We start from the raw sequence: 241,974 nt of genomic DNA, 5'->3' as shown, positions 1-241,974 counted from the left end.
CTGAACCAACCGAGGATGAAATAAAAACTCTACTCCAAAACAAAACCACAAAAAAGGCAACAAAATATGGAATAAAAGTATTTGATGGTAAGAACATATCTTTTATTTTTCAAGAATTATTATTATAGCACTTTTCACAAATTGCTCCTGTCATTTCACCAGTTTGTTTACATTCTTCACCTTTAAGCATTAAAATTTGTTGAATTTTTTTTTAGACTGGTTCAAAAGCTCAAAGAAGTTTGAAAATTACAAAACTGAAATGTCCAAGGAAGAATTAAGTAAATGTCTAAAGCTATTCTATCCCTCGGCACGACAGCAAGACGGCACTTTGTACAAAAAAACAACACTAAAGTTAATTCGTGCAGCCATCGATAGGTTTTTAAGAAGTCCGCCTAAGCGGAAATGATTTTGTCGGATGTTTTGTATTAAGTTTTTATTGATCGAATTTGCAAAAAATGAAAATAAAAATGCTCTGTTTCTCTAAATCCAGTGAATGTGGATAGAATAAAACAGCTATTCCACTCAATCTTGTCATACACAGCTTATAGGCAACTCGGTGCTACGCGCCTCATCGGCTATCAGCTCATGTACGACTCAATTTCATGGAATAACTGTGAAATATTTATAAGATGGATGTTAAAATCACTAAACCTGATCCATTTTGCCCATTACAGACTGCATAATTTCATCAAGGACATTTGTTTTACTTTTTAAATATCAAAAAAACAAACCCAAAGATATTCACAGAACAAAACTCCCTTAATTCTTTATGTATTAATTCTTATATTGAGGACAGGGAGTCAAATATTTCCCCGCCTCTGTATCTGTGTCTACCTGTGTATAATAAGCCAGTTATTTGTTCAATGCCTTACTCAGTCTGTACAGTTTGTATATAAACGTTTAAATGTGTCGACAAAGCCTCGGCTTTGCTTCTCGTCTTTTTTGCACTGCACATCCTTGAGTTCTGCTTTGAAGGAGAACAGTTTTTCCCCCAAAGACCTCAGTGAATGGGCCCACTCTGCAGCATGAATGTACCGTACATCCTAATGTCCTAAACCTCTGTGTTATTCTGTCAATTTTCTGAATAGTTTTGTTGTTTTAGTGATGTAGGAAGCCTGATGCCACAATCCCTCCATCCCTGATCATCAGTAATCCCTACTCTTCCTAAATATGCTTCATTAATTACTCAAATAACATCTTTACAATTTGCTCAGATTTATAATCCACTTTATTATTTTATTTATGTTCTTGCTTCCAGGCTTTCTGCATGAATGTACCTTTGTTTAGGGTTATGCATTGTTAAACTGCTCGGATGCACTTAAAAAAATTTGATTATATTTAACTCATATGATACGCTTTAATGGGTAATTATATTCCATAGTCAGGCCTTTTCTTTGTTCTTAAGATGTTGCATTATGATTATAATAATGTAGGACTTTGCTGCTTATGTACAATTCTGAGAAATAATAAAACAGATATTTCATTGTCACATATAAACCATGCTGTGTGCAGAATTACGTCTCTGCTGTGCTTGTTCAGTTCACATGTACACTGCTTTAATGTGGCAAATACAAGAATCGGACTTATTAATGCTGATTGAGAATCATGACCGGTGTTTGGAAGGACTGACCTTTGCGATGACACAGCATTGAATTTAACCACAGAGAAGATCAGCAGAAGTTCAGGTGATGAAGAAGTGCTCTAGATGTTTTCTGCTACTATGTTTGTTCTTTGTATCCTGGACAGTCTGATAAAAATGAATGAAAATATGCACAAAAATGCAAACCTATGATTTTGTGAAGTTCAACAAGGATTCAGATGAATTAAACACAAGCTCGGTACTTTAATTCAGTTTTAACACCTAATTCAGTTCATAAGGGCAACGAGTAAGTAACAAAACATGATGATGGGCTGTGCTGTTTTTCTCAGAAGATCAGACAATAACGGATGATGGTGGTGGTGTGATGTGGCGTGGTCAGAAGCTACGGAGCTGTTACTACCACAAAGTTGGTTATTTACTTAGAACAGCACATCCTGCTATGTTTGTTTTTATTCCTCTTCCATCACAATATGGTGGGTGGCACTGTCAGGTCACAGCAAGAAGGTTCTGGGTTGGAGCCCAGTGGCTGACAGGGGCCTTTCTATATGGGGTTTGCATGTCCTCCCCGTGTCTGTGTGGGTTTCCTCCAGGTGCTCCGGTTTCCACCACAGTCCAAAGACATGCAGTTAGGCTAACTGGCTACTCTAAATTGCCCATAGGTGTGAACGTGGTGTGAATGGTTGTTTCCCAAGTCCCAGAAATGAAGGGTTACTGCAGGAAGGGCATCCGGTGTAAAACTATGCTCCAATTAGTATGACATGGATCAATAGGGTCCACATGAACCCCGACCTGGCAACAGTCCTGGAAGAAGAAGAAAGAACATTATGTTGTGCATTTAATGTTGTGGAACATCCTGTTATCACTGACATTATAACAGCTATAAACAGTCGTTCCCCTACCAGTGTCTCTTTGGACAGTAAAAAAGCTTGTGAGAAATCAGAAAGCACTAAGAGGAAAACTTACTGATAGAGCACATCACCATATCAACGTCTTCCTTTGCATGTTTTTGTAATCTCTTTATTATCAGCCTTTCACCTTGACTGCTATGATGTCTGTACTGAGAATACAGATTTAGCTGCTTCTTCTTCTCCTGGGTAGTGTTGCTGCCCAGTTTTGGAAGCTGCCCATGGTGTCATCAAGCATTCGAGTTCTCCCTGTGCTGTAAAGCATTATGCGGTTCTAGCGAGAGGTCCCAGGGACGCACCACTAGAGCTACATAGCGCTATAACTTGTGAATCAGGTGCATATGCAGAATGGAAGACTGAATGTACGCCTATTTATAGCTGTTATAATGTAAGTGATAACAGGAATTAACTTGTCTTGCAGATGTTCAACAACATTAAACAGTTAAAATGCACACCATAATCATTCTTTAATAAACAAACAAATAAATGTTGGCAAATCACTGTGACAGAAGAGTAATAAAAGCATTCTCCCTATTACAAGTCAGTGTACCATTAAAGCTAGACAACTTTTCAATTTCATAAAATTGGTGAAATTTAGTTACCTCTGAAATGTAATATCTCACAAACTATCAGGCCATTCTGTGGCTGGGAAGTTATTTAATTTGAGGGGATTAAAGCAAATAATGTGCATGAAATCGCTCGCTTCGCGCAGTCAAGCAGACAGAGGAAGTCCGTGTGCGCATGCGCAGGTTTACCTTCTTCTTCTTTTGGGTTTTACAGCAGCTGGCATCCACAGTGTTGCATTACTGCCATCTACAGGTTTCCCTTTGAGCGTGCACTGACAGTTCCATCATTCTGTCGCTAAACAAACAGCTGATCACACCGAGGTGCTCGCTGAGCGCCCATATTTATTAGTTTGGTCCTGCATTTCCTTCGTATATAACAATGTCTTTTCTTCTCGCTTTCTTTCCGTTACTGTAGTCGCTCTTTCACGTTTCATTCGCACACTCGCGTCCTCCATTTTTCTCTCCTGTTTCAAATTTGTATCCCACAATGCCTTGCGTGAACGAGGAAAGCCCACCACGTGGTGCATGACGTAGTATCTTGAACTGGGTCATGGTGAAGCAGGAAAAAATAGCGGAGAATTTAGGGCCATGTGGAGATAAATTCATTAATTGTTCTATTACAAAAAAACCCTAATAAAATTGATAGTCTGTGATGGTAATTCAGTAGCTTTTGGTCCACTGAACAAAAATAATTGGGTGTCGGGGAAAATTATTTTTATGACCTACACTTGAAAAATCTGAAAGGCAGTCTACCATTAAAATTATTTTGAAACTGATATTTTAAGCACACTACCTAATGTTGCTTTAAAAAATAAATCCCTGGTTTTCGATGTGGTCTCAGACTTTTGGACCCTACTGTATATTTGTCACTGTCTTCTGATAAAGGTTTATAGTTAAATTTTGTTCCTAAGGGAAATACAAAATAAATACACGTATGAATTTATTTCTGAATCAAAATGCATTTTTAATAATGTGTTTTTACTTCAAATTGAATTAAACAAGCGGTTTTCTCAGGACACGCAAATATAGAACGTTTTGTTTGCAGTGAGGAACTCGGCCTGTTTGGAAACGTGGTGAAGCTCCTTGTGAAGCTGGTTGAGGAGTGCAGAAAGTGTGTAAAGCTTTATCAGGAATACTGTTAAAAATTTAAAACATAAAATAGTTGGTCACTACATGATTCCACGTGTGTTATTTGTTAATGTCTTCATAGTTAGACCTGGTGCTTGTAGAAGACTTCACAGAGACTTCATGGTGCTCATAGAAGAACATGTTTCTATGGGCAGGTCTGTCCTCCAGGTTTCATGAGTTGTGACACATTTTTCAGTTACTCATCATTTCAGAAAGTATGAAAGTTAGGTTTGTTGTCAAAGTTCATTTTAATTACACTGTTATTTGTGCTTTCAACATGATCAAGGTGAACGTAATATATTCACTGTTCAAGTGAGTAAAGTCACCAATACAGTGTTACTCAGGTGAGGAAATATGAACGACGAGAGTCAACGATGTAGTTAACCAACACGTACAAACAATTTACAGTCGACCTCAAACCAAACTTCAATGGGCTCTGAATCTTTGTGTTCCAGTTCATGAAGCTCCCAGAAAACATTGACTTCTGTTCTAATACAAGAAGAAAGAAATGGCTGTTCATGTGGAATCGCCTCGTTAATAGAGTGAACGTGACTTATGAAGTCATAAGTATATGAATTCAGCCACAACTAGTTGAGTCTAAGATTATTCTCAGATAATTCTAGAAGATTTGATCAGGGTTTAGAACTGTTTTGAGAAATGGGACATCAGGGGGAAAAATGTGGGTTGAAAAACTCTAAAGTACTGAGCTTTACATTTACTGCTCAATACAGCAAACGATTTAAGGTTACTTCACGTTCACATTATTTGAATCTTGAGACTGAGTATGTTCTTGAAATGCGGCCAAACACAGAGAGAACCTTATTGTTCTCGAAGCTCAAATACAATTTGGTTTTATGAGACTCTATACAGCTGTTTCTTATTAAACCTTCTGAGTAAATTTAACGTCATTAAATAACTAATAAATGACAAACTCAGCAAAGGAAGATATTTTAAACAGATTAAGACTAGGGATCGACCGATATGTTTTTTTCAGGGCCGATACCGATAACTATGGAATTGGGATGCCGATAACCGATATGTGCAACCGATAAATGTAAACATTATAATTCACATGAAATTAAACATAGCACACACTGACACAGACCTTCATATCCATGAAATGTATGTTTAATTGTAAAATTGAACATGAAATTTTGTGCAGGGAGATGCCAGCAGCATTTGTACAATAAAGTCAAACATTAGTTAGAATAAAATGAGAAATAAAATAATAAAATAAATATTCACCAATGAAAAAATAAATCTCCCATTACAGCTCACCATTTTCAGTGGAAAATAAATGAAAATACACTCTGAATTCTTTTACACTAAGAACTAAGTAAGACTTACCAACTTCAAGTAGTTTTTAAATAACAAATCAAGTGTAGGGAGCTGCCTGCAGCATTTTTTAAAAAGTAAAATCAAACATAAAGTCGGCTATCACTCCCTATTATGTAACAACTTAACAAGTAACCATCTACATTCTAATGCTTTTAATGCCCAAGCCTAATATTCCCAATTTAAGAGGATTATATTGTAGTGAAGGAAGCATTACATGTAGTTTCAGCGAGACTAGTTGGTTGTAGGCTAATTCAAGTGCTTCTTTCCATAAGCTAAGTTTGCCTGGCTACACAGATGCAAATGGACAATTTTAACGAGTAGTAGATGAAGAATGTAAACATATGATGTTGTGCTTTTGCAACTTGTGTGTTTGTGACTTATTGCGGCAAAAGCAGCGTGTCCTTACCTTGAAGTGGGATCTGCTTCTGCCCGAGTGCCCGTACGGGCGCCTTGAAACAGTTCACAGCGTTTAGCTACGCGTGTTGATTGGCTGTATCCCTTGTGCCGCTTCTGCCCGAGTGCCCGTACGGCCGCCTTGAAACAGTTCACAGCGTTTAGCTACGCGTGTTGATTGGCTGTATCCCTTGTGCCGCTTCTGCCCGAGTGCCCGTACAGCCGCCTTGAAACAGTTCACAGCGTTTAGCTACACGTGTCGATTGGCTATATCTCTTGTGCCAAACAAATCAGATGTTGTGGTGGGCGGGACCGTGTTCTTGAACTCAGAGAGGCGAGTGCAGGAAAGGACATGCAGTGACAGTCGTGTTAGGAACGAAATGGCTGAAAAAAGGCATGTTATCGGCATATCGGTGGAAATTATGGCCGATACCGATAACCCTAAAAATGCAGAATATCGGCCCGATATATCAGCCAGGCCGATTATCGGTCGACCCCTAATTAAGACCACACTAATGTGGGCGCTTAAACAGCAGCAGTTACATCGACTGGACGTCCTCCATCATAACTGTCTGCACAGAATCCTAAAAGGTACATTTCCATGATCACATGCTGAACCTTGAGGTGAGAAGGAGAACTGATTGCTGTAGCCTAGGAATCAGCATAAGCTACTGCATCCTTCTTTACTTTGGGCATGTGGCATGAACATCTGATGGCAGGCTCCCTAAATTCCTACTAGATTGGGTTCCCGCCCATGACTATAGAGGTGTTGGACATCGACAACTAAACATCCTGAAGATGCTGGGTAACGATCTTGATCTGTATCTAGGGGAGGCTTATGATATTGCGATGGGGAAGCTTTGTGCATTGGCTCAAGCTAAATAACACAGAATCTTACATTCCACCAAACAATGATTAAGAGATTGTGAGCAGGCAGATCCATCACAAGACAGATGAAGACCTTACAAGCTACAAGGTAAGGTAAGGTTATAACCATATGTTTTTTTTTTTTTGTGAAGTTACGCTATATGGCCAAAAGTTTGTGAACACCCCACCAAAACACCCATATGTGCTTTCCAGATTTAGTTCCCTTTACAGTTATAATAAGCTCCACTCTTCTGGGAAGGCTTTCTACTAGAGTTTGTAGTGTGGCTGTGTAGATTTGTGTTCATTCGACCACAAAAGCATTCATGAAGTCAGGCACTGGTGTTGGTGAGGAGGTCTAGGGTGCAGTCAGTGTTCTAGTTCATCCTGAAGGTGTTCAGTGGGGTTGAGGTCAGAGCTCTGTACAGGACACGAGAGTTCTTCCATTCCAACTTTGGTAAACAATGTCTTCATGGAGCTTGCTTTGTGCACAGGGGCACTGTCATGCTGGAACAGGTTTGGGCCTCGTAGTTCCAGTGAAGGAAAATTGCAATACTACAGTATACAAAAAACATCTTAGACAATTGTGTGCTTCCAACTTTGTGGTAACAGTTTGGAGAAGAACCATATATGGGTGTTATGGTCAGGCGTCCACATAATTTTGGCCAAATAGTGTATATTCAATTCTCAATGCATTCTCTAAGATCAAGAATACAAGCTGGTGTACTTTTTAAAATCTGATGTTCTTTAACAAGATATTTTACCTTAAAAATCATTGTACAAGGTTTAGAAATATTAAAATATATTAGAATAGAGCCGATCCGTTTCTGTGCAACCACAAAAATACCTCTGACAAAGTCTGCTAGCTGACCTACACTGGAAAGTTCAGTTTATTAAGTCCCTAGATAATACGAGCAGTATTTAATGCTAATGTGAGCCAACAAACATTATCCACAATTTTAGCTTTCTGCTGCACTGAAGGTTTTCTAATACAGTGCCCACCACAATTATTGGCACCCCTTGTAAAGATTAGGAAAAAGGGTTAGGAAAAAATCCACCTTTTGGTGAAGTTGCTTCATCTCACACTGAAAAAATGAGAAAAATCCAACCTTTAATTGAAAAATTTATTCAGAGAAAAAAATAAATCCCTCATCAAGAAATTTATTTCCAACATTAACACGTATCACTATTTTTGGCACCCCTGGAAATTATAGCGAACCCAATGTAACTGAAGCATGTTTCCCATTGCTTACTGGAGCTTACTGGAACAAGCTGGAAAGAAAATAATTATTTTATGGGAATGGTGTGAGCTTAAGGAAAGGTAGATGGTGAGCTGAATTTCCAGGAAATGTGTGTATGTCAGGAAAGATAGAAAACTTAATTACTGTAGTTCTACTTATTCAATTTCACCTTATTTGAGAAATTGATTAAAATGGAGATATATTATAAATGGACGAGTGAACTGAACACCACCGAGTGAACCACTCAATATTGGTGCATCAAAAAGTGGACACTCAATAAACCTGATTTAGAAGAAAAGTGGGTTAGTGTTCCCTTCTTTCGAGAAAAAATCGAAATCACCTCTTTGACCTCAGTGGTGTCCTGAAAGATCGTTCTAAAAAACACTGACCATAAATGAACTCATAAAAATTGGATTATTCAGCTTTTCACTGCTGCAATGCAGATATCCAGCACATCTCCAATGTGTGTGTGTGTGTGTGTGTAGCCTCCATGCAGTGATGTAACACCTGGAATTATATAAGATCCTCACTTAACCCAGAAACTGAATGCTGGCATCCCTGTGGTCTCGATTACACACAGGATCCGTGAACACAATCTGTCTGAAAGCAGCTACTAATCCACACGCTGGTGAAGGTTTTTTTTAATGTGTGAGAGTTGGTGGTGCTGCGGTGTGTGTGCACGAGAATGATCTGTAGGAACCCTTTTGTATACTGTATTATCCAGTTTTAGTTTTAGCTAAAGGCTACGGTTCTCAAAGTGGCAATTTCATTAGACATTTTTATAAACTATGATTGTTATTCCACTCACAATCATGTTTTTCTTAAAGGAAAAGGTCATTCAGTCATTTCCTAATATAAAGCTTGAAATATAATTTTATCATGTCAGCCCTGTGATGACCTGGCGACTTGTCCAGGGTGTACCCCGCCTTTCGCCCGTAGTCAGCTGGGATAGGCTCCAGCTTGCCTGCGACCCTGTAGAACAGGATAAAGCAGCTAGAGATGATGAGATGAGATGAAATAAAAAGTCAACTTATCTAACCACAATTTTGATTAAATTAGGAGAAATCTGCTAAAGATACAACAAATAATTTTATCCCATTGGCTTATCTGGGTGGAGAATTCAGGAATAAAAAGCTCTAATGTTTTTTAAATAAAAACGTCTTCCAGCTTGTGTGTGAGATCGATGCCATGTGGACGTTGCACCTCCATATGCTCCAATAGAGGCTTTGCACAGTCATGTGATTCCATAGTAACGGTAACTACGCCACCATAACAGGAGGCAGCTTTTAGTGCTTCATTCAGCCAAGTTAGTGGTTACTGATCGGTATGGGAAGGTTCTGTTGCATTTTTCGATGTGCAAATCATTCTGAATGAAACAAAAACATCAGATTTTTTAATTTACCAAAAAGTAATTCATCATCAGGGGGAAACTAGAGAGATTTGTAGACGTAGAAGGGAAAAAAAACATTCAGCAGGACTTGGTGTCGAATGGAGAGGTCAAAAACCCTACGGTATGCTCACTTCACTTCCACAAAGGTAAGAATCAAAATAATAATAATTTCACAACTGCAGCAAGGAGCTCATTCTTATACAGTGAAGTGAACATGAGCAACACAGCGGCTCTGTACAGCCTCACCTTCACCGAGACTTAAAAAATGCATTTATATTCGGGGATCCTTCGGAGTGCGTTGTGCATGCGCTTGGGACTCCGTCATTATGGGAAACACCTGATGCTGATTCGAGTGCAATTAGCACATGCATATAAGGATGCTGTTTTCGCAGAGACTTTGTGACGTATTCTGTCAGGTATGCAGCGGTAGACAGATCAAAGGGCAGAAAGAGTGTTTATTAGCAGGCGTGATATTTACAAAAATGAAACCAAAAGCAGAGTCATAAACATGGCTACAAACAAACGTGACCGTGATAATGATGATACTTCACAAAGCCTCTGTGTCCTTACATGTGCGTGCTGATTGCACTCAAATCAGCATCAGGTGTTTCCCATAATGACTGGGTCTCAAGTGCGCGCACAATGCACTCCGAAGGATCCCCGAATGTAAATGCACTTTTTACGTCTCGGTGAAGGTGAGGCTGTACAGAGCCGCTGTGTTACTCATGATCACTTCACTGTATAAGAATGAGCTCCTTGCTGTAGTTCTGAAATTATTTGAATTTTTTTTTAATTCTTACCTTTGTGGGAATGAAGTGAGCATACTGTAGGGTTTTTGACCTCTCTGTTTGACACAGAGTCCCACTGAATGTTTTTTCCCCCCATTTTTCCCTTCTACATTTAGAAATCTTTCTATTTTTTCCCCCCGATGATGAATTACTTCTGGCAAATTTAAAAAATCTGATGTCTTTGTTTCGTTTAAAACAATCGGCACATCCACAAATGCAATAAAACCTTCCCATACTGATCAGTAACAACTAACTCGGCTGAATGAAGCACTACAAGCCGCCTCCTGTTATAGTGGCATAGTTACCATTACTATGGGGTCATGTGATGGTGCAAAGCCTCTACTGAGGGTGTCCTCCTGTGTTGCACCCATGGCCTTCATGTCCTCCTTCAGACAATCTTTCCATCTCCTCTTTGGTCTGACCCTCTTCTGCTTTCCCGGCACTGCCATCGTTTCTCTACATCTCTCATGTTGTTCTCTCTCTTCTTCACATGCCCATACCATCTCAATCTTGCCTGTCTAAATCTCCTGCTTGGCTCCTCTGTCCCCAGCCTTCTGCATACGTCCTCATTTCTTACCATGTCCTTTCTCGTCAGCCCCAACATCCATCTACTCAGTTTCATGTCTACCACATCCAGCTTGGACTCTTGTTTCTTAGTCAGGGGTACCGTTTCCATTCCATACAACACTGCTGGCTGCATAACTACCCTCTGGATTTTCCCCTTTACTCTTTTTGGTACTTTCTTGTCACACAGAATCCCACTCGTCTTTCTCCAGGTGTTCCAGCCTGCTTGTTTCTGTCCATTCACCTCACTTTCTACCCCTCCTTCATACTCAATTGTTCTTCCAAAGTACTTAAACTCTGTGACCGCTGGTACACTGCTTGTGCCAACCTTCACTTCCACCTCTGCTTTTCCGTGACGGCACACGTATTCTGTTTTCTTTCCAGAGACCCTCATACCTCAATCTTCCAAGGCTTTGCACCAAATCACTTAGATCATTCTGCATTTGTGCTTCGTCTTGTGCACAGAGGACTACGTCATCAGCATACATCACTTGCCATGGTGTGCTCTTCCTCTGTCAGATGATGATGGTAAATAGGAACGGACTCAAAACTGATCCTTGATGCACTCCAACCTTTACACCGAATGGCTCAGTGGTCCCAGCAGCGTACCTAACTATTGTTTCACTGCCCCTATACGTACGTCTTTCACCAAACTAATGTACTTCTCTCCAATCTTCTTCCTTCTCATGCAGGAAAGCAATTCATCTCTGACACTCTATCATAAGCCTTCTCCAAGTGCACTTTCTTCTACGCTTCCCTGTACTTTTCGAGTAGCTGTCGCAATGCAAATATAGCATCCACAGTCCCTCTTCCTTTCATAAAGCCAAACTGTTCCACACTAATGTTCACCACATCCCTTAGTCTGCTATCCAGCACCCGTTCCCACAGCTTCAGTGTGTGGCTCATTAGCTTTATCCCTCAATAATTTCCACAGTCCATAATGTCCCCTCTGTTCTTGAACATGGGGACAAGTTTGCTCTTTCTCCATTCCTGTGGCGACTCTTCACTCCACAGGATTTTATTGAAAAGGCGGGTGAGGAAAGCAATACCTCAGTCCCTGAAACACTTCCATGCCTCTATGGGGATGTTGTCCAGACCTACTGCTTTACCATTTTTCATCTTGTTTAGAGAAGATCTTCCTCGGTGATGTCCTTTACTGCTCTCACATATACGGTGTGTTTGGCGCCGGTCCCAAGCCCAGAAATGAGAGGGTTACGGCAGGAAGGGCATCCTGCATAAAACTGTGATCGAGTGCCTTTTTAAATAAACATTTTCAATAAAACATTTTATGAACCCTTGGTCTAATGGAACGGTTCCTGCTCATTTTTAATTCTGAATAAGTTTCAACCTGCCTTTGGTTTTCTTGAAGGATGTGGACTTCTGATAAAAGTTTAAAAATTTATTAACATTATTGGATCTAAAAATGCTGAACACAGAACAACAATGATGAATGAGACAGAAAGATACAAACCATCATAAAAAGGAAGAACATTTCTTAAAAGGTGTAATATTACATATCATGTACATTACTAAAATGCATTGTATAAACCACAAGGTTTTTTTTTCTTTGAAAAACAAAATGTCAGTTGAACTGAATATTTTGGGCCTCTAATTTCTTACAGACGCGGTTAAGTGGAGTGCAGGACTGCTCCCCCCCATCCTGTCATCAATAATGCAGAGGGATGTTTTAAGAGCAGCTCAAATGCAATGCAGTACTAAAGCTAGTGGGGCGGGTCCATTACATACACACCCACACACACTCCTAAAATACTGAATATACCGTTTCAACTTCAAATATAATACATTAAGTATACAGTATGTTCTAACTCGTCATTAGAACATCCAAGAGTTTGATTACTGACTAATTTGGAAAATACTGCTCTTTAAAATCAAGACTAACTCAGAAAAAGCCGTCCATGTTTTCCAACTGAACACCAAACTCTAATTATTTCCACACACCCATTCTGTGCAACATCAATCTCTGCTCTCAGACTCACTCAGCTACAGGAATCTGATCTTCACTTTTGGACCAATCCAACGGTCCCATTTCCCATAAACAGTGCTCTTAATCTGGATGGAGAACATTAACATGCAGTATTTAATCCATTTAGATAGAAAACGACCAGTCTGAGAGCGTCTGAGAGACATGGTCTCGGTCCATATGAACGGTTTGTTTGCAGTGAGAAATTGATTTGACTCTGAATCGACCCGATTTCCAGGAAATGACCCATGAACGATGGCGTGTCAATTTTTTGTAGATGTGAGGCACAAACTGAGCCAAAGGACAAACCTGTAGCGCTGCAGAAACGCCACGAGTTCTAGATATTCAAACTGATGAACAAAAAGAGAAACAGTGGATTTGACACACAAAATGTTTCAGACTCATTATTTATATTATATTTAACAGTTATTCCACGAAATCGAGTCATACATGAGCTGATGAGTGACGAGGCGCGTAGCACCGAGTTGTCTATAATCCATGTATGACGAGATTGAGTGGAATAACTGTTTTATTCTATCCACATTCACTGGGTTTTGAGAAACAGAACATTTTCATTTTTTGCAAAGTCAATAAATAAAAACTTCATACAAAACATCCGACAAAATAATTTCCGCTTAGAATATAAGCAAACCGGCGAAATGACAGGAGCAATTTTTGAAAAATGCGATAATAATAATTATTGAAAAATAAAACAAAGATATCTTCTTACCATGAAATACTTTTATTCCTTTTTTTTTTGTATTTTTTGGAGTTTTGTTTTGGACTAGAGTTTTTATTTCATCCTCGGTTGGTTCAGCAACAGGCTCCGCCATTTTGTTTTTCTCTACTCACGGTATATGAGCTGATATCCTAGTAGTAGAGTAGCTAATCAGTGCGTGCGATTGCTCATATCCAGTGAACGTGGGCAGAATATAATAATTTATTTAGCGCTGGCTTCATGTTCTCTGTGCTTGGCTGATTTTTATGATTGCTAAACACATTTCACCTGTAACCCTTTCTGTTACTGGATTTGAATACGAATGAAAAATGCTTTTTTTTTCTTCTTTTTGATTCATTTAATTATGTGCAGTGTGAACTCGAACCGTGTCAAATAGTAAACAAACCAAAAGAACCAACTTTGCTCTGATTCAGACATAAACAGATTAGGCGTGAAAGTGTTCTAAAATAATCGTGTTCTGTGAGCTGGAAATTTTTTTTTAAAAAATAAATTACATCACAACAATGGCCCATGAAGCAACAACCAAACCTCACTATTTACAGATTGTTGGCTCCTGTACCGTAGGTGCATCACTTAGATTTAGGTATAAGCTTATTACTGTAAACATTAGGAAATAACTATGTTGTGTGCATTTTGCTTTGTGAATAACTAAGAACTCACTGAAACTGATGGTAAACTTGTGATTTTGTGATACGCTACTGATACTGTTGTGTAAATATTACAACTAATAACATAAGCAATAGGTAATGAATGAAGCTGCTGATTTAGTGAGCCAGCAAGGAGTTACAACTGTTCTTATATGGGAAATGTAAAGGCAGGATAATCCTGAAGACAACATAAAATGAATTTGATAGAATATCAACATTTTCCCCTCACGTGTTGGTAAATAATTAAGAAAAGACGGTGTATGATCAGTACGAGTATTACACTGCAGTTACAACTTCCAGGTTTAGCCAATTTGACCACGAAAGTCTTGAACTCATCGAGTGAGCCGTTCATGTGAAATCTTCTTGTAAACGTGTTGAACACGTGACTCCATGTGAGTGCAGAATGCTGCGTGTCCATACTGAGAGTTTAAATCAAACTGGAGAAGTCTTAAAGTGAGAGAACGCCGATTCAGCAGAAAGACGAGTCGAGCCTCCAGTTAAAGACAGGAAACACAACACCTCCGTTTTTCCTTTTCTCTGCCTCCGTCTCTCCCTTGCTGGGCTGAACGTCAGTCGGTCAGTCAGTGAGGATTGCGCTTCAGACTCTGGACGCCCTTCATCAGCATCTCAACAGCAAATATCCATTAAACAATGAAACTTGGTGACTTGGTATGAAGTGTCAGGAAATGTGCTGCATTTATTCCCCTTTTTAGTGCTCTGATAATCATCTGCCATCTTTCCACACTGAAAGCTTCCTGTTACCTTTATGAGTTTGTACACATGTTTACTAAGTGCTGCTTCGAACCCCAGCCGCCTCTTTCCGGCTCCACACAGCAATTTAATGTCTCTAAAGTGCCGCGACTGATGTGCTAAACAGTCTGAGGAACAATGTGTTGCTATAATTCACCCATGAACCCACTTTACTGCAGCACACACTGTTCCACACTGACACAGATGAGCACTTTTCAGGTGAAAAACCATGTGGTCGCTCGTCTTGCGTGGTGGAAGCTTCCAGAAGAATCATTCTCCCAGTTTCATGACGTAGTTGACTGGAAAGGAGCCGCTTTTGGACGGTTTTCCCTCTACATGCCCAACCTGAAAATGAGACAATATAATGAACGGTAATTAACACGTTCCATCATTTGCACCACAATACAAAAGAAGTATGAAGTGGAAGCCATGGTTTAATGGTTAGAGAAGCAGCTTTGGGACCAGAAGGTCACTGGTTCAATTCTCTAGACCAGCAGGATTGACAGAAGTGCCACTGAGCAAGGTACAGTACCGAACCCCCAACTGTTCCCCGGACTGCTCTGGGTCTGTTGTACCTTGCTCTGGATAAGAGCGTTTGCGCAACGCCTGTAATGTAATGTAATACTGTTGAATTCTTGAACCTGATTGGTCAGAAGATGTTGATTAATATTCTATAACAGCAGCTCTGACAGTAGTGATGGCTATACAGCAAATCGGAGGTTTATATTAACGCGCTTGTTCTACTACATTATTAATTTACGCTAGCAGTGGTGGCACAAATTGTTTCTCTCACTCAATCTTTCTACTTTATTCTTCTTATTATTATTCTCTTAACATTTTTAGGACGCTATTTCACATGAAGAATCCCTCTGGGCTGAATTATGTTGCTTTGACTTTTGGTGCTGATCTGGATCACCAAACCAGAATGATCCATGAAAAACAGGCTTTTTTCAATCACTTAAAACTCGATTAATTTTCATGATTTTTTTCAATCAGTTTTTTTTTTTTAAATTTTGTTCAGGTCAGCTAGTGCAAATCACTGTGACTTTAGTCGCAGTATATATCGAGTTATTTCTACAGTAACAGCTCGTAGACTGGGATTTGTATAGTGGAGCCGCCGCAGAATCCAAGCCGACTAATAAACAGGTTTGTTTGTGATATCTCACTGATGAAAACAATGACGTTTTCTGTAAGGAGATGATTATTTAAAGCCCGGTCCCACTGGCCGATGGACACAAAACGTATGCAAAAAGGACACAGCGGACGAGCAAAATTTCGGGGGTGGCTCTATCCGTTTTCATCCGCTCCAGAAATGGACAAAATTTGCGAAAATTTGCGAAAACAGAACGGAAAAGAACGGACGTGGGTAGTATATAGCGGGGATGTTAAACGCATGTTCATAGGAAGCCTAGCGGATGAAAGTGGATGGAAGTGGATGACAGCTCCGAAGGGGTTACCGGTGATAACTGAGAAGCGGACGCATAGCAGAAAGAGCGGATGCATAGCGGATGAAGGGGATGCATCACGTACGCCTAACGGAAACAAAGGGGATGTTGCGCGGATGTATATCGGATGCAGACCGTTCACTGCGCTAGGTGTCCTTCTACATACTCTAGACATACTCCAGACATCCTAAATATACGAGATACATCCCAGATATAAACGCTTTGTCCGTTTTGAATACTTTATATACGAGATGCATACGCTTACATCCTTTCTATTTCCGTGCTACTAACGACGAATAGACGTTTCATGTACCTTATCTTTCCTCCCTCTTTCCGTTTTCAGCTGCAGCGGATGTGAGTTGCGAGGATGCCCAGAGGATGCAGAGAGGATACAGCAGATGTTTAACGGATGATAACAGACATAGAACGTTTGTTGCTCGTATATGTCGTGGATTTACATCGTACACGGCGGAAAGTTCATCCGTTCTAAAAGTTTTGTGCAGCTCAAAACTTTTTGCGCGGATGAAATCACAGTGGACGGATGCTCGATGGATAGAGCGTATGAAGCACGTATGCAATGAGTACACAACAGATGCATAGCGTTTTCCAACGGATGGCAAAGATTTTTTTACGTTTTACATCCTCTTTGCATCCGTAAGTGCAGTGGGACCGGGCCTTTAACAGTGATGGAAGGTCAGTGTCAGCACTTCATAACAGGGGGAAAAACTGTTCCTCTAAGTTTTTGGATATAGGAAGGTCTTCAGGATGCATTTTTCTGTCTTGTTAACCTCAAGAAAAAGAGGCTGGTGAGGGAACGACTGTTTTTAGCCGTTATAAGGGCAATTCCATGTAAATGTCAACCTCACCATGCAAAAATAAAGCAACATGTAATACATCAAAACCACTCCCAGAGATCTCACCTAGGCCTGTATTTTACAGATGTGAATAAGTTGAACCAATTTGTCACAAGAATTGTTCCCTTTGCCTTCACTACTTTAGCTAATGACAATCAAGAATTTGGTGATTTCAATGCATCCAATTGAGTACTTTTTTCAACAACCAAAATATGATACATATATTCGCCCACAACAATGTTCAGCATCCTTTCAGGATGCAACGGGGTTATTGAAGCAAACTGTAAATGAGGTATATGATTTCGCATTTCATCGTCACCGTGGAGCCGTGTTGATGTGACACCGATTTACAGGACAGGCGCTGTCACGTCCGTAACATTTTTTTGAAAAAGTTCTTGTTATACATCCGTATGAAACGCAACACAGAACACACTCTTTGCGCAAAACTAATTCATTTTGAGTTGATATATTATGGTGGTTATATTGCTGATTTTCTAAACATATGCCATGTCTATTTCAGACGTGTCACATCCATAACGGAATTTCGTCACATCCATAACGCTGACTTTTCCTTCCGAAACTCTGCATGAAATACAAAATATTTTAAACAAAGATTTTTTAATATTCACCTTGGACCCCTCTATCAAATGGATATCTCCATTTCGACATTAGGTTTACGATTTCACAGAGTTTGATAAAAATGTACAGTCACCCAAGAAAAGTGATACTTTTTCTGTCACATCCATAACGCATCTTTTATTGGCATTTTCTGGCATGCCCTAGATGTACTATGGGAATTGTTCTTGTTCTATCACTTCTCCAGTATGGTACAGCCTTAAAATATGCAACACCTGTTTAAATACTGGGAGACAATAAAACATGCACTGGGTCATTTGTTGCCATTTTGAGTTCAAGTGTCACGTCCATAACGCTGGAATTGCTCAGAACTCAAGTGATACCGGGAAATAACCTGGATGTTCAGCAACATTAACTAGAAGGATAAATGGACAAAAAAGTATGATGCACCTTTCTTTTTAAAATACAAAACTGTAAGAATTGGTAAACTGTGGTATAAGAGGAATAAAGCACTTCAGTATGTGGTGATTGGAAATAAATCAACTCTGATGTTGTGACAGTAACTCAGCTTCATGCCATACGTCACAATGTGTTCTATAACAGCAAACGCCAAGGAGTTCAGCACTTACTTATTCTTCAGGGTTTTTATTTTATTTTATTTTAATCTGCTGCCTGGTGTAAGGAATGTGGACTCCTAAAGTCCGGTGGATTCAGATGTAACACAAGCTTACTGTAATTATATCACTTTAAAAGGAAAAAAGATAATCACTTTACATGGTGACTGTGTGCATCTCCATCCAAAAACTTTACAGTTACTAGAAAATGTCGTCATTTTCAAACTCATCTCACTACTCGGTCTTCTGCCTGAGAGTCTCTGAGAATGAAATTCGATTTTTGTAACAAGGCAACATGAATTATTATTTAAACTGAAATGTGAGATGAGCGGTCATGAAAAAGAGAAAAAAAAAGGTTTGACGGTGAGTTATATCCAGATCAGGAATCCTCTCAGCCTCACAAAGCAACCAAGAAAAAAAAAAAAAGTGCCATATTTCCCCTGGCTGATTTATCACGGAGGTTTAACGCTGACGATATTGTTTGGTTCATGTTGCCAAAAAGTGTGAAATTATCTGGAGTTCATCTCAATCTCAATATCTCTAGCCGCTTTATCCTGTTCTACAGGGTCGCAGGCGAGCTGGAGCCTATCCCAGCTGACTACGGGTGAAAGGCGGGGTACACCCTGGACAAGTCGCCAGGTCATCACAGGGCTGACACATAGACACAGACAACCATTCACACTCACATTCACACCTACGCTCAATTTAGAGTCACCAGTTAACCTAACCTGCATGTCTTTGGACTGTGGGGGAAACCGGAGCACCCGGAGGAAACCCACGCGGACACGGGGAGAACATGCAAACTCCACACAGAAAGGCCCTCGCCGGCCCCGGGGCTCGAACCCAGGACCTTCTTGCTGTGAGGCGACAGCGCTAACCACTACACCACCGTGCCGCCCATTATCTGGAGCTGCACGAGGAAACTTCTTTACATCTTCTGTGGATTAATATTTTCCTTACAATTTAGCTTTTTTGCTGCAACACTTGCAGCTTGCTGTGTGTGTGTGTGTGTGTGTGTATATACACATACTTACCCACCAGTGGGGATCATCAGCAGCAGTCACTATAATAATATCATTTTTACAGAAGGCCAGCTGGTCAGAGCCCACACACATACAGTCCACTAACGCCTGAACCTTCTTCTGCCGCGGCCTCGCTGAGCTCTGACACACACACACACACACACACACACACACTCTGTATAATGGGTTCTGTATAACATTCTGAACTAAGAATGCAGTACACAGTAATATGGTGTTGTTCGTTACCATAGCGTTCTTGCGTGACCGGGGTGGTGGCAGTATGACGGGCACTGGCAGTATGACGGGCACTGAGAGGTTAACGTTAGCATTAGCAGTGCTGTTATTGGTCAGACTGCAGTAGAGCTCCTCCATGCTGCTTCCAGAGCTGGGAGAACCTGCTACACACTTCCCACTTCCAGTACTTGTTCGCCGATACGACATTGTCTTCTCTGACCTAAACACACACAGACATTTATATTACACACACACACACACACACACACTGCAAAAGTCTTAGGCACCCCTTTTTTTTCATATAAACTTTGTTACAGATTTCTATTTTATGATTTCTACATTATTGAGTCAAAACATTACAAAAACATTTTACAGTCCAAACGTTCGTTTTTTTTTTCCAGCACAAAATTAAATGTGACAGAAAAAAAAGTCTGTATCTGAGCAGCGTATTCCATCAGAGAGCACTTTTCAGATGAAAAAAGAAAGCATAATGAAGGCTGCAGGGTTTTGGTGTAAAATGAAGAAGTGAGTGTGACAGTCAAAGTGTGCAGAAGAACTGTGGCTGGTTCTGTAAGACGCTCAGGAAAACCTACAGATCATTTCCACATAAAACTGACCTCACTGGACCTCAGACGGATTCATTTATTTATTTATTTTTAAGCAAAGGGAATTTCGTCTCACACCGAATACTGAGTTTGTGTCATTTATTACGGCTCACTGATTACTGTTTACAGTATTTTTTTAAATGTTGAAACATTTCGGTTCATTATTTTTAAGCCATTTTTGATCGACAGCATTTCTTTTTACATGAGCCGAAGACTTTTGCACGGGACTGTGTGTGTGTATAGATAAGACTATTACACCTTGATACTTTCCATTTTAATGCACATTGCCTTTTTAAATATCTCCTGCCTATGTTATGTTTTATTCAGTACTGAGTACTGCAGAATTTGCTGATTTTAATAAGTAATATTAGTTTCACCCATCAAACATGTAGCTTAATATGTTTCCATCAGTACTGCCAGAAAGACTGTTTAATCTGGCATTTGACCTCTTATTTCACCTTCCATAATAACTAAAACCTTTAAGCTGTGATCTCTGTACTGCCTGATGTAGGAACAAATCTCTAAATACAGCACCAGTCAAAAGTTTGGACACACCTTCTAACAATGTTTTTTCTTTATTTTTATTCATTAAAAGTCACATCGGGGCGGCACGGTGGTGTAGTGGTTAGCGCTGTCGCCTCACAGCAAGAAGGTCCTGGGTTCGAGCCCCGTGGCCGGCGAGGGCCTTTCTGTGTGGAGTTTGCATGTTCTCCCCGTGTCCGCGTGGGTTTCCTCCGGGTGCTCCGGTTTCCCCCACAGTCCAAAGACATGCAGGTTAGGTTAACTGGTGACTCTAAATTGAGCATAGGTGTGAATGTGAGTGTGAATGGTTGTCTGTGTCTATGTGTCAGCCCTGTGATGACCTGGCGACTTGTCCAGGGTGTACCCCGCCTTTCACCCGCAGTCAGCTGGGATAGGCTCCAGCTCGCCTGCGACCCTGTAGAAGGATGAAGCGGCTAGAGATAATGAGATGAGAAAAGTCACATCAAAGTAATGATGGATGTCGTTTCTCTTTACTTAGTTGTTTGGTTCTTGACATAAATATGGATTACTGCAGTTGAGGTGTTGAGTATGGCTGTTTACTGTATTATTTATTGTTTGATCTCAAACGCATTCGGAAGGTAAGAAACTCGTCCACCCTTTGACGAGACACAGCTGTTAATTGAAAAGTATTCCAGGTGATTCCCTCGTGCAGCTGGTTAAGAGAATGACAATAGTGTGTAAAGCGTCATCAAGGTAAACGCTGGATACTCTGAAGAATCTAAAATATGAAGCGTTTTGTTTTTATAAAACACTGTTTTTTGTTCACTACATGATTCCATATGTGGTCCAGATGTTATTTCATAATGTTGATGTCTTCAGTGTAAGAGTAGGGGTGTACAAACTTTTGACTGGTACTATACTTTCATGTCATTTATGGCATCTTTATGAACATTTCTTTTATAAAACCTGAGAACATACTGTATGTTGAATAAATATGGAGTATAAGACGAGAGGACACTCCACAGTCAATAATACAGGCTTTAATATAATGAGATGATGATGGTCTCCATTAGGGGGCAGTGAAACACCTGATTAACCCAAACTGGATTATTTGTAAAATCTGTTTTAAAAGCTCTGTTGAACTCTGCAGACTTTAATACCAGCTCTAAATTCGAACCGTCTTCAGTTTTTGACTCTTCTGTTCAGTGATAAAGCCCTAGCAGTCCGTGTGCGTCTCGGTAACGGAGATCAGCAGCTCTTACACAACAGGTCCGATGGAGCTCTGCGTCCCTGATGAACTTTGTCCCTCCCAGACCACCGTCTGTCTCTTCAGCACTCTGTTACGGGGAGAGCGGGGAGCCCATGACCCTGCGACCTCCGCCAGGGGTGAAGGGGGGCCGTTTCTATAGGAACCACTCCAGGAACTCGAGGCGGGGCGTGAAATGGGGCGAGACTCCTGGGTCGAGGTGCTGATCTGGGGGTCGGATCGACCTGGAGCAGGATGAAATAAACTACATGTTCAGATGGAAAATTAAAATGTAAATGTTTTTTGTGTTACAGCAGTGTTGGAATGTAAACTTTTCAAAATCAACTTGTACAGTAAAAACTAATTTAGACAAAACAGCTTTAACACTTTTTCTAGTTTAAATAACTCATCTCATCTCATTATCTGTAGCCGCTTTATCCTGTTCTACAGGGTCGCAGGCGAGCTGGAGCCTATCCCAGCTGACTACGGGTGAGAGGCGGGGTTCACCCTGGACAAGTCGCCAGGTCATCACAGGGCTGAATAACTTGTGCATAAATCTAAATTCTGCATGTGTTATGGAAGATGTGCTATTAAAGGAAAATAATCAACAGCTATTGGCTGATGTGAAACAGAGTTATTGTTATCATCCACAATTTTTTTATTATCCATATTATACCACAGCAATTTTCCAACAATCCGAATAATATTCATTTAGCAACTTATTAATGCATGACGCATCATACTTTTGTCTCAGCATGTAATGATTCACCCGATTCACGATTCTATTCGATTAATGATATTTGGCTCATGATTCAATTTTCTCCGTGTTTTTTTTTGAACAAAAATTAAATGAAAATTTTATCCCCCCCCCCCCCCCCCCCAAATCGCAATTTTTAGTTTCCTATTCTTTAACAACTTAAATATTCATTTTGTTAAATTAAAAAAAAAAAAAAAAAGTCTTCAAATATAATGTTTGCCACGTTACCCCACTTTTACTTATGGAACCAAGTGATTTGCTCTGTTTTATAAATAATTACACATTTCTTGGACCAATTATGGGACACTGATCAAAAAAAAAAATAAAAAGAAGAAAATTGTATTACCAAATAAATGCAACATTCAGTTTCCTATACTTTATCAACGTAAATATTCCTTTTGTTAAATTAAAAAAAAAATACTTTGGTTTCATTTTCTGAATAACAACAATAATTATTTACCCACATTTAAAGACTGGAGTAAAATATAATTATAGCCTGTTAACTAAAATATTCCTTTGATTAAAAATGAAAAAGTTAACAACAAATCGGCCTTTACTTAATAAACGTTGATGAACATTTGTTCTCCCTCCATTTGCTTTTCTTTTCTTTATCTTTCAGCAGCCTATAGAGAGCTCTGATTTCTTATTCAATCTATTTGCACACAATCACACAACACCTCTTTCTTATTTTAGATCTGTTTTTTGTTTTTACAGCATTAGAGCTGTGTTACTTCCGCTTACAGTGAAGTCACGTTCATTCCCACTATTGTGTTATTATGCCCTCTGCTGTCTAAACAACACAATTACAGCTAGAAAAAACAAAAATTGACAACCTGATAATCATGATGATTCATTTTTTTTAGTTCATCAATTCGAATCATCAGAAATTTGTATCATGATTTATCGTTGCACAATTTATCACTACATGGCAACTTTTTATCTATTTATAGTTACGTTTAATGTTGTGGAACATCCATGAAACAAGTTAGATCCTGTTATCTCATCTCATCTCATTATCTGTAGCTGCTTATCCTGTTCTACAGGGTTGCAGGCAAGCTGGAGCCTATCCCAGCTGACTACGGGTGAAAGGCGGGGTACACCCTGGACAAGTCGCCAGGTCATCACAGGGCTGACACATAGACACAGACAACCATTCACACTCACATTCACACCTACGCTCAATTTAGAGTCACCAGTTAACCTAACCTGCATGTCTTTGGACTGTGGGGGAAACCGGAGCACCCGGAGGAAACCCACGCGGACACGGGGAGAACATGCAAACTCCACACAGAAAGGCCCTCGCCGGCCCCGGGGCTCGAACCCAGAACCTTCTTGCTGTGAGGCGACAGCGCTAACCACTACACCACCGTGCAGCCCTCTTATTTAATAACAGCTATAAACAGTTGTTCACTCAGCAGCCTCTGCATTTATAACTTACTGACTGTTACAAAGTGCTGACACTGGAGACTCCTTCCCTATTATTCATATTTACGACATTCAGCAGAAACCCTTATTCACAGCAACTTATGTTTATTCTATTTATACAAGTGAGCAGTTGAGGGTCTTGCTTAAGGGCCCAGCACTGGCAGCTTAGCAGTGCTGGGATTTGAAGTCACAACCTTCCAATCTTAAACAAACAAACAAACAAACAAACAAACAAACAAACCTTTATTTAATTTGCTTATTATTAATTTTGGCTTATATGGAACATCCAACACATAAGTCCCTGTCACTACACAAACACTGAGTGCATTAATACAAACCTGTGATTGGAGTTAGAGTCGGAACTACAGGTCCGAGCTGCTGTTACAGAAAATTAATCAACGTTCTTCTGACCAATCACATTCAAGAATTCAATACTACAGTGAGTGAATGAGTGAGTGAGTGAGTGAGTGATTGAAAGTTGTCTCTATAGCAACGAGGCAGATCTCTAACCTCTCTGAATGGATTTAGCAGGAAGAGGAGGAGGTGTGTTGCCTCCAGAGGAGGTGCTGCTGCACGCTGTGTTGTGGTAAACAAAGTCTACGTTCTGGTACGGGTTGTTCGGGTCCCCGCCGCTGTTACCGCTCCATGGAGAATTCCCAAAGCAGCCATTAGAGGGCAGAGGCGAGCGCAGACTCCGGGATGGACTGGCCTACAGGAAAGAAAACATAAGCAGACAACACACTGTTTATAACCAAAAATTAAAAATCCATATAATTGTGTTGGGGCGGCACGGTGGTGTAGTGGTCAGCGCTGTCGCCTCACAGCAAGAAGGTCCGGGTTCGAGCCCCGTGGCCGGCGAGGGCCTTTCTGTGCGGAGTTTGCATGTTCTCCCCGTGTCCGCGTGGGTTTCCTCCGGGTGCTCCGGTTTCCCCCACAGTCCAAAGACATGCAGGTTAGGTTAACTGGTGACTCTAAATTGAGCGTAGGTGTGAATGTGAGTGTGAATGGTTGTCTGTGTCTATGTGTCAGCCCTGTGATGACCTGGCGACTTGTCCAGGGTGTACCCCACCTTTCGCCTGTAGTCAGCTGGGATAGGCTCCAGCTCGCCTGCGACCCTGTAGAACAGGATAAAGCGGCTACAGATAATGAGATGAGATGAGATAATTGTGTTGTTCTTGAATTTATATGAAAGCGTATAAAAGCCGTAACGAGAACAAATTAATCTCTGTGGCGTGTTTTTAAGAATATGTAACGTTGTTTGTGTCTCTCCATATAATGATGGTCTGTAAGTGAAGTCAAAACACTTATTCATTTTCACACGGACTCTAGATGATTTGAGATGAATAACCGAGACACAGGTAGGAATCACTTACGAATATTTTTGAAATTACTCAAAAGAACTTGATCATACGTCCACAGTTAGGATTATTACTCGCACGTCACGGAGTCTGAAATGATAAAATTATCTGTATATACTCATTTCAGCATGTCCAAGTTCACAATTATAACCTAACGGACTATACACTTGCAGTCGTGTCTAACTCAAAGCCACGTACTGATACTGTGTGTACTGTATACCGAGTGTGTGATGGAAATTTACAGCAGTATGGAATGCCACATTCATGAGTACTGATGCGTATAGTAGATGGCGTGGGTCTCCTTAGTGCTGAATCATGAATCTAGATGGACAACGAAGATAATGTGATGTTCACACACCTTCTCATCCAGATCATCTTCGCTGTCGTACAGGAACTCCTGCGGCATCTCCCATGTGTACTCCACATGGATCTGGGAGTTAAATTTTCCACTGTGAGCCAGCTCCAGCTGGGAAAACACACACACACACACACACACGAGAGGCAGAATATTTAAAACTGCAAATCTAATTTTGATAGTTTAACATCATGAACGAGGACAAAATGGGAGCAAACTTTTCCATGCAAAGGAAGTGACCATTTTAAACAGAGCACAGCAGTTGGGACAGCTGCAATCCAAACCCACACACACACACACACACACACTCGGTGTAACACACTTCCTGACCCCAGCAGTGTGAGGACACTCTGTGGACGTTATGACACTGAGTCAATACGGCGCGCAGTAGTGAAGCGCCAGCTTGCGTTTACAGAGCAGCAGGTGGCGGCTGATACGAATCAGTGTGCTGACAATGAAGCTTTGATTTGATCTGAAGAGACCTCAAATAAATAAATACATAAAAACACTGCAAGGTCCAGACTCAAGTGAGTTCACTCAGTTGTAACTGTATCAGACTAAAAACTCCTTCAATATCTTCAAGCTGTCCTGCCTTTCAGATTTTTTCAAGTGTAAGTCGTAAAAAGAATTTCCCCGACACCCAATTAATTTTGTTTAGTGACTGAAAGCTACTGAATTCGAATCACAGACGTCCAATGTTATTAGGGTTTTTAAAAAATAGAACAATTAACGAATTTATCTCCATGTGACCTGAAATTCTCTGCTATTTTTTCCTGCTTCACCATGACCCAATTCAAGATACTACGTCATGCATCCCGTGGTGGGCTTTCCCCGTTCACGCAAGGCATTGTGGGATACAAATTTGAAACAGGAGAGAAAAATGGAGGACGTGAGTGTGCGAATGAAACGTGAAAGAGCGACTACAGTAACGGAAAGAAAGCGAGAAGAAAAGACATTATGTTATATACGAAGGAAAGGAAACGCAGGACCAAACTAATAAATATTGGCGCTCAGCGAGCACCTCGGTGTGATCAGCTGTTCGTTTAGCGACAGAATGATGGAACTGTCAGTGCACGCTCAAAGGGAAACCTGTAGATGGCAGTAATGCAACACTGTGGATGCCAGCTGCCGTAAAACCCAAAAGAAGAAGAAGAAGGTAAACCTGCGCATGCGCACACAGACTTCCTCTGTCTGCTTGACTGCGCCAAGCGAGCGATTTCATGCACATTATTTGCTTTAATCTCCTCAAATTAAATAACTTCCCAGCCACAGAATGGTAGCACTCCTCCTCCTCCTCCTAGTTCTTTATCTCTAGAAACACTGGAACAAAAAGCCAGAGGTAGAAATTTCAGCACTGTCAGCATGATGTGTGAATTCTGGCTCTGATGGTTCCTCAACCTCAACTACATCACTCAAGTTCATAACTGGCCTCAGCTAGAGATGCAGAGAGGTATGTGAACAGTTTTTTTTTTAAACCCACTCTTCCTGTTCTTATTTTCGATTGCACTGGTCCGCAATATTTTCTAAAGAATTTACACAGTTCTATTTCCAAAAATATAAACAAACCAGTAGCCGAATTAAAACACTGACTCTGACCAGGCAGTTCCTAAGGATGAATGAATGAACTCTCATTAGTACAGTTTTATATTTGTCCCACAAGCTTATACATGACTTTTTTCTTCCATCCGAGTCCCGACACACCTCTCGTCTCAGCCTGTCACAAGCTTTCTGTTTATAACTTCGTTCCAAATATCGTATTCATATTTTGATGCATCCTGAATATGACGCACCACAATCAAGCAATAGTCCATGAGCTTGGTAAAACCTGTTGGGGCTTCATTTTCTGACGTTTACCACCGCTCTCCACCTTGTGCGGTCTCCATCATCTGGTGAAGAGTCATGTCTGTCCATTCTGTGATGTCATCAATCCACGCCCATCTAGGCCGCCCCTTTCTGTTGCTTCCATCAACCATACCAAGCATGATTATCTTCAACAGCTGGTCGTCCTTCACTCTACACACGCGCCCAAATAAACAGCTGAACTTTTCTCTTCTTGATGGTCATCACATCATCATCTTCCAGGTGCACACGCTGCCTGATCTCATCATTCGTCACATAATGGAACCACTTCACATCAAGTAACCTTCTAGAACGCTTCATCTCAAATGCTTTCATTTTCGCTCATCTTTCATCAACGTCCAAGTATCAGAGGCGTACAGCAACACGCTGAAAACACAAACACGTAGCAGTTGTTGTAGTTTTGACCGTAGACTCCGTTCACCAGCGTTCCACAGCTTGCTGAATCCAGCCAACACACCATATGCCTTCCTGATCCTCCGGCAAATTTCCTCGCCGCAGTCACCGTCCCATGTGATCAGGCTCCCAAGATACTCAAACTCATTTACTTCCGTCTGGGTCCCGGGATAAAGAACAGGCTCAGCGTAACCTCTGCATGTCGTATGAGGCGACTAAAAGAGGTTAGTCATGGGGTGGAGATACCGGGTCCGTAAAAAAAAAAGGAACGCCACTGAAACTTCATGATACACCACGTCAGTATTTATGTTTTTGGGATGGGGTGTGTGTGTGTGTGTGTGTTTGTTTCCTCTAGGTGGTGTGTGTAAGGAGATCAAACCTACCAAGTCGACACACAGTGTGTGCTGCAGTTTCTTAGCGATGTCCAGCGCAGTTTCTCCAGCAGTGTTTGCTGTAAAACAGGGAGAGAGAGAGAGAGAGAGAGAGAGAGAGAGAGAGAGAGAGAACGAAGAAAGAAAGAAAGAAAGAAAGAAAGAAAGAAAGAAAGAAAGAGAGAACAAAGAAAGAGAGAGCACAAGAGAGGGAGAAAGAGAGAAAGCGAAAAAAGAGAGAGAGAGAGAAAGGGAAAGACAAAGAAAAAGAGAAAAAAGAGGGAGAAAGAAAAAGAGAAGGAAAAGAGAGGGAGAAAGACAGAAAAAGACAGAAAGGGAGAGAGAGAGCAAGAGAAAGTGAGAGAAAGCGAGGAGAGAGAAAGAGAGCAAGAAAGAGAGAGAGAGAAAGAAAGAAAGAAAGAAAGAAAGAAAGAAAGAAAGAAAGAGAAAAGGAGAGAGAAAGGGGGAGAGAGAGCACAAGAGAGGGAGAAAGAGAGAAAGCGAAATGAGAGAGAGAGAAAGGGAAAGACAAAGAAAAAGAGAGAAAAGAGAGGGAGAAAGGGAGAGAGAAAGAGAGAAAGTGAGGAGAGAGAAAGAGAGCAAGAGAAAGAAAGAAAGAAAGAGAAAGAAAGAAAGAAAGAAAGAAAGAAAGAAAGAAAAGGGAGAAAGAAAGGGGGAGAGAGAGCACAAGAGAGGGAGAAACAGAGAAAGCGAAAAAAGAGAGGGAAAGACAAAGAAAAAGAGAAAAAGAGAGAGGGAGAAAGGGAGAGAGAAAGAAAAGAGAGGGAGAAAGACAGAAAAAGACAGAAAGGGAGGGAGAGAGAGAGAAAGAGAGCAAGAGAAAGAGAGCGAGCGAGAGAGAGAGAGAGAGAGAAAGAAAGAAAGGGAGAAAGAGAGAGACAGAACCACAGCATTATACATTTCTGGTATTTGCATGACCATTGACACATAATTGTAGAAAGGTGTGGGGTTAGAATGACATCATTATCATACAGTTGGGTAATATCCAATCAAATCAGCTCTTCACATTCCCTTTAAAACTGAATGTGTATTTCAGAAAATTGGTATTTTCATATTTTAATGATACAAAATAAAATATTTCTTAAGATTTTAACATTTTGTCACCTCGTGTGTCTGTGTGGGTGTTAACTTTTGTACTGAGCGTATATTTCAGCTCGCTGCATCGCCTCATCAATTAAGACGGTGAGTCTGGTATTTATTTACGTTTCTTATGCTTTCTACTGATCCCGCTGAATATACGACGCTCTGTTCTTATATTCTTCTTCTTTCGGATGAGGCTGAGCGGTGAGACTCCGGCGTTGCAGCCAGCTCACCGTATCGGGGTTGGTGAGGTTAAGGGTTGTGTGTTCAGGTGGACCGAGGGTGGGGCACTCGTGAATTATGTGGTGGGCAGTCTGGTTGGCATATCCACAGACACAGGCTGCTGATGGGCGGAGCCTCCAGCGGTACATGTTGTCGTTGAACTGACAGACTCCGGTTCGTAGGCGGTTCAGGGTGACCCATGATCTTCAGGGTAGATCAGCTCCTGGTGGTAACATTGTGTTTGAGAAGAGTGTGAATTGGGTGGGCGGGGTAGTCTCCTGCCAGGAGGTTCTCCATTTGTCTATGATATTGAAGTTAGTGCCACATAGGTTTGCTGTATGGCAGGAGAAGGAGCAGCGGGAGGACAAGTGTTGGCGGTCCAGTTGAGAGTTCTGGACGAGGTTGTGTGTTCTTATATGATGAACTGACTTGTACTTCGTCCCATTCATCTTCCCTTTCACCCCGACTGTTTATTCTCCGAGTCCCTTTTGGTAAAAAGCATCCCGAACATGATGCTGCTACCCAGGGCTCTACACTAACTTTTTTTTTCAGGAGCACATGTGCTCCTAAGTTAAAAATTTTAGGAGCACAGGGAAAAAAAAATGGGGGCACAAGTAGGTTTTCATTTTAAAGGCTTATTGCAGCGCAAACCTTAGACACACCAACACATAAAACGCAAAATTCAATTGAGAATGAATGAATGAACGAATGAACAAACAAATGAATAACAAACAACTGAATGAATGAACAAACAGTAGCTAAACAGAGAGTAGAGCTCAGCAGAGCTAACAACATCATCAAGGACAGCTCCCACCCTGGCTCGGAGTTCTTTGGCTTGCTGCCCTCAGGCAGGCGTTACAGGTGCATCAAAGCAAGGACCAACAGACTCAAAAACAGTTTTTTCCCACAGGCCATAACCACCTTGAACAATTAGCCTTTTTCACATTACGTCACTTGCAGGGGAACTCGCATCCGTTTTCAGCCTTTTGAATGGAAGAAGAGGTATACGGCGACAACATATGTTAACAAAACTGTGTCATTCACAGATAAGATTGATAATATTGCGCATTGTTGTTTATCATTACGTATTGTTAGCGACCATTCCAGTCACCTATCTGCCTTGTTTTGGAAAGGAAGTTTACTGACTTTCTATGGTTGCTACTTGTTAGCCAGCAGATTAGCATGCCGCCTCTTCTTCCATTCAAAAGGCTGAAAACGGATGTGAGGTTCTTCTGCAAGTGACGTAATGTGAAAAAGGCTAATTACATGCACTGACTGATGCCACTTCTGGCAGGTGCAACAATGCACCAACAAGAACCTAAAAGGACAATATTCTCACACTTACCTGATACAGTGCAATACTTATTACAGTGCAACCTCACACAGCAACTTTTTAGTTTTTATAGCTTTTGTATATTTTATATTTCTACACTTTCACATCCATACCCAATGCAATACCAAATACAGTGCAATATCCTGAGTTTTGTAGCTGAACTAAGTTTCTATAACTAATGTGCAATTAACATCTGCAGCTCAACACGCCCAGTTGTGTATATATATATTCTTTGTTTTTCTGCTGTGTTGTGACATGCACCATTTGTATATTAGTTAGTTAAAGTCCTTCCCACGCCTCAGTACCTGGTATTCCTAGGCAGTCTCCCACTCAAGTACTAACCAGGCCCAACTCTGATGGTGGCGCATCGGGCGGTGCCGATCTCCGTTTCCGTAGCCCTCGGCCTCTCGCCTATTACTAGTCCTCTGGTAACCACGAGAGTTTAACTCCCCATGCACATCTGTATTGCAGCGTGCCTTGCCAGATGGTAGTGGGTACCATTTTTATGATGGTCTTTGGTATGACCCGACCGTGAATAGAACTCACGATCGAGAGGCGGACACGCTACCACTAGGCCACTAGTCAGTACCATTTGTATATACTGTATATTATTTGGTTTTCTGCTGTGTTGTATGTTCCCATCTAAATGCTTGCACTGGGGTGTGTGCTTTCCATCTCATTATATAATTTTCCCGCACCTTCTCCCATCGTTCTAGCTTTCTTCACTACACTTTCTTCCTCGTCCGTTCTTTTATTCTTGTTTCCACCATCATTGCTTTTAAAAAACGCCGTTATTCTCTGCATAGCGAATATATTTCTCAGCTCGGTCCGAACCAGCTCTCAGTTATCTCTCAGTTGAATGATCTGATGAATCCCTAAAAAGCACTTTTCCCACCTAATGCCACACCCACAACATACAACCGTGGGAAAGAGGGGCAATCACAGAAAGATGAGGCAGAACGGCAAAAAAATTTAACTTTTTCACTCCCCCCCCGGCTACCATGGAAACCACCGCAGTGCAAGACAGAGGCAATGCACGCAAATACAGACAGGGAGCAAGGCGCAGGCAGAACACACACACACACACACACACAACAATACAGGCCGTTACTCGTTACACTATATTAGGTAGGCTATCCAGCGCTGGATTTACATACTTTGCAGTTTAACGTTTGATACATTTTAGAATGTTAAACTCGTCGCGTCTGTGCTCAGTGCTTTCCTAAATTGTCGGCCGCAAGAAGCCCTCGCACGAATGCGCGTGTTTTTTTTTTCCGTCGTTCGCATGCCGAAAAATTCGCTCGCAAATGCGAGTGAAACGTGCGCACTGTAGAGCCCTGCTGCTACCACCACCACGCTTCACAGTGGGAACGGTGTTCTCAGGGTGATGAACAGTATTGTATTTCCACCAAATGTAGCACTTTGTACCAAGGCCAAAAAGTTCAATTTTGGTCTTATTAGACCAGAGCACGTTTTTTGAACACGTTTGCTGAGTCTTCAAAGGGAATTCCTTATAACTTCTTTCAATTATGGTTTTATTCTCACAATCCTTTCGTCAATCCCAGCTAAGTGGAGTGTCCATGCGAGGGTTGTCCTGTGAACAGCTTCCCTCATCTGATCTGACTTTTGCTGGATGATCTTGTCATGTCATGTTTGTGCCACATGATTTCCATTTTTTTTTAAATAAGAGGTTTAATAATGCTCAGTGGGATGGACAAAGTTTGGAATTTTTGATACTTTTCCAGAACTTTCCGGCTCCTTGACAGGAACAGGTGTAGAACATGTGACGGTTTAATTGCACACGAGTCGACTCCATTCAACTAATTAACTGATTTCTGATGGCAACTAGTTGCACAAGAAGTAAATAAAAGCAATAGAAATGAATACTTGACCACAAAATGGGCAAAAACAGAAAAAAAGGCTCATGTTCAATCAAATCAGCATGACGTTATTCTTGTGCCTTCACACAATGTTAGCCTGGAGAGCATCACAGTTTAAACGATCCTCCAGATGTTCTGAGCTCTTCATTTAAACCCCAAAATTTTCCTTAAGTGTTGTCTCTGTGTGTGTGTGTGTGTGTGTGTGTGTGTGTGTGTGTGTGTGTGTGTGTGTGTGTTGCTGTGCTGATGGTATACCTGCGTGTAAAGTAGCCTTTCCTTTAAGCAGCAGTTTTAGACATTCTGGTTTATTGTACATTGCACAATAATGAAGAGCTGTGTTTCCTTCCACTGTCTTCTTCTCCAGACAGCCACTGTAAACACACACACACACACACACATAAAATTAACTTTCAAACATTTGCACTCAACAACCTGCCAACGCCAACAGGGTTTCACAAGCACCAGATTAAACACACACACACACACACACACACACACACACACACACACACACACACACACACACACACACACACACACACACTCACCAATTCTGTGTGAGAAAATCGACCAGAGCCAGAGAGCTCTTCTCTGCCAAACGTACAGCCACATGGAGAGACGTCTCTTTCAAACCCTGAGAAAGAAAGAAAGAAAGAAAGAAAGAAAGAAAGAAAGAAAGAAAGAAAGAAAGAACACATTAAAATTGATTCAGAAAAAGAGACGGACAAACAGATAAAAATAAAAGAAAGACAGATTAGTAAAAGTCAAAAGACGAGGATAAGGACGGTCCTCTGTGAAATCCTGCTTCCTAAATCAGATCCTCAGAACTCTATTATAGATTTATATTATAATATAGAACATAACTCTGTATTACAGTAATAGTTTTTAATCCACATCCAGATTCCGTGACTCATCACATGGGACGCAAAAGAGATCCAATTACAGATGAAAGAAGAGGAAACATGGAATTACAGGAAACAAAGAGAAAGATCACAACAGGAAGGAACGTTACAGCATCGTGACGTCTGCTTGTAATGAATGACTTGAGTAAAAGGCATTGAAGAGAGGCAGCTGAGACGTTAACCACATGTTAAACACACACACACACACACACACACACACACACACACACACACACACACACACACACACAATCAACTCCAGGGTCTTGGAAGGATATGAAGTTATAATTGTTTAAACACCATATAAGTAAATCACAGTCCACCCACTCAACCCTGAACATCGAACAGTGGACCAGAGTCTCAAAAGCAGGGTGAACTAAAAGATGCACTTATTTTATTTTATTTATTATTTTTAAAACAAAACCAACTCAGGAAAACAGAAAAAAAAAGTATCCAAATCACACTGCAATTATCAGCCACGTACCAGGCGACAAACTACATTTCCAGCTTTAACGCTTCTTTAAGCTACACCGTCAGCACCGAAAATAAATACATCAACGTGTTTACAAATTGGGCCCCGGGTTCCACAACACCGAGAACTCTAACTCTACCTATAACTCCAACTCTGACTCTCGCTCTGCCGGAGTTTAGCTCCAGTCTGGAGCAGAAACACCACAGCTATAATCCCCACTATAATATCGCTCGGTCCTGACACTCAGGGAAATAAACGCACAGAACTTAGGAATAGTCATGGAAGTTTTTTCCAAGTACCGTAGTAGCACATTATTCCGGGTCATACTGTACAGCCTGGACTTCAGAACAACCCAAGCACACACTCCGGCGGCTGATAATTTATTATTGATATTTCACAGAAGATCACAGGTCTGTGAATAAAAGATCCGTGCTTTGTATTATATTTTTTGTTTTCTGTGACTCTGTATTCCGTGACTTCATGATGCAACAAGGATGTACAAAGACGCCCGGGGAGAAACAGCACGTGCTCAGACAACGCCACATGTAAACAATGACCTGATTGGTCAGATGTTTTATCAGATCAGGTCCAGGTCTGGAAAAATGGCTCCAGAAGCAAATCTCACCGGTACGGATAAACCCAGGCCTGGGCTCTAGGGATCGCTATCGGTCTGGTGTGAGCACCGACCACGTAAACTGCAGAGGAACGATTTATTAATAGTCACTGTTATAGTTATCAGTATTGAACTACTGGTATAGAACTACTCGAAACTGATCAAACTCTCGTTTCCTGTTTTCTAAGACGTCTTCAAACTGCCCCAGTTGAAGGCAACATCACTGTATCCCCAGAAATCTGTGCAGCAGCTCCCTCAAGCAAATAAAACAAGAGCGCTCTGAGAGCACAATATCCCCCGCTGGAAACGATGCCATAACTCTGGTAAAATACAACTGAATTGAATGAAATTACAATATGCGTATTACTGACATGACAAAGAATCCTGTCAAGTTTCGTGAAATTCCTCCAAAAATTGTGAGAGGAGTTGATTTCAGAAAGCGAGCACCCTTCCCGGGACGGACGGACATCACCACGACATAATCCCCCTTCGGGCCTTTGGGCCAGCGGGGGATAAAAATTTAAACAATAAAGATGGTGGACTAAACTTCACTGAAAAGTGATTTCATATACAGATATAATTTATGGGCTTTTTTTTTTTGAAACATTAGCACCATCTTAGAACGCTGTGACTGTAACCAAATACATTTGTTCATAATGATTTCTGAGGCATCTGATAACCAACTAACTCACTCTTTGGTTTAGTTACACGGCGTGCTGATGTCACACGTTACTGTAAATGTTGTTTTAAAAAGTAGATCAAAATAACATCCTTAGAAGACGCCTTGAGTCCCTCCTTATAAGACACCTGTCTATTACAGCAGCAACCTTCTGTTTCAAACGCAGCCAAAATTGCACAAGGAAGAAAAACCAGTCGTACTCTCAGGGTGGGAGGGCTGGAACACACACACTCCTCTGTCAACCACACAGACACTAATCAATCACGGGCATCTGTCAGCTCATGTATGCAGAAGAGGGTAGATAGCGCTTTCCTCTGAGTATGTACACTATTGTGTAGATATGCCTGTGCTGGTGTGTGAGACCTGTTGATCAGGTACAGCTGTGGGTTTGGACAGGTCTTCTCCCTCGGCGTACAGCTGCAGGAGGGATGTCAGGTCTCTCGACTTCACGGCATCGTACACTCGCAGGGGCTCCGAGTGCTCTTTAGGCAACACGTAGCGCCTTTCCACGTACTTCGCTGTGATGTACTCCTTCCTCGCATTCCTGACACATGCACACAACGCACACTCGGATTTTTAAAATTGACTTTTTTAAAAAATATGACAACCAAATATCACAGGTTTCCATATGAGATATTAAAGATAATATAGATGTTATTTACCAGTTGGGAGGTCCGTATGGTGAAATACCGTGACCGAGGTCTTGAAAGTACTGAGCGAGGCCCTCTGGGCTGAGGTCGGTATTTAAGGCCGAGGTCACGGTATTTCACCATACGGACTGACCTTAAGCTGGTAAATGATGTACAGGTAGTCGTCGACTTACGACTGCGTTTGGTTGCGACTGACCGGTCGTAAACCGATCTGGTCGTAAGTCGGCCTGTGTTAAATGAACGTAAGTATATTGTGATGTGTAATGATACTGTAATCATCTTAAAGTCTTATTTTATCAACATTTTCTTATTTCATTACCTTGGCTCATTAATTGGTTTAAGTCAAACACTGCATACTACACTGCGTACAGTACAATTCGTTTAATATGTGCAAAACAAAAAATACAAAATGCAGGTGTGAAAAATAGAAAACATTTTAGTTTGAAACATACCAAAATATAAATGTAAAACATAGCAAAATACAAAATTTAGTGACCGCTGGCATCACTGGTGCTTGGCTGTGGGTCGTCTACGTCATCATCAGCTGTTGCAGCGCTCGGGCTAGCGGGAGGATTTGCTCGTTTCATAAACCAGGAGCTGGGGCGGAAACTGTATGACGGAGTGCGTGAGGGAGTGCAAGAGAGACTGCGTATGTGCCGGGAGCTGGGGCGGAAACCATTGTACGTGGCGAGAGGCGCTGCCGGGAGCTGGGGCAGAAACTGTATGACGGAGCGCGCGAGGGAGCGCGAGAGAGACTGCGTATGTACCGGGAGCTGGGGCGGAAACTGTCGTACGCTTAGCTGGGAAACACTTGCCAGTCATAACCAGACGGTTGTAAAGTCGATCGGTCGTAAGTCGCATAGGTCGTAAGTCGACGACTACCTGTATTTTTTTCTTTACCAAATTCTAACAGAAAACAAGAGCACCCGAAAGGGAAAACCGAGCCGAGCCGCCATTTTGAATCCTCATTCACGGCTGTAATGCAAATGGCTTCCTCCTCGGTATACAAGTGCACTTCCATGGCAGGAAAAAACTACATTTTGCCGCCTATGTAGTCCCCTATTTATACAAAACTGAGCCATTCAGGATTCAGCCATGTCTTTGCTCGGCATTAGCAAGTTGCAGGTTTTTAGCTTTCTCCTGAAATGTTTTCTTTTATTTCTTCTTCCTCAGGGTAGTAAAACTCGCTTTCGCTGTGAACACTGTCGTTATCGCTGTCCATGCTGTAAAATTAATGCGATTCTCCTGAGAAATGCTGGCAAAAACTTATAAGATTTTTGATAATCTTATAAAAAAAGATAAATGTTGACAAAAAAATGCTACTATGTTTGTTGTGAACGAGCGAGTCGCCAGAGGTCCGTAACCGGGGTCCGTATCGTAGGATACAGACCCACTCGCCAGCCAATCAGAGTGCAGGATTTGGACTGCGAAAAAAATACATGCATATATTACACAGACACGAGCGTTTTAGTGTGAAATACGCCACTGGTATTTTTCATCCGAGCTCCATCCGGGACATGGAGAACCAAAACCGGGACATAAATCTCTATCTGTCACTCATGAGGAAATCGATGAATTGTCTTGGTAAATGTGGGCATGTTTTGTTTGTGAATGTGTCGATATAATAAAAAGAAAATCACACTTTGGCTTGAAGATATGAAGTTTATCTTCTCGTGTTGAAAAACTCACATTTTTTCATACGAAACATATCACGGATCTGAGTGACATATTTAAATAATATTCTATTCAGCGAGCATGACACTGAACAAGTCAAAGACGAGTAGTTGAATGGAATACATCTGATATACCTCGAAAAAAGCCAGCCAATATCATTATTATTATTATTATACATACACATTCCTTTTGGGTGTTCAACGCGTCTTTCTCTTTCAAAATTCTCTCAAAATCGATTGTATTTAACAAAGCAAACCTGGCGGCCATGTTTGTTTACAAATTGTCACAGTCGCTCACTAGCGCAGAAGTTTTATGTCTCCGACATGTGACGTCATGTTGTCCTGACAACCGTGCAATATCGTAAACCGTATTCAACGCTCATTCTCCATTGGGTAGAGTGACGTAATACATGTAGGATAAGCGATATGCTAACAATATTGCATGCTATCAAACCAAATGAATGAAACTCACTAGAAGGGAATAGAACACGTTTTTATTCCATTGAAAATGTATAATATTTCCTGATATTTCACTCCGATGATGTCACTCACAATGTTTTCCTGCTGACTGGACATGCGTTGTCAAAATGGCGAACCGGTTCAAAATTAAAATTCTTTTGATTAACTTATGGTTTTTTTTTTCCCCTCACTCATGATATATACATTCACCACTCGAGGATAAACTTCATATCTTCGTGCAACCGTGTAAAATCCTCCATGTATTAAACTTCTTTAGATATTGACTTTTGCTCATTTCCGTTAAGGGTGCCAATAATTCTGGACAGCCCTGTATATCCAGTTTTTAGCAACTGAAGAAGGCAAATAAGGGCTTGGAGCATTTGACTGGTGATTTACTGCAGTAAACAGCCACTAAAGTCAGTTTGGTTGTGGTGTGTTCAGTTTCTGACTGCGTTCATGTGTTTATACGCAAGAGACACAAAAATAGCTTTCAGAACTCGAACAGGACTGAAAGACCTGCACAGCTCCAGAGCTTCCTGATTAAAACTCCAGCACAGTACACAGTGTGGTGTGTTTTGTGCAACTCACATGTCACTCTGCGGTAAGGGTTTCACTGAGTCATCGCGAAGATTGGCCTCCATGACGTCATTGAACTTGTTGTTACCGATGCTCACTGCAAGCTGCGGGAAAAACGAGCAGGACTCAGAACGACTCAGGAGGAGACTGGGCTCTTATGCTGCAAACTCAAACCTCTAATTCAGATTTAAGAGGGACGACTGATCCGGGTTTGGCCACACAGGTCAAAAAACACATGCATTTATAGGTTTATAAAGTAATAACTGATTTTTGGAGAAAGATGACGTTTGTGTACAGAGCCAAGTGTCAGCCAGTGGGATTCATCTCAACTAGAGTTCTTATAGTCAAGAGTTACTGAAGTCTTTTTTTTTCCTTTTGGACAGTTATGCAGGATTTTAAGGGCTAAACAGTCATTATTGCAGAATAAACCCTGACAGGGCGATGCAGGAAGCGGAGGGGTCTCGAATCACCTTGAGCGGGTTTAATTTCACAATAATGATCGGCTCGCTGCACATCATCCCGCTGATTACACGGCTACTTACTAAAGAAAAGAAATCAACAACCTGACACAAAATACTGATTTATCAATAAATTACTTTATTGCTTCCACTAAGAAGGAAAAAAAAAAAATCAGTGACGTTCTATGACTTGAACTGCTTCCATAGCAACGTAAGCTCTGTCACCTTCTTAAGATTAGCCAACTTAGCGTTCCAATTCACATTAGAATGAATAATAGAAAAATCTTCCAGAGCATTTTCTGATGGAGTCATGTCTTTTGCCACAGGGTGTCCTGAATGAGTTGACGTTGTTAATTTGATTATTAAAGCGACAAAGATGATTGAACTTCTTTCTGTGGATTGATATGACTGGACGTGGTCCTCCAGAGTCCATGATCAGAACTGTTTCCATAGCAACAGCCTGCTATCCAGAAATAACAGACCGTAGGACGCCGTATTTACGGAAGCCGAGAGAGGCCTTTCATATAATCCTTTTTTTTTAATTCACCTTGTTATCCCGAGATAACGACATAATTAATTCAGGATCTCGAGAAAACAACACAACTAATTCGAGATCTCGAGAAAACAAAACCGTTATTTCGAGATCTCGAGAAAACAAAACAATTATTTCATGATCTCGAGTAAACAGCTGAGAAATGGTTCATTCAGGTGCGCCAAGAGACTTGTGATATGCTGACTTTGGGGCTATTTCTCATTCTGTATAGACGCAACTTTGGTCATTAGAATGTCTGGAATAATCGATCACCTAATAAGGCAATATTTTGATCAGGGGTTGACACAGGGAGAGATTGCATTAAGTCTTTTAATAAGGGATAATCTCAAAATTAGTCCGCGGCACCTCCGCAGAAGACTGGCCTCCCTCTCTCTCAAGGCTTCGTAAAAAGCCATTTCTGCTCTGTTACATGTCCGCCAATTTCTAAGTCTTCATTGTCTCACCCACAGGGGGCGCAGCTCTGCTAGAAACCTCAGCTGTTTTCTCAAGATCATGAAATAATTGTTTTGTTTTCTCGAGATCACGGAATAATTGTTTTGTTTTCTCGAGATCCTGAATTAATTATGTCGTTATCTCGGGATAACAAGGTGAATAAAAAAAGATTATATGAAGGGCCTCTCGCGGCTTCCGTACGTATTCGACCAATCAGAATCAGATATTTATTTATTTATTTTTTTTTTAGATTTTTTTGGGGGGCTTTTACACCTTTTATTGGATAGGACAGTGTAGAGACAGGAAATGAGAGGGAGAGAGAGACGGGGAGGGATCAGGAAATGACCTCGGGTCGGAATCTAACCCGGGTCCCCGGATTTATGGTATGGCGCCTTATCCACCTGAGCCACGACGCCCCCCAGAATCAGATATTTAAATAAAAAAGCAGTGTAATAAGTAGAGAAGGAAACACTTGGGGGTATTATAGAGCTATAACCAAAGATGGGGTGATTACAATTATTTATTCATTAGCTAAAGTTAATGTTGTGGAACAATCGTAAAACAAGTCCCTCTGTCCAGTGTAAAAAATAAAAAAACCTCAGCTTTATCAACGACCGTTACAAAGTGATGACACTGGTGACTCCAGGATCAGAGAAAACTTCACCATATCAACAATTATTCTCTCCACAGTCACTGGATATCATCATCATCATCATCATCATCATCGTTTTTCCCCTTAAGGCGTCGGCGACAGCCATGGGGCGCTACTGCTGGAAACGAGCATCCAGCAGTTGCAAGAAGTCTGTCTTGCTGATCATCCATTTCCTAGCTTGGTGTCTGTCAACATCAAGTTCCTTTTCCACTCTATTCCATATCCTCTTAGGGGTTAGAACGTCGAACAGCACCTGCTTCTGGATAGCACTATTATCGAGTCTACACACATGTGCCAGATACTTTAGGTGTTGCATTATACAAAAGTCGCGTATGGGACTTGTTTTGGTAATTTTATGCAACTTCTCATTTGAAATGCAGAAGCTCCAATCAACCTCTGTTCTCGCCCTTTCTGCCTATGCTGGCGCATTTTTTCTTTCAAAACCACGTCGGACCATTTTTCGCAGGAAGCCATGCCAGACGGTTTCCACTTTGTTTAACTCGTCCTCTGTCAAATCCCATGCTTGGACACTATACAGGAGTCTTGACCGGATACAGGTGGCGAGGAATTTCACTCTGGTTTCCAGACGTATCCGCTTGTCAGTCAGAACATGTTTCAGGTCGTTTCATTTTTGGTATGCTACACCAATTCGGGTGTGCAAAGACTGAGCAGTATTCTCCGAGTTGGTAATGGTGTTTCCTAAATACTTGAAACTTCGAACGTTTTTTAAAACAACATTTGACCCGATGCTCACTAGGCTTGGGAGTTCCATTACATATTTGTAAACATTAAAAACCATTGTTTCAGTCTTGGTATATGAGATTTGCATTCCAAACCGTCTAAAGGTGTTATCATAAATATTGAGCATATATTGCAATTCTTCTTTTGTTTTGGCAAATAGCACCTGATCGTCAGCATATAGTAGCTCAGTGACTTGTGCATTTCCATATGCCGGTGCTTTCCTCCGAAGCTCCCGGGGAGACACCTCATTGGGCATACAATAGTTGATCTTGATCCCTGCATCAGGGTCGGTCTTTAAAATTCCACTCTTGGCGACTCTAACTACAAAGTCCATATAAACATTAAAGATCAAAGGTGATTCAAGAGCACCCTGTCGGCATCCAACAAGAGTTTGAAAGAAGTTTGAAAGAAGATATGAGCAATCGCACGCTCCGATTGGCTACTCTACTACTAGGATATCAGCTCATATACCATGAGTAGAGAACAACAAAATGGTGGAGCGTGTTGCCGAACCAACTGAGGACGAAATAAAAACTCTACTCGAAAACAAAACCCCAAAAAATACAAAAAAAAAGGCAACAAAATATAGAATAAAAGTATTTGATTTTTTTTTCAAGAATTATTATTATTATTATTATTATTGCATTTTTCACAAATTGCTCCTGTCATTTTGCCAGTTTGTTTACATTCTAAGCGGAAATGATTTTGTCGGACGTTTTGTATAAAGCTTTTATTTATCGAAATTGCAAAAAATAAAAATGCTCTGTTTTTCATAAATCCAGTGAATGCGGATAGAATAAAACAGTTATTCCACTCAATCTTGGTGCTACATGGATTATAGAGAACTCGGTGCTGCGCGCCTCGTTGGCCATCAGCTCATGTACGACTCGATTTCATGGAATAACTGTTAAATATACACTTTGACTATGTATATCCTGGTGCAAGTTGTTACCACAGAAACAACAAGATATTAGAACAAAGTGTAATAATGTAAATCTGTGATTTGCTGTCAGAGGTGCTGTTATAGAAAAGTAATCAACACCTTCTGACCAATCAGAATCAAGAATTCAGCAGTGCTGTGGTATAAATTTGCATAACAGATATCCCAGCGGATCTGTGTACCATCCTGGTAGATTGTGGTGAACGCGGCAGGTTTTTATTAATCTATCTATTTGTTAGGTTTGGGAAGGAGTAAATCTGTGTGTGTTCGTACCAGTAGCTCAGATGTACTGAGCATGTCGAGAGTGAGCGACTGTATACGCGAGTAGTGAACGCCGAGCTCCCGGTGGATTCCTGAGCATTCGATACAGGTGAGGATGCCCAGGTTAGAGGAGAGCCAGGTGGGTTCTGCAGGAAAGACAAGACAGTTTCGTTAGACCAGGAGAGAAGCAGATTTAGAGCCGTACAACGACATTTCGAGACAAAATAAAAGTTAAAAATGTCTCGAGAGCAGATCCAATACAGACAGAGAGATTTAAAGACCTGCTCCAGCACACTGAATAATAACCCTTACATTAATGTCATCCAGAACTTGCGACCCAAACGTTTTTATCTTTGTGATGCCATAAAACTATTTCCAATCATTCTGAACTTTTCTACATCGGTTTCATCACAGAGTAAAAATACTGATTTCTGTGACTGTGGACACAGGGAACGTTGCAGCACATTAAGAAGAGTCGCATTTCTGTTAGTCGAAAGTACCGTATACCATATGGAGGCTTTTGCAGTGGCATAAATTCTGAATACATACAATATCCACGTGTGTATGAGCCGAGAGATTCGGAGGCGCTGCTTTGACTCATAACCAACAGAAAAAAATATTGCAGTTGGTCAGTACTTTACATAATAATTTATAGGCACCTAATGACTCAATTCGATTCATGATATTGGGTTCACGATTCAATTTTCACCATGATATTTTTTTTAAAAATAAAAGAAAATGTTATTGCCAATTTAAAAAAAGAACCAATATTTGTGGGGGTTTTTTATTCTTTGCCAAATTAAATATTCCTTTGTTTAAAAAAAAAAAAAAAACTGAACTTTTGGTAATGACCACCTTAATAGCCCTTAATGACCCTATATTAATTATATATGGGTTAATGACCCGTTTTCTTAATTAATGACCAACAATAATTATTTACCCACATTTGTAAGAGTAAAATATGAAGTGTTTGGTTCCAAAACGCGATTTGAAAAATTGAAACTCCCGCCACCAAACCATCAGCAATTATCATATCTTACTCGTACCATATTCAGTTTTCGCCAAAACGCGATATCTGCCATTGATTTACACACTGCATTATGGCCCTTCATTCCAAAATGCAACAAGCGCCATCACCGATTTTTCTCAAAACCGGACATACCCATTTGACCAATCAGAGGCCGCCATTGGCGTGAAGTCTTCTAAAATGGCTATGCCCATGAAGTAGGAAATTACTTCATCACTTCTCGTATTTATTGGACAATTTCACGCTGAATTATGAATAATTTCGATAAATTAATAAAAATAATCTATAAAATAAATCTGTCATGAAAGAACAGTGAAATGCACTTTAAATAGAAAGGGATCTGTAGCATTTTGGGGGGAAATGCCGTGGCGTGGATATGTAGCGACTTGAGAAAAAAATAATTACTTGGTTCAGTTAAAAGCTGTTAATTAGTTCTGGATTTCATTTTTGAAGTTTATCATCATTAAGGAGTTAGTCAATAAATTTTAAAACAGGATACAGTAGTTTTCCTTTTCTCACTTCCCGTAATCAGAAAAAGTGATTTTTCTGGAAACAGTGGAACTGGATATATAGTGTTTTGGAACCAAACTCTTCATATAATAGCATGGTTACTATAATATTCCTTTTATTAAAAATGAAAAAAAGTTAATAAGAAATAGGCCTTTTCTTAATAAACTTTTATAAACATTTGTTCTTCCTCCATTTGCTTCTCTTTTCTTTAGCTTTCAGCAGCCTGGAAAAACAGAGAGAGCTCTGATTTCTTGTTAAATCTATCTGTACAGTCAATCGCACAACAGCTCTTTCACATTTTAGAGCTGTTTTGCCCTGTGTCCGAAATCACTCACTCACTCGTTCACTACTCCCTGCTCACTACCTAGGGAATTCTATATAGAGGATTATACGATGAGCTCATTGGTAAAATGTATAAACACTTTCGGACACTAAATAACGCCGTTATTTACGTCATTATTGTTGCACAATGAAAACGTGCCGGATCAGTCGGCTGGTGGGTTTTCAAAATAATAAACACACGCTGCATCTTTCACTTCTTTTAACTCAAGGCTGAATCCTTTCTTTCTTCTTTGCTGCTGCGTTTTATTAAATCAAACTTGAGGCTTTTGATTAATTCCTCGCTCTGCACTCTAACTTTTATTCTTGTATTTTATCTGTCTTTTTCTATTTTAGCTTTTTTTCTATTCTCTTACTATTTTTAATTGGACTTGAATGTCCGTTTATAACGTGTTTCTTCCTCCATCCGTTCACCCCAACACACTGTTTTTCAGTACAACCGCAGTGCATGATGGGATATATCGCTTGGTTAGCGACCATCGGTTGTTCACTACTTTTCACAGTGCATTGTGGGATACTATGAGTCCACTATATAGGGTGTAATAATTCTCACTGTACATTCGGACGGCACTACAAAATGGCGACCTCACTATATTAGTCCACTATAGAGGGAGTAGTGAGTGATTTCAGACACAGGACTGGTGTTTTCGCAGCATTAGAGCTGTGTTACTTCCACCTACAGTAAAGTCATGTGCATTCCCACTATTGTACATTATTGCACCCTCTGCTGTCTAAACAACACAATTACATCTGGTAAAAACTACGCGGTTACACAGCCTGATGATAATCATGATTCATTTTTTATTTAATCGATTCAAATCATCATAAATTTGTATCGCAGTTCATCATCTTATGATATACCATTACATGCCTAATAATTTATCTACAGAATTCAGTTCATTCTTATATTATTAAGGTGTACGATTGATTGTTTCTGGTTACATACATGGTTCTGCCCCAGCTGTTGTAAAACAACTCATGGATTAGTTTTGTCACTTCACCGTTACACTGGTCACTTATTCATGTAGCCTAATATAAGAAAGTGTGTATGTTCTATATATAGAACATACACACTTTCTTATATTAGGCTACATGAATAAGTAAATAACTGTACGGGGTTACTGTATCAGATGCACTGTAAAGTACGCACTGTAAATAACTGTGCATCTGATACAGTAACCCCGTACTTTCCAAAGGTAGATAGTGACCATGATATTACGAGTACAATTTGTTTGTGTACCGTTGTAATTGCTGTGCATATGGACTCAGGGATGATGTGCTAAAGCACGATTTGCATACAAACATTACAGGATAAATCAAACAAACAACTGCAAACAACTGAGTGATGATTAATAACGTTGGACGCTTTTAGCAGTGTGGATGTGAGTCATACCCGGAGCGCCGCAGTCACAGCAGGCATCATTGCCTGGAAGATTTCTCAGGCCCGAAATTACAGAACGCGCCAGATCCTGCAGCCCGCTGCCTGGAAACTGTAGCTGATCTCCTCCCAGAGCCGTGTTCAGAGCCGCCTCTTTACTGTTCTGGAGTACAGACACCCAGCTAGAGAGAGAGAGAGAGAGAGAGAGAGAGAGAGAAAGAGAGAGAGATAGCTGGGGTGATTAGTGTCACAGGGCCAGGTGAAACCGTGACCTGACCTCAATGAAGGTGGACTAATTACACAGAAAATTAATTCAGGACAAAGAAACAGACTCTAGAGCTCGAACCATCAGTGTGTGTGTGTGTGTGTGTACAGGTGCATCGTGTGTATTGTGTGTTTGAGCACTTGGTAGGTTTTAAAGAACGCAATCCTTACATCATACATTCTTGTTCATCCTCTGCTTGGAAATGATACGTGCGATTATCTGTAAAAGAGAGAGAGAGAGAGAGAGAGAGAGGTGTGAACACAGTGAATATATCAAGGAAGAAATGTGTGTGTGTGTGTGTAACAAGCCAGGACAAGCCCTTTGCAACAACTGCTTTTCATTATTCCCAAACACCACCCAAATCCCCCCCCCCCCCCCCACACACAGCCTCTCTTCTATATATACACACACACACACACACACACACACACAGCCTCTCTTCTATATACACACACACGCACACACAGCCTCTCTTCTACACACACACACACACACACACACACACACACACACACACAGCCTCTCTTCTATATATACACACACACAGCCTCTCTTCTACACACACACACACACACACACACACACACACAGCCTCTCTTCTACACACACACACACAGCCTCTCTTCTACACACACACACACACAGCCTCTCTTCTACACACACACACACGCACACACAGCCTCTCTTCTACACACACACACACACACAGCCTCTCTTCTACACACACACACACGCACACACAGCCTCTCTTCTACACACACACACACACACACACAGCCTCTCTTCTACACACACAGCCTCTCTTCTACACACACACACACACACACACAGCCTCTCTTCTACACACACACACAGCCTCTCTTCTACACACACACACACACACGCACACACAGCCTCTCTTCTACACACACACACACAGCCTCTCTTCTACACACACAGCCTCTCTTCTACACACACACACACAGCCTCTCTTCTACACACACAGCCTCTCTTCTACACACACACACACAGCCTCTCTTCTACACACACACACACACACACACACACACACACAGCCTCTCTTCTACACACACACACACACACAGCCTCTCTTCTACACACACACAGCCTCTCTTCTACACACACACACACACACACACACACACACAGCCTCTCTTCTACACACACACACACACACACACACACACAGCCTCTCTTCTATATATACACACACCCTCTCTTCTATACACACACACACACACACAGCTTCTCTTCTACACACACACACACACACACACACACACACACACACACACACAGCCTCTCTTCTACACACACACACACACACACACACACACACACACACACACACACACACACACACACACACAGCCTCTCTTCTACACACACACAGCCTCTCTTCTATATATACACACACACACCCTCTCTTCTACACACACACAGCCTCTCTTCTACACACACACACACACAGCCTCTCTTCTACACACACACACATAGCCTCTCTTCTATATATACACACACACACCCTCTCTTCTACACACACACAGCCTCTCTTCTACACACACACACACACAGCCTCTCTTCTACACACACACACATAGCCTCTCTTCTATATATACACACACACACTCTCTCTTCTATACACACACACACACAGCTTCTCTTCTACACACACACACAGCCTCTCTTCTATATATATACACACACACACAACTGTAATTAATTAAAGAGCTCTCTACTGTGCTACGACTCCGTTCTGTGCAACTCTTAATAATTAGGCCACACCAATTCAATTAGTTGGTTCTCGGAATCGCCGCTTGGAGAAAATGCAAAATGAAAAAAAAAAAAAAATCGAAATCAAACTCCCACCAACAGAAAAGGTCACATGACGTCGAAAACCAATCAAATTGCCTCTTTCACTTTCAATAAAGACTTGTGGGAGAAACCTGCCTGTGGAGGGGAATCCTGCAAAGCCTGTGTTTGTGACTGTGAGGATATTCAGCGAACAGAAGCGTAAAATCTTTGACAGGTGTGTTGAAATTCTGTTTACTGGTTTGCTTGTATTGTTCGGTCTATTTCCACCGCTAATTTTACCATCAGAGCATTTTTTTAATTTTATTTCGCCTGCTCGCTTCATATTTTTCCTGAAAAAAATCTGAGAACCAACTAATTAAACTGGTGTGGCTTAATAATAATAATAATAATAATAATAATAATAATAGAGTGCTTTTCAGGGTACCCAAGAACACTGTACAGATACATCAGAGAACATTAAAACATTAATTAAATAATAATCATAAAACAAGCTATAAACATTTAATGAAATGAAAATGAAATAAAAACAACAACAACTAGATAGAGACTGTGACCAGTGTTGTAGTCGACTCACTAAACCTCGAGTCTGAGTCCAGTCTCAAGTCATTAAAACTTTTTGAGTCGAGTCCGAGTCGAGAACAAGACTCCAACCGCCCCATTTGACGGTGACTGATTCAGCACCATTAACATTAGTTTATTCCTGAACATATAGATCTATATCCTATAGATCCAGAACAGTAAGAGATAGAGAATGACACTTCGTGAGGAGCAGTTGCACCATGCCGCCCTGAATAAAATTTAAAAAACTGATTGAAAAAAATCATGAAAATTGACAGAGTTATAAGTGATTGAAAAAAATCCTGTTTTTCATGAATCATTCCGGTTCAGTGATCCGGATCAGCACCAAAAGTCATAGCAACGTAATTCAGCCCAGAGGGATTCTTCACATGAAATTTATTGATGATTGGTTGAAAACTGAGGGAGAAATAGCGTCCTAAAAAACGTTAGAATAAGAAATAATAATAAGAAGGAATAAAGTAGAAAAATCCTGAGTGAAACAGTTTGTGCCAGCGCCGCTATTCCAAATTAATAATAATAATAATGAGAAAACTAAGTAAAGAAAGCTGTATGTATGTATAAATGAGAAATATGTCATATTAATTACATGCAACATAATAATGAAAAGAAGCTTGTAAATGCGATCAAGCTGTAACGAGCAGCCAATGAGCTTGTGAAACTTACCCAGTGAAAGTCGTGTTTATAACAAGTGCTAATCATCAGTCAAACGTATCTGCACAGGAGGTTCCACATCCTCCACACGACACCTTCAACCTCATTTTTAATCTTTTCAAATGGATAACATTAATGTTGCGTCCTTCGAGTAAGATTTTTTTAACCAATTCAAAACATTTATATAATGATTATTATCTAGTTATTAACGAATATATTTTATAATAGAGTTTATAATCAGATTATTATTATACACTAATTTAGTAATTAAAAAAAAAAGTATTGTTTTTTTTCATTCCACATGATCAGTTTAATAAAATGCCTCTAGATATAGATGTTTGAAGTCACTGGTTTATTGATGAATTCTTTAACGTAGCATTTAAACTTCATACTGAAGATGCAAAAGTGTATTTAGTCACTTTTTCGCTGCAAATATTTCATAATGAGTGATTTATAGCTCTCATTATGACATTATTATAAACACAAGATTATGAAATGCATTTCTAGATATTTCTATATGAGAACTATGAGATAAATTCACCTATATTTTTGCATTTTTCACAGTCTTAGAAAGGAGGCGCTTAAACAGTTACAAAGTGGTGGACGTACGAGTCACAAGGTCAAAAATCCTCTTCTCGTCGGGGTTGGGCCGAACCTGACACGTGAGGAGGTTGAGTTTGGCTGGAGGTCTGTTAATCTGAGAGACAGAGAGCAAAAACAAGCTTAATGCAGTTTATAAGGTCCAGCATACCGGAGTTTCCAGGCTCCGTGTGTGTGTGAGAGAGACGCTGGAGCCTCACCGTGCTGTGAGAGATGGTCAGACAGCCATATTTGACTCCACATTTCCTCTTCTGCCACACCTTCCTGATTCTGGGACAGAAAAACACAAACACATTGTGGAAACGTGACCTCGGGGACTTATTACCCAGATCAGCATTTTACCATCAGACCTGAAACCTGCCAGCTCAGATCTCAGGCCAGAAAACCAGCACCTCTTACAACCTAACGACTGCCGTCCTCAATCATCAAAAGCAGGAGTTTAAAAAAGAAGTAGTAACCATGTTCTGGAAGAAACCATCATGTCTTGATGAGTCACTGTTTATTCTTTCCCAACATCTGGACTGGATTTTGGATTTTGGGAGGAAGTCAAAGGAAGCCTTCATTCAACCCACATTTCCTACCTTCCAACCACTTAACACAAACAAGACCCTCTTCTTAAAGGGTGCAGCTCTAAACGTAGAACACCACACTGAAACTGATCTAAAGACACATCTCACATTTGTTCATCATCAAAGCTACTAGAGAATCAGACCACACTGATTACAAATACTCTTATTTCGATGTGGTTATGACATGAAATCAGGAACGAACCACAACACCAGTTAGCTGGACAGCTGAAAGTTAAAAACAGAGCGTCAGCGATGCAGTAGATCACACAGCTGTACCATGAGAAACCAGACTCCTTTATAATTAGCCAAGTTGCTCTTCATGAGAACAATTACAAGGATTTGATCTTCCAGACAAAACAATCAGAATCAAAATCCATTGAAAACTCATGGAGAAGGAGCAATTTTTGTGAATTGTGGACAGACGGATGGACGATACGCCGCGTGATGGAACTGGCTCACCGGCCTATTGCTGTGTGAGCTCATAAAAAAAATTTTTTTTTTTTAAATGTTGCCTGGTCTTTGGTTTCAGTGAGCTGGTGCCCATTTCAGCCTCATATTTCTGTTCTTGGCTGACAGGATCGCATGGATGTGATCTTCTGCAGTTGTAGCCCATCCATGTCAAAAACTCAACATTTTGTATAGATGCTTTTCTGCTCACCATGGTTGTAACGAGTGATAATTTGAGTTACCACAGACTTACTGTCAAGCTTGTACCAGTCTGGATGTTCTCTTCATTAACAAGGCCCTGCTCACTGGATGTTTTTTGGTTTCTTGCACCATTCTGTGCAAATTCTACAGACTGGTATGCACAGAAATCCCAGTTTAATCCCAGATTAGCAATCTCTTAAATAATCAGATCAGCCCACCTTCATCATTCTTTCTGATGTTTGATCTTTTTATGAAGATCCTTCCTGTATTTGCGTAATTTTAAGTACCTTGCTGCCACCACGCACCTAATGGTTAGAGAAACAGTTTTGGGACCAAGAGGTCACTGGTTCGATTCCCTGGACCAGCAGGACTGGCTGAAGTCCTAATCAACCCCCAACTGCTCTGGCAAGAGTGGTGGCATACCTTGTATCTGATTATCAGTTCAGGTGGGAGCCAGGCTAAAACTAATAATCTCAAGAATGAGCAGCTGTTCGGGTGATCCGAGTCATCGGCGAGTGTGAACAGGTGAATGACGGTTCATTTCAGAGCACCATACATAAATCTCCTTATATCTAGGAGCGACTGAGCAAAGCCAAGCCACCTTTGGAGGGTGGAAGGATCCAGAAGAAACCCACATGGACACAGGTGAAACAAATGATCTCAGGAACCTGATCAAACCATGGACGCTGCCTCTGTCCTTGTCCCCGCCCCAGCCAGACGAACACTTGAGCTAAAGCAACATGTTTCAGTCTGATTGTGATACACGGCAGATCTGATCTCCGTGCACTTACAGTACACTAGTGTACGTTTGTGTTTGTTATCTGCGTACATCATCCTGCAGTGGATTTTGATTTAAACATTTGAGCCTAACCTCACTCAGAGGTCAAACAAAACTTAATGAAGAACAGCTGAATCATACAAGTATACACACACACACACACTTCAACACACTGCTCCTCCATGTGCTTACTCACTGAGCCAACAAACACCATCATTTTAATGTCAGTGTCTGGCTTTCGAAAAAAGAGACCTGACACAACAAATGAAGAAGTGTGTTTGAGAAAGAACATTCAAGTGATTTCCCGATCTACACATGCGTCTGGTTTACTGACAATGTTTCCGAGGCTTGTTGGAAAAAATGTTTTAAGCTTTAAAAAAGCATGTTAGCAGGATACAAACTGATTCTGTATTCTGTCAAGGTCGTATTTAGATCACTGGTTACTATTTACTTTTTTACTGGTTAGTCTTTACCTACTGGTATGTTTCTGGGAGGTGAAAGAATCTCAAGAACCCAGAGGAACCCTACATGGACATGAGGAGGACATGTGAAACTTGGACATGGACAGCTCAGGATTAAATCGGGGAACCTGGAGCTGTGAGGCAGGAACATTACCACCATTCCACAAACTGCTGCTAGTAAATTCCTTGGCATGAATTCACCCCACTGTCTCAGTCATTATGGGAGCGTGGACACCATTTGGCTACCAGCATCTTGTACGTTCATGTGAATTAGCGATGACACTGATCCGCTATCCAGTGGCGAACCATGACTATTAGAGCTGGGACACACCAAAAAAGCGACAGGGTAAAGGATTTTGTAAGGGATTAGCGGCAGGCTGCCAGGTCGCTCCGTTGTGTGTAGCTGTCGATGTTGATTTTAAAAGTAACTCAGTAAATTCCACAGGGAAATGAATCTTTAAGTCTGAGTGAAAAGTACTGTAGCGAGCGTGCAGCGTGGAAGAAGAGTCTGGAGACAGAAATCTTAGTTTCTCAGTCGTTAACCTGTAGCTCTCGATAGCACTGGTGTGCCTACTTTATTAGCGTTCGCTAGCACTACTGATGAACGCTACACCGGCTGGAAGGTGACTTCACTGCTGCGCTGACGGCGCCGACTCGTGGTTAAGCTCGCGTTGGCCTTCGAGAAGGCTGAGGGCGATACATTTTTGGTCCCTCCCACTATAAATCAAAATCTGATTGGTTAATTCATCTGTCACTTCCTACATAAACAGACACTGCCATGGCCTTCTGTCCCGGCAATTAAGTCCTAACCAATGAGTGAGCAGCTCTAAACTCTTCTCAGCCTAGAGACAGCAAACAAAACAATCTCATTGGATAACTCGATTTTAATGCTTTCAGGACAGTAACCCTTTCATTTCTGAAGGAAATCTGATAGAAAATGAGGCCAAATTAGAATCAAAAGAGAATAATTATAATGAAATTATGAACATTTGAAATGCTGATAAGTTTGGGTCTTCTCTGAAGGACGAGAAGGCCCGGACGGTTCCCCTCTGCCAGCATCACTATAGTCCACTTGCATGTGACGTCACAGCCGATCCAAATTGTAAACAGACGCCATCTTGTCGGTCAAACGCCATATTTCCGCCATCGCAATTTACCGACACTGACTTTCGTTGTTTTTCGCCCAAATCTGCAAATATTACCGTGCCACAATGCCGGAGAGTTGTATGGCATATAAATGCCACAACAGGAGAGGTCAGAAATCGGGAAGAAAGTTTCATAGGCTGCCACGGGACCCTGACAGGCGTGCAAAATGGATTGCTGCTATCAGCCGGGCCGATCCAAACAACAACAACAAGGCATGGGTACCGACTGGAAAGAACGATCACTGGCGCCTGTGCAGTGACCATTTCATCTCAGGTTCGCCATGTATTTATTCCAGTATATCCATGTGGTATCAGTACTAGTACTCAATACTTAAGTGACTTATCCGTCCAATGAGGATTATTTTCTTGTTTACAAGACGCCACATCTGAGTCGCTGACAAATCCTGAATTTCTGTAAAGATAACTGTCCAGAGATTTATAAGCACGCAGTGCTTCACCACTGAACAGCGAGGGAAAGTTAATGAGGTAATCATACACATCTGGGTATTCCACCTCTGGCAGTTCAATATCCACTGACACGGTCATGAAAACTACGTCCGGTAATCGATAAGGGTCACTAATCTGTAGGTCGTTTATTTTAGATACATATCTAGTTATCTGTTCATTCGAAAAATGAGCCGTGTAGTCCGTCGGTTGAAATTGATCCATTTTGTACATGAGTGCAGCAGTATTCAGCTGTGTTGTTGACCAACAAGATGGCGGCTGTTTACATTCCAGCCGGGATTCGGTCACGTGACTGCAAGAGGTCTATTGGGGTGACGGTGGCAAAAAACGTTGGGTCAGATATCAGAGTAGATTGAAAATGGATTTGGGAAACATTTCAGAATTGGAAAAGGTTCCGTATAAAGACACTTTCCCCTCTTTTGTTAAGATTGATCTTATTGTATTTATTCTTTATGTATTATTATAACAGTAATGGAAGTGAGAACTGGAAAACTTGAAAATTGTCCTCATTTTTAAATAAAATAAATGTCCAATAATTCCAAATAGCGCTTAATAATGATTAGTGCGGGGGAGGAGATGTTCAGTTTTCATCACTGTGGCCTCACAGCAAGAAGGTTCTGGGTTTGAACCTGCTGGTCACCTGGGGCCTTTCTGTGTGGAGTCCACATGTTCTCCTCGTGCCTGTGTGGGTTTTCTCCAGGTGCTCCGGTTTCCTCCCACAGTCCAAAGACATGCAGGTTAGATCAAATGGTAACTCTAAATTGCCTGCAGTTGTAAATGTGAGTGTGAATGTAGGTGTGAGTGGTTGTTCATCTCTGTATTAGGCTCACGATAGACTGGTGACCTGTCCAGGATGCACCCCGCCTCAGTAGGATAAGTGGTATAGACGATGGATGGATGGATGGATGGATGGATGGATGGATGGATGGATGGATGGATGGAGATTAATGCATGTGAACGGTTTCTGACTGTGAGACAGTCGGTGTTCTGACTCACCCATCGCTCTTCTTGAGCAGGAAGCCTGATTTCTCTGTGCCGTATTTCTTGTTGCCCTGCGGCTGGTGAATGCTGTAGCCGTGACCGGAGTTCTTTCTGTTTAGATAATCCTGCAAAGAGAAAGATCATCATCATCATCATGATCATCATCATGGTATCTGGAGCTTTACAAGTGTATCTGAGGCCATAGTCAACACATTCACATCAAGACAGTGACGCGATTCATGCTGAGAGTCGTAGTTACCTCTTTACCCTCCACCTGTAGCTGACTCCTGAGAGAGTCCCGGAGCTGAGAGAGCTGTTTCACCTGCTCGTCCTCGTCCTGGCGAAACTACAAACAAAACAAAAAGTTCAGGTTTCTGTAAAACCCTGAGATGAGCTTTGTTTACATTAGGCAGTACAGCATTAGTACATTAGGCAAAAAAGTACAGCAGCTGTGAGATACGTCATGTGGAAATCTCCAGGACAAACCAACAAACTGAGAATATTCCCTGTGTAGAAAAACCGGTTTATGGAACAGCACTTTCTGCACTTCAGATATCTGAATGCGTACTAAAACCATTCCGTTATTAATCATGCATTAATTCACAACGTCCAAGGAATCTTCAAAAACTGAGGTCTGCATCGACCTACCAACCTCTACCACACATTTCCATCAATTTGTTCTGCTTGGTTTCATCTCCGGGAAAAATACAGTAATCATTCTGGCTTGCTGGGTTTTTGCACGGCCTGTTCTGTGTGCGAGTCTCAGAAATGTTTCCCTGCGCTGTCTTTTCAGAGGCCAGCTGAAAACTTTTTTTTAATAGAACATTAGATCTGAGAAATCAAGATTCATCAACTGAAATGGAAAAAGAGTGCAAGTCTGTACATGAGAACATGTTTTGATGAGCTTCACCCAAACCAGTTTTTACGCAGAGCGGCAGATCTGCTGTAACATGCCTCAACTTCACAAGTAACATGGGGGAAAAAAAAAGATCCAGGAGTCAGGAAGCATACCAGGTTGCTTGTCCAGTATTATGTAATATCATAGAGGCTTAGGCATGCAGCCATTATTACACAACGAGACGAATTAACAATCATCGACGCAGATTAATGATTTATAACGCAGAGTTGGGCAATTCTAGAATTTTGCTGAAGTTATGAATTCTGAAACAGCCACAGTGTTGCTAGAGAGCTTCTTTCACAGTGACTTGTTCTAGAATTCTCTTTGGAGTTACGGGTTCGAAAATAACCGCAGTGTTGATAAAGAACACTTCATGGTCACTTATTCTAGAACCCTATGCGAAGTTTTGAATACTAGAATAAATGCAGTGCTGTGGGCGGCACGGTGGTGTAGTGGTTAGCACTGTCGCCCCACAGCAAGAAGGTCCGGGTTTGAGCCCCGTGGCTGGCGAGGACCTTTCTGTGTGGAGTTTGCATGTTCTCCCCGTGTCCGCGTGGGTTTCCTCCGGGTGCTCCGGTTTCCCCCACAGTCCAAAGACATGCAGGTTAGGTTAACTGGTGACTCTAAATTGAGCGTAGGTGTGAATGTGAGTGTGAATGGTTGTCTGTGTCTATGTGTCAGCCCTGTGATGACCTGGCGACTTGTCCAGGGTGTACCCCGCCTTTCGCCCGTAGTCAGCTGGGATAGGCTCCAGCTTGCCTGCGACCCTGTAGAACAGGATAAAGCGGCTAGAGATAATGAGATGAATGAGATGAATGCAGTGCTGATGAACTTTTCACAATTGCTTATTGTCTTTGATTTGAAGAATTCTAGAAAAACCATAGTGTTGCAAAAGATCACAGTGTTGGGGGAAGTCATGGCCTAATGGTTAGAGAGGCAGCTATGGAACCAAAAGGTTGCCAGTTTGATTCCCTGGACCGACAGGAGTGGCTGAAGTGCCCTTGAGCACTTCACCTGATCCCCAGGCTGCTCTGGGTGTACTGTATGTTGCTCTGGATAAGAGAGTCTGCTAAATGCCTGTAATGTAATGCAAAAGATCGCGGTCACATATTCGAGAATTCTCATCTGAATTAGTTATCAATTCCAGAACAGCCACAGTGCAGCTTGGTATATTCTATAGAAAGTGGGCACATTTGAGCACGCTGTAAACAAATACAAAACATTTCCTGAAGTCCCCCCAAAAAAAGATTTTTCAGTACTAGGCATGTAACGATATATATCATTCAGTGATAAAATCACAATACAAATTTATGATGATTTGAATCAATGAAATTAAAAATGATAAAGTAAATATATGTGTTGAAATGAGGGGAAAAATGGCACGGCCACGGACGGCATGTGTAGATGAACTGAAGACCTGCTGTGTACACACAAGAAATCATTAGACTTCCTGTGCGAACTTTACCGATAGACCGAATTCTTCTATCTGAGCATTACGAAATAACAGATATAAAAAATTTCAACCCCTTTACTGACCCGGTAATGACTGGGCCATATCTGAACTTTGATGTGAACACTACCTTTAATGAAAAAGTCCTTTTCAAGGTCACTTCTTCTCGAATTCCCTTTGAAGTTTTGAGTTGTAGAATTATCAATGTTGAGAAAGAACCTGAAGGTAAATTCTTCAAGAATTCTCTTCAAATTGAAAATTCTAGAATAATCACAATCTTGGAAAAGACTTCGCACGATCACTTCTTCCTGAACTCTCTTCAAAGTTAAGAATTCTAAAATAAACTCAGGTGTTGGTAAAGAACTTTTCAAGGTCACGTCTTCTGGAATTCTCTTTGAAGTTCTGAGTTGCAGAATTGCCAGTGTTGGTCAAAAACTTTTCAAGGTAACAAATTCTATAATTCTCACTGAATGGAAGAATTCTAGAAAAATCTGTGTTGAAAAAGAACTTCACTTGCACAATAACTTATTGTCAAATTCTCTCTGAAGAAGTTAAGAATTGGGAAATAAACGGAGCGTTGAACATGTTTTCAGGGTCACTTGTTCTAGAATTGGCTTTGAAATTTAGAATTCTATAATAATGTAATAATGTTGCTGGAGAATGTTTCACAATCATTTTTGTCTCGAATTCTTTTGGAAGTTATGAGTTCTTGAATAACCTCAGTGTTGGCAACAACCTTTTCCAGGTCCGGAGGCAGTAAAAAAAAAATAAAGGAAAAGGTAGAAGGAAGTGCAACTCTCAGACACAGACGCATACTTTTCTCTTGAAAAGATAACTAACTTCGACAAAAAAAAAATTCAGTAATTCACACTACTTCCTTCTTCTAAAAAAAGACCCCCACACACACGAGATCAGTGACTAGTCGATGCACAGTGGTATTCCAGGTTATCTTTCTTCCGTGTGTGGAGGTCAAACCAGTGCTTCAAGTTGCACACAAGTTTCTTTACTGTTTAACATCTGACTCACGAGCCATGATACTTTAATCTCAGAAGATGATTTTCAAGAGATACTGGATCTGCCATCAAAACAAACTTGAAACAGTAGAGGTCATGCAATTTATAGCACATCAACAAAATCTTTCCATAAAGGCATGTCTTCATGTACTGGCATGACAAACACTCAGGACATCTGAATATAGATGTCCTCTCTCTCTCTCTCTCACACACACACACACACACACACACACACACACACACACACACACACACACATTACCGTGTGAACAGAGGCTGCTAGCTTTTCCACAAAGGGACTGAGATTTTCAGCAGCTTTCAGTCCATCCTGAAAAAAACTGAAAAAAGAAGAAACATGATCACACACACACGTCCTCACATACTACATACTTCTAAATCCATCTACAGCATCTATATATACTTGAACTGAGTACAAAACTAAGTACACTCCCATGTTTTTAGGGGTATTTTATAGTTTAAATTGAAAACAGAGCACAACAGACATAACATCTTACCACATCGCATTACATCAGAATATTCAACAGTTGATGAACAAAACCACCCCACCCTTTTTCATTTTATTTGTATAGATATTTGATTAATATGTGGCTGGAAGCTGATTTTGTATGCCATTTTTTTTTTTTTTTTAAAGAAAACTCTTACTTTGGATGGGGGCACTGATAGATTCTCGTATCCAGAGCAGCAAATAAACAGTGCAAACAACTGACAGTGAAGCACTGACACAGATTAGTTTACCGATCTTTAAGGATTCATAACCTGAATAGAGTAATACTCGGGCGGTTCGTATCAATGGGTGCCTGATCTGTGGTCAACAAACACTTTAAAGAAGATAATTTCTGGTTTTTTTTTCCCCAAACTTCACTGGCTGTCGTTTAAACACATGATGATCTGAAGCGAGGCTGTGGGCGAATTGAAATGATCCCAGTGCTGTAGGCAGAGATTCTCTCTGCTGTAGATTAATGCAGCCAATCAGCGACAGCCGTGCCATATGATTACACAGCGTGACACGCCCACCTGCTCTTGCGCTCCAATATAATCCAGCCCTTTTTGGTGACGTTTCCGTAATACGTCACCAGTAGGCGTGTTGCGGATTCATTCGCAGGTGTAATGCACGTGAGTGAAGTGGACTATTTACTCGATCATTATTTTTCCACTAAAAAATGTTTGGAAGTGAAACACAGTCGACAGACTGAGCAAAGTATAAATGACGCAGTAAGACAGATGACAAAACTGTAATGGTGCTGTTTTTGGTTTGAACTTTGGGGTACCACTTTTTTCGTGTACTGTGTTTGCTATTCAGACAAAACGTAGTTCAGATTCAAATGCCAAAAGTTATATATAAACTTTAAAACTATATTTATTCTATCCACATTCACTGGATATGAGCAATCATGCGCTCTGATTGGCTACTCTACTACTAGGATATCAGCTCATTTCCCATGAGTAGAGAAAAACAAAATGGCGGCGCGTGTTGGTGAACCAACAGAGGATGAAATAAAAACTCTACTCGAAAACAAAACCCCACAAATACAACAACAAAAAAGCAACAAAATATGGACTAAGTATTTGATAAGAACTTTTTTTTTATTTTTCAAGAATTATTATTGCATTTTTCACAAATTGCTCCTGTCATTTCGCCGGTTTGTTTACATTCTAATCAGAAATGATTTTGTTGGATGTTTTGTATGAAGTTTTTATTTATCGAATTTGCAAAAAATAAAAATGCTCTGTTTCTCAAAAATCCAGTGAATGTGGAGAGAATAAAACAGTTATTCCACTCAATCTCGTCGGACATGGATTATAGAGAACTTGGTGCTCCGCGCCTCGTCACCCATCAGCTCATGTACGACTCGATTTCGTGGAATAATTGTTAACTCTATATAGAGAAAAGTACGCAGTATATCGAACACCTGACCGTCACACCCATATGTGGTTCTTCCCAAACGGTCTTTATATTCTGTAGCGTTACACTTTCCCTTCACTGGAACTAAGAGGCCAAACCGGTTCCAGCAGAACAATGCCCCTGTGCACAAAGTGAGCTCCATGAAGACATGGTTTACCAAGGTTGGAGTGGAAGAACTCTGTTCTGCACAGAACCCTGACCTCAACCCTACTGAACACCTTTGGGATGAACTGGAACACCGACTGAACCCCAGACCTCCTCACCAACACCAGTGCCTGATCTCACGAACGCTCTTGTGGCTGAATGAAAACGTTCCCACAGCTACACTCCAAACTCTAGTGGAAACCCTTCCCAGAAGAGTGGAGCTCATTCAAACAGTACATGGGGACTAAATCTGAAACAGGATGTTCTACAAACATATATAGGTGTGACCAAGGGCGGCTGGTGCATAAGGGCGATTGGGCGACGCACTGCCAAAACAAAAAACAAAAAAAAAGTTTTTTTCTTTTTTTAAAACAAACTTTCACCAGCGCTGCTCGAGGCCGTTTTAATCCATCTCTGGGTATCATTGTCCAATCAGGGTGGTCTTGCTTCTAGAGTACCGCCCCTTTTGGGGCGATTTCAGTCACGCTGAAAATCGCCCAAGAGTTCACTGATAGAGTCCCATGTTAATATATTTTTTTTCTCCTGACTGACACTTCAATGCAATCTCTATGGGTTCCAGGGGGGCGTGCCCTAACGTGCTTACATCACTGCGAAGCGCGGCAAAGTTGCGTTCGATCCGCTCAGTTTCTGAGGTGAGATGGATGCGGAAAGCAATTCAGTGCGGTCCTTAAAAGAAGTTCCATTTAGTCAGCGATCAAATCGAGCTAAATTGGCAACAATTTAAATACCAGTAATTGCAAGATCTAAAGATCCACTCATCTATTTATTCAACTGCTATTGTTATGTTAGCCAACTATTTACAATGTTTTGTTACAGTAAGTGCACTTTCCTGTTTGTCCTTAAGTTGCACAGTCTGTAAAATTCTTGCTGGTCATGGAGTTTGAAGTACAAAATCTATTTACAGAACTTTCTGTAGAACAGTTGACTTGCTACCCAGGTCAATTTACTTCAGTCCTGTGGACATTTATGGTCCGTGTAGACATAACGGGGGAAAACTGCCCCCCTGAAAAAAAATTCAGGAGCCGCCACTGGGTGTGACCAAAAAAAGACTGTTCTAACACATTTTCACTGGAACAAAGATAAATAGTTTCCCCTAATGTTTGAGTATAAAAATCTGACTTATTGTCTGTAACATTTATTTTGTGCAGTAATTCTGGAGGGCTGTGTGTGTAAGATCACACACACGAGTGAAACCTGCATCATGAGGATATGGCTAATCTTGGCACATTCCTGGTAAAATTAGCTTGAACCCTCGTATTTTGTTCTTCGCTCACAGTCGTGTATTTGTGACTTCTTATGTTTCTTGTCCGTCTGAACGATGGTAGTGAAAACAAATATTTTAAGTTCGTTTCTTAGACAAGTATATTTTTTAAGTTTGTTACCTTGTTAACAGTTTCGGCGAGAATCTCCCGCCTTCTTCAGAAACAGTCACCAGATGTCGAGTGGTGACGTGCCTTATCAGCTGATGTTGCGTGCAGGAGGCGTGAACGTCCCGCCCAATTTGACAGGTAGTCCACGCCTCCTGCTGTCAGGTCGCTCCTCCAGGATGGCGCTCCAGGTGTGCGACAGTGCATACGCTCCCTCGTCCCGGTTCATCGTCCTCTGCGCCCGCTTGCGTATTTCCACTGCCTCTAAAATCCAACGCTGGAATCTATTTTCTTCAGCGCGAATGACTCTGGCCTCTTCCCAATTCATTATGTGATTTTGCCGTTTGCAGTGGTCTGAAATGGCTACGTATTAAAAATAAGTTATGGAGAAGATTGTGCCAAAGAGGTACGCTACCTGGAAAAGCTAGGAAAAAAATTGGCGCGACAAAGAAACCATCTCCGCTTCAATCTCCGCTGCCGAGACGAAGGCGTCATTCCAGCAAGCCTCTACATAAAAAATCCGATACCAACAAGAAACGCGGAAAGGACCATCGAAAGAGCGCGAATGACTCTGGTAAGAGAAAGAATCAGATGCACGACTAACAAAATCAACAATTTAAACACAGAAATAGCACAAAGAAAACAAGAATTCAAACGCCGGTTCAAATTCAGCAGTGACATGGAAAAAAATATGGAAGAACATCTGAATGCAATACAAGAACAAGAGTTTTCAAAAACAAAAACACGCCATATTAAAAAACTGAACAGACTTATCAATAAGAAACAAAATAAATGCAAGGACAAGCAAACAAACGAAAACTGGATTTGCAACCTGTCTAAACACACACTAACAACAGCAGAACGCACTATACTCTCACGGGGACTAAACTATGCCATCACACCAAATAAAATCCCGCATGAAGAATTCGTATTAGCCACGGAACTAGCGTGCAATATGATACAGGACCAAGGACAGAAGGCCGCATTAAGGAATGAAATAGCAGGCATCCTCACCTCAGCTAAACCGCCACCCAGAAACATAACCAAACAGGAAATGGAAGCCATCAGAACACTCACAAAGAACAAGAAAATAACAATATTACCGGCTGATAAAGGGAGGACCACGGTTATCATGGACACTAATCAATATGCAAAACAAATGAATGAAATGCTCACGGACCCAAACACATATGAAGTATTAAAAAAAGACCCGACGGAGGAAAAGAAAAGAAGACTAAAGCTATTACTCAAACCGTTACTGGATGACAACAAAATCGATAAACAAACATACAACCACCTCATCCCCACAGCAAACATCACCCCCCGGATATACGGCACACCGAAAATTCATAAACCCGGAGCACCACTAAGACCCATAGTAGACAGTATAGGATCAGTTACTTACAACCTTTCCAAGATGTTGGCAGACATAATCAAACCACTCCTCGGACTCACGGAATACCACTGCAAAAACTCAAAACAACTGGCGAAAGAATTAAAGGAAATCAAGATAAAAAAGGATGAAATGTTTGTATCGCATGACGTCATATCCCTCTTTACAAAAACACCGGTCACAAACACTCTCAACATAGTAGAAAACCGGATAAAAGCAGACAGAACCCTGAAAAAACGCACAAAACTTACAGTACAGGACATAACAAAACTATTACATTTCATTTCCACTTCCACATTTTTCCAATTTAGAGGCATAATCTATAGACAAAAAGAGGGATTTGCAATGGGGGACCCGCTATCTGCCACTCTATGTAACTTTTTTATGGAGGATCTGGAAACCCGAGCCATAGAAACAGCACCGGATGACTGCAAACCTATCTTCTGGAAAAGATACGTTGATGACATTCTTGAAATAACCAAAACAGGCCACACACAACAACTCACGGATCATTTAAACTCCATAGACAAGACAGGCAACATCAAATTCACACACGAAGAGGAAACGGACAAGACAATAGCTTTTTTGGACTTAAAAATACACCACACAGAAGAAGGGAACATTAGAATTACAACATACAGAAAACCTACACACACCGACCAATATCTTCTCTGGACATCAGAACATCCCATCGCACACAAAATGTCGGTAATCAGAACACTATACGACCGAGCACAGACCATTACGGAGGAGAAAGACAGACAGGAGGAGGAACAACACATCCAACAGGCATTAAAAAACTGCCAATATCCACCGTGGGCAATTCGGAAAGGGAAATTACAGACACAAATAAAAGAAAATAAACAAACAAGAAAAAACACCGAAAAAACAAACCGAGGCTTTGTCACACTACCATACATAAAAGGAGTCACAGAACGCATCCAACGATCCATGAGGAAATACCACATCAACACCCCGGTCAAACCATACAAGAACCTCCGACAGCTGCTAGTTCACCCCAAAGACAAAATACAACTGGACAATAAATGCAACGTCATCTATGAAATCCCTTGCCGTTCATGTAATAAAGTCTATATTGGTGAAACGGGCAGATGCTTCCATACTCGAAGGAAAGAACACCAATTAGAATGTGAAAAAGAAACAACAAGAAGACTCACAAGATCCGAAAAAGAAAAAGCACACCAAGAAAACCTAAAATCAGCCATTTCAGACCACTGCAAACGGCAAAATCACATAATGAATTGGGAAGAGGCCAGAGTCATTCGCGCTGAAGAAAATAGATTCCAGCGTTGGATTTTAGAGGCAGTGGAAATACGCAAGCGGGCGCAGAGGACGATGAACCGGGACGAGGGAGCGTATGCACTGTCGCACACCTGGAGCGCCATCCTGGAGGAGCGACCTGACAGCAGGAGGCGTGGACTACCTGTCAAATTGGGCGGGACGTTCACGCCTCCTGCACGCAACATCAGCTGATAAGGCACGTCACCACTCGACATCTGGTGACTGTTTCTGAAGAAGGCGGGAGATTCTCGCCGAAACTGTTAACAAGGTAACAAACTTAAAAAATATACTTGTCTAAGAAACGAACTTAAAATATTTGTAATAGTTAGACATAATGAACATCCACTAGGTAGTGAAAACACGCTCTGAGAAAATTATATCACTTTCTCTGTAAAAGGCGACTTTTCTTCCCTTTTGGACTGGGCTCCTGATTTTCACGTCCCCGCTTTCAACAAACTGCTTGAGAGTTTAAATCAGTGACGGCTTTACACGCCCGAACTGCTGACATCGTATCAGTTACTGTAATATTTGTCGTGCTGGAACAGGTTTTAAAGTAAAACGTTTTTGTAAGGCAAACCTCATTTTTAATACGTTATGTTTTGTCGTGGCAGGTGGTTATTTTCAGGGGCGCAGTGAATAATGTACATCACTATAATATATTTATTTATTTAACAGTTATTCCACAAAATCGAGTCGTACATGAGCTGATAGCCGACGAGGCGCGTAGCACCGAGTTGTCTGTAATCCATGTATGCTGAGATTGAGTGGAATAACTGTTTTATTCTATCCACATTCACTGGGTTTTGAGAAAAAGAGCATTTTTATTTTTTGCAAAGTCAATAAATAAAAACTTTATACAAAATGTCTGACAAAATCATTTCCGCTTTGAATGTAAACAAACCGGCAAAATCACAGGAGCAATTTGTGAAAAATGCAATAATAATAATAATTCTTGAAAAATAATTTTAAAAAACCTACGTTCTTACCATCAAATACTTTTATTCCATATTTTGTTTTGTTTTCGAGTAGAGTTTTTATTTCGTCCTCAGTTGGTTCAGCAATACGCGCCGCCATTTTGTTTTTTCTCTACTCACGGTATAGAGATCTTGCAGTCACGTGACCGGAAAGTACACAACCGCCATCTTGTCGGTCAAAAACACCGCTGAATACTGCTGCACTTGTGTACAGAATGGATCAATTTCAACCGACGGACTACACGGCTCATTTTTCTAATGAACAGATAACTAGATATATGTCTAAAATAAACGATCTACAGATTTGTGACCCTTATGGCTTACCGGACGTAGTTTTCACGACCGGATTTTGAACTGCCAGCAGAATACCCAGATGTGTATAATTACCTCATTAACTTTCCCTCGCTGTTCAGTGGTGAAGCACTGCGTGCCTATAAATCTCTGGACAGTTATCTCTACAGAAATTCAGGATTTGTCAGCGACTCAGATGTGGCATCTTGTAAACAAGAATCCTCATTGGATGGGTAAGTCACTTAAGTATTGAGTATAGCACTGACCAGCCGATTATAGAATAGAATAAGGTAATTCCAGCTGTAATTCCAAATCATCCGTCTTGTTTACATGGATCTGGCGTTGGAGAGGTAGAGGCTTGGCAGTGGAGATTTGAGTGGCTGTTTTCTGAGCTTAGTCAACAGGCCGGCTCTGCAGCCTCGCTTTTGCTTCCACTCCTGGCGCCGCCTCCTTCGCTTTGCTTCCGATAACAATCCACGGAGACCCCGCTGGTCTCACTATCTCGTCCGGAATGTTTTTTTTTTTTTTCTCATCCGGAATGTTGTGCATGCGATGGAAATCGCTACAAACCGTCATTTTCTGCTGGAAACCAATGTCCAGTAAGTCCATACGGTTGTAGTGGATATTGAAGTCCGGTACAGACGAACAACACGCAAAAATACACACAAAAAACATAAAAAACGTGCACAGGTAGGGAGAGCTTGTAGCCGCAGCCGTTGTAGTAGAATTGTATATAGTAGGGTTTTCCAGAAGAAAAGGTAGAAGTAAAAGCAGAAGTAGAACCAGAAGTAGAAGTAGAAGGCGGAATATGGCGTTTGACCGACAAGATGGCGTCTGTCACAATCTGGATCGGCTGTGACGTCACATGCAAGTGCTCCATATGAGCTGAGGTAGCAGAGTAGCCAATCAGAGCGCACGATTGCTCATATCCAGTGAATGTGGAGAGAATAAATCCTGGTTATACCATGAATTGACATCACAATTTCAAGCTACACGGCCGACTCGAGTCACAGCTGTGGCTCCACGAGTATTTCTGCACATGTGCAGGCTGAAAGTCGCTCCGACAAACGATAAACATGACTGCCTCCGGTATTTTTTTTTTCCAGATTTATTTCTAATTCTTGATCATCAACACTTCTAGTTTGGAACTTTTTGATAAGGGATATAAATCTAATATACCCTGCACTGAGAGGCTCCAGGAATCATGGATTCTCTTCGGTGACTGGCGTAGGACTGTTTTCTAGTACTCTGCCAGTCACCTCGGAGAATCCAGGATTTCAACCGGAGCCTCTCAGTACGTTTGATTACTGTACATGCTGCTGGATCACAAACCTTCACAAAAGTTTCTATTGACTGTATAATAAAGAGCTTTGGGCCTCTTATTTCCAATCCAACTGTGTGCTGAATCTTTGTGGAAGAACCACATGGTTGTGATGGTCAGGTGTGCACAAACCTTTGGTCATGTAGTGGACAGTGATTTTTTTTTTTAACTGAAACAAACTGTCGTTCTTGAGATAGATGTATAATCTTTATTTGTTGTCAGTAATTCTGGAGGGTAAATACAGGACTAAGCTCCATGAACAGTGGTGTAATGCTGTGAAACATACTTGAGCTGGGCTTGGAAATACTTGATAAGGCTCTGGAGCAGATCAGGACCCTGTCGTATCTTCATCTCCTGAACCTTCAGCAAATACTGTCCACACACAGACAGACAGAGAGAGAGAGAGAGAGAGAGAGAATAAGAACTTATCTGAAATTTTCTTTCAGCCTACTGTAAGCGTGCTCGGAGATGGGGGACTGATCTCAATCAGATTTGCCGAGAAGGAAGACCAGTGTGTTGAAAGAACATCATGCTGAGACTCTTACACACATGCAACCTAAACAGAGAACTCCTGAACTAATGTTAGCTTTTTGTAATGATCTATCTGAACTCCTGAGAGTTACAGAAACACTCCTTTAATACGTTTTCTGATCTAATCTCTATTGATAGCATTTACAGTGTACAGGTGATCACGCCACAGAGGAACATTTTCGAACTGCGATCATGTCAGAGACTGTTAATGTCGAAACGAAGGTTCATCTGCTACAGTAAAGCAGAAACTGAAGAACATCTGGAGGTCTGTGGCCAAAAGAAAAAAGAGGAGTCCCTACAGAAGAGCAGAATTCCCCTCTCTTTCACCTCTTCCATTTAATTTATTACAACATCCTGGTTCAGCAGTGCAGCTAAAGCTAAATTCCCCCGATCCAAAAAACCCACTTCCACAAACCACACATGGAGAACATGACCTAAGCACTTTTTTTTTTAATGATTACCAGCCTGAGCCCAACAAACAGTCGCTCACAGACACACACCTCACACATCTGCAGCTGGAAAGTCCTCCTCTCTCTCTCCATGTCCTCCACGATGTCCGAGTCCAGCCGGATCAGACCGTACTGCTTTTGCCTCTCCCTCTCCAACTTCCCCCTGAGAGAAACCGAGACACAAAGAAACCTTGTCTAGCTGCCTGTCCGTTTGTTCCTCTGTACATCGTATAGGTGCGCATTCTCACATTTTAACATCATAATCCTTCCATCCTCTCTCCATCTGCTTCTTCAGATCCTGAGAGAACAAAAGAGACACAAATGTAAATGTCGATATTTGCTGTATTCTTGAAGAAGCTCCAGGAGCTGAACATTTCATTCGATAATCAGTGTTAATGTTGAACATGTGACAGCAGTGTTGTTACATCATAAATCTAAGAGCCGATCATGTTTGATATGCAAATGAGGGGATGTTTCCAATTTGCATATTCAAATAAAAAGTCTGGATTTCTCTATGACCGTAAGAGTGGAAGAGCGGCTGGCTGTAGCTGCACATTATTGTGAAATAAAGCCTGACAGGGTGATGCAGGACTCCGATGTGACGTGGAGGGAGCTTTACTCACCCTGAAGGGGTTTGTTTCGCACATGCTGACCAGCTCAGTGTACGTTATCCAGCTTATGACATGGCTATTTACGAAATAAATCAATAGTTTGATACAAAAAAAAAAACAACAGATTTTATTGGTTCTGTTCATGACCTGGTACAGAGAAACTGTTTGTTGCGCAGAAATAACAAGCCGCAGGATGCCGTGATTAACCAATCAGGATTGAAGTAGGTTTATAATAGCTAGAGCGGCGGCTACAATTATCGACAGTCCATAATTAGACACCTTTTCAGATTTACCAATAAAGACAATTTTACAACGGTGAGTTTCAGTTCCAACAGTTATTATTGGTTAATTAATCAGCTGGAAGACCCCACCCCCACCCTTTGATCTTCTTGTCTGATGATGCAGCTTGTTACCTGAGATGGAATTTTTTCAGCACGATCAGCAATTTTTCGGAAAACCCGGACGTTATCATCGCAGGTGAGCATGGTGGGAAGATCATGGACATGTTGATCAAATTCACCGATATTTCATGATCTCCTCGTTGAAACCTACTTATTTCTTACTCTTTCATGCAACAGTCGCCATTTTGTATCTAAACGCGCGTTTGAGAATCACGTGAGGTGTCGATAATAGTGATCACTTTCACCGGTGTCCACCATTATCGACACCCTGTGGGATTAAGCGACATTTACAACTGTTATGGATCGATCTTTGTGTAACATTGTTGAAGTAGATGAAGTACTTTAAAAAAATTAAAAAAGTGCTGTGATTTATAATAATTTTTTTTTTATTTATAACAGAATGGAATGTTTATAGAATATTTGGAATCTGATTGCAGTAAATAGAATTAGACCAGAATTAAATTCCGAGCATATAAAACATTACATGCTTGAAATATTCAGATTTTTCTATTCTGTTCAGAAAATATATATATTTTTTCAGTTTGTTGTAAATATCTACCACATATTACAATATCAGGAGACATTTTATATTTTGGTTCGAGGAATGAGATGCGACCTTTGACCTGGATTTCCATGTGGTTACAAGGTCGATTCCCTGCTGACATTTATTGGGAAACGACAAAACTGGAAATTAATACAAACAACAACGAATGATTAACAAAATGTGATCTACGAAAATACTTAGAAAGTGGAGCAGAAAGATTTTCTGATGCAGGTTAAACATTATCAGTTCAATTCTTTACAAACATTAGAATTACTTCCTCATTTACGTAAAACACGTAAAAAACACTACCGTTCAAAAGTTTGGGGTCACCCAGACAATTTTGTGTTTTCCATGAAAAGTCACACTTTTATTTCCCACCATAAGTTGTAAAATGTATATTGTATAAAATGTATAAATGAAAATATAATCGTTATATAGACATTTTTCTGGCCATTTTGAGCATTTAATCGACCCCACAAATGTGATGCTCCAGAAACTCAATCTGCTCAAAGGAAGGTCAGTTTTATAGCTTCTCTAAAGAGCTCAACTGTTTTCAGCTGTGCTAACATGATTGTACAAGGGTTTTCTAATCCTCCATTAGCCTTCTGAGGCAATGAGCAAACACATTGTACCATTAGAACACTGGAGTGAGAGTTGCTGGAAATGGGCCTCTATACACCTATGGAGATATTGCACCAAAAACCAGACATTTGCAGCTAGAATAGTCATTTACCACATTAGCAACGTATAGAGTGGATTTCTGATTAGTTTAAAGTGATCTTCATTGAAAAGAACAGTGCTTTTCTTTCAAAAATAAGGACATTTCAAAGTGACCCCAAACTTTTGAACGGTAGTGTATATAGAAGATATTTTGGACTAAATATAAGTCTATGGAAAACACATTTTAAATAAAAACTATGTTTTGTTAACTTAATACCACATACTGTTTTTTTTTTCAATAAATAATCATCTGGATGTCGATAATTGTGGAACGGTGTTGATAGCTGTGGACAAAGGTGTCAATAATTGTGGAACGGAGTCACATGATCTGATACGCTCGGTAATCGGGAATCAACTCATTTTTTCCAGTGAAAGTTTGAGTAATTATTCATGCACAACTTACATACTGAAAGTCTTTTCTGCTTTTGCAACAACCAAAAGATCGTTAAGGTGTCGATAATTGTAGCCGCCGCTCTAATATGGCAGGGTGGGTTTTGGGTATTTTTTGCTGTTATATAATCAATAAATTGTCTTTTTGTTCAGAAAAAAAGAATGCAAGAGCTTCTCTGCTTTCTTCTGCTGTCCATTTCTGTCTTTTTTTTTTCCACCACCAAGTCAAGCATTTTTCCCCCAACAGAACAGAAAGTATGGTCTTTAAAAACAACTCTTGGGGGATTTTAATGCATAAAGTCTTTAGAAAACCATCAGCAAGTCCTTAAAAAAAAAAAAGTTATACTCTGGTTGGACTGATGTTGAATTCCTCTGCTTTTAAGAAAGCATTAAAGAAGCAATAACGTGCATTTTTAAAACATAACTCGGAGCATTATAGACTGCTTAGAAAGTTTTAAAACAGGAAAGGAATATTAACTCCAAGCAAAACAGATAACACCGTTTCAAATTCACGGCAAACACAACGTGTCTCACATTTTCATACATCATCTGCAAATTTTTACTCACATTTCACTCACAATTATAATATTTACTGCTCTTTCAATATTAGATACAATCCTCATTGCTTTATTCATATTCAGTAACTGTTTTATCCTGTTCAGGATGTGGCTAGATCCAGAGCCTATCCCTGGAGCACTGTTCACGAGGTGGAAATACAGTGCCTTGCAAAAGTATTCATCCCCCTTGGTGTTTGTCGTGTTTTGTCGCATTACAAACTGGAATTAAAATGGATTTTTGGAGTGTTAGCACCATTAGATTTACACAACATGCCGACCACTTTAAAGGTGCACATTGTTGTTTTATTGTAACACAAACAATAATTAAGATGAAAAAAAACCCCCACAGAAATCTGGAATGTGCATAAGTATTCACCCCCTTTCATATGAAACCCCTAAATGAGAGCTGCTCCAACCAATTCACTTCATAAGTCACATAATTAGTTGATTAAGATCCACCTGTGTGCAATCAAAGTGTCACATGATCTGTCACATGATGTCTGTATAAATCAGCCTGTTCTGGAAGGACCCTGACTCTGCTACACTACTAAGCAAGCAACGTGAAAACCAAGGAGCCTCCAAACAGGTCAGAGACAAAGTTGTGGAGAAGTATAGATCAGGGTTGGGTTATAAAAAATATCCCAAACTTTGAATATCCCACGGAGCTCCGTTAAATCCATTATAGCAAAATGGAAAAAATGTGGCACCACTACAAACCTGACAAGAGAAGGCCCCGCCCACCAAAACTCACAGACCAGGCAAGGAGGGCATTAATCAGAGATGCAACAAAGACACCAAAGAAAACACTGAAGGAGCTGCAAAGATCCACAGCAGAGATAGGAGTATCTGTACATAGGACCACTTTAAGCCATACTTAAAGTGGTCCACAGAGTGGGCGGGGCTTTATGGAAGAGTGGCCAGAAAAAAGCCATTAATTAAGAAAACCCATTTGGAGTTTGCTCAACAGCATGTGGCAGACTCCCCAAACACATGGAAGAAGATTCTCTGGTCAAATGAGACCAAAACTGAACTTTCTGGCTATCATGGGAAATGCCATGTGTGGCACAAACCCATCACCCTGAGAACATCATTCCTACAGTGAATCATGGTGGTGGCAGCATCATGCTGTGGGGATATTTTTCATCTGCATGGACAGGAAAGCTGGTCAGGACTGAAGGAAAGATGGATGGCACTAAATACAGGGCAATTCTGGAGGAAAACCTGTTTGAGTCGGCCAGAGGTTTGAGACTGGGACGAAGGTTCACGTTCCAGCAGGACAATGACCCTAAACATACTGCTAAAGTTACACTGCAGTGGTTTAAAGGGAAACATTTAAATGTCTTGGAATGGCCTAATCAAAGCCCAGACCTCAATCCAATTGAGAATCTGTGGCATAACTTGAAGATTGCTGAACACCAACACAACCCATCTAACTTGAAGGAGTTGGAGCAGTTTTGCCTTGAGGAATGGGCAAAAATCCCAGTGGCTAGATGTGCTAAGCTAATAGACACATACCCCAAGAGACTTGCAGATGGAACTGCAGCAAAAGGTGGCTCTGCAAAGTATTGACATGGGGGTGGGGGGAGAGACACCTATGCACACTCCAGATTTATATTTTTTCATCTTAATTATTGTTTGCGTCACAATAAAACAACAATTTTCACCTTTAAAGTGGTCGGCATGTTGTGTAAATCAAATGGTGCTAACCCTCCAAAAATCCATTTTAATTCCAGCTTGCAATGCGACAAAACAGGACAAACACCAAGGGGGATGAATACTTTTGCAAGACACTGTATATCTGGGATTGAATGGCAGTCCATTACAGGGCACAAAGCACAGACATTCATACCCAGGGACAATTTAACAAATTGCCAATTCACCTAACTGGCATGATTGTGGGATGTCAGAGGAATCCAGAGGAAAAACCCACACGATGACCAAAAAAAAAACATGCAAAATTCCACACTGACACGAACTCAAAGTCATGGTCATACTGTTGGTGTAGCTGCGAGGTGGCAAATGTCACAGATTTTTGCTTATTGCACCTTTAATATTGATAGCTGAGAGTTCCTTATCACACCTTTAAATGCACACTTGTTAAAGAACAGCTTGAGCATCTTGATGAAACTCACCAGTCTGCTGTCTCTCAGTTCACTCTTCAGGATGTTCTCCAGAGGGAAGGAGAGGATACTGTTCAGATTCTGCACCTGCAGACACACACACACACACACACACACACACATCACACGTGGCAGACAGACAGAGCATCCAATATATATCCAAAGACAGCCTGTCCAGCTTTAATGGAAACTCTCAGTATAAAATATACTTCCAGCAGTTTTCACCCCAGATGCTGTTCCATATTTCTTGGTTTCCTGTCAACTTTCCTCTCAGAGCCACAAAAGGGGAAAGTGTGTTCTGAAACGAGGAAAAGCCTCAACCTGGCAGGACAGGACTTTGTGTAAATCTTCCTTTGGAAAGAACGTATGAGAAAATCCCCGAGGAGGAAAACAGAGCTAATAAGTGCACAGAATGTGTGTGAGGATTTGAATGAACGAAACTCCGGCAAACAATTTAGAAAAACGGGCAGATTTGAAAACAGCTCACAAAACAAGAGAAAACTATGACCCTGGTAAGGACGGCTGCACTTTTACCTTCACCTTGTTTGTCTTGTGTTCATGACAAGATATGAAAATAGCACTCGAGTGCTGAAAGACAGACAGACAGACAGACAGACAGAACACACTTGCTGAGTTAAGAGCCAGGAGCAGCATTTTCACTCCCCAAGATACCATCTCTCTCCATTTCACACACACACACTTCCAAAAGCTAACAAATCCCACAGCCAAAAAGCAACACTAGCAGTGATGTGATTCTCACAGGACGCAGGTTATTAAGCAGTTGATGACTATCAGAGACGAATTAAAGCCTTAAAGCGAGACGGCCTTTCGATTTAATAAAAATCGGTGAAATTTAGTTCCGTCTGAAATGTGGTGATTGTGATATCTGTTTATTTCTGTAATATCTCACAAAATATCAGGCCATTCTGTGGCTGGGAAGTTATTTAATTTGAGGGGATTAAAGCAAATAACGTGCATGAAATCGCTCGCTTGGCGCAGTCAAGCAGACAGAGGAAGTCCGTGTGCGCATGCGCAGGTTTACCTTCTTCTTCTTCTTTTGGGTTTTACGGCAGCTGGCATCCACAGTGTTGCATTACTGCCATCTACAGGTTTCCCTTTGAGCGTGCACTGACAGTTCCATCATTCTGTCGCTAAACGAACAGCTGATCACACCGAGGTGCTCGCTGAGCGCCCATATTTATTAGTTTGGTCCTGCGTTTCCTTTCCTTCGTATAGAACATAACGTCTTCTCGCTTTCTTTCCGTTACTGTCGTTGCTCTTTCATGTTTCATTCGCACACTCGCGTCCTCCATTTTTCTCTCCTGTTTCAAATTTGTATCCCACAATGCCTTGTGTGAACGAGGAAAGCCCACCACGGGATGCATGACGTAGTATCTTGAATTGGGTCATGGTGAAGCAGGAAAAAATAGAACTGTGAGTAAACTCACTATAGAATACCCCCCACTTACGAGCCTGTCATCATAGATCGCCATATGTAAGGGAATAAGTTGAGTTATCTCCCCTTTGAAACATCAGACTGGGATTATTTTTCATTCATGCACATCTTCAGGTGGTGTACAGGAACTGTGTAAAGTTTCATCAAAATCCATCAAACCGTCTAGGAGGAGTTGCGCTTACCAGACACATGGACAGATGGACAGGGTGATTCCTATATACCCCCCTAAACTTCGTTTCCGGGGGTTATAATAATAAATAGTGGAGAATTTAGGGCCATGTGGCCTTCAATTCATTAATTGTTCTATTAAAAAAACCTAATAAAATTGGAAGTCTGTGATGCAAATTCAGTAGCTTTCGGTCCACTAAACAAAAATAATTGGGTGTTGGGAAAAATTTTTAAAGACCTACACTTGAAAAATCTGAAAGGCAGAATAGCTTTAATGATTTAATTAGTGTCAAGCAAAAGAGCTCATATTGTTTACGGTCTAATAATAACTTACTGTTAGAAACTCCTCAGGAGATCATGCATTTAAAAAAAAAAAAAAAACCGTCTGGTGCTCAGTTATTTACTTACACTGCACCAAATTTATGGAACACTCTTCCTCCTCGTCTTCATGAAATCAAATCACTGTGTTTTTAAACATGAATTAAAAGACACATTTGTTTAGGGCTGCATTTTGATTTCATTCATGAATTTTATTATTCGTGGCCGTATTATTTTATCTTTTTTGGTATTTTAATTATATTTTTAGTTATTATATCTACACTAGATATTTTGTTTGTAACTAATTCATGTTTGATATTGTAAAGTGCTTTTGATCATTGTATGTAAATGGCGCTATACAAGTTATCATTATTATTATTATTATTATTAATAATAATAATGTTTATTGTTAAAAGCGCTATACAAATAAACTTGACAATTATTATTATTATTATTATTATTATGGTCAGGTTTGTTTATGTGAAAGAACTCCGGCACTTTTCCAGGTTTTTCCAGGTTCTCAGTGCGATGGATTGCAGTATTAAGTCTCCAGTATCAGTCTAAATGATCCAGCGGAGATTATTAACTGAAGGAAGGGTGAGACTATTTTTTAGGAAGAGCAATTCTGCCCATCATAAAGTTTTCTATTAATAGAACTTAAACTGCAGGATTGAATCAAAGGTTATTCCTTTATTTCAACTTCAATTCAACTTTTACCCTTTCAGCTTTTTTTTCCTGTTTTATCTTTTGCAATTACAACCACCTGATATGCGTAATAAATGTGTTTCATCTACTTTATAATTCCTCTAATTTAGTATTTATCTTCGATATAATATATATATTTTTTTACTTGTGTGACCTGATCGGTCCTCTTCTGCTGCTATCCACCGTGCTGCTGCAAACAAGAAATGTCCCCACTGTGGGATAATAAAGGTCTTCTTATCTTATTTTATCTTATAAAATCATCTTTATCTCCTCAATCATACAAATATAAAGACGTTTCCCTTTCATCCACCCATCCATCTGTCACGGTTACGGGGGGAAGCTGGAGTCAATCCCAGCTGACTTCATGCGAGAGGCGGGGTTCACCCTGGGCAGATCGCCGACCTATCACAGGGCTACAGAGAGACGAACGGCCATCACGCTCACATCCACACCTACGGGCAGTTTAGAGTCAGCAGTTAACCTAATCCACAGGTCTTTGGACTCTTGGAGGAAACCGGAGCACCCGGAGGAAACCCGCTCAGGCGCAGGGAGAACATCCACACACAAAATCTATTCTTAGATTTATAACTTCAAATACTTCAATGTACTATAGTATAACGCTGCAGGATGGTAACTGTACACGTAAACATGTCTGCCATCGTTAACAGTTATTCCATGAAATTGAGTCGTACATGAGCTGATCGCTGACGAGGCGCGTAGCACCGAGTTGTCTGTAATCCACGTACGATGAGATTGAGTGGAATAACTGTTTTATTCTATCCACATTCACTGGATTTTGAAAAACAGAGCATTTTTATTTTTTTGAAAATTCGATCAATAAAAACTTTATACAAAACATCTGACAAAATCATTTCTGCTTAGAATGTAAACAAACCGGCGAAATGACAGGAGCAATTTGTGAAAAATGCGATAATAATTCTTGGAAAAAAAAAAAAAACATGCGTTCTGACCATCAAATACTTTTATTCCATATTTTGTTGCTTCTTTTTGGTGGTTGGAAAACCAACTTAACGGTGCATTACTGCCACTGACCGGGCTGGAGTGTGGAACAGGAGATATTTGGGGGATTGGGGGGGAAAGGACTATATTCTTTTAGCTATTTCTGTTTCTTTTAAATATTTGATAATTTTTGTGGCTTTGTTTTCGAGTGGAGTTTTTATTCGCCATTTTGTTTTTCTCTACTCACAGGATATGAGCTGATATCCTAGTAGTAGAGTAGCCAATCAGAGCGCACGATTTCTCATATCCAGTGAAAGTGGAGAGAATAATTAAAAATATTTCTAACCAATTAAAGATGATTTCTATTTTTATTTACACTACCATGTCTCGATCTATATTTCCCCCCAAATGTATTCATTGTTTTGTATTGTCTTCAGTAACTGACAAGAATTTCCAATAAACCTCATCTTCCCTCATCTGGTCTCATATCAAAGTGAATTATACAAATGAGAAACCGGACATCCTTCATCAACCCTAAACGAACAGGAACGGATGGTTTTTCCTGATACAAAGCATCAGTTTAAATCTAAAAAAAAGTAAAATTGTGAATATAAAAAGCTGTAGCAGGAGTGTACTCATAAAAAGGAAACCCGTGACGGATACAGTAAGACAACTGGAGTCAGCAGAGGACACGTACTGGATCGAAATGAAAGAAGAAGAAGAAAAGGTTTGTTTTCCAAGCCCAGTTTGTGTGTGAGCTCAGCATCCCTGGTGAGTTTATGATTGACAGCTTAGCGGTCAGGCGCTACCCACTCACACACTCGGGTCTGGGATGAATTAAGGTCACCATAGAGACAATCGGTCAGAGTGATCCGGACCACTCCGGTTTGAGAGGGCCTTGGCTGCAGCTGCCACACACACACACACACACACACACACAGCTGTCCTTCCCAGTCCCCTAGTGCACTCTTGCAGTGCAGCTGGAGCCAAATCATTATTCATTCTTAAACAAATGAAGATGTCTCACACACACACACAGAGGTACACCCTGAATAACCTGTTGGTGCTCTCATGACTTGGTTGGGCTGGAACATTATTTAGGCTGAGTAATGCTCCTGATGCACTGAGCTCTGAAGCCACACTGCATGCACATTTCACCGGACTGACAGGTCGTGCCTCGGTGTTTGGGCAACACACAACTTCTAACACTTGTTTTCTTATACTTATGCTCCACTATAATATGTGATGGAAAATTCATGATGTCCTAACGCAGTCACATGGTACAATCACATGTCTATCCAAACATCTTCCTCACACCTGCCTTACAGCAATCTGAGTAGAATCCGCTACTCATGGCTACTCTTATTCTTCGTATGCATGTGATGTAACGTCACGCTTATTTTCCAAACCAGAAGTCGGCCATGTTGGACGACAACAACAACCAAGCTAGCGGCTCTTCATGTGTGAGCTGCTGCAATGCTTCGTGATTTTCTTTTGATTTCAGGGCCTTTGAAGAAAGACAATGCCTACTTTGTGTGTGGGCTATAACTGCAGTAATAATGCTGCTCGTGACAAAGAGAAACGGTTCTTCAGAAAGAATTCCCAAAATAATTAAAAACGGCGACAAAACAGATGAAAAACTGTCCAGAGAACGGCGTGCGTATGCTCGTCTCATCTTATTCCGCTTATCCGGAGCCGGGTCGCGGAGGCAGCAGTCTGAGCATGGAAGCCCAAACTTCCCTTTCCCCAGACACCTCGGCCAGCTCCTTGGGAAGAACACCGAGGCGTTCCCAGGCCAGCCAAGAGACATAGTCCCTCCAGCGTGTCCTGGGTCTTCCCCGGGGCCTCCTCCCGGGGGGACATGCCTGGAACACCTCCCCAGGGAGGCGTCCAGGAGGCATCCGAAAGAGATGCCCAAGCCACCTCAGCTGATTCCTCTCGATGTGGAGGAGCAGCGGCTCTACTCCGAGCTCCTCCCGAGTGACTGTGCTTCTCACCCTAAGGAAGCGCCCAGCCACCCTGCGAAGGAAACTCATTTCGGCCGCTTGTATCCGCGATCTTGTTCTTTCGGTCATTACCCAAAGCTCATGACCATAGGTGAGAGTCGGAACGTAGATCGACCGGTAAATCGAGAGCTTTGTCTTTTGGCTCAGCTCCTTCTTCACCACGACGGACCGGTAAAGCGACCACATCACTGCGGAGGCTCCACCGATCCGCCTGTCGACCTCACGCTCTATCCTTCCCTCACTCGTGAACAAGATCCCGAGATACTTAAACTCCTCCACTTGAGGCAGGACTTCTCCATCAACCTGGAGAAGGCAAGCCACCCTTTTCCGGTTGAGAACCATGGCCTCGGACTTGGAGGTGCTGATTCTCATCCCAGCGGCATCACGCTCGACTGCAAACCGCCCCAGTGCATGCTGAAGGTCCTCGTTTGAAGAAGCCAACAGGACAACATCATCTGCAAAAAACAGAGATGAAATTCTGTGGTTCCCAAACAGGATTCCTTCCGGCCCCTGGCTGAGCCTAGAAATTCTGTCCATAAAAATTATGAACAGAACCGGTGACAAAGGGCAGCCCTGCCGGAGTCCAACATGCACTGGGAACAGGTCTGACTTACTGCCGGCAATGCGAACCAGACTCCTGCTCCGTTCGTACAGGGACCGGACAGCCCTTAGCAAAGAGCCCCGAACCCCATACTCCCGAAGCACCCCCCACAGAATACCACGAGGGACACGGTCGAATGCCTTCTCCAGATCCACAGAGCACATACCCGTCAGCTGCCTCAGGAGTCCCGGAGGCCAACATGGCCCGATAGGACTCCTTCTTTAGCTTGACGGCATCCCTTACTTCTGGTGTCCACCACTGAGTTCGGGGATTGCTGCCATGAGAGGCACCGGAGACCTTGCAGCCACAGCTCCGAACAGCCGCATCGACAATAGAGGCAGAGAACATGGTCCACTCAGACTCAATGTCCCCCGCCTCCCTCGGAAGCTGAGAGAAGCTCTCCCGGAGGTGGGAGTTAAAGACCTCCTCGACAGAGTGCTCGGCCAGACGTTCCCAGCAGACCCTCACCATACGTTTGGGCCTGCCAGGTCTGTCTGGCTTCCTCCTCCGCCAGCGGATCCAACTCACCACCAGGTGGTGATCAGTTGACAGCTCAGCCCCTCTCTTCACCCGAGTGTCCAAGACATAGGGCCGGAGATCCGATGAAACGACAACAAAGTCGATCAGCGTCCTCCGACCTAAGGTGTCCTGGTGCCACGTGCACTTATGGACACCCCTATGCTCAAACATGGTGTTCGTTATGGACAAACCGTGACTAGCACAGAAGTCCAATAACAAAACACCACTCAGGTTCAGATTGGGGAGGCCGTTCCTCCCAATCACGCCCCTCCAGGTGTCACAGTCATCGCCCACGTGAGCGTTGAAGTCCCCCAGTAGAACAATGGAGTCCCCAGTCTGAGCACCTCTCAGTACCTCTCCCAGGGACTCCAAGAAGGCCGGATACTCTATACTGCTATTTGGCCCGTAGGCACAAACAACAGCAAGAGCCCTCTCCCCGATCCGAAGGCGTAGAGAGGGGACCCTCTCGTTCACTGGGGTAAACTCCAACACATGGCGGCTGAGCTGGGGAGCTATAAGCAAGCCCACACCAGCCCGCTGCCACTCACCATGGGCGACTCCAGAGAAGTGGAGAGTCCAGGGCCTCTCGAGGAGCTGGGTTCCGGAGCCCAAGCTGTGCGTGGAAGTGAGCCTGACTATTTCTAGCCGGTACCTCTCAACCTCCCGCACAAGCTCAGGCTCTTCCCCCCCCAGCGAAGTGGCATTCCATGTCCCAACAGCTAGCCGCTGTGTTCGGGGATCAGGTCGCCGAGGCCCCTGCCTTCGACTGCCGCCCAATCCACACTGCACCAGCCCCCTACGGCTACCTCTATGGGTGGTGAACCCACAGGAGGTCGGGCCCACGTCACCGCTTCGGGCTGAGCCCCGTGGGCAAAGGCCCGGCCACCAAGCGCTCGCATACAAGCCCTAACCCTGGGCCTGGCTCCAGGGTGGGGCCCCAGCTGCGCCATACCGGGCGACATCATGGTCCTTGATCAATTGTTATCCATAAGGGGTTTTGGTGAACTGCTCTTGGTCTGGCCTGTCACCTATGACCTGTCTGCCTTGGGAGACCCTAACAGGGGCGTAATGCCCCCGACAACATAGCTCCTAGGATCATTCAAGCACACAAACCCCTCCACCACAATAAGGTGGCAGTTCTAGGAGGGGCGTGCGTATGCTGTGGTTAAAAAAAAAAAAAATCCACTGTAAGGACTTAACTAAGGAAAAAAGTTAATTACACCCGCATGTGTGTATGTGTGTGTGTGTGTAGACCACTTTCTATCTGGTAAGAGTTCACTGCTAATTAAAGCTGTTTTCTGCTGATTAAATTGAACTTCTGAGCTTGAACACTCTTGCTTCTCACCCTGCAGGAGCTCCGGCAAACCTACAGTACGCCATAAAACCAATCCAGACTGAACACCGACACTCACACTAGGACACGATCATTAGGATCAAGAGAAAACTCATCTCGCAGTATCAAGACACGACAGGAGAAATGAAAGATCTGCCAAGAAAGCCAGGTTAGAAGCAGCACGAGAACCCTCAGTGAGATTGGATACACCAGGAAAACCATGTGGGTCAACTTTTCCAGGTGAGAGATTAGCGACACCGTTCCAGGAACCCAGTAACTTCAGTTTACTGATGCACTTTTTTTTTTTTTTTGTAGAATGAGAGTTCGTGCTGATATCGGTGGTAATGAGTCTAAATCCTCTGTATAATCAGACGGCTTTCACATATACGGTTCAAAGCCACAAATTTCAACTTTTTTCTCTGAACCTTGACTCAGCAGAGAACTCCAGAGAATCAGAATATTTTGAGAAAGTTAGAGATACATCACAGTTATTGTTCGCACGAGACGGCATTCTGGATTTCTACATCATCCAAAATGGTGGCAGATGCACACGCCACACTATTTTGCCCCATGACTGCACACGAAGAATACGGGTAATGCTTACACCATCACAACCATAACACTAACCACTACGATCATTAGAGGTACACTAAAGCACATTTTAGCATCCTTTACTGGATTAGTTTAAGACAGGAAGCTTAACTCGACTAACTAGAACACCTAACTGTTCAAAAGTCTTGATAATGAGGTTAAAATGGAAGGAATCAAACACCTGGGGGATTGCTGTTCTAGGAAAATAATGAACGTGATGTGGCCTGAGGCAACATGGAGTCACAGTTACCTCCTATTGTTGCAGCCAGATCCTACAACAGCGCACTGCAGAACGTCAGTGACAGTTAATTCCTGACAGTAGATCAGCTATAAAGAGCAGCCTCTCATTAGTCTCTCATGAAGTTAATAAGACAAAACAACGCAGCTTGTCATGTTACCGAGAAACCTATATCAGGATACTTAAACTTAAAATGCTACATAAACATCTCACAGAAAACGTCACCAGTTCAATAATCACACACCGAGCAATTTATTTGGAATATCCCTCATACAAAACCCTATGTGAGTTCTAAATATAGAAATGTTAACAGTTGGCACTACTTTCAATCTCTCAGAGCTGCTGTTAAGGAAAATAAAATAAATTAGCAATGGCCTAATGATTAGAGAAGCAGCTTTGGGACCAAAAGGTTGTTGGTTTGATTCCCTGGACCAACAGGAAAGGCTGAAGTGCCCTTGAGCAAGGCACCTAACCCCCACCCGCTCCCCAGGACCTCTGGGTATGTTGTACGTCGCTCTGGATAAAAGTGTCTGCTAAATACCTGCAGTGTAATGTAATGTAATGCAAATCATCAACACCTGCTGACCAATCAGAATCAAGCATTCAACTGCAATGAGGTATAATAGAGATTATTCTGTACACATTCACTGGATATGAGCAATCGCACGCTTTGATTGGCTACTCTACTACTAGGATATCAGCTCATATACCGTGAGTAGAGAAAAACAAAATGGTGAAGCGTGTTGCTGAAGCAACCGAGGACGAAATAAAAACTCTACTCGAAAACAAAACCCCAAAAAATACAAAAAAAAAAGCAACAAAATATGGAATTAAAGTATTTGATGGTAAGAACGTATTTAAAAAAATTTTTTTTCAAGAATTATTATCGCATTTTTCACAAATTGCTCCTGTCATTTCGCCAGTTTGTTTACATTCTTCACCTTTAAGCATTAAAATTTGTTGAATTTTTTTTAGACTGGTTCAAAAGCTCAAAGAATTTTGAAAATTACAGAACTGAAACGTCCAAGGAAGAATTAAATAAATGTCTAAAGCTGTTCTATCCCTCGGCACGACAGCAAGACGGCATTTTGTACAAAAAAACAACACTAAAAAGTCAATTTGTGCCGCCATCGATAGGTTTTTAAGAAGTCCGCCTGAGCGGAAATGATTTTGTCAGACGTTTTGTATAAAGTTTTTATTTATCGAATTTGCAAAAAACTAAAAATAAAAATGCTCCGTTTCTCTAAATCCAGTGAATGTGGATAGAATAAAACAGTTATTCCACTCAATCTCGTCGTACATGGATTACAGACAACTCGGTGCTACGCGCCTCGTCACCCATCAGCTCATGTACGACTCGATTTTGTGGAATAACCGTTAAATGTTTAATAGAGGTATATGGAATGAAATAAACTTGATTATATACATATCGAAGTCTCACCAGGGTTTTGAGGAGCACTGTGACCTCCCGTGTGAACACTGCCAGGTTAAGGAACCCTGTGGAGATCTCGTTGTTGTCCTGAGATAAATGACTGTTTCCCAGGTTCTCCAAAATCTCAATGTACTGCTCGTTATACTCCACATGACCTAAAACACACAAACAGCCAAACAGACATGATGTGTATGATAGGAGGAGTGCATGGAAATCTGAAATGAAGTCAGAAATGAGAACGTTAGGTCGAGCTGTAGTCTGTGTGACATCGCAAATAAAGTCAATGCTGAACACAGGCGCTGACAAAATAGGGGGAAATCCATTTATTTAGGCCATGGAAAAAAAAAAAAGAGTTAAGAAAATAATTAAAAACATACGGAAGCCGAGAGAGGCCCTTCATATAATCCTTTTTTTTTATTCACCTTGTTATCCCGAGATAACGACATAATTAATTCAGGATCTCGAGAAAACAACACAACTAATTTGAGATCTCGCGAAAACAAAACCGTTATTCTGAGATCTCGAGAAAACAAAACAATTATTTCATGATCTCGAGTAAACAGCTGAGAAATGGTTCATTCAGGTGCGCCAAGAGACTTGTGATACGCTGACTTTGGGGCTATTTCTCATTCTGTATAGACGCAACTTTGGTCATTAGAATGTCTGGAATAATCGACACCTAATAAGGCAATATTTTGATCAGGGGTTGATACAGGGAGAGATTGCATTAAGTCTTTTAATAAGGGATCATTTCAAAATTAGTCCGCGGCACCTCCGCAGAAGACTGGCCCGGCTTCGTCTCTACCGACGGAGATACAGTGATCCAGCTGAGATCATGAAATAACGGTTTTGTTTTCTCGAGATCTCGAAATAACGGTTTTGTTTTCTCAAGCTCTCGAATTAGTTGTGTTGTTTTCTCGAGATCCTGAATTAATTATGTCGTTCTCTCGGAATAACAAGGTGAATAAAAAAAAAAGGATTATATAAAGGGCCTCTCGCGGCTTCCGTAAAAACACTCAAAACAAATATCAATTCAACAGTGAAAAGGAATTCGTAGCAAAATATCTCAGTAAAATTACGGTCATGTAAACCCTCATATCCTTGTTTTTTTTTATATTTCTGTAAAGGCTCTTGGATTGCACATTTATTACAATAATATTAGTTCAACTTTCCCTTTGTAATAACTCCTCTTGGGATGTGTACGCACTAAAACCTAATGTTCTCCGGTGCATGATGAACATCCCAGTTTCCCTTCAAATGTATTAAAAACCAGTGATAAGTTACACAAGAAAGCCACGTCGCTGTAAAAGTAATGCGTGGCCATTAGCTCTGTCCATAGATCACATCACAGCACGAGATAAAAGGCTCAGGACACACTTGGCATAAACACACAGCAGACAGACACACACTCAGACATCAAAGAGAGTTTGGAGGAGCTCGCACTCACGGAGATAACGTGTTCGATATGAACACAAAGCAGCTACGCCGAACCGCCATGTGTGCCACGTTACACAAACTACAGCCAGGCCGTTATTACGGAGCCTTTGCTTTGCTCTAAGAACATTCACATGGCTTAATCACCAGCGCGGTTCGCTTCACGCTCTACAGCTATTCGGGTGTAACTATCAAATCTTACTGAAATTATAACCGGAATCTTCAGACCATTTAAAAGGGCTACAATGAAAAGGACGTTTCGTGGTTGTGAGTGAAGGAAACGTGTAGGAGAAAACCCGTATTAATGCCCATCAGTATGTTACACAGACCCGAGTGTGTTAGTGGGAAATACACCACTGCTATTTCTCATCCGAGCTCCATCCGGGACACAGAGAACCAAAACTGGGACGTAAATCTCTGTCTGTCACTCGTGAGGAAATCAATGAGTGAGTTGTTTGGGTACGTTTTGTTTGTGAATGTGTCGATATAATAAAAAGAAAATCACACGTTGGCTTGAAGATATGAAGCTTATCTTCTCATGTTGAAAAACTCACATTTTTCATATGAAATACATCACGGATCTGAGCGACATATTTACAGTGGTGCTTGAAAGTTTGTGAACCCTTTAGAATTTTCTATATTTCTGCATAAATATGATCTAAAACATCATCAGATTTTCACACAAGTCCTAAAAGTAGATAAAGAGAACCCAGTTAAACAAATGAGACAAAAATATTATACTTGGTCATTTATTTATTGAGGAAAATGATCCAATATTACATATCTGTGAGTGGCAAAAGTATGTGAACCTCTAGGATTAGCAGTTAATTTGAAGGTGAAATTAGAGTCAGGTGTTTTCAGTCAATGGGATGACAATCAGGTGTGAGTGGGCACCCTGTTTTATTTAAAGAACAGGGATCTATCAAAGTCTGATCTTCACAACACATGTTTGTGGAAGTGTATCATGGCACGAACAAAGGAGATTTCTGAGGACCTCAGAAAAAGCGTTGTTGATGCTCATCAGGCTGGAAAAGGTTACAAAACCATCTCTAAAGAGTTTGGACTCCACCAATCCACAGTCAGACAGATTGTGTACAAATGGAGGAAATTCAAGACCATTGTTACCCTCCCCAGGAGTGGCCGACCAACAAAGATCACTCCAAGAGCAAGGCATGTAATAGTCGGGGAGGTCACAAAGGACCCCAGGGTAACTTCTAAGCAACTGAAGGCCTCTCTCACATTGGCTAATGTTAATGAGTCCACCATCAGGAGAACACTGAACAATAATGGTGTGCATGTCAAGGTTGCAAGGAGAAAGCCACTGCTCTCCAAAAAGAACATTGCTGCTCATCTGCAGTTTGCTAAAGATCACGTGGACAAGCCAGAAGGCTATTGGAAAAATGTTTTGTGGACAGATGAGACCAAAATAGAACTTTTTGGTTTCAATGAGAAGCGTTATGTTTGGAGAAAGGAAAACACTGCATTCCAGCATAAGAACCTTATCCCATCTGTGAAACATGGTGGTGGTAGTATCATGGTTTGGGTCTGTTTTGCTGCATCTGGGCCAGGATGGCTTGCCATCACTGATGGAGCAATGAATTCTGAATTATACCAGCGAATTCTAAAGGAAACTGTCAGGACATCTGTCCATGAACTGAATCTCAAGAGAAGGTGGGTCATGCAGCAAGACAACGACCCTAAGCACACAAGTCGTTCTACCAAAGAATGGTTAAAGAAGAATAAAGTTAATGTTTTGGAATGGCCAAGTCAATGTCCTGACCTTAATCCAATGGAAATGTTGTGGAAGGACCTGAAGTGAGCAGTTCATGTGAAGAAACCCACCAACATCCCAGAGTTGAAGCTGTTCTGTACGGAGGAACGGGCTAAAATTCCTCCAAGCCGGTGTGCAGGACTGATCATCAGTTACCGCAAACGTTTAGTTGCAGTTATTGCTGCACAAGGGGGTCACACCAGATACTGAAAGCAAAGGGTCACATATTTTTGCCACTCACAGATATGTAATATTGGATCATTTTCCTCAATAAATAAATGACCAAGTATAATATTTTTGTCTCATTTGTTTAACTGGGTTCTCTTTATCTACTTTTAGGACTTGTGTGAAAATCTGATGATGTTTTAGATCATATTTATGCAGAAATATAGAAAATTCTAAAGGGTTCACAAACTTTCAAGCACCACTGTAAATAATATTGGCTGGTATTGAGTGGTATATGAGATAAATAGATGACTTGCAACCACGTGATCAAAACGTGCTACATCATTACCGTCCGCCATGATGGTGGATAAACAAAGCAACCAGGACAGCAGCCGCTGAAAGCGTGTCTGTAAACAAAGCTGAATTTTCTCAGTATTACCACGATGTGAACACTCGAGCGAAGATTTGATACAAAGAGAAGATAGATATGTGTGGGTTTGACCCATATTATTTTAAAAAGTCAGACTTTTCTGAAGATAAGACGCTTCTACCGACCATCGAGTCCCCAGATGTTGTGTTCTATCTGGTTCGGCTGCCGAAGAATCAAGTCTAACCTCGGATGAAACGTAGCCCATGTTCTGAGTGGGCGCCCAGTCTGGATTGTTTCTATCATATAATTCTGCTGGCGCTCCGAGAAGCAAAACGGTAATACACGTGTTAAAATTATAACAACAACCAAGTGAACCATGACAAGAGAACGATCATTTTACAGCAAAATTCTAGCAACACGAAATAAAATTCTTCCATGATATTACTGATAAAGCTTTTGAATCTGACTTGAGATAAAATGATTACCGCAAACACGAGCGGTTTTGGTTTTAGCCTCTGTTAGATCAGCTCTGCCGATGTTGTTCAGCCGTGCTCGTCTCCCCTCCGTACTGAGCCTCAGAGTTTCCTCGCCCTCTTTCCCAATCACGGACGGAATTCTAAAAAAATCGGAACGTGCCACGGTCACGAGTACTGTCGGGACTACAACCATATACAGCACAAAGATACGGCAGAGCTAAAAGAACGCTTAAAGCAGTGGAAAAACAAAGAGAGTTCTGCACGCGTGACTGTTTTGTATGGAATGTCGCTTGACCCCGTATTTGTATTTATATCCACCAACATGGCCGACATCCGGGTTTCTATTTTGCTTTGACGTCACTTGCAAGTCAACGATACGATTCAGTTAGCATGATACTGAACGAGTCGAAGACGAGTAGCTGAATGGAATACAGGTAGTCGTCGACTTACGACTGCGTTTGGTTACGACTGACCGGTCGTAAACCGATCTGGCCGTAAGTCGGCCTGTGTTAAACAAACGTAAGTATATTGCGATGTGTAATGATATTGTAATCATCTTAAAGTCTTATTTTATCAACATTTTCTTATTTCATTACCTTGGCTCATTATTTGGTTTAAGTCAAACACTGCATATTCAGGGGTGAAAGTAACTTTTATTTCTTGCCGGTATATTATTTTGAGCCATAGTGCGTACGCAGCCGAAAAATACACCTAATTATTTATTATTGTCTATTTATCAAGCATTCACTAGGACTTCTTATCACTCAGTAGTGCTAGTATAGTACTTTATCACACTATCACTCTTTCATCCACCTGTATCAGTTCTTGATTATAAATAAACTGCAAACACATCATTTCAACAACACAATCGTTTTAATTACATTTTTTTAGCTGAACAGTTGAAAACTAACTTTTCATTTTGGACACAGAACAGTGTAACAGAACAGAAAAGTGAAAGTTACTCTGATTACCAGCTGCACACGTTATAGCACAAGATCTGGTTAAGCCGTACACGCGCTGTAGCTCACTCGTTGTTTGTCCAGCGAAACACTGCACACATAATAGAAGAGGCTGGATGCAGTGTTGCCAGATTGGGCGGTTTTAAGTGCATTTTGACGGGTTTTGAACATATTTTGGGCTGGAAACCGTCAGCAGTATCTGGCAACACTGGCTGGATGCTGGGCGCTGCCGGGAGCTGGGGTGGAAACTGTCGTACGCTCAGCTGGGAAACACTTGCCAGTCATAACCAGACGGTCGTAAAGTCGATCGGTCGTAAGTTGCCGACTACCTGTATATCTGATATACCATAAAAAAAATCCAACCAGTATTATTATACATACACATTCGATTCTCTCAAAATCTTCTGCATTTAACGAAGCAAACCTCACGGCCATGTTTGTTTGTTTGTTTTTTTGCAGTTTGTTGTAAATATCTACCACATATTATAAGATCATTTTGACATTTTATATTTTGGTTCGAGGAATGAGAGGTGACCTTTGACCTGGATTTCCATGTGGTTACAAGGTCGATTCCCTGCTGACATTTATTGGTAAACGACAAAACTGGAAATTAATACAAACAACGAATGATTAACAAAACGTGATCTATGAAAATACTTAGAAAGTGGGTAGAAAGTGGAACAAAAAAATTTTCTGATGCAGGTTAAACATTATCAGTTCAATTCTTTACAAACATTAGAATTACTTCCTCATTTACGTAAAACACCGACATCCATATATTTCTATAAAATGTCTATGGAAAACACATTTTAAATAAAAACTGTTTTGTTAACTTAATACCACATACTGATTTTTTTTTTCAATAAATAATCATCTGGATGTCGATAATTGTGGAACGGTGTCGATAACTGTGGACAAAAAATGTCGATAATTGTGGAATGGTGTCACGTGATCTGATACACTCGGTAATCGGGAATCAAGCTACAGTACAGGGAAGAACAGGAAAAAAAAGCAAGCCGTTATAAAACGCCACAGATTTATCTTGGCAAAGGTATAACAATACAGGTAGTCGGCGATTTACGACCTATGCGACTTACGACCAATCAACTTTACGACCGTCTGGTTATGACTGGCAAGGGTTTCCCAGCTGAGCGTACGACAGTTTCCGCCCCAGCTCCCGGCAGCGCCTCTCGCCGCGTACAACAGTTTCCGCCCCAGCTCCAGGCACATACGCAGTCTCTCTCGCGCTCCCTCGCACACTCCGTCATACAGTTTCCGCCCCAGCTCCTGGTTTATGAAACGAGCAAATCCTCCTGCCAGCCCGAGCGCTGCAACAGCTGATGATGACGTAGACGACCCACAGCCAAGCACCAGTGATGCCAGCGGTCACTAAATTTTGTATTTTGCTATGTTTTACATTTGTATTTTGGTATGTTTCAAACTAAAATGTTTTCTATTTTTCACACCTGTATTTCGTATTTTTTGTTTTGCACATATTAAACGAATTGTACTGTACGCAGTGTAGTATGCAGTGTTTGACTTAAACCAAATAATGAGCCAAGGTAATGAAATAAGAAAATGTTGATAAAATAAGACTTTAAGATGATTACAATATCATTACACATCACAATATACTTACGTTCATTTAACACAGGCCGACTTACGACCAGATCGGTTTACGACCGGTCAGTCGCAACCAAACGCAGTCGTAAGTTGACGACTACCTGTATATGGAACGTTCCTGTATTGTTGACGTGGGTGCAGGACAGGAAACGGAGATTAATCCGTCAACCACGTGTGAAAAGTTCAGTTCTTGTCTCAAGGCAGAAGACGCAAACATGTTTTACAGCAGCAGTGTTGTAAAAGACAGTTACATGGCATTATGGGGCGAGTTCCTCACTCTGGCAACGAGGACGAAAGGAGAATCGAAAGCAGATAATAGTGTATAATTATACTTTTCCCCCTTTTAATAAGAAGTCATCATACAGCTTTGATACCGATACGTACACTACATGGCTGTGTTTACATGTAAGTTATGCACTGACCTCTGACACACTCATAAATCACAGGTACACCTTAACAAAGCGTTCTGAACGCACAGATGAATGAACGAACCCTCAACAGGTTCATGCCCTCTTCCTCACACACACACACACACACACAGAGCGGCAGTGAATGATTAATGTGCCTTAAATACAGGGAGACGTTGAGGGAAAGAGAGAGGGGGTGATTCAGAGCTTCATCAAATACCCTGAGGGGGGATTAGACCCAATGAGGCCAGGAAACTGGGGCCTCCCTGACTGCAGTGCCTTTACCGGAATAAACCATCTGAGTTTGGTTACAGAAGAGGGGGGAAAGAAAGAGAGAGAGTGAGTGTGTGTTAAAGAGAGGGAGGTAGTGTCGGGGTCTCAAGCCAAACTGCAGCATTGTGACTCATAATATATCTGCTTCCCAAATGTGAAGAATTTCTGACCGTTAGTGATCCATTTCCCAGAAACACACATCACACAGGTCGGGTTCAAACAGAGAGAGAGAGACACAGAAAAACAAGGACAGAGAGATAAGGGTGTTTGTTCTGAACAGTTCTAGCAGGCAGTTTCCATATTTTTACAGTGACTCGTCATGTTTAGAAAAAGCCAATGTGGTGTCAGGACCATCAGGCTGTAGAACATCCGTGCAGTCGTACAGTCTGGACAGAACCAGACACCAGCCTGCAGCATTTCATTTCATTTCATTTCAATTCTCAATTCTGTTTTGCTAGAGCTGTAATTTTCCAAAAGTAGTTCCAGCTGTAATTCCAACAACAGGTCTACATTAATGCACTTGTTCTAATAAATGATCGTTCCTGTCGTAACAACAAACACCGGGACAAACCAGAAGGGCACTCTGTAGACTGTATACCTCCGCCAAGCCACATATGCAGATTTGCATCAAAATCTAATCAATTGTTCCTTGGCCCATGGCTCACCTTTCCGCAAAAGTTCATCAAAATCCATTCAGTACTTTTTGAGTTATGTTGGGAACAAACAAACAAACTGAAGCAAAATCATAACCTCCTCCTCCAGCAAAGCTGGCAGAGGTAATAATGAACAGGTTATTTAGCAAAGGAAATTATTATCTATACAGGACACTTTTTCCATGGAATAAAAACGTGTGTTCTGTTCCCTTCTAGCAGGTTTCATTCATTTGGTTTGATAGCATGCAATATTGTTAGCATATCGCTTATCCTACATGCATTACATCACTCTACCCAATGGAGAAAGAGCGTTGAATATGGTTTACGATATTGCACGGTTGTCAAGACAACATGATGTCACATGTCGGAGCTGATGTGAATAACCAGTGAGAATGTGCAGCAGAAAACTATCATTTCTTTGTTCGCTGGGAAAAAGAAAGACGCGTTGAACACCTGCAAGGCTCCCAAAAATTCATTAGATATTCTTCACGCATATTTACAAGAGAAAAACATACCAACGGACATCGAAAAACTGGAAAAGAGACACGTAGGAAATGTAAAACTTCCGTGCTTGTGAGTGACTGTGACAATTTGTAAACAAACATGGCCGCCAGGTTTGCTTTGTACAGAAAATACGGAAGATTTTGAGAGAATTTTGGCTGCCGGGTCGCTCCGTTGTGTGGAGCTGCTGATGCTGATTTTAAAAGCAACTCAGTAAATTCCACAGGGAAATGAATCCTTAAGTCTGAGTGAAAAATACTGTAGCGAGCGTGCAGCGTGGAAGAAGAGTCTGGAGACAGAAATCTTAGTTTCTTGGCTGTTAGCCTGTAGACTGAGATCTGCCCACTTCGTTTGCACAAACCCCACCCACTGTCGCTTTAGATTAGTGTCATTTCTCGGAAATTCATGAACTGAATGTCCTGTTGTATACGGATTTGAACAACCAAACATAACTCAGTGCTTTCACATTGTTATTTTTGTAAGATTCCATCAACGATATCCAATTTCAGTGAGTAAACAGGCACGGAGTCAGACTGGGGTTCCACGCGTGACGTCATGTGAGGTTAGCCCTGAGGCAAGGCTGCCTTTTTTGGGATCCGGACGCCGTAATTTATCAGTAGTTTTGTGCTTGATAATAAAATAGCAAATAATTTATATGATATTCCCCTGCTTTATTAATTCATTTTGGTCATTACTAACGATATAATATTCATTTTAAAGCATTACAATAAGGCATTGCATACACTTTAAAGGAACTGGGCTGTTTAGACAGGGTGAGAGGGGAGCTGTGGTGATTTATCTTTGTGGGATTTTGACCAAATCAGATCACAAAAATTTCATTCAGACCTCAGGGAACTGTGTCAACTTGTGGAAAAGGGCTAGGTCACCTTTATAAAAAAAAAAAAAATGTTGCCGTTAAAATGAACACTTTGATAATGTTGCCGCTGTGACATCCAATCAAATCAGTTCCTCTTGTTCCCTTGACTTTTTATAACAAAATACAATGAGATTTTATTTATAGATTTCACGTTAATTGAACAAATAATTAACTATCTGCCAGAGGTGGGCAGTAACGAAGTACATTTACTTGAGTACTGTACTTAAGTACACTTTGAGTATCTGTACTTTACTTGAGTATTTTTTTTTGAAACTTATGACTAACTTCACTACATTTGAAAGACAAATATTGTACTTTTTACTCCACTACATTTCTATCGAGTTACTCGTTACTATGAAGCCGCTCTGAAAGTGGGTGTTTTATTCTTTTCTTTTCTAAAACGTGATTGGTTTTTCACAGCTGACACTGAGACGGCCGATCAGTAATCACTAGGGTCACGTCTCGTCCATAGACTGGGTAAAATCAAGTTCAATGATTTCTCTGCAGCATTATTTAACACGATCAGTTGATGGCTGAATGGAAGGAGGCGGTTCTTCTGGGGAACGCATGCACTCATGGCCATACCTATTAATTCTCTTCCCCCCCCCAATCTGTCCCTCTGAGTTACATGTTGATCCTGGGATTGAGATGCTGGCCTCTTCTGCCCCTCGGACCTGCTTGATCCATCCTGGTGCCCTGTGTCTGGTCGGAGTTTTATCGCCCCGCTCCTGTGAAGGACGGCCCCATGAGGACAGTTGAGGGTTATACCTGTTAAAACTGTTAATATTATAGTCAGGCTGTCTGTTGTTGCCCAAATGAGGATGGGTTCCCTTTTGAGTCTGGTTCCTCTCGAGGTTTCTTCCTCATGTCGTCTGAGGGAGTTTTTCCTTGCCACCGTCGCCACAGGCTTGCTCATTGGGGATAGATTAGGGATAAAATTAGCTCATGTTTTAAGTCGTTCAAATTCTGTAAAGCTGCTTTGCGACAATGTTTATTGTTAAAAGCGCTGTACAAATAAACTTGATTTGATTTGATACCTAGAACCCATGTTTCAGTTTTCTGAAAGGATTAAAGATTCATTTCGTTTTAAATGTTTGTTTTGTGGGGGGCACGGTGGTGTAGTGGTTAGCGCTGTCGCCTCACAGCAAGAAGGTCCTGGGTTCGAGCCCCGTGGCTGGCGAGGGCCTTTCTGTGTGGAGTTTGCATGTTCTCTCCGTGTCCGCGTGGGTTTCCTCCGGGTGCTCCGGTTTCCCCCACAGTCCAAAGACATGCAGGTTAGGTTAACTGGTGACTCTAAATTGAGCGTAGGTGTGAATGTGAGTGTGAATGGTTGTCTGTGTCTATGTGTCAGCCCTGTGATGACCTGGCGACTTGTCCAGGGTGAACCCCGCCTTTCGCCCGTAGTCAGCTGGGATAGGCTCCAGCTCGCCTGCGACCCTGTAGAAGGATAAAGCGGCTAGAGATAATGAGATGAGATGTTTGTTTTGTTTGTCAAAAATGAACCACATCACAGCCTACAAAAACTCGCCGTCCAACCTGCGGGAGCATATTGAGGGATATAAACGTTTTATTCCAAGAGAAAGTTTGTAATGAAGTTGTCTGTGCTTTTAGAGCTAGCGATAACGTTGCAATAGCGATGCAGTCTGGTTAGTCACATGACTTTCTATGGATTTGCCCGCCAAGTTACCGTAGCCTTGTCCACGGCTAACACTTACACATAGCTAGTTAACTTGGACACTGTTAGTTAGCATGTAAAAACGGAGTTACGCTAACATGAATAATGCTAACTTATCTGAAGTCCTTTCAGAAATATGTTTTTGCATAATCTTGCCAAATAAACAGAATGTAGAAATCTTTCTTTTCTAGTAGCGTTAGCTACACAATATGATTTCGAGTTTGAAAAGAGTTTGCTAGCATGTCAGGTGGATCGTCACTGGCTAGCTAGCTTAACGTTAAACCACCATGATGCCACAGCATGTGTTCATTTTGTGAATTCACATTTCTGTCTTTGGTAACGGTGTTAGGTTTTGTAAGCGTTGTGGCAATAATACAACAATGCGTTGACAGAAAACGTACTTTTAATACTTAAGTATTTTTAAAAGCAAATACTTCAGTACTTTAACTTAAGTAAAAATGTGACTGTACAGCTTTCACTTGTATTGGAGTAACATTTAACCAGTGGGATCTGCACTTCGACTTGAGTAATGAAGTTGGGAACTTTCTCCACCTCTGCTATCTGGCTAATATCCCACATTACAAGTGTTTCTTGTGTGCTTCTGTGGGCGTTTGTTGAGCCTCTAGTGTTTAATGGCTACTTTCTCATCATCTTGTATGGTACTTGGTAATTAGTTTTGCTTGACGTTCTTCTTATTCCGTTAATTCTATGATACTCCATGTACAAACCTTCCTGCAACACTTGTCTTGTCAACATTTAGTTGCCATAGCTGAGCTGCTTCCTCTGTAATGTGACATCATTAAAGCAGCATTATGTGTTGAGAGATTGGCAAGAAAAAGAATAAACTCAAACACTCACTGAGGCCAGAGGTGTAGATGCCCTTCACTAGCTTCTTCATCCTCTGCAGAGAGCTCTGGTCCTGCTCCAGAGTCTGCAACACAAGAAATAAAGATCTGTATTAAAGCACAGCATCTACAACCTTCAGTGGGATTTAAATTGTGGCTCATTTTGATCAACAACAACTTTTTCGATGGAAAATCTAAGTCACCTTACCAGCACAACAACTGCTTTAAGAAACTTGTGTGAACTTGCAAAAAAAAAAAAAACAGCCCATTGTACCTTCTACTCATATTATAAGACACATCAGGAATTCGCAGTAGACCTGTAGAGTAGTGAGCACCTGCATTCCTATGCACCACTGCACAGAATGTGTAGGTTCACATCTCAACACCTTAAAATCAACACCTACAGTGGTGCTTGAAAGTTTGTGAACCCTTTAGAATTTTCTATATTTCTGCATAAATATGACCTAAAACATCATCAGATTTTCACACAAGTCCTAAAAGTAGATAAAGAGAACCCAGTTAAACAAATGAGACAAAAATATTATACTTGGTCATTTATTTATTGAGGAAAATGATCCAATATTACATATCTGTGAGTGGCAAAAGTATGTGAACCTCTAGGATTAGCAGTTAATTTGAAGGTGAAATTAGAGTCAGGTGTTTTCAATCAATGGGATGACAATCAGGTGTCAGTGGGCACCCTGTTTTATTTAAAGAACAGGGATCTATCAAAGTCTGATCTTCACAACACATGTTTGTGGAAGTGTATCATGGCACGAACAAAGGAGATTTCTGAGGACCTCAGAAAAAGCGTTGTTGATGCTCATCAGGCTGGAAAAGGTTACAAAACCATCTCTAAAGAGTTTGGACTCCACCAATCCACAGTCAGACAGATTGTGTACAAATGGAGGAAATTCAAGACCATTGTTACCCTCCCCAGGAGTGGTCGACCAACAAAGATCACTCAAAGAGCAAGGCGTGTAATAGTCGGTGAGGTCACAAAGGACCCCAGGGTAACTTCTAAGCAACTGAAGGCTTCTCTCACATTGGCTAATATTAATGTTCATGAGTCCACCATCAAGAGAACACTGAACAACAAATGGTGTGTATGGCAGGGTTGCAAGGAGAAAGCCACTGCTCTCCAAAAAGAACATTGCTACTCATCTGCAGTTTGCTAAAGATCATGTGGACAAGCCAGAAGGCTATTGGAAAAATGTTTTTGGATGGATGAGACGAAAATAGAACTTTCTGGTTTAAATGAGAAGCGTCATGTTTGGAGAAAGGAAAACACTGCATTCCAACATAAGAACCTTATCCCATCTGTGAAACATGGTGGTGGTAGTATCATGGTTTGGGCCTGTTTTGCTGCATCTGGGCCAGGACGGCTTGCCTTCATTGATGGAACAATGAATTCTGAATTATACCAGAGAATTCTAAAGGAAAATGTCAGGACATCTGTCCATGAACTGAATCTCAAGAGAAGGTGGGTCATGCAGCAAGACAACGACCCTAAGCACACAAGTCGTTCTACCAAAGAATGGTTAAAGAAGAATAAAGTTAATGTTTTGGAAAGGCCAAGTCAAAGTCCTGACCTTAATCCAATCAAAATGTTGTGGAAGGACCTGAAGCGAGCAGTTCATGTGAGGAAACCCACCAACATCCCAGAGTTGAAGCTGTTCTGTACGGAGGAATGGGCTAAAATTCCTCCAAGCCGGTGTGCAGGACTGATCAACAGTTACCGCAAACGTTTAGTTGCAGTTATTGCTGCACAAGGGGGTCACACCAGATACTGAAAGCAAAGGTTCACATACTTTTGCCACTCACAGATATGTACTATTGGATCATTTTCCTCAATAAATAAATGACCAAGTATAATATTTTTGTCTCATTTGTTTAACTGGGTTCTCTTTATCTACTTTTAGGACTTGTGTGAAAAGCTGATGATGTTTTAGGTCATATTTATACAGAAATATAGAAAATTCTAAAGGGTTCACAAACTTTCAAGCACCACTGTAGCTGCTGAGTTTGATGCAAATCAGACAAGTTTAAAAATGATTCAGAAATGTGTCGAGTGTTGGGATTGAATAACAGACTCCAAATGTATCGCTCAGCACACAGACCAACAAATATGTTTTTAAAAAATAGTCGATGGAGCCCAAAGACAGGAGAAATGGGAGGCTAAGGATGTTATTTATATATTGTATTATAATGAGCTCCACTCTTCTGGGAAGGGTTTCCACTAGAGTTTGGAGTGTAGCTGTGGGAACGTTTTCATTCAGCCACAAGAGCGTTCGTGAGATCAGGCACTGGTGTTGGTGAGGAGGTCTGGGGTTCAGTCGGTGTTCCAGTTCATCCCAAAAGTGTTCGGTAGGGTTGAGGTCAGGGTTCTGTGCAGAACAGAGTTCTTCCACTCCAACCTTGGTAAACCATGTCTTCATGGAGCTCACTTTGTGCAAGATTCTTCTCGACTCTGTTCAACTGTAAATCTAGTGTTGTGTTAAAGGCTAAAGGGAGTCCGAATACCTCTTTAGAATAATTCTGTGCTAAAATAAACCTTCAGTAAGCTCAAACTAAAGAGGTTTATTTTAGCTTGATGGTGAACAGGGGCCCAAAATCAGGTCTCTCTTATTAGAGGCTGAAGTGGAGCCCAAATTTTATCTGTAACGGAGAGGCCAAGCTGTATCTGTACAAATATCTGAACTGTGCAAGTCTGGCTGGTATAAACCTGTATTAGGTCTGCTTTGCTATGTCAGTAACTAAGAAAAAGTGATGAATACTTCTTTGACTTTATTTTTCAAGGAAAAAAATGGAGAATATTTTTCAGAACCCAGCAGGAACGCTGTATTTGTGTGTAATTGTGGGCTTTCAATTTTGTAGTAACAGTTTGGGGAAGAACCACATATGGGTGTGATGGTCAGGTGTCCAGTCGACCACATACTTTTGGCCATATTGCAAACGCTGTATATGTTGCTTAGCAGTGGCGGCTGGTAGTCTTTCAAATAGGGGAGGCTGGTCGGTTACGATATTTCCAGATTTTAAAAGAAAAAAAACATCAATTTTGCCCATACTCTTGCCTCTGATCTGGCTGATTGTTGGCAGCGTCACAAACTGTGAAATAACAGGTTCTTTTGGCCCATTAGCCTACTGTCCAATATACATGATGGTGGTGTTGGGGGGGGTATATTTTAACATTTTATATTTTAAAATTGTGGCATGTTGTTTAAAAATTGATCATTATTGAAAGCAGCTCTTTGTCAGGAACCTCAGCAGTAACAGCAGAGTGTTCTGGAATAGGCACAAGCACTGACCTTGGGGAGCCAAACATAGAGCTGGGTGCCACACATTTCATTCAATGACACTTTCCCTATATTTTACTTATTTTGACTGAGAAATGTTTTACTGACAATTTTGATAACCCTTCACTTTTAATCCAGGTCTGTAGTGTGAAATGTTCTCGGCTGTGTTTTTGTTTAAAAATGTTTTCCAAATTGTAGCTGTGTTTAATTCATATCCAGAGAAATATATATTCCAATATAATATACTCAGCATAAACATTTTAAATAGATTCTATATTTTTGGTCCATCCATGACATATTACTAAAGTAGCCTATTTACTGTTGTTGATGTGGGTCACTTGCTGTTAGCCAATTCGCTTTCTCATACCAGGAGAGCTGAAAGGAACGAGTATTATTCCCTACCTTTTTCACCAAGTCAGTTTGAGGCGTTGCTCTACCCTGCTCTTTAATTTTAATTTTTTCCTCGAAAGGAAGACTGGCAAATGGCTTCACCAAAATTAAATCAGCAATGCTTGGCAACCGTGCGCAGCTTTCTTGCTAGCTGACTAGCCCCCTCAAGTTCAAGTTCAGTCACTCAAATAAATGAAATTTCTGGAACTAAGATAGCAAACTTGACAACACTATATTTACACTTTATTTACAATGAAAATATATACAAACTAAAAAAGCTGGTAGAAACCGTATGTAATGAATGAAATCGAAATGTAAGCTGATCTCTTACAATACACCACAGCACTTGCGAATCCGCATGGGACTGAACTGAGATTCACCGCTGCCTGTCTATATTTGAAACGAGCTGTCAATCAAAGAAAATATCCGGCCGCTTTCACCAATCACCAGTCTCCTCGCGGAAACTGCCATGTCCCTCCCACTGTGAGGCTGGGAGTCCGTGGGCGGGCGTTTTCGCAGTATTTGTCCAATAACCGTCTTGCATTTTGATATTGAAAGCGCATCGCTCCCAAATGCCACTGAAGTGCACTGAGGCTGGGCTGCATCGCGCTGTCATCTGGGGGAAAAACTCACGCACACATTAAAGTTATAAGGGAATGATTTCGCACTGTAGTGGGTTGAGCACATATATTTCTATGATTCTGGATCTGAAATAGCAATGTTATAAGGTCGGCTATAACATAAGCCTAGCGCAATTCATCCTACACGATGTTCGTCATTTTTAGAGGAGGCTGAGCCTCCCTCGCTGTCTTAGAGCAATCGCCCATGTTGCTTAGTTAGGAATCTAAGTTTTCGTTGATTGCATAATAAAATAAAGTTTAAATAAAGGTAAGCTTTGATGTCTCAAACATAGGTATCTAGAAGTCTTATTTTTAGTTGGAAATTAGTTTTTTTAGCTAAACTCCAACACCGCCGCGTTAATGCCTCAACCAACCACACATTTTCTCAATGACAATTACTTTTCTGCATTCTGTCGTCAACTACCAGCATTTAGGATACACCCTTAATCTACACCTTCCACCTCTTGAACTCTTCCTGGATATCCTACATAGTAATGTAGACAGGTGAGTCTGTGGAGTCATCAGTAATGTCCTCAGGGAAACACACTCATACCAGACAGATACAGAAACGCACACTTATACCAGACAGACACAGATTGAGAAAGCTACACCCACTGAGACGACGCCTTACACCTAAACTTACTTAACCGGTTTCAAATCTGCAGTCCATTACAAAACCACAAGACATCAAACCAGAGAAACATTACATTCACATTAGCAGCAATAAAGCAGCAGGTGAGCAGAGCAGAGCAACATACAGAGAAGATCTCCAGATCATGAAGCATTACATGAAAATACGCCTCAATGAGATCGTCACAAGTACCAAACACTGAACAGCGGGGTGAAAATTCACAGCTTTATCTATCTTTAACTTTATCTACAGGAATGCACAGAAAACTTTAGATCTTCTAAAAGGCTTTCTGAATGCGATATGTTTAGCAGACAAGCCTCAAATATCAAACTCAAGTCTTCAAATATAATATAACAAGAGTCATCAGATGACAGATCCCCCCGCCGCCCGCCCGCCCGCCTGAAACCCCACTCCAAACTTTTCCAAGTTGAACTGGTTGCCATGGAAATACAGAAAAAAAAAAAAAAATCACAGAAATCCCAAAATGTCAAAAGGCACGACTCCTCTAGTCACTTAACATAACTGTCAGGTTTTGAGAAAAAATTCCAGATAGTTTTTGAGTTATGCTCCGGAAACTACAGATGGACGGACGGAGCGATAGCTAGAACCCCTCGCATTACAGGCCGGGGGATAAAAACATAATGTTTGCCATATTACCCCACTTTTACTTATGGAAACATGTGATTTTCTCTATTTTATAAATAATTAAGTATTATAAATTTCTTGGACCAATTATGTGGCACTGTTGTTTGATCCAAAAAAAAAAAAAGGGGGGAAGAAAATTGCATTACCAAATAAATGCAACATTTATTTTCCTATTCTTTATCAACTTGAATGTTGAATGTTTTAAAAAAAAACAACTTTTATTTAATTTTCTTCATAGCCAACAATGATTATTTACCAAAATTTGTAAAGGTTGGAGTTATATATATATATATATATATATATATATATATATATATATATATATACACACACACATATATATATACACACACATACACACACCGTGTGTGTGTGTGTGTATATATATATATATATATATATATATATATATATATATATATATATATACACACACACACAACCGTTCAAAAGTTTGGGGTCACCCAGACAATTTTGTGTTTTCCATGAAAAGTCACACTTTTATTTACCACCATAAGTTGTAAAATGAATAGAAAATATAGTCAAGACATTTTTCTGGCCATTTTGAGCATTTAATCGACCCCACAAATGTGATGCTCCAGAAACTCAATCTGCTCAAAGGAAGGTCAGTTTTATAGCTTCTCTAAAGAGCTCAACTGTTTTCAGCTGTGCTAACATGATTGTACAAGGGTTTTCTAATCATCCATTAGCCTTCTGAAGCAATGAGCAAACACATTGTACCATTAGAACACTGGAGTGAGAGTTGCTGGAAATGGGCCTCTATACACCTATGGAGATATTGCACCAAAAACCACACATTTGCAGCTAGAATAGTCATTTACCACATTAGCAATGTATAGAGTGGATTTCTGATTAGTTTAAAGTGATCTTCATTGAAAAGAACAGTGCTTTTCTTTCAAAAATAAGGACATTTCAAAGTGACCCCAAACTTTTGAACGGTAGTGTGTATATATACAGTGGTGCTTGAAAGTTTGTGAACCCTTTAGAATTTTCTATATTTCTGCATAAATATGACCTAAAACATCATCAGATTTTCACACAAGTCCTAAAAGTAGATAAAGAGAACCCAGTTAAACAAATGAGACAAAAATATTATACTTGGTCATTTATTTATTGAGGAAAATGATCCAATATTACATATCTGTGAGTGGCAAAAGTATGTGAACCTTTGCTTTCAGTATCTGGTGTGACCCCCTTGTGCAGCAATAACTGCAACTAAACATTTGCGGTAACTGTTGATCAGTCCTGCACACCGGCTTGGAGGAATTTTAGCCCGTTCCTCCGTACAGAACAGCTTCAACTCTGGGATGTTGGTGGGTTTCCTCACATGAACTGCTCGCTTCAGGTCCTTCCACAACATTTCCATTGGATTAAGGTCAGGACTTTGACTTGGCCATTCCAAAACATTAACTGCATTCTTGTTTAATCATTCTTTGGTAGAACGACTTGTGTGCTTAAGGTCGTTGTCTTGCTCCATGACCCACCTTCTCTTGAGATTCAGTTCATGGACAGATGTCCTGACATTTTCCTTTAGAATTCACTGGTATAATTCAGAATTCATTGTTCCATCAATGATGGCAAGCCGTCCTGGCCCAGATGCAACAAAACAGGCCCAAACCATGATACTACCACCACCATGTTTCACAGATGGGATAAGGTTCTTATGCTGGAATGCAGTGTTTTCTTTTCTCCAAACATGAGGCTTCTCATTTCAACCAAAATGTTCTATTTTGGTCTCATCCTTCACAAAACATTTTTCCAATAGCTGTCTGGCTTGTCCACATGATATTTAGCAAACTGCAGATGAGCAGCAATGTTCTTTTTGGAGAGCAGTGGCTTTCTCCTTGCAACCCTGCCATGCACACCATTGTTGTTCAGTGTTCTCCTGATGGTGGACTCATGAACATTAACATTAGCCAATGTGAGCGAGGCCTTCAGTTGCTTAGAAGTTACCCTGGGGTCCTTTGTGACCTCGCCGACTATTACACGCCTTGCTCTTGGAGTGATCTTTGTTGGTCGGCCACTCCTGGGGAGGGTAACAATGGTCTTGAATTTCCTCCATTTGTACACAATCTGTCTGACTGTGGATTGGTGGAGTCCAAACTCTTTAGAGATGGTTTTGTAACCTTTTCCAGCCTGATGAGCATCAACAATGCTGTTTCTGAGGTCCTCAGAAATCTCCTTTGTTCGTGCCATGATACACTTCCACAAACATGTGTTGTGAAGATCAGACTTTGATAGATCCCTGTTCTTTAAATAAAACAGGGTGCCCACTCACACCTGATTGTCATCCCATCGATTGAAAACACCTGACTCTAATTTCACCTTCAAATTAACTATTAATCCTAGAGGTTCACATACTTTTGCCACTCACAGATATGTAATATTGGATCATTTTCCTCAATAAATAAATGACCAAGTATAATATTTTTGTCTCATTTGTTTAACTGGGTTCTCTTTATCTACTTTTAGGACTTGTGTGAAAATCTGATGATGTTTTAGGTCATATTCATGCAGAAATATAGAAAATTCTAAAGGGTTCACAAACTTTCAAGCACCACTATATATATATATATATATATATATATATATATATATATATATATATATATATATGTTATTTACCAGCTGGGAGGTCCGTATGGTGAAAAAATCTTATTAAGAAAAAATAAATATATTATCAAAAAATAAATATATTATAAATATAAATATATTATAATAAATATATTATTTACCAGCTTAAGGTCAGTCTGGTGAAATACCGTGACCGAGGTCTTGAAAGTACTGAGCGAGGCCCTCTGGGCCGAGGTCAGTATTTAAGGCCGAGGTCACGGTATTTCACCAGACTGACCTTAAGCTGGTAAATAATATATTTATTTTTTCTTTACCAAATTCTAACAGAAAACGAGAGCGCCCGAAAGGGAAAACCGAGCCGAGCCGCCATTTTGAATCCTCATTCACGGCTGTAATGCAAATGGCTTCCTCCTCGGTATACAAGTGCACTTCCATGGCAGAAAAAAAAATACATTTTGCCACCTATGTCGTCCCCTATTTATACAAAATTGAGTTATTCAGGATTCAGCCATGTTTTTGCTCGGCTTTAGTAAATTACAGGTTTTTAGCTTTCTCCTGAAATGTTTTCTTTTATTTCTTCTTCCTCAGGGGAGTAAAACTCGCTTTCACTGTGAACACTGTCGTTATCACTATCCATGCTGTACAATTAATGCTATTCTCCTTAGAAATGCTGGCAAAAATTTATAAGATTTTTGATAATCTTATAAATCTTATAAAAAAAGATAAATGTTGACAAAAATTGCTACTATGTTTGTTGTTGTGAATGAGTGAGTCGCCAGAGGTCTATAACCGGGGTCCGTAACTGGGGTCCATATGGTAGGATACGGACCCGCTCGCCAGCCAATAAGAGCGCGGGATTTGTTGGAAACCGGACTGCGAAAAAAATAAAATCGCCCATTAATGAAAATATTCCTTTCATTAAAAATGAAAAAAGTTAAAAACAAAAAGACATCTATCTATACTACTAAAGGCTGTCTGTTCACCTGTAAACATACTCCATACTTCGCACATGGACTGGTGAAACCCCAGAGGGACCCAAGACAACAATTTAAATTTTCCAAAACATGGGATTAGTGCTAATCCAACACACTATTAATTTCCTGTAGGCTACATGCTCACGCTAACACACTGCACACAGCCTCGGTGGTGAATCCCCTCCCCCACTCACCTGGGAGTTTCGACAGTCACAATCGCTGCTCCTCGCCGAAGACCTCCGCTAGGGCTGAGTCTACGTCACTGAGGAGACGCAGGGAGCGAGTTACGTCATTTTGACAGAACACAGTGAAAACGTATCTATCGCATGCGTCCACTCAACTCTCCACGGGGCCATTCAGAGGAAATCAGGTTCATGGGCAAGAACTACTAATTTTCTTAATAAACTTATGAACATTTGTTCTTCCTCCATTTGCGTCTCTTTTCTTTATCTTTCAGCAGTCTGTAAAAAGAGAGCTCCGATTTCTTGTTAAATCTATTTGTATAGCAATCACACAACAGCTCTTTCCCAGTTTAGATCTGTTTTTTGTGTTTTCACAGCATTAGAGCTGTGTTACTTCCGCCTAGGGCGAAGTCACGTGCACTCCCACTATTGTCTAGACAGCACTCTGTTACAGCTATGTAAACAATACAATTACAGCAAGGAAAAATTAAAACATTACGCAGCCTGATGATAATCTCAATTCATTTTTTAAATTTCTTCCATTCAAATCATCATAAATTTGTATCATGATTTATTGTTACGCATGTGATAACGTTACATGCCGAGTAATCACCCAGATATAAATTCATTCATTCATTCATCTTGAGTAAGCACTTTATCCTGGTGGAATGTGGAGCCAGTTCCTGGAATGCACAAGCACACATTCGTAACATGGGGCAATTTAGTGTAGTCAGTTCACCTACTGGCATATTTTTGGGAGGAAACTGAAGAACCCAGAGGAAACTCTTCCAGGGTTCTAACTTGGCCTTTTCAGCGTATCGGTCTGATACGCAATGTTTCCTTACTGCTACGCCCACAATATTGCTGACACGCCTGTAAAAAGTTGCCGCTACACTAATAAAAAGACTTGTCAATCTTGAAAACGTGGTCTTTTGTTTAATTTTCTCTTGTTATCCCCATGTGCCGGTAACAGCGCTCCGCCATGCGAATGTTCTACATTTGGACATACTCCACTCCCCGTCCACGTCAGCGCCCAGTGCACAGCTGACCGAGTAGCTCCGTGTGCAGATGGTCACTGATCATGCTAGTCCAGTTTACCTCCTTCCTTACGCTGTGTTCGCGGTAAAGTGCCATCCGTAAAGTGTTAAGAGGCGCTTCCACGCCACGCACGTAATCTGTGCCGGTCCCTGAGTTAGATCTGGATCGTCATGTCCTGTAATTGAATGGCTGAACCTGAAAATAAAGCTGACACTTGGTGAACATCAACTGGTTGTTTTATTCTCCTTTCATAAATATGTTACTAATATAGTTTTATATTAATTATAATAAATTTTCAATCAAAAACAATCACAGCAACTTTTGGCAAGAAAAAAAATCGTCATTAATATTACTGACAAACAGTAACTTCAGGGAGGCCTGCAAGTGCCAGGAAATGCACTAGAATGCATCTCTGAGCATGTAGAACCCGTGAGCTTTCCCCCGGTCGTTATAACTGGTGCCACTACACTGATATTTTGGTCTTGTTAGAACCCTGCTCTACATACACAAGCTCAGGACTGAGTGAACCAGAGACAGCAAAGCTACCCAAGGTGCCACCCTACTAGCCTGGGCCCGCCCATCCTAAGTGTGACGCAACACGAGGGCCTGTTGCGAGCTTAGTCTGGCAAGGCAAGCTATCTCCAGCTCTTCCAAGCTCCCGAAAAATCGGGAGCCAATCAACTTTGAGCATCTCCAACGGCCCTGGGTAGAGGCGTGTTCAAGGCACTGACGTAGTAGAACTGCGACCGGAAGCCATAGATTGTTTACAGAATCTATGCCGGAAGCGCTTCATTCACTAGAAACATTACGAACATGGAGCAAGTTCTCATTGAAAACGGAGCAAAGAGCAGCCCTGGAGGTATTTATTGAAAGGAAGGACGTTTTCGCCTTGCTCCCGACCGGCTTCGGTAAGAGTTTAATCTACCAGTTAGCCCTGTCGCGTCACATATGTCAGAGGAAAGAGTGATGTGATTGGTTTAAGCTTCGTCACAGCCTTTTCTGACTTCGACCAGTAGCAAACTGAGGCATTTCAGGGAGGCGGGTCAACCACACACTTTGGGAAACGGTTGGGCTTAATATCTTTGCCAGACCAAATGCTCGCAGAGCTTTGAAGTCGCGTTAACCAGACTACCACCCTACTGCCCCAGGTATAAATGTATTATTTCTGAATTATTATTTTTTAAAATTATGAACATTCACGCCCTGCGATGACCTGGCGACTTGTCCAGGGTGTACCCCGCCTCTTGCCCATAGTCAGCTGGGATAGGCTCCAGCTTGCCCACGACCCTGTAGAACAGGATAAACAGCTACAGATAATGGATGGATGGACATTCACTTTTTAAATTTAAACAGTTTCCCAAAACAAGTAGATTTCTTGTAGAATTTAAGGGAAGCAGTGAGGTGCTCAGACTATTTGTGGACTTCCTCCAGGGTGAAGCTCATCATGAAGCCATGTGAATGTTCAAATCTTCACTAAGAATACAGGACACAAAATAGCTTTGGTTTGGTTAACACTGTTAAAGGCTGTGTTATTTCATATTGTTAAAGCTGAACTGCTGTTCAGATTTTTCAAGTGTAGGTCATAAAAAGAATTTTCCCGACACCCAATTATTTTTGTTTAGTGGAGCGAAAGCTACTGATTCGAATCACAGACTTCCAATTTTATTACTTATTTTTAAAATAGAACAATTAATGAATTTATCTCCATGTGGCCCTAAATTCTCCAATATTTTTTCCTGCTTCACCATGACCCAATTCAAGATACTACATCATGCATCACGTGGTGGGCTTTCCCCGTTCGCGCAAGGCACTGTGGGATACAAATTTGAAACGGGAGAGAAAAATGGAGGATGTGAGTGTGCGAATGAAACGTGAAAGAGCGACTACAGTAATGGAAAGAAAGCGAGAAGAAAAGACGTTATGTTCTATACGAAGGAAAGGAAACGCAGGACCAAACTAATAAATATGGGCGCTCAGCGAGCATCTCGGTGTGATTAGCTGTTCGTTTAGCGACAGAATGATGGAACTGTCAGTGCACGCTCAAAGGGAAACCTGTAGATGGCAGTAATGCAACACTGTGGATGCCAGCTGCCGTAAAACCCAAAAGAAGAAGAAGGTAAACCTGCGCATGCGCACACGGACTTCCTCTGTCTGCTTGACTGCGCAAAGCGAGCGATTTCATGCACATTATTTGCTTTAATCCCCTCAAATTAAATAACTTCCCAGCCACAGAATGGCCTGATATTTTGTGAGATATTACAGAAATAAACAGATATCACAATCACCACATTTCAGACTGAACTAAATTTCACTGATTTTATGAAATCGAAAGGCTGCATAGCTTTAATGTATTCACTATTATCCTAAAACAGTAGAAAATAATATAAATAGAAGAAATCTATGAATAGGCGTGTCTGGTAGTGTGCAAGCTTACAACAGAAAAAACAAAAACAAAAAACACACTATTATTCTTATTCAAATGTTAGACAGTACTCTACTGGAGTCGCCTGCAGTCATGGAGCAAAGAGGGAACATGGGGATAAACGTATGAGGCAGAGAGAAAAAAGGGAGCGGAATAATAAGAGAGACAAGCTTTATGCTGGAATAAAAAGAAGGAAAAATACAGAGACACTTTCATCTCAATTGCTGACTTCTGGTATGCCGTAAATAAAGTGTGTGTGTGTGTGTGTGTGTGTGTGTGTGTGTGTGTGTGTGTGTGTGTGTGTGTGTGTGTGAGAGAGAGAGAGGATCTGGGGGTGTGGTTATGTGTGTAAAAGAGAAAACGAACATGTTCCAGCTGGCGTTTTCGTCAATGTGTAAACGAAGCAGTCTGGCCCTGCAGGTTTACCACCCACGATACACTGGTACCACCGGTGTAAACACACTCGACTTGTTCATACACACCAACTCTGTCGGAGCTGACCGTTCAGATCGTCACGGCTCAATTACAGACAGCGCAATTTTATATTACAGACAAGTTTCTAATACCAAGTACATAAAATCAAGCCTTTAAATATCATGGCATAATATTTTATGACACGTTTTCCCCACTCTTACTGATGCAAGCATCTGATTTTCTCTATTTAACAATTATTCGCCGAAGGCAAAGTTGAGGTTATTATTCACCGGTATTCACTGAGCCTGCGACGGATAATTGTTTTAGTATAAATACACAGGTGATTATTTTAAAAAATAATTTCTTTCAAACTTCAAAAGCAGCATGCAAATGTAATAAAGGTGCAGCGCAGATTTGTGTCACTGATCTACGCCGAGTCACATAAAATACTTTGTTTTGAACTCGATAAAATAAATCACAATTCCAATAATTTCAGACCAAACTTTGGAGCAGCTTTAGTGCTTTTCAATCTAATCAAAGTCCTTCCCACGCCATGTGGCGCGTAGGGCGGCGCCGATCTCGGTTTCCGTAGCCCTCGGCCTCTCGCCTATTACATAGCTAGGCTTACAGTGTGGGGCGGGTCCTCTGGTAACCGCGAGAGTTTGACTCCCCACTCGCATCTGTATTGCAGTGTGCCTTGCCAGACGGCAGTAAGTACCATTTTTATGATGATCTTTGGTACGACCCGACCGTGAGTAGAACTCTCGATCGAGAGGCGGACACGCTAACCACTAGGCCAACTCACGGTTTTAGTGCTTTTAGTAACAGAATTTTCTTTCATCATTTGTAATTCTTCCTCACTTACGGTGACGAAGCGATCGGCCGCCATTTTGCCGAGTCGATCGAGGTGATTATCAAGAAATAGTCCAAATCTCTCGACCAATCACATCCGTATTTATAGTGGCATGCAAAAGTTTGGGCACCCTTGCTGAAAATGTCTGTTACTGTGAATAGTTAAGTGAGCAGAAAATGAACTGATCACCAAAAGGCATAAAGGTAAAGACGACACATTTCTTTCATATTTTCCACAAGATTATATTTTTATTTCCATCCTTTACAGGCGTAAAATACCAAAAAAGGAAAAGGGCCTGAAGCAAAAGTTTGGGCACCCTGCATGGTTAGTACCTAGTAACCCCCCCTTTGGCAAGTATCACAGCTTGTAAACACTTTTTGTAGCCAGCTAATAATCTTTCAGTTCTTACCTGGAGGATTTTCACACATTCGTCCTTGCAAAAGGCTTCCAGTTCTACAAGTTTCTTGGGCGGTCTTGCATGCGCTGCTCTTTTGAGATCTATCCACAGATTTTCAATGATGTTTAGGTCAGGGGACTGTGAGGGCCCGGGCAAAACCTTCAGCTTGGGCCTCTTGAGGTATTCCATTGTAGATTTTGAGGTGTGTTTTGGATCATCGTCTTATTGTAGGACCCGTCCTCTTTTTTACTTCAACTCTTTTACAGATGGTGTGATGTTTGCTTCCAGAGTTTGCTGGTATTTATTCGAATCCATGCTTCCCTCGACCAATGAAATGCGCCCTGTGCCACAACCCAACCCCAAAGCATGATCGAGCCACACCCATGCTTCAGAGTCGGAGAGGTGTTCTTTTCTTGGAATTTGGCCCCCTTTTTTCTCCAAACGCACCTTTGCACATTATGGCCAAAAAGTTCTATTTTGCTTTCATCAGTCCACAGGACTTGTTTCCAAAATGCATCAGGCTTATTTAGATGTTCATTTGCAAACTTCACACACTGAATTTTGTGGCTAGGACGCAGGAACGGTTTTCTTCTGATGACTCTTCCATGAAGGTCATATTTGTTCAGGTGTCGCTGCATAGTAGAACAGTGCACCACCACTCCAGGGTCTGCTAAATCTTTCTGAAGATCTTTTGCAGTCAAACAGGGGGTTTTATTTGCCTTTCTAGCAATCCAACGAGCAGTTCTTTCAGAAAGTTTTCTTCATCTTCCAGACCTCACCTTGATCTCCACTGTTTCTGTTAACTGCCATTTCTTAATAACATTACAATCTGAGGAAACAGCTACCTGAAAACACTTTGCTACGTTCTTGTAGCCTTCTCCTGCTTTGTGAGCATCAATTATTTTATTATTCAGAATGCGAGGGAGTTGCTTAGAGGAGCCCATGGCTGTTGATTTTAGGGACAAGTTTGAGGAGTCAGAGAATTTATACAGCTTTGAAATCTGCATCATCTGACCTTTCCTAATGAAGAATTTGAACAAGCCACAGCTCAATAAGCTAATTAAGGTCTGGAACCTTGGTAAAAGTTACCGGAGAACTCAAATGTATTGGGGTGCCCAAACTTTCACATGGTGTTCCTTTTCTTTTTTCACTTTCCAGTTGTACAAAACAAAAATAATACACAAATCTTGCAGAAAACGCTGAAATGTGTCGTCTTTACCTTTATGCCTTTTGGTGATCAGTTCGTCTTCTGCTCACTAAACTATTCACAGTAACAGACATTTTCAGCAAGGGTGCCCAAACTTTTGCATGCCACTGTATGCTAAAAAAATAATAAAAAGTACTATAAATTTCTTGGACCAGTTATGTGACACCACTAGCAACCCACATGATACAAGTTTTGGTGTCAACCCACAAACATAACAGGTCACATAAAAACACGCTTTGAGACGCACACCCAGAACATTCCATTACGCTTTGTCCGGGTGGTGTTTATGTCAATAACAGAGTTGAATGCAGTCTCATGTTTTTGTGAATGTTGTCCTTCTTCTAGAACACCACAGCTAAAACCAAAAGTCTAAAAAACAAATAGGCCAACAATAAGGAATTATTCAACAAGGCTGAACAAAATATCGTGATTTATTAGCAGCGAGCCAGCAGCAATTATTTATCAATGCCGAAGGCAGACGCTAACATATCACGATATTTTGTGAAAACCAAGTTCAATAATTGTTTTATCTTTCAAATTACTATAACTTTTTTGAAATACTGATTATAAACTTCATGCAACGAGTCAAACGATAAAGAAATCGGATGCAATCGCTGTTTTATTTACATCTCATAGAACTCAAAATACAGAAGTGTGAAGTAACTGCGCATGAGCAGACTTATTTGTAGGTAGTTAGTTGCAGTTTCACTCAACCAATCAAAACGATGTAAAAAATCATTTGAATAATAATTTGTGTTAATATTGTGTGTTGTCACTAACGTATTCACTGCTGCTTCGGTTAGTCAGAAATGTGCTTATACTCCGACACTTAATTTGAGACGTCGTTACTCGAGCTGAGTTCTGCCACATGATAGCGGACGTTGCTAAGCTAGCATTAGTTAGCTAGCATGTTCTAGTTAACAGATAATATATTAGTATTTATAGTAATATATTAGTATCGTGCGCTCGGATTAGCTACTCTACTCCTAGGATATCAGCTCATATACCGTGAGTAGAGAAAAACAAAATGGCGGCGCGTGTTGCTGAACCAACCAAGGATGAAATAAAAACTCTACTTGAAAACAAAACCCCAAAAAATAAAAAAAGTGCAACAAAATATGGAATAAAAATATTTGATTGTAAGAACATATCTTTTATTTTTCAAGAATTATGATGATCGCATTTTTCACAAATTGCTCCGGTCATTTTACCGGTTTGTTTACATTCTTCACCTTTAAGCATTAAAAATTTGTTGACTTTTTTTAGACTGGTTCAAAAACTCAAAGAAGTTTGAAAAATTACAGAACTGAAATGTCCAAGGAAGAATTAAATAAATGTCTAAAGCTATTCTATCCCTCGGCACGACAGCAAGACGGCACTTTGTACAAAAAAAAAAACAACAACATTAAAGTCAATTCATGCAGCCATCGATAGGTTTTTAAGAAGTCCGCCTGAGCTGAAATGATTTTGTCGGACATTTTGTATAAAGTTTTTATTTATCGTATTTGCAAAAAAAGAAAAAAAAAGCTCTGTTTCTCAAAATCCAGTGAATGTGGATAAAAAAAAAAACAGTTATTCTACTCAATCTGGTCGTACATGGCTTACACGGCCGTCACCTCATGTACGACTCGATTTCATGGAATAACTGTTAAGTATTGCTGGATACATTCCAGACCTTTTCAAAAGGTTTGTCAGAATAATATTTCAACTTTTTAAAAGTTTGGTTTTCATTATAAAGATAATTAGCCGAGCTAATGAAGGGAAAACATAAAAATTCATGCAGAAAAGAAGAAACCTTACTGTATTGAGTCCATACTGCTTTGACAATGAACACTATATCTCTACACTTCTGAAATGTTTTCAATATTTCCCTTTAAAAAGTGGCTTTTATAATCTCTACGCACTTCCCAGACCCTAATCACTCTGGAAAAACTTATTCATGCTTTTATAAAAATGTTGAGAAAATTTGATAGTTTTTGATTGATAGGAGTGAGTGATTATGAATGAACACGTTCATGAAAAAATTAAAAGATCATTTGACAGCCTATATTTTGCTTCTTTACAAATGAAAGTGGGTTAAACGGAATGATCCCCTGGATCAGATGTGCTAGCGTTGGGTTTCGTAGACAGGAAGCCCTGTTTAGTCTCAACCCCTTTCACCATACTGTAAAAACACAATGCTCGGAATCGACTGTTCAGAAACGTTCAGTTTACAGCCCTGAGCATTAACCTTGGATCTTTTGCCATCTTTCTGTTTCCAAAACAAGCTTCAGGGTTTATCTAAGGCCACGCTAATCAGTAACAGAGACACAGCAGTCTGACAGACAGACGCTTCCTCGTGCTGTGTACGTTTCTACTCCTGATTATTGCTCTCAAATCCCCACACATACATTAATATCATATACAACTGATTGCAAACATTTTAATCCCCGTGAGTTTTGAATGGAACCAATAAAAATGTATACTACATGGCCAAAAATACATGGACACCTGACTATCACACCTGTATGTGTTCCGTCCAAAAAAATGTGAACACACCCAATCGTATCGAACGTCTTTATGCACACGCTGGAACGTGACAGTTTCCCTTCACTGGAGCCAAGAAGCCTAAACCTGTTCCAACATGACAAGGCCCCCGTGCACAAATCAAACTCCATGAACACGACATGGTTTGCTCATGCTGGGGCCATCCTTAAAAAAATCCGTTTCCTGTCCACCGGGTGAGCAAAAAAATTTTCAGTCGGGAGGGAGGGATTTTTTTTTATGGATGGATAAGAAATCGCAATGCTGTGTTTGCTTTTTCTTTCAGTACTTTATTACAAAAGCAGACACATTTAATAAAATGACAGTTTAATCAACTGAAACTTGTACAAAAACTTTAAGTTAGCATTTTAAATGCTGACTGCAACATTTGCAAAACTTTTACAAAGGTACTTAAAATGTCCGACACACGGACTTTTTGTAGTTCTAAATCGAGCGTTAGGCCGAGTTCGGATGAAATTACACTATTAAAATGATCACTGAATGATTTGTTTTTCTGAATCTTTACCATTTTGTTGTTTGCTAGAATACCATTTTGTGATTTCACACTTAAGCAAAATTTAAAACTCCGGATCTGCTTCCTTCATGGTGGCTGCCATTTTTTTGTGCCGCACGGCGCATGCGCAGAGCTGATTCAATTCTATATTCTGCACGGAATGCAGGGCTTTTCACAAGTGCCGGCCGCCGGCCACACAATTAAGTCCAGCCGGCTACTTTAATGACCATTTTTGTAGCCCACAGGCTCTAAATATTAATTTTCGATTTTAATAAAATTAAATGTTTATCTAACGGACTGACAATAATGTCAAACTGAACCGCACTCCTTTAAGTTGTGATTCGCGCTGTTTGTACCGATAATAACCACAAATTCCCCGCAGACTTCGTTGATCACGGGAGAGTAACTCATCCGCGGCCCCGACATGCGGTGTGTGTGCGCACTCGGCGAAGGCAGTAGTGTGTCGGGGCCGTCGGAGGGAACAGAAGCAGAGATGACGCTTATTTTGTCTCCAGTAAACCAGTCTTCTCTCGTTCAATTACGTGCTGGCATCAAAAGACACCGTTGGTTGTAAATGAACCCAAACTGAGTGGTTGGAGTGTATTTTCATACACAAATGGAGAAATGTTGGCTGAGTGTGTAATTGTGTCGCCCCACTGCAGACCGTTGTCGTTGTTAATTCATAGCATGCTCAGCTGCGTGAATGTGTCATGCACCGAAAATAAGAGATTTACAAGCCAGGAACGCCTCATGATGCAATATGCAAGAAAAGAAAGAAGATTTACTGCCATTTTACTTTGTATTTGAGTAAAGTGAATAAATAAATGGTCTGTGGAAAATACATTTAATCCTGGGAACTGCATGCACAGGAGTTTATTTTGTGTTTACTCCCCCCGGCTGGCTACTTATTTGTCATGGCTGGCTAGTATGAGCCTTAGTGGAAAGCCCTGGGAATGCGCAAATGTCAAGTTCGATTTTAGATTTACAAACCTGAAAAAAATGTCGAAAAACCGGCGTTAAAAAAAAAAATTCAACCGCACAAACGGCACTCACCCAGCCGGTGGACCGGAAACAGAACATTTTTTAATAACGGCCTGGAGTGGAAGAACTCGAGTGTCCTGGACAGAACCCTGAACTCAACCCCACTGAACACCTTTGGGATGAACTGGAACACTGACTGAACCCCAGACCTCCTCACCAACACTAGTGCCTGATCTCACGAACGCTCTGATGGCTGAATGAACACAAACCCACACAGCTACACTCCGAAATCTCCAAAATCTCCCAGAAAAGTGGACGTTTAGTAAATAGTTAATGACAAGGTGATGTGGTGCAGCCTGACGCAAAAAAAAAAAAGTCACTACCCCAAGAATGATTATTTTCTGATAACGTCACATCCTGACGTACGTTATTCCTTTTATACTACAGCAATTTGCAATGACGACAACAAACATCTCATTTATTTCAAGAACAAGAGTGCTCTGAGAGCACAATATCTCCCGCTGGCAACGATGCCATAACTCCAGTAAAATGCGACTGAATTGAACAAAATTGCAATCTGCGTATTAACGACATATAACAAAGAATCCGGTCAAGTTTCGTAAAATTCCTCCAAAAACTGTGAGAGGAGTTGATTTCAGAAGGTGAGTACTCTTCCCGGGACGGACAGACATCGCCATGACATGATCCCCCTTCAGGCTTTTCGGCCAGCGGGGGATAAAACTTGTGAGGGAAGTTGATTTCAGAAAGCGAGCACACCTTGATGAAATTGCCAAAGTACAAGTTTGTTAATAATCAAGGGCATAACTCTGGTAAAATTTGCCCAAATTAAACGAAATTTCAATTTGCGCATAACTGTCATATAACAAAGCCTTCTGCCAAGTTTGGTGAAATTCCTCCACAGATTGTGAGAGGAGTTGATTTCAGAAGAACGTACACCCTCATGAAATTGTCAAAGTACAAGTTATTTAATCAAGGGTCAAAACTCTGGGAAAAATTTCACAAACCAAATTAAATTGCAATCTGCGTATTACCGTCATATAACAAGGCTTTTTACCAAGCTTCGAGAAATTCCTCCAAAAATTGTGAGAGGAGTTGATGTCAGAAGGGGAGCACCCTTCCCAGGACGGATGGACAGATGGACGGACATACAGACATCGCCACGACATCATCCCCTTTTGGACCTTTTGGCCAGTTGGGGATAAAAACACATCATGCTTTTTGCCCAGTTATTTCATTTAATGATTCTGGAAAGTTCACAAAACATCCCTGTTATTGTCCCTATTATCACTTCATTTATAGCAGCTATAAACACCATCACCACTCTCTCTCTCTCTCTCTCTCTCTCTGTTTTTTTCTCTCGACTGGAGATGAGACAAAAAACCCAAACAAACAAGAAAACACAAAGTTGTTCCATCTTTCCTTCTGACTGTTAAAGCAGTGAAATTAGAGACTCCTTCTGAAAAATGTTAAATAAGCATCTCCTCAAAGAACACGTCACCAAATCAAACACGTTTCTGTGACGTGCTCGTAAACAAAGACGGTGTAAACGTTTCACTCAACAGGATTCGCAATCAGGATTTCAGTACCACACGTCATCACTTGTACTGCGCAGTATTTGCGTGAAGGTATGAGCACGTTGGTGTCTATAACCAGCCTCATCGCCTCTGATCACGCCAAGGGAAAGTGAAAGCAGCAAAAATCAGTTACCGATCAAGTCTTGGCTAATAAACTCCTGCTGGGTTCTTCCAGCTAAACATTATCAAATACGTTCTTACCATCAAATGCTTTCATTCCATATTTTGTTGCTTTTTTTTGTATTTTTTGGGGTTTTGTTTTCGAGTAGAGTTTTTATTTCGTCCTCGGTTGGTTCAGCAACACACTCCACCATTTTGTTTTTCTCTACTCACGGTATATGAGCTGATATCGTAGTAGTAGAGTAGCCAATCAGAGCACATGCAATTGCTCATATCCAGTGAATGTGGACAGAATAATTCACGATATTCCTTCCACAGTAATCTTTACATGCCACCCTCAAGGACTAATGTAGTTACAGAAAATATTTCTTTCATTACCACCCAAATTTGGAACGAACTTCCTCAGGCCATCAAACTGCCAAACAATTTTTCCTTTTCTAAAAAAAAGTTAAACTTCATCTTTTAGAAGAACAAATTAAAAACTAAATCTTAAAGCTATTCTGCCTTTCAGATTTTTCAAGTGTAGGTTGAATTTTCCCCGACACCCAATTATTTTTGTTTAGTGACCGAAAGCTACTGAATTTAAATCACAGACTTCCAATTTTATTAGTTTTTTTTTAAACAGAACAATTAATGAATTTATCTCCACGTGGCCCTAAATTCTCTGCTATTTTTTCCTGCTTCACCATTACCCAATTCAAGATACTACATCATGAATCCCGTGGTGGGCTTTCCCCGTTCACGCAAGGCATTGTGGGATACAAATTTGAAACAGGAGAGAAAAATGGAGGACGTGAGTGTGTGAATGAAACATGAAAGAGTGACTACAGTAACGGAAAGAAAGCGAGAAGAAAAGACGTTATGTTCTATACGAAGGAAAGGAAACACAGGACCAAACTAATAAATATGGGCGCTCAGCGAGCACCTCGGTGTGATCAGCTGTTCGTTTAGCGACAGAATGATGGAACTGTCAGTGCACGCTCAAAGGGAAACCTGTAGATGGCAGTAATGCAACACTGTGGATGCCAGCTGCCATAAAACCCAAAAGAAGAAGAAGAAGGTAAACCTGCGCATGCGCACACGGACTTCCTCTGTCTGCTCGACTGCGCCAAGCGAGTGATTTCATGCACATTATTTGCTTTAATCCCCTCAAATTAAATAACTTCCCAGCCACAGAATGGCCTGATATTTTGTGAGATATTACAGAAATAAACAGATATCACAATCACCACATTTCAGACGGAACTAAATTTCACCGATTTTATGAAATCGAAAGGCCGTCTCGCTTTAATCATTTAAAATGAAGAAATTTGCATGGATTCAAAATTCTGGCTTTTGTTAAAATTATAGTCTCCTTTTCACCATATATCAATTATTTTTGTTAACAAAAACTAACTGGAGGTTAACGAGATAACTTTCAATCCATTTAGCCCTGAGGCACAAAACTTCAAAACAACTTCTCTCTCTCTCTCTCTCTAATCATTGTGTTTTTATAACTCGATTGTAAACCGTGTTTCTTCCAATGTGCACAGATTATATATGATACCAGTTAAAATTTGACACAAAAGATTGAATATATATAATTCTCTGATTTTAAAACATTTAATAAAGGCCCAGAATATGTAAAAAAAAAAATATATATATATATATATATATAGTTTTTTGGTGCAGTTTGTTTAATCAGGATGGTACAAGACAGAGTGCAATTAGCAATCATATATAAATACCACGCATGTTGAAATTTTTGTATTTTGTGTAAGCAATTTCCAGCACACTTCTATAATAAACAAAGACATGCTGCACACGCATGTGTGTGTGTGTGTGTGTGTGTGTGTGTGTGTGTGTGTGTGTGTGTGTGTGTGTGTGTGTGCTCTTCCAAACGTCCTCTGCCCAGAGACTCAAAAGGCTCCAAGGCTTTAATCGAATTTCAACAAAAACAAACTCTGCTGCACTCTAACCTAAACAGCTTTTCAGGCTTCACATCGCCAGCCAACAACTGACCTTCTTACACACACACACACACACACACACACACACACACACACACACACACACACTCTCCAGAATAACCAGATATCCCCCTCCTTTTGACAGAACCTTGAGAATGCTTCACACACACACACACACACACACACACACACACACACACACACACACACACACACACACACACACTCCAGAATAACCAGATATCCCCCTCCTTTTGACAGAACCTTGAGAATGCTTCACACACACACACACACACACACACACACACACACACACACACACACACACACAGAGTGTGTTAAGTCAGCCCAGCCCAGGTAATCTCAGTACACATTCCACAACCGCCCCATCAGGAACTGAAGTAACGAGAGACTGAACTGAAATAATCCCTAACGGACACACACACACACACACACACACACACACACACCTTTAGCCCCATGGGATTCTTGGCTCATGTTGCCAGGAATCATATATACAATGCAAAAAGTCAGAATACAGTTCCACATTCAGACACAGTGTGCTCCCTTCAAGCCTAAACACAACATGAGGGGAAAAAAGACAAGATAATACAGGATATATTTTATTACTGATTGTCTACATATAAACATGTTCGATCATGCTGCTCTTCTGCAGCGTGGTGGAAACTGAAAGCGAACCTTTCATTACGTATCAGGTTTCGTGATCAAGTTTAAAATTCTGAAAGCCATTAATTATACGGGTAAAAGCATAAATCACACCGGGGCATTCACAGAAGACACGAGCACTGGTCAGTATTTAACGCGGCTTAAACCTTAGGAGTGAAGACTTTTGAGTGCGAGATGTTCCACATCCCAGAGAGAACCTAAAACCAGTTTATATGTTCACACCAGAAAGAAAGAAGCAGCAGATCAAGATCAGCTTTCTAGATTGGTTCTTCTGAAGTATAGACCTGCTGGATCGGATTACAAACACTCTAAACAATCCTAACGAAGGTCTGCACTATTAGACACAAGATTCCAGTTTCAGTAAATTTCACAGCAGCTTTAAAGGAGATGTTTACTGAGCGTTTATGGAAGGAGACTCCAGTGTCAGTCAGCACACACACACACAGTGTGGTCTTCGGTGGTTTATGGACATTCTAGAGCACAAAATGTAACTATAAACGTATAAAAAGTACATCATATCATTCTTTAAGAAATAAAAATGAACAGGACATACTGTTATTGGAAAATAATCAACTTTGGGGTGATAAGTCACGCCACCCTGTTGATTGTTTATCTAGAACACATCCTGTCGTGTTTATGCTGGTGGTTTTACTGCCGAGCCTTCAGTAAGCTGGACGACTCTCACACCTCAACACATTTACCTGGATTTGCATTTTATCATCCTCTCTGAATGAAGAAACCTTTAACCTGAAGATATCAGCACAAAGATTTGTGGTTTCTGAGGAGGTTTTTTTTTTTTCTCCCGACCTGCCTGTAAACACACACTGTTCTGATCAATGATTTCTCCATTAAAGTCACATTTTTGCAGCGTGCAAGACAAATGCGTCAAATTAATTAACAAAATGCATAAACATCATTTTAATTTCTCAAAGGAAACATCATCAAATTAAATCATTCATCAACTACACAAAATGTTATAGGAAAGAACACGCTGCATTATATTTCTCTGGAATGGAAAGGAGTTTTAAAATAGTGACCTTAAAAAAACAAAACAAAACTGCAAATAGAGCGGCGGCTACAATTATCGACAGTCCATAATTAGACACCTTTTCAGATTTACCAATAAAAACAATTTTATAAAGGTGAGTTTCAGTTCCAACAGTTATTATTGGTTAATTAATCAGCTGGAAGACCCCACCCCCACCCTTTGATCTTCTTGTCTGATGATGCAGCTCGTTACCTGAGATGGAATTTTTTCAGCACGATCAGGAATTTTTCGGAAAACCCGGACGTTATCATCGCAGGTGAGCATGGTGGGAAGATCATGGACATGTTTTTACTGATCAAATTCACCGATATTTCGTGATCTCTTCGTCGAAACCTACGTTGTTTCTGACTCTTTCATTTGACAGTCGCCATTTTGTATCTAAACGCGCGTTTGAGAATCACGTGAGGTGTCGATAATAGTGATCACTTTCACCGGTGTCCACCATTATCGACACCCTGTGGGATTAAGCGACATTTACAACTGTTATGGATCGATCTTTGTGTAACATTGTTGAAGGAGATGAAGTACTTTAAAAAAATAAAAGTGCTGTGATTTATAATAATTTTTTATAACAGAATGGAATGTTTATAGAGTATTTGGAATCCGATTGCAATAAATAGATCAGAATTAAAATCTGAGCATATAAAAAATTAAATTTTCCGTTCAGAAAAGATATTTTTTTTCAGTTTGTTGTAAATATCTACCACATATTACAATATCAGGAGACATTTTATATTTTGGTTCGAGGAATGAGATGCGACCTTTGACCTCGATGTTCATGTGGTTACAAGGTTGATTCCCTGTTGACATTTATTGGTAAACGACAAAACTGGAAATTAATACAAACAACGATGAATGATGAATAAAATGTGATCTACAAAAATACTTAGAAAGCGGGTAGAAAGTGGAAAAAAAGATTTTCTGATGCAGGTTAAACATTATCAGTTCATTTGTTTACAAACATTAGAATTACTTCCTCATTTACGTAAAACACCGACACCGATATATTTATATAAAAGATATTTTTTACTAAATATAAAAGTCTATGGAAAACACATTTTAAATAAAAGCTATGTTTTGTTAACTTAATACCACATACTGATTCTTTAAAGATAAATAATCATCTGGGTGTCGATAATTGTGGAACGGTGTCGCGTGATCTGATACGCTCGGTAATCTGGAATCAACTCATTTTTTTTTCCAGTGGAAGTTTGAGTAATTATTCAGGCACAGTTTACGTAGTGAAAGTCTTTCCTACTTTTGCAACGACCAAAAGATCGTTAAGGTGTCAATAATTGTAGCTGCTGCTCTATTTAAGTTTCATTTTTGGGACGACACTATGGTCTTCTTTAAAGCTTAACATGAGGACACCTGTACATAAGTGTACACCTTGTTTTTACACACAACATCTATAATACAGAGTTTTGTGAAGGTTTGTGAGAGAGTCTGTAGATGTCTGTGGATATATCTACATGTGGGTTTTTGATGGGTCGGTGAATAAAATAAAGAGCTTCACTACTTCCCTCCTTTACTAAGCCCTGAAATCTCCATGTTATGTAAAAGTAAAGGTCGGCACTTTGTTCCAAGTCCTGCAGTGAGCCGCAGAAACTCCAAATCCCCTTCTAACCTGCTGTAAACTGTAAACTCACCCCGCAGGAAGGTCAGATGTTCCAGTTCTACCTGTAACACTCGCTGCTGATATTAAAGTGTAAACCCGGGGGTCGTTGGTGGTGATGGATATTAAAGTGTAAACCCGGGGGTCGGCGGTGGTGATGGATATTAAAGTGTAAACCCGGGGGTCGGTGGTGGTGATGGATATTAAAGTGTAAACCCGGGGGTTATTGGTGGTGATGGATATTAAAGTGTAAACCCGGGGGGTTGTTGGTGGTGATGGATATTAAAGTGTAAACCCGGGGGTCAGTGGTGGTGATGGATATTAAAGTGTAAACCCGGGGGTCGGTGGTGGTGATGGATATTAAAGTGTAAACCCGGGGGTTATTGGTGGTGATGGATATTAAAGTGTAAACCCGGGGTTTGGTGGTGGTGATGGATATTAAAGTGTAAACGCGGGGGTTATTGGTGGTGATGGATATTAAAGTGCAAACGCGGGGTTATTGGTGGTGATGGATATTAAAGTGCAAACGCGGGGTTATTGGTGGTGATGGATATTAAAGTGTAAACGCGGGGGTTATTGGTGGTGATGGATATTAAAGTGTAAACCCAGGGGTTGGTGGTGGTGATGGATATTAAAGTGTAAACCCGGGGGTTATTGGTGGTGATGGATATTAAAGTGTAAACCCGGGGTTTGGTGGTGGTGATGGATATTAAAGTGTAAACCCGGGGGTTATTGGTGGTGATGGATATTAAAGTGTAAACGCGGGGGTTATTGGTGGTGATGGATATTAAAGTGTAAACCCAGGGGTTGGTGGCGGTGATGGATATTAAAGTGTAAACCCGGGGGTCGGTGGTGGTGATGGATATTAAAGTGTAAACCCGGGGGTTATTGGTGGTGATGGATATTAAAGTGTAAACCCGGGGGGTTGTTGGTGGTGATGGATATTAAAGTGTAAACCCGGGGGTCAGTGGTGGTGATGGATATTAAAGTGTAAACCCGGGGGTCGGTGGTGGTGATGGATATTAAAGTGTAAACCCGGGGGTTATTGGTGGTGATGGATATTAAAGTGTAAACCCGGGGTTTGGTGGTGGTGATGGATATTAAAGTGTAAACGCGGGGGTTATTGGTGGTGATGGATATTAAAGTGCAAACGCGGGGTTATTGGTGGTGATGGATATTAAAGTGCAAACGCGGGGTTATTGGTGGTGATGGATATTAAAGTGTAAACGCGGGGGTTATTGGTGGTGATGGATATTAAAGTGTAAACCCAGGGGTTGGTGGTGGTGATGGATATTAAAGTGTAAACCCGGGGGTTATTGGTGGTGATGGATATTAAAGTGTAAACCCGGGGTTTGGTGGTGGTGATGGATATTAAAGTGTAAACCCGGGGGTTATTGGTGGTGATGGATATTAAAGTGTAAACGCGGGGGTTATTGGTGGTGATGGATATTAAAGTGTAAACCCAGGGGTTGGTGGCGGTGATGGATATTAAAGTGTAAACCCGGGGGTCGGTGGTGGTGATGGATATTAAAGTGTAAACGCGGGGGTTATTGGTGGTGATGGCGCCCCTGAGGTACGCAGGTAAAGGCGCGCGCGGCGGTCACTCACCTCCTCCAGCCCGGCGGCGGCGCTCCGACACTCGCTCAGTTTCGCCTGGAAACGCGGAGACGCGGAATCTTCATCCGCCAACAGCACCAGGTCCGAGATGTTGACTTTCTCCGGCATGGCGCCCCACGGCCCGCGGGACCAACTTTCTTCACACAACTTGTTTGTTTGTTTGTTTGTTTGTTGAAGTAATGAAATTAAACACACACGAAGCACGCGCCGGCCGGAACCGCACTGAATAAATCCTCAGGGAAAGCAGCGCGCGACACCGCCGCCACCACACAGCGCCCGCATACTCACACGCGCGCGCACACACACACTGAGTGGGTCAGAGAGAGAGAGAGGCGCGCGCAGAGAGAGAGAGAGAGTGTGAGAGAGAGAGGCAGAGAGAGAGTGTGTGAGAGAGAGAGGCGCGCGCAGAGAGGGAGAGAGAGTGTGTGAGAGAGAGAGAGGCGCGCGCAGAGAGAGAGAGGGAGAGAGAGAGGCGCGCGCAGAGAGGGAGAGAGAGAGGGAGAGAGAGAGGCAGAGAGTGTGAGAGAGGGAGAGAGAGAGGCAGAGAGTGTGAGAGAGAGAGGCAGAGAGTGTGAGAGAGGGAGAGAGAGAGGCAGAGAGTGTGAGAGAGAGAGGCAGAGAGTGTGAGAGAGGGAGAGAGAGAGGCAGAGAGTGTGAGAGAGAGAGGCAGAGAGTGTGAGAGAGAGAGGCAGAGAGTGTGAGAGAGGGAGAGAGAGAGGCAGAGAGAGGGAGAGAGAGAGGCAGAGAGTGTGAGAGAGGGAGAGAGAGAGGCAGAGAGTGTGAGAGAGGGAGAGAGAGAGGCAGAGAGTGTGAGAGAGAGAGGCAGAGAGTGTGAGAGAGGGAGAGAGAGAGGCAGAGAGTGTGAGAGAGAGAGGCAGAGAGTGTGAGAGAGGGAGAGAGAGAGGCAGAGAGTGTGAGAGAGAGAGGCAGAGAGTGTGAGAGAGAGAGGCAGAGAGTGTGAGAGAGGGAGAGAGAGAGGCAGAGAGAGGGAGAGAGAGAGGCAGAGAGTGTGAGAGAGGGAGAGAGAGAGGCAGAGAGTGTGAGAGAGGGAGAGAGAGAGGCAGAGAGTGTGAGAGAGAGAGGCAGAGAGTGTGAGAGAGGGAGAGAGAGAGGCAGAGAGTGTGAGAGAGAGAGGCAGAGAGTGTGAGAGAGGGAGAGAGAGAGGCAGAGAGTGTGAGAGAGAGAGGGAGAGAGAGAGGCGCGCGCAGAGAGAGCGAGTGTGAGAGAGAGAGAGAGGCGCGCGCGGTTGTGCTTTCCCCCTGCAGCAGCGCGCGCTCGTGAGCTCACCGTTGTGGTGTCACGTGGTAATGTTTGTGTTGTCCGGGCTGCAGAGCGCGCGCGGAGGAAAAACCCACAAAAGCCTATTGTCCTCAGCACACAGCGCGCGCGCACCCCTCCCTCAGGTCATGTGACGGACACCACGCGCGCGTTTATCCACAGAAACTAATAAAGTTTGGGTCCCGCTGTATCTGACACTCCACACGCCCACAGCTTCTGATGACTCATCCTGTACTCCTCATGCGTTTGTCCAATTAACTGCTCTCGAGAATGCCCCGCCCCTGGGGGCGTGTCTTGCCCTACAGGAGCAGCTTGTTAGCAGGAACCATGCCATGTGTCTGAACTCACTTCCTACTCACTATACTATAAGGATATATATATATATATATCTCCTTATAGTATAGTGTTATAGTATAGTGAGTAGGGAGTGAGTTCAGACACACTCCCTACTAATATATATATATATATATCTCCTTATAGTATAGTGTTATAGTATAGTGAGTAGGGAGTGAGTTCAGACACACTCCCTACTAATATATATATATATATCTCCTTATAGTATAGTGTTATAGTATAGTGAGTAGGGAGTGAGTTCAGACACACTCCCTACTAATATATATATATATCTCCTTATAGTATAGTGTTATAGTATAGTGAGTAGGGAGTGAGTTCAGACACACTCCCTACTAATATATATATATATCTCCTTATAGTATAGTGTTATAGTATAGTGAGTAGGGAGTGAGTTCAGACACACTCCCTACTAATATATATATATATCTCCTTATAGTATAGTGTTATAGTATAGTGAGTAGGGAGTGAGTTCAGACACACTCCCTACTAATATATATATATATATATATATATATATATATATATATATATATATATATATTAGTGCTGTCAAGCGATTAAAATATTTAATCGCGATTAATGTCGCAACTGTCATAGTTAACTCATGATTAATCACAATTTAATCGCACATTTTTGTCACATGAAAAACCATTGTAATTTTATCAGCATAAGAAAGTGAATGGGCTTGCTTTGTACCAATGTTTTTTTTTTATTGCAGAGCATAACACGTCTTTTCACAGCCACTGACATCCATAACTTCCATATTAGATGAGAAAACCAAGGGATGAAAAATAAAGTGCATATCACTGTGAAAATAAAAACGTTTTATTTTACTCTTCATTAGTTTCTTTTGAAGAGAAGTATTTACCATAAAAGAAGAAAAAAACAGATAACAAAAATAAAAACGTTCATCATAGTGTGGCGCTGTATTATCTAATTCTCACTGCTTATAACTCTACACCTCCCCGGTGGAGATGAGCTGGGAAACTGAAGACTGAAGGAACAGTATTGAAAAGTATTTTTCCAGTCTCACCTGTGAAAGGTAATCCCATGTGATCTCGTTTGGACGGTAAACCTGTTGGTACAGTTAAACGCAGCGCATGAATGAGGCATCTTTATTCTCGGCTACTGTCTAGACGCTATACCAGAGACGGGTATAGAATCTCCACTTTGCCCCATCCAATATGGCGGTGAGGATGTTTATATGTCTATGCCTTTCTCCATCACTCACACGTACTCTTATTGAAGCAGCGCGCGACAAGCCTCAACAGGAACTACGGGTGACTCGCAGGGCCAAATTAGAATTTGCGTTAACGGCACTAATTTTTTTAATCGCGTTAAATTGAGATCGCGTTAACGCATTATTATCGCGCTAACTTTGACAGCACTAATATATATATATATATATATATATATATATATATATATATATATATATATATATATATATGAGGACGCCATTTTGTAGTGCTGTCCACAACAATAGTGAGGATTATTTACACCCTGTATAGTGCACTCAAAGTATCCCACAATGCATCACAAAAAGTAATGTACAACCAATGGTCACTAACCAAGCAGTATATCCCATCATGAATTGCGGTTACGCTGAAAGAAATCAAATTAATAGTCTCAAATTTGATTTAATAAAAAGCAGCAGCAAAGAAGAAAGTATTCAGCCTTGATTTAAAAAAAAACGTGAAAGATGCAGCAGACACAAAGTACTTTGTACTGATTAATGTGAGAAATACGCTCAGTATAATACGGATTTATTATTTTGAAAACTCACCAGCTGGCTGATCTGGCACATTTTAATTGTGTAACAGTAATGACATAAATACCAGCACGATGGACTAGTGTCCAAAAGCGTGGCTTTTTTTTTTTTTCATTTTACCAGTGAGCTCACTATATAGTCCTCTATATAGTAATTACCTACATAGGGAGTAGGGAGTAGTGAACAAGTGAGCAATTTCAGACACAGGGATGGTTCATCTATCTGTCTGTCCATCTTCCCACACATATAGTAATTCCTTTTTCTTTTCCAGCTGCTGTTTGAGGGGAAAACAGTTGTAGTGTGTTCATTTAGAAACGAGTAGAACAAGCACCAGTTACCGGCACTTTTCAGAGTTCAGTAACAGAAAGTCTTTCTATGTTGTGCTTCAGACTGATTGAGAATGCGATTCCATTTTTATCTGGTACACCATACGAACATGTACACAAACATATACTCCAAAAACACAAACATACAGGCATGGGTGAAGGCAGTGAAGAGAAATCCTCCGCAGTTGAAAATCTCTTTGTTGTCCAGCCACACTCTCAGAAAATAAAGTACATTATTGCACCTTTAAGGCTACAATGGCTTGTCGCTGGGGCAGGACCCTCTAAGGTACTTATTTGTACCCTTTACCCTGGCGAAAAAAAAATGTACTTTATTGTATTTAAAGTATATTCATATTTTCAATAGTATATTGAAAATGTACTTACACAAATTGTACTTTTTGTAAATATATAAAAAGTATACTAACATCATGCTTTCACGCTAACACTTTTAACACTTTAAAATAATTATACTATATTACACTTTATAGAAATATATTATACTAAAATATACTTTAAGTGAAAGTTATGTGTAATTTCTAAAGTGTACTAATTTTTAAGGTACTTATAATACAAACAAAGTACTAATTAAGCATATATTAGTACATATAAAGTCATATACTTAAAGTATACAAAATATCATTTAAGTTGTTCCACTTTAGCACATAAAAGTACACTAAATACACTTCAAGTTGCACTTTTCTACAATTTAATTACAATTAAAATATATTTAGTACAAAATTAGTTGTTCCAAAATAGCATGCCTCAAGTTAACTAATCATAAACACACTTGAAGTATATTGATGATTAGTGTGGCTTCAAGTACACAAAAGTGTGCTAAATTTTAGTACACTTAGCACATTTATTTTTCAGCAGGGTATATACTGCTTGAGAACATATATGCAACTTTTTGGCCCTAAAAAGGAATGCTTTGAGGTCCAATAATGAGCCGTAAGGGGTACGTTAGTGTAGATTGTATCTTAGGGTACAGAACCAGACTCCTACTGTACCCCTGTTTCTGACAGTGTAGTTTGCTAAGCTAATGTCGGGTTTGTTTGGATTTGTTGGGGGTGCGGTGTGTCTTAAACACTACTGACTGTTATGTAAATCACTCAAGCACTTCAGATTCCTGTTTCAAAATGAAAGACATCAAAATACACAATCAAATCACTTCAGCTCTCATGAAGACATGTTTTGTTAGTAGTTGTTGCTTGTCTCCAAAGCCTTCCACAGCCATAAAGATCACCATCGACCTCACAGCAATGTTTGCTGGAGAATGTTGGTGAAAAATATTACTGTTTGTTACGACTGTAGTTAACAGTGTATTATGGAGAATAATCGTTTGTTAGACACATCATTCCTCAAACTCCTCGTTTGCCATTTAGCAAACACATGAAACTATTATCTATAAGTTTGTACACCCCTACTCTACTCATTCATAGGTTTTTATGTATTTTGTATTTTCGACATTGTAGAACAACACTAAAGATGTCAACACTATGAAATAACATCTGGAACATATACAGAGTTATGTAGTAAACAAAAAGTGTTTAAAAAATATATTTCATATTTTAGATTCTTCAGTGTATCAAGCGTTTATATTGATGATGCTTTGCACACTATTGCAATTCTCTTAACCAGCTTCATGAGGGAGTCACCTGGAATACTTTTCAATTAACAGATGTGTCTCATCAAAAGGTCATTAGTGGATGAGTTTCTTGCCTTTTTAATGTGTTTGAGATCAAACAGTAAAGAGTAAATAATAAAAATGCAAATAATAAAATAGCCCTATTCCATCCACAACTGTAGTAATCCATATTACATGAAGAACCAAACAACTAAGTAAAGAGAAACGACATCCATCATTACTTTAAGACATGAAGAAGTGTCTCTTAATGCATAAATATACAACCCCAATTCCAAAAATGTTGGGACACTGTGTAAACTGTCAATAAAAACAGAATGTGATAATTTGCAAATCATGAAAACCCTATAGTTCATTGAAAATAGTACAAAGACAACATATCAAGTGTTGAAACAGAAATTTTATTGTTTTTTGAAAAATATATGCTCATTTTTAATTTGATGTCAGCAACACATTTCAGAAAAGTTGGGACAGGGGTGTGTTTACCACTGTGTTGCATCACCTCTACTTTTAACAACACTCTGTAAACATTTAGGAACTGAGGAGACCAATTGCTGTAGTTTTGAAAGAGAAATGTTGTCCCATTCTTTGCTGATATACAATTTCAGCTGCTCAACAGTTCAGGGTCTCCTTTGTTGTATTTTGCACTTCATAATGCGTCAAATGTTTTAACTGGGAGACAGGTCTGGACTGCAGCAGGCCAGTTTAGCACCAGACTCTTTTACTACGGAGCCATGCAGTTGTAATATGTGCAGAAAGCAGTTTGTCATTATCTTGCTGAAAGAAGGAAGGCCTTCCCTGAAAAAGATTCTGTCTGGATGGCAGCATGTTGCTCTGTAACGTGTTTATATCATTCAGCATTAATGATGCCTTCCCAGATGTACAAGCTACCCATGTCATGTGCACTAACGCACTCTCATACCATCACAGATGCTGCTTTTGAGCTGTGCACTGATAACAAGCCGGATGGTCCCTCTCCTCTTTAGCCTGGAGGACATGGTGTCGGTGATTTCTAAAACGAATTTCTACTTTTGATTCGTCAGACCTCGGGACAGTTTTCCACTTCGTCTCAGTCCATCATAAAAGAGCTGGGGCCCAGAGAAGGGGGCGGGGTTTCTGGATATTGTTTATATCTGGTTTTAACTTGCATTTGTGGATGCAGTAATGAAGTGTTTTCACAGACGATGGTTTTCTGAAGTGTTCCTGAGCCCATACAGTGATTTCCACTACAGACACGTGTCTGCTTTTAATGCAGTGTCTCCTGAGGGCCTGAAGATCACAGGCATCCAATGTCAGTTTTCAGCCTTGTCTCTTGCATACAGAGATTTCTCCAGATTCTCTGAATCTTTTAATGATATTATGGACCATAGATGATGTGACCCACAAATTCTTTGTGGTTCAACATTGAGGAATGTTATTCTTAAATTGTTGTGCTGTTTGCCCATGCAGTCTTTTACAGAGCGGTGAACCCCGCCCCATCTTTACTTCTGAGAGACTCCGCCTCTCTGGGATGCTCTTTTTATACCCAATCATCTTACTGACCTGTTGCCAGTTAACCAAATTATTATTATTATTATTTTTTTTTTTTACCATTATGCAACTTTTTCAGTCTTTTGTTGCCCCTGTCCCAACTTTTTTGAAACTTGTTGCTGATATCAAATTCAAAATGAGCATATATTTTTTCAAAAAGCAATAAAATTTCTCAGTTTCAACATTTGATATGTTGTCTTTGTACTATTTTCAAAGAAATATAGAGTTTCCTTGATTTGTAGATTATCTCATTCTGTTTTTATTCATGCTTTACACAGCGTCCCAAGTGTGGAATGGGGGTTGTAAAGAAAAAGCATTGAATTAGAAAGTATGTCCAAACTTTTGACTGGTACTATTATATTATATATATTACCAGTCAAAAGTTTGGACACACTTTCTAATCCAATGCTTTTTCAATATATACTGTATATGTTTTATTTTCAATCCATAATGTAGTCTATTGGCTCGTACTTGTACTTCACCTCATCCATCATTATCACAATATCCTTAGGACTTCATTTTCTTCTTACCATGAACTTAATTCATTTTTCTTTCGCTATGTGTTTCAGGAAATTTGGATTAACTTTATATTGAATGTGTCACTTGTGGAACATTCTAGATGTTTCATGGGAGTGAATGTGGTATGGTAACAGAGTTGAGTAAATGATGTAGACACAACTAATAAGTACATTTTTCATAACCTGTAATGGATTAGTCATGGAAAAGGATGTTTTCTGTAGAAGATGTTAACACATTAATGCAAAAAAAACCCAAGATTTTTTAAAAATGCATTTAATGATTAAAGTTTATGGATTAGGATGGGCAAAAATGTTATTTTCTAATATAGAAGAGCATTAGCGTAGAAAAAGCCATTTTTATGAAAGCATCTGATAATGCCCCTTCTGTAAGCTTCTTCAACCAGTCAAGCTTGATCTGTAGCATTTTCTTTGTCAGACAGCTATGCATTACTGAACACTCAACGCCATCAGAGTTTCATATGAAAGACCTACATCACCCATAGCACTATGAGTAATAGAATGTATTTAAATAATATTGACTGGCATTGAGTGGTATATCAGATATCTTCCATTCAGCAAGCATGATACTGAACGAGTTGAAGACAAGTCGCTGAATGGAATATATCTGATAGACCATGAAAAAACCCCAGCCAATATTATTATTATGCATACACATTCAATGGAACAATTATAGATTTTACAAAATGTTAAGGACAGGGGGTAACTTACCAATATCAAATGCTGATTCTGATTGAATGTAATTCAGTGTCCTGTCAATCCAATGTACAAAGTCAAAGTTCTAACAATAAAAATGGTACAAGTCCAAAAAGCCTGAACAGCAACCCAACTTATATACAAGCTATATCCAGGTCAACGGTTCAAGTTCAAAGTTACTTTTGGTCGTAGTTCATTGTTACATTGCAGTTGTTCAAAACAAAAGGGCTTTGCTGAGTGAAGCCCACGAGTGAAGTCCTCTTGTAAAAGTCTCCATCACTTTTCCTCACCTCCAAGTAGAACTTTGACAATATTTCCACTATTGCTCTCTTTTCCAGTTTTTCAATGTCCATTGGTATGTTTTTCTCTTGTAAATATGCGTGAAGAATATCCAGTGAAGTTTTTGGTAGCCTTTCGGGTGTTCAGTGCGTCTTTCTCTTTCAAAATATATCTTCTGCTTTTAATTTTCCGCTTTTAATGAAGCAAACCTTGCGGCCATGTTTGTTTACAAACTGTCACAGCCACTCACTAGTGCTGAAGTTTTACGTCTCTGACGTGTCTCTTTCCCAGCTTTTCCATATATTTAATGAGGAAGATTAAAGGTGTGAAGAATATCCAGTGAAGTTTTGGTAGCCTTTCGGGTGTTCAGTGCATCTTTCTCTTTCAAAATTCCCTCTAGATCTTCTGTGTTTCATGAAGCAAACCTCACATCCATGTTTGTGTACAAACTGTCAGTCACTCAGTAGCGTGGAAGTTTTATGTCTCCGATGTGTCTCTTTTCCAGTTTTTTGATGTCCGTTGGTATGTTTTTCTCTTGTACTGTAAATATATGTGAAGAATATAGAATGAAGTTTTAGTAGCCTTTCAGGTGTTCAGCGCATCTTTAGTTTCAGCTTTCAGTTTATTTATTTAGTGCTTAAACCTAGCACAGGATCTTCTCTCTTTCCCAGCCAACAAAGAAATGATTGAGCGCATGCACAGCAGAAAAATTGTCATTGGATCTTTGCATGAGCTCTGATGTGTGATGTCGAATTGATTTGACAGCATGCAATATTGTTATAATATTGCATGCTTGTTCTCCATTGGGGAGAGTGGCGTAATACTACACGGAGGATAAGCGATATGATAATATTGCATGCCATCAATAAACCCGCTAGAAGGGAATCGAACATGTTTTTCTTCCATGGAAAAAGTGTCCTGTATGTATAATAATATACAGTATAACTCCACAAGTATAACATTCCAAATACAGTAAAAGTATTCAGAGGGAATCAGATTCAGTGGGTGTTACTTATCACACCAGACTTCCAGACTTTTCCATAAATTCAGTGCTTTAAAAAATTTAAACGCATTCCTCTGCTCCCATTTCACTCTTTATTGGAACAACAGACAACATCTTTGCATTAATAGACTTCTAGCTAATGAGCAAATGCAGCATTTTTCTACAAGATTGCGTTCCAGGTGAACGTATTCATCATGAAAAGAGAGATTTTCATGGATTATAAACAGTATGACTCACTCTTTTTGTTGTGAATCAAGCCCCAAGATTCTAGTTTCCCTTGTGCGCTTTAAAGGAAAGTATTTACAACTTTTCAAAGACAACCAAGCATGTCTGATAGCCTAAATGAGAGGATTGCTGATTAAAATGTCCTGTATAAATAACCAAGGGAAGTTGTGAGCATGTTCCTACTGTTTAACGAAGGCCCTTTGTACTTCTTCCTCTGTTTTTGTAAAGAGGTCTGATCATTCCACACCCTGTTGAGTTTGCCTTACATAAAACACTGTATAAAGTGGACAGGATGTGTTTGGATTAGATCGCCTGCTGAAATAATGTTTTTGTTTCTCTTTGGTGTACCACTGATTCAGTGTATTTTCTGAAAAGTGCATAAAAGTGTAGATCATTTCTTTAAAATGGAAATGTGTCGATTATAATAATCCGTAGCAGCTGTGTTATTCACGATAGGAAGAAAACGTTCATCCATCCATCATCTATACTGCTTAGCCATCAGGGTTGCAGGAGACGCTGGAGCCAAGTGTTTTATAGCCGTTAATGGCCGCAAAACTGTAGCCTTTTACTGAAAGTAACTTCACGGACTTTAAATGTAGCTATAAATGGATAAAAAGTACAGCACATTCTTTAGTAAATACACAACTGTAAACTGTAATGGTCGGCAAGTGTTTGTTATAAATGAAATAAAACACTTCAGGATGTGTTGTGCTATTACCTCCACTAACTTTGTTGGAAGAGTGTTTGATATTTTCTCAAAAAGTAGTGAATGGATTTTCATGAAATTTGGAGGAAAGATGAGCCGTGGGCCAAGGAACAATTAATTTGATTTTGACGCAAATCTGAATATGCGGCTTGGTGGAGATATGCACTCTATCAAGTTTCTAGTTTGGAAAATACAACCCCAATTCCAAAAAAGTTGGGACAAAGTACAAATTGTAAATAAAAACGGAATGCAATGATGTGGAAGTTTCAAAATTCCATATTTTATTCAGAATAGGACATAGATGACATATCAAATGATTAAACTGAGAAAATGTATCATTTAAAGAGAAAAATTAGGTGATTTTAAATTTCATGACAACAACACATCTCAAAAAAGTTGGGACAAGGCCATGTTTCCCACTGTGAGACATCCCCTTTTCTCTTTACAACAGTCTGTAAACGTCTGGGGACTGAGGAGACAAGTTGCTCAAGTTTAGGGATAGGAATGTTAACCCATTCTTGTCTAATGTAGGATTCTAGTTGCTCAACTGTCTTAGGTCTTTTTTGTCGTATCTTCCGTTTTATGATGCGCCAAATGTTTTCTATGGGTGAAAGATCTGGACTGCAGGCTGGCCAGTTCAGTACCCGGACCCTTCTTCTACGCAGCCATGATGCTGTAATTGATGCAGTATGTGGTTTGGCATTGTCATGTTGGAAAATGCAAGGTCTTCCCTGAAAGAGACGTCGTCTGGATGGGAGCATATGTTGCTCTAGAACCTGGATATACCTTTCAGCATTGATGGTGTCTTTCCAGATGTGTAAGCTGCCCATGCCACACGCACTAATGCAACCCCATACGATCAGAGATGCAGGCTTCTGAACTGAGCGCTGAGAACAACTCGGGTCGTCCTTCTCCTCTTTAGTCTGAATAACACGGCGTCCCTGATTTCCATAAAGAACTTCAAATTTTGATTCGTCTGACCACAGAACAGTTTTCCACTTTGCCACAGTCCATTTTAAATGAGCCTTGGCCCAGAGAAGACGTCTGCGCTTCTGGATCGTGTTTAGATACGGCTTCTTCATTGAACTATAGTGTTTTAGCTGGCAACGGCGGATGGCACGGTGAATTGTGTTCACAGATAATGTTCTCTGGAAATATTCCTGAGCCCATTTTGTGATTTCCAATAGAGAAGCATGCCTGTATGTGATGCAGTGCCGTCTAAGGGCCCGAAGATCACGGGCACCCAGTATGGTTTTCCGGCCTTGACCCTTACGCACAGAGATTCTTCCAGATTCTCTGAATCTTTTGATGATACTATGCACTGTAGATGATGATATGTTCAAACTCTTTGCAATTTTACACTGTCGAACTCCTTTCTGATATTGCTCCACTATTTGTCGGCGCAGAATTAGGGGGATTGGCGATCCTCTTCCCATCTTTACTTCTGAGAGCCGCTGCCACTCCAAGATGCTCTTTTTATACCCAGTCATGTTAATGACCTATTGCCAATTGACCTAATGAGTTGCAATTTGGTCCTCCAGCTGTTCCTTTTTTGTACCTTTAACTTTTCCAGCCTCTTATTGCCCCTGTCCCAACTTTTTTGAGATGTGTTGCTGTCATGAAATTTCAAATGAGCCAGTATTTGGCATGAAATTTCAAAATGTCTCACTTTCGACATTTGATATGTTGTCTATGTTCTATTGTGAATACAATATCAGTTTTTGAGATTTGTAAATTATTGCATTCCGTTTTTATTTACAATTTGTACTTTGTCCCAACTTTTTTGGAATCAGGGTTGTAATTCACTTTGTTGATTATTTTCCCATAACAGCACAACCCAAAGTGTGACCACTGGAAAGTGGGAGTGTTTAAAAAAAAAATTTCAAAGTTGAGTGACTAAGGGTCTCAGTAGTGCAAGCCTCCAGTTCCAACACAGGACCTCAGCTACTGAACTACCCCTTTCTTTATATTTTGGTGAGCAAGACAAGTGTAGCTGCTGTAGTTTTTACACTCAGCAGTTTTACCTCTACCTTCCCACCATCACTCCTGACACAGCTACAGCTACCACGGCTATAAATTCCTACATCAGCAACCTCACTAGCAGAAGTTCTACCACATTAGAATCTATTTCCTGGTGTTTACAGATCCAAACCACACACACAAAAAAAGAAAATCATATAAATCACAAATATGGGTTTAAAATGGTAGGTTTGAGAATCAGAGACTGTTCTTTTAAATCAAAGTGACCCTGGGGGAAAAAAAACCAACCCCCCCAAAAAAACAAAAAACCCCACCATATGGGACGTATCTGAGCTCTGACTCTGTGTGAAAGACTTCTGCAAGCAATTAGGACTGTTTTCTCTCTCTCTCTCTCTCTCTCTCCTCTTGTTCTTTTAAAGACATGAGGCCTCTCTTCTTCCTCTACATGGAAAATGTATGCTGTGGTTACATGACCATGGGCTGGGTTATAAAACACTGACCCATGGTGTGTGTGTCTGTGAGAGTATGTACTCTTCTGGCCCGGTCTATTCGTAATTGTTTGGTATATTATTTCACGACAATATATATTTCATGACTTGAAAAACTTTTCATAGATTTATTCCTTAAGTTAGCGAATAAATGATTGTAGAATGTTTCATTTTGTGTTTTGTTAGAAACACTTCATAGTTTCAGACCTAAAAGGGAAAATACTTCATAAATACAGATTATTATTCACTATAGCTGGTGTGATGGATGGTAACCCAGAAGCCTTTGCAGCTTCCTTGTTAATGAGGATAGAGCGACAGAGAGAAAGTGAGTGGTGAAAGGAAATGGGTATTTACTCAGGGTATTACACAAAGGGTAAAAGAGAACAGGTGTGTGTGTGGTTTTACTAGGAAGTGTCACAAAGAGTGAAAGAGAATGGGTGAAAAGAAGAATGTGTGTGTGTGTGTATGAGAGAGAGAGAGTTTATGTGAAAGAAGAAAGTGTGTATGGGGGGATTTGTGTGAATACACTGCTTGCATAGGAGTGGAAATGAGCTCCTCGTCTTCTCTCCAACTTTCACACTCCAACCTCACCCCAAACCCCACCTTCCATTGTGACACAGCTCACAAACCGACCAACCAGGCATGTCCAGAGGTGGGTTTTGGAGCGGAACATGTCCAACGAGCTACGCAAAGGGTGACGCCTCTAAAAATCTCTTCCCGTAAAGGTGAGTGTCGGGACGTCATGTTTCCCAGCACACAGATGACTCTTTTTCAGTGGCCAAAATCTGTTGACTCAAGCACATTACGAATGCTATGAGTTATCAGTTAAAATGGCAAGAGGTCCAGATTTACAGAACACTGCAATAATGTAAGATGAGATAAATAAAGAATGACAGGCAGATTTTAAGTGAAGTCAAAAACAGGATTTTAAAATGGCTAACACCTCTAAGACAGATGAGGTTTGTAGAGCTTTGGGTTTTGGCTGGGAAACTTGGCACATACAGTACACAGGGGCCCTGTGCATCAAAGAGCCTTTGAATATGAGAGAGAAAAAAAGATCAAGTCGAGGCTTTTCCTTGGCAGCTCACACCCTCCTCCATTTGAGCTTCATGATAAAAAGAAACTAGAGCCAATAACATAAGTTAAATAAACTTTCTCAACAAAAGGATGTGATGTGGTTGGTTGATAAGGGTTGGGGGAGTGTCTACTAGGACTTATCACTTATCCATCCCATCCATCCATTATCCGTAAGTGCTTATCCTGTGCAGGGTCGCAGGCAAGCTGGAGCCTATCCCAGCTGACTATGGGTGAGAGGCGGGGTACACCCTGGACAAGTCTCCAGGTCATCACAGGGCGACACACAGAGACACACAACCATCCACACTCACACCTACGGTCAATTTAGAGTCACCAATTATCCTAACCCATAACTACATCATCGCTTGTTTACCACAATGCATTATGGGCGATACCTGGGATCAGGTCCGCTATGCTGTTTACTTTCGCCTTTGTTAAACACTGCATTGTTCTGTCTAACCAGTTTTAACCATGCTGCCTGAAGTGAACTGCTGTGTGCCTTACTGTGTCTCCACAACAAAGAGAACATCTAATTTGAGCTTTTATCAGCTTCCAGTTGAGGAGAAAGAAATGGATAAGTTTAATCCACAATGAAAACCTTCAAACTGAATCAAAATGGACAGTTGTTTGTAGCTTACATTTCTCTGGCGGGGAAAAGACGTACTTAAAGGAGAACTGAAGGCAATTTTTTTATTATCAAAATTCTATTTCTCATTCTATTTCTGACCTGTGCAAGACATCGTATGATGGAAGTAAAACGTACAGCGGAAATCAAAGTGACCGACATCTGCCAACGTTGTCAAAAGACTCGTGCGCCCTCTTTCGAATGCTGATGTAATCAAGCTGGAAGTTTTGTTTGTTTTGATAGCAATCAGGAAAGTTTAAAAAAAGTAGGCAGTAATCGTCATTTAAACTCGTTTTTATGCAATATTTTGTTTGGAAAACAGTTTTCAAAATGGCGGCACTGACACCTGGCTGACACTTCACGTTTCGAAGTCTTGCACAAGTCTCGTGAAGATCACGCAGATAAGCGACGCCTACCGTGGACCAAACGAACTAAATTCAACACGGCTAAAAACCGAATAGGCCGATAAGTATAATATTTAATTGCAATTATTTGCCAATACGACTCACGATATAAGGTTACTAAAACTGAAAATGTAATTGAATAACATGTTAATTAAGAAATAAAGCAAGTTTAAAAATGACTTCAGTTCTCCTTTAAGCTGTGACCCAGCGATATTTCCATGGTCTGCGGAACGGCCTTTGGTTATAGAAGATTATAAAAATCGACACTGTTCATTGTCTTAAACTAGTGATATTCCAAAGCCTGTAAAATAAAGAAGCATTCTTCGGCCTTTGCATCTCGACGTACCGAAGCACTCAGCAGCCAAACGAGCCTGCCGGACCGATAAAACTCCCAAACCACCAAGGGTTCTCTTTCGGGTCTGTATAATGTTCAGTGTGCCTCACTAGTGGCATTTATTGAAGTAAATGCATTTATACTGAACATGACACAGCAGATCAGCGGGTTTCTGAAGATTTTTTTTGTAATGTTTCCTGATATCAAATTTTATTTAACTAATTTGTTAGGGTGGGTGGAGGTATGGTGAAGTTGCAACGAACTAGAGACCAGAGGTTTAAGCTGAGATACATGAAAGGTAGGGTGAACATGTCACATGGTGAGTGGTAATGTCAGTCTAACAGAACATGGGTTGATTACCTTCTTGATGAGGAAGGGTCCAAGGAACCTGGGTGCTAGCTTGCAAGAGATGGTCCTAAGTGGCAGGTGGCGCGTGGAGAGCATAACTCGTTGACCTACTCGGTAGGTGGGTGCCTTGGAGTGACATTTGTCAGCCTACCTCTTGGATGCAAGTGCGGAGCGAATGAGTCTTCTCCGGGCCAATGCCCACATCCTCCTGCAGTGGCATATAAAGAGCTGGGCTGAGGGTACGGCGACCTCCTCCTCTTGGCTGGGGAACAGTGGTGGTTGGTAACCTAGTGAGCACTGGAATGGAGAGAGACCTGTGGCAGAGGAAGGGAGAGTGTTATGTGCATATTCAATCCAGGGTAGGTACTTGCTCCAAGAACTGACATCCCTGGATGCCATGCACCTGAGTGCAACCTCCAAAGCCTGGTTCGCCCGTTCTGCCTGGCCATTGGTCTGTGGGTGGAAGCCTGAGGAGAGACTACAGGTGGCTCTGATGAGTTTGCAAAAGGCTCTCCAGAACTGTGCAGTGAACTGAGGACCCCGGTCAGAAACAATGTCAGTAGGCAGACCATGTAGGCGGAAAACGTAGTGGACAAGTAGTTCTGCAGTCTCTTTGGCTGAGGGGAGCTTGGGCAGAGGAATGAAATGGATGGTCTTAGAAAAACGGTCAATAACAGTGAGGATGCATGTGTTGCCACCTGAGTTGGGGAGTCCTGTGATGAAGTCCAGGGCAATGTGAGACCAAGGTCGATGCAAAGTTGAAGGGGTCTTAGTAAGCTGGCAGAGGGTCGATTGGCTGTCTTGTTCCGGGAGCATGTGTCGCAGGCTGCCACGAACTCCTGGACATCCTCCTTGATGGATGGCCACCAAAAGCGCTGCTAGATGAGAGCCAGGGTTTGGGCGGCTCCCGGATGACAGGCCAGCTTGGAGCCATGACTCCACTGCAGCACCTGAGTTCACACAGGACAGGGAACAAACAGATGGTTACGAGGAATGTTGGAGTTACCTTCACCGGGGTCCTGCTCCAGGGCCTTCTGCACGAGCGTCTCAACCTCTAGAATAGCGGCTCCCACCAGGCAGCATGGAAGAAGGATGGTCTCGGGTGGCTTGGACTCCTCTTGGTGGGAAGAGAACATCCTGGACAGGGCGTCGGGTTTGCCGTTCTTGGAGCCTGGGTGGTAGGAGAGCGTGAAGTTGAACCAGGAGAAAAAGAGAGACCAACGGGCTTGACTGGAATTGAGACGTTTGGCGGACTTGAGGTACCCCAGGTTTTTATGGTCGGTCCAGACTAGGAAAGGGAGATCAGACTCCTCAAGCCAGTGCCTCCACTCCTCCAAGGCTAGTTTCACGGCCAGTAGTTCTCAGTCGCCGATGTCGTAGTTCCGTTCGGCTGGGGATAACCGGCGGGAGAAGAAGGAGCATGGGTGGAACTTGTTGTCGTTGGCCCCCTGGGATAGGATGGCTCTGACCCTTGACTCGAAGGTGTCAACCTTGATGATAAACTGGTTGGTTGAATCGGGTATGGTGAGAATGGGTGCTGTGGTAAACCTGCACTTGAGACTGGAAAAGGCTTTATCTGCTTCCTCCCCCAACTTGAACTTGGTCTTGGTCGAGGTCAGGGCTGAGAGAGGGTCCGGCCACTGTGCTGAAGTCGCAGATGAAGCGCCTGTAGAAGTTGGCGAACCACAGGAAGTGCTGGAGCCCTCATCTCGAAGATGGGGTGGGCCAGTCAGTGACTGCCTCCAGCTTGAGGAGGTCCATCTGGATCTTTGCTGGAGAGATGATGAACCCCAGGAATGAGACAGAGCCTTGGTGGAACTCGCTCTTTTCCACCTTGATGAACAACTTGTTCTCTAGCAGGCACTGGAGGACCTGCCAGACGTGACCCCGATGTTCCTCCAGGGAGCAGGAGAAGATCAGGATGTCATCCAGGTACACGAAAACAAAGATGTTTAGGAAGTCCCTTAAGACCAATGCAGGTGCATTGGTCAGGCCGAAAGGGACAACAAGGTACTTGTAGTGACCAGTGGCGGTGTTAAAGGCCGTCTTCCACTCGACCCCTCCCTGATCCTGACGAGATGGTATGCATTGCGTAGATCTAGCTTGGTGAATACCTTGGGTCCCTGGAGTAATTCAAAGGCCATGGTCATGAGTGATAGTGGGTAGCGGTTCTTGACTGTGATGGCATTGAGACCCCGATAGTCAATGCAGGGGAAGAGCAAGTTGTCCTTCTCCACAAAGAGGAATCCTGCCCCTGCTGGGGAGGAGGAAAGGTGGATGATCCCAACTGCCAAAGATTCGGAGATGTACTTCTCCATGGCTTGCCTTTCGACGGGAGAGAGAGAGTAGAGTCGTCCTTTGGGTGACGCTGTCCCGGGTAGGAGGTCGATTCCACAGTCATAGGGTCTGTGAGGTGGGAGGGACACTGCTTGGGTTTTGCTGAAAATGAGTTTGAGATCCAGATATTCCAAAGGCACGTGAGAGAGGTCGGAGAACTTGCTGGCTGAAGGCTGTGGTGGTTTGGCGGGAGGCAGAGCAGAGTTCAGACAGGAAGCTAGGCAGGACTGACTCCAGCCTAGGATGGTGTTGTCAGCCCAGTTAAGGTGGGGGTTGTGCTACATTAACCATGGTAATCCTAGGATGATGGGTACGTGGGGGTTGTTCATGACGTGAAGCTGGATGGCTTCTGAGTGGTTACCGGAAATCTTTAGGGTGAGCGGGGCAGTAAGGTGGGTAATGCTGGTCAAGCCAGTGCCATTGAGTGTCAGGACAGTGAGAGGGACGTCAAGAGCAAGTAGCGGGATTCCCAGACACTTGGCAGTGCCGGAGCAGATCAGGTTCCTGTCCGCCCCTGAGTTGATGAGGGCCTGGAGGTGGTGATGCTGGTTGTCATGGATAACGATGAAGTAATGGACGATTAGGAGGGAACTGGTTCCGAGCATTGCCCACCAGGGCCCCTTGATTCACTGGTGGGCTTGTCCTTTTAGTGGGCAGGCTCGGCAGATGTGTCCCAGCTGACCACAGTAGAAGCAGGCCCCCATGCTCCGCTGGTGATGTCGTTCCTCCACTGACACCCGAACCCGGTCTACCTGCATGGGTTCGATGGACGTGGCGGGAGGTGGAGAGGAGGTGAAGCTGGGGCAGTTTTTCTCTCTCTTCCATTGCTGGATCCGAGCGTCAATGCGGTTGGTGAGGTCCATGAGGCTGAAGAGGTCTGATGGCAGCTCCCGTGATACCAATTCGTCCTTGATGGCATCGGATAAGCCGTGCAGGGATGCGTCGATCTGGGTGTTCTCATTCCAACCACACGAAGCTGCCAACATCCAGAACTCGATGGCATAATCCGAGGTAGACCGGGACCCCTGCCGCAGCTCCATGAGCTCTCTGGCTGCCTCCCGGCCGGACAGAGAGCAATCAAAAGTTCGTCTCATCTCCTCGGAGAAATCCTTGAAACTGGAACAAAAGGGTGCATTGGCATCCCAGACCACCGTTCCCCATTCTCTGGCCTTGCCAGTGAGGAGCATTATTGTATATGCTACCCGGGAGCGTTCTGTGGGGAAGGCCAGAGGTTGCAGCTCTAGGATCAATGAACACTGAGGCAGAAATGATCTGCAAGTACCTGGTTCTCCCTTGTAGGGCTGAGGTGCTGGAAGTCTTGGTTCATGGAGAAAGGCGGTGGCAGGAGCTGAAGTAGGAGATGGCTGAGCAGGGGTAGGCATGGCTTGACAGCACTGCATCTGCGTGGTGAGAAGGTTGAGTGCGTTGGACAGGGTGGCGAGGTTCTGGGTAATCTGTTGTAGGTCTTGTTGGTGGGTCCCAAGGAGAATCCCTTGCTGCTGGATGACCGTTCTCAGATGGGTGAGTTCCGCTGGATCCATGTTGGCCAGAGCATACTGTTAGGGTAGGTGGAGGTATGGTGAAGTTCGGATCCAAACGCAGAACACAGACAGTAATCCAATAAATAAGGTGATTTAATACAGGGAAGAAAGGGCGTGGCAAAAGGTAAACAAACAGGACAAAAAACAAATGGCAAAAATAGTCCGGGCAAAATGAGAACAAACAGCTTGACAAAAACATGAGACAGGCAAAGACAAAAACACTAGCACAAAAAATCCTGAACAAGAAAAGACCCTTAGTGCAAGAAACCATGAATCAGAAATAACCCTTAGTGCAAAAACCATGAACAAGAGAAAATCGCTAGAGAGGAAAAACCACGAGAAGCAAGAGAGGCACAGAAATGGCTAGAGAAGCAAACAAGGCGTTCTGGCAAAGTCTGAGTCTGAGAATGACGTATTTATAAGCATCGGTGAAAACCAGGAAGTGAATGCAGGTGAGAAGGAATTCCTGTCCTGGATCCAGATCAGTGCTGGCGTGAGAGATCCATAATCTCCGGAGTGGATGTCCAGGGCGGAGCATAACATAATCACTCATTTATAAATGTTTTGATGCTGTTCATTTGGGCCCTGCATCACGAAGCAATCTTAGACTTAAGTCAACAGTTGATTTTTCATGACAGTTTTCCTTACTGCATCTGTAACTTTCATTGTGCTGGATCAAGATTAAGTACAACGTTCAGATTTCATTAGAACAAAGCTTCTTAGAAAATGGTAAGGAATAACTGAAGATTAAAAGAAACAAATTTAGACTTAAGTCTAAGATTGCTTCATGATCCCGGGGCCTGTAGTCTGGGGGTGTGTAAACAAAACAAAACAAAAAAAACCTTCTGACCTTCTCACCAAGCTTGATTTGGATTCCGATTTTCCTGCTGTAAACCCTCGACATGTTATCCACCTCTTTAAATCACCAATTTCATTGTCTTCCATGACAGAGCATGGCAAAATCACTCCTCTGACATAAAATTAACCTGACATCCGCTATATCACTTAACTATAGACCCCGGCTATCCCCCACAACGCACTGCGGTAAACAAGTGATGACATAGTTATGCTTGGGGGCTATTAGCCTAACCTGCATGTCTTTGGGGAAACCGGAGAGAGAAAACCCACGCAGACACGGGGAGAACATGCAAACTCCACACAGAAAGGCCCCCGTTGGCCACTGGGCTTGAACCCAGAACCTGCTTGCTGTGAGGCGACAGTGCTAACCACTACACCACCGTGCCACCGGACTTATCACTTAGCAAAAGAAAATCACAATGAACCAGAAAGTTTTGAAAGTGAAAAAACACCCCACTTATATAACAAATTATCCCCCCCCACTAAAAAAATAATATAAAATAAACTAGAAGGGCTCTTGGTAGAGTGCATACCTCTGCCAAACCACATATTATCAATATCAAAATCAAATCACTTGAACCAAGGATCATACTAAAGCTGTCCACCAAATTTCATCCAAATCCATTCAGTACTTTTTGAGTTATGTTGGGAAAAAACAAAAAACTCCTGAATCCACATACATATCCAGATATGCATCAAAATCTAATCAATTGTTCCTTTCCTTAGAATTTCACAAAATCTGTTCACTACTTTTTGAGTTACGTTGGAAGAAGAATCACACAGTCACATACACTGAGAAAACATATACTCGAGCAAAATCCCTTCAAGGTGACTCAAGACCCCTTTGCTTCACGCCAGGGTCCTGGTTCCTCTTACTGGGGTTTATCTCGCTATAATGACTGGCTCCCTGTACATTATCCCTTACTTAACTTATCAAGGAATCTTTGATGAAGTACTAGAGTTCAGTTGGCGCCGTCATCAAATTGAGATTATGTTCACTATGCAAATCAATCGAGGATAATGTGACAGACGGAGACTTTTAGCTTGCTAACATTTCTATGGGGGTATATTATTTTGTGTAAAGGAACTTGTGTTTCAGGCGTCACCAGTGGCGATCCTAGAGTGATTTACTCCCTGGGCGAAACCCCCTGCTGGCGCCCCCCTTGTTTTTTTTTTCGGGGTTTTTTTGGGGGGGACCTTTTTTTTTTCGCACCCGCGCTCGTGCTGCCCCCCCGTGTTGGGCTCTGTATTAGCCAACAGAATGTTAACAGCTTTACATGGTCGTTAAAACATTTATCGTCGTGTGTTGTACGTCGCGGACACGGCCCGTTATAAATTTGCTGTTACCAGAATGGCAATGATCAAGTTGTAATGTATTACTTAAGACTCTGTGTAATGTCATAGTAGTGTAGTACTATGGTAGTAAAGTCTTTTTGATGACTAGTACAACTTTCCACTGGTGGGATTTTGCATATTATGGTTAGGCACACACACACACACACACACACACACACTGATGACATCACCAGTGCAACTTTAGTATTGGGCTTCCACATCCAAAATGTTCACTCCACCCCACCCCACCCCACCCCCGCCCGTCTTGTTTTTTTTCGGGGGTTTTTTTGGGGGGACCTTTTTTTTTGGGACCGTTTTTTTTTTTCGCGCCCGCGCTTGTGCTGCCCCCCCCGCGATGCCGCCCCGGGCGGCTGCCCGGTCGGACCGCCCCCAGGACCGCCCCTGGGCGTCATGGTGGTGTAGTGGTTAGCACTGTTGCCTCACAGCAAGAAGGTTTGAGCCCAGCAGCCGATGAGGTCCTTTCTGTGTGGAGTTTGCATGTTCTCCCCGTGTCCGTGTGGGTTTCCTCTGGGTGCTCCGGTTTCCCCCACAGTCCAAAGACATGCAGGTTAGGATAATTGGTGGCTCTAAATTGAGCGTAGGTGTGAATGTGAGTGTGAATGGTTGTCTGTGTCTGTGTCAGCCCTGCAATGATCTGGCGACTTGTCCATGGTGTACCCAGCCTTTCACCCGTGGTCAGCTTGGATAGGCTCCAGCTTGCCTGCGACCCTGTAGAACAGGATAAGCAGCTACAGATAATGGATGGAACTTGTGTTTCCTTGAATCTGAAAGGTTTTCTGAAAAAAGGTTATAACCCATACTACAATGTTGCTGCAAAGTTTTTTAACTGTAGAAACATTACCATGGACATTTCTGGAATATTAGCTCTTATTTATATATTGCGTAAGCAAATGGTAATTATAGATTAAATGTTTCAAGAACATTTTAGGAATATTGTTTTTGAAACATGACAGATTGACTTTCTTAAAACCTATAGGGGAGAGCCGGGAGACTTGGGACAAGGTTTCAGCTTTTGTAGATTGTGTGAAATTCTTTGCGTCACATTCATACTGCATTGGAGAGAATTTACTGTATCCTCTTACCACAACATGAGTTTCTCAGCTTGGCACATACTGACCTTCAGGATTCACTTTTCTGTCATTATTTTTTGCAGGGAGACATGAGACATTGAGATGAGACTTTATGGGACATTATGGGAGACATGGAACAAAATTAAAATACCTAACTTAACCCTACATGTTTAATTTTTATTTATTATCAAAACTTGTCCCATATGAACTGTATGAACACACAATGCTGGTACAGCGATAGAAAAATGCCAGTTTACCCAGAACCTGACGAGACAAAACAGTTCCATTCTCAAGAAGGAATGAAATAAGTTTAATCCTCATGCAGGGACACGCCCACATTTTTAACAAACATTTTCAAACAATTTTATATCTGTAAACCACAAGAAAAAACCTGTAACATGATGAACTGTCCCAACTCTCCCCATCTGGACATTTTGGAAAAAAAGTCAAATGTTTTTCCCCAGAATTTCAGTTTAATAAATAATACTGTATCTGGTAACTCGAGGCTACAGACTTTAATTCCTAATGAATCCTGAATTCTCCAGCAGACATTACACCATAGAATGGAGGTGGAGGTGAAGGAGAAATTATAAGTTTTGGTTGATAAAATATTGAACTGCACGAACGTTACTGCAGTGTCTTGCTTCATGGCTCCAAAGGACGGCAGTTACTCTGAGATGTAACATTAACTTCGAATGTCATCTAAAACCTGATTGGTTGAAATCAATTTATGGGAATACAAACTGTCCCAAGTCTCCCCGCTCTCCCCTACTGTTGACCTGTTGAATGTTCTGAATATGTTCTCTCTTAACTGTGTGGCTAACATAGCTAATATTAGCAATGAAAATTGTGGTTGTTGTGTAACACTATATTTTAACTACTGTTCAGTATATCTGAGAGTATAATGGTGCTGACTCGAGGAATTTTCTCGAGAAATGTGAGTTTGTTCACCACTGTTCACCATTACAGCTATCAAGAAGACCTGTGGGCTTTTTTTTTTTTTTACATTTTAATAGTCATGTATATTCATAGAACCTGGTGTTTTAATGGGCAAAGCTGCTGAGATTTCCTCAAGCCATTTCAGACATTTTGGACATAGAAATACTTTAAAAGGACATGTTCAGGAGTCCTTTAAGGCGAAGGTGTGTGTAGATTAGATGACACCAAGCAGTCACAAGCTGGAATGAAACTATAGACCACTTGCATGTGACGTCACAGCCGATCCAGATTGTAAACAGACGCCATCTTGTCGGTCAAACGCCATATTTCCGCCTTCTACTTCTACTTCTACCTTTTCTTCTGGAAAACTCTACTATATACAATTCTATTACAACGTCAACTCCACTGAAAATCAATAAAACATAAGACGAGTGGAATCCTGTGTCCGAGTCCTTCCCTTTCAAGTGTGGGAAACCCATGATGCTCACATACACTTGACAGTAGGCTGCCACGGGACCCTGACAGGCGTGCAAAATGGATTGCTGCTATCAGGTATACCATATATACAGTAATAGTGATAGACTACTGATACTTGATCTCTCGTCTCGTCTTCTTCCTCTTTATCCAGGACCGGGTCGCGGAGGCAGCAGTCTAAGCATGGAAGCCCAAACTTCCCTTTCCCCAGACACCTCGGCCAGCTCCTCGGGAAGAACACCGAGGCGTTCCCAGGCCAGTCAAGAGACATAGTCCCTCCAGCTTGTCCTGGGTCTTCCCCGGGGCCTCCTCCCGGGGGGACATGCCTGGAACACCTCTCCAGGGAGGCGTCCAGGAGGCATCCGAAAGAGATGCCCGAGCCACCTCAGCTGATTCCTCTCAATGTGGAGGAGCAGCGGCTCTACTCCGAGCTCCTCCCGAGTGACTGTGCTTCTCACCCTATCTCTAAGGGAGCGCCCAGCCACCCTGCAAAGGAAACTCATTTCGGCCGCTTGTATCCGCGATCTTGTTCTTTCGGTCATTACCCAAAGCTCATGACCATAGGTGAGAGTCAGAACGTAGATCGACTGGTAAATTGAGAGCTTCGCCTTTTGGCTCAGCTCCTTCTTCACCACGACGGACCGGTAAAGCGACCACATCACTGCGGAGGCTGCACCAATCCACCTGTCGATCTCACGCTCCATCCTTCCCTCACTCATGAACAAGATCCCGAGATACTTAAACTCCTCCACTTGAGGCAGGACTTCTCCACCAACCTGGAGAGGGCAAGCCACCCTTTTCCGGTAGAGAACCATGGCCTTGGACTTGGAGGTGCTGATTCTCATCCCAGCCGCTTCACACTCGACTGCAAACCGCCCCAGTGCATGCTGGAGGTCCTGGTTTGAAGAAGCCAACAGGACAACATCATCCGCAAAAAGCAGAGATGAAATCCTGCGGTTCCCAAATAGGATTCCTTCCGGCCCCTGGCTGCGCCAAGAAATTTTGTCCATAAAAATTACGAACAGAACCGGTGACAAAGGGCAGCCCTGCCGGAGTCCAACATGCACTGGGAACAGGTCTGACTTACTGCCGGCAATGCGAACCAGACTCTTGCTCCGTTCGTACAGGGACTGGACAGCCCTTAGCAAAGGGCCCCGAACTCCATACTCCCGAAGCACCCCCCACAGAATACCACGGGGGACATGGTCGAATGCCTTCTCCAGATCCACAAAGCACATGTGGACTGGTTGGGCAAACTCCCATGAACCCTCGAGCACCCTATGAAGGGTATAGAGCTGGTCCAGTGTTCCGCGACCAGGACAAAAACCGCATTGTTCCTCCTGGATCCGAGGTTCGACTATCAATCGAATTCTCCTCTCCAGTACCCTGGAGTAAACCTTCCCTGGGAGGCTGAGAAGTGTGATTCCCCTATAATTGGAGCACACTCTCTGGTCCTCTTTCTTAAAAAGAGGGACCACCACCCCAGTCTGCCACTCCAGAGGCACTGTCCCCGACCGCCACGCAATGTTGCAGAGGTGTGTCAACCAAGACAGCCCCATAACATCCAGAGACTTGAGATACTCAGGGCGGATCTCACCCACCCCCGGTGCCTTGCCACTGAGGAGCTTGCAAACCACCTCAGTGACTTTGGCTTGGGTAATGGATGAGTCCACCTCTGAGTCATCAGCCTCAGTCTCCTCAATGGAAGACATGATGGTGGGATTGAGGAGATCCTCAAAGTATTCCTTCCACCGCCCGACAATGTCCCCAGTCGAGGTCAACAGCTCCCCACCCGCACTGTAAACAGTGTTGGCAGAGTACTGCTTCCCCCTCCTGAGGCGCCGGACGGTTTGCCAGAATTTCTTTGAGGCTGACTGATAGTCCTTCTCCATGGCCTCCCTGAACTCCTCCCAGTTCTGAGTTTTTGCCTCCGCAACTGCCCGAGCTGCAGCACGCCTGGCCTGTCGATACCCGTCAGCTGCCTCAGAGTCCTGGAGGTCAACATGGCCCAATAGGACTCCTTCTTCAGCTTGACAGCATCCCTTACTTCCGGTGTCCACCACCGGGTTCGGGGATTGCCGCCATGACAGGCACCGGAGACCTTGCGGCCACAGCTCCGAACAGCCGCATCAACAATGGAGGTAGAGAACATGGTCCACTCAGACTCAATGTCCCCCATCTCCCCTGGAAGCTGGGAAAAGCTCTCCTGGAGGTGGGAGTTAAAGACCTCCCCAACAGAGTGCTCAGCCAGACGTTCCCAGCAGACCCTCACCATACGTTTGGGCCTGCCAGGTCTGTCCAGCTTCCTCCTCTGCCAGCGGATCCAACTCACCACCAGGTGGTGATCAGTTGACAGCTCAGCCCCTCTCTTCACCCGAGTGTCCAAGACATAGGGCCGGAGATCAGATGAAACGACAACAAAGTCTATCATCGACCTCCGATCTAAGGTGTCCTGGTGCCACGTGCACTTATGGACACCCCTATGCTCGAACATGGTGTTCGTTATGGACAAACCGTGACTAGCACAGAAGTCCAATAACAAAACACCACTCGGGTTCAGATCGGCGAGGCCGTTCCTCCCAACCACGCCACTCCATGTGTCACTGTCGTTGCCCACGTGAGCATTGAAGTCCCCCAGTAGCACAATGGAGTCCCCAGTCTGAGCACCCCTCAGTACCTCTCCCAGGGACTCCAAGAAGGCCGGATACTCTACACTGCTATTCGGCCCGTAGGCACAAACAACAGCAAGAGCCCTCTCCCCAATCCGAAGGCGCAGAGAGGCGACCCTCTCGTTCACTGGGGTAAACTCCAACACATGGTGGCTGAGCTGGGGAGCTATAAGCAAGCCCACACCAGCCCGCCGCCGCTCACCATGGGCGACTCCAGAGAAGTGGAGAGTCCAGCCCCTCTTGAGGAGCTGGGTTCCGGAGCCCAAGCTGTGCGTGGAGGTGAGCCCGACTATCTCTAGCCGGTACCTCTCAACCTCCCGCACAAGCTCAGGCTCTTTCCCCCCCCAGCAAAGTGACAGTCCATGTCCCAACAGCTAGCCGCTGTGTCCGGGGATCAGGTCGTCGAGGCCCCTGCCTTCGACTGCCACCCAATCCACACTGCACCAGCCCCCTACTGCTACCTCTGTGGGTGGTGAACCCACAGGAGGTCGGGCCCACGTCACCTCTTCGGGCTGAGCCCGGCCAGGCCCCATGGGCAAAGGCCCGGCCACCAAGCGCTCGCATGCAAGCCCCAACCCCGGGCTTGGCTCCAGGGTGGGGCCCCGGCTGCGCCATACCGGGCGACGTCTTGGTCCTTGGTTGTTGCTCCATTAGGCAGCTGGGCCATAGAAGGTTCACGCTGCACGCTGCATGCTGCACGCTACACGTTCACGTGAAGAACCGGACCCTGGGCCATTAAACTTCATGCTTGGATGTTCATGTGTTGCGTCTGTTCTACTTTGACCGCAATATGGACTCTTCGGATGACGACGATTGCCTCATTCTGCTTTTACTGAGACAGAGGAAGAGAAAAAGGAACAGAATTTGGAGCCGAGAACACTTCCTTCTGAGAGAAACCCGTGGTGAATTTCACCGAACATTCCATAATCTGCTTGACAATCCCGATGAAGAACTATTTTTCAATTATACCATTCAATTATATTTTTTCTGAAGTTTTCCCCTGAAAGCATAGAGTTATCTCCCTAGACCCGTTCTGATTGGCTGGCGCGGCGGTGACCGCATGCATTGACTGGAATTTCCATCTTCACACCTAGAAAAAAAAGTGTGCATGTTCATTTCACGCTTCACGCGTGAAGTGTGCAGTGTGCAGCGTGCAACGTGAACGCCGTTCTATGGCCCAGAGCAAGTCATGCTACGTTTGTCCACTTTTCTTTACACGCGTGTAGCGTGTAGTGTGCAGCATGCAGTGTGCAGCGTGAACCTTCTATGGCCCAGCTGCCTTAGGGGTTTTGGTGAACTGCTCTTGGTCTGGCCTGTCACCTAGGACCTGTCTGCCTTGGGAAACCCTGACAGGGGCATAATGCCCCCAACAACATAGCTCCTAGGATCATTCAAACACACAAACCCCTCCACCACAATAAGGTGGCAGTTCTAGGAGGGGTGATACTTGATCACCCCTCCTAGATACTTAGATACTTGATCTAACTAATAATATAAAATATTCAACCATAATAGTGGATATGGCGGCTCATGATGGGGATGCTGCGGTTGGCTACAAGCTCTCCCTACCTGTGCACATTTATGTTTTTTGTGTGTATTTTTGCGTGTTGTTCGTCTGTACCGGACTTCAATATCCACTACAACCATATGGACTTACTGGACATTGGTTTCCAGCAGAAAATGACGGTTTGTAGCGATTTCCATCGCATGCACAACATTCCGGACGAGATAGCGAGACCAGCGGGGTCTCCGTGGATTGTTATCGGGTCTGGCAGGTGAAGGAGGCGATGTCGGGAGAGGAAGCAAAAGCGAGGCTGCAGAGCCGGCCTGTTGACTAAGCTCAGAAAACAGCCGCTCAAACCTCCACTGCCAAGCCTCTACCTCTCCAACGCCAGATCCATGGTAAACAAGACGGACGATTTGGAATTACAGCTGGAATTACCTTATTCTGTTCTATTCTATAATCGGCTGGTCAGTGCTATACTAGATACTACTGATGTATCTAGTATCAGTACTAGTACTCAATACTTAAGTGACTTACCTGTCCAATGAGGATTGTTATTTTCTTGTTTACAAGATGCCACATCTGAGTCGCTGACAAATCCTGAATTTCTGTAAAGATAACTGTCCAGAGATTTATAAGCACGCAGTGCTTCACCACTGAACAGCGAGGGAAAGTTAATGAGGTAATTATACACATCTGGGTATTCCACCTCTGGCAGTTCAATAGCCACTGACACGGTCGTGAAAACTACGTCCGGTAATCGATAAGGGTCACTAATCTGTAGGTCGTTTATTTTAGACATATATCTAGTTATCTGTTCATTAGAAAAATGAGCCGTGTAGTCTGTCGGTTATATTCAGCTGTGTTGTTGACCGACAACATGGTGGCTGTTTACATTCCAGCCCGGATTCGGTCACGTGACTGCAAGAGGTCTATAGCAATATGACAGCATTAAAAAAAAACAAAAACAAGCATGAGTCACTGAGTTCAGCTTTTTAAGAGGGCTCTCGCTGTCATTCACACACACACACTTTCTTTATTTAGAGGTAAATGGTGTATCAGTTTTTGTTTTCTCCCATTCGAATGCAGAATGCTGCGAGGGCTCCTCTGGAGACGTACTGGACTCTGAAAAAGAAGAATGAATTTGTAAACAACTTTACACTCTGGGTGTAACCATCTAACACAGAGCTGTTGTGTCTCTGAAATCCTCTGGGTGGAAGACAATGTGTTTAAACTTGTACAATAATCCTAACCTCATGTAATTAAACATTATTGGAGTTATTCTGATAAATTACTGTCAAGGTGAGGAAACAGTGTTTGTTGTTTTGGTTCTGAATGAAAGCAATACGAGTGAAGGATTTGTCTTCCATATTCGGTGGATCACATATCATATTGCAGCTCTTTTTCTTGGATTTTTCTCCCATTTCTTTTCTTGTCTATCAGACCGTATGACACCTAACAACCATGGAAGGTGAAGATTAACACACTACTTCCTCTGAGACATGTGAAACCAGTCAGCCACTTCTTTTTGAACTGCTACTCATGCTGCATCACATTACACATTCAGAGGAAAGCGCTATCCACCCTCTTCTGCATACTTGAGTTCATAGACACCCACAATTGTCTCATGTCACATATACAGCTCTTTATAATGCAGTCCTCTTATCCATCCATCCATCCATCCATCCATTACCTATACCACTTATCTGTCAGGGTCACAAAGGAAGCTGGAGCCAATCCCAAGTGACACTGGGCAAGAGGCGGAGTTCACCCTGGGCAGGTCAACACTCTATCGCAGAGCTAACACACAGACAAACAGTCATTCACATTCACACCTATGGGCGATTTAGAGGAATCACTTGACCTGAGAGCATTCAGTTGACGGAGGAATATGGTGAATATAAACACAGCAGTGAGCATGTGTAGCACAGCAAATACAGCTTCCTGAACTGACAGCTCCGCGCATAACATGAATAATGAGTGACAGCTCTGACCACCACTGATAAAAACATTTTACACTCATTGGGAATTCTGCTTTAGGCTGTGCATATAACCCTGATTTCAAAAAAAGTTGGGACAAAGTACAAATTGTAAATAAAAATGGAATGCAATAATTTACAAATCTCAAAAACTGATATTGTATTCACAATAGAACATAGACAACATATCAAATGTCGAAAGTGAAACATTTTGAAATTTCATGCCAAATATTGGCTCATTTGAAATTTCATGACAGCAACACATCTCAAAAAAGTTGGGACAGGGGCAATAAGAGGCTGGAAAAGTTAAAGGTACAAAAAAGGAACAGCTGGAGGACCAAACTGCAACTCATTAGGTCAATTGGCAGTAGGTCATTAACATGACTGGGTAAAAAAAGAGCCTCAGAGGGTCAAGGCCGGAAAACCATACCGGGTGCCCGTGATCTTTGGGCCCTTAGATGGCACTGCATCACATACAGGCATGCTTCTGTAATGGAAATCACAAAATGGGCTCAGGAATATTTCCAGAGAACATTATCTATGAACACAATTCACCGTGCCATCCGCCGTTGCCAGCTAAAACTCTATAGTTCAAAGAAGAAGCCGTATCTAAACATGATCCAGAAGCGCAGACGTCTTCTCTGGACCAAGGCTCATTTAAAATGGACTGTGGCAAAGTGGAAAACTGTTCTGTGGTCAGACGAATCAAAATTTGAAGTTCTTTATGGAAATCAGGGACGCCGTGTCATTCGGACTAAAGAGGAGAAGGACGACCCAAGTTGTTATCAGCACTCAGTTCAGAAGCCTGCATCTCTGATGGTGTGGGGTTGCATTAGTGCGTGTGGCATGGGCAGCTTACACATCTGGAAAGACACCATCAATGCTGAAAGGTATATCCAGGTTCTAGAGCAACATATGCTCCCATCCAGACGACGTCTCTTTCAGGGAAGACCTTGCATTTTCCAACATGACAATGCCAAACCACATACTGCATCAATTACAGCATCATGGCTGCGCAGAAGAAGGGTCCGGGTACTGAACTGGCCAGCCTGCAGTCCAGATCTTTCACCCATAGAAAACATTTGGCGCATCATAAAACGGAAGATACGACAAAAAAAGACCTAAGACAGTTGAGCAACTAGAATCCTACATTAGACAAGAATGGGTTAACATTCCTATCCCTAAACTTGAGCAACTTGTCTCCTCAGTCCCCAGACGTTTACAGACTGTTGTAAAGAGAAAAGGGGATGTCTCACAGTGGTAAACATGGCCTTGTCCCAACTTTTTTGAGATGTGTTGTTGTCATGAAATTTAAAATCACCTAATTTTTCTCTTTAAATGATACATTTTCTCAGTTTAAACATTTGATATGTCATCTATGTTCTATTCTGAATAAAATATGGAATTTTGAAACTTCCACATCATTGCATTCCGTTTTTATTTACAATTTGTACTTTGTCCCAACTTTTTTGGAATCGGGGTTGTACATATACATATCAGATTTTCACACAAGTCCTAAAAGTAGATAAAGAGAACCTGGTTAAACAAATGAGACAAAAATATTATACAACGGTACTTGCTCATTTATTTAAAATGATCCAATATTACATATCTGTGAGTGGCAAAAATAGGTGAACCTCTAGGACAGGGGTGTCCAAACTGATCCATAAAGGGCCGTGTGGCTGCAGATTTTCATTCCAGCCATGCAGCAGCACACCTGACTTGACTCATTCAATCAACTGAACTGTCTTCACACAGTCAAATACTTGCAGCCACACCCACCCTTGATTAAAGGGTGGGTGTGTCAGTTGATTGAATAAGCCAAATCAGGGTGCTGCTGCATGGCTGGAATGAAAACCTGCAGCCACACGGCCCTTTATGGATCAGTTTGGACACCCCTGCTCTAGGATTAGCAGTTAATTTGAAGGTGAAATTAGAGTCAGGTGTTTTCAGTCAATGGGATGACAATCAGGTGTGAGTGGGCACCGTTTTATTTAAAGAACAGGGATCTATCAAAGTCTGATCTTCACAACACGTTTGTGGAAGTGTATCATGGCACGAACAAAATAAATTTCTGAGGACCTCAGAAAAAGCACTATTGATGCTCATCCGGCTGGAAAAGGTTACAAAACCATCTCTAAAGAGTTTGGACTCCACCAATCCACAGTCAGACAAATTGTGTACAAGTGGAGGAAATTCAAGACCATTGTTACCCTCCCCAGGAGTGGTTGACCAACAAAGATCACTCCAAGAGCAAGGCGTGTAATAGTCGGTGAGGTCACAAAGGACCCCAGGGTAACTTCTAAGCAACTGAAGGCCTCTCTCACATTGGCTAATGTTAATGTTCATGAGTCCACCATCAGGAGAACACTGAACAACAATGGTGTGTATGGCAGGATTGCAAGGAGAAGGCCACTGCTCTCCAAAAAGAACATTGCTGCTCATCTGCAGTTTGCTAAAGATCACATGGACAAGCCAGAAGGCTATTGGAAAAATGTTTTGTGGACAGATGAGACCAAAATAGAACTTTTTGGTTTAAATGAGAAGCGTTGTGTTTGGAGAAAGGAAAACACTGCATTCCAGCATAAGAACTTTATCCCATCTGTGAAACATGGTGGTGGTAGTATCATGGTTTGGGCCTGTTTTGCCGCATCTGGGCCAGGACGGCTTACCATCATTGATGGAACAATGAATTATGAATTATACCAGCAAATTCAAATAGTTAAATGTCAGGACATCTGTCCATGAACTGAATCTCAAGAGAAGGTGGGTCATGCAGCAAGACAACGACCCTAAGCACACAAGTCGTTCTACCAAAGAATGGTTAAAGAAGAATAAAGTTAATGTTTTGGAATGGCCAAGTCAAAGTCCTGACCTTAATCCAATGGAAATGTTGTGGAAGGACCTGAAGTGAGCAGTTCATGTGAGGAAACCCACCAACATCAAATCAAATCAAATCAAGTTTATTTGTACAGCGCTTTTAACAATAAACATTGTCGCAAAGCAGTTTTACAGAATTTGAACGACTTAAAACATGAGCTAATTTTGTCCCTAATCTATCCCCAATGAGCAAGCCTGTGGCGACGGTGGCAAGGAAAAACTCCCTCAGACGACATGAGGAAGAAACCTCGAGAGGAACCAGACTCAAAAGGGAACCCATCCTCATTTGGGCAACAACAGACAGCCTGACTATAATATTAACAGTTTTAACAGGTATAACCCTCAACTGTCCTCATGGGGCCGTCCTTCACAGGAGTGGGGCGATAAAACTCCGACCAGACACAGGGCACCAGGATGGATCAAGCAGGTCCGAGGGGCAGAAGAGGCCAGCATCTCAATCCCAGGATCAACATGTAACTCAGAGGGACAGATGGGGGGGGGAGAGAGAGAGAGAGAAAGAAAACACGTTGTTAGGTATGCCCTAAAAATGACAAGTATTAAATCTGTGTGGTAGGCTCGCAGAGACGAGAGTCTTTACATCAGGCATGACGCACAATGGCATGTTAATATGGTAAAAAATATATCATGACCTGCTCTGGCTGGATGCTTGATTGGGTGATGGGAGCACACTCCTCAGCAATGATGAGATGCAGATGGGACCCTTAGGCCTGGCCAAGACAATTCAGTTACATTTCACCGGGTCTGGGAACCAACATCCCAGAGTTGAAGCTGTTCTGTACGGAGGAACGGGCTAAAACCCGCTAGAAGGGAATAGAACACACGTTTTTATTCCATGGAAAAAGTGTCCTGTATGGATAATAATTTCCTTTGTTAAATAACATGTTCATTATTACCTCTGCCAGCTTTGCTGGAGGAGGAGGTTATGATTTTGCTTCAGTTTGTTTGTTTGTTCCCAACATAACTCAAAAAGTACTGAATGGATTTTGATGAACTTTTGCGGAAAGGTGGGCCATGGGCCAAGGAACAATTGATTAGATTTTGATGCAAATCTGCATATGTGGCTTGGCGGAGGTATACAGTCTACAGAGTGCCCTTCTGGTTTGTCCCAGTGTTTGTTGTTACGACAGGAACGATCATTTATTAGAACAAGTGCATTAATGTAGACCTGTTGTTGGAATTACAGCTGGAACTACTTTCGGAAAATTACAGCTCTAGCAAATCAGAATTGAGAATCAAAATGAAATGAAATGAAATGAAATGCTGCAGGCTGGTGTCTGGTTCTGTCCAGACTGTACGACTGCACGGATGTTCTACAGCCTGATGGTCCTGACACCACATTGGCTTTTTCTAAACATGACGAGTCACTGTAAAAATATGGAAACTGCCTGCTAGAACTGTTCAGAACAAACACCCTTATCTCTCTGTCCTTGTTTTTCTGTCTCTCTCTCTCTCTCTGTTTGAAACCGACCTGTGTGATGTGTGTTTCTGGGAAATGGATCACTAACAGTCAGAAATTCTTCACATTTGGGAAGCAGACGCGGATTAAATTAAAACTCTTTTGATCAACTTGTGTATTTTTTTTTGATGTTTCCATATAATATAAAGGATACTACACGGTTGCACAAAAATATGAAGTTTATCTTCTCGTGTTGAAAATATTTTCACTTGTTCGCTTCACTCACTTGTGAATATGTTCACCACTTGAAGATAAACTTCATCTTTGTGCAGCCATGTAAAGTCCTCTCTCTCGCTCTGTTTCTTTCTGTGTCCTGCTCTTGCTGTAGTAATGATGGCCTGTAACATTCAACTTATATCCAGCTTAAATTGAACTGGCATTCAGGTATATTTGGCATAATTTACTATTTTATTATAATATGAATCTTTTAACTCTTATTGATCAAATTTGAGCGGCGCGGTGGTGCAGTGGTTAACACCATCACCGCATAGCCTTCTGGATTCGAGCCTCGCAGCCGACTGGGACCTTTCAGCGTCGAGTTCACATGTCCTCCTTGTGCCCATGTGGGTTTCCTCTGGGTGCTCCGGTTTCCTCCTACAGTCCAAAGACATGTTGATTGGGTCAACTGGCTACTCTGAACTGCCCATAGGTGTGAGTGTGAATGTCTGTCTGTGTTCGCTCTGCGATGGATAGGGGACCTGTCCATGGTGTACCCCGACTCTCACCCAAAGTCGGCTGGGATTGGCTCCAGCTTCCCGCGACCCACAATGGATAAGTGTTATAGAAAATGAACGAATGATCAAATGTGACACCTTTCAGTCCCTGATGTCCAGTGTTAATGTCATCAAGAGAACATTTGCCACTGTGGGCACAAAATACACACTTAGGAAATGTAATTAGACGAGTTATAAAATTCTAGCTTTCTACTGAATGGAAGAGAGTCCAGTTGTAGCAGGAAAACTGAACTACTCGTTCAGTCAGGAACTCAAAATTAGGAACATTTCTAACCTTGTTCTCACCTTTTGTGTGTGTGTGGTTGCACAAGCGCGAGTTCTCGATATTGATGTGATCATGTGGCAGGTCACAACTTGTACTGAGAAAACGGATAATATGCAAATCAACTGAAGAGGAACAATAAACTAATTTCATGATGTAATTAAATTGAATGCATTTCAGCATTTTTCTTTTGCATTTTCAGCAAGAGATTCTAAGGACTTTTTAAAGAATTGCAGTCTTTGGGTTTACAGTAAATGACCCACCCTCTGACGTCTGACATTGTTCTGAATGCCACTGATCATCAAGGCCATGCCTGAAGAAAGGAGGACGGAGTCATAATTAACGCAACCGTGCACCTGTCTGAATCAGACTGTGGCGTTATTCGTGGAATAGCCACATTACTGTGGGAAACCTGTCGTGAAATGTTTGCAACACAGTCAGGAAATTCACAAGTATTAAAGTCATGATCATAAAGATTTAATAGAAAGAAATGACTCAATAATAATTTAGTTCTGGAAGGAATGAAACAGGAAAATAATCAAGGTGATGTGACCCAACATGAAATCAGTCCTGAAGTTGATTCTTTTCCAATAACACCACGTCCTGGAGCAGTTTATTCATTTTCTACCACAGCACCTTGCCACCGATTCCATTTTTATTCTTTAAAGAATAAAAATGTAGACTGATCAGCTGTAACATTAAAAAACAAACACCGACAGGTGAAGAAGTGAATAACATTGATTATCTCATTACAGCAGCACCTGTCGAGGGGTGGGGTTCATCAAGCAGCAAGAGAAGAGAACGGTCAGTTCTTGAAGTTGATGTGTTGGAAGCAGGAAAAAAAAAAATGGGTGAGCGTAAGGATGTGAGCGACTTTGACAAATTGTGATGGTGAGATGACCGGGTCTGAGCATCTCCAAAATGACACATCTTGTGGGGTGTTCCCGGTATGCAGTGGTTAGTACCAAACAAAAGTGGTCCAAGGATCCAAAGGACAACCGGTGAACCGGTGACAGGGTCATGGGTGTCAAAGGCTAGCCCATATGGTCCAATCCCACAGAAGAGCTACTGTAGCACCAAACTGCTGAAAAAGTTAATGCTGACACCTTTATTTTAGCCAGCATTCACTTTGGACTGTGGGGGAAACCGGAGCACCCGGAGGAAACCCACACAGACACGGGGAGAACATGCAAACTCCACACAGAAAGGCCCCCCATCAGCTGTGAGGTCCGAACCCAGAACCTTCTTGCTGTGAGGTGACAGTGAAAACCACTACACCTCCAACAAGAAACTAGAAGGCGCAAACTCATCGGTCCTGAAGACTTTCCTGTGGCGGAAAAATGACTGACACTGGAGACTCCTTCCATAAACATCACCATATTTAACAATTATTCACCGAAGTTGAGATCAAGGTTATTATTCACAGAGCCTTACACACTGCAAAAAATGGTAGCTTAGCAAGTGAAAATAGTTAAAACGATTGAGCATTTCCTATTAGAAGAATACAAGACACCAATTCTGAGATTATTAAACCTAGCTCTAGATTGCAACCAACTTATTCGAAGATTTCTTATCAAGTAAAAATATCTGTCCATGCAGCAAGATCATTTCACTAATAAAGTAATTTTCTCCTCAAATTCAGTTTTTAATTTTTTGCAGTGCACAGGTTGATTATTTTTTAAAAAAACGTTTATTTCAATCTTCAAAAGCGGTATGGAAGTGTAATAACTTTGCAGCACAGATTTGTGTCACTGATCTACGCCGAGTCACATAAAATACTTTGTTTTGAAATTGAAAAAATAAATCACAATCACACCTTAGCTTTGAATAGTTTCAGATCAAACTCCGGAGCATCTTTAGCATTTTCTTTCATCATGTGTAATTCTTCCTCATTTACGGTGACGAAGCGATTGGACGCCATTTTGCCGAGTCGCTCGAGATTTTCTATCATCGCCTGCGTATTTATGCTAAAGAAAATTAATATATACCTGTGATTTGAAATCTAGCTGGAACGACCTGCTGTTCTTATTACATTAACCAACACTTTCGATGCAATAATTCAAAAGCACCTTGATGTGACGAGGAATAACTACTGAGATTGATCAAGTTAAACAAACAGGCATCATCATCATCACATAACACCAGGGTTTTATTTATTTAAAAAAAACAAAAAACACCATAAAACATTAAGTGCTCCTGCCTTTTACAGATGCTTATTTACACATTACACTAAGACAATTATTTCTGTCAAATACAATATAAATACAAAATCAACTCTTCAGCTGATAGCAAATATAATGCACATTACAAAGAACTCTATAAAATTCAACTAAACAATTTCACTGCTAAATGAAACTCACTACCTAATACCTCACATACACACACCAAAACATGCTCAAAAGCAGACAATTTTCAAGTTTGTTAGGACAGGACATTAGTCCCATATGTGGGACAAGTAAACAAGAAACCCTGGGGGAAAAGGAAAAAAAAAAACCCAACAACCCAGCTCAACATTCACACAAAGGCGAGTCTTAGGATTGGATTTTAGAATCAGAGAATCAATAATGTTCATTGAAAATCAGTTTCATAACAAATTATGGCAATTTTAATTAATAACCTATTAATTAGAGATAAAATCCAGTCTTGGGTTGAATTTTTAAGTTAAGCTTAAGATCATATCCGTGTTCATCTTTATATTGTGGATCAAGTTAAAACTTTCCTGCACGATTTCACATCTCTTGAAATGAGTCAGAATTTTTCAGCCTGTCCCCTTTCAAAAACAACGTTAAGCACGGGGTAAGAGACGAGGCTGAATCATTGTGGTGTTTAAAAATGAGCCATGACCTACACACACACACACACACACACACACACTAGTACAGGTTCTGCTTTTCAGACAGGTGGGGCAAGAATTCAGCGTCAGAAAAATAAAACGCAGAATTGTCTTTGTTGTTCCTGCCATAAAGCGACACGTAATTAAATTCCAGCTGGAGGAGTTTCCTTTTAAAAGGATTACTTCAGAGAAAAATTCAAACTACAGTACGATAATGACATGTAGATCAGCCAAAACATCTCATTTTGGACTTAAGTTTTGAGGATAAATGTTCACAACCAGTTCACCACAACCGCATGCCAAATTCTCCACACATTCGCCTCAAATTATACGATAAAATAAGGATTATATTATGAAATAAAATAACATTATAAAAGTAATATGATCAACACATACAGCATGTACTGAAGTGCAGGTCACTTCACAAGTAAAAAAAAAAAAATTCCATCAAATTGATAAAGGTTTTATTGTAGATATCCCACATCATGCATCAATTTATAATTTTTTAAAAAAAACTTATTTCATTATCCACAGTTAGCTAATAATCGTCCCAGACGATGCCACTTAAAGCTCGTGTGCAGATTTAGGCCTGAAAATGAGTCACAGCTGATTGACTGCATTTGTAATTAGCAGTAAATTTGTGTCATTTTTTTCTTTCTTCTACAAGTTGTTTAAAACAAACAAACAAACAAACAAACAAAAAGACAGATGTGTCTGATTTCTCTTTTAATCCATAATAGACTGACCTACAGTGAGGATAAAAATAACAGAAAACGTTCTGAAACACTAAAAACAAAAGGATCCCATCGATGAACTCTTAGCTGCCAAAACGCTGTACATCCTTTGTGTTTAAGTGGTAAAACATTCATTCACGTTATCTTTCAAGGTTAAATCTGAGAGGTAGCAAGAACAGTACTGAGAGCGAGTCTGGATTGTTCTGGATTACGCAGCTCTGGGTTTCACAGGCACGAGTGTGAGATTTCATATTGTGTACATGTCTCACTACGGTTTTTCAGTTTTTCACAGATTTCACACACACACACACACACACACACACACACACACAAAAACTAGGGTACTTGTACTGTAAGTACCATTCCTCATCACTGGAGCAGTACCCATAACCTTTCCTACCTTTAGTACCAACCTTTTACCTACAAAGCTGCATATAGCGCACAGTTAAAGGTTAAAGTACAGGGTACAGCAAATACTGTACAAATACATACAGTATGCCTTAAATGTTTTTTTTTTTTTAAGCCACTACAGCCAGCTTTCCATGTTGAAAGTGTGTATTAAAGGTCCGGAAGATAAGATTACCAGCCCAGTGACAAGGAAATGTACGGAAGCCGCGAGAGGCCCTTCATATAATCTTTTTTTATTCACCTTGTTATCCCGAGAGAACGACATAATTAATTCAGGATCTCGAGAAAACAACACAACTAATTCGAGATCTCGAGAAAACAAAACCATTATTTCATGATCTCAGCTGGATCACTGTATCTCCGTCGGTAGAGACGAAGCCGGGCCAGTCTTCTGCGGAGGTGCCGCGGACTCATTTTGAAATTATCCCTTATTAAAAGACTTAATGCAATCTCTCCCTGTGTCAACCCCTGATCAAAATATTGCCTTATTAGGTGATCGATTATTCCAGACATTCTAATGACCAAAGTTGCGTCTATACAGAATGAGAAATAGCCCCAAAGTCAGCGTATCACAAGTCTCTTGGCGCACCTGAATGAACCATTTCTCAGCTGTTTACTCGAGATCACGGAATAATTGTTTTGTTTTCTCGAGATCACAGAATAACGGTTTTGTTTTCTCGAGCTCTTGAATTAGTTGTGTTGTTTTCTTGAGATCCTGAATTAATTATGTGTTATCTCGAGATAACAGGTGAATTAAAAAAAAGGATTATATGAAGGGCCTCTCTCGGCTTCCGTAGAAATGTCTAGATTAAGACCCTTTTTTTTCTTTTTCTGAGAATATACTTTATATAAGAAGCACCAATATGAAATAAGTGAATGACAGCGTTATACTGGCCTACTGCTGCCCTCTAGTGGCAAAATGAAAAAAAAAGAAGTAAAAATAAAAAATATTTCCTGACAGTACAAAAGCTTAACTTTGGACCTCATAAAGCATGAAAAAAAATTCCTGAGTTTTAGTATAAAATTGAAATCAATGAAAAACAACGCATGTTCAACTCATCTACAGGAAACACGAAAAATAATAAAAAGTACCAACCAAAATTACTACAGTGTCTTTTTTTGGTGAAATTACATTACACGGTACAAAAATATCTTTCCTTTATCAGAAAATCTATATTCCAAAGAACTAGTTAACTAACTAACTATAGCAAATCAGTGATGGCTTTCTTGTGTAATTAAACCTGTTCCTCAGACTAGTCATTTGGTCATTTGCCGATTCTGATCTGCGTTATTCCGCTTCTGCAACACATTTTAGTATTTTTCCTGCTTTAACACAAAATGTGTGTTTACAGGCACTTCACTGGGTTAAACAGGGCGTTTTAGAGCAGACACGGCAAAATGTGAAGATGGAGGATTGGAAAACACGGTGTAATTTCATTACAAATATTTGGACTTGGTGATAAAAGCCGAAAGACGATATCCTTTTGCTGATCTGAGACTGGGCTGGTTATGTCCTCTAGGGGGCGCTCTGTGATTCAGTGTGCGAGTATTAGCATGAGCATGCAGATCTTAACATGAACTATGAAGCTTTAGATCCAAATTTAACCTTGATATCACTATTTCTATTTAAAAAAAATAATAAAAGGCTCAAATGGCTCATGAGGCATTCATTTCCTTTCCTTGGTTGGTTGGTTGGTTGCATTTTCTCACGTCGCACAAACTGCGCTGAAAAAAAAGTTAGAAGAGTCTATATTATTTTAACAAATTAAAAACAAAAAAAAATCAGGACTATCCCACTATACATATTCGTAGCTAAAAACTGTTTCACTTCAAACATGGGGACCGTACCATTTCACACACGGCCTCAGCTCTGGAGTAGATCCCCCAGATCGTAGTTATCGAAAAAGTCTGAAACCCCCTCTCCGTCCTCCAGCCCCCAGAGGTAGTCATCGTGGTCGAGAGCAGGCGAGAAACTGACGAATGAGGGGTCAGAGGTCAAGGCTGTTCCCGGGAGCTGATCTTCAGTGATCTGCAGCAGGCTGGGAGGAAGCCCCAGAATGCCCTCGACATCCATCAGGGTGGAGCTGCTACTGTTACTCAGAGCCTGGGATTTAGACGGTGTAGCTGTGGAGGAGACAAAAACAGACATTTGTGTCAAATATTTCAACAAGTCATGTCATGAGTTCTCTAATCAGGACACAGAGGGTCTGGATCACGATCCATCAGGATCAGGGTTCTCTGTATTATTATACTAATAAGCTCACAGTCTCGGTGTAATTGATTGGTCTATTCGCACTCCTGCACGTCCATCAGGTCCCCATGACCTCAAATCTACAGCACCTTCCACAAGATATTTGCGGTTCTGAGCAATGCAGATTTCTGAAAAAACCCTACGTTGTACTTCATCTTCAACTGGTCCAAGAAATACAGAAGTTTGTGAGGAATTGACCCCAGTGCTCCTATCACTATTGGAATTCCTGTCATTTTCCTGTTGATTTCCACTCTGAGACCACCATAGTTACTGGTCTTTTCAAATTCTTTCTGGGTGATGTTGCCATCTCTGGGCACCACAACATCAACAAGGAAGCATCAATCTGCGTTCTCATTCACCAAAGGTGATGTCTGGCTTGTTGTGCTGAATTTTCTGGTCAGTCTGTCTGGTAAAGTCCTAAAGGATTTTTGCATGCTCGTTCTCCAGGACCTTATCTGGTTCATGGAGATCCTACCGAGTGTTCACTTGGAAACCATATTGCTGACACAGACTCCGATGAAGATTTAAGCTTACCTTGTCATGCCGTCTCTTGTAATCTTTTTGTACAAGCATTTTACGAGAGCTTACTATATGAGTGAGTAACATTCTTAACTCTCAATTCCGTCTCCACAGAGCCTGCACTTGTCAGAGGTTTCTTGTTTATATATAGTCTTCTTGATTGAGTTAGTATTTAGAGCTTAGTCCTGGGTGTGACTTTAAACTGCAACCGGTGGTGAGTCTCAGGTCCAGGAGGACTTGAGTATTGGAGAAAGTGGAGTTACCCCTTAACCACCATTGCTCCCAGGTCCGCTCTGACCCGGAGTGGTAGCACCTGCCTGGGTTCCAGCTATGGGTTAAATAGTACATCACCAATAAAGTGCTGGCAGCAGGGTGCTTTTCGGTACAATGTGGCAGATGAACCCAACAGGGTCAATGGCACACCACCAGATGGCATGTAGAAGAGCCACTCAAATGGCCAATGGATGGCATCACTCGGCAAGTCAGTTGTCACTGTGGGGAAACTTCCATACCTGTCAGGTCTGTGGCACTTTTGTGCACCACTTGGCATCAGGTCTGGAGGTCCAGAGAGACAACACGATGGGGGCACAACATTGTTTGTCTTACCTTACTGTGCAAGGTACTTCATTAGGAAAGGAGCTCTGGTGCAGGCCTCGTGGCCCATCTCCGTTTCTGCGCATCCTAACGAAGCAGTCATCATCGCTAGCGATGGACAGCTGCTGCCAACAAGTATTTAGAGCTTGATCTTGAGCTGCAATTAAAAGGCTCTTGGTTTCCCTTTTGAGGGCTCTCTTTACAAGCCATTTCCATCAATCTTCTGCCTTGAGATCTTTTGTCTCTCTGTGAAACTGTCCATGAAGAGGCATCTTCTCCACCAAGGCAACTTTCTCATCTTCCCTTCTCTTACAATATTCTGTCTTGGTTGCACCACATACTTCAGCAGCATTTCATTATTATTATGTACCAAGTACCAATCTCGCGTTTGTCTTTCACTCGCCACACAATCTTCGATGTTAACCAATCCCTTACCCTGATCTTGTGGGGCATGTATAGCCCAATCACATTGGCTTTAGGATGTAGGGCACGGTAAACAGTCACTGTCTTCCTAGTTCGCCGATCCAATTCCTCCATCTTACTTCTGTTCCAGTGAACAATTGCTGCACTGGACCTTATGACCGCCACAGCCCAGCCATTGACTGCTTTAATTAAACTCCCTGCGTTGAGCTTGGTCTTGATTAATAGCCGTAACCTCTTCACATACTCATCCGTAATTTTTATCTTCGTACACTCGTTCATAACCACATCCGACTCAAGGATCCCAAGATACTTATATCCTGTACTTTCTGGATCACCCACTCTCTCACCTGATGGTAGTTCTGTCCCCATGGATTAAAGCAAAAAAAAAAAAAAAAAAAATCATCTGACTGAAAAAAAAAAGCTCCATGTCGTTGGCCCCTACCACGTCAGCGATGCGTCAAATTTTAAACGCCGTGTTGTCCATTATCCCCTCGGCCTCTACTTATAGTACATTTATGTAATTTTAACAATGACTAAAGCTAAGGCAAGACTTTACCATTGTCATTACTGGCTATTCATGATGAAACATCAAGTTTTCAGCGCAAAGTGCAAATTTATTTCAACAATACTTTAGTAATGCACAACAGTGGTTAAGAGAAAAGTGCAAGTGCAGTCGAACTTGAACCATGCTTTCAAAAGAGTGGAACAGAAAGAAAAATAAGAAAATCTGTTGAAATAAAGCCAGGAAACAAGAAAAGTAAAGTGAAAGTTCACTTTTTCTGCTTTTTTGCAGTGAAGCCAAAGGCATCTAGTTTGGCAACACCTGATGCCTGTTTTTGTTTCTTTTTCCTTGGCACAGCAGCAGGAGCTTGCCATTATCGTCCATTTCATTTCGCCAAGCCCATCTCCACTTATTCTTTACCGTTTTGTTGATGTCTGACACATCTGTGCCTTCATTTAAAAGAAGCGCGTCCATGCTGGCAAAACCGAAAGTAATTTGACGCGCTCTAGTGATGGAAATCGAAGGGCCTATGTCTGGTGAAATATGGCCTTATACGCAGTACTCGAGTTGAGGGGGGATGTGGGGGGGAGGCATCCCCCTTCTGAAATAAAAATCTCAAATCATCCCCCTTATAAAACGGCCATCCCCCCATCACATCCCTTGTGCCATTTTACCAATTAATGTGGAAATTTGCCTACTATTATTTTAACAAATATTACTACCATTTCATGGTTGTCTGTGTCTATGTGTCGGCCCTGTGATGACCTGGCGACTTGTCCAGGGTGTACCCCGCCTTTCGCCCGTAGTCAGCTGGGATAGGCTCCAGCTCGCCTGCGACCCTGTAGAAGGATAAAGCGGCTACAGATAATGAGATGAGATTACTACCATTTCAACATTAGAGGCTTTGCGCAGTGATAGCCTACATGTAGCCGGATAAAAAAGATGCATATTTATTTATTCGGTTGCACCTCTCATTCACACCTACAGTACCAGTCAAAAGTTTGGAAACACCTCTAATTCAGTGGTTTTTCATTATTTTAAAATTTTCTGAATTGTAGATTAATACTAAAGTCATCAACATTATGAAGAAATATCTATGGAATTATTTGGTAAACAAAAAAAAAAAAAAAAGTGTTACTCAAACCAGAATATGTTTTATATTTTAGATTCTTCAAAGTCAGCACCTTTTGCTTAGATGACAGCTTTGCACATCTTGGCATTTTCTCAGTCAGCTTTACGAGGTAGTCACCTGGAATGGCTTTCAGTTTACAGCTGTGCCTTGTCAAGAGTTAATTTCTTGAATTTCTTGACCTCTGAATGTGTTTGAGACCATCAGTTGTGTTGTGAAGAGGTAGAGTTGATATACAGTGAATGGCCCTATTTGAGTACTGTTCTTATGCCAAGAACTACTCAACTAAGTAAAGAAAAACGACAGTCCATCATTACTTTAAGAAATGAAGGTCAGTCAGTCTGAAAAAGTTTGGGATGAGTTGGACGGCAGAGTGAAGGCAAAGCAGCCAACGAGTGCTCAGCACCTCTGGGAACTCCTTCAAGACTGTTGGAAAACCATTTCGAGTGATGACCTCATGAAGCTGACTGAGAGAACGTCAAGAGTGTGCAAAGCTGTAATCAAAGCAAAAGGTGCCGACTTTAAGAATCTAAAATCTAAAACATATTTTGGTTTGATTAACATTTTAAAGTTTACTAAATGATTCCTTACATGTTGCTGCATAGTCTGGATGACTTCAGTACTCATTTAGAATGTAGGAAAAAAAATTAAAAATAAAAACATCGAATTTGAAGGTGTTTCCAAACTTTTGACTGGTACTGTATACGGAGGTTTCAGTCACTGAAAACAGCTACTTTCGCAAACTCTGGGCAGAGTGGAGATTTCTGAAAACTCCATCTTCAGACACGCGTGTAAATCGGGAAACCGAAGCAGCAGTGGGCGAGAGGGCGCGCGCGAATATAATGAGTCAGAGGTGTGAATCTTTCACCGAATGCCAATTGTCCCGGTTCTTCATGAAATCGCACGCGCACGCACAAATTCATTAGATTAACTTTCAAATAACTGTTCTTGTGCACTTGCGACACAGGAGCCACTTTCCTGAATTTTGAGCTTCGGATTGGCTTCCACTGTTTTCTGACCTTTTGTGTTTAGTGAATGAGACACTTCATTACACTCCACTGACCGACTTCCAATTCAGGACTTTTTTGAAAATGTAAAATATAGGCCTACGAGATGTTTTTTTGGGACTTAATTCGCGTTGCTCCTTCACTATTAATTTTTGAGACTGACGAGGCACTAAATACTGTGGAATTATTTTCTCCTTACTATGAAGTTTGGCATCTTAAACAAGTGTCGGGAAATCTTGCAGCCCGACTCTGCAGCCTCCAATGTTTAAGCGAACTGCTGAAGCCATAATGTTTAAATATTAGATCGTAGGCTAAACAAACCAAAGAAAAACACAGGCTTTCCAGAACATTGTGTGCCGAAGTCTGTTTAACCTACAAAAGGCTTAATAGCAGATCTTGCTGCGGCTTCAACAGGGCTGTTTAGATTTTTTACCTGATCACCTTTCAATAGGCAAATATTATTATTATTATTATTATTATTACTACAATAGGACTAGTATTAGTAGTAGGCAAGTAGTTGCCTAGTAGTAGGACAGCCAGATTGTTTCATCAGTGGAGCCGCCGTGAAAAGGAAACTGATGCGGAGCGCCGCGGCTCGCCTCGGGGTGAATCGCATCCCAAGGCGCGGGGCTGGCCCGCCCTGGCAGCGCTGGTTCGTTGGGGAGAGGGCAGAGGTCGCTTGCTGCCAAGTTTGGAGAGGCTGGGACCTCCCCTGGCCGAGTTACAAGCGTGCAAAGTCGGGCTGGAGCCGTCGATAGAAACAAAACTCAAGCCGAGCACCGCGGCTCGCTGCCTCCGCCCAGCCTCCCCGGGACTAGACAGTATCTAGCGCAACAACTTATTCCTTTACATATACTCAAACACAGCACAAGAAAGGGTTCAACAACAGGCAATCACAGCAGCTTGGTGAAGTTCTAAATCACGTCAGTGTCAGACCTATGGGCCTACCCCCCCCCCCCCTTTTTTTTCTTCCTCGGATCTGCATCAATCTCATTACTGACCTTTAGCACTCCCAGTTGACGGAAATCCGTCGTAGCAACGGAAAACTTTAATCCATGTATCCCATGACTCTCAACTAGCTTTCCGCGCTTCATCGTCATTACGGCACATTTGGTAATCCCGAACTCCGTGCCAATCTCTTCACTGCATATATGGACTGTTTGTCCAAGTGCATCTTCATTCTTAGCATATTATTAAGATTATTAGCATATATTATTGAGTAAACTGGCTACTCTCGTACCTTCCAGGCCATGCTGCTGTTTAGGCGTGTCCGGACGAGATGGCGTGTTGGAGTGAATCGTTTGCGTGATGCCATACGAGTGGTCCTTCATGGCACCCTTTACTGGGCTTTCATCCTCAAGCACCTCCTCTGGACACAGATACACCTCGATAGCACCGTTTTTACTCTTTAGGTAGATCTGCATCGACCCCTGCTAGTGCCAACAGAGGGAAAAAAAACGATTAAATACACAGAATTATTTTATCGTATTTGAATGTGGCACTCGAAAAGATCTAAAATGATTTTATAGCCACATAATGAGTATAGCCACATAGGACAAATAAAATGAGGTTATTACAGCATGTACTGTTTTTGTTTATTAAGTGATGCACTGATATTTGTGTTAAATCCGACAACGTTTTTTGATGGACCTTCTTTCTGCTCTACTACAGTGGGAGGACAGACTGTAATCAGATTAGCACTAAGACCCTGGAAGAAGACAGACATGAATCAGCTCCAAACTGGGCTCCTGAAGGATGGGAGATGATGACCGGGTGAAGACCTGAAGGAAGGGGGAAGATGAAGGTCTGATACTCACCTCAGATACCTCTGGCACCTCCAACTTGGTTTCAAAAGGAGCTTTGACTGCAATCACTGTCTGCTTCTGCAGGCTTGGTATGGACCGAATGTCCTGATAGGTCACATATCCAAGCGTGGGCTCGAGTTAAGGATGAATAGCTGTACGGCACATACGTTTATTTAATTAAAATAAAACTGTTATGCTCCTCCTGGCAGGCTCGCTCACATACATGTACGGGTCCGTCTCAGAAACTGCTCTCTCATTTGGGACATTATGGTCAAAAAATGAATTTTCTAATTTTACTATTTTTTTTTTTTTTTTGCATTTACCAAACACTCAATGTTTCTTTTGTCATGTTTAATAAGAATAAAGATATTATCTTGCTTTATCTGGCCTCCACTGTGGAAATTTTTTTTTTATTACAATTCAAATGCTTTTGTAAAATTGATTTCCATATAAAATAACTCCATCATGAAGAATTAAAGCCCCTCCTTCACAGAGGAGTGAAAATATTGAATAAATTTCCTCTTTTCGATTGCTTGGGTTAAAAATGCCAAGTTATGATGACTGAATTGATTATTCACTTAAATATGAATAATATGATACAGTTTGGGTATTTGATACGGCGAAATAGGACACAACGGAAAAATCAAGAACACACCGGAAAGATGAGAATAACGGCGGTGGTAAAAGAACAGCGACTGTACCGGCTGAAGGTCGCGCGGGTCTCTGCTGCGGCGCGCGAGCAACGGGACATCACTACCACACCGGACGGAGCGCGAGGCGGGGGCGGGGCAAAATGACTGGCCATAGATTCTATCAAAAGTTCGATCTAAATTGACCATGGTTGCAAAACATTGGCCAAAAATACGCAAACACTACGAAATATGAAAGTAAGATGAAAAAGAAACATTCTATTGCCTTATACTGCAAGACTAAAACAAAATAAAACTGTCAAAACTCACCTTTTCAGCGATAACGTCCGAACAGATCACTCGCGTAACAGAGACCGCAAATGGAAGCACGATCAACTTCTAACTGTTGGAGTGGAAAATTCCATTCTACACATGCAAATGTTAATGCGTGTCCTTCGCCGCACACAAATAACACGCTACGGTAAAAAATAGACCACAACTCATTTTATAGCTCAGAAATTCATACAAGACCAGCTACCATCGTAACATATTCTGTAAGAAACATATTCTATACCTAACTTTCAGCTTTCGGTTTAAAAATGTTTATATGGCGTAGTGATTTTAAGTTCCTACTTTTGGTGAGGTCGTGACCTCGACCCTGAGGCTTTCCGTTTAGATCAAAACACACGATCGTATTGGTTTTGGGTTTGCGGAAAATGGAGTTACGACAGTGATTAAATATTTTGTGTGATGTTTTATTACGGTTATGATTATTCTGTGAGTGCACCAATCCTCAGGTGTATAAAGTTACAGCTTAAAATACAATTAGTGATAACTGTAGACTTTTCAGTGGACTACAACCTTTTTAAGGGAATGCGATGTAGTCAACCGTTTACCATGTCCCAGATCAAGCCGCCATTTTCCCACAAATTTAAAGAATTTTTGCCAAATTCTGAATAGATTATTCACATCAAAGATTTAGTTTTATCTGTATCATTTCTTTCATCATTTTATTTCAAATTAAAACCAACATCACCATTCAAAACCGTATAGTTTATTAACTGAGTATATTTAGTGGGGGACCCCAACAGTACCCAGTTTCTGAGACACACCCATATACACACACACACACACATATATATACAAGGGCAGGGCTCGAAATTCGCGGTGGTCCGGTCGCCCGAGGCGACTTAATTTGTCATTTGGCGAGTAATTCCTGTCACTAGGCAGTCCGGCTGGCTAGTTGAAAATAAAAAAAGATATATGAAGCGAAGATTCAGACACACCGTCAACTAAAGCCGCCACATATTAAGCGCGTGCCGTGTCTGTGTTAATCGATGTGTTTATCGGCAGGACGGTCAGGCTGTCAGTTTTTTCACTACTGCGCATGCTTATAACAGACGTCCCAAGTCTCCCGGAAGTTCCGGGAGTCTCCCGCATATTGATAGCGGCTCCCTGATGCCCGCAAATTGGAGAATATCTCCCGGAATCTAGAGCAAGCGAGCAAGAGCGTGCACGCAAAACATTAATGTCTGCATCGCGCATATGACGGAGTGCGCAAGAGAGACTGCGCGTGTGCCTGTTCATGAAGCGCATGCTAGACAAAGAGCATCCTGATTGGTTTACAGACATCCCAACCTGCAGACCGGGGGAAAAGTCCAATATATTATTATTTGTTGATATTATATTATGGTGCTCTGTGTTGTTCTCATTTATGTATTTAACAACAGTATCAAAATACTCGCGTCTTGAAATAAATGCACATTAGTCATGAACAATGGTAACTAGTGCTGTCAAAAATGTCACGTTATTAACGCGTTAACTTGACTCAATTTTAACGGCGATAATTTTTTTATCGCGAGATTAACGCTCTGTGACATGATGTAGGTTTTTCATAAGCTTTTGAAACTGCCAGGAACTTGGAACAGAGACTTTGCTTAGAAAACCGATAGCAGCTAGACTGTAATGCCACGCCCCGCACAGCCAGAGTCCTCTGCCCCCCCAAAGAACCAGCGCGGACAGGGCGCGCTAGTAGAGATGGGATTTATGGCTCTTTGATGGGATCCGCATCTTTGTGATCCGTTCTTTGAAAAGAGCCGTTCAAAAGACTGGCTCATTTGGCTCTTTTTAAATATTTATTCAGTTTTAAGAAGACAGCGTCTAAAGAAGCCAGATCCCTCTGAACTGGAAACTCAATGCTATCCCAGAAATCCTTCCTGTAATATGCAAATTTGGCCGCCTCTGATTGGACAGCGCGACGCATCAACAGGCAGAAAGTGTAAAAGTACAAAATGTGTTAAGTGAGCTGAAACAGTAAAGATCAGATTCAATGCAATATTTATCAACGAACAACTTAAAGTTAATATAATAGTGTACTTTATATTATAATCAAGCATGTCAAGCCTACTGTCACTGTGTAACCTGTCTCTCTGATTAGACTAACTCAAGCAGTAGATCACTTCACTCATGGTTCTCTTGTTAGCCTCGGGACGAAGAGCCGCGGTGCTCAGCTTAGGTTTCAGTTTGCAGTGGCTGTGTCAAGACGTGTTATGCTTTGCAATAAGAAAAACATTGGTACAAAACAAGCCCATTCACTTTTTTATGCTGGTAAGAGAATTACAATGGTTTTTCGTGTGACAAAAATGTGCGATTAAATTGCGATTAATCGCGAGTTAACTATGACAGTCGCGACATTAATCGCGATTAAATATTTTAATCGCTTGACAGCACTAATGGTAACTACTCTCTTTTGTGTTATTTTTGACAGAAGTAAAATCAGGGGTGAAAGTAAGCCAGTCCTGGCCGGTCCGGCGTACCACTAGAAGATTTGGCCGTACTGGAAAGAAAAATATACTGTCTCTGGAAAAAAAAAAAAAAAAAAAAAAAAAAAAAAAAAAAGCACTTTCAGCATAACACACCTGCTAACGTCAATTTACCAAAAGCAACACGTTTTCCTCAATATACACTGCATATAACTCGTTCTGACCTGTCTCTGAATTCTGTCTGATGTGAATTCCTTCCATGTTTCACTCGACAGACAGCGTGCGGGATAGCGTGCGGAGCCACTGCTTAACCATCCTGCGCCAACGTGCGCAGCTGCTATCCAAAGTGTTTTAGTAGACGGAATGTCCAAAATGAAAAGTTAGTTTTCAACTGTTCAGCTAAAAAAAAATAATTAAAATGATTGTGTTGTTGAAATGATGTGTTTACAATTTATTTATAATCAAAAGCTGATACAGGTGGATGAAAGAGTGATAGCGTGATAAAAAAAAAGTCCTATACTAGTACTACTGAGTGATAAGAAGTCCTAGTGAACGCTTGATAAGTAGACAATAATAAATAATTAGGTGTATTTTTTGGCGCTCGCTGCACGCGCACCATGACTCAAAATAATAGGAACGGCAAGAAATAAAAGTTACTTTCACCCCTGAGTAAAATTCATACAGGAACAAATTTTGGCGAGTTTATTTTCTGTTTGGCGAGTTACTTTGGAAGGGAACTAGTCCGGCTGGCTGGTGAAAAAAAATATACGAATTTCGAGCCCTGAAGGGCATCTGCATATAATAAAATTAAACACACACACGGGGCTGGAAGCAGGCCCGGCGCCAAGAACAGTTTACTAAGGGGGCAATTAGAAATCGCAAGGGGGCAAATATTTTTCATATAGTGTGTAGTAGTGATGGCGGTCTGACAACGTGTTTCAAACAATTAACTGCGCCAACCACAAAACCACGGCCCCGAAGGTTGCTTTAGTCCGGGAAAATCATGTGACATATTACCAGGGCAGTTGCGCTTTATCAACTCCCGTGCCCACCTGTTACCTCTCCCCTCCGATTTTCTCACAGACACGCGGTACAACCGGAAAGATGCCAAACATAAAACAACACACACAAACCTACAGGCAAGTCCTTTACATTTAAAATACATACAAATAGCTCCACGGCATGAAAACAAAACGTCAATGCAAGTCTAAGGTACTTGGCTCGGCGGGCAAAATCATAATTTAAAAAAAATCAACAGACCCCGCGGCTGCACCAGTAATAGCCTTCCTGACTCGCACAGAGTCAACACTAACCACTTAATCCGCGATCCCAGTTTAAGCGTGTAGGGGACAAAACACTCTGAAGTGATGAATTTTCACCCCCGCTGCATGGGGGGGTGACGTCAACGACACATATTCTTACGCTATTTGCGCACAAAGTGGACCATATATGAACACATACACCAACATAAACGGAGATAAACTTAGCCGACAAAGAAAGAAAATGGATTCACAATATTGTGATTGAATTGGTTTAATTCGGTGGGGGAAAGACTACTCCCGTTAACTGACTGCATATTACAGGATATTGCAGAGACAGTGCACATGTAAACCCCCCGCCCGCCCGCACGACCCCGCCCCCTGTCCTTATCACAGGTCTGTGTGTGCGCGGCTGTGTCAGCATTTCACACACACACCCACAATAACTCGTCCCCAGTAGTTAGGATTGATACACATGTCTAAAACAGGTGATTTATGTGAAATGTATTTTTGTGCAATGCGTAACCACTTAATATTTCGTATTTGAAAATGCAAATTATTAATACGTCTATAATACATTATATTTTCATAAGAAAACAATTAAGTGATCTGAGTCTCCTTTGAGGGGGTGGGACTGTAGCCACGAGGGGGCGACGCCCCCTTTCGCCCCCCCACGGCGCCGGGCCTGGCTGGAAGGAAAGGATATTGTTGGTTGTCTTTGTTTTCAGTGAGCTCTCGCAGCTGATTGGTGCTAGACTGGATGAGGTCATCCAGAACATTCTCCTTCCTGTCCAACTCGGCGAGTTCTCTCTGCAGAGCATTCGTTCGCTCCGAAGCACTCGCAGAGCCCTCGAACACACCAGTCACCCTAAAACACATCCAGAAACAAGAGCAGGTTGAAATATTTAACATTTCAACAAATTTTTCAATAATTACAATTAGTGTAAATACAGAGGTGATTAGGCGGCACGGTGGTGTAGTGGTTAGCGCTGTCGCCTCACAGCAAGAAGGTCCGGGTTCGAGCCCCGTGGCCGGCGAGGGCCTTTCTGTGTGGAGTTTGCATGTTCTCCCCGTGGGTTTCCTCCGGGTGCTCCGGTTTCCCCCACAGTCCAAAGACATGCAGGTTAGGTTAACTGGTGACTCTAAATTGAGCGTAGGTGTGAATGTGAGTGTGAATGGTTGTCTGTGTCTATGTGTCAGCCCTGTGATGACCTGGCGACTTGTCCAGGGTGTACCCCGCCTTTCGCCCGTAGTCAGCTGGGATAGGCTCCAGCTTGCCTGCGACCCTGTAGAAGGATAAAGCGGCTACAGATAATGAGATGAGATGAGACAGAGGTGATTAGAGAAAATCGTGTGTGCTGATTGGTCGAGAAATTTGAACTATTTTTCGATAATCACCTCATGAGACTCAGCAAAATGGTGGTTGGTTGCAGCCAGTGAGCTAATAGCATTGAGAGAGACCAGAGTATTAAAAAAAAAAAAAAACCAAAAAACAAAACACAAAGAATCCATCCTATTCTGGGTGACACCAGATTGTGGGATTATAAATCACTATAGTGGTCATACAGAAACAGAGGTACACGATATTAAATGGGTTGTAAAGATGTGGGATGTTCAGTATGATCCTATCGTAAACTAGAAGGACACTCGGGAGAGTGTAAACCTCTGCCGGATTTGCATCAAAATCTAATAAGTTATTCCTTGGCCCATGGCTCATCTTTCCTCAAAAGATTTCATCAAAATCCGTTCACTGGTTTTTGAGTTACATTGAGAACAAACAAACAAACAAACGAAGACAAACATAACCTCCTTCATGACCTCCGTAACAGTTGGCAGAGGTAATAAGAGTCCTGAGATGAGCACAAGGCAGTGAAGGGGTGTGCTTCGTTACTAGGAAGCAGCAAAACTCGGCAAAAAACGTCACAAGAGCAGCAGGTGGTAGGTGTTGGTCAGATACAAGACTCAAAGAAAAGCGCACTCATTCATTCATCTCCAATAAATGCTTTTGGACAAAGATGGACAAGATTAGAAACGAGTATATTAAAGGGAATGGACATGTAGGACGGCTTGGAGACAAAGTGAGAACGAGAGATGGTTTGGACACATACAGAGGAGAGATCCAGGGTTTACTGGGAAAAGAATGCTGGAGATGGAGTTGCAGGTAGAAGGAAAAGAGGAAGAGCAAAGATGAGATTTATGGATGTGGTGAAGGAGGACATGAGGACGGTTGGTGGGACAGAAAAAGATACGGAGAACAGGAGGAGACGGAGGGACTTTATCCACTGCGGCGACTCCTAAAGGGAACAGCTGAAAGAAGATCTTCAGTAAATGCTTTATCCTGGTCAGGATCGCGTTAACGTAAGGCTTGTGTCATGTTTTGAGTGAGTCTTATAATCAATCACTCGTCCTATTCCTGATGTGTTATTGACACGGCTGGAAACGGAGACTGGCTGTTTTGTTGTTGTTTATTGTGGTGTGGGTTGAAGACACTTACAGCCACTGAATGTGGTTTTTGGATTTCTTGCGGATAAGCTGAACTCCCTCCAGCACGTTGGTGATATCGTAGATCCTCCTCTTCTGAACCTCCAGGACTTCAGTGGCCCAGTTCAGGTCCAGAACGCCGTCTGCTGACTCGCTCAGCAGCCCCACAAACTTCTTGGTGAGCAGGCCGAGGGAGGTGTCGTAGCGCGTTCGCTCGCCTGGAGACTTCGGTGCTGTGATGAAGTGGAGAAAAATAAAAGAGTTATTTATTCATCTGCAAAGCACAGCTTTATCAAGATCAGAGGAACGAGGGATCATATGATCATGATAGCAATAAAATTAAGAGAAATTTAAAAAATAACCACAACACTAGCCTAGTAAACTAGACCCACCCGCCTAGCGGCCAAAAATATTTTTGCCTACGAGTGGGTCTAGCCTCGGACCATATCAACAACACACCCCGGGCATCAAATCGTGCCCGCCAATCACAACGCAAGGTTTTTGTTTGTATTCTTTGGGCGGGCTTTTGCAGGAGTGATGACAAGGCTGCGCGATGCTGGAGAAAGCACAACAGGAAAGATGGCTACGGCTAGTGAACAGCGCTCGTTTGACTCCGCTTTGGAATCAGTTTTAGAAGAATTAGACTTGGAGTTTTGGTTGAAACATGAGCAGGAAGAGGCTCTCCGCTCATTCCTTTTCAAGAAGGACGTTTTCGCTGTTTTGCCAACCGGCTATGGCAAAAGTCTGATCTACCAGCTGGTTCCGCCACTGCTTTCTGTCGCTCTGACTACGTCACAGTCACTGTTGCGCTGATTGGTCAGAGCGTTGGCCTATACGCACAGAGACAGTTTGAAAGACAGCGGGTTGTTCCTACGCACACCCTTCGGAAATGTCTACGAGCGAGGCCAGACTAAATATTCACATTTAGTCTGGCTTGCCAGGCTAACACAACACGAAACAACTTTTTAAAGACACACTTCGGCATATTTTATGTTATCTTCAGTTTAATGAGGAATGACTAGTTTTGTATCACATGACTGTATGAATGAATTAACGAATTACAATAATAAAATAAGTGAAACTGACAAAAGCTAATTAAACGATTAAGATAACTAATTGGGTGAGAAAGCGTGAAGGTCTTGAACTTGTTTATTCAATTCAGGATTGATCTGTCTAATATAAAAAGCTTCTTTAAGTCAGTCAGAGTTGAAAGGATGTTTTAGCAGAATCTAAGTTCATCTGCTTTCCTCGACCCAACACTAACTGTTATGATGTCCTGGCAATATGAAAACGTCTTCTGCGGAGCACCATTTTAAAACATTTGAAAGAAAGTAGGAAATTCTCCCCTGATCATGCCAAGCTGGCTCACCATCTGAAGAACACGCTCGGCTTGTTTGACTCGTTACTCCTTCTACGGCGAGCACAGCATGTTATTTCAAATTTCCTGACATTGGCAATTTCTCCCAAGTTTCAGAAATCAAACTTGAACATTTTTGCAAAACAGATCTCATCTCATCATCTCTAGCCGCTTTATCCTGTTCTACAGGGTCGCAGGCGAGCTGGAGCCTATCCCAGCTGACTACGGGCGAAAGGCGGGGTTCACCCTGGACAAGTCGCCAGGTCATCACAGGGCTGACACATAGACACAGACAACCATTCACACTCACATTCACACCTACGCTCAATTTAGAGTCACCAGTTAACCTAACCTGCATGTCTTTGGACTGTGGGGGAAACCGGAGCACCCGGAGGAAACCCATGCGGACACGGGGAGAACATGCAAACTCCGCACAGAAAGGCCCTCGCCGGCCACGGGGCTCGAACCCGGACCTTCTTGCTGTGAGGCGACAGCGCTAACCACTACACCACCGTGCCGCCCCCAAAACAGATCTTCATAATAAATTAGTATTATCTTCTTACAAAATCAAAAACATTTTGAACTTTAAAGATCACACTCCTGAAGCTCTAAGATCTCCTTTCAACTTAACATCCTTTCTTAGATGCTTTTTACAGCCCCACCAATTCCAAAAAAAAAAAATTGGGACACCGTGTAAACTGTAAATAAAAACAGAATGCCATAATTTGCAAATCATGGAAACCCTATACTGTACTTCATTGAAAATAGTACAAAGACAACATATCAGATGTTGAAACTGAGAAATTTTATTGTTTTTTGAAAAATATTTGCTCATTTTGAATTTGATGTCAGCAAAACGTTTCAGAAAAGTTGGGACAGCGGCGTGTTTACCGCTGTGTTGCATCACCTCTACTTTTAACAACACTCTGTAAACGTTTGGGAACTGAGACGACCAATTGCTGTAGTTCTGAAAGAGAAATGTTGTCCCATTCTTGCCTGATATACAATTTCAGTTGCTCAACAGTTCGGAGTCTCACATCTTTGTCGTATTTTGCGCTTCATAATGTGCCAAATGTTTTAAATGGGAGACAGGTTGGGACTGCAGCAGACCAGTTTAGCACCCGGACTCTTTTACTACAGATCCATGCAGTTTTAATATGTGCAGAAATCGGTTTTGCGTTGTCTTGCTGAAAGAAGGAAGGCCTTCCCTGAAAAAGCAAATTCATACGATCATGTAATGCAAATCTAGTCATTCCTCATTAAACTGAAGATGGGATAAGACATGCCAAAACTTGTCTTTAAAAAGTTGTTGTGTTTTTGGAATGAGGTATCATGGTGAGGACAAGACGACAAGCTGAATATGCTCTCTGGAACCAATGAGAAAGTTTATACTGCGTCTGAAAGTCTAGTGAAATTAAATTGTATTATTACATGTATAATCTAGTGAGAATGTGAACTAGGTGCTTTTTGCATCATGCTTTCCCGATACAGGCGTTAATGTGACTGAAGATATTATTTACAGAGTCAACATGCTCACTGAAATGTAAGTAATAATAAGACAGAATGGCTTGTTGTTTACAGATTGTCAATCATTTCACAGAACTTTTACATGATCGCACAATATGCTGTACATCATTCACATCACCAGTTATTAAGAGCACAATCTCTCTCTCTCACGCACTTCTTGGGCTGGAGAGTTTCGCCGAGGGCGTGTTCCCCTTTCCTTTGGGCGTGCGGAAATCTGGGAGATAGAGCGGATCCTCCAAATCCAACCGCCTCTTTGCCTGGGAGAGAACAAGGGAAAAAAAATAGTGATGTGGTGAAGCGTTCTGTTAGAGAGGACATTTATTTATGATTTAACACTTATGGAGTGTCCAGTTGTAAAAGTCAAAAGATTCTGCTTCAGGACTTTCCTGAGGACAGAGAAGAAGAAAAATAACAAGAGTCTAGTGAGGGAAGATCTGTTTATATCAGCTTTAAAGGAAAACTGAAGGCAAAATTTTTATCATCAAAATTCTCTCATTTTATTAAATATAGGAATGCATTTTGATCGCTATTTTGTCGCTCCTATAGCAGGTTCTGAGTGTTTGAAATATGCTCTGTAATATATCAGTCCATATGTCAAAGCAATGGCCGTAAACGAGATTCGTTGAGACCTGTGCGAGACATCGTAGGACGGAAGTAAAATGTACAGCGGAAATCAAAGTGACCAACATCTGCCAACGTTGTCAAAAGACGCGCGCGCTCTCTTTCGAATGCTGATGTAATCAAGCCGGAAGTTTTGTTTGTTTTGATAGCAATCAGGAAAGTTTGATAAAAGTAGGCAGTAATCGTCATTTAAACTCGTTTTTGTCGGACAAGCGACGCCTGCCGTGGACCAAATGAACTAAATTCAACACGGCTAAAAACCGAATAGGCCGAGAAGTATAATATTTAATTGCAATTATGGGGCTCTTCCACTACCAACACGGCTGAGTCGAGCTGAGCGGGGCTGTTGGAGTTGCATTTCGACTACAACCGCGCTGAACCGTGCTAGCTGGAAGTGGGTGGACACATTGGGTGGAGTTAGCAAAAGTGGGTGGACGTCATGTGATGTTGTTAGGCAGCGCAAACAGTGACATCAGTGACCTTTTAAGCGGTAGTCTCACGACCCGGATAGTAAACAATGGAGGACATGGAGTCGTTAGTGTTGCTGGTCTTGGTGCTGTGGCTTGTTGTCCTCGCTTGGGTTGGTCTTCCATCTTCTAGTTTTCTGATCTTCTTCTTCTCCGTCGTAATTCTTCTTCTTCCTGGTTTACGGTGTTTACAGATCCCAGCGTGCTCGCGGGGCGTGTGTGGGCATGTGAGGACACTCCTCCTCACCAATCAGTGCACAGGGGAGTGTCTGCTCACGCCCCTAGCCCCACTCGGCTCGGTTGAGCTCACTTCAGCCCCACTCCAAAACCGTGCGAGTTTTGGGTGCTGAGTAAGGCTGAAGTGAGCTCAGTCGTGCTGCTCTGAGGTAGTCGAAACGCGAGCCGTGTTGGGCTGAAGTGAGCTGAGAAAGCGTAGTGGAAAAGGCCCATTAGTTGCCAATACGAGTCACGATATAAGGTTACTAAAACCCAAAACGTAATTGAATAACACGTTAATTAAGAAATAAAGCAAGTTTAAAAATGACTTCAGTTCTCCTTTAATGTTAAGAAATAACAGGGACTAACTTGCTTTACAGATGTACAGTAAATATAAATGGATAATAAAAAGTACAGTATGTCATTCTTTGATCATCAAAAACACAAAAATGCGACTTGCTGTGGTATAAAAGGAATAAAATACTACGGACTGCATTTATGCCATTGGTTTGGACAGGTTTTTTTTTAAAACATGCTATAATTGCTAATACAGTTTCAGTTGGATGTGTATTGATGTGGGGCTTGTTCATAGTTCACTGGAACAAAAGTGTTGGCTCGAGTGCTCACTATTCATCTGCTGCACCACCCACGATTTTCTCGATGGCCCCAACACAACCACTTAACGACCTGACGCTTTAACAAGAGGCATGAAGACTCTGACAAATCTCTGACGAAATCTCCTCCACATCCTGCTCACTTCAACGCTTCGCTTCAGAACTGAACTGAACACGGCTGCAGATTAACATTAATTTCAGTGACAGACGAGTCAAAGGAAGTTAAAGACACCGTCACTTAAACATCCGAGCTTCAGATACAAGTCGGCATGTAACAATTCATCCAACTCACAATTCAACTGGATAATAATAATAATAAATAATAAATTATAGCAATAAAAGCATATGTACGTATATTAGTGTTTACATGTATTAAAATTATGGAAACAAATTAATCAAAATGAAGATTAGTATTCAAATCATAAGAAAGTTTTCATAATTAACAATTATGACTCACGAGACTGGGTTCATGATTCGATTTTCCCATGATATTTTTGAAAAAAAAAAATTAAGATAAGTTTATTACCAAAAAATTTTGCAACATTCATTTTCCAACTCATTAAACTAAATATTAATTTTGTTCAATTAAAAACAAACTTACTTACTTTCATTTCCTGAATACCCAACAATAATTATTTACACACATTTGTAAAGGTTGAAGTAAACTGTAATAGCCTATTAACTAAAATATTCCTTTTATTAATAAACAAAGTTAATAACGAAAAGGTATTTTCTTAATAAACTTTTGAACATTTGTTCTCCCTCCATTACTTCTCTTTATCTTTCAGCAGTCTGTGAAAACAGAGCTCAGATTTCTTGTTAAATTTATTTGTACAATCGATCACACAGCAGCTCTTTCATACTGCATCATGTTTATACAAGTAAACAGATTAAACAGAATAAACAATCTGTTTTGTGTGTTTTTGCAGCATTAGAGCTGTGTTACTTCCACCTACAGTGAAGTCACGTGTATTGTATGTTATTGTGCCCTCTGCTGTCTAAACCAGTTTCTCACAACCACTGGGCCACGGCCTACAATCTAGTGGGCCATGGATTTTTTTTTCCCCAAGTTGAAGTCTTTTTTTTTAACTTGTAGTAGGGTACAATTGCTGGGTTGCATCCGACGTCACATCCGTCTCATTAAGTTATGGTCGCGATGCGTTATCGATGAAAATGAGGCATTTTGGTGGTGATATACATGTGAGCTAAAAGTTATGGTCACACAGCATGTGAACACTCGACTGTCACGCCTCTGCGCACTTGAGTCTGGCGCGGCTCGTGTAGCCACAAGTGCTCATGGAGCGTGTTGTGCGCGTGTTTGGGACCCGGTCGTTATGGGAAACACCTGATACTGATTTGAGCACAATCAGCACACACAGGTACGGATGCTGTTTTCATGGAGACTTTGTGCAGTATCATCATCATCATCGTGTTTGTTTCTAGCCATGTTTATAACGCTGTTTAAATATTCTGCTTTGTGTTTTGTTTTTGTAAATATCACGCCTGCTAATAAACACACTTCCTGCACTGAGATCCGTCTACTGCCGTCTATCTTGTAGTGTCCTGATCCCCAGATCTTTAACCCAGCCACATAGGTTTCCATCTGTGTGTCCGTGTAGAACGATGTCTGCAGCACCAGGGAGTCTGAGATGTTGTAGTTGGTTACAACTTACTGGTCCTCATATAGCGGTACTATAATAACACTCATGAAACATAGTATAAAATAGTCATTGTTGACAATGTTTGTAATCAGTCTATAATAAATTTAGTAATTAACGACAACTATTCTTACAGAATAGAGTTAAAATTCTGAGGATGAGATTCCAAGTAACTTTGTAACAAAATGACTTTTAAAATGACTCAGAACTCGACACGGTCATATCATTCGGCATTCAGACTCAAACCTGCTGCACTAGAGCTTAGAAAATAGAAGAAAATAAAAACTCTAAAATATAAATCTACATCCTACAAAGCACATGACTGACTGTCGTTCTTATTATGAATGAAAAAATGCACATAACATCAACCACTGATTGACAGTTTGGCACTGAACCCAATACTGTACTGCAAAGTTTCATATAAACTGAACTCTTAATCAACCGACTGGATCAACCAGATACGGTCAACCCTAAAACATTAGCTCAACTGCATCGTGCGATAAAAACAAACACTGAATACGGAGTGGATTATTGTCATCTTATTTAGCGTGACACTCGCAGAGAAGGAGGTGCCTGTAAATTTTGGCAGGGCTACGACCTTCAGTGGCTGAGTTATGAATTAAAGTTTTTGGCGAGCAGTGCTTGCATGGGGGTTTCAGGGGCGAATAGCGGATAGCGGGCCGAACCGTGGTTATAGAAGGCCGGGCCTGTGCTAGTTCGAAAGGGCTTGTCGAGAGGGAGGTGCCTGGCAGGGCTATGACCTTCAGTGGCCGAGTTATGAATTTTTAAAGTCGTGGCTGCGGGGCCCCCGTTTCACAGACCACGTTATGACAGAATGTAGTATTGATTTTACAATAATTAATGTGAAAATAATAAAGATCAGGATTGGCTCAGGGTTGCAAAGTAAAGGACAAGACACTATTGTACTCAGAATAAAGAACTCATCTGTTTATTCGTCTTTTTTATATTTAGATCAAAAAAAAAAAAACTTTCACCAAAGAGGCTTTCGGAGTTCGACATTGAACATTATTTACTAATTTGCTTGTAAATAGCTGAAATGGCAACCGAACACAGGCCACTGATTTGATAAGTTTGATGGAGCGAATCAAATGTAACCACAAAATAAAATGCAAATCATGTGCCAAGATTTGCGCGTGTGTGTGTGTGTGTGTGTGTGTGTGTGTGTGTTGAATCTTATGTGCATTTGCATAAGGACATCACTGTCTTTGAAATTGTGACTCCATTTGCATGTGTCTATGTGTGTGTGTGTGTGTGTGTGTGTGTGTGTGTGTGTGTGCGCCAGTCAGTCAGAAGAAGAAGCCTGGTATTGTCCCTAAGCTGACTGAGCGTTCCACCTGTCACCAACATCTGGAGCAAAGAACAGGTGGAAGAAGAAAAGGCCAAGTTTCTGTAGTTCGATCTTCTTTTCCTTTCCTCTTTCCCGCTCGAGAAGAACAGATGTGTTCCAACCGGTTTCTTAATGACACCATAATCTCAACATTTCAATCATGTAAATAGGTTTGAGAGAAGTAGGCAGTGTTCTAACTCAGATTTATCCAGGTTCTGGAATTGTAGTGCAGCAGGAATGTGTGTCTGCAGAGAGAGAGAGAGAGAGACAGAGTGTGTGTGTGAGTGAGAGAGAGCGCATGTGTCAGAGTGTTTGAGAGAGAGAGAGAGAGAGAGAGAGAGAGAGAGAGAGAGAGAGAGAGAATGTGTGTGAGTGAGTGTGTGTGTGTGTGTGTGTGTGAGTGTGAGTGAGTGTGTGTGTGTGAGAGAGAGCGAGAGGGTGTTTGAGAGAATGTGTGTGAGACAGTGTGAGAGGGAGGGTGTGAAAGAGAGTGTGAAAGAGAGCGCGTGCGAGAGTGTGTAAGAGAGAGAGTGTGAGAGTGTGTGTGAAAGAATGAGAGAGAGAGAGCACACAAGTGTGAAAGAGAGTGAGGTGGTGTTTACATTAGACCGTATCCGTCTCGTTTTCGTCGCGGATGCACTGTCCGTTCACATCAAAACGCCGGGAAACGACTCCACAGGCGGAACAACTTGAATCCGCCAGGGCCCACGTATTCAACCCAGTTCGTATCTGGTCCGGTGCTGTGTAAACATTGAGATATGAGGAAACGCAGTGCTGAGCTCTAGCTGATATCGTCATTGGACAACGTCACTGTGACATCCACCTTCCTGATTCGCTGGCGTTGTTCATGCCACGTTGGTCATGTGACGCGACTGCTGAAAAACGGCGCGGACTTCACTTCCTGCTATTGTTTCCGCCTTGTATCACCTTTTTGTTTTCATTAAAGAGTATAAAAGTATGAATATAATGCTTTGCTTTGTCAATGTTCATGGTAAGATGCAAATACTGCCCATTGTGTAGTTATGATTGTCTTTAGGCTTGCCATCCTTCCACTTGCAAGTGGTGAGTGACTTGCGCATGCCCGATATGCACTGGGATCACACACACAGCGGCTCAGTCCCGAATCACTGCTCGTGCGCTTCACTCGCGCGCTCTGTGAGCTGCGCAGGGCCGGAGTGCGCACCCTCCAGAGGGCACTCGCTGTTCAGGGCGGAGTGATTTGGAGCGCAGCCGCTGAGGAGGAAGCGCTGAGCTGCACTGACATGTTTCAACTTATGTGCCGTAATAGTCATGTGATTAGCGTATCCGTGTATTGGTGTTGCTGTGTGCACGCGAATCGTTTTAAAAAGGTTAATCTGATGATCCGCTGATACGGTCTAATGTAAACACTACCTGAGGGAGAGAGTGAGTGAGAGAGAGAGTGTGAGAGAGAGAGAGAGAGAGAGAGAGAGAGAGAGAGAGAGAGAGAGAGAGAGAGAGAGTGTGTGAGAGAGTGAGAGAGAGTGAGAGAGAGTATGTGTCAGAGAGAGAGAGAGAGAGAGAGAGAGAGAGAGAGTGAGAGTGTGAGAGAGAGAGTATGTGTCAGAGAGAGAGAGAGAGAGAGAGAGAGAGAGAGAGAGAGAGTGAGTGTGTGTGCATGTGAGTGAGAGAGAGTGTTTGAGAGAATGTGTGTGAGACAGAGTGTGAGAGGGAGGGTGTGAAAGAGTGTGAAAGAGAGCGCACAAGAGAGAGAGTGTAAGAGAGAGTGTGAGAGTGTGTGTGTGTGAGTGAGAAAGAATGAGAGAGCATGCGAGTGTGTGAAAGAGAGTGAGAGAGCGAGCACGAGAGTGAGTGAGTGAGTGAGTGAGAGAACCCAGAGCTAAACTTCGTATCGTACTCTTCACTCTGACTCTGTTCACACTGAGTGAGTTTGAAGAGGATTTTTTTGTGACTCAGCCAACTGAAGACTGAATTTCCTTTACGGCACATTTTTATGGTTTCAAAGCTGATTAAAGTGAAAATCACCAATTAAATTCAAGTGTTTCTCCATCATATCCCCACTTTACCCCCAGGGCTCCTGGGATAAGCTCTGGATCCAACAACCTTCACCAGGACATTATTTTAATCTATCACACACACACACACACACACTTAATTTGCACTTTAAAAATCATCATCTCATCTCATTATCTCTAGCCGCTTTATCCTGGGCACCTCTTCCCTTTGTTCATTACACAGCTTGCATTCACCGTCTATGCACTATTGTCTTTGTTTTGTTATATTGTACAGCCTTTGTGTTAGCATAATTAAAAAAAAGTTAAAGTTTTGGGTCTCACACACACACTATAACTGAGAGGAAATGTCAGATCCTTTCCTCATATCTAAACCGCAGTGATGAGTAAGCACTCTTTCGCTGCAGTGTAACCAAACGCACCACGTCTCCATCGAGAAAAAAACTGAAACCCTTTTAAACACATTTGCATGTTTCTGAAGAGTCATACCACAAGAAGGAAACTCAATTTTAAGACCAAGACTACATAAGTTAATCACACCCAGCTCATTAATCTTGAGAGAATGTAGTTCAGGTTTCACCCAGAATACCAGACCTGAAGCAGATTAATGTTGATGCTGCTCTCTGAAACGGACATTTAAAGCTGCTGAATTCTTCATTCTGATCGGTCAGAAGGCATTAATTCATTTTCTTTACCAGCAGCTCTGACAGTCGTTCCAGCTGCAAGACAAATGACATTTAACATACAGTGCCTTGCAAAAGTATTCATACCCCTTGAACTTTTTCACATTTTTCCACCTTACAGCCACGAACTTAAAAGTTTTTTATTGAGATTTTATGTGATAGACCAACACAGAGTAGCACAGAATTGTGAAGTGAAACGAAAATGATAAATGGTCTTCAAAATTTTAAACAAATAAAAATCTGAAAAATGTGGTGTGCATTAGTATTCAGCCCCCCTGCGTCAATACTTTGTAGAGCCACCTTTTGCTGCAATTACAGCTGCAAGTCTTTTGTGGTATGTCTCTACCAGCTTTGCACATCTAGACACTGAAATTTTTGCCCATTCTTTGCAAAATAGCTCAAGCTCAGCCAGATTGGATGGAGAGCATCTGTGAACAGCAATTTTCAAGTCTTGCCACAGATGCTCAATGGGATTTAGGTCTGGACTTTGACTGGGCCATTCTAACACATGAATATTCTTTGATCTAAACCATTCCATTGTAGCTCTGGCTGTATGTTTAGGGTCATTGTCTTGCTGGAAGGTGAATCTCCTTCCCAGTCTCAAGTCTTTTGCAGCCTCCAACAGGTTTTCTTCCAGGATTGCCCTGTATTTAGCTCCATCCATCTTCCCATCAACTCTGACCAGCTTCCCTGTCCCTGCTGAAGAAAAGCATCCCCATAGCATGATGCTGCCACCACCATGTTTCACAGTGGGGATGGTGTGTGCAGGGTGATGAGCAGTGTTAGTTTTCCGCCACACATAGCGCTTTGCATTTAGGCCAAAAAGTTCAACTTTGGTCTCATCTGACCAAAGCACCTTCTTCCACATGTTTGCTGTGTCCCCTACATGGCTTCTTATGCCTGTCTTTCAACAATGGCTTTCTTCTTGCCACTCTTCCAAGAAGGCCAGATTTGTGGAGTGTACGACTTATAGTTGTCCTGTGCACAGATTCTCCCACCTGAGCTGTGGATTTCTGCAGCTCCTCCAGAGTGATCATGGGCCTCTTGGCTGCTTCTCTGACCAGTGCTCTCCTTGCTCGCTCTGTCAGTTTAGGTGGACGGCCATGTCTTGGTAGGTTTGCAGTTGTGCCGTACTTTTTCCATTTTTGAATGATGGATCGAACAGTGCTTCTTGAGATGTTCAGAGCTTGGGATATTTTTTTATAACCTAACCCTGCTTTAAACTTCTCCAGAACTTTATCCCTGACCTGTCTGGTGAGTTCTTTGGTCTTCATGATGCTGTTTGTTCTTCAGTGTTCTTTAACAAACCACTGAGGCCTTCACAGAACAAGTGTATTTATGCTGAGAGTAAATTACACACAGTAGGACTCTATTAACTAATTAGACGACTTCTGAAGGCAATTGATTGCACTGGATTGTATTTAGAGGTATCAGAGTACAGGGGTCTGAATACTAATGCACACCACATTTTTCAGATTTTTATTTGTTTAAAATTTAAGACCATTTATCATTTTCGTTTCACTTCACAATTCTGTGCTACTCTGTGTTGGTCTATCACAAACTCTCAATAAAAAACTTTTAAGTTTGTGGTTGTAAGGTGGAAAAATGTGAAAAAGTTCAAGGGGTATGAATACTTTTGCAAGGCACTGTATTAACACAGTTGTTCTAATAGTGGGGCAGCACACTAGTGTCGTGGTTAGCACTGTTACCTCACAGTTCAAACATCAGAATGGGAAAAAATTGTGATCTCACAATGAAGTGTGACTTTCTCTCACTGTGGTATGGGTGCTGGTTTGATCCAGATGGACTGGTTTGAGTATTTCAGAAGCTGCTGATCTCCTGGGGTTTTCACACACAACAGTCTCTAGAGTTTACACAGAATGGTGCAGAAAACAAAAAACACTGAGTGAGTGAGCGACAGTTCTGTGGGTGGAAACAAACGCCTTGTTGATAAGAGAGGGTCAGAGGGAAATGGACAGATTGAACAGTTCGAGCTGCCAGGAAGGATATAGTAATTCATATAATCACTCTTTACAACCGTGGTGAGCAGAAAAGCATCTCAGCATGCAACAGCAGAAGAACACATTGGGTTCCACTCCTGCACCCAAGAACAGGGGTCTTAGAAATCAACAACAAGGTCCTATTACAGTGGCCGGTGAGTGTATGCGTCACTGTTTCTTGTCTAACTATTAAGAATGAGATTCAAGTGCGCTGAACTGCCGTAATGGCACAGAGCGACCAAAACAAGGCCCAGGGTGCCAATAATTTAATCTCGGTATCACATAGAGCCTGTTGAATATAGTTGTATAGTTGGCGTGCATTTTTCTGCAGCTGAATCCCAAATCGTGTGCATGTAGTACACTCGGTAACGTGCCAGTAGATTGTATTTTAAAAGCTACCTGGAGTTCAGCTCAGACGTGGCAGGTTTAACGCTGATCATGGGTCATAAATATATTTTAGCAAAATAAATATCAGAGGAAACTTGACAGATAAAAGCTTTTATTCCTTCCACATTCAGTGGATATAAGCAATTGCGCGCTATGATTGGCTACTCTACTACTATGATATCAGCTCATATACCGTGAGTAGAGAAAAACAAAATGGCGGAGAATGTTGCTGAATCAACCTCTGCTGAATAAAAACTCTACTTGAAAACAAAACCACAAAAAATAAAAATAAAAAAGCGCAACAAAATATGGAATAAAACGATTGTCGGACGTTTTGTATAAAAGTTTTTATTTACTGAATTTGCAAAAAATAAAAATGCTGTTTCTCAAAATCCAGTGAATGTGGATCGAATAACACAGTTATTCCACTCAATCTCGTCGAACATGGCTCAGTGCTACACAACTTGTCGTCTATCAGCTCATGTACGACTCGATTTCGTGGAATAACTTAAATATAAAAACAAAAAACAAATGTTATGCTGCCTCCGAAAGCCAACAAACAAAAACCCTGCCAGAGAGAGAGAGAGAGAGAGACGCAGACAGACAGACAGACAGACAGACAGACAGACAGGACACTATTAACATTAATCACTACACTAATAATTATTTTTGGCCAATAAGTAGTTTGCACTTTTTATAGCTCCGCCCACATAACCCTTTTCAACTCGTATAATAACCAGATTCAGCATGGATTCTGTAGCACATTACACAGGAAGTAATGACAAAATCCAGGACCACAGATTTACTATCGAACCCACTGATTGGTGTAAAAATTGTTCGCTTTGTTTTGTTTCAGAAAACTCGTGAGAATTCAGTCCGACACATTCCAAAATCCTGCAAAGGGTTAACGATAGCCTATACGTTTCCAAAAACTGGAAATGTTGTAGTTCTGCAACTTCCTATGGGTTTAAATCTCCACCTTTTACACTCATACTTCAAATCAGGTCCACACCCATACAGGACATGGCACAACAGTAAACCCCCCCCTTGACTCATCTGTAGTGCAATGAAAACGAAAAGTCTCGCCTGACAACTGAAAACGAAAACCAGAACACACTGGAGCAAAAAAAGCTCAAAAGACAAATGATTTGGCTTTTGGTACATTTCCTGAAATGGGGTGTTACTGCCTCGGAGTCAGACGCAACGAATAACGCATAAGATAATGAACCAGACACGACTCTGAATCGATTGCTCACTCATACGGCAGTTTAGCAAAACTGAATTAATAAGCATTTACAAGTCACTTAAATATAGGAAATAATCTAAAGATAAGATTTTAAAGGATAAACTAAATTAAAAAAAAAGTATGTTAATCTAAGAGAAATGAAAACATAGCAAAAAAGAGATAAAAGGAAAAAGGTCTATAATTCTGTATTTAAAATTCTCATTATGACTAAGAACGTTTTCTGCATCTATCTAGTTCTTCAAAAAAAAGCAGATATATACAGTGCCTTGCAAAAGTATTCATACCCCTTGAACTTTTTTCACATTTTTCCACCGTACAACCACGAACTTAAAAAGTTTTTATTGAGATTTTATGTGATAGACCAACACAGAGTAGCACAGAATTGTGAAGTGAAACGAAAATGATAAATGGTCTTCAAAATTTTAAACAAATAAAAATCTGAAAAACATGGTGTGCATTAGTATTCAGCCCCCTGTACTCTGATACCTCTAAATACAATCCAGTGCAATCAATTGCCTTCAGAAGTCGTCTAATTAGTTAATAGAGTCCTACTGTGTGTAATTTACTCTCAGCATAAATACACTTGTTCTGTGAAGGCCTCAGTGGTTTGTTAAAGAACACTGAAGAACAAACAGCATCATGAAGACCAAAGAACTCACCAGACAGGTCAGGGATAAAGTTCTGGAGAAGTTTAAAGCAGGGTTAGGTTATAAAAAAAATATCCCAAGCTCTGAACATCTCAAGAAGCACTGTTCAGTCCATCATTCAAAAATGGAAAAAGTACGGCACAACTGCAAACCTACCAAGACATGGCCGTCCACCTAAACTGACAGAGCGAGCAAGGAGAGCACTGGTCAGAGAAGCAGCCAAGAGGCCCATGATCACTCTGGAGGAGCTGCAGAAATCCACAGCTCAGGTGGGAGAATCTGTGCACAGGACAACTATAAGTCGTACACTCCACAAATCTGGCCTCTTTGGAAGAGTGGCAAGAAGAAAGCCATTGTTGAAAGACAGGCATAAGAAGCCATGTAGGGGACACAGCAAACATGTGGAAGAAGGTGCTTTGGTCAGATGAGACCAAAGTTGAACTTTTTGACCTAAATGCAAAGCGCTATGTGTGGCGGAAAACTAACACTGCTCATCACCCTGCACACACCATCCCCACTGTGAAACATGGTGGTGGCAGCATCATGCTATGGGGATGCTTTTCTTCAGCAGGGACAGGGAGGCTGGTCAGAGTTGATGGGAAGATGGATGGAGCTAAATACAGGGCAATCCTGGAAGAAAACCTGTTGGAGGCTGCAAAAGACTTGAGACTGGGAAGGAGATTCACCTTCCAGCAAGACAATGACCCTAAACATACAGCCAGAGCTACAATGGAATGGTTTAGATCAAAGAATATTCATGTGTTAGAACGGCCCAGTCAAAGTCCAGACCGAAATCCCATTGAGCATCTGTGGCAAGACTTGAAAATTGCTGTTCACAGATGCTCTCCATCCAATCTGGCTGAGCTTGAGCTATTTTGCAAAGAAGAGTGGGCAAAAATGTCAGTGTCTAGATGTGCAAAGCTGGTAGAGACATACCACAAAAGACTTGCAGCTGTAATTGCAGCAAAAGGTGGCTCTACAAAGTATTGACGCAGGGGGGCTGAATACTAATGCACACCACATTTTTCAGATTTTTATTTGTTTAAAATTTTGAAGACCATTTATCATTTTCGTTTCACTTCACAATTCTGTGCTACTCTGTGTTGGTCTATCACATAAAATCTCAATAAAAAACTTTTAAGTTCGTGGTTGTACGGTGGAAAAATGTGAAAGTTCAAGGGGTATGAATACTTTTGCAAGGCACTGTAAGAACGGCAAAAATTATCTTAAAAATGAGTGTCACAGATATTCATCACACTAAATATTCATTGTATAGCATGATTACAATTTTCATCTCAGGTCTTTGAGACAAACTGACGCGACCAGAACAATAATCTGCAACTAGAACTAGACAAGTGCACTTCTGAAGAAAAAGCGAGTGTGATTGCTCGAGTGCGGTTCATGATGGATGGATTGTACATGTTGGGTGAGATGTTCTGAGTTATAAAATGGACCTTGATGGCTGAATCGTGACTGAGCAGGAGAGCTTTGGTTTCTGAAAGCCAGGGAATTTCTCAGAGGCCAAAAAAGCATTGCCAAAAAAAATGGGAGAAAAAGAGATGGACGAAAAACAAGAAAAAGATGAGCGCAGGTCAGAGGTGATTTCATGCTCAGTACCAGTTGGAAGTTTGCACACCCTGACTCATAAGGGTTTTTTTTTCCGTGTTTGGACTGTTTTCTACACTGCAGAACACTGAAGACGTCAAAACTATGAAATAACGTCTGGAACACATATGGAAAAATGTTTATCTGGAAAATATATGTTTCTGATAAATTATAAGCAGGGTGCATATAAATTTCAGCATGGTGTTGGTATTTGAAGGCGGGGCATGGCACCCTGGTAAAATAAACTGGCCGGAATACTGTTGACTCTTTACACACTGCTGGCATTATCTTAACCAGCTTCATGGGGGAGTCACCTGGAATGCTTTTTAAATAACAGGTGTGTCTTGTCAAAAGGTAATTAGTGGACTTTCTTGCATTCTTAATGCATTTGAGATCCAAGGTCATAATCACTGCCAAACCACATTTGGTTGACTTGGCCAGAATTGCGGCGGCACGGTGGTGTAGTGGTTAGCGCTGTTGCCTCACAGCAAGAAGGTTCCGGATTCGAGCCCCGTGGCCGGCGAGGGCCTTTCTGTGTGGAGTTTGCATGTTCTCCCCGTGTCCGCGTGGGTTTCCTCCGGGTGCTCCGGTTTCCCCCACAGTCCAAAGACATGCAGGTTAGGTTAACTGGTGACTCTAAATTGAGCGTAGGTGTGAATGTGAGTGTGAATGGTTGTCTGTGTCTATGTGTCAGCCCTGTGATGACCTGGCGACTTGTCCAGGGTGAACCCCGCCTTTCACCCGTAGTCAGCTGGGATAGGATCCAGCTCGCCCGCGACCCTGCACAGGATAAGTGCTTACAGATAAGGATGGATGGATCCACTACACCACCATGCTGCCCCCTGAGATCAAACAGTAAACAATAAATAATAAAAATACAGTAAATAGCCCTATTCAACACCACAACCGTAGTAATCCATATTATGTCAAGAACCAAACAACTAAGTAAATAAAACAGAATTCGAAGGTGTAGCCAAGCTTTTGACTCGCACTGTAAGTGTTGGGTCCCGAGGTGTCATATGTTTGGTGGCTCTCTAATGAAGCGCGACTGAAGACTTTGACTCAGAAACTTCATGTGTTCTTATGAGGAGAAAAAAAACAAAACAAAAAACAGATAAATGAGAAAAATGAGAGAATGAGGACCTTTTCCAAATGGTGCACACAAGCACACTAGTCGGGCAAAGAACAGAGGAGTTGAAGTTGGTTTGGGGTCAATATCTTGAAAACTGTAGGAGAAAATGGCCGGACAAAAACAACAACAATAATAATAATGACACGATGGTCAATGATGGTGTCGTTCACTCCGGCCCCGTCTAGTCCAGAAGGAACGATCTAAAGTGGGCCACCTGACGCAATAAATGTTGCAAGCTATATACAGGCTATATATAGAAGCGATATCCACCCTAGGAATACCGACCTATTTACCAGAAAGAATCCAAAACGGTGAGGAATTGATTGAGAAGAAGCGATTTTTGTGGAACTACTGAAGGCATTAAGGTTTAATTAGTCCATAACTTCATTAATAATTGTAATGAAGCAAATCTGGGTAGAAGTTATATGCACCCTACAGGGATGTGATTTGCCAAGGACAAAAAAGCAGGAAAATATATAGACCCATAATGCGACATGGCAGCAGTGTGGTGTGGTACGGCGCGGCAACGACGCGGTGCGGCAACAGTGCAGCCACTACACACAGTAACCTCATTTTGACACTTTTAATGAAAAGTGCAATACGCAAACATTTAGTGCCAATTTTCATCACTGGAAAACAATTTTGAGGGCAAACAACCTCAAACATCAAACAACAGGTGCAGATATTAGAACAGGTGATGAGCACACACTCACAGTGTCATCATTTTTTTCAAAATATGCACAATAACAATGTCAGTAAGTGTAGTATAAAGTCAAGAAGTGTAACAAAGTACAAAGTCAGGAAGTGTAACATGGACATACAAGTGAAAAAACACTAAACAATCTATCAGACACCCAGGTGCAGATAATAGAAATGTTAATCAGCGACCTTCTGTAATGTGTACACAGATTTTTAACATATATGCTATGGACCCTTTTCACGTGACGTCACGACAAACGCGGCCGCCATTTTGGACATGTACTACCAGTAGTTTACCACAGCCAATGTTGAAGAACGGCAGCAAAGAAAGTTTTTACTTTCAGCAAGACTTTCATCATGCCACTATATTGTTGTGCACCTGGATGTAGTAACCATCAACAAACAAGGCAAGGGTTATCATTTTATCGGATCCCGACGGAGAAGATGGATAGCGGCCATTAACAGGAAAGATTGGCAGCCCTCGGCATACCAATGCTTGTGTAGTGACCACTTTGTTGGAGGTAAGACGAATAAAATTAGCCAGAAAAGGCATTACATTGCTGTTAACATTCTGTGGCGGCGAGTGTGTAACCAAATAGGTTAAAATAACCCATTGTAACCTCTTTGTTCTTCTGTAGTAGCTATTGTTGACTAGCTAATGTCAACAACATAGTAGCTGGTATGTTACTGTAGCAATGTTTACGTTCAGTCATTTGGATGACTGTTAAAACCTTTCAGTCTCAAGTTTTTCCTTTACTGTATTTACTAGTTTACTGTAATTATGATCCGGCAGCTATTTACACCGGATCCAGTGTAAATAGCTGCTGGAGCCAACGTCCGAGGTTCCGGAGTGCGCTCCAGCTTGCTCCCCCTCAAATTAAGCAGCGCGCTCCGGCTTGCTCCGGAGCAAGCCGGCGCGCTGCTTAATTTGAGGGGGAGCAAGCCGGAGCGCGCTCCGGAACCTCGGCCGGAGCACTCATGGAGCAAGCCGGCGCGCGCTTCGGAACCTCGGACGTTGGCATGTATGTGTATGGCGATGGGTTTTTAACGACATAGGTATACAGATCATGTGGGCCGAAGTCAGGTAAAGACGAGGGCTTCGTGTACTTCCGTACGTCAGTGAACAATCCTGGTGGAAGCAGGTAAACGTCGTTCTCTAAGCCTGCTATTTTGCAAATACCTCTCCCTCTGCTCGCCCTGTAAATGCCCTACGTCGCTGGATAGTGAAGGTGTTTTCTGCATCTCGCTCCTTTTTCTTTTATGTTTTTCATTTGTCGCCTTCCTCGCATTCAAACTGATTCGAGCCGAAGTCCACTACATGTCCAAAATGGCGGTCGCGTTTACAAAGGTCACGTGACTGAAAAGGGTCTATACATACTAGTGTTTCAAATGACAAACAACCAGTGAATTGCTATGACGTCGGCATCAAACTGTTGAGACCTCAGGTTTGAGACGATAATCTTGATAGGCTAAAGCCCACCATTTAAACGAACTGATGCGAATTGTAGCAGACAGAATTTCAATCAAATTAGGACACCTCATAGTCAAAAAAATAATACCTCTACAACCAAATTTAACACTTTTAATTGCCTTGTTCACTTAACGCTAACATTCTAAAACCTTAGTAACATTAGGAAGCCATCTCATGCGAACGGCTAGGCAATTGCTAGGCAAACAATTTTGTTAGCTGTGGCAAATCATGTTGAATGCTGACACGCGAAACTTTCCTTTCCCAAAAACAAAAAAATGCCTTTTTCCAACTATACAAGTAAATCATCTAAACACTTTCAAGAGGAGAAATGTTTACTCACTGATACCTGCCATTTTCATTTTTTTCAACCTAGCCTGGTAGCTACACATTGACTAACCTGGCTAGTACCATAACTGGCTAACTAATGCCGCTTTTCCACTACAAACACGGCTGAGTCGGGCTGAGCCGTGCGGTGCTGAGTTGGGCTGAGTCGAGCTGAGTGGGGCTGTTGGAGTTGCATTTCGACTACCACCGCGCTGAACCGTGCTGGCTGGAAGTGGGTGGACACATTGGGTGGAGTTAGCAAAAGTGGGTGGACGTCACGTGATGTCGTTAGGCGGCGCAAACAGTGACATCAGTGATCTTTTAAGCGGTAGTCTCACGACCCGGATAGTAAACAATAAACATGGAGGACATGGAGTCGTTAGTGTTGCTGGTCTCGGTGCTGTGGCTTGTTGTCACCGACAACGCCAACAGATACTGGCAAGAGCGTATAGATGAGGCGAGGCGCATAAGGCTTCAGAAATTCTCGTAATTCTCCTTCTTCCGGGTTTACGGTGTTTACAGATCCCAGCGCGCTCGCGGGGCGTGTGTGGGCATGTGAGGACACTCCTCCTCACCAATCAGTGCACAGGGGAGTGTCTCCTCACGCCCCTAGCCCCACTCGGCTCGGTTTGGCTCGCTTCAGCCCCACTCCAAAATGGTGTGAGTTTTAGGGGCTAAGCAGGGCTGAAGCGAGCTGAGTCATGCTGTTTTGAGATAGTCGAAACGCGAGCCGTGTCGGGCTGAAGTGAGCTGAAGCGAGCTGAAGTGAGCTGAGAAAGGGTAGTGGAAAAGGGCCATAAGAAACAGTTGACTAACGTTAGCATTAATATAGGGTGACCAGATTTCCCTAGTCTGAAACCAGGACACTTTTGCGCGCGACCATGCTCGTGCACGCACACCTTTTTTTTACGTAAACGTGACACTCAGAGAGGTGCTCTTATTTTGTTGAAGCTCACATTTATCAACATCTCACATGGAATAAAACAAACAGGCATGTTGTTATCTAGTAGCATAGTGGTATACAGATCAGTTAAATTATGGTCAGACAGCAGATGTTGTAATGGCTGAGAATAGGCCAGGCTATGTCCATAGGCCACATTTACACTGATTTATTTCACCTGTTTGTGAGAACAACAAGAAGAATGCATATGCACATGTAGGCTATAGCTCTAAAATTGTATGCACTATAGCATGAACTTAAAAAGTAGATATGTGACCTCAACATAGCCTCGGTCAGAATCAACCTTACTAACCATTCCCCACAACTGAATGAATAAAGCAAGAAGATGTGGACAAAAGTGAACACTTTAATGGAAGCTGCAACAAGCTGTTCAACACAGCAATATGGCCAAACTGTCAGAATGGTGTGTTAAACAGAAACAAAAAAGAGACAAGTGATTTGAGAATATATACTACGGAAGCCGAGAGAGGCCCTTCATATAATCCTTTTTTTTTTTAATTCACCTTGTTATCCTGAGATAACGACATAATTAATTCAGGATCTCGAGAAAACAACACAACTAATTCGAGATCTCGAGAAAACAAAACCGTTATTTCGAGATCTCGAGAAAACAAAACAATTATTTCATGATCTCGAGCAAACAGCTGAGAAATGATTCATTCAGGTGCGCCAAGAGACTTGTGATACGCTGACTTTGGGGCTATTTCTCATTCTGTATAGACGCAACTTTGGTCATTAGAATGTCTGGAATAATCGACACCTAATAAGGCAATATTTTGATCAGGGGTTGACACAGGGAGAGATTGCATTAAGTCTTTTAATAAGGGATAATTTCAAAATTAGTCCGCGGCACCTCCGCAGAAGACTGGCCCGGCTTCGTCTCTACCGACGGAGATACAGTGATCCAGCTGAGATCATGAAATAATGTTTTTTTTTTTCTCGAGATCACGGAATAATTGTTTTGTTTTCTCGAGATCTCGAATTAGTTGTGTTGTTTTCTCGAGATCCTGAATTAATTATGTCGTTATCTCGGGATAACAAGGTGAATAAAAAACGATTATATGAAGGGCCTCTCGCGGCTTCCGTAAATATACACTCAAACAAAACAGCAGTAAAGGAGGAGAGGGGCGACAGCCCGAGGAAAGCCCCCACAGCATTTGCAGCATAGGCTGGCCAACTCAGTACAAGAACAAAGCACTTACAGTGTGTGCAGTCGGCTTCGTGCGCATTGTTCTGCACCTCTCGGAGGAAGGGGTAGGTGCCCTGTAAATCTTTGGAAAAGGTACATTTTCTTTTCGGCATAATTGCTGCGGCATTACTGCTGCTAGCTGCTAGACAAAGAACATTCGCGCCAGTTAATGTTTATTTTATTGTTGCATGGCAACCCGTTCTGTTGTCTGGAATAATGTAAACACCCATGCCACAGGGCCAGGGGGCAGTAACCAGGAAAGTTTACGATTCCTGTCAATTCATCAAAATAGTAAATGCAGACATTTCTCCGCTAATGATTCCCACGCTGCTCAGTCGCAAACGTCGCGAGTGGCGAAAACCGGGACATATCCGTGTCCCGACAGACTTTTGTTGGGACTCGGGACACACAACCCCAAATTGGGACTGTCCCGGTAAAACCGGGACGTCTGGTCACCCTACATTAATACCACCGTGGCAAATCTTGGACATTGAGATCAGTGAAAAACTATTAGATAATAGACATGCAAACAAATACATGAAAACAATATTAGCATAGGCCTACCTGAATCATCCAAATGTCGATCCTACTGACAATTGAAGACATCGAAGACACTGGTATGCTATGTCACACGAGTAGGGTGACCGCTGCATCCATTCCAACAACAAACTGACTACTAACGCATGTGCGTCTTACATTACTTGACTCGGGTCACATAAAGGTTACTCTCGCGTTATGCATAATGGGCTTTTTTTTTTTTTATTATTATTGATACCGCTTAACCTAGGGTAGGTTATTATGCGCATGTGTGGCTCATTGGAGTTGCCTATGGATAATGTGGTCCTACCCCCCTCATAAACTCATCACCTGTTGGTCAGATGAGATAATAATAATAATAATAATAATAATAATAATAATAAAGTGATTGTGATCACTTATGTCTTGACGCTAATTAGTCATGTGACATCATGTCTAAACTTGCACCCTGTTTCACATGCACAGTCGTCTTGGCCTCAGACGCTCTCGCTGCAGGTCACAGGTGGTGTTTTATACACATTTCTGGCCACAAGCTTCAGGATCTTGAAGGCTGGAATCTGTTTGGCTCTCTGCACCGGGGTGTTGGTTTACAGCAGGAAAACAAACTTTTGAACAGCATGACACAATCAGTGGACAAAAAAAAAAAATCTTGGAATCGGTTTATTTAAAAAAATTTATGAAATAATTTTGTGTGATGTTAGTGGTGAGTAAATAAGAATCTCATGCTACTGAACTACAGGAAAAGCCCTGTATTTGGTAAACGCTATCATGCTAGTATGATTTACAAGACTAAATCCAACACAACACACTCCTTCATTGGGTTTGTGTGTCTCTTATCGTTCCCATGGTGATGTTGAGGGAATTTGGCCTCTGTGTCGCCTCATATTTGTTCCCCAGTTAATCAGGAAGTCATGGATTACAGCTTGAAAGTTCCTACACACTCCAGTCAAGTAAAAAACAACAATTACAATTTAAACGGGAGACATGCTTCACTTCAGTTACTCAAATAGCAGCACGTGTTTTGGTTGAATAATATTTCTTGACGAGAGATTTGTTTTTCTGTGAATAAATTTATTTCAATTAAAGGTTGGGTTTTTCTAATTTTTTCAGCATGAGATGAAGTGACTTCACCAAAAGGTAGATTTTTTTTTCTAACCCTTTATACTAATCTTTATAAGGGCTGCCAATAATTGTGGAGGGCTCTGTATGTGTAAAGTAAGCGTTAAGAGTTTTATTGTGTACATTTTCAACATATTGTAAGGTTAAGTGCATATTTTTGTGGTCTTGGGTTGTAAATTAAGAGAAACTCAGGCCATATTCAGAATATTTTAACGAGTTCATTAATAGATTTGCTTTATCAGAGCAGCACAAACATGAAACTTATTAAAAATACAACTCACACTGAAAATTTTAATTTATATCCAAAAACCCAGAGGTGTTTTTCCAATGTAACGACATTAGAGATTACACCAATCTAACTGTAGCTTTCCTCACAACAAAAGCCTGATCTGAGAACGCCTACACACACACACACACACACACACACACAGAGCATCTGCCACACCCTAGAGCAAACACACACACTCATTCATATTGCAAAAGGTTATCCTGAATTGCTGATGATGCCATCAAAGGTTTCAGTGCAAAAAGGAAAGCGCGTGTGTGTGTGTGTGTGTGTTACAAAGACAAACAGGGTGACATAGGGACAAGCAGAAAGGGAGATAAAGGCGGAGTTCAGCTTTTTGCTCTCTTTACTCTTTGCTATGCAGCTCTATGAGCAGAGACTCAGATTGTTGGCGCGCCGTGTCTAAGGCTACATCCACACGACAACAGCAACGAGATTTTATTAAAAAAAATATCACGTCCACACGGGCAACGGATCAGTAAAATATCAGGTACATATGGCAACGCAACGCAACGCTTGCTGAAAACGATGCAATACACATGCCACACCTCTAGGGGCGCTGTAAGACGGTCCCATCGGAGACACCAGAACAATAGAAGAAGTAGGACGTATATGCATAAACCCCTTCTTCTACCCGGCGTGAAGCACTCACAGGAACAAACACACAAGAAGAAGAAGATGGCTGCGACTATGCGAGGAAATCGTGCCTTCTGTGTGTACAAATTAGTTTTATTAGTGTGCATAGTTTTATATAACTTAATTTTCTTATTGTGTGTGAACATTTTGAAAAGCATTTTTATATAATTTATATAACTTTTTATATTGTGTGTGAACATTTTGAAAAGCAGTCTTATCCAATAAAAAAAGAAATTCAAGAAATGGTTCAGTTACTTGTTTATTTAAAAGAAAAGCTGTATACAAAAGTGAATGCAATGCAGTGGTTCATACAAAACAGCGAGAGTGCTGCTTGTTCTAGTCATGTGGTTGTGACGTCATCGTAAACAAATCCGTTCTACTCATCCAGACGACTTCGCAACGGCGCCGTTGCCAGATTTTTCCACTCTGGAACCCGTTCTCAAAAAATATCGCTGTGGGGCACCCAAAACGCCGGTGCCGTGTGGACGCCAGGCCGAAACGATAAACAATTTTATCAGATTCACCTGAATCCGTTGCCGTGTGGACAGGGCCTTAGACGCACTATTTCGAATAATGAACGCATTGTCGAGAGGGGCAGGGGCCAATATGGACGCGAGCATTTTATACCCTATTTGGAACGTTTCATGGCGTATTACTTGACTTCATGGTCTCAATATCGAAAATCTTGCACAAATATGCAACTTCCAACATAATTATCTGGATATTCAACAGATTTCAGCATCGGATGAATTTGTTTTGACCGTCGCCATATTGAATATACGTCGGACCCGTTTGAACCCGTTCGTGTATTTACGCCGCCCCGTTTGTAGCGTCCCAAGCGAGTAAAGCCTGATCCAAGTCTTTCGCTAGGTGGCGTCTTACGGTCTATATATGAATATTCGAAAGAGACAAGAAAACATGGATAAGAAAAAAAAAGAAAAATACATCTATTTTGTCATTCTTCGGCAGAAAGAGAGTACATTCACCTGAAAAAACTGATACCCCTGATACCCAAGGTAGTCAGTCATACTAGATTTACAACAACAACAACAACTGCAACATCAACTACTACAACAGCAACCACCACTACTACTACTACTGGTGACGACGACTACTACTACTATAGACCTACACCAAACTGAAAACAAGTTAATAAAATAAATTAATGATAAATAAATGAATAAATAAATAAATGAATAACATGGTTTATTGGCTAACATCATGTTGGTTATGTGATATATAGTGGCCTGTGGTTGAATTCCAAAATATTGCCACTGATTAAACAATATCTCAATATATTTGGTTGAAGCATTGATTTTTGTCATCTACATTGCTTCATATGGCTTCTAATACCAAAAAAAAACCAGAATTGAGAAGAAAAAACCAGCCCCTGGGCTGCCCCAGCTGTTCATTGGGCTCGCTTCGCTCACTAGGTTCGCTTCAACTGAAGGATAATCACTGGGCCCCCCATTGTAGAAATGGGCCCCTGTTTTTTTCCCAGGAGGGGCCCTGTGGGCCCCTTGACCTGCAAAACAATCTGAGTCTCTGTATGAGGTTAGAAGGCTGAAGATGCTGGATCACAGTAATGGAGGGGTTTAAGAGAGTCCTGCTTTGGGGATAGACAGAGGTCACACACTTCTGAGACCTGAAGAGTTGGAGGTCACCATTATCATGTATCTGTGTTTGCTGGAAAGAAGTTATAGATTCAATCTAAGCTTCCACCCACCCACACACACCGGAAAGAACGCACGAGGGACATACGGTACAGAACCCTGATGTTGAAGAAGCAGCCTTTATTTGTCACGTGCACTCGAGCACAGTGAAATTCCTCATTTAACCCGTCTGAAGCGGTGAACACACAAGAGAACACTGAGCACACATTGGCAGAGCAGGGAGCAGTCGGGGTTAGGTGCTTTGCTGAAGCGCCTTGCTTCAGCCATGATACGGAAGGAAAGGGAAAGTGCTGTTCATTCACTCAACTCCCCTCGCTTTTTTCCTGCCGGTCCCAGAAATCGAACTGGCAGTTCTTTGGAACCAAGGCTGCTTCTCTAACCTTCAGGCCATGGCTGCCCCCGCGAGAGCCGTTATCAACATGGCAGTGTTTGTTATACACAGACTGAAGTGCTGAAGCAGAAGCAGTTTTCTTTCTCTCTCTCTTCCCCCCCAATCTGTCCCTCTGAGTTACATGTCGGTCCTGGGATTGAGGTGCTGGCCTCTTCTGCCACTCGGACCTGCTTGATCCATCCTGGTGCCCTGTGTCTGGTCGGAGTTTTATCGCACCGCTCCTGTGAAGGACGGCCCCATGAGGACAGTTGAGGGTTATACCTGGAGGACGCTCTGGACTCTTACAGTAATGCTTTTATGGCTGAGGACTACAGTTGACTTGCTAACTTTAGGACTGCAGTTGTCATGAACAGTTTTGCACTCAAGTTTCCATCAGTGAAGAGTTTATAACATCAACGAAACTGACTTCATGTTAAAACTGTTCATGTTATAGTCAGGCTGTCTGTTGTTGCCCAGATGAGGATGGGTTCCCTTTTGAGTCTGGTTCCTCTCGAGGTTTCTTCCTCATGTCGTCTGAGGGAGTTTTTCCTTGCCACCGTCGCCACAGGCTTCATCATTGGGGATAGATTAGGGACAAAATTAGCTCATGTTTTAAGTCGTTCAAATTCTGTAAAGCTGCTTTGCGACAATGTTTATTGTTAACAAATAAACTTGACTTGACTTGAAACAAGCCTACAAGTCTATAGAAGTGGAGCTCGGTGCCGCCCAATGTGCCTTAAGGGCGTGGTTAGTACTGGGACGGGAGACTGCCTGGGAAGACCAGGTCCTGGCACGGGAGGGACTTTGACTTAACACTTTTTTTTTTTTTTTAAATAGTATACAATTCCATGTGTGTTATTTCATAGCTTTGATGCCTGCAGCATCGTTCTACCATGTAGAAAATAATAAAAAAGACGAATCATTAAAAGGCGTGCCCAAACTTTTGACTGGTAGCGTTTATCACAGCAATTTGCAACCCGTTCCTTTTTATACGACACTTATTATATATTAATAATCATATTTGTTTAACAAAAAAAAAAAAAAAAAAAATCCACATCCTACTTTTTTCAGTTCATAGTCACAGTTAATGTTGTGGAATGTCTTCAAAACAATGTTTAAAACGCAGTGACATCATATAATTGGCACGCAACATGAGATGTTTATCACATAACCACTTGAGCCACCGCTGAAGTGTTTGCACGCTTGACTTGCTCGACATCTCAAATACTTCATCTCATGCCATGCGCTGGTCATGTGACTTTTGTGTGTTTTGTTTTGGTTTTTTTTGCCAGATTTACTTCCTGGCATACCTTTACAGCAGATAATGAACACCGATACCGGTAGGTCTTGTTGGATTTCCGTGAATAATCCAGTGATTTTAATAAACAAACATTTTTAAACATCTGCTAACCCAGATGTTTTAAAATAAACTTACACAGATGTACCGTCTGCAAAACTACTTAGTTCCTGTTAGCGCTTACATTATAGCAGCTATAAATAGGTGTCAACTCACCAGCCTGTCTTTTCTGTCTCTTGATGTTAATAAGACAAAGAAAAAAAAAAGAATCAAAAGCTAGTCATGTTATAGAATCCCATAGACAACACCGACACTGGAGACTCCTTCCGAAAACGTGAAATATGTCTTTAGGGAAAAGCTTCAATACATCAATAACCGTACATGTTTTCCTGTTTTTTTTTTTTAAATCCCTTTATTATTAAATGGGTTTCAAGTATGTAGTGCAGGGGTCACCAAACTTTTTTTCTCTGGGGGCCACATTGTCGTTCCTGACTGTGATGGGGGGCCGGGGTCGGGTCAGCTATATAACATAGAATTGTATGACCCAGACAAATATGACCACCAGCAGGCCTCATTGTGTAGTAGAGATTACTAGCCTGGCACAGCCATCCCACTACTGCATCCCCCACACTACTGCATCCCCCACACTTGATTCCTGGCACATATTTGTTTATCTCATGCCATGCTAGTGGTTTGCAAAAGTAGTAATCGAGTCTTCACACTTTGTTTTAATTTGAAATACCACAGATATTCCCTTTATTTATTTTCTAATAAAAATAACATCAAAGCTGTCAAGGTAAGAAACATCTGCCTAGTTGAGGTGATTGACGCTGGCAAAGGTGAGTGGAAAATTATAAATTGTAGGTAGGCCTGTTGATATTATTAATAATATTAATAATAATTGTGTGCAGCACTTAATAAAGGTCAAATAAATAGACCTATAAAATAAATATATTTAAAAAAAACAGTGAAATTATAATAAATATGAGCAATAGATCAATAGATCACAGCAGTTGTGCTGTGTCCTGCACGTCATTGCTCTCATCCATGGCCAAAGCAAAAAACTCGAATTCTGACACTTTCTCATTCAGCTGGTCATACACGTTGTCCCCCAAATCTTCGGTTCGCCTGGTCATAGTAGGTGCGGAGAGACTCACCGCGTTGAGCGCATCCTTCTTGTCGGGACACACCTCCTCGGCCACAGCAAGCATGCATACTTTAACAAAGTCCCCATCAGTAAACGGCTTTCCATGGGTAGCTAGTAGGTGAGCTACCTTATAGCTAGCTCGGACAGCAGCCTGGTTGATCTGGGTTTGGCGAAGGAATACATTCTGTTGTGCAGCCAGTCCGCATTTCATCCTCCGAATCCTGTCTTCTCTTGTTTGCCCTCACAAACTAGCATACTCTTTGTGGCGGGTTTCGTAGTGACGACGCAGATTATATTCTTTGAAAACCGACACACTTTCTTTACATACAACCCCGATTCCAAAAAAGTTGGGACAAAGTACAAATTGTAAATAAAAACAGAATGCAATAATTTACAAATCTCAAAAACTGATATTGTATTCACAATAGAACATAGACAACATATCAAATGTCGAAAGTGAGACATTTTGAAATTTCATGCCAAATATTGGCTCATTTGAAATTTCATGACAGCAACACATCTCAAAAAAGTTGGGACAGGGGCAATAAGAGGCTGGAAAAGTTAAAGGTACAAAAAAGGAACAGCTGGAGGACCAAATTGCAACTCATTAGGTCAATTGGCAATAGGTCATTAACATGACTGGCTATAAAAAGAGCATCTTGGAGTGGCAGCGGCTCTCAGAAGTAAAGATGGGAAGAGGATCACCAATCCCCCTAATTCTGCACCGACAAATAGTGGAGCAATATCAGAAAGGAGTTCGACAGTGTAAAATTGCAAAAAGTTTGAACATATCATCATCTACAGTGCATAATATCATCAAAAGATTCAGAGAATCTGGAAGAATCTCTGTGCGTAAGGGTCAAGGCCGGAAAACCATACTGGGTGCCTGTGATCTTTGGGCCCTTAGACGGCACTGCATCACATACAGGCATGCTTCTGTATTGGAAATCACAAAATGGGCTCAGGAATATTTCCAGAGAACATTATCTGTGAACACAATTCACCGTGCCATCCGCCGTTGCCAGCTAAAACTCTATAGTTCAAAGAAGAAGCCGTATCTAAACGTGATCCAGAAGCGCAGACGTCTTCTCTGGGCCAAGGCTCATTTAAAATGGACTGTGGCAAAGTGGAAAACTGTTCTGTGGTCAGACGAATCAAAATTTGAAGTTCTTTATGGAAATCAGGGACACCGTGTCATTCGGACTAAAGAGGAGAAGGACGACCCAAGTTGTTATCAGCACTCAGTTCAGAAGCCTGCATCTCTGATGGTATGGGGTTGCATTAGTGCGTGTGGCATGGGCAGCTTACACATCTGGAAAGACACCATCAATGCTGAAAGGTATATCCAGGTTCTAGAGCAACATATGCTCCCATCCAGACGACGTCTCTTTCAGGGAAGACCTTGCATTTTCCAACATGACAATGCCAAACCACATACTGCATCAATTACAGCATCATGGCTGCGTAGAAGAAGGGTCCGGGTACTGAACTGGCCAGCCTGCAGTCCAGATCTTTCACCCATAGAAAACATTTGGCGCATCATAAAACGGAAGATACGACAAAAAAGACCTAAGACAGTTGAGCAACTAGAATCCTACATTAGACAAGAATGGGTTAACATTCCTATCCCTAAACTTGAGCAACTTGTCTCCTCAGTCCCCAGACGTTTACAGACTGTTGTAAAGAGAAAAGGGGATGTCTCACAGTGGTAAACATGGCCTTGTCCCAACTTTTTTGAGATGTGTTGTTGTCATGAAATTTAAAATCACCTAATTTTTCTCTTTAAATGATACATTTTCTCAGTTTAAACATTTGATATGTCATCTATGTTCTATTCTGAATAAAATAAGGAATATTGAAACTTCCACATCATTGCATTCCGTTTTTATTTACAATTTGTACTTTGTCCCAACTTTTTTGGAATCGAGGTTGTACAAGATAAACTGCACGGTCCTTACACTGAACGAAAAAATAATCGGTGGTCCACTGTTCTTTAAAAACTCTGCACTCTCCGTCAGCTTTTCGCTGACCGCTAGCCATTTTGTTGTCCTGAACACTGACAGTTCTCTGCGCATGCGCTGCCTGTCTCTGCTTGATCATGAGCATATGACGAAAATTCGGAAAATATGAATAGTTCATTTTATAACTAAATATCAATTTTAACTGATAAAATCAACAAAATACAAGATGCAGACATGTTATTATTTGCCAAAACGCAATTTAAAAAAATAGGCCATGACCACTTTTGGGGATTGCCTCATAGGGCCAGTTCAAGTGGTGGGGGGCAGAGGGGCTGGGGGGCCGGTCAAAGGGGGGTGGCGGGCCGGAGTCGGCCCACAGGCCGTAGTTTGATGACCCCTGATGTAGAGCATCCACTGTACAGGTCTCTGTAAATTCGCCATTACTATTATTATTAGAACAATTTGAAAAATAATGGATTTATTTATGTAGTTTATAAATATAAATTGGTCTTGCTGCCAGAACGAGTGTCTGAGCTGCTGATATAGAAAACTCCACCCAGCTCTTCCTTTAACAAAGAACTGTAGCATTACTGAGAATTCCTCCAACTCTAAACTAACAGCTGTTATATGTCTGACCCAGCAGGTGTCACACCGAGGGACCGACATCTCCGAGTGTGAGCGTGTTTTAGCTCATGAGCAGTTTGCAAACACGTACAACTAATGTCCCACTTAATGTCACTCTGTCAGACTGAAACTACTGTAGAACAGAGTCAGAGCTCAGTTTCCTCTACAGTCGGGGATTTAAAAAAATGTAGTACCGAGTCTGTCATGAGGAGACAAGTGGTCACAAATGACTGAAAGTAATCAGTTGGATAATCAGTGACTGGGTGGTGGGATCGAAAGTGGAGTTATCGCAATCTGCCAGTACGTATGACTGTTAATTGCTGAAGCATGATGCGTCATTGGTTTTTATCCATTTAGAGTTACTTCATAGTTGAGGGTCAGTGATCCAAGAAGCCATCAACCTGCTTCCATGAATTCTCTTGGGTGATTACAGCTCACCAGAAGGACCCAAACCCTCCTCTGGTGGCGGGTACATACACACACACACACACACACACACACACACACACTAGAGTAGCCAATCGACCTGATCCGCGTGCCTTTGGACTGTAGGAGGAAACCAGAGCACTTGGAGGAAACCCTCACAGGCACAAGGACAACAGAGAACATGCAAACTCCATACACAAAGGTCCCAGCCAGCCACTGGGCTTGAACCCAGAACCTTCTTGCTGTGAGGCGACAGTGCTAACCACTGTACCACTGTGTAACATCACAGAAACAAATAAATTCCTGTTATCACTTATGTTGCAGCAGTTATTAATAGTCATTCCATTACTAGCATCTCCTTAAGATAAGACAAAAAAAAAAAACCCTGTAAAGTCCGCCATTCTGGAACCCTTGAAGCACCTGACCCTGTTCAAATCTTAACGGTGCAACCAAGACCAAGTGACTCTGCCCCATTTACACATCACAAGGTCTCAATGAATGCTTTGGTAAGAATGAATATGATGTAAATCACATGTTATGGCCTTCATAGTCACGAGATCTCAGCCCAAATAAACACCAGTGGGAGATTTTGGATTGGCTCTCTTCACCACCACCACCACCATCAAAACACCAAGTGAAGGAAGATCCTTCAGAGGAATGGTGTTTATTACTCCAGTACCGTTCCAGAGACTTGTGTCGAGGAGCAGTAAAGCTGTCCTGGTGACTCGTGGTGACCCGAGAGCTTAATAAGAAAGTCACATATGGCTTGGGACAGAGACTAGAGTTCAAGATCTGCTTTATCTTGATCAGGGTTACAGCAGTGCAAACTATTTATTATTAATTTTAACTACACTGTAGTGCAGTTGGTTTATATACGTTCATTACAAAATATTGTAGGCAGGTGCAAAGAAACAATCAGTGCTGGAGCAAGTGGGATTGATCAAACACTCTGTAGGAGCGGATAGTGTGGATTAAAAAAGTCCCATAGACACTTCAACATGCGCTTGGGATTTAAATGCTCTGCTTGGCCATTTTCCCCCCAAAAAAATATAGCTATAACATACATGCAGAAGGCGAGAAACTTTTTTTTTTTTTTTTTTTTTAAATGGCCGGGTTCCCTGCCTGAACTGATAATTGCATCATCAGTTTTTCTTTGGCTAATCAGACAGAAGGCACATCACACACTTGCTGGAGCAGTTGAGGGTTAGGCGCCTTGCTCAAGGCCACTTCAGCTGGTCCTGCTGGTCCAGGGAATCAAACCAAGGCAAGGCAAGGCAAGTTAATTGTATAGCGCATTTCATACACACAGGCAATTCAATGTGCTTCACAAAAAATAAAAGCATAAGAACAGTAACAAAGAATTAAAGTAAAAGATCATTAAAATCCAAGATTAAAAAGAAATTAAAATAAAGAAAGTAAAATCATTAAAATCAAAATTAAAAGAAATTATATTAAAGGAAATTAATTACACTTTAGGTAAAAATTAATCAAGTGAAAGCATCTGAAAACAGCTTTGTCTTGAGCCTGGATTTAAAACTAACGCTACGTTCACACTGCAAGGCTTAATGCTCAATTCCGATTTTTTTGTGAAATCCGATTTTTTTGTGAGGTCGTTCACATTAACAAATATATGCGACTTGTATGTGATCCTCAGTATGAACGAAAAGCGACCTAAAAGTGTTCCGCATGCGCACTGCAGGATACGACGACGGCACACGCAGTGAGCATGGCCAGTGTTTACGGAAGTAAAACCGCCCGGTTGCGGTATGACCCATCCAATCTAGCTTGAATAGCTGCATCCCCCCAAATGGAAATCAGCTCCCTAACCTCTGCGTCCTTCCATTGAGAAGATTCAGAACCTTCACAGCCCGAAGCGTCCCTCGCATTGATGTCATGCGCAGGGGCGCAGATACGTTTTTTGAACTGGGGGGGACAAAGCTGCCAGCAAACCAACCCCAACCCCGATATGCCTGTCAAACTTGTTGTTAGTAACCATAGCAACCAAGCTCGAGCTCGCAACCTGTGCAGTCTGCGCAGCTCAACCAACCGAATATCAGTCTTTGTTTTATGTGAGTTGTTGCAACTATGTATACACTGCTGTGCACCTCAATAAACCGAATGGTAATTAGTCTTTTGATTTTTCCGTGAGGTTTGCCTTATGCAAAGAAAGACAGCATAGACGTTTTTTCCTCCCTGTAAGTGGGGGGGACCGAGCGAGGTGAATTTAAATCTGGGTGGGACGAGTCCCCCCCTCTATCTGCGCCCGTGGTCATGCGCCATGTTGTTGTAACTTTTTTTGAGAGACCCGCCGCCTACTTCAGCGCAGAATAGTGACGTTTGTGGCTTGTTGATGACGTGTAAGTCGGATGAATGCGACCTGGCGGTTCAGACTGAAGTCGCATATGAAAAGAGAGGATAGGAATCGGAATTAGGACCACATATCCAAACGGCCTGGGTCGGATTTGAAAAAAATCGGATCTGTGTCGTTCATATTGTCAATAAAAGATCGGATACAGGTCACATATGGGCGAAAAGATCGGATTTGAGTCACTTCAGCCTGCAGTGTGAACGTAGCCTAACAGTAGGAGCATTTTTGATCTCATCTGGAAGTTGGTTCCAAAGCTTAGCAGCATAGCAACTAAAGGCTGCTTCACCACACTTCGTTTTGGCAGCTGGTATTACTAGCAAGTTTTTCTCTTGTGATCTTAGAGACCTAGTTGGTGCATATAATTGAAACATATCCAGTAGGTAGCTGGGTCCCACCCCATTTAATGTTTTAAATAGAAGAAGTAATGCCTTAAAGTCAATTCTATAGCTCACTGGGAGCCAGTGCAGAGACCTTAGGATTGGAGTGATATGGACGACCCTTTTTGTTCTTGTAAGAACCCTTGCTGCTGCATTTTGGATTAGTTGAAGCTCTTTGATGGTCTTTTTTGGAAGACCTGTGAAAAGGCTATTGCAGTAATCAACCCTACTGGAGATGAAAGCATGAATAAGTTTTTCTAGATCATGTTTTGACATGAGACCCCTGAGTTTAGAAATGTTTTTTAGGTGATAGAATGCAGACTTTTTTACCACTTTCATATGACTGTTGAAGTTAAGTTCGCTGTCAATAAGGACACCAAGGTTTTTGACAGTATCCTTTGCTTTAAGCCCCTTAGTTTCAAGAACAGTGGCAATCCTAAGCCTTTCCTCCTTTTTGCCAAATATAATTACTTCAGTTTTAACCAGCAGATGCTTCTTTAACCATTAGGCCATGGCTTCTCCAAATCCTAAGCAAAGAAAAATACTAAGCAAATAAAAACGATGCTGTCCATGTGATCTCAGTAATGTTCTTGGCTTGCTTATAGCCAATCAATCAACCAATCAATCTCTCACTGATTCAACACGTCAGTCGTCGTTAGTGGATGTAATTTGGTCCACGCAGGAGAGGAGAGACAGCGTGTCAGGACTTTTACACACAAATTTATCATTTCTGCTGTAACTACAATGACCTGCCCAACCTTTCCAAACTGGCATGAACAGGTTGAACCTGGCAGACAGGTGTTCAGTGTGAACAGGGACAGTTACAGCTTCATGAATTATAAACATCAAAATAAGCAGCGTTTAGGACCGTCTTTCTTCATCAACCCAAATCTGCAGTCTATCGATAGCATTTCTAACATTTAGCCAATGCAACAACAGCAAACAGGGGAAATGGTGCACGAGATATGATCACTGATGACAAACTCATGGTGTGCATTCGCCCACAAGCCCACCACTACAGTCAGGCCCAAAGCGCATACAGATCTAAACACACGTCTCGTCTCACGCCTTCCCCCTAGAGCTTTCTCCCAGCTCCCTTAGGACTAACCTTAAATAAACCTCTTACCCCAACATGCCAGACCTTTTATATTCTAAACACACACACACACACACACACACACACACACACACACACACACACACACACACGAGTGTCAGGTTTTGTTCACTCACTACAGGCTACACTTTACCGATCTGCAGCCTGAGACCAGGTAACAACGAACCCTCGGTTTAAACCGAATCCTGAAATAAAGAGCAGCTCACTACTAGTTATCGACTTGGTGAAGACAGAAATGCAAATTCAGTGTGTGGAAATGTGCACACGAGGTGTGATTATATTTATTCAAAAATGGAAATAAGATGAAAATACAGGTTCTAAACATTTTTTGCATGCAGATACTGCTTTAACTGTAAAGTAGTACAGATTTATTGCATGAACATTATTTAACTGTGTGCGGTAATATTTCTGTCTGCTTATTAGAGCCATAGCGCGTCCCGTCTCTGAACTGTCCAGTGACGGATTAATATGTCCAAGTTGCCGTTATTTACAGGCCTGCCAGTTTTTGACTTATTGATGTTTGGATTAAACCCATTCAGTTCAAGTGAGCAGGCAAACAGGCAAATAAATAAATAAAGTATAATAATGGGTGATGATTTTTACCACTGGAACTAAAACTTAAATTTTGACTTTGCTTTATGGATTCTTGCAAAGCCTCACTCAGAGAACCACAGAGTTTAAAAAAAAAAAAGCAAAACGGGCTGTTCTTCCATATACACGAAAAACATCATTCACTCTTCTTCAGTAACTGCTTCCATACATCCAAAATATGATGTGTGTGTCATATCTCCTTGGCATATAACATTACAGATAGACAGATGGATGGATGGCTGCATCGTGCCACGGGATTTTTGTACCAGATGCTTAGAGAATGCGCAGAAACAGCGTCGAAAAGCGTGTGATATTTTGCACAGTTTTCGCCGGCTGATCCAGAAACGATCAATGAATAATCGCCTCAGTCGCGCCCCTGCAGGATACATTTACCACTTTTAACATCATCCACGACTGAGACAAGCACAGAGCTTACTTCTGCCATTAAAAATTAATAAAATAAATCAGCGAATGACATTTTGAAAATGCATCGATCATGCGAGCGCAGTTTTTGCACAACATTCGCTTGGCTATAGTGGCTAATAGTTCACTACGTGTTTTCTTGATCTTCCGAGCAGCATTTTGTGGTCTGTTGATCAATCTGGGAAATTCGCCAATAATCTACAGTCGAGATTGTCTCCTGATGGATTCACAAGGTTCCGTATCATCTGTAGTCAGTGCCTGGAAAATGGACCATTTTGGGTTGTGCACATGATTTCATGTCAGATTTACAGTAACTTCCCTCAGTCCAGTTTCACTTTGGGGTGTATTTCCCGCATACGGAGGGTTGGCAGTTTTAAAGGAACAGTCCACCGTATTTCCATAATGAAATATGCTCTTATCTGAATTGAGACGAGCTGCTCCGTACCTCTCCGAGCTTTGCGCGACCTCCCAGTCAGTCAGACGCAGTCAGACGCGCTGTCACTCCTGTTAGCAATGTAGCTAGGCTCAGCATGGCCAATGGTATTTTTTGGGGCTGTAGTTAGATGCGACCAAACTCTTCCACGTTTTTCCTGTTTACATAGGTTTATATGAGCAGTGATATGAAACAAGTTCAGTTACACAAATTGAAACGTGGCGATTTTCTATGCTATGGAAAGTGCGCACTATAATGAGAGGAGTACTAACACCTTCTGCGCGCTTCGGCAGCGCATTGATATCTGAGCTCCGTATCAATGCGCTGCCGAAGCGCGCAGAAGGTGTTAGTACGCCTGTCATTATAGTGCGCACTTTCCATAGCATAGAAAATCGCCACGTTTCAATTTGTGTAACTGAACTTGTTTCATATCACTGCTCATATAAACCTATGTAAACAGGAAAAACGCGGAAGAGTTTGGTCGCATCTAACTACAGCCCCAAAAAATACCATTGGCCATGCTGAGCCTAGCTACATTGCTAACAGGAGTGACAGCGCGTCTGACTGCGTCTGACTGACTGGGAGGTCGCGCAAAGCTCGGAGAGGTACGGAGCAGCTCGTCTCAATTCAGATAAGAGCATATTTCATTATGGAAGTACGGTGGACTGTTCCTTTAATGCAGCAGGTAGAATTCAAAATCCATAATCTGAGAATCTGGCATTAAAAATCTGGTGGACTCTCTCTCTCTCACACACACACACACACACACACAGCATGTGCCTTATAAACCAGCGATCAGTTCATCAGTGTGCTGTATAAACCAGAGATTAGTACATCAGCGTAATGCGTGAATCGGTGATTAGTATGTCAGCATAACACATACATTGGTGATTAGTATGTTTGTGTGTCATAGTAATCAGTGATTAGTATGTCGACATTCAGTGTAAATTTGTGATTAGCATGTTAAATTGCCATATAAATTTGTGATTAGTGCACTGACAAGCATTTAAATTGTTATTAGTCTGTCTATATGTCATGTAACTCGGTGATTAGTATGGTGTATGATTTATAAGTATGATTAGTATATTAGTATGTCATTTGAATCAATGATTAGTACATCCACATGTAGTATTAACTGGTGATTAGTGCATCAACAATTCATATTAATCAGTGATTAGTATACCAGTATGTAATATCAGTGATTAATATATGCCAAGTCATATTAATCAGTGATTAACACATTAGAATGTTGTGTTAAGGGGTGATTAGTACAGCATCATTCTGCATTAATAAGTGATGAGTATATTGACACGTTACATTAATCAGTGATTAGTAAACCAGCATGATATATAAATTGGTGGTTAGTATGTTATGTGTAGCATGGTGATTATTACATCAGTATGTTGTATAAACCTCTAATCAGTAAACCAGTTATCAGTACACTGGCGTGCCACATAAACCAACAACCAGTTCACCAGTGTGATGTATAAACCAGGGATTAGTAGATCAATGTACTGTGTGAATCAGGGATTCATAGATCCGTATGTTGTGTGAATCAGGGATTAGTAGTGTTGTATGAATATATCTATGTGTTATGTGAAGCAGTGATTAGTATATCAATATGATGTGTGAATCAGTGATTGGTGTATCAATATTGTGTGCGGATTAGTGATTAGTATATCAATATGTTGTGTGAATCAGTGATTAGTATATTAATACACTGCATGAATCTGATTATTATGTTCATATGCTGTGTGGATCAGTTATTAGTATATTGGTGTGTTGTGTGAATCAATGATTATTAGATCAGCATGTTGTATGAATAAGGGATTAGTAGAAGTGTATGTTATGTGAGTCGGGATTAGTACAACAATGTGTTCCGTTAGTCGTGGGTTAGTGTATCGTTATGTTGTGTGATTCGGTGATTAGTAGACCAATGTGTTATGTGAATCAGGGATTCTTATATCAGTGTGTTGTGCGAATTGGGGATTAGTAGAAGAATGTGGTATGTGGACGTGGTAGAACAGTGTGTTCTGTGAATCAAGGATTAGTAGAACAATGTGTTCTGTGAGTTCGCGATTAGTAGAACAATATGACATGTGGAATGGTGATTAGTGGAACAGTGTGTTGTGTGAATTGGTGATTAGTTTATTGGTGCGTTACGTGAATCAGGGATTATATCAGTGTGTTGTGTGTATCAATGATTAGTGGATCAGTGTGGGTCGTGTGGGGATTAGTATATCGGTGTGCTGATGTGCCCGTGCTGAGAGAGAGTAAAGGGGGCTCTTACCGGGAGTCGGGTTGAAGAGTGGCGGCCATGCTGAGCTCGTGCTCCGTGCGGGGTGGCGTACAGACAGTCTGCGGCTCTCCGCTCGGTCGCCGGTGTGTTCCCGAGCTGTGTGAAGTAGCCGAGCGGCACCGAGCTCATGGGCGGACTCGCGAGTCCCGAACTCAGCACATCTGCTCTGACTCCGGACAGGAGCTTCTTCTGAGGGCAGGAGGGGAGAGAGAGAGGAGCCCGGGCTGGGGCCGGAGACACGCGTCTGGGTGTCCGGATCATCACACACACACTCACACGACAGCAGACTTCTGCAGGAGGATTAAAACACGCCGGACCCGTGTGAGTGTGTCTCTGCGTGTGTGTGAGTGAGTGTCTGTCTCTGTGTGTGTATATGTGTGAGAGAGTCTGTGTGTGTCTGTCTCTCTCTCTGTCTGTGTGTGTCTCTCTCTCTCTTTCTGTGTGTGTGTGTCTCTCTCTCTCTCTCTCTGTGTCAGTGATTCAGCAGTTTATTGCTGAAAGTGTTTTAAAGATCAGATGAAAACCGGAGCGCCGGAGTTTAAAGCCGAACCGCAGCGGTGTGTTGCTGTCCGGAGTCCTCTGTTCTCGGAACCGCAGATTATAAACTGGGATTCTTTTAAAAAGCGCCTTTCATTCACACGCCTCGGCTCTTTAAAAACACAAACTCGGCTGATTTTCACTAAAGCGCGAGTAAACCGTGTTTGTTGTTTCCGTTTTGTTCGGCTGTGACTCGGAGCTCCGAACTCCAGCGGTTCCGCTTCTCTCTGACACCCAGCCGGAACGGCGGAGCGCACTTTTAGCGCCAAATTACGTCCCGCGAAATTCGGATCTCCCGCGGTTTGACGCGCGCTCTGATTGGTCGGCGGAACCGTGCGGCCCGCGCGACGTAGCATAAATTTGCATAAAGCAGTTGGAGGACGGCGTGACCCCCGGCCTTAAAGGGCCAGAGCGCTGTTTTTTTTTTTTCCCCAAAAAACCTCACAGGAACAAAGAACATCTTTAACAAAGAGATATACTGACATATAAAAGATTTAAAATAAACACAGAAATTGTATTTAAGATGCACAATTTCCTAAGACTGTGGATTAAAGGTAGGAATTCTTTATTAATTTTTATAATGTTGATAATAAATATGAAATTATCTTCATGTTTTTAAATGCACATTAAACAGCAAGGACACAGGAAGGCATTTTGGAGTGAGTTGGGGTGATAACAATTTAAATTATTGAAAACTACAACCAGAACACAAGCTTCTTCCTCTTTGTCCAGCACTGTTGTCAGGTCGGGGTCCATGTGGACCCTGATGATCCACATGTCATATTAATTGGAGCATATTTTTATGCCAGATGCCCTTCCTGCCACAACCGTCCCATTTCCAGGCTTGGGAAACAACCATTCACACCTGTGGGAAATTTAAAGCAGCCAGTTATCCTAACCTGCATGTCTTTGGACTGTGGGGGAAACCGGAGCACCCGGAGGAAACCCACACAGACACGGGGAGAACATGCAAACTCCACACAGAAAGGCCCCCATCAGCTCCTGGGCTTGAACCCAGAACCTTCTTTCTGTGAGGTGACAGCGCTAACCACTACACCACCGTCCCACATCACCAGAACATGAGCTGAAAAGTAATTTTCTTTTATTTCCGTCATGTCTGAGCCACGACACAAGCCGCTTTCCCAGTGTATTACTCTGTGGAAGCCCGTTTATGCCACAATAACAGTGAGAAAGTTTCTCATAAATAATGCTTAATATCTCATACATATGAGAAAGGTGCTTTTTAATATAAATTAATACTTAGTATCTCATAATTATTCACAATAATTCTCATAATAATGATATATTAAGTCATACTTGTGAGAAAACATTCTAATTATTATGACATTATATAGTAAGCCATAATTATGACATATGAGATACAAAGTCATAATTATGAGATATGTTCTCATTTTTATGGCATACTATGTGACTCCTTTTTTTTAACAAGTGACAGAAATGGGTTTCCATAATTATCAGTGTATCTCCAAAAAAAAAAGTGCACTTAGAACTTTGTACTGTTGTACTGCCACTACATTCTTTTACTGATGTCTGATTTGTAGACTGCTTTTAATTTTTCTTTTAACTTTTACTGTTTACCTTATTTATCTTACTATTTTATTATTTTTATTTAAATGACCTCACCTGAGGGGAAGCTGACCAAAGTTGTACTATGTATAATGACAATAAAGGTTCATTCATTCATTCATTCATTCATTCATATACTGAAGTCGGGGTTGAGGAGGTTGACACGTCATCAAAATTTATTATTGTGCTCATCTCTCTGACATAAAAACTATCAGTGAAAAAGCTGTAAAAAAAGGTCACACCCTAGAAATGTCTATTTGTAACTTGTTTTTTCACCGTCTTATTGTCATGCTGTATCAGATAAACCCAGTAAAGTCTCAAATGCTCTAACTGTCATTATTCTCTCCACATTAACTGGATATGAGCAATCGCATGCTCTGATTGGCTACTCTACTACTAGGATATCAGCTCATATACCACAAGTAGAGAAAAACAAAATGGTGGCACATGTTGCTGAACCAGCCGAGGACGAAATAAAAACTACTTGAAAACAAAACCCAAAAAAATAAAAAAAAAGCAACTAAATATGGAATAAAAGTATTTGATGGTAAGAACATATCTTTTTTTTTCAAGAATTATTATTATTATTATTGCATTTTCCCCACAAATTGTTCCTGTCATTTTGCCGGTTTGTTTACAGTCTAAGCGGAAATTATTTTGTTGGACGTTTCGTATAAAATTTTTATTTATCGAATTTGCAAAAAATAAAAATGCTCTGTTTCTCAAAATCCAGAGAATGTGGATAGAATAAAACAGTTTTTCCACTCAATCTCATCGTACATGGATTATAGACAACTCGGTGCTACGCGCCTCGTCGGCTATCAGCTCATGTACGACTTGATTTTGTGGAATAACTAACTATTAAGTATACTGTATGATGAAGATCCACTAACAATAGACCTATGATTAAAGAAAACTATGTTCTGCTTACATCATCAATCACTACAATCTTGGCTTATTCAGGAAACAGGATTGCATAAACAGAAATATTATTCATAATGACTGAACATAAGAATATTTTTCTGTCCATTATTATGTTTCACTGCCATTTTCCCATTAACACTAATGTATTTGTAGCTGTCCCATGAATTTTGTGACACTTGGGAGTCAAACTCTCACGGTTACCAGAGGACCCGCCCCCCACTGTAACCCTAGCTATATAATAGGCGAGAGGCCGAGGGCTACAGAAACAGAGATCGGCACTTCACTCATGTGCCTCAAAGGGCTGGGTAGTACTGGGACAGGAGACTGACTGGGAAGACCAGATCCTGGCGTGAGAGGGACTGTGATTTGACTTGACATATTTTATGCAATGTAATTACATTTTCAACTCTGTTGTTTGAACTCACTGTCCACCCTGAATGTTTCTATAATTGACTCACTAGAAAAGCTGCAAAAGATATCAGGATGTAGTTGTGATTTTCCCTTGGTGGCTGAAACTGATCTACTGCAAAGGTTCAGTTCAGTTTATATTGTGCTCTAGAGGGCAGCATGGTGCATTACACAAAAATACAAAGGCAACTGCACAAGTCCAGATCGTACTGATTGATGATGTAAGCAGAACACTAATCTAATCAATTAGTGGTGAGCACTGTCACCTCACAGGAAGTACCTTGTGGCCAACTGTGGCCTTTCTGTGTCGAGTTTGTATGAGTTTGTATGGAACAAGGCAAAAGTTATAGCGATCTCTTTCAAAATATCTGCTTCAAATGGCATCCGGTTCTTCAGTGATCTTGCCAGTGTAGTTTAGGACCAGTGGCGGCTGGTAGTCTTTCAAACAGGGGAGGCTGGTCGGTTACGATATTTCCAGATTTTAAAAGAAAAAAGAAAAAACACATCAATTTTGCCCATACTCTTGCCTCTGATCTGGCTGATTGTTGGCAGGGTCACAAACTGTGAAATAACAGGTTCTTTTGGCCCATTAGCCTACTGTCCAATATACATGATGGTGGTGTTGGGGGGGGTATATTTTAACATTTTATATTCTAAAATTGTGGCATGTTGTTTAAAAATTGATCATTATTGAAAGCAGCTCTTTGTCAGGAACCTCAGCAGTAACAGCAGAGTGTTCTGGAATAGGCACAAGCACTGACCTTGGGGAGCCAAACATAGAGCTGGGTGCCACACATTTCATTCAATGACACTTTCCCTATATTTTACTTATTTTGACTGAGAAATGTTTTACTGACAATTTTGATAACCCTTCACTTTTAATCCAGGTCTGTAGTGTGAAATGTTCCCGGCTGTGTTTTTGTTTAAAAATGTTTTCCAAATTGTAGCTGTGTTTAATTCATATCCAGAAAAATATATATTCCAATATAATATACTCAGCATAAACATTTTAAATAGATTCTATATTTTTGGTCCATCCATGACATATTACTAAAGTAGCCTATTTACTGTTGTTGATGTGGGTCACTTGCTGTTAGCCAATTCACTTTCTCGTACCAGGAGAGCTGAAAGGAACGAGTATTATTCCTGACCTTTTTCACCAAGTCAATTTGAGGCGTTGGTCTACCCTGCTCTTTAATTTTAATTTTTTCCTCGAAAGGAAGACTGGCAAATGGCTTCGCCAAAATTAAATCAGCAATGCTTGGCATCCATGCGCAGCTTTCTTGCTAGCTGACTAGCCCCCTCAAGTTCAAGTTCAGTCACTCAAATAAACGAAATTTCTGGAACTAAGATAGCGAACTTGACAACACCATATGTATTTACACTTTGTTTACAATGAAAATATATACAAACTAAAAAAACTGGTAGAAACCGTATGTAATGAATGAAATCGAAATGTAAGCTGATCTCTTACAATACACCACAGCACTTGCGAATCCGCATGGGACTGAACTGAAATTCACCGCTGCCTGTCTATATTTGAAACGAGCTGTCAATCAAAGAAAATATCCGGCCGCTTTCACCAATCACCAGTCTCCTCGCGGAAACTGCCATGTTCCTCCCACTGTGAGGCTTGGAGTCCGTGGGCGGGCGTTTTCACAGTATTTGTCCAATAACCGTCTTGCATTTTGATATTGAAAAGCGCATCACTCCCAAATGCCATTGAAGTCCACTGAGGCTGGGAGTCCGTGAGACTCCGTGGGCAGGTGTTTTCGCAGTATTTGTCCAATAATCGTCTTGCATTTTGATATTGAAAGCGCAGAGCTCCCAAATGCCATTGAAGTCCACTGAGGCTGGGCTGCATCGCGCTGTCACGAGGGGGAGAAACTCACGCACACATTAGGCGAACTGGGGAAAGTTATAAGGGAATGATTTCGCACTGTAGTTGGGTTGAGCACATATATTTCTATGATTCTGGATCTGAAATAGCAATGTTATAAGGTCGGCTATAACATAAGCCTAGCGCAATTCATCCTACACGATGTTCGTCATTTTTAGAGGAGGCTGAGCCTCCCTCGTTGTCTTAGAGCAATCGCCCGTGTTTAGGACACTGTATTAAAAATGGACAAAATCGTAGCTGATTGCTGTGACGTCATTAGGCGGCCATCTTGGACAACAAGAATGTCTTCTTGGTGCACTTTGGCATCATTGCACAGAAGATGCTGTACTTACACTAGTGACTATTAAATATGTATTGCGTGTTATGAAAAGCATCGTTGTCTTATCCACGTCCAGCAATCAAGGCCTTGTGCCTGTGTGGATTTCCTCCAGGTGCTCCGGTTTCCTCTGACAGTCCAAAGACATGCAGATTAGGTCAACTGGCTACTCTAAATTGTGTGAAAATGAGTGTGAATGTGATAGATTGGCGATCTGCCCAGGGTTAACCCCGCCTCTCCTCTGAAGTCAACTGGGATTGGCTCCAGCTTACTCTGTGACCCTGATGGATAATCGGCATAGATAATGTACGTATGGATGATGCTCTAGAGTCTCTCTCACTCACTCACTCACTCACTCACTCACTCACTCACTCACTCACTCACTTTCAGTAACCAATTTATCCCTCACACACACACACACACACACACACACACACACACACACACACACACTCATTCACACCTGGATGTACAGAAACTCCACGTGGTGGTTGGTCTCGAATGTGACAATAATCCACGCTAGTCATCCTTCCTAGATGAATAATATAACATTGCGCTGCTAAAGACTTCTATCTTTAAGGAATATTGCACATGCAAGTGTGTCGTTATACTGAATATTAGCTCAGCTATGATTTGCTGCAGTTATATCTCCATCAGTAATCACAGAATTCATGTCAGATTCAGTGTAACTGCACAATTGCGAGTGTGATATTGCTTTTATACAAAAGAAATTAATACTGAGTAAGTGACATTTCAGATACAACCTGGCCAAAGGTTCTGTTTATTTTTGCTCTGCGAGTGGAAATCGATCCTGAAGACATCACACTCATGTTAGCTAGCTGGCTAGATCGCGCATACTGATTTGTACACTCCTGTTAAAGGTACTCCCTTTAAAAAAAAAAAAGATCCGAAGAGCTTTCATGTTTGAAGCCAAAAGATATCTTCTTGAGAAGTATCCTTTGCTATATCCACTAATTAGATTAGATTAGATTAGATTAGATTAGATTAGATTAGATTAGATTAGATTAGATTAGATAGAACTTTATTGATCCCTTTGGGAGGGTTCCCTCAAGGAAATTAAAATTCCAGCAGTATCCTTACAGGATAAACAGAGAATAGGAAATAGAGAAAACTTTTAGATAAATTAAATTAAGTATTTACATATACAAATATAAAAAAGAATAAGATATGGGAAAAGAAGAAAGAAAAAGAAAAAAATGATGATAATAGTCATCCCAGTCATCATCACTGATGATTACTGTTGTAATGGTTCCAAACTAGGAAGTGGAATTTTACGTGCTGAGTGGAGTGATATAAACAGCGAAACGTCCCAGTGAGGTTATAGGAAATATTGGTGATATCGTACTAAAAATTAAGGAAAAGAGCGTGACATTTCTGTCCCGTTCAGACACCATTATCAAGTGAGTGTTCATAAGTTAAGTCACTGTCAAAACATATAAAAATAGATTAGCATAATGCTAAAAAAAAAGGTTTGGCCTGTAAGGAGTCTGATTCCATGTTGAGAGTTGGTCTTCTTTCTCTAATGTACAGTATTTTGTACAATAAGTAGTCGAATTTACTCTCACACTTGCTTAAGATAACAAAGTTCTTGTTAATATCTTTAGGTTCAATCCCGTGTGCTGTCCAATAGCGTTTACCGACACTTGAAGACGCGCCTTTATGCTCTTTGACACGCTCATGCAAGTGTCTACAGGTGCAACCAATATAACTTTCATCACATGAGTCACATTTGAACCTATACACCACCTGTTGCTGATTTATAATCGTTGGTTTTTCCTCTTGGAGCTTTAGTGCATCATTGAGTTTGCGGCTCACAAATACAGGTTGAATTCTAATATTTATCTTGTTATCCAGGTCCTGTAACCTCCTTCTGACAACATTAGCTGAACATTGGTCCTTGAATGGTCCGGTGAATCTGATGTTATTATCCGGTTCTTTAAGTTCCGGAGTACCAGGATGTTTACAAAGTTTAGAATCAACAAATCCTTTGATGGTATTGTCAATTAAGGTTTGTGGGTACTTCAGGCATCTGAACACTTTCTTTAAATGGTCACAATCATCATTAAAATAGGACCATGAGGACGAGCGGCACCGAAACGTCATGCTTTTTTCCTTAGTTTTTACAATACTTTGTTTTTCTAAATCTTCACTTATAAAATTGGTGATATTTCCAATAGGATAGTGGTGTTTCAACGGTTAAGGCTCTGTGTTACTGATCGGAAGGTCAGGGCTCCAGGACTGCCAAACTGCCACTGTTGGGCCCTTGAACAAGGCCCTTAACCTTGTCTGCTCCGGGGTGCTGTATCATGGCTGACCCTGCGCTCTGACCCCAACTTTCTGGGACAAGCTGGGATATCCGTAGAAAAGAATTTCACTGTGATGTAATGTATATATGACAAACAAAGACTTCTTCTTCTTCTTTTGCTTCTTCTTCTTCTTCTATTGGAACACTGCTCAACCAATCAAAGCAGTGGATTGGAAAGTATTGTTGTATAATCTTCACTAAGAGAATATTTACTGGCTGCAAAATGTGTTTTAAATACATTTAAATACAAGTCTTTTTTAACTTGCCAAACTATCATCATCATCGTTATCATCATGGCTATGGAGTTTGACTGAGGGTTTCATATTACTTATGACAGACCCTATATTCGTTGTGGCTCTCCATCATAGATTCCTTTAAGTCAAGTTTATTTGTATAGCGTTTTAACAATAGACATTGTCGCAAAGCAACTTTACAGAAAATTAATGACTTTAAACATGAGCTAATTTTATCCCTAATCTATCCCCAATGATGGGAACGAAAAACTCCCACAGACGACACGAGGAAGAAACCTTGAGAGGAACGAGACTCAAAAGGGAACCCATCCTCATTTGGGTGATAACAGATAGCGTGATTATAAATAACTTGCTTCTATAACTGTGTCCTGTAGAGTCACAAAGTATAACTGTGTAACCAAGAAATTTGTTATAGTTTTAACGGGAAGTCTGTTTTGTTGAAGTTATAAACTGTTGATTGATGGAAACTTGAGTGCAAAACTGTTCATGACAACTGCAGTCCTAAAGTTATCATGGTAATTGTAGTCCTCAGCCATAAAAGCATTACTGGAAGTGTCCAGAACCATCTTCCAAGTGCGACTTTCAACTGTCCATATGGGGCCGTCCTCCACAGGAGCGATGTGATGAGACTCCAGCCAGAAGTAGGGCATCAGGATGGATCAGGCAGGTCTGACGAACAGAATAAATCATAAACCATACAGCTTTAAACCATACAGTTACAGTTACACAAGGCCTTCTTAATGTCAGGCTCAATTAGACAACACATGATCACCATGCTTATGTTCTCTCTGCAGGGAGGAGAAGGAGATTCAGACAGAACATTGTTTTATCTCACTTAAACACAAAGAGATACACAGTCGAGCCTCCCAGTGCCACTGATAACTCCTGCGGTTCCCACCCTGACATTGGCCTTAAAGTGCACGAAACACACCCGACTGCCTCTCAGCTACAAACGGGCAGTGTTTTCACCTGCTCTGTCTCTTAAATGAACTTATTTGATTCCTATCAAGGCTTGTACTATGAGGCAGGAAAACAAAAATCTTTACTTTGTTTTTTTTAACAGAAAAAAAGGAAAACAGCTTTCTTGGTATCTGGATTTGAATACACATTAAACTATGAATTCCTGTGGAAAAAATAAAACGAGTATTACTGAAATCCCCTGAAGTGAAAAATATAACTGATTTCATGTTGCGGTTTCTTGCACAGCTGATGCAGGACTTCCTGTTTCTGTCAAAACTCTGTGTGCAAATTTATTTTTACAGTCCGTGTATTTATTATCCCAGAAGTACTCTGCAGTCATCTCCTTTATTACGAGGTGATTCCTGTTTCCAAATCTGCTCGTATTCTTGGTATAGATCTTGACAATAACACGACTCTTAAAGGTCATGGCTGCAGTGTTGCTAAAAACTGCTTTTTCATGCTGAAGAATCTGTTTAAGATCAGACGGTGCATCGATGAAACTGCAACCAAGGCAATGGTTCACACAATGGAAACGTCCAAGCTTGATTACTGCACCGTTATTCTTTATGGCTTATATTAAAGCACCTCACCAGGGTACAGAAGATGTCTGCACATTTCATTTCACAACGTAGCAAATATGAGCACATAACACCTATCATGTCATGAAACAACTCCACTGGTTGCCTGAACATCAGCGGATCCAGTACAAAGTCCTGGTCATGATATTCAAGTCTCTGAATGTTTTTTCTCCACCGTACCTTGAAGAACTTATTACGAAGAGGCCCCTAAAGAGAACTCGAGCAGACAACAACAATGATTTGGTAGTTCCTAGTATCAAGAGAAGTTCATTTGGTGGAAGAACATGAGCTTACACAGGTCCTGAGTTATGGAACACCTCACCGAGAGAACTTAAGTCATGAGTAAACATTAACAATTTCAAGAAACAATTGAAACCTTATTTAAATCAGCTTATGCTTCTTAGATTCTGACCTATTTATTGAAAATTAATGATTTTTAAAAGTTTTATTATGTAGTGATTTTAGATTTGAAGTATAATTATTGTTTGTTGGCATTTTTGAATTATAAAGCGCTATAGAGTGTACATATATAGCACTATATTATATTATATTATATTATATTATATTATATTATATTATATTATATTATATTATATTATATTATCTCATCTCATTATCTCTAGCCGCTTTATCCTTCTACAGGGTCGCAGGCAAGCTGGAGCCTATCCCAGCTGACTACGGGCGAAAGGCGGGGTACACCCTGGACAAGTCGCCAGGTCATCACAGGGCTGACACATAGACACAGACAACCATTCACACTCACATTCACACCTATGCTCAATTTAGAGTCACCAGTTAACCTAACCTGCATGTCTTTGGACTGCGGGGGAAACCGGAGCACCCGGAGGAAACCCACGCGGACACGGGGAGAACATGCAAACTCCGCACAGAAAGACCCTCGCCGGCCACGGGGCTCGAACCCGGACCTTCTTGCTGTGAGGCGACAGCGCTAACCACTACACCACTGTGCTGCCCCTATATTATATTATATTATATTATGGCGGCACGGTGGTGTAGTGGTTAGCGCTGTCGCCTCACAGCAAGAAGGTCCGGGTTCGAGCCCCGTGGCCGGCGAGGGTCTTTCTGTGCGGAGTTTGCATGTTCTCCCCGTGTCCGCGTGGGTCTCCTCCGGGTGCTCCGGTTTCCCCCACAGTCCAAAGACATGCAGGTTAGGTTAACTGGTGACTCTAAATTGAGCGTAGGTGTGAATGTGAGTGTGAATGGTTGTCTGTGTCTATGTGTCAGCCCTGTGATGCAAGGACTGTATTGTAGGTGGCTGATAAATGGTGTCTTAGACCACCACCTCTGTTCAGTGATGGCCGTTCCAGGTTGACAAAAATGGCTTATTTGGACCGTGGGGGAAACTGGAGCACCACCCTTTGGCCACTGGGCTCGAACCCAGAACCTTCTTGCTGTGAGGCGACAGTGCTAACCACTACACCACCCATAGCATAATATATATTGTAATAAATTTTGTTATCGTCAAAATGTCAGAAAAGCTTATGATATCATTTTAGGTCATATTGCCCAGCCCTACTCATTCCTGCATGGTGCAGTGTCTGTGTGCTCCTGAGATTTTATATTTGTATACAGTTCTTTACACAGATCATCGTGGTATCTACAGCTGTTTGGAAATTGTGTCCTAAGGAGGATCCAGACTTGTGAAGATTCACAGATCATTTTTTCTGGAGTCTCGGCTGAGTTGCTTGGATTTCCTTTTGGTATCAAGGGCAAAAAAGGCCTAAATCGGTGAACATTTGATACGAAGTCATCTACGATCACTGATTTTAACTCACAACAATTCTGAAAGGAATTATTTTCTTCCAGATGCCACACATACAGCATTAGCACGATGTGGCCATTTTATCTCTCAGTGACCATGGGACGTAGATTTTGACCTTCTGTTGGAAGACAGCGCCCCCTTCTGGTGATGATGGCTTTATCATTTTGCCATACTCTCATCATGTGATAAAAAGATTGACCTCAACTTTCCTTCAGACAACTTTCCTCTTGCAATTAATCAACACAGTGGACTTTCTCTGGGCTGACTGTAACCAGAAAGTGAATAAATATTCTAACTTTTTCAAAGCTACAAGAAAATTTGGAACATATCGTATGAACAATGACCTACAACAGCACTTTTTGAGAAGAGTACCTTGCAAAATGATTATATATCTATTTGTTATGAAATAACAAGTTAAACAATAGGTGAAACAGGAATGTAGTTCCTGTTATCACTTACATTACAGTAGCTATAAACAGTCATACCCTCACCAGTCTCTCTTTTTTTCTCTCCTTCATCGGGCATTGGGCTATTATTATAGAAATAATAACACAGTATTAGAATGAGGGAATGAATGTAAACCTATGATTGGAACTACTATCAGAGCTTCTGTTATAGAAAAGTAATTAACACTTACTGACCAATTAAGTCATTAAAGAGCTTATGTTGTCTCCATGACTCCAACCCAGAATCAAAATTTCTCATATTTTCTAAAGCAACATCGACTAGCAAATTAGAAAGCCATTTAAACAATCCTTTACTAAGATGAGCCTCGTGTACTGTGGCCAGATGTGCAGTAGTAGTGAGCCAAACCTTGGCCTGCTATATTTTATACAATCTCTAAAATCAGTCCAATCGAAAATCAGAAAGAAGATTGAAAGGAGAAAGAAATGGCCCATATTAATTGGCATCTTTCGACAATCTCCTACTAAAATTGATTAAATGTTATAATCAAAGTGATAGGACCTGTGCTCATGTTTCACCAGGAAGGATTTGTCACTTATCAAAATGTCAAGATTATATGAGTCCTTGATTTACAGCTAATAGATATTTAATGATCTGTATGAAAACAACAACAACAACAACAACAACAACCTTTAGTGGCATATTGTACATGCCCTGATTAAATCTATAAATATACATTGCAAAATGTAGCATTGTATTTAATATAAATTGTGTGCATATTTTATTCCAAGCAGGAATGGAATGTAAAACGAGAGATTACATCACTGAAAATATTAAATAATGGCAACTGGTGCTCACTATTTAAGAACCATATTAATTACAGACTTTTAACCATTTCCTTGATGACGAGGTCATTGATGCTGATGACTGAATGCATTGTTGCCTGATCAGTTTATTTAATCTAAAAACATTCAGTCCATGTGATGGTAACCATAAAGCTACCATGGATTTACTTTGGTGTGTAAAGATAACTGTATTTATATATTTAACCATGAAACTGCTGTGGTTTTATAGCAGTGAAACTATACAATGCAATGAGATGGTATATATCTACACAGTATACAGATATCCATCCATCCATTCATCCTTTATCTATACTGCTTATCCATCGGGGTCATGGGGGAAGCTAGAGCCAATCTATCGCAGGACTAACACAGGGACAAACAACCGTTCACAGTAGCCAGTTGACCTAATCCACATGTCTTTGGCCTGTGGGAGGAAACCGAAGCAACCGAAGGAAACCCACACAGACACAAGGAGAACATACAAACTCCACACACAAAGGTCCCAGTTTGAACCCAGGACCTTGTTGTTGTGAGGTGACAGTGCTAACCACTGCACCACCATGCTAGCCTGGGCCCGCCCATCCTAAGCGTGACGCAACACGAGGGCCTGTTGCGAGCTTAGTCTGGCCAGGCAAGCTATCTACAGCTCTTCCAAGCTCCCGAAAAATCGTGAACCAATCAACTTTGAGCATCTCCAACGGCCCTGGGTAGAGGCGTGTTCAAGGCACTGACGTAGTAGAACTGCGACCGGAAGCCATAGATTGTTTACAGAATCTATGCCGGAAGCGCTTCATTCACGCTTCCGCATCTATTACGCATAGATGCTGTATTGAAAGCATTCAACGGGAAGTTCTCATTGAAAACAGAGCAAAGAGCAGCCCTGGAGGTATTTATTGAAAGGAAGGACGTTTTCGCCTTGCTCCCGACCGGCTTCGGTAAGAGTTTAATCTACCAGTTAGCCCCGTCGCGTCGCATACGTCAGAGGAAAGAGTGATGTGATTGGTTTAAGCTTCGTCACAGCCTTTTCTGGCTTCGACCAGTAGCAAACTGAAGCATTTCAGGGAGGCGGGTCAACCACGGGCTCTGGGAAACGGTTGGGCTTAATATCTTGGCCAGACCAATAGCTCGTAGAGCTTTGTCGCGTTAGCCAGACTACCACCATGCTGCCCCAGTGCACAGTCAGTCTATCTATCTATCTATCTATCTATCTATCTATCTATCTATCTATCTATCTATCGATCGATCGATCGATCGATATGTCAGAACTGTCAGCATGATCTGTGAATTCTGGCTCTGACAGTTCCTCAACCTCAGCTTCATCATTCGAGTTCAACTAGAGATTTTTTTTTTTAAATCCTGCTCACACAGCTTCACACCTGCAATATGGGCAATAGCTTCCATATTAAGGATGTCTCGTCTTCTTCCGCTTATCCGGGGCCAGGTCGCGGAGGCAGCAGTCTGAGCATGGAAGCCCAAACTTCCCTTTCCCCAGACACCTCAGCCAGCTCCTCGGGAAGATCACTGAGGCGTTCCCAGGCCAGCCGAGAGACATAGTCCCTCCAGCGTGTCCTGGGTTTTCCCCGGGGCCTCCTCCTGGGGGGACATGCCTGGAACACCTCCCCAGGGAGGCATCCAGGAGGCATCCGAAAGAGATGCCCAAGCCACCTCAGCTGATTCTTCTCGATGTGGAGGAGCAGCGGCTCTACTCCGAGCTCCTCCCGAGTGACTGTGCTTCTCACCCTATCTCTAAGGGAGCGCCCAGCCAGCCTGCGAACGAAACTCATTTCGGCCGCTTGTATCCACGATCTTGTTCTTTCGGTCATTACCCAAAGCTCATGATCATAGGTGAGAGTCGGAACATAGATCGACTGGTAAATCAAGAGCTTCGCCTTTTGGCTCAGCTCCTTATTCACCATGACGGACCGGTAAAGCAAACACATCACTGCGGAGGCCGCACCGATCCGCCTGTCGATCTCATGCTCTATCCTTCCCTCACTCGTGAACAAGATCCTGAGATACTTAAACTCCTCCACTTGAGGCAGGACTTCTCCACCAACCTGGAGAGGGCAAGCCATCCTTTTGGTGCATGCTGAAGGTCCTGGTTTGAAGAAGCCAACAGGAAAACATCATCTGCGAAAAGCAGAGATGAAATCCTGTGGTTCCCAAACAGGATTCCTTCCGGCCCCTGGCTGCGCCTAGAAATTCTGTCCATAAAGATTATGAACAGAACCGGTGACAAAGGGCAGCCCTACCGGAGTCCAACATGCACTGGGAACAGGTCTGACTTACTGCCGGCAATGCGAACTAGACTCCTGCTCCGTTCGTACAGGGACCGGACAGCCCTTAGCAAAGAGCCCCGAACCCCATACTCCCGAAGCACCCCCCCACAGAATACCATGAGGGACATGGTCGAATGCCTTCTCCAAATCCACAAAGCACATGTGGACTGGTTGGGCAAACTCCCATGAACCCTCGAGCACCCTATGAAGGTTATAGAGCTGGTCCAGTGTTCCGCGACCAGGATGAAAACTGCATTGTTCCTCCTGGATCCGAGGTTCGACTATTGGCCGAATTCCCCTCTCCAGTACCCTGGAGTAAACCTTCCCTGGGAGGCTGAGAAGTGTGATTCCCCTATAATTGGAGCACACTCTCTGGTCCCCTTTCTTAAAAAGAGGGACCACCACCCCAGTCTGCCACTCCAGAGGCACTGTCCCCGACCGCCATGCGATGTTGCAAAGGCGTGTCAGCCAAGACAGCCCCACAACATCCAGAGACTTGAGATACTCGGGGCAGATCTCATCCACCCCTGGTGCCTTGCCACCGAGGAGCTTGCTAACCACCTCAGTGACTTCGGCTTGGGTAATGGATGAGTCCACCTCTGAGTCATCAGCCTCCGCTTCTTCAATGGAAGACGTGACAGTGGGATCGCACAGTGGGACAGTGCGATCGATCGATATGTCAGAACTGTCAGCATGATCTGTGAATTCTGGCTCTGACAGTTCCTCAACCTCAGCTTCATCATTCGAGTTCAACTAGAGATTTTTTTTTTAAAAATCCTGCTCACACAGCTTCACACCTGCCCTTGATGTTGTCGAACAAATTTTATTTGGTTCTGTTTTCTAAAAGATAAACAAGCCTTTAAACCACTGCGATCCTGACCAGGCAGTTACTAAGGATGTTGTAGATGCCTCATGCAGTGCTTTACATTATGCACACAGTCGTCCCCCGAGCGTCATATCTGACAGCATGAAAGTAAAAACCTCATGTTTTTTATGACTTTTTTTTGTTGAGTCCCAGAAGATCGTGGTACTGATGCACACCTCTAGTCTCTCGATGCCCTGTGAACTTTCATGGCAGTCTGTCAAAACAAAACAAAACAAAACAAAACAAAACAAAACAAAACAAAGCCTGATCTTTATTTGTATCAGTTTGTATTATCGGTTCAGAATATCAGAATATTGTATTTGATTTAGATACATCCTTAATACCACCAAAACCCCTTATGGATAACAATCTATCAAGGTCCGTGACATCACCCAGTATGGCACAGCCAGGGCCCCACCCTGGAGCCAGGCCCGGGGTTGGGGCTCGTATGCGAGCGCTTGGTGGCTGGGCCTTTGTCCACGGGGCCTGGCCGGGCTCAGCCCGAAGCGGTGACGTGGGCCCGACCTCCTGTGGGTTCACCACCCACAGAGGTGGCCGTAGGGGGCTAGTGCAGTGTGGATTGGGTGGCAGTTGAAGGCAGGGGCCTCGACGACCTGATCCCTGAACACAGCAGCTAGCTGTTGGGACATGGAATGTCACTTCGCTGGGGGGGAAAGAGCCTGAGCTTGTGCGGGAGGTTGAGAGGCACCGGCTAGAGATAGTCGGGCACACTTCCACGCACAGCTTGGGCTCCGGAACCCAGCTCCTCAAGAGGGGCTGGACTCTCCACTTCTCTGGAGTCGCCCATGGTGAACGGCGGCGGGCTGGTGTGGGCTTGCTTATAGCTCCCCAGCTCAGCCGCCATGTGTTGGAGTTTACCCCAGTGAACGAGAGGGTCGCCTCTCTGCGCCTTAGGATCAGGGAGAGGGCTCTTGCTGTTGTTTGTGCCTACGGGCTGAATAGCAGTATAGGGTATCCGGCCTTCTTGGAGTCCCTGGGAGCGGTACTGAGAGGTGCTCAGACTGGGGACTCCATTGTTCTACTGGGGGACTTCAATGCTCATGTGGGCGACGACACCTGGAGGGGCGTGATTGGGAGGAACGGCCTCCCCGATCTGAACCTGAGTGGTGCTTTGTTATTGGACTTCTGTGCTAGTCACGGTTTGTCCATAATGAACACCATGTTCGAGCATAGGGGTGTCCATAAGTGCACGTGGCACCAGGACACCTTAGGTCGGAGGTCGATGATCGACTTTGTTGTTGTTTCATCTGATCTCCGGCCCTATGTCTTGGACACTCGGGTGAAGAGAGGGGCTGAGCTGTCAACTGATCACCACCTGGTGGTGAGTTGGATCTGCTGGTGGAGGAGGAAGCCAGACAGACCTGGCAGGCCCAAACGTATGGTGAGGGTCTGCTGGGAACATCTGGCCAAGCACTCTGTCGGGGAGGTCTTTAACTCCCACCTCTGGGAGAGCTTCTCCCAGCTTCCGAGGGAGACGGGGGACATTGAGTCTGAGTGGACCATGTTCTCTGCCTCCATTGTCGACGCGGCTGCTCGGAGCTGTGGCTGCAAGGTCTCCGGTGCCTGTCATGGCGGCAATCCCCGAACCCGGTGGCGGACACCGGAAGTAAGGGATGCCGTCAAGCTGAAGAAGGAGTCCTATCAGGCCATGTTGGCCTCCGGGACTCCTGAGGCAGCTGATAGGTATCAGCAGGCCAGGTGTGTCGCAGCTCGGGCAGTTGCGGAGGCAAAAACTCGGAACTGGGAGGAGTTCGGGGAGGCCATGGAGGAGGACTATCGGTCGGCCTCGAAGAAATTCTGGCAAACCGTCCGGCGCCTCAGGAGGGGGAAGCAGTACTCTGCCAACACTGTTTACAGTGCGGGTGGGGAGCTGTTGACCTCGACTGGGGACATTGTTGGGCGGTGGAAGGAATACTTCGAGGATCTCCTCAATCCCACTGTCACGTCTTCCATTGAAGAAGCGGAGGCTGATGACTCAGAGGTGGACTCATCCATTACCCAAGCCGAAGTCACTGAGGTGGTTAGCAAGCTCCTCGGTGGCAAGGCACTGGGGGTGGATGAGATCTGCCCCGAGTATCTCAAGTCTCTGGATGTTGTGGGGCTGTCTTGGCTGACACGCCTTTGCAACATCGCATGGCGGTCGGGGACAGTGCCTCTGGAGTGGCAGACTGGGGTGGTGGTCCCTCTTTTTAAGAAAGGGGACCAGAGAGTGTGCTCCAATTATAGGGGAATCACACTTCTCAGCCTCCCAGGGAAGGTTTACTCCAGGGTACTGGAGAGGGGAATTCGGCCAATAGTCGAACCTCGGATCCAGGAGGAACAATGCAGTTTTCATCCTGGTCGCGGAACACTGGACCAGCTCTATAACCTTCATAGGGTGCTCGAGGGTTCATGGGAGTTTGCCCAACCAGTCCACATGTGCTTTGTGGATTTGGAGAAGGCATTCGACCATGTCCCTCATGGTATTCTGTGGGGGGGTGCTTCGGGAGTATGGGGTTCGGGGCTCTTTGCTAAGGGCTGTCCGGTCCCTGTACGAACGGAGCAGGAGTCTGGTTCGCATTGCCGGCAGTAAGTCAGACCTGTTCCCAGTGCATGTTGGACTCCGGTAGGGCTGCCCTTTGTCACCGGTTCTGTTCATAATCTTTATGGACAGAATTTCTAGGCGCAGCCAGGGGCCGGAAGGAATCCTGTTTGGGAACCACAGGATTTCATCTCTGCTTTTCGCAGATGATGTTTTCCTGTTGGCTTCTTCAAACCAGGACTTTCAGCATGCACCAAAAGGATGGCTTGCCCTCTCCAGGTTGGTGGAGAAGTCCTGCCTCAAGTGGAGGAGTTTAAGTATCTCAGGATCTTGTTCACGAGTGAGGGAAGGATAGAGCATGAGATTGACAGGCGGATCGGTGCGGCCTCCGCAGTGATGTGTTTGCTTTACCGGTCCGTCATGGTGAATAAGGAGCTGAGCCAAAAGGCGAAGCTCTCGATTTACCAGTCGATCTATGTTCCGACTCTCACCTATGATCATGAGCTTTGGGTAATGACCGAAAGAACAAGATCGTGGATACAAGCGGCCGAAATGAGTTTCCTTCGCAGGCTGGCTGGGCGCTCCCTTAGAGATAGGGTGAGAAGCACAGTCACTCGGGAGGAGCTCGGAGTAGAGCCGCTGCTCCTCCACATCGAGAAGAATCAGCTGAGGTGGCTCGGGCATCTCTTTCGGATGCCTCCTGGATGCCTCCCTGGGGAGGTGTTCCAGGCATGTCCCCCCAGGAGGAGGCCCCGGGGAAAACCCAGGACACGCTGGAGGGACTATGTCTCTCGGCTGGCCTGGGAACGCCTCAGTGTTCTTCCCGAGGAGCTGGCCGAGGTGTCTGGGGAAAGGGAAGTTTGGGCTTCCATGCTCAGACTGCTGCCTCCGCGACCTGGCCCCGGATAAGTGGAAGAAGACGAGACATCCTTAATATGGAAGCTATTGCCCATTATAAAGTCATTTAATAAAAAAGTTAGTTTACTCATTTTCTATTAAGCAGATTACCATTACTTTTTTATCCCCCACTGGCCAAAAGGCCCGAAGGGGGATTATGTCGTGGCAATGTCCATCCATCTGTCCTTCCGTCCCGGGAAGGGTGCTCACCTTCTGAAATCAACTTCTCTCACAATTTTTGGAGTAACTTCATGAAACTTGGTAAGAGTCCTTGTTATATGTTGGTAGTACACATATTTTGTTCAATTTGGTTGCATTTTACCAGAGTTATAGCCCTTGATTAACAACCTTGTACTTTCACAATTTCATGAGAGTGTGTTTTCCTTCTGACATCAACTCCTCTCACAATTTTTGGATGAATTTCTCGAAACTTGGCAAAAGGGCTTGTTATATGATGGTAATAAGCATATGTACCACGAGTTGGCCTAGTGGTTAGCGTGTCTGCCTCTCGATCGGGAGATTGCGACTTCTACTCACGGTCGGGTCGTACCAAAGACCATCATAAAAATCGTACCTACTGCCGTCTGGCAAGGCACACTGCAATAGAGATGCGAGTGGGGAGTCAAACTCTCGTGGTTACCAGAGAACCTGCCCCCCACTGTAACCCTAGCTATGTAATAGGCGAGAGGCCAAGGGCTACAGAAACAGAGATCGGTGCTGCCCAATGCACCATATGGTGCATGTAATATTGGATCATGACCAAGTATAATATTTTTATCTCATTTGTTTAACTGGGTTCTCTTTATCTACTTTTAGGACTTGTGTGAAAATCTGATGATGTTTTAGGTAATATTTATGCAGAAATATAGAAAATTCTAAAGGTTTCACAAACTTTCAAACACCACTGTATGTACAACAAAGGCTGCTGTATTATTCACTGCCCACTAGATGGAGCTAGAGTACAACAGCTCATTTTATCACTCTACTAGAATCACTGGAGTTTTTCTGTTGTAACTAATTAATGGCTGTAGTTATTTTTAAATGGCTCTGCTGTCTGTATTTAGAATCAAAAGCAGGTTTTAAATATGAATCTTAACAAATTGTACAAAGGAAATATAAAGCAAGTCTGAGTGTCGACTCAGTCAGTAGTCCACTGTGTGTAGTGTAATAACTGTAGGCCTAAGTGCACTAGAAGGGTTATGAAATGATGTCTTCTCCAAATTCAGGTCCAGACAAGAGAACCATTTTGAATCAAGTCCATTATGCTGTTGGAAAGTGGTTTCTGGACTCGGATATGAGCTTGAATCCTGATACTGCCAAGCTACCACTGTTTGACCTTTAACACTCATTTACTCATTAAATTATTAAACTCAGACCTCATGTGAACACTGCTGCTTGTGTAAGAGTTAGCTCAGTGAGGTATTTTTCACTTAACTATTTAAAACCAAGCTAAATGCGTCTCCCCAGTCGTGTCAGTCACCGCAGCAGTGCATTCTTCCCATTCACTGGGAAAGAACAAGCGACCCAATGACCAGCTGTGTGTCTCAATAGGAGCCTGAGCTTCAGCATTGTGCTGGATGGAAATATCAGACATGCACTCGACTTTGTTTTCTTCAAGTGATTTATTTCATTATGCAAAAAAAGTGAATCATGTACAAAACACAACTGAGAAGAGTTTATAAAACTCAGCAGATACATATACAGTCTGCAGAAATGTAGAATCCCCACAAACTTTTACAATTCACTCTATATTTATAGAGTTCACATTATAATCTGTCTAGAATCCATACACACCTGACTCCGTCAAAAAATAATAAAAAAAAAAATGAATATGTACATGTACTTATGTGATAAAGAATTTAATATCTGTGACCAAATGAACTGGAAACTACTTTATATAAAAAACAAACAAACAAACTGCAGTGTTATCACTGAGAGAGAGAGAGAGAGAGAGAGAGAGAGAGAGAGAGAGATCCAAATAGCTTGGAATGTAACCAGTCAGCAATACACAATGCCTGATTGTAGCATCACAAAAAGAGGAATGATTGTATATTTAAAAAAAAAAAAAAAAAAACTTTATATGAGAGCTTTCCATCCAAACTTCAGAAATCTTCAGCTTTGGTGTGTTCAAGTGTCCAGTGACCAAAGACTCCATGGTTCAAGTGGGGTGCAGGTTCTTTTCCCACACTCTGAATAGCCAGCTGAACTCCTTGTGTGAGTGTGTGTGTGTGTGTGTGTGTGTGTTCAGCCCCTTCACTCCCTCTCTCTTGTCCATGAGTGGAGAAGTTTCTGTCCTGCACCTGCAACATAGATGGGAAAGAGAAAAGTGAAGTCAGCGCTCTCTCTCTCTCTCCCTTTCTCTCCTCCCCCTCAATCACTCACACACACACACCATTCAAACTGCAGACAGTCTGGCGCCGGCTGGAAAACTTTCATTAACCCAAGCTGATAAGCGCTGGAATCTCTCTGCTCTCTTTACAAGATCATGTCCCATCTTTAAAGCAGCAAAGAGTAACCTTTTCAAATAAAATGCTTACTGAACAAATGAATAGGAAGTGAGCTCATTAAAAAAAAAACCCTGCTAAAGATAGAGATGTGAACTTTTTGATGACTGGCTTGATGACTAACAGGAAGAATGCATGTGGGATGTCTGCAGAATTAAAGTAAGTTTAAGGAGTTAACATTTAAAAAAAAAAAAAGCCTGTGACTCATTTTTGTCAATTAAGTGATGCAAAGTGATGAAATTAGGGCAGATGGTGTAGTGCTGAAATTTAAGCACATCACTCAGACTGGAAAGTCTTTAGGACCAAGAAGGAGAGATGTGATGAAACAGGTCGAGTACTTTCCAAACCTTACTTATCCATCCAAGTAGCTACATGATACAAAAAGTTGTGTGTGTGAGAGAGAGAGAGAGAGAGAGAGAGAGAGAGAGAGAGAGCACATCCAGGATTAGAAAGTTCAACCTACCGATGGAAAAACCATGAGGCGCGTGCGCTCTTCTAATGGCACAGAGCTCCATCACTTTCTTTGGACAGACTGTGCTTGATCTCCGAGCTCTGTCCAGAAGAGAAACATTCATGTTCATAAACATGACCAAGTTGTTGCATGTTAAGGAACATCAAAGCCAAGATGGATGGATGGATGGAAACTCACCTTCAGTGCCTTGAGCATGTCCGGAGTGCCTGTAGGACTTTCCAGAGCGATCTGGAGATCAAAAATATAGTCGATGACATGCTGCAGGATCTCGATCTGGCTGACGGATTTATTCTGCGGAATGCTCGGGACCAGCTCCTTCAGGCGGGAGTAACAGTCGTTCATGTCGTTCAGAGCTCC

The 241,974-nt window shown here is 41.9% G+C and overlaps 3 protein-coding genes across 6 annotated transcripts in view; all 3 read right to left on the bottom strand.

Moving 5' to 3' along the window:
• Window positions 1-12,161: 12,161 nt before the first annotated feature.
• On the bottom strand, window positions 12,162-124,800 carry asap3 (ArfGAP with SH3 domain, ankyrin repeat and PH domain 3). Of its 2 annotated transcripts, none has more exons than XM_060934762.1 (26): window positions 124,382-124,800; window positions 96,091-96,163; window positions 84,058-84,203; window positions 73,734-73,808; window positions 68,627-68,676; window positions 68,430-68,541; window positions 67,685-67,770; window positions 58,924-58,999; window positions 55,560-55,646; window positions 55,316-55,425; window positions 50,454-50,523; window positions 50,263-50,350; window positions 46,779-46,827; window positions 46,359-46,525; window positions 43,102-43,235; window positions 39,065-39,156; window positions 36,058-36,238; window positions 33,577-33,662; window positions 33,284-33,399; window positions 28,505-28,572; window positions 25,872-25,979; window positions 24,666-24,864; window positions 21,990-22,218; window positions 19,652-19,859; window positions 19,418-19,546; window positions 12,162-15,239 (listed from the first exon to the last, which is right to left on the bottom strand). In XM_060934762.1, exons 1-26 carry the CDS (start codon window positions 124,496-124,498, stop codon window positions 15,165-15,167), a joined length of 2,931 nt encoding a protein of 976 aa, XP_060790745.1. In that variant the 5' UTR covers window positions 124,499-124,800; the 3' UTR covers window positions 12,162-15,164. The 2 variants fall into 2 exon arrangements, with proteins under 2 accessions (XP_060790745.1, XP_060790744.1); XM_060934761.1 differs by lacking the exon at window positions 124,382-124,800 and adding an exon at window positions 110,547-110,809.
• Window positions 124,801-162,267: 37,467 nt separating this feature from the next.
• Window positions 162,268-220,006, bottom strand: e2f2 (E2F transcription factor 2). Of its 3 annotated transcripts, none has more exons than XM_060934756.1 (8): window positions 219,227-220,006; window positions 182,447-182,549; window positions 179,422-179,641; window positions 177,634-177,795; window positions 172,290-172,404; window positions 171,713-171,905; window positions 165,896-166,171; window positions 162,268-165,772 (listed from the first exon to the last, which is right to left on the bottom strand). In XM_060934756.1, the coding sequence occupies exons 1-7, from the start codon at window positions 219,494-219,496 to the stop codon at window positions 165,912-165,914; spliced, it is 1,323 nt and encodes a 440-aa protein (XP_060790739.1). In that variant the 5' UTR covers window positions 219,497-220,006; the 3' UTR covers window positions 162,268-165,772; window positions 165,896-165,911. The 3 variants fall into 3 exon arrangements, with proteins under 3 accessions (XP_060790739.1, XP_060790740.1, XP_060790741.1); XM_060934757.1 differs by having other exon boundaries at window positions 162,268-165,767; XM_060934758.1 differs by having other exon boundaries at window positions 171,713-171,902.
• Window positions 220,007-240,244: 20,238 nt separating this feature from the next.
• Window positions 240,245-241,974, bottom strand: part of id3 (inhibitor of DNA binding 3) — a 1,959-nt gene continuing 229 nt past the window's right edge. Inside the window, exons 1-3 of the mRNA XM_060934760.1 lie at window positions 241,795-241,974; window positions 241,609-241,697; window positions 240,245-240,941 (exon numbers count right to left, since the gene is read on the bottom strand). The exon at window positions 241,795-241,974 is cut by the window's right edge and continues 229 nt beyond it. Coding sequence (XP_060790743.1) covers window positions 241,641-241,697; window positions 241,795-241,974 — 237 coding nt within the window. The 3' untranslated portion in view covers window positions 240,245-240,941; window positions 241,609-241,640. The remainder of the gene's footprint in view (window positions 240,942-241,608; window positions 241,698-241,794) is intronic.

This window comes from Neoarius graeffei, chromosome 11 (genome assembly GCF_027579695.1).
Source record: "Neoarius graeffei isolate fNeoGra1 chromosome 11, fNeoGra1.pri, whole genome shotgun sequence".
NCBI lineage: Eukaryota > Metazoa > Chordata > Actinopteri > Siluriformes > Ariidae > Neoarius > Neoarius graeffei.
The sequence above is the reverse complement of the archived record's forward strand: the minus strand, read 5'-3'. Positions and strand labels throughout refer to the sequence as shown.

What these genes read in the sequence shown, in the direction of transcription:
- asap3 (XM_060934761.1), bottom strand. Translation starts at nt 110,723, where the DNA reads ATGGAATACCTCAAGAGGCCCAAGCTGAAGGTTTTGCCCGGGCCCTCA. An exon ending in TGACCATCTCTCACAGCACG is followed by an intron (nt 50,351 to 50,453) that starts GTGAGGCTCCAG and finishes TCTGTCTCTCAG; the next exon opens with ATTAACAGACCTCCAGCCAA. An exon ending in TGCTAAATCCATTCAGAGAG is followed by an intron (nt 22,219 to 24,665) that starts GTTAGAGATCTG and finishes ATCCTGCTCCAG; the next exon opens with GTCGATCCGACCCCCAGATC.
- e2f2 (XM_060934756.1), bottom strand. Translation starts at nt 219,496, where the DNA reads ATGATCCGGACACCCAGACGCGTGTCTCCGGCCCCAGCCCGGGCTCCT. An exon ending in AAAAACCACATTCAGTGGCT is followed by an intron (nt 177,796 to 179,421) that starts GTAAGTGTCTTC and finishes GATGTGTTTTAG; the next exon opens with GGTGACTGGTGTGTTCGAGG. An exon ending in AGGTGCCAGAGGTATCTGAG is followed by an intron (nt 171,906 to 172,289) that starts GTGAGTATCAGA and finishes TGTTGGCACTAG; the next exon opens with CAGGGGTCGATGCAGATCTA.